At 50.0% G+C, this 283,626-nt stretch overlaps 2 protein-coding genes across 4 annotated transcripts in view; both read left to right on the top strand.

Moving 5' to 3' along the window:
* The first annotated feature begins 57,343 nt into the window (after positions 1 to 57,343).
* Positions 57,344 to 253,770, top strand: PLXNA2 (plexin A2). Its single transcript, XM_067310519.1, has 32 exons — positions 57,344 to 57,388; positions 81,608 to 82,863; positions 85,137 to 85,319; positions 145,316 to 145,450; positions 177,995 to 178,095; positions 182,717 to 182,840; positions 183,693 to 183,846; positions 185,079 to 185,175; positions 189,602 to 189,716; positions 199,721 to 199,921; positions 202,114 to 202,210; positions 202,427 to 202,620; positions 210,144 to 210,295; positions 212,966 to 213,083; positions 216,831 to 216,967; positions 220,597 to 220,764; positions 222,088 to 222,181; positions 225,404 to 225,643; positions 226,115 to 226,258; positions 227,431 to 227,665; positions 229,966 to 230,108; positions 231,843 to 232,111; positions 237,562 to 237,628; positions 238,712 to 238,858; positions 239,345 to 239,504; positions 240,021 to 240,124; positions 245,484 to 245,583; positions 247,865 to 248,055; positions 248,724 to 248,893; positions 251,114 to 251,326; positions 251,611 to 251,761; positions 252,905 to 253,770. The coding sequence occupies exons 2-32, from the start codon at positions 81,676 to 81,678 to the stop codon at positions 252,998 to 253,000; spliced, it is 5,688 nt and encodes a 1,895-aa protein (XP_067166620.1). The 5' UTR covers positions 57,344 to 57,388; positions 81,608 to 81,675; the 3' UTR covers positions 253,001 to 253,770.
* Positions 253,771 to 274,221: 20,451 nt separating this feature from the next.
* Positions 274,222 to 283,626, top strand: part of CD34 (CD34 molecule) — a 14,202-nt gene continuing 4,797 nt past the window's right edge. Inside the window, exons 1-6 of one of the 3 annotated variants that reach the window (XM_067310684.1) lie at positions 274,222 to 274,445; positions 278,582 to 278,707; positions 279,361 to 279,641; positions 279,973 to 280,050; positions 282,677 to 282,824; positions 283,135 to 283,175. In XM_067310684.1, the coding sequence (XP_067166785.1) occupies positions 274,367 to 274,445; positions 278,582 to 278,707; positions 279,361 to 279,641; positions 279,973 to 280,050; positions 282,677 to 282,824; positions 283,135 to 283,175 (753 nt within the window). In that variant the 5' untranslated portion in view covers positions 274,222 to 274,366. The remainder of the gene's footprint in view (positions 274,446 to 278,581; positions 278,708 to 279,360; positions 279,642 to 279,972; positions 280,051 to 282,676; positions 282,825 to 283,134; positions 283,176 to 283,626) is intronic. The other 2 variants (XM_067310685.1, XM_067310683.1) reach the window with 2 other exon arrangements.

Below are 283,626 nucleotides of genomic sequence, written 5' to 3'. Positions count from 1 at the left end.
ATATTCGGTTTTCTAGTTACATACAGAAACAGCCGCTCCTCTCTCCAGTTGTATTTCACATGCAGAATCACCAGCAGAGAAGCAATGGTTTGGAACAAAAGTCTCAGTCTGTGATCACATGGTTTATTTTCCCCCCAAAACTGTTTATTTAGATATTCATTCACCAGCCAAAGGTCACATTATCATGGCATCCCAAGAAATAATCTCATCCAAGAGGCACAGCTGCAATTCCTTCCACCTCTTGGACAGGTTAGTTGCCAGGGGATGTAATAAATGGGGCCAGTGAACATGTGAACGTTGAGAGCTTTTTTCACAGATCAGTGTAACTCAGTTTTCTTCTGGACTGTGTGGTTTATCTACCACAGTTAAAAAAAATATATATATATAAAAACATTTCACTTGCAAAACGCAGTAGTATATGTGGTTTTTCATTTATCCACATTTAGGAGGTGTTAAATGTACTGGAACCTGGCAATAACTGTTGACTGCAGCTGTATCCCAGGCTGAATTCGTTAAGGCAATAGGTGCTAAAACCAGAGACTCCAGCTCCTTTCTCTATGTCATGCCCAGAGGGAGGAGATTGTTTCATCCAAGCAAAGGGCTACGCTTTAATTTGAAACTAATGCTCCTTTTCTTGTTAGAGGTATCCAACATGGAATGACTCCAAACCACAAAATGGTCTCAGGCTTCCCGCTCTCTGACACAGGCCTGCCAAGTCCTGGTCTGTTTGGACCATCTTTGTCTAAAAAAGGAATATCTCCATGCAGTTTCAAAGGGGCATTCAGAGCCTTGATAGGATCTTTGAAACGGGTTACTCATTTTAGATGCTTTAAACTTGGCAGTCCAGGCCCTGTTCTGCATCCCTCTTTGATGTCCTTCTGCTGCCTTGGCTTCAAGAGAGCATTAGTGTATTTCTATATAAAATTATATATGCCAAAACTTTTATGAAACTGATTTTATAGCATTACTTGGCAATCTTGAATTTGTTCAGTGTTACCTATCAGTACTGTTAATACATTTTAAAACAGAAATAGAGACAATCTGCTAATTTTGTGTGCAACTTAGTGAAAACTTTGAGCTTCCTTGGAAATGGCAATTTTTTTGTTACATTTGGAGTTCCCAAGCTTCTTCTGAAATTAATATGATTTCTTTTGAAACCCTGAGAAGCTTTAAATTCTAAGTGTAACTTATGCCTGTTTTTTCCTTCCTCCTCACTTCAGCACATGACTAAGAGCAGAGGTGACTTTGGGCGAAGCTTGCTGGGATGCAGAAATGCAGGCTTTCCCCAGAGCAGGGTGAAACCATCACTTATTCTTTGGAACAGCTTGTTCCTACATAAGGCTCTCCAGCTTATATGTCAGGCTGTCAGGAATGGAGGAAGCAAAGGAAATACAGGCTGTATGACTGAATTAGTTAAAGCTGAAAGCTGATGTTGACATTTGGCCTTGTTTAGGAGCTTCAGAGCAGGGATTCTGAAAAGAGATGGAGAAAAAGGCCTTCAATCTTTCTTCAAGCAGGATAAACCATCTTAAAGACACCGTTAAGAAAAGAGCTATTGATGATAAAGGCCAGTAAAGATGTAGCTGAATCTTTATTCAGCTGGAGAACTACTGAGCCAAGAGAACCAGCAAAGTTGATTTTTGTTTGAACCTTTCTGTTTCATCTGAAAGGGCTGGATTTGTGTTGGGTTTGGCTGGAAAGCTGGGTCCCATGTTGCTCCTTAGGGAAATGGATAAAATTTGTTTTAACAAGGAGGAGTAACCCAGCTGATGAGAGGATATTCTAAATGGACATGCTGGGATACAGTTAATCAGATAATCATATCCTGGCATCTGCAACTCTCTTAACAATGGAGACAAAAGTTCAGCCAGCCATATTAACCCCTTAATTAATAATCCTGACACTTAACTACTCTGCTGTTACCCATTAAGGTTCTGTTGACATTGATGGAGTATCAAGACACGTTGTCTGTGGTAGGTTCAGTAGCACCGGTGGATGGTGCCTAGATATTGCCGGCACATGACAGATGCTCTATCCGGTGTGCTCACCTCCCATAGTAATTTCCCTAAATGTCAGAGTTATCCTGTGCTTCTTTTGCAACCTTGGCTGAAATGATAAAGCAGGTTCTGTTACTTGACTCCCACATATATAAAGCCTCAAACTGTTTTCCAGTTATGCCGATGCTGGCTTCTCCATGCCCTTGTAGATAGCAGCAAAGTCCGCCTCAGCCCCCAGAGAGGTGGCATGTCATGATGAGGGAGTCTCCATTTTATCAGTGATCGGTGATTCTCTGAGGTTGAAATGAGAAGATGGTCTGCCATCCAGATGAAATCTCTGTAAGGGGAACCGAAGAAGGCCATGTGTTCAGAAGGGGTTATTGTGATAAGTGGAACTGTCTTTTCACTAAAGGGACACCAAAAAATGAAACAGAATTATGTCCTATGCACCATGCAGTAAAAATACAATATACAAATTCCAGATGAGCTGATGTGTGAGCAATTTGATCACTGATGTGGCTCATGACCTTTAATTGCTTTTAAATTTTTAGATGCTGCAGAATGGTAATGTGACACCCTGAATGTGACGAAAATGCAGTGTTTCATCTTGTAAATGGTCCAGAATGTAGGCTGTCACATTCTTTTGCATTAGAACAATCCTACTATGTACTTCTTTTAAAGTATTTCTAAGTAAAATTGAGTCGATCCAAAGCTTACAGTTCAGCTAGCTACTACTCATCTGAAATTTCAGGGCAAGAATCAGAAGGGAAGAGATAAGAATATCACGGTTTTGACTGAAGCATAGAAACACGCAGCAAGGCTGAAAGCTCCCTGCAAGGCATCTGCACAGCGCTGAAGTCCAGCTTAGCGCTAGGCTGACTCTCATTAGTATTGCAGAGCTGATTGCACCAAGAGCAGAGAGGTTATTCATGAGTAAGTTTTTACTTAACGGAAGAGGGTGCAGTCACTTAATATTTAATATCTTATACTTGACACAGTTGGGACTTAAGCAGCACTTAGTCCCCGTGCAATATTCTTTTAGATATACCATTTGCACTTAGCATTCACTGATAAGTACTTTTGTTTAAACTATCATGCCATTACTTTTCCAAAGCACAATAGGATACAGAGAATTATTGCTAAACACCAGAACTATGTCTCTGTTAGTACACAATGTCAGTAAGTGGTGCACATCAGTGTAGCACAGAATCAAGAAAATTCATTGCACATTGTAATAAGGATATTTTCCTCTGCTCTTAAGAGGTGTAACAGAAAAGTGCTGAGATGCAAATACAAATTCCTACCAAAACTGCATTTTCATACTGTATCTTGTCATCTTTTGTGTAACTCATAGTGTCTGTCCCTCTAAGAAACAAATCCTCTCTACTATACACTAATAGCAGAGAAAGTCAAGAGAACAATAAAGGAAATCTTTTGTTGTCTCTAAAAAGACAGTCAAAAGCCTGAAAGAGTCACTGGTGCTCTTTTTTACTAGGTCTTAAAAACAAGTAGATTCGTTACTCAGAAAAATCCATGAAGACGATGAAGGCTTTCTACAAACTGAACGCTATCTCCCATTAAAGTGTTATAAATAACCATAAATATCTTGACCTCATCACTAAGCAGACTATGGGCTTGTCCACAATGTATAATTCAGTAAATAACCTTGAGCATAAAAATGAGATTCTACTCCAGAAAACTCTTTAATCTCCCGTGTTTTTATGGATCAGCAAAGGTGTCAGACGTTTGACACTCTAGATAATTGAGCTCTTGCATTTAGAGCACAGGCTGCAAATAATGGCAACTTTGCTTTGAAATAGTCTTTCTAAACTTTGGTTTGACAATTAGCATTTCAAAAGGTTGCATCTATGTAGCTGCCATCACCTAATGCACAGTTTGAATCAAATATAAGGATTAATAGCACAGCACTAAAAACAGCCATAAAATCTACCTGCCTTGGAAGTGTTCCTGCTGGCTCTCTAATAGATGAAAATCCCAAGTCACATATCCACGGAACAGAGCTGCAATTGGCCATCCTCGATGTGAGGTGAGAGGAAAGTGCCGTTCACCTTCCTGCACAGACCAAAGCTCACTGCGTAGGACTGTTCTCCACCCCAGATAAGCGCTGCTGAGACGTGGATTTACTTGCATGAAAAAGGCATCGAGAGGTTTCCATTCAAAAGATTTCTTTGGGTAATTCTATGCATAGATGGTAAAATAGCAGCCATGTCCTGGAGAGGAATATTCTCACTCATGTGTACGTGTTGCACACGGATACCCTGCGCGGAAGCTGAACTCGGGAGCTGGCAGGTCGGGGAGGCTCAGCAGTCCCCACCTTTCTGCACCGCTGGTCACTGAAATCAGGAATAAGGATAATGTCTCTTTTGGCCATGACGAAAACAGAACTAAGTCAATGCCAGAAACTTTTATCAGCCACTCTGAAGCTGTCAAGTATATAAGATATAATCTCAGCGGTGGAAATTATACGTATGTAGAGAACAGCAAAAGGCTGATGTGGCAAACAAGCTCCACTTAGTCCCACTTTGAAACTAGCCAGGGATTCAAAGGTTTATCTTCAAGGGTATTTGCAAATTCATAACTAAAATATGAATTTAGATGACAAGAGTGACATATGATCAAGGCTAAAGCCAACGCATGTTCCTGCTTGGAGCGCGCAGTTACAAGAAGCCGTGTGTAGTACACTCAAGTGTACCAGGCAGCTTAGATCTGCAAAGGTCCTGCTCCTGCTCGTACACACATGCAGAGCAGGCATCGAACCAGCTTCTGTGCTTGCAAACCTCCAGGAGGGGATTCTGTTTGTGCTTTTCTGGATTGCCTAATGCTAGGTGGAAATATTATTATTAGGGGCTTTTTTTCTCTCCTTTAAATGAATGCAAAGAACAGGGGTTTTCTTTCAAGCTCATTCTTTAATAATTGGGGTAGTCATAATGAATCTGTTCTTAGGGTAGAATTAATATGAGATAGTAATGGTGATTAGGTAATTAGCAAGTACCAAGAGTATTTAACCTTCCTGGTGACAGCATGTCTGACATCACCTGAGCTCATGCAGATTCTCTGGAAAGAATTAACAATTTTAAATTACCCCATTTAAGTTATTAATTATGAAATATAAATGGGCCAGAAATGATGCCAGTGATGCCCAGTATCCTGGTGATTTTACACCTCTGCATATCTTAAATCTATGTATTTTCTGTCTTCTTTTTCATTATAAATTGAAATATGACTGCAAGCATCTAAAGACATTTGCACTGGCAACCATTGCCCACTCTTACAAATATCCTTGCTTCCATGAATGACCAGGAAGGAAAAAGATTTCCTTTTCTGCTCCCCTTGATTTGAAAATTCAATTAATACTGAAATGTTAGAGTGGCCAAGTAGTTTGATCATTTTTATTTTAGTGCCAACATTTTCATTTGGAACAATATTCATTTTATTCTGTAATGTTGTTTTTTCCTCTTCACACGTCACCGCAAGAGATTATTGAGCTGCAGCGATATATGAATTGACTTCTTTGCATTGCAGTGTACCAGCTCCCAAAGTGTACACCTGGATGGGAGCAAACAAGAACAGCTTAGCCATTCTCCTATCTCCAGCAAACAGCACTAAACAAACACCCCCCCACCAGCTCTGCCAATGGAAAGATTAAAAAAAAAAGTGACTCTTCTTGAGAGGCTTCACAAGCAACTTGCCGAAGATATTTATGTACAGACATGAAATCCTGTTCCAAAGAAAGTTTGCTGAAGCCTTGCTCCCATAATATGTGTTTACAACTTTGGAGTCTGCTTTTATAAATTTTCTGTGTAGTCATTTCATGGATTGTAAATGTGCATGCGTGATTGCAAGAATTTGTGTACACCCAGACATATCTATAGGAATCTATCTATCCCATTCAGGTTGACCCTCTCTCCTTAATGCACAATTATAGCTCTTCTCCAAGTTCCTCACACTGCATTACAGTTTCTCTTTATTAGCAGCCAATAATGTATTAATGCATTCCTCGGTGGGAAGTGTGCTCCTAACTATTACCTTGGACACTCGTTTAGTTGAATTTGATAGTGACAACACATTGACATTGGTAAGGTTAATGATCCAATACTTTATTTCACTGAACAAGTTGAACAACATTTAGTACATTGTTCCACGATGTCCTAGAGAGCTGTCTGTGCTATTACTTTAATAGTACTATGGCATCTTTGCCCTTTAAGTAATTGGCACCATGAAAATTTTCTCTAGATCCTGTCACAATTGATTAGTATTGCACTGAATTACAAAAAAATTACTTTTATTTTCCTTTTTCAATCTCTTTTCATAGAAGGAGGACAGAATTTGATCTTCATAGATGTGAAGGGCTGACAGCACTAAAAGTAGAGTGGAGAGAAAAAGTACCAGGGCTACTTTGATTTTTTGGATCTGGAGCCAAAATGAAATTCTCCTATTCCTGCCTCATCCTGACCTGCAGAGTTCATCCTTCCTGGATTTCACAGGAGCTAGTTCTATCTCTGCTTTTCTGGCCAAGGTAAGCAATACACAGTAGTTCTCAGCACGTTCTGTGTTTTTCTGTGCCCCAGCATGGTTACAGGGACATCCACAGCTTAACCACATTGAACATTGTAGCTGCAGAAGAGCAACTTTTCTGGGTTTTGTTGGCAGAAGGCTGGTAACCTGCAGCGAACCATGGAGCATGCTTTGTTCCCCATTTAATGCTCATATTACGCAAACAAGATCCCTGCTTTAAGCTGCACAGAGAACTTAAGTCAGTGATGTTGCACAGCATCCCTGCAGGTTCATCTGTAAGACCGTCTTTCATAGGATAAGACTAATTGTACTCATATGTTCTACGGGGAGGAGAAAACAAATATGGGGATTAATTTGTCTTGGTAATAGATTAAAACATGGTTGACTGCCATTTTGTGTCTCCTGCTGGACTTGGTGATGTGATCCAGGAGCACTTTGCATTGTATTTGCCAACCTTGTGGAGTCTGGAGTCGTGACTCAAAAGCAGGGAATTTCCTCATCTTCAAAAAGGATTAGAAGATTAAAGGCAACATGCACAAGACAAAGCCTCTGCTCAGTGCAAAAACCAATAGCACAGCTCTGAAATTACAATTCCTGAAAAGAGAAAGGTGGCATTTGGTGGCAGTGCCCTGGAAGGCAACCAGAGTTTTACCGTTGGAGCTCAAAGGTACAAAGTAGAACATCATTTCTGTATATGTACCAACAACTAAAAATTTCTCAACACTGCATTCATTTTGTCCTTCTGTCACCTTCTCCCCTCTCTTTTAAATTACCTTTGATTGTACAACATCTGCTCCCTTCATGCTTGCATATGGCTCTCTCCTTAAATCTGCATTTCTGTCTAGGGGCTGCATACAAATACCCAACTGAAAGTTTTCTGTTGAAGATCTATGGTTAATCAAACAGGCGGGTTCTGTTAACAGGGAGGCAGAGTTTGTAACTGAAGTGACCAGTTCATCTACTGTTGGGTTGGTTTATGATACTGCTTCTAGCAGTAGAGTATCGACAGCTGCCAGCTCATGTGTACACGTACCATTTCTTGTAGACAATTTTTCCTTCAATTGCCTCAGAAAACAGGCAGGGAGGGGGTAAAAGACTTCTTGGCCCTGCCATCTCACAGCCTGGACAAGAACAGGCCTTCCTGAGCCATACATGGGATTCCCCTGCCTTTCTCAGGTAGCCTTCCAGAGGTGCTGCACCTGCAGCTGTGATCATGCAGACCTTGTGTGCCGGGACCTCCAAGCTGTGCCTGCCCGCAGCCGTTCTGTCCCCATGCCGTGTGGGTTGCTGCCCAAAGGACAAACCATAGCCCCTGTGGGGCTGGCAGGTGGGTAGGACGGAAATCCCTGCTGCGCTGCAGATCTCCTCAATGTAACCATAATTCACCTTAGATCACAAATTAAATGACTCAATCTCTAACTATTATATACATGGACCATCTTACTCTGGAAAAAAAAATTAATATCTGCATAACTGTAAAAGCTAACAGCATGCAGGAAGGGAAGTAACTGTGCAAAGGAATTGTAATGATGGGTGTCAAGCAGGGACACTGACAAGAACTGAAGATGAAGCGAGCTATGGATCAAACCCCCCATCTTCAGACAGGCAATTGTATTTCATTCTGGTATTCAAAAAATAAAATCCTCACAGATGTAAAATACTGAAACATGAAAGGAACGTAATTTTTTTTGGTGCTCATGAGAAGAATTCCTACAATTAATATGCTCAGGATGTCTTCTCAACAGACATTTGCTACCCAGAACACTCACCAAAGATTTTCGACAAAGCTCAGGGTTGCAAGTATATAGGATGGCAAAATAAAGGCATATTTGCCTGTGAGCTATATTTAATAAAAAGTTATCCCTCTTTTGATTTTAAACCTTAAAAAATAACTATATAAAAATACAGCACTGTCTTCTGATCATCTGTATCTGCTTACAAGGTAGTTAGATAGTATTTTCTGCTGTCGTTATAGGTTACATTAGGTAGCTTCTGTTGTCATAGTGGAGGAGATAGATTCATGTATGGTCAAACAAGGACTTTCAAGGATTAAAACACAGAAACTTTGTATTCCTTATTGACTTTCCAGGTGGATTGAGAGGATTGTGAGGTGGATTGAGAACTGGCTGAATGGCAGAGCTCAGAGAGTTGTGATCATTGGCACAGTCTAGTTGGAGGCCTGTAGCTAGCGGTGTCCCCCAGGGGTCAGTCCTGGGTCCAGTCTTGTTCAACTTCTTCATCAACGACCTGAATGAAGGCACAGAGTGCACCCTCAGCAAGTTTGCTGACGATACAAAACTGGGAGGAGTGGCTGATATGCCAGAGGGCTGTGCTGCCATTCAGAGAGACCTGGACAGGCTGGAGAGGTGGGCAGAGAGGAACCTCATGAAATTCAACAAAGGGAAGTGCAGGGTCCTGCACCTGGGGAGGAATAACCCCATGCACCAGGACAGGTTGGGGGTTGACCTGCTGGAAAGCAGCTCTGCGGAGAAGGACCTGGGAGTGCTGGTGGACACCAAGTTAAGCATGAGGCAGCAATGTGCCCTTGTGGCCAAGAAGGCCAATGGTATCCTGGGGTGCATCAGGAAGAGTGTTGCCAGCAGGTCGAGGGAGGTGATCCTCCCCTCTACTCAGCCCTGGTGAGGCCACATCTAGAGTACTGCGTCCAGTTCTGGGCTCCCCAGTACAAGAGGGATGTGGCACTACTGGAGCAAGTCCAGCGAAGGGCCACAAAGATGATTAGGGGACTGAAGCATCTCTCTTATGAGGAAAGGCTGAGAGAGCTGGGCCTGTTTAGCTTGGAGAAGGGAAGGCTGAGAGGAGATCTTATCAACGTGTACAAGTATCTGAAGGGAGGGTGTCGAGAGGATGGGACCAGACTCTTTTCAGTGATGCCGAGCGACAGGACGCGAGGCAACAGGCACAAACTGAAACACAGACAGATCCATCTGAACATGAGGAAAAACTTTTTCACTGTGAGGGTGACAGAGCACTGGAACAGGTTGCCCAGAGAGGTGGTGGAGTCTCCTTCTCTGGAGATATTCAAAATGCGCCTGGATGCAATCCTGTGCAATGTGCTCTAGGTGACCCTGCTTGAGCAGGGGGGTTGGACTAGATGATCTCCAGAGGTCCCTTCCAACCTCAGCGATTCTGTGATTCTGTGACTTACAGTATGACTGCAGACCACTGATTTAACTTCTCAGTGCATTGATCTCCTGAGTGGTGAGCAGCTTGGTTATCTCATAATCAAGCCCTTATTTTATGCCCATCGCCATGTATCTGATTGACTTCTATCACCTATCTTCCATGGCCTGGGATCCAAATTGTCCAAGGGTGTAGCCCGGATCCCCTAGGAATAACACAGAGGGGATACTCAGGAATAGTTTTAGATAAAATAATAACAATATCACTAATGGTATGATGGAAAATTAATTTTTTCAGTCATCTGGTCGTAATATTCTTCCTGCTTCAAAGGAAGGGGGTTCCTGCATCACCTATTGGATGAAACATCCTTTGATATTGTTCAAAAATCTTAGAAGTTGGAACATTTTGCTGACAGCTTTCCGCAGATTTCTGCCACCGATTCTGATTTATATTGTGTTGCTTAACCTGGATGGATTTCCCAGACTGCTCCCAACCGTGTGTATGGCTGAGATCCCTCCGAGGAACGGTCTCCATGCGGGAAGCCTAGGGCAGCTCTGAGCCCAGCCCGCTCTGGACGGCACCTGCCTCAGCATGGGAGACCAGATGTGAGTACGAACCGCTCTTTCCCCACATCACTTACATTTAACTTCCTTCCTGTCAAGAATATGCTTAGTGGTGGTAGTTTGAAGTCAACATTGCCCCATCCTGCAAGAAGCTTTATGCTTCACGAGAGGTTTTCAGCATCCCAAATATCGAGTAAGATGAATGGGGAAAAGGGTATTCAGGATGTCCTCGGACCCAGGCTGGGGAGAGCCGCGTCCTGCATGCTCCGAGGGAGCAAAAGCTGATGCGAGAGGTGTGCAGGGTGCGAGATTGTCATGGGGGCAGGTTCCCTGGCCTTTCCTCCTGCCGATAAATCTTGATGCAGCGGCTGGAGAAGCTCCTGTCAGTCCACTCAGCTCCAAAACCTGCTGAAGGACAACGAAACCCAGTGTCACAAGGTGAAAGAGAGGTGTTTGTCTAATGCCGCAAGAAAAAGGCCTCGTTTTATGAACGTGTTTATTCAGGTTTTTGCTAACCTTCTTCCCTTCTGTCTTTCTTCCCTGCAACGCACCCCCGGGCCCTTTACCTCCATTCCCCAGCTGAGCCTTTCTGGAATATACTCTATATTTGTCTCTTGCTTCCCTGAACACCCATTATTATGTAGAATAATAATGCAGGAGCTCTGCTCAGCACCTCTGCTCAGTGGCTCCAAGTGGGTTGAATTGTAGCCAGCGGCAGGGGGTGATAAATGTAGCGTAAGATGCCTTTTCCACAGCAAACTGCAAATTGCCTCAGCAGCACGGCCCACAAAAGGTTCCCGTGGAGCAAATTTATCTCTCATTGTCGGCCCAAGGAGGAGAACCGAGAGGACCAGGCGTTCTATTTTTAAAAAGTCACATTTGATCTTGTTCAGGCTCAGAGTCCAGAGTATTTTAAAGGACTTTTCATGGAAAATGCAGGCCTGAGAATGCTGCACAGATAAAGGGATTTCTTTTTAACAGCAGCCAGGGTTCATGACCATGTAAGCATTTCAATTTTAAGCCACTCAGTTTGAATAATATATTTTGCCAAAGTGAATGTTATGTCATCTAATAACTCATGGGTGGGAGGAGGGATGGTGACTGGGGAAGGGGAGAATAAGACTGTTAGAGAGAAATTACCCTCTAAAGATGATCATATGCTCACTAAAAAAGGGAGAGGGGGTGGAGAGATACCGTAGAGTTTATCTACCCATTGAGGAGTTTATACTACACTTCCTCCCATATGGTTCAGCCCTGAGATAGCAGCATGATGGACACTGTGGAAGAATGTGAGGTGATTGATATATAGTTGGAAGCCTACGGTGATGGATGATAGAAGAAGAGAGAAGGGAACATTTGGTGGTTGATTGATAGCAGCACCACAGCTGAAGTATCCACAATTAATGGTATGAGTCACCCTGATATATTATAATGTTAAATACCTTTGCATTTGATGCTCACTTGTCATGTTTCTACTATACTGTCCTTCAAATGCCGGGTAATAAATCAGAGGTGGATATTTAGTATTAGTTTGTTGGACTTATCTGCAGATGGCCAGCTGCTGAGGAGCGTGGGGCGACCGGGGCGGAGGAGCCCTCCACGCCTCTCCTGAGCATCTGCTGCTGCCGACCTGCCTCGGGATCCTCGCCTGGATCACAGCTGGGATGGCTGAATTTATGAGTATGTTTCCAGGAATATATGCTCTACTGCCCTTAATTGTATCCTTCGTTAGCACCCTAGAGTTATTATTTGCTTTATATTAATTGTTAGTATCCTCTGCGATCAAAGATCTGCTTTGCTGAGGAAGGGGCAAACAGAGCAGAACAGCTCACAGTCATCTTCGATTGAAAGAGGAAGGGTAGGAGGTAAAAGCCGAGGTCCTGGGGGGGTAAGGTGAAGTGCTTGGGAACGCCTGGGTGAAAGGAAAAGGAAGACTCGAATCCGGCATCCTCACGCTGTTCTATTACTTACGTTAGTGCCAAATACCACTTTGAAAATTTGTTTTGGTTGTGTTCGCTTAACGTTAAAATTAGATTAGTCATTTCAAAATCTGATGGGTGCTTGCTGTCTACATTTTCAAAGCAAATTAGTAACTGCAATGGATTTATTCTGGATTTAGGAGTGTGTAAATGAAAGTGGATTACCTCTCTTTGCCTCAGTGTACCTGTTTGTGATATAATGTTAAGTAAATACTTTAATGTTGGTGTGAAGTCAGGCTTAATTTATTAATGTCTTGCCTAATTAACATTTAAAGATCCTTTCTCAGAAAGAGGATTATTAACAATAATATTATTATTCCACTAGTGTTGATTTTAGCTGAATTCATATGACTAGGCGATTAGTACCTTTAAGCCAAGAATTTATTAGCAGAGCCTGACGGCAGCCTGACCAGCATCAGATTGCTGATAACAGCTCGACTAGACACTGAGGCCAATTACACAGAAGGCATGTGCTCGTTTCTGTAGGCAAATAGTCAAAGGAGTTAATAAGAAAACGACATCTAAAACAACTTGCACTATATATTCATTTTCCCTTAGCTTAGTTGAAAACAGATCAACCTATTTACAATTCAGAGTTGAATTTGAGGGCTTAGAACCTATTTTTCTGTTAACATAATGAAAAATAAATATAAAGTTGTTTTCTTTTTTTCAAATGGCCTTTAAAATTAAGGTTTATTTATACACTGTATGTTTTCCAAGGACAGAATTAAAAAAAAAATACTCACTCCTCATATTTATATAAGATATCTTCATATCTTTTCCCCTGAAAATAATTCATGTCGCTGAGAAAAAAATCGTCTATGAATCATGGAGGAGTCTTTGATGCTTAATGTGCTGTCCAGCATATGCATGGAGTTCTCTTCAAATTTAGTTTAACAAGAGAATGTGATTTTCTTCCTAACGTCATTAAAGTTTCCCCTTCAAATTCCACTTAACAAGCAAATGAATGTTCTCCTAGCATAATTATAGTTTCTTTTTTGAATTTCATTTAAAAAAGTCAGTCTCATCCATTCTGTGTTTTTACACAACAAGGAACCAAGCCAGCTGAGCCATTCTGTGAATTATTCCAAATATGACCTGTAACATGGTTTAAAACGTAGGTATGGGAGGGCTCTCAGGGAGACAACCTTCCCGGTGCTCAAGGAAACCATGGCAAAAACAGTCATACGTGGAGCTGGCGGCTTTCTGCACAACTTTATAGAAAGCCATGTTCTGCTAAGTCAGCTTTCATGTACGTTTGTTCAAAATTTGCATGGTTGCTTTTTGGAAAGTCTTTGTCACGGCCAGCGAGTCTTTGACCACGGGGAGGTTTTGGCATGATGTACTTTTGTACCGTCGTGTAATGACTAGACAGCAAAGGGTCACGTCCTCAGCTGATGCAGATCGGCCTCTGCCCACTGACACCACCGTGCTTCTGCCAGTTTATTATCAACTTCAGCACTTGACCAAACGGGAAATTCTTAACATGCCATAGTGGATGCTCAGCAATCACAAACACATTAGTGAAAATGTAGGATTGGTGAAAACAAAGGTGGTGAAATATCGTGTGGTCCAAAATGTGGCCGGCTGTAATGCAGTTGCAGCATGGCACGTGCCGGGAAAGGGCATCCGCCGCGGAGAGGGATCTTCACTTGTGTTCAAGCACAACAGATAATTTTGCACTGCGTAGTTAATCTTTATCAAATGTCACCTGATTTTTTGATACACGCTGAAAGTCTCAACCCAATGGTTTATAAAGAGTCAATCAAAAATGACCAGCAAACCTCTGGGAACAGGAGCAGAAGGAGGCTCTAGGGCCTCCCCAGGCAACTCTCACCCCCATTTGAAAACTGCCAGTGTCGAAGCCCGAATTTGGCAGCACGATCCTGGGCAGCATTTTAGGGCTCTGAGAAGGTTCCCGTACAGAAGAGCAGGGTTTGTCACTTCTGCTCCGTTTCCCCCTCAGGTATTTTCCTCCAGAGTGGCTGATCCGGCCCCAGCCTCCCCCGTCGCAGGGACGAGGGAGGGAAAGTTTCCTGCTCACACCTGACAAATGAACCAGGAAGCACGAGATCTGACTGCCACTGTCCGCACATGTGCACCTACATATGTTGCAAAGGTATTTAACGTTATTACCCTGATTATTATCCCCATGTCAAATTCTTGCTTGTTTATTATTTTCCCAGTCCCTCACACCTTTCTGCATTGCTGGTGGTTTCTCTGCATTGTGCTTAAGCCCCTGCTTTTCTGTTTTTTTCTGCCGTGGGTTTGCAAATCTTTTTCCTGCAGAATAAATGGCATATATCCCTAACATCTGAACTGGTAGAACGTGAATAATTAGAGTCGAGTGCAAGTAATTTTTGAGTCAAGGCCTTAGTGTGTCATGGGTTGTAAAATTTAATCTGCCAGCAGCTCCTGGCCTCATATCAATTACATACAGTAAAATGAGGGAAAGTGTCCCATATTTCTGTGCAGTTATGGGAAATGCCATGCTTGCGTTTTAACATCACATATTATCTCTGTTCTTATCTGTATTGCTAGGTCACTTAGCCAGAAGTGGTAGGAATTGTTTCTGTTATATGCAAGTGTGGAGTTGGGTTTTTTTAAACGCGCCCAAGAGGGCTTCCTCTTGCTCCTCGGTGCCTGTGCGCGTCCAGTGTTTGTTTTTGTACTCCTTTGTCACTGATAGTGGGAACTGCAGGCAGGTAGAGACCTAACCCCCGTGTGCAGAGCACCCAGGTCCCAGAGCAGCGATTCTGTCCCCTTTGCTGCTTGGACAACTGGACTATAAGTCATTACCAGTGGGTGAATTACCGGGAGGGACGGTCAGCAATTCAAGGGAGGGCAATGGGCAATAACGTGGTCATCTTTTGACTTATATCCTGCTTTGTTGCAGGTGTGATGCAATCCAAGCGAAGAAATCAAACATTAGAAACGGAGGCGGATGAAATAGGTGATGTGATCCAACTGGCAATGCGCTGTGGGAAGACAGTACCGGCTTTCCAGCTCTCATGTTGCCATGCAGTAAAGTAACCCAGTGGCTCCGGGCATCTCTCCAGGCTGGATCTGCTCCTGCCCCAGCCTGGGTTTATGGACCAGTCTTGGGCTTGGAGCGCAACTTTGGAGTACGGCCGTCGTGTACAGCTGTGTGAGCAAGGCAAGGTAGGAGGCGACCTCAGGTGCCTCAGCTGCTCCCCCCTAACTGTATATATGCGTGATATTACCCCATTGAGCGTAAAGGCCCTGAGTGCTCGTTCACGGCGGGGTATGCTCCCTCTCATTAGCTTGCCTTCCCCGGCAGTAACAGTTTGCACATGAACGTTTACCTTGGAGTAGCTCTAAGTCCAAACCCGCTGTTGTCCCGTGCTTGCTCAGCCTGCAAACCTAGCTCTTGCTGTGTGTTTGCAGAGCAGTTAAAACAATCATGCTACAGTACAAATAATAGTAAAACATACAATGCATGTCAAAGTGCCAGAGAGGGAATGAATAATTAGCCATATAATAGAATATATACATAAACAGAAACTGCATTAAGACCAGATTAAAGTACGTTGGGAACAACATATTGTTACAAAGCTCTTTTTTCCCTCTCTTTCTCTATCTGAATATGTCTGGGGATGCTTAAACCTTATTCTTGAGGAAAAAAATCTTCTCATTTCCACTCTATTTGTATGCTACCGTAACAGTTTTGAGAAATTAAAAATAATTGATACATTTGAGAAAGCACAAGCAGTAACTACTTCATATTTTAAAAGCCTTGCAAATATCCAGGAAAAAGTGCTGTGCATGCAAAATACTAAAGTCTGCTCAAAGTGATGCAATGAAGCCCTCTTTTATGGGAGTGACTACGATTGCATATAATAAACCAGTAGATGGAGGTTTTCTGTTGTAATTGTGCAGAACCTGGAATGATCCTTCTTTTTAAGTACTTGAGCTCTTTTTCCTGGGTTGGGAAACGGTTTTCCCTTCAGTAGGTAAAAGTAATTTCTAAAGAGCTCCTGGCCATCACCCATTCTGCTAAATATGGACTCATTCTGTAATGACAAACACATTAATTACCAGTAATTTGGAAAAAGACTTGATGGCTATGCGTGCATTAAATGGAGCAGATTAAACCTGATACTAGGCATTTCTATGTGATACCATGGCAGCAGTTTCATACAACATTTTTGATGAATATGTAACACACAAGTGTCCTCAGCTCTATACAGTACCCTGCATTAGGAGCAATCGGGCAGAGTGGACCTCTAAAGGAGACTGTTTTATTAGGTAAAAGGGAATGAAGCACAGAAAATAGAATTAAAGATGAACAAAAGCCTCCATTATTTGGCAAAATTAAATGCACTTTTCCAAGTAAAGAAGGCAAAAGTCAGTCATTATCTGTCTGTAATACATCACAGCAGATAATAAAGAGAGGTTTATGATCTCTGAAAGCAAATTAGAGGATATTTAAACAACACATCTTTCTATGAAGGAGAGATAATTACAAAATCAGGTCAAAATGCAGAACAATCTAACCCTGCCCCGTGCTAATGTTACTTGAATAAGCTGAAATCTCCCATATTCTCTCTCCAAAGAAGGATTCATCTGAGATGCAGCTGTTCTCATTCTCATTTGTCATCTGGACTCACAAACCCTTGTGAGTGTGCGGTGGTACTTGTCAAAGCCGCCCGCAGCCTCGCGTCGTGCCTCGCCGGTCGGCCTGGGCTGCTGCCTGCCTGCTGCCGCCCGTCCCACCCTGCCGAGCCGCCCACCTCCACTGTCACCGCGTCCGGCCTTTTGGGGTAGGAAACTTCTCTTCCTCTACCTTATAAAGCAGCATGGTTCCCACTACCAATATACAAGTAATCCTTGAGTTTAGGATTTGTTCAAATGCATGTTTAAATGAGGAGACATGATCTTCCATGAACTTCAGTGGACGTTGGATCTTTCACTATTGTATCCATATCGATTTCCTTTTTTCTTTCATACCTTTTTCTTCATATCCTCGGGTGGGTATCTTTGGAAACCCCAGGAGTTACAGGAGTTGCTGGGGATGTAGTCAATGCTCATATAGACCTAACTCTGCTCCTACTGATCAGTGGGATTTTTAACCTTAATTGTCGATATTGGTGAGAATGTCAACACAGAGCACATTTAGAGGCTAGATCCCATCTTCACACATGACAGATTCTGTATGGTTTTGAAAGTCTGTATTCTAAATTTTTTAGGTATCTTTTGCGATGTCACCTGCAGTCCACCCTGTAGTGACCTGCCTGAGGCTGCGGGGCCGGGGCGGTGTGCTCGCGTGGCAGCAGCTCCACGGCGCGAGAGTCAGCCTGCAACCCTCGACAGGACACATGGAGTGATCGGTCCGTCTTGCTGAGAGGCATAATGTTAGACTGAAACAAGCATCTTGGATTCAAGACAGCTCTTTGCTATCTCCCCAGCATACAAATCCTGAATTTTTTAAGCATTCAGCAAAATTCTTTAAGTTTCCCACTGGTTTAGCCGGGAACAGAATTTTGCTGATCATGACAAAGGATGAGATGATTCCCTAGACTTTGCTCTTCTCTAATCCTCTGTGACCCAGAGTATTAAAATTAAACTGACTGCAGCACTAGCAAGTGTACTGTGGGAATCCTGCCTGCACCTGCCCCCCAGGGACAGCTGAAAAGGTCTTTTCCCTGCTCTAATTTCGGTGATTTTTTTGTTTCACTTTGCTCTGCTGTGGGAAGCAAAAGGAAAAGGCAAAGCACCTGGACAAATTGTTTCTGTCCCTGGATACTAATGGAAAGAAAAATGTCAGAGTAGATGAAAATGAGGTCGTTCTTGCTGAAGGAGGGCAGCAGATGAGATCAGAGCAGAGCCGCCAGCTCTGTCTGGCCCTTCATTAGCGACACGAGAACACCCGGACTAATAGGAAAGGCCACGAGTGGCATCGCTTGACAAACTGAGATACACTCCGCAGAGGGAAAAAACACCCTCTCCTCCTTCCCGGGGAAATCCTGGCTTGTTTTTCCTTATAGCCAAGAAGTGGGAAAATCAGAAGCTTCCAACCAGCTCCCAGGCCAGGTTTTTATGTTATATCGCTGCCCAGAGTCTGCAAGCATCGCATTTCAGCTCTCTGCCGGCTGCCAGTTTGGCTCTGGCAGCACGTCCACGCGAGACTCAGGCGCAGATCGGATGGTGATAACCATGTCGGTGTGTTTGTAACTCCTGGGACTCCTTGCCTGTGCTGCAGAGAAAATAATTGTAGCAGCTAACATTAAAAAATGAGATAGGTTTGTGCTGCATATTGTTTTCTGTTACTTTTATGGCACCTGACACTCAGTACATGTGTTGGACAACAAAACGTTATTGAAAGAGTCATTCATCATTTACTGTATGTGAGAAACTCCGATTAAAGTTGAACTGAACCTGAAACCGTGAAGTGTAATCCTCTGAGTTATACCAAATCAGTGAGTATTCCTGACAAAGCAGTTCTGGAAGAGCGGCGATGGAAGCCAGCAGACGGCCCAGCCAAACCACTGCTGAAAACAAACCGAAGCCCAGAACTTTGTGGAGTATTTTATTAGATTTGGAATTTTTCCTAGTAAAGATAATAGTTAAACTCCCAGTAGTTCAGTGGGAAGACATTAACTTGAGGCTGAGTCCGTCAGAGTGGTCCAAAGAAAAGCAGCATTAAAAGAAAAAAAAGTGTTAAGGCTGGGTTGCTTCTGCAAAAGTGTCTGTGTTGTAATAATGCCAAGCAAATATAAACTCAAATTTAAGATCAAAGATCGCTCTAGAAGAGCCTTGCTCACGGTCACGAAGAGGTTGGGATATTTGTTCCTCTTGTTGTTGAATAAAGGTGAGGACGGAAGGCAACCAAGCATAAACAGCTAGACAACAAATATTGTTTTCTTTCTTTTTCCCACCCCAGCCGGCGGGTCCCGGCGTCGGCATTCCCGGGCGCTCCCCGGCTGGTCGCAAGGGGCGGCTCGCGCCCGCTGCAGCTTTGCCGTTGCCCCGGGCCCCGTAGCGGCTCTGCGGCAGCTGCCCCCCTCCTTCCCACGGCAGCAGTGAGCCTGGCTTTAGGACAAGGAGGTTTTCTACAGGGATTTCTTCTGCTGCCCTTTAAACAGCTCCAGCCCGATGGAGGACTCCAGCAAGAAATTATATCTGCCTAGGAAAGTCCGAAATACCTCTGCAGCGTTTAATCGAACGGCTTCCTTTCTAGGGAACAGCCAGAGCAGGTACCATTTTCTCCATTAAACGGTGTCATTTGTTTGTGATTAATTTTATAGGTCTTATCAGGTGTATGCACACTGGCTACTTACTTTTGAAGCCTATTCCCTTAGACATAGTTTTTAATGGATTTCCATAGGAATGAAGGGAGGGGAAGAGACTGACTGCTTGACACTCCTGAGTTCCTCTATTAAAAACTCCACAGACTAGGGTTGTCACGCGGGGCTACGGCCCAAAGTTTAAAGCCTGGGTGCCTAGCAATGTGCAGTACTTAATTATTAAAATAACGGTAGCTTGAATTTTGGAGGTACCAAGGAATCACTGGAATTATTGGGATGCCTAAATCAGAATTAACTATAACCTCGTCTTGGGAAGAATATCCTGTGATTGTACTTGTCTGGCCTAATAAAATGCAAAAGCACCCCAATTTGCATTTTGCAGAATGAAACTTAAACTGCCAGCAGTTTGCAGAGAAGAGCAAGGGAGCAGGACGTGGCCACTCACCTGCCCTTCGACGGACAGAGCTGGATCCCAGCAGCCGATCCCCAAGATAAAAAGAGTTATCTGAAGTCACAGTGCTTTTCTGCAACCCTATATTTCCTGATGTGTCTGTCCTGTTAATTAGTTATGCTCTTCTTCCAGTTAATTAGCTCAAAGAAAAACAGCCCTTTGTACTTAGCCTTATAAATTACAGTCTTTTACTGTCTTATATTTTATAAGAGATGACACTTTCTGCATTTTCTTTGCAGGGTCACATTTACAATTCTTAAAGGTTTGGAGAGAAACTCACTTAGCCATGCTACATAGCGTGGCGGTGGGCAAAGGCGTTTCAAAGTTACCTTGATTTCTGTAAAAAAAAAATCAGAGGGACTGGGAGAAAAATTTGAGAGGATCAAAGAAGATGAACTCTATTTAAAAAAGACTAAGTAATGAAAAAAGTTACTGAAAAAAATGCATGAAAGTGGCAAAAAGAACTTCGGATGTTCCTAGGATAGTGTCTGAAAAAAACTGGCCAGTATTCAGTTAGCAGGTTGTAGGATGACAGCAAGTTGCTGCAGTCTCATTTTTATGGTTGCAAGCACATGGGAGAAGCTCAGATGCATCTTATTAAAATAAATAAATAAAGGGGATTGCTGCGTTTTAGCCCCACGCTGGGCAAGCGGGAGCCATGAAGGCGAGTCAGGTTTGCAGCTCAAGGAGATGCCGCTCACCCAAGGAAGGGTGCAGAAAGCTCCGTTTAGCACCGAGGTGAAGGGCGGCCATGTGCAGGACGTGCTCCGCGGGAGCATCGTGTCCGAGCCTGGGCGCTGACACCCTCGTCCTCGTCAGGGCTCGCGGGTCCGCGCGGCGTTAGGGAGAGGCTCTGCAGCAGGTCTCCTGCAGCGGCCGCCTCCCGTGCAGCCCCCGACGGCTCTTCTCCCTGCCCCTGTGCGCGGGAAGGGGTGAGATGTTGTGTCTTTTGATTTCAAGAGTTTAAGAGAAAAAGATGAAGTAGTTGCCAGTGACAGCAGGAAGAAATACTCAAGGGAATTTAATGATTTTTAAATGGTAAACAACAATAAGTTATCAGTATTAACGTTTGGAGCAAGAGATTGCAGAGAGAGAGATCGATTCCCCTGCAGTCGATAGCGTTTGTTCCTGATTTACGCCAGGGCACGGCCGCCCGCAGCCGCCCGCGGAGGTGGGCTGGGCGCCCGTGCGCGCCGTGGGGCACGCTGCCCGTGCACGCCGTGGGGCGCGCTGCGGGCAGCCGGGGGGGCCGCTCGCCACTGCGCGCCCACCCGCCGCACGCACACCGCGTCCGCGCGGAAAACGCTGCGCTACCAGTGTGTCACTGACAGGGTAAACAGGAACGCGGCTTTTTGCAAACTTGACTTCGAAGTTACTGAGTGATTTTTTTTTTCCAGCTGTCCAGCCAGAAGTGGTGCCAAGCACGAAGCCTCCCTGAACTGTGCTCACCGTTACAGAAAATAGGGCATGTGCTTTATCATCTGTTTGGACCTTTCCGGCTCATTTTGTAGGAGGGACACCGATTTCCTCAAATAGCGGTCAGAATGCATTTCTTCTCTTCCCTCTGCCGTGACCTTCTCAGAGGTTATCGTGACACATTCAGATACGAAGTTTGGGCTTGTTCTTCTTGCCCTTCCAGCTGAGCCGTTCCGTGTCAAATAACGCTCAGGGCTCGAATTCGGGGCAGAGTCGTGCATCACGCTGGCGCGGACGCCGCTGGCAGCTAGCCTCGCGCTGCCGTTAGCTGACCGAAAACCCGCAGAATCCCCAAGAGGGGATAGTGCAGTTATGATTTGCCTTACTGATTGGTCCACCCCAAAAAAGTGAGGGAATATAAAAAAGGAGTTTAAATAATCTGAGATACACATTTTCAATACAAACTTAGTGTCACGAGAAGTTCCGTAATCACCAGCTTCGCTCTTGCACTTCACTGAGGCTTCGCAGCAGCCGATAATGTCCCACAGAGCGGTCAGAAACCTCGGCGCGTAGCAGGGTCATGGCTTCAAAGCTTTGCCCTTGTAATGTTGTTCTGCTCCAAAACGGTGGAAAACCAAATCATAATGAAGTAACTTTATCTCTCTCTGGTATTTGTGCTCCATCCTCAGTTGTTAGGAGAACAGAAGACCCTGCTGGATGGAGCAAAGCTGAGGTTTACCACGACAAGCTCACAGACCAGCTGATCTCCCCTTGATGTTGTCTGGGATAAAGCTGCATAAATCTCCGTGACTGTTTGGTGCTCAGCTGCAGGACCGGCGTGTTCTGGGAGATTAGATCAGAGCAAGAGCGAGGGCAAGGGAGAGAGACGAGGAAAAAACATCCAAAAGCAATCGAGATCTGAATCCCAGCTGGAAGAGTTTTCAAAACAGCCACGTAGCTACGACGTCGTACGAGGAGTGGGCACGTTTCTGCTTTTAGTTGCAGTCGGCTGAGCTGGAGCCGATGCCCGAGGTCAGCAGCCGGCGCTGCCGCGGGCTGGGTGTCCGTGATGGAAAAGGCCGCTGCTGTCCAAATAGGCACCGGTGGCTCCCCCAGATCTTCCCAACTTATGGGCCTCCTTTCAAAGCAAAGTCTGACTGTTTGGAGATTTGGAACCAAAATGTCTGAAAAAAATCTGATTTTACTTGAAGTGTCTCTGAGAGACACTTTTCCTCTCCCATCCTGGATTGTGAACCAGCTCAGGCGTAGGCCTCTGGCAGAGAGATAATAATTATCTGGGAATAATTCCATGGACAATTTTTAGGTTGTAGCCTGTCCTTTAATTATTTTGCAGGTTCACCCACAGACGTCTCGTTCCTCTCCAGCTCTTTCCCCAGCATCATTTGCAGAAACAGGTTTTGCACAGGCCATTTTGTCATTCAGCACCAGATTCTGGAACCAGGTAAAAATCTCACCCCCTTATTTTTGGAAATGAGCCTAAACTCCAAAATCAACACGATTCTGTCGCACCTAATTACAACCTGTATAAAGCTCTAATGGGTCCCAGCAGTACCATATTAATAGCAGAGAATTATTACATTGTACATAGTTTACATTTAACCTAGTTGTCTAGGTTATTGGACAAAAAGGCTCCATAAAAGGAAATCAGCCTGCTGTTAGACTGAATTTTTCTGGATTATGGACTGTTTTTTTAAATTTAATGCAAGGAGATGGTTACATGGTACAATGTGTATTTTAAGCATCTATTTATTAAAGCTGAACTGCACTAGAACTTCTGTTCAAAAGTACAACGGCGTCTGAATGAACAGTAAATTAATTCCCCGCTCTCTCTCCTATTTGCTGTTGCTTCCTGTGCCGCTAGATCCGGCATGTGCAGTAGGTTAAAAGAAGTCTCAACCTTCTATTTAATGCAATAAACTTGGTCAGATGTTGTTATGATTTTCACTGAACACTGTATCCAAGTGAAGTATTTGCGTAAAAGCCTCACTGATTCCTTGATCAGTCCAAGTTGGGTGGAAACAGGCTAGAGGAGTAAGGAGAAGCTCAGCAAGGTAGCTTTTATTTAATTCACTTAGATCAGTACATAATGGCATTAGGCATTAAAAACGCCGGCGAATTCAGCGAAACGGCGTTATTCGCATGCACTGTGTCACCGAGGACGGCGCTGGCGGATGGGTGGGGGGCACGGGAAGCGGGTGCACGGCCCCGAGCGGAGGCGGCCGAGCTGCTGCGCTCCCTCCCGCGGCTCTCCGCACGTCGCCCTGCAGCCTGCTGGCCAACAGCTCGCGCTCGATGAGCGAGTTGCGTGAACACAGATAACTGCGGGTTTTTTGCAGAGCGTCTGTATTTCATACAGTTGGGTTTCAGAAAGCGGCCGCAGCGTTCGGGTTTGGGGGAAGTGTGGGGCAGGGGGGCCCCCAGTCCTGGGGGTGGCCAGCATCTCCCTGCGGCCGCTGCGAGGCACCACGTAGCGTTCCCCGAGAGGTCACCACGGCCGGTTGCTTTGAAAGGACAGAACAAATGAGCGGAGCGAAGCCAAGATCCTTTTTGCTTGTCTCTAAGCCTTCCCCGCTCTGTCATTTTTTACTTCTCCCCTTGAAAACACCGACAAAGACAGCAAATCTGCAGGGACTCCAGCTAGGGCTGAGGTGCTCCAGAAGGGGGGAAGCTGCTGGGGCAGCTCAAGACCTCGGATCTTCGGCAATCCAGCTGTGTTGTTATTCAAACCAAATGATGGGCCAGAGGCAGTGATATTCATCATCCGTAGATATGATAACCACCGTTACAATGTCAGTAACAGCCTGAGAACCCCAAAAATGAGGCAGCCCCTCTGCTTGCCGAGGAAAGAGTTAACAAAACGCAGTTGGCCAAGAGTTTCCCAGCTGTGCGTCCTCACTGCTGAGCCCAGCTGGAAAAAGTTACCTAATCCAGCCAGGACGGTCAAAAGGTGCAGGAATGAGGGGGTGCTGGTCCTTTGCCCTGCTCTGCTGGCCAGGATGTGTCCTTAAGGTCTGGTGGAGGTTATGCTTCATGAAGAGATCTTTTTTGAAAGGAGAGATGGAGATTTGCTGTTGGTTCACCCAAGAGCAGGCTGCAGCAGCATATTGCATTCACCAGAAAAAAGGTATGGAAAAAATCTTTATGCTGTGAATCACTGCATGGATACAGCAGTTCATTTTTAGGTGCAAATGGCAAGAAATCATTGCTGTGTGTGGCCTAGAATTGTTTAAACTGAATATTTGGTCTTTTATTTAACCTGGAGAGTTGTGAGGTGGCTTATTGGAGGCAGCTGTTCGGCCCCTGGGGCTGGGTGGAAATGGCCTGGAGGTGACTCGGTTGCTAGTAGCTAGTTGAGGGCGGTGCTTCTGCTCCTTGTGCTGGAGCTGGTCTGCCAGAGTTATTTCAATAACAGCAACAAAAAACACTTACGCTTCCTTATTTCTGGGATTTTTTCATTATAATTCTTGACTTGTGTTAGCCTGTTCTGTAAAATGCACCTTTTGGGGCAGGGAAGGTGTTTTCCACAGCTTAGAGGCTCTAGATGGGAGCAGTAAAGGGCTCTTGCTGGTTATGTTGAAAAAAGCGACTGCGTGTGCTCCGTGCAGAGCTCGCCCGGTGCAGAGCCCGTGTGCATCCGTGGGTTGTGCCGAGCCGGCAGGCGAGCGCCTTAGCAGTGCAGCCGGGCCATGGTACCCCTCTGCCCCCAGGAGAGCTCTCCTCAACCCCTGCTAACCAACGTTCGTGTTTTGTTTGAAATTCACAGTGCTCAGAAACTGCTGGGGGTGCTGGGGAATGTTATGTGAGGTGGGGAGGGGGGGGAGCTGGCCATAAAGTTTGACGTGATTTATTTAATTTTCTGGGAATAATAATAATTCTCTGCACTGACAGTCTACATGTCAAAGTTTCAGCTCCATTTGAAATGCCTGAAAGATAAATTCCAGGGGAAAAATAACGCAGGTTGTGTAATGGACGTGCTGACAGCCTCTGAGGGGACAGCTGCTCTCCACCTTGGCACGCACCAGCAAAAATTGCAGGCTGGTAAAAAGCTGCATTTCATGTGATTGGCGATTGTTTGCATTAGTGTCCATTAGGAAGTAAAAAGGAGGAAAGGCTTGGTGGTTTTTGCTGGCTTAAGCTTCCACTGAAAGGGTTTCAATCTGGAATTACTGAGCTATGTGCAAAAATAATAGTTTTGGTGACTGTGTGACCACTAAAATAAGTAAAAGTCTGTACTAGAAGGGTTTGGGACTCAGCTTACAGCAGGGCTACTCTGAAAATTACATGCATTACTTAATGTTTTCCCTGAATCCACAGCATTTAAAAAATATATTTTGGCTCTAATTTTCCTTGTCAGAGGACCTTTGAAAATCAGCTGTACTGGTTCACTTGCTCTTCACTCTCCTCTGTGTCTTGGCATAATTTATGACATAGGAATAAAATGTCCTGTATAAGTCATGGCTGAATATCTAAAGAAGCTGGCCAAAAATTATGGAGATCATCAAACATTTTTTTATGACAAAAACGTCTGTTTGAGAGCTGTTTCTGATAGTATGCTGGGTATTTTTTTATTAAAGATCTAATTTCAGAAGCTTTAGGTGATTGGATTTTGAAGGTCTCTAGGGGTTAGTTAGTGAGAATAAGAGCAATCACTGAAACCTGGATGCCGCGGTAACTCTTTGCTGGCACTAATCGGCACGGGCAGTTGGCACGGGACGTGCTCGGAGGCTGCACGTTGGACTCCAGCCGGCAGCGGTTTGCTCAGCCCGGCACGGACTGTTGGCTGTTATGCCGCACAGCGTAACATGGTTCATATACTGTGCAAGGGCTGTGTGAGGCTTCTAGGCTCAGGTCTCAAAAACATTTATGTATGTATTTAACTGCATCTCTTAAAATGGGCCCATTGACTTCAATAGGGAGACTGGCACGTTAAAGCTGAGCACATGCTTGGTTGGAGAGCAGAGCTGCAGGTCTCTGCTGCAAGACCCTGGGGTGTCTCCATCCTCTGCAGGACCCAGGTGGAGGACGGGGACCTCGGACAGTGGGAGCTTCCTTGCTGTGTAGGTAGTGTCCAGGTCCAAGTCCAACCCATGTGCTCCTAGTTGGCACCAAGTTTGTTTAGGAGATCTAGTTTTGCTGTGTTCTTTGGATTTCTTTGTTTTTTAGAAAAACAAAGCAAGATGTGCAGAGTCCATATTCCACTCTTTATTGATGTAAGCGTAAATCAGGAAACCAGCCTGCCCTATGCCATAAAAACTCAATGTTCTTCTCTGCAACTGCCCATTAAGCTTCACAAATGGCTAAATAAGGAACTGAAATATGCCATTTATTCATGGCACTTGGAAGACAGGGAGGAGCACCATAAATCCATGGGCACTGTGGGCTTTCGATGTGTCACTAGGTGACCTGGAGCTTTGTGGCTGGTGGGGGTACTGGTCCACGGATCCTCTTGCTGCCGCTTCAAAGCGGAGGAGCATTGCCCTTTGCTCTCCACCATCCGGTGCCTGAGCCACTTGCTCTTGGCTCGTTTCCATCGCTCCTGTTCTGTGATCTTGCTTTCCCAGAACCTGTGTCCCCTAACTTCTCCCTATCTTACTGCTTTGAACTCCGTAGGCATGTTTCTTTACTATGCCAGTATGGACTGTGGGAATGAACAGCACAGTGAATAGGTCATATAATAGTAATTCTAAAGGTAACAGGAAATAAATGAGAAGGAGTAGTTATTTCATCTTCCCTGCGTGCATGTATGTGCTGTGCGTGTGGAAGGAAGGGGGCTGGTAAGGGCTACCGCAAGTGCGCTAGGAATAATAATAATTAAACTCGCAGCTCATCATTATTGTAATGGAGCTAGGGGTGTGATCTCTTGGCCTTCAGGATTATCTGTCCATCCTCATCACAGCTTTATGTAAAGCTTGAAGGCTGGGAGAGAACAAAATCTGCAATAGCACCAACATACATCTCAGTCTCTGGATAACAAAAACTGAGTGATTTGAAGGGGTTGATGTATGATGCAGAAGTGCCTTATTTGCTCTGCAGCAGACTCCAGTACTGAGGGGACAAATGCAAAGGTAGGTTTTGCAAAGAAAATGATGCAAATGGGAAAAGAATCTCTCTGGTTAGTGAAGTTATTCCAGCAAGTGGCTATATAAATGTCTTTATATTGTTATTTCCGATATTAGTTTGTTGTTCCTTCATGAAAGCTGATTTATTTGAAATGTTATTACTCGAAACACCCTAATCTTTTTGTAATAATTCATATACTGGAGATTACAGTTTTGGAAGGCAGCCCAGCTCTGGCTGGAATCCTATTTATGGATTAAAGGATTTGAACAGCATTGCAAGCTAGATCGCCGAATAGCAGGATAATGTAAACCTGGTTCCATATAAAATGCTTTACCTCTGCAATAGTAACCCCATTAAAGGCAGATTGTTGGAGGACGTTGGACAAGAGGACTTTCATTGCAGAAAAGCAGGATATCTCGCGCCCCTGAAGAGCAAGGATTTTTGGAGCTGAGTCTTCCCCTGTTAAGATGCCCTGAGCTGTGTTTAGTATTTCTCCCTTCTTCTGGAAGCCATCGTGCCAGCTAATTACAGGGTCTTTGTGGGTGGACTTGAACAGACTTCTTGTGTGACTCTTTCATGAAAGCAATGTGGTTTCTGGTGGGAACTGAGCCACCACAAAAGACAATGTCCCCAGCAAAGTGCTGCTCTCCTGCCTCACGATGGAAAGAGTTGGCTGTGAGCTGTAATAATTTCTGTGTAAGAAGTGCCCCCAGGGCCCATCCTGGAATTCATAAGGTTGGAGGGGTGGTCCAGCCCCAGGGAACTGTCAGCTCTTGGGAATGTTGTTATTAATTTACTGCTTGCTGCAATAGCATGTGGGGAACCCATCACCAACTAGAGTGCAGTGTGTTAATAAGTGCTGCACAAATTCAAACTAAAGGTTGGCCAATGACATAATTTAAAGTGTGCTTGTAATGTGTGAGAAGATAAGAACTAGTCTAGAAAATAACAGTATCATTCAACATTTAAAATTAATGGTTTCAGGACACAGGCAGTCTATTTTCAGGCCTTTTCCCCACACTGCAGGAAGTGAGTCCTGAGACAAGGTTTGAAGGAGACCGCTGAAGTGGCTTCATGGGCATTTACATGTGGCTCTTTCCATAATCCCTGGCTGAGGGAACCGGGTAGGGAGAGGACAGTGATGGGGAGCAAGAGGTGGTAAAGGGAGGGCAGGCTGCGAAGGGCTCTGAAAACTGAAACAACCAGTGTTTGATGCAATGAGGAAGGATGAGCCAACATAGAGATGCACAGAGAGGGGTGATGCAAGTAAAACCAGCTCATACTCTACCAAAGATGAGGATGATGTGCTTGTTGCAATAGCTAGGATACAGGATGATGAAAAGCCAGAGGTTAGCTGTGCCCTGGGGAAGGCTGTGATGGAGCCTGTGCAGGGAATTAGCAAGATTTCTCTGTGCTGTAGACGTGAAGCCCCAGGGAGTTTAACTTGATGCTCAGCTTTTTGGTATCATATGTTGCCCATAGAAATTGCGAAGAGCATTTGGGAGAAGAATAAGATTTTTTTGCTTTTGTTTTTTGTTTTTGTTTTTTTTTTAACTTGTAGGTGCAATGCTAACACAGAGAGGAGATGGAGTGAGTCTTTTTTGGTTAGGATTGTAGGGGGTATTAGAGAGGAAAAAATATAATGGGTTTCACCCTTTCCAGAAAATCACCCTTTCATATGGTGCAAATACTAATCTGTAAACACAGTGAATGTCAGGTGGTAATGAACGGTTAAAAATGGGGCACTAAATATGTGTATATTTGTAGGCATCTCTTTATATCCACCCATCCGAGTGGTTTAAAAGAAGCAGCGTGGTCTGTGGAAGTGGAAATAATTATAGACTCCCCCCAACTACAGCATTGCCCTGGGCAAAAATCATTTCATTGCTCTGGATCTCAGCTTTCTCTCTTATGGAATGGGATAATATCATGTGCATCCCAGAGGATTTGAGCATTACTTATTATTTCTATAGGGATTTGAAGGTTAATAGCTTTACACAAGCCTAATTAATTGCTATTATTTAGTTTAATATTCTAGCAGAGTGGTTTGTCCACACAAAGCTAGCTCCACCATCCTCCTCGAAAAAAGATTTTGAAGCAGCGCGGTTCATCTGTGTGTCCACAAATGATAGACTAAATAAACACTGACATACGTGTATATGTTATAGCATGTCATGTTGCTTGCTACTCAGAATGTTTTGATGCAGGCAATGGTAGAGCAGCTCCTCAGTGGTGAGTGCAAACTCAGATAGGATAACAAAATAAACAAAAATAACTAACACTTCCTCCTCAGATGTAAATCATCTTAACTCCATTGACCTCACTGGCTGTTGGTTGACTTCTCCTAACTGAAGATAGGACTGAGAAATTGATATCTCTAGAGTTGACTTTTATTTTTACAAGGGTAAAATTTCATGTCTCTTCTGCTTTGTGTTTTCAGTGAGCCCAAACATTTTTGCAAGAAAACAGTTCTGTTAATGCTTTTGAAATAATTCATGAAGGCTTTTGATGTGGTCATGTTCTGGCTGACAGCCCTGCTGCTTAATGGAGTCTGAGACTGAGCTTTGATGGACACTTGTACAACTGTGGATGTTTTTGCATGTAAACAGAACCAGCGTGATTCCTGCTGCAAACTACTTCACTTAAGTCAGAGCTAGGAAAAGCTTCACAAGCTGCTGTGCCTGGCTCTGCTTTCCAGCAACTCTGCCTGTTTAGCCAGGGGAGTTGTGGCATGGGGGGGCTGCAGGCTAGGTCTGAAATTTGGATCATACCTGTGGGTGTTTGCTACCAGTGGCACCACAGCAGAGGATGGAAGGTGATAGTGCTCATCTGCTGTGAGATAGTTTGCATGATACCTCCCCTTTGGAAAGGCTGCAACTGGGTGGTGTGGGGGACTTCTGCAGCCCTCGGCGTATCCTAGAGAAAAGCACAAATGGTGTCACGGCCCTCCATCGCGATGGTGTGGCACAGTGAAAAAGGAGGGTTGACAGCGAGGAAAGAAAGAAAGTAGTCCCAGTCTGTGCATGGGACTTCAGAGAATTTGGCTGTTCCCTGCATCATTCCTGCTAAACCAAGTGGAAACATGCTGTTCTTGCAGAGCCCAGAATCGTGGCAGGAGCTACATGCTGCAAAGGGCCTCGCTTGCCAAGGAGGAAATCAAAGCCATTCTTTGCAGTATCTGAACAGGAACTGTGGGCTAGTCTTGATAAATAAAATGTGACATTCCTAACAAATAAAAAAAAATGAGCTTTAATGTTAGTGCTTAAAAACTCTGTGATAACAAATAACAAATACTATAACGTAATGTCATTTGAGAGGGGACACATAGCATGTCTGAGAAGAAAGATGGATCGCATGCATTGTATGCCTGACAGTAAAACTAATAGCTATTGGATGGGGTGTTAAGTATATCATAAAATCAGTGTTAGGCACATTCAAGAAGACTCATTCAAACCGAGTTTCGACATCCTGTATTGAGTGTCCTGACAGCAGTAAATGGAGCCTTGTAGGCTGCATTCATCAGGAGCAGCGAGCAAGGTCACTTGAAGGCCTGATTTCCAGACTGCTGACCTGAAATAGCTTGGGATGTATCTAGATGTCCACAGCACTCCAGGGAAGGAAGGGCTTAGTCTCATGGTCCTCCTGAGATGTGTGCCAGGGAACCTCAGCCAGCAGCTCCCAAATGCAGGTGCCTCCCATAGAGTCATAGTAAGAGTTTATTTTCCCTGAAGGCACCTGGTTTTTTTAGTGACAGGGAAGCTGTGAAAACCCTTCATATTGTTCCAAAATTTAATGACCACTACTATTTTCTTGTTGACAGCTTTAATTTAACCATTTTCAACTCCTTTCATTTCTTTTAAGGGTCTGTGTTCAGCAGACCTGCAGATGAATTAGGAATTACCTAGATTTACATGGGCTGATATGCAAAAGGCAACCTTGTGTAAGGGCCAGATGTGCCTCTACTAACCCTGGGGGAATATTCCGCATCTGCTAGCAGCACTGGATCTTCTTGGTGACTCTTTCCCTGTACAAAGAGCTTGCTATGAAATAGCACTTTAGAAGAGAGGTTTTGTGACAGCAAGTGTTAGATGTCTCTGTCGCCTTCAGCTGGAGAGACGTCACGTTCCTAAAATGTCTCTTTCTTGTTGAAATCCGAAGTACATGAGGCAGGAACATTTTTCTCCCTGAAGCTTCTGATGGTTGCCAGGTGAAGTGAACTTTCTTTTATTCCAGGAAGAGGTAATTAAGCAGGAACGATTAACTGAGGGTTATCTGCTGCTGGGCAAGCAGGACGGGGGAAGAAGGAACAGCTCCGTGAACGGTGACTTTAACCATTACCAGCCCTTTCTTGCAATTCGGGAGGCTTCAGCTTTGACTTCCTTCATTATAGCTATTTTGGTGTGCAGCCTTCTTGCAGCTTGCCCTGGTTGTGAGCGTGGAGCACACAGCTGGGAGAGGTGAGGGTAGGGCAGCCCGTGTGGCTGTGGGGGCCAGATGACATGGTGCATGGTGAGCTATATGTTAGGCAATGCGTAGAGATGTAACCTGATGCTTGCTTACCAAGCAGATCGCGGTTCTGGGCCCAGTGGACTCGCCCTTAGCCTTTTACATTCACGAGGACTCTCTGGGATTTTGGGGGGGTTCTGTCGCTGCATGCTAATGCTACTCGATATCACTTCTGTTACAGACGACAGGAGTTCCAAAACAGTGAGATGAGGAATGCTGGTTGGTTTTGGTTGGTTTACTCCCCCCAAGCCACATGAACACTAGTGCTAGAATTAATGGAAGTACTGGAAAAACTGAGCGCAGGTCTCCTCACTCTTAATCATCTATTAATAACCCCAGTCTCTCCTTCTTTTTGGGTAGCCAGCAGCTGCTATCGATCATTCAGCTGCCCCTGAAGAGGCTTGGGGTCTGCTCTCCTGGTTGCAACCGACTTTTGCTGCAGAATTGAATCCCCCAGTGGAGCAGGGGATGCGATTACAAAAGCTACCAAGGGCTTCCAGTAGCACAATTTCCCCAAAATAACAGGCTTCAGCAATTCAGTTCTTGACTCGGTCTTTCTCCTTCAACTCCATGGCTCCCAGCAGGTGAAACAAGCACAGCTGCCTTTGCCACCTCCTTTGCTTTGATTTGAGGGAAGGTGACTTGTGTTTTTCTTGCAGCAGCTTGCTGGAGAAATGTAGGCGCCTTTGTCACAAACAGCAAAGGGTTGTATCAACGCAACGTGCTACCCGGCGGAGCTCTGTGGAGAGGTGGCTTTCTCCTTGTGCTCCTGGGCACAGGAGTGTGCTTTGGCTGATCTTCCTTTGGAGCTACCGCTTCCAAATGTCTGCCAGGAGCTGTCACAGGGTCTATGAAGAGGAAAGCTTGTGCTGTGTCAGGGCAAAGCCAGGCATTTCGGCTCCTGGCCAAGGCGGTGGGCAGAGCTGGCCAGCGTGGGTGCGCGCGGACTGTCCTGACCCCGGCTGGCGCAGGGATGTCTGCCCTGTATTGCACAGACGTGCCCTGCTCCAACCTGGAGACCCAACGTGGGGACGGACTTCAGCTGCAGACGGCCGGTCTGTGCCAGCTCTCAGTGCACTCGAGCAGACATGGACAGCTTGGGCCTCTTGTCTGCCCAAATCGGGGCACTGCTGTCCCAGCAAATGCAATCTGTGACTGTAACGGTGGAAAGAAGTCTCTATAATGCAAGACCTGATGGACGTGCAGGGAATAGATTGCTCCGAACTGTCCGGGGAACGGGCTGCTCGGCTGTGACAGGGAGGGCTGTTCCTCACCTGTGTTTTCTCCTCCTTTTCACATTTGACACCCAGATGGTGCCGGGATATGGTGCTGTGGAGCCGCACAGCACGGCGTGAAGGCAGGCAGTGCTGCAAAGTCACTGCTGGCAGCGATACTGTAGACTGAGAGACCTACTTAGCATAGGCAGTGTGAGTTCCTCACTCCTTAAAAAATTAATTTGGGAATGCATCCCAGATTCTGCATCTGTCCCTTGAGCTCACATTTCATGCGAGGATGGGAGAAGGTTACGCAAGGGGAGGGATGTATTAATGCCTCGAACGTGCTCTATGGGAGAGATGAGAAAGGGAGGGGGGGGAAAATCTGTCTCTGCCTTCAGCTGCCACTTGGACCAATGCTAAATCCAACCCCCCCGGCAGACGTGCCGTGCTGCTAATGTGTCTCTGACACTTGTCCGTTGACTTTGCATTCCCGTAATAACTTGACAGACGCTGCCCTTCCGTGTGCACCCCCTCCATCTCCTGGGGTGCCTGGGCACTGCTGGGCCGCCAGATCTTGATGGTCCATCTCCAAGAGTTTCTTGGCTTATTACAGCTCATTCCCAAGTAGGTGTTGCTGGTGGAATGAGGGGTTCCGCGTGCTGGGGGTGCATGCGGTGCTCAGCCTACCTGCCCCTCTCTTTCTCAGAGCAGTAAGCAACAGGCTCGCGTAGATGTTCACTCACTCAACGCTCTTCCTCAGCCCTCCCTGGGAGAAGTGTCACAGATTTGGGGCTCCTGAAACTGTAGCTGCCTGCGCTGCCCTTCGAGACCCCGCTTAGATGGGCTGGCACCTCTGCTCAGAGCTGCCAGCCACGTAGGTGCGGTATTGGCACGGCCGGGGCCTCTCCCGTCGAGGCTGCAGGGGCTTCAGGAGAAAGCCTGTCTCTAAGCGTGTGCGTTCTACTAAAACAGGGCCTCCTGCTTTCAGCTGGAGTTTCCATGCTGGATAGGGATGCACTGGATTAAGTGGTATTTGCATTTCCCTACAATTCACAGAGCTGCTGTTGAAAAGGCTGGGAGCAAATTTTCATCCATTTCTGGCCTACAGCAGAATCTGTTTGCATTGGTACAACCTCTGTAACGTCTGTGTAGCTCTTCCCGTTCTATGTTGGCACAAGGGAAAAAATGAGTACCTGAAACCTAAAGATATAATTTAATAATTAAAAGTGTACCTGACTGTAAATTTTTTATGACAAATTAATTAAACCTGGTTATGGAAGCTTTGGAAAGGAGAGATAAATATTTAATATTTATTGAAATATTCATGTGCTACATGTTTTTTAATCTTGAATAAATATTTTTGGACAATCAGTTGCATTTTTGTTATGCTGCAAGTTTGCATTGTATATTTGACCATGATTGATTAAAAAGGAAATGTTGGAATTCTATTAATTATGTAATAGCACATATGCTGCTCAGGACATGGCAGAAATACATATATCTGTTTTTCATAACCAGAAGAGTTATCAAGATAGTTTCCATATTGCAGCTGAATGAAAGCTTTGATTCATGTAATTAGAGCAAGAACTCTACCTCCTTCTCTATGAAAATGCAGCTTTCGGGATTCCTGTGTAAACCTTCCTTTCAAACAAGATGTGGGAAGCAAGGAATGACCCTTCATAGAGGACTGGGAACGCCTCAGAGACCTGGGTGCAATAAGGAAAAGCTCCTAAGCTATATTTTGTTTGTTATAAAAGTTTAATCGACCAAGATGCCTAACTTAATCTTCCTGTCAAAGGCCAGGATGCTGCAGATGTTTACATCTGTCCAAACATCTGTGTGCAAGGAAGGTCTCGCAGACTTTGGGGCGTTGCGGTCTCAGCATTGCCCCAAGGTTTAGCTTCCCCTCCAGCCGTTACAGTAATTCGCTGTTGTCACCAAAGGGCATATTAACTACGAAGTAACTAACTTACCAGCCTGGTTTTCGGGATTTTAAGGCTGTTCTTGATGCTTCTTGGACTTGCACGCCGTCCAAGTGACTTGCAGTGGCAGAAGCCGTTTCAAAGTGAACGGTGCTCAGAGCATGTTTTTCTTAACAAGCTCCGATGCCGGCAGCAGGGCTTGCTGACCCTGCCTCCGTGGCCTCATCTATAAGCTGCTTCATACTCTGTCACTGAAGCTTAAGGATCCCTTAAGTCTTTTTTTTTCCCTCCTTTGTAAGACAAATAAAAAGCTGTTGTTGGAAATTAGAATGAAAGCCAGAGCTACTAAAGACACCAAAAACAAAACAAAAAAAGGATTGTTTGGGGGTTTTTCATTATTCTCAGTAGAAGGATTATTGTTGTTTTTTTATGAAAAGTTCATCCTGCAGGCATAGGCAGTTGCATTAGTTTAGCAAGATTGAGCTGTTTAAAATTTCAGGGTTGTCCGCCAAAAAAATAATAATAGGAAGTTGTATAGAGAGGAATGTGCTGACAGCAGTGATGTTTGGGTAATAATTCATGTGTTGTAGAGGATGCTCTGGAAAGCTGCCCAGCTGCCTAATGCAGATTGGGATGCTCTCACCCTGATGGCTGTGCGAGTGATTGGCATTTCTGCTCCATCATGAAATCGGTTTGCAAATGAAATGGAGACGCACGCCCGTTTCGGGCACAGGTTCTCTATTACAGACTCAGGTTCGCCTTCAGGCCCAGATCCTCCAGTAGCACAAAAAAAAGGCAGAAAATCCTCATTTCTCCCACTGCAGTAGCCTGTTCCTGTGCTTCTCCACAGCCCCAAAGCAGAGATTGGCTATTATGAGCAATTCCATGCGTAATAGACTCTGTCAAGGGGACTTAATACCAGACACACCATCAGCAATCTGTCACTCTTGTTGTTGATACCATGATATTTATAATTATTGTTTCTCATGGATTCTTATCTTCGGAAAAGGTTGAAATGCCAGGCAGATAACTGTTGTGTTATTTTGGTTCAGTGAATGACACTTAAGTCCCAGACAGCACCCATGCAACTGAAATGCAAATTACCCGCCACCAGCAGCTTTAGTGCAGATGGAAACCGTGTTTCGGTAAGCTCCCAGGTGACCAGGAGGCGAGCGAGGTCTGTCCGTGCTCCTGCGCAGCAAGGTGAGAGGAGGCAGCGCTGGCCTCGACAGGGCTGTTTGCTGCCACTGTGTGCAGCATCTTCGGAAATCATTAAAAAATAAGCAGCACCTGAGGAATAACTATGTTTATTGACACAGCTGCCCTGCTCTTTGGGCTGTTTGTTGGCATAACCACCATTTAACGGCAGTCGCTGAGGAAGGGGCTCTCGGCTGCTGCGACTGGTCCCGCACGGGCCGTGGCCGCTCGGGCGCTTGCCGAAGTGCTGGATTAAGGAGGGCCTCGCTCCTTCTGCGGTGATCCAAACATCTTTATTTAACAGCCTGCCACCAGGGCGACTTGAGTTCTTAAAAACACCGACTCTGTGGCTGGAAGTTCATGAAAACGATCTTACTGGCCTCAGCCCCTGGGCAAGATCCCCCACTGGGGCAAGAGCTGCAGGTGTTAATATTCCAACCTGGTGCCCCAACTCCACGCATGCAAATAATTTGGAGGTTAATGTTTTTCTTCGCGGTTATTTAGAAGCACAATTGAGATCATTGGGATGTCTCACTGCCTAATGACCCCCTGCAAATCTCCCCTCTGAAGTCTAAATAACTTTATTCTGGCGTTTGCTGGTCTCCAGGAATTACAGGCACAAAGTAGATGGTCCTTCAAAGCCTGACTGAAAACTTGGACTTAAGCCCCTGGAAATAATAAGAAGAAAGCGGAGAACATGGGAAAGGTGCTGAAAAGGATTAAGGAGAAAAAAGCCAACGGGGACAAGTAATTCTGGCTGTGTGATGAGGTGATGCAGCCCTTGTGCTATCAAGGGGACCAGCGAGCTGCTTCTGGGGGTGCACGCAGCCATTTCCGTCTGTTTGATCCATAGCTGTTCTCCTGTATTTTTGGGTGATACTGACAGCATTTAGGCACTCCACCCATTGTGCAGGGAGAATTGGGAAAGGCCCCTCGTGACCCCCGCGGGCTCTGCCTGCAGCCGCTGCCTGCGCAGAAAGCTTCCCAAGGCGATATTTAAGGGGATGTAGCAAGACTTTTTTTCCCCCCCCCTCACCAGGAGAGCTGAGTGGAACCTTTGAAATCTTTAAAAAACAAACAAAACGTGACTTTCGATAAAAGTATTGACTCTTTAGTGAAAGTAGCAATAACGTGTTTTGCAAACGGTCAGCTCGGTTTCTTTGCCGGCCCCTCTGGAGGGGCAGAGCTCTGCGCTGGCTCGGCTCCCGCGGGGGACCGCAGACCCCTGAGCATCACTGCCTGAGCACGTTCCCATGCCGGAGCGTACTGAAAGGGTTATAAATTCATCTGGCCGGAGTCTGCATTTTGGAGTTGATGAGTGTGATTAGCAAACTGCTCAGATAAGTGCGGTTATTGCTCCAGCCCCGCTAGGCGCAGGGTGACCTGCGGAGAAACTAATGCAAAGCAATTTCTCCTTCATCTGAGTCCTACCCGGTTTTAATGTAAGCTAAGGACATTAGTGTTTTTAATTGTTTCTCTGGGTGGATTGACAGCTTTCGTGTTTGTATTTCTCTGCAAATTGGGATTTGTATGACTTGTGGGAAGTGGCTGTACATGCACGCAGACGTGCGCATCGCTGCAGCCAAAGGCATTTGAAACCCGCCCGGAGCCGGGATGGGAGGGCTGCGAGGAAAGATCTAGCTGCTTTCCCATTATTAATATCTACATTTTTATGAGCTTGGATGTAATATAATTCCCACCTACTGGGACAACTCCTGAGCTGTTTATTCAATATTTATCTGGTTTTGAGTCAGACCAAACTCCCAGATTTGTAGGCGATATAAATTACTATAGATCCGGTGGCTTTGCTGGAGCTATCGACAACTTTTATCGGCTGAGGCTAGGATAATTGCTGAGATTTCACCTTACGCACATGACAGTTACCTGTTGTACTCCACTTGTGTCCTAAGGTTAGAAGAGGATTTGGCTTGTGCTTCTGTAAAGCCAACAACGGGTTGCATGGAGCGACTGCAGTAGAAGAGCAGCTCCAGTGGACACGTTAGCTTTCCAAAAAAGTTTCTCTAGGTATTTCTAGGACATTTTCAGTGTCCTTCAGCTTTGTTTCACCCTTTTAAAATGGTATATTTGCATTTCCTGAAAGAGTTAAGATGGTTTATGTATAATTGCAGTAACAGAAAAGCCTCCGACCAGCAGCAATTAGCCAGATGGAGAACCAAGGATCCCAAGTGCCTCAAGCCAAACCTGGAGGTTTCATTGCACATTTGAGAATTTTTACCTGGTTTTCAACACAGAAATATACCATAAGGACCACTGTTTTCCCTATGCAGGTCACTTTTGATGTGGTAATAATCCGTTTCCTGGAGGGGGGAAGCCAGAGAATGAAGGACTGGGAAGAAAACGCAAGATGTGGTGTGAGCAAAACTCCTCCAAGTGCCAGAAGGGAGCTTTGGGTTTCACCCTGCACAGCTGTGTACAGCTTTCCCACCACCGTATAAAGCCAGATATGATCTGATATAATTCATTGCTGCTTTAGTTCAAGGGTGTTTTAAAATGTAATGTTTAAAATGGGGAAACCCCATAGCACAGGCTAAGAGCCATCACTGCCGGAAGGATGATCCAGCAGATGCTTTCCAAATGCGATGACTTAAAGCTGATGGACGCTTATAAAACTCTCTCTGTTTATCTGCAAAACTCTTGCAGATCGAGACCTATGAATTATTAGTGTAATGAGATTAGGCATACGTTTATGCTACATGGTCTGAAGTTGTTTCAAATTCTGAAGATGAGGTAGGGTCAAGTGCGGAAGGGCAATGCCGCAGGAACTGCCGGCGGACCGTACGGGTGGCTTGTCTCCTGATCAACACTGCCGCGTCCCTCTTGGGCGTGTTTCCGATGTGTCTCTCCCTAAGAGCTGGCTGGGAAACTTGATCTCTAAAATTGGCTAGGGAAAAAAAAAAACATGTTCGTGAGTGCTCAGACTGCAGGAAGAAGGGAAAAACTGATGGGGAGAAGAGGTGAATGTGAGATAGAAACAGAAGAGCAGAGAAGAAGGAGGAACAGGGTGAAGGAGGAGATGTGCCGCTTCCAGGCACCACGCGGAGCAAGCACAGGCACTGTGGGCATCTCGTCTGGGGCGGATTCAGGTAACCCGAGCGCTGGCAGCAGAACAGGTGTCCAGCAGCCCCGCGCGACAGCCGCGATTTGTTCCCGGAGGAGCCGCATGGAAAACCCCCAAGCAGAGGTCTTGAGTGCAGAGACGGGAGAGCATCAATTTTTTTCCCTCATGAAACAAAACCACCTGGAGGTTTGTGCTGAGCACTTTCGGTGGTTTTTCTCTGTGCAGCAGCAAGGAGCAGGCAGGGGCAGGATGGAGGGCGGCTGGACGGGAAATGTCTCATGTGCCACAGCCCCCTCAAATGCTTTTGCAAAAAAGAAATAAGCATGCAAAAACCCCCAAAACAGCAAAATGCCCCAAGACTGCAGGGTTTTGCTGAGCCCTGGTACAAGTCCTCAGTCTCGCTTGCAGATCCTCGTTTTCCAGTGCAACGTTTTTAAACAAACCTGGCTAAAGCCGGCGAGGAATCTTCAGCCAGGTTTTGGAGAGGGTTCAGTCGCTTCAGGGCAGGGGAGGCTTAACTGAAACTTTTTGCAGGAGTTTGTCAGTTCCAACACTTTGTCTAGAGATCGTAGCTCAGGGTGTCACTTTGAAAAAGAAAAATATTCTCAGTCTTGGTTCTGTTTTAACAAAAAGGATTTCGATATTGTTGGGGTGCAGGGAGAAGGGTGGAGAGAGGTGGATCTTCACATGGAAAATCATGTGCCAATTTGCAATTAATAAGTCATGCTTTTTTATACATAAATACATTCACAAGCAACTCGTCTGGGTACTAAATCTTCCATGAAATAGTCTTTCATTTTCTAACACCCTTTTGTTTCAAAAAAAAAAAAAATAATAATCCAAACCACAGAAGGTCACGTTCTAAACTGGAGAAGAGTCGTGACACAGGCTCTGCGACAGCAGCTGCAAGCCCCGGCGAGAGCGAGTGGCTGCAGCAGGCTCTCACTGCTGCTATTTTATCTCCTTAATGTTAGCTGCTTTCAGATGTGATTTTGGTTTTTGGTGAGTGTGATTGATTTCTCCATCCTATTGCTTTGGTTTCGGTGAGTCCGGGAAGATAAGCGTGGGAATTCTGCGCGCTTCAATTTTCTTGCCCTCTGCTCTTTAAAGCTATTCACCTTGAAGGTGAACGCTCCCCTCCAGTAACCAATTAAATATACATACTGCAGCGTTCCTGGAGGGGCGCGTAAGGGGAGTAACAAGGGGAGAAAGCATTTTCAGATGAATTATAGATCAGGATGTTGATAAAAACAAGCATCGCCATATCCTGTCTGGCTGCGCAGGACTGTTTGCTGCAGCCCTTCTAGGGTTAAAGACGATCATTTCTTGCCCAACGGCGAGGCTGTTCCCTGGCTGGAGACGTGTCTTTCCTGAGGGTCCATGTCCTAAATCAGTGTCCACCAAGAGAAATGAAAAAGGCTTAAAATATAACAGCTCCTAGGATATTTTGGTAAATGATCATGATGTAGAATTGCATAGAGATGGATGGGTGAATGGATAGATGGTTATAAAGTTAAAGAAATGATGTCTCTGAAGCTAATTCTGAAGTAATGACACCTTGTAGATCTTTACTGCCTTCCGTCCGAAGAGCTCAAGCTGACGTACGGGCAGGTATTAATTAGGCTTCGTTTTACAAGAGCGCAGGCTGCGGATGAGACTGGAGAAGCGACTCTCAGCCCGTCGTAAGTCATGTGCCAGTGATGGAGATGGCAATAAAAAACAGGAGCCCTGATTCTCGGTTGCCCGTTTCAGGCACGTAGTGATGCTGATCAGAAAGAAGAAATAAATTCTGCAGGGAGGTGAGGATACCGTGCAGGTCAAACGGGATTTGTTTTGCTCAGAGCTGAAGTCTGTGAGGCTCAGCGTGAGGGCGAAGGTAACACGTTCCCATCGCGAAGAAAAGCCCCCAGTAAAACCCCCCGCGCAGCGAAATCCTGCTGCTGAATTAATCCCGGTACCGCGCGTTCTGCGGATGCGCAGTGCTTGGATCGCATTTATCTGCAATATCTCGTAACAACTGTACTTAATAGATGGGACTTTTATCAGGCCTTCTTTCCTTTCTTCCTCTTTATTTGTATCTATCTATGGGTTTAATTAAAACCCAGGCATTTTAATAGAAGCAAACAGCAATGAGAAGCGGTGTAGATGAGGGGGGAAGAAAAGCGACGGCAGAGGAAGGCAGCGATGGGCATGGAGGGCTCTGCAGAGCTCCTGCTGCGTTGCCTTTCGCTTGGGGGAGCCATCAGGTAAAATTAATTTTTAACAACTTAGGCTGTATAGAGTAATTTCTGTGCTGGGACCAGACTGGATTCTTTCTTGATCGAGTTTAACAGGAAAGGATTTAAATTGAGGTTTCTGAACTGCGAAGATAGTGCATTAATCTAAACCATCACACAAGCGAGAAACAAAGTCATTTTTTTTAATGATGAAATAGAAGATTTCCCCCCAGATTGACATGCTACCTATGACTGAGAGCCTACATGGAATTAATAAAATCATATTAGGGGAAAAAAGTGCAGATTGACCAAATCTGTGATTAGCTCTTATGTGGCCTGTCTAGGTGCAACCGCGGTGCGGGGACGCGGGTGAGCAGTGCCTGGGCCTCCGCACGCTGTTGGCATCTTCTCTGGGGGCACTGTGCTTGCTGTGGCCGTGTGTCGAGGGGATATTGTGCCACCAAGGTAAGGTTTGCTCAGACAGAACGATAATTCCTACAGAGCCAGAGCCAAAAATATAGAATCTGCTGCCAGAAGTGTCCTTGCCTTATCACAGATGAAGCCTTTCCTGGTAGAGGCTGGTCGTCGGCAGCTCTGCCAGAGCTCCTGGGAAGGTGAGCTGAACTGCGCAACTCCTAGGGGTTGTTACCATGCTGAATATTTCAGTGCTCAGTTCATTCTTGCTTCCCCCGAGAGTTTTATTCAGTAAAACGAAAAAAAACCCTAATTAACCACATGCTTTGTTCAAACAAGGGAACTATTGGATGGTATGGGAAGGGTCAAACGGCGAGCTTGATGTATAGCATTGGTTGAATGCTCTTAAATGTAGTTAACCAGATCCTGGTCTCTTCTGCATGGGCACGATTCCTGCGGCCACGGCGTTACCCCAACTCCTGGTATCTTCCCGGGTAAACTGGGGAGCGTTCAGCCGGATGCCAAACTTCGCTATTCGAACGCAATGGAGGGGGAGTCGAGTATTGGTTTCCCTTCTGACCTCCAGCTCCGCTCTGCCTTTGAAGGGAGCGAGGCAAATAAAAAAGGGATAAAAAGGTTCCCTTGGAAATTGCAATGTTCGCCTACGGCAGAGTTTGGAATTTGGGGCAGATTAGCAAATGTATTGAGACACTTGGAGCATTTACTAGCTTCCTACCTAAACTGAACTTACCTACTTAACGAAGGCGGAGATGATTTCTTTGTCACCTCAAGCCTTTGTCTTTCACCTTCGAAGGTGCCTGCGGACCTGGACGATGCCTTAAAGGCAGCTTTCGTGTTTATCCGAGCCGTGTCTCCATGCCCCGGGGCAGATGGCCAGGCCGGGGGATCCTGGCGTCCAGCTCCGGGACAGTCTGCTCCGAGGCCATGTGGGAGCTGATGCTGCCAGCCCGGAGCGCCGTGCGCAGGAGGCTGCTGCGTCCCGGCCGTGGGTTTGTCGGGGGCTGGTTGCAGAGGGGCATAAATTTGGCAGAACTTATGTTAACAGATATTTCCTGGTGTAAAAACTGTTGTCATACACCGTCGCTCATTCAATGTTAGCATGTGCTTATTCTTCTGGCTCTATTGTAGGACGTTCTGGGAGCCCAAACAGAAAATTACTTTTTTCCCCTGTGGTTTTTTATTTTCCGTGCTGCTCTGTAAATCGCCAGATGAGCTTTGTATCTGCAGGCTTGTGTCACTTTAGCATGGAGAAATGGGAAGAATGGATGAGAGCGGAGGGAGGCGGAAATGGGTTGCAAGAGTGTCTGGGCTGAGATGGGATGGGCAAAATCACTATATGATCTAAAAATTTACCAAGACTCCGGTTAACAGGCTGGGAACCGTGCTAGGAAGGCTTGTGGCTAGGACTTGGTTTTATATCTTACCTGAGTGACAGCTACATACTGTAATGCATAATATTTCATTTTAATGGAGAATCTATAATACCTGTGTTCCCATCATATACCTCACAGGTGGAGTCAGTAGCAGGTCTTTAGCTTAATTTTACATAGCTGGAGAAAGTTGAGTGATGTAAAGCTGCTGTGGCATACAAGGAGACTTGCTTACACACTCAAACTGCTCTTAGAAATGATTGATAGTGTTTAAGTATTGGCATCCAGCTAGCCTTCCTATCCGCTGTCAAAAGCAGAGAATATTTTCTAGGCTACTTTCCATTTTCCGTATTAGCATACAGAAGGAGAAAGATTATGCTTAAATGAGTTTGTTTTGCTTTTAATAACATTTTTGAACATCCTTAAAAATTGCAGCACCACTATCGGCCCAAAGCGATGTAGTTCAGGCTCTGATTTAAATGTCTCTACTTTTGTTTGGGGTCAGATTAGATCATTAGTAGCACGTGCACGTAGCCTGCCGTTTCCGTCTTAGGCAGAAGTGCTGATGGGAATGAGCTTTGCAATGCACGTCAAGCTTGGGTCCCGTGTGGTGATTCACTTGCTAAAACATGCCCTCAGTTCTGTGCCGTGCCTCATTTGGGGTCATTTGACCTGTTATGAGTCCTCTAACCAGGTTCATGCATCTTGCGGGTGGGAAAATGCACGGTTCTCCTGTCAGCCCAGAAAGAGTCGAGGGTACAGAGAGGCTCCACGAGTTTCTGCCGTCTGTCACAGATTTAAGGGGTAAAAGCGGAAGGTGACGAACTCAGAAGTGCAACATCAGAAACTTTACATGTGCATTGCAGATATGATGGTTTAACCCCCGTAATCACCCGTGACGCAGCTCTCCCGTCCTCGCACAGTGCTGATGACTTCTCGTCCAGTTTATTCCTCTCTCAGCTCAGCATCTCTTGCTGTGCCGTCCTGCTGCAGACATTCGCATCTAAGAAATACAGACTTTCCTACAGAATTCCCCTGCGCAGTCAATTAATAGGGCTGAATTTCATATTAGTTAGCATCCAAGCTCCTAGAAGGCAGGAGAACCCAGCATCTCCACCTTTATTTGCTGGGATTATTGCTTAAAGGTGGCTTAGTTACTAAGCCACTGCTGTAAAAGTTGCCTTAACTTCGCTACTTGTACACGTGAGTTGGAATGATTTTGGTACCGCAAATAGAATAAAGAAACCTGACACCTTTTCCTCAAGCAAGTAGTTTTGTAAAATAAACTATGCATATTTCATTAAGGAAATGGATCCATCAGCACTGGGAATACCATTTATGAATATTTCCTTGTAATGGAAAAGTGAGCGTGTTGACAGGATGAATTATTAGACATATTTACAAACAGCTGTTAAAAAGCTCATGTATAAGTCCTGGCTGTATTTTTTTTCTTTTTTATGTGCACTTTATAGTGGTTATAGTTTGAAAAGCCAGCTTGATTGGCTTTCCAGCAAAGAGAGGCAGGCTTGATTAATTTATTCATACTCCATGAGACTGCAATCACAACTGGTGGAACAGTCTGTCTGTCTGCAGTTTATACATGACTGGAATTAACCCAAGGGTAGACATCCAGCACGAGGCCTATGTGCGGTTTAATTACGTCTATTGTGTAACCCTGATACTGAAATCAATGACTTTGAGCCTTTCCCCAATCATACGGACTTCTCGTGGAATTGTTCCCGTTCACCGTAGCCTACAGGAGAAGCGAGATGGGCTCATCAGGGGAATTTTGAGTGAGTGCAAACCGGCAGCGAAGGTCGTGCTGGGATTGCAATTACGCTGTAATTGGTCTGGCGTGGTTTGCTCCAGGCTTGGTGTAATTCCCTCCGTGATTACTCCAGGTTTGCATGGAGAGGTAGGGAAGAAGGATGAAGACCAAGACATTGCCACCTGAAGTAGTGTTAATGCTACCTCTAAACTTGTCAACTAAGACTTATAGGAAATGTGAATACTATGTCACCAGGCAGATTACAAAATATATAATGAGATTATTGCCAAGACTTTCAAATTTTTCTCCAGCCTGCATCTTGCTGTCACTTCACCCACCTGAATCTTTTGCTTTTTGGTCAATGAAACAGACACAACTGCTCTAACCTGGCGAGGTGCAACCAAGATCTAGTGCTACCTCCAAAGTGCTTTGCAGCCATGGCTTACATGGCACTGCAGAAGCAAAAGCTCGAACTGAAAATAGCTGCTTTTCCCCCGTTAGGCTTTTCCCAAGTCTCTCTGGCCGGCTTCTAACAGATTCTCCTTTTTCTCTTTGACTAGACGCCATGTGGAAAGTTCCCTGTGTTGTTTCCACCTGACTGCAGCAGCATCTGCTGCCACTGATAAAACTACTCAAAGAACTGGGGAAGGAGCAGCTTTAGCGTGCGTGCTCTGCTGTCGGTGGCATCGGCCGTTTGGTGCGCCCTGATGCGTCCTCTCGGCCGATGGAAAGTCTCGGGAGCGATTGCCACCCATCTTCGCGTGCCTCGGCCTCTTCGTCACTCCATTTTGACCCTAATTGCGAGGCACTCGGGCATGTGCTCGAGTCCATCTCTGCTTAGCAAAGCAGTGTAGCATCTGCTTGAGATAACAGAGCACCTGTGCTTAAATGTAAGCACACGCTTTAGTGTGTTTTCTCTTTAGGGATCCACCGCAGCATCAGATTTCTGCTACCATCCACCGTCAAGGATGTATGGGAGTTTTTAATCTCTCCTAGTGTTTTTCTTGTTCTCTGCTCTAAGACGATCTCACCCAGGAAGGGGCCTGATGTGGGAGTGGGGCACGCAGAGCCCCCATGAAGGCCTCAGAGCTGCTGAGACCCACCTGGACCAACCTTAGCATTTCCCGAGTTACTGGCTGAGGGCAGTTTTCAGGTTGTCTGAATCTGCGCCTCAAATTCCCCTTCCCTGGCCCCAGCATTTATCCGTTTGCCATAGAGGATTTCGGGACAAATGTCGTTCCAGATCAACATGAGCAATGATGACTTAATACAAGCTGTGTGAATCTGTGTATTTATACCCATAGTTTTAACAAACCTCTTTAATAAGCCTAGTCTAAAGCCAGCTCTGTTTGCATGCATGATGATTCTGAGTATTTTGGGTCCCTTTAAGGTAAATCCGTAAAGCCAATATAGTAATTTTTCTTAAAGATTTTAAAGCTAATTAAAGGAATGGGAGCACATACTTCTAAAGAAGTTAGATTTGGCATGGTATCCATATATAACATACCTACTTTCAAAGAAAGCCTCATGAAAGGGCACAGTCTCTCTAGGGTGCTTAGGTTGATGAGAAACCTATTTGCAAGGAAAATTGACTTTGGAAATGGTTGAGAGCAAGCTGCTACTTTTTTTCTTTTTTTTTTAAAGTCTCTGCCAAGTGATTTATTTAGTCTATAGGTTCATCAGATCATTGCTTCCAATAATATAATTTTGCTTATCTATTTTATATATGATCAATATGATAAATATTATGGAAACATGGAAGTGCCAACTAGATTATTTCTGACCATAGCAGAATGGCGAGGGGGCATGCTCCAGCTCACACTATGTGCCTTGTGAAGCAGAAAAGCAATTCACTCAGACTAAAGGCTACAGATGAGGCTGTATGTTCTCTGCAATAAATGCAAATGATTTGAATTCATTTCACTGGTAAGAGAAAAAAAATTAAAGCTAAAGATGTTGCAGATCAAGGAATTCAACTTTAAACAGACACAAAATTAACATGAAAGAAAACAGGGTGATAAAGAGAGGGGGGAAAAATAGATTTCAGTAAAATAATCTGTGTTAATGAATAGACCCTGATCTATGTCTGAAGTACCTCTCTGGTAGTGTTGTCTGGGGTTTTTTCTTTTCTTCTTTTTTTTTGAGCATGTACAATAGCATTGTGGCCTAGCTGCAATCAGTCTGCTGCGAACAGCTTGTATATATTTGGATGTTCACTGGCCCATGAGAGCAAATCGTCCTCCCTTACCATCAAAGACTTTCTTCTCTAGTTCCTTTATTAGATAACAAATGGTTCCCGTTTGTTTCGTTCTTCAGTTTTAAGCACATTCAATTTCTCTGGCGCTGTTTCACTATCTTTGTTTATATTTGTTAATGAGTTATGTTTCTTTATTGTTTGTAAGGGAAAGTGTTGTGGTCTCCTATTTTCCACTAAGAAACACTATAAAAATATCTTGTAATGAAATAGAGCCCAGAGCCTATCAATGCAGAATATAGACCTAACGGGAGTTCTTCCATGAAACGTTCACTACAGCATACTGTGGTCATGTTTCTGAAACTTCTTTAACAGAAAGTAAATTCTTACTTATGACTTGCTCATGGCATGTGCCATAACCGTTAAATAGGTGCACAGGATCTCCTGCACTTGGCGCACTGTTTCTGTCCGAGGCCGCAAAACAATAAATGACAAAATCGCCTTAAAATAAGATTTTCAGATTTATGGCTAGCCTGCTTCAGTCTTATTTAAATTTAATTTGAATTAAATTTAGGAGTTCTAGGCTAGGGAGTTCCGTGAAGGAGTTGTGTTGTCTTTGGCCTCCCGCGAGGCGAGGGAGGGAAGTGTCGGATCCCGGTGGCAGAGCGCCGGTGCCGCCGCGGGAGCACGAGGGCACCGGAACGGGAAGCACAAGGCGAGGGCTCTGCCGCCGTGGCAGCTACCCTGCAACGAGGAATGGGATCTGGGTCTTGTTTTCGGAGTCACCGCAAATAACTTGAAATGCTTCAAGCTCTGAAAACGCCGGGGGAAACGGAAGCCTGAGGATACCGCTGTGCCTGAGTTAGCGAGGAATTCACAGGAGTTGATCAGACGTTGGCAAAGCTGCATGTACCGGCTTCCCCCTGCCCCTTTTCACTTCTCTCCAAGATAAATCCTGAGCCCAGACAACATCAGAAATCATGCGATAGAAATATCTAAGCGTCTCTAGAAGCGGTCCTTCCTCTTTGTCTGGGCTGGGTGTGTTTGACCCATCAGACTCCATTGCCAATAAATGTTTGCCAAGGAAAACTTTCTCATTTAAACCTTCTGCTTATCCAAATAAAGAGAGAGGAGCTGGCAGTAGGTCTTGGCACAGCCGGAGAGGGATTTCAGTTGGAAAAAATAATACACTTTGTCTCCTTTTTTTGATCTAGTCCATTCCTATCACTTTGAAATAGTGACTTGCATTGCTTAAATATATGGCCAGCAGGTGCACAGCTTGCGAAACACATGGTATTGTCTCTCATGTCAATCACGGGCTAAGAGTAACACAGTTTTTAGAAGGATGTTTTATTATTTCTCTTCTTTTCCTGGTGCCTCATCACAAGTACCACATCAGCACAGATGTGTTTCGTTATGGCAGCCTGGTGACCCTGCCCACCACGTTGGCCCTGGTGAGATGCCATCACTGATGCCCTGAGTGGCCTCCTGGGAGAAAAAACATGTGGCTTCACCTGCTTAAAAAGAAACCCAGCTCCCTAAGGTGACACCAGCACTGTCGTCAGCACAGACCCAGCAGGCTCAGAGGACCTTCTGGAGAGCTTTCTCCTGATCTTGGCATGCGCATCTCCTGCTGTTGCAGTGCTCTCCCGCTCTCCGGGGGAATATCGGTCTCCATCCATGAGAAAAAACAGCGTGGGAAGCTTCATGCAGCTGGCCAGCACAAGGCTGAGCACCACCAAAGTGCCGGGTAACTAGGATGGCAGCACCGTGAGGGCTTTCTTCACCGGCTCACCAGTCCATCGCTGCATTAAGGCCTATTTTTGAATGCTGAAGTGGCACTGCGGTGCTTTGCGGTCGTAGGTTCGCTCTCCAATGTGAGCTGGAATGGTCCAAGCAAATGAGAGCGGAGCGTGACTTCATCCGCTCCTAGGCCTGGAGGTTGGGCTCAGCGTTTGAAACCCTTCATCCGGGCTCCACCGAGGGCAGTCGGTGGCCGTCTTCAGAGCTGCCATCGCCGCCAGCTCTCCTTAATTAAAGCAATGCAAACTGGCTGCAAGGGAGAAGGTGCCAGTGAATGTAAAAGAAGCTCATGAAAGGAAGGGAGAATTATTCAGATAGCCCCAAAGTTTACTTTCAAGAGGGTTTTTTTTTTTTTCAATTTCATATATTTCCCTTGATCATTTGAGAGAAAAAGATCTGTCTATGGACAGATCTCCAAAGAGATGATTTTTTTTTTTTTCAGCCTTGCTATGGCTTTAATCTGTGGTCTCTTCAGACAGGGGATGTTTAATTGGTGCACTAGTGAAATAAAATGTTTAAATAGATTGAATGGCAGTCTTTTTCCCTCTGTTGTGACATTAATCCCGCAATATTCCTGAGCCCCTTGCTGGGTATTGAGGCAAAGAAAGGAACCAGAGGAGGTCCCTCTCTATACGTCTGCCTGTGATGTGAAAACTCCCTGGATACACTTATCATACATAATCCAATACATCAATTAAACCCAAGACCTTTCTGCAATAATCACTTACACGCACAAAATAAATCGCGCTCTGTGATCCATCTTTTTTGACTCAGGGCAGACTTTTCTGCAGTCATGATGTGATGGGGGACGAGGGGGAAAGAGGAAGAGGAGCCATTTGCTCATGCACGAAGCTTGGGCAGTCTGGTCTCCAGCAGAACGTGTCCTGGGATGTACTAAATCTTATTTTCCTCGCGCAGCCCTGCCAATACACATATACACATGTACACTGAGGGAAATGGAGGGAGAGCCTGAAGAAAGGGATCAGATTGAAAGACATCTTGCCAAATTACAATGTAAATTCAAAGGCTAGTGCTCCTGTGGTCTTTATTTTCTTTTTTTTTTTCTTCAGAAGTCTATTCTTAATGGTTGTGTCAAGATTGATATTAAAAATGTTTAAAATGAACCTGTGCCTTTCCTGCCTCTCTGGCTTTGGCTGAGCTTTCTGAAGAGAAAGGAGTTTCTTTAAACTTCTGAGCTTGCATAGGACTATGAATATCTCCCTCCCCTCCCCTTCCGAAGAAATGCCGAAAATCCAATGAAAGAGTATGAAATGATAAGCAGACTTTAGGCTCTGCCATTCCTCAGTCGCTTACAAAATGCTGTGCAGAATTCACAGCAGAAGATTAACAATCATATAGCCACAAATCAAAGGATTTCCAGCTCTTCCTCCCTCCCACCCATTATGCAGTGAAAAAATCTCAATCTCCTCAGACAAGAGGGAAAAAACAGATGAAATTAGGGTTTCAAATAATTTAGTTTTTCATTGTTAGTAATACGCACTGCCTACAGAAAAATTAAAGAGATAATGCTGTAGAATAAAAGGCAGAGCTACAGCATGTTTTGACAACATGCTTCATATTTTATGTTCATTAGGACAGTGAGCCTGAAATACTCATTTCTTTATGATGAAGGAACTAAAGATTTCCGATGAACATGCCGCAATGAACATGCTGCAGAGATGTATTGCTGAAATAGCTTGTTAATCACTGCAACCACCTTTCAGGCTTGACAATGCGAGTAGCTAAGTTGGGTAGATGCTTCTCCCCAAAGATACCCCCTTCGATGTGCTGTGGCAACAGAAACTCTGCAAACTTCAGCAGGCTGTGAGGAAATTCAGATGCCGATATTTAAACCAGAGATTTTGGAAAACACCCAGTCACCCACAGTTAAAGCTTTCTGTAGAGAGCTCCCGCTTTGCATACCTGTCTCCTAAACATTGGACCATTTGTGTCACGACGGGCTCTGCTGCAATTTTGGGGGACTTCTGCAAATCTTCTCCTAGCTACGGGTGCTAGGGGTGTCAGAAGCTGTCTCCTAAGGCTCTCCAGCGATGTCTAGGGATGCTGGTGGTGGGGAGCATGACTGTTCAGATGATCAGCAGTTTGCAATAACCTGCAATGTGCACCCTGTGCAAGGGCAGAGCTCGGAGCAACGCAGTCACCGTCCCTTATAGCCTCTCTCTGTTACTAGAATAAACATAGACCGTGAATCTATCTTTGAAGGCAACCTCAAGCATGGTGGGCTTGTTTGTAACCGAGTTGCTAGTAGATAATTAAAAATGTAGATGAGCTAATGATGGGAAAATGCACTGTCTGTATTGGTGCATCGGCTTCAGCCCATGAACACAAGCAAGTCGGGGCCTTACCAGAACATTCCCGGTTTCAGGTGGCAAACCAAGGCCACAACCATGGAAGCAGAGGGGCTGTTTGAAACGCGCTTCCCACGTTAGTGCTGCCTCACCAATCCCGATGTGCAGGTGCAACGCTGTGTTTCTCCAGACACGTATTAGTGTTAACATGGAGTTCGCAATGAGGGAAATCCATGACCAGGAAAACGTTCTTGCCTTACTCAAGAACTTGCCTTTGATTGATAGCAAAGCAGGCACGCTTGTGTCAGAACAGAATTTGGCCCTTAGGAAATCATTAAGCTGTAAATTCTCGACATGACAGGCTGGAGGAACGCTGGGCTCCTGTTTCGTGTCAAGGGCTGCGCAGAGGCTCCTTAGCAAGATGGTCGATAATTGGCTCAATGGCCTGGAAGAGCTCGCTGTGATCAGGCATAGCCCCTTGGGTGGCCGTGGCCGGCCCTGCTCAGCAAGCCGCCCGGCCGAGCTCTTCCAAGGGCCCTTCAGCACCCACCGCCCGAGTAGGACCTCTCTGTGCCTTCAGGGTCATCTCAGCAGCTTGTGGGGCTGCTTGGGGGCCAAAAGACACCACAGCGCCTGAAGGGGACGTTGGGTCCTGGGGACAACAGCCAGGCTGGGCAACATGGTCACAAATGCTTTGAGATGCCTGGTGGCTCCTGGTTAAGGTTTGCTTTGCGATGCTTAGACAGGGCTGAGAGAGCACTCAATTTCTGGGAAATACCTCCCAAATATACCCAAATACAGAGATCCCTGAAATCACTGGTCACGTTTGAAAAGCCCGATTAAATTTTGAGTCGTAATGTAAAGCCATCCCATTTCAGGACTGACTGAAAACTGTTGCTGCCTGCAAGTTGGATGGTGGGTTTTTCTTTTTAGCCCCAATGAAAAAAGGGATTAGAGGTCTGTCCATGCTATGGAGAACCCGGCCATGCAGCGAGGCCCTGGCAAGCACCTGCCAGAGGCCACATGGACACGGCTCCGTCTCCTGGATGGGCAACCTGCTCGCCTCTTTCCAGGGAGGCTCCCGGCCCTTGGAGCTCGTGTGTCCGAACGGCATAATGGCCTCATAAATCACTTTGATGTTGCTTTTGAAAATAGTTCTTTTTCGGGGGCAGACCAGCTTGTTGCTGTGAATTGCTAACCTGGTCGGGCGCCTTCTCTTTGGACCGTTTGGCTTAGTATGTGACTGGGACAGAAAACCTCTCCGTGCTCCTGCCACTGCTCTTGCAGGGACACGTGCAGGTCCAGCAACGTGAAATACACGGATGCAACAGAATATTCATGAAGAAAATGATGGGGTTCTGCATGTCATGTAGACCCTAAGTGATCACATTACTGAGCCGTTAAGGGGTCCAGGGATGCTAAAGATGCGGGTGTGACCGCAGAGAAGTTTGGCCTGCAGAACCTCTTCAGCAGCCAGCCGAAACAGAAGCTCCTCTGAATTTCCTCAAATTGCAGCGTGACAAAGACAGCGGGTGTCGCTGGAGGAAACCCGCACTGCTCCAGCCAAGGGCCGAGGGACGTACGAGGCAAGGGGGAATTCGGTTACATCTCTGGACTCCTGGGGACAGACCAATATGACCAACGGTTTCATGTTTTATTCTTTTAAAATAGCTAAGAAAATAAATACTGCTAGTGTTTTGTGGGATTAGTTTTGTGCCCTTTTCTGTACGATCCCTTTTTGCAGATGAGACAATTCTTAGCTGTAGGAAGCTGACTAAAAATGGCATATTAGCTGCACCTTGAATTTCTGATATACAATCTCAGCACATGAGTTGTTGGCAATTGTGTTTTTGACAGTAACAAGACATTCTGTAACTCAGGATTTGGAGACTTTCTGTTCTCCTGCCTTTTGACTTAATGAATACATAGTTTGTGTTAAAAAGAAAAAACCCTTCTGTGTTAATTTTGGCTCTGTTCAAATCTGCAGATACAGAAGCAGGCGCCAAAGCTCACGTTTATGAGACAGCGTTAGGAAGGGAAAGGATAAAGTGGGTTAGGAAAAGAAAAATCCTTTCAATTTTCCAAGAAGATATTATGAACAGTAGAGAGAGAAAAAAAATTACTTGACAAGGTGCTTCTAAAGAGGAAGAATAGCATAAAATGCTGGTTAAATTCCCATTGATCTTTCACTCAGCTTCCCATACACATGTGGGCTTGACTATTTGATATTTCCTTTCACTGTCATAGGTAATAACTGAGTGGAAACAATCATTTCTAAATAACTGCCTATGATTCCTCTATTGTAGTGATTAGTGCTGAATAATTATTAGCTCTGCTGAATATTGCACGGATAGCTATGATGCTAGTAACTAAAAGCTGTCAGGAGCTGGCGGCTGCATTACCGACGGAACCTTTGCGGGAGCGAGCGCGGCCGGGCACCCGGTGCCTATAGATGGCGTGCGCTTCTCTTGTTGCACGATTTTAGCAGCTGTTTTAAATCAGCATCAGCTGCGGAGCAGAGGCCTGGATTGTGTTTTCCTGAACTCAGCAACTTGTCCTAAATGGAAACATGGAAGGAAAAAAAAGAGATTTTCTTGCTTTAGAAATTAGTGAAGAGCAGAATTCATTTTATTATCCTTGGAACAGCAAATATAGAGAAAATACCGATGTTGCCTGCTGCTGCCTGCACGTGCAGACACCTGGCGAGCCACCAGAGGAAACGTCTAAAGCTGTGCTGGGCAGGACTGCGGGAGCACGTGAAAAACCGAGTGCTGGAAGCCCTGAAGGCTTCTTGTGGTTATCCAGCCCCTGGTTTCCTTCAGGGCGCAGCTTAGGCTGCTCTGCTCGGTGCTGTGATCTACAGCAGGGCTAAAGGACCGGGGTCGTCCTGCGTCCTGCATCTTCCCGGCTGCCAGCGGACAGCGACGTGGAGACTTCCTGCGCCGGGGCTGGCATCCAGGTGTCACGTTCAAGAGCTGTGGATGAACTTTTTCCCCACTGGTTTGTCTCATCCTGCTTTGAGCCCACGTACAATTCTGCTCTCTGCCATAACCTGCGGCAGGGAGTCCCCCGGTTTTAGCGCGTGCCGCAGGCGTAGAGCACATTTAACCATCCCCTGTCCGGGGGCAGAATGAGGATATGCTCAAACAAGCGACTCAAACGACGTGTGGGGCTGCGGCCCCCAAATCCTCCCCTCTGGGCACTGTGGCATATTCCTGGGTGGAATTCCCTGCTCCAGCCCAACTTGGTCCGATACCACGTGGACACAAAGTGGAGCTGGCCCTGTTTCATGTCCATGCGCTGACTGGCGCGGTGGCCACAGATCGGTGGTCGAGGGGATGGGAATCGGGGAAGCCCCCCTGGAACGTGCTTCCCCCCCTGCCCCATGCTGGGGGGAGACGTCGGGCCCTGCCCTAGACGCGGTAGGATGTAAAACTTGTGTCTAGGCAAGGGAACGTGGGCAGCAAGCTTGGAGTCTCTGCAGGGACGCGGGTGCTGGCTGAGGTTTCTTCCAGGAAGCCGTGGGTGCATCGTCGGCTTGAAGGACGCCTGGCCCTGAGCCCGCAGCGGTGGCAGCGGCGGCAGCAGCAGCAGCGCACCTCGCTCCTGCGGCCACCGGGGCTGCAGGGACTGCACACGGCTGCAGCCGTGTCCGTCCCAGGGCCCCTTCTGTCACACGCAGCCGGCGTCAGAGCGCAGATGTGTGAAGCAATGGGGATTGTCAGGCGCGAACTAACATTTGCCCTCTTGGCTATTCGGGGTGTGTGTCCAGGTGGTGATACTCCGTGTGTGTGTGTGCGCATGCACGTGTGCAAACATCGTGTAGCATTTGGTGGACACAGGATTGCACGCTCATGTGCATGCACGACTGCCTAAATTTGCTTAACTTGTTACTACATATATTAGATTAAATTAGAGGCAGGTTCTTTCATCTGTTTTGGGTCCAGACTTTGATTTTTAGGTCTATCACCATTCCAGGAAAACATGGAAACAAATATCCACAGAAAGATTTCTCCAGCAATTGTTTAAACAATATTTAGAGCACACAGACAACTCACTAGGCAAGAAGCACATCCATCACCTGAACAAACCTGGGTGAATCGCCACCTGTTTTGTTCTGCTCCCCACATTGCTCCACTCCCCAGCACTGAGCACGAGCTGCTCTGCAAGTCCTGGGGCTGCTCCCCTAGCCAAGCAACCCTGTAATTAGCTGGAGACAGACTCAGTCCAGGAACATAATTGACCATCAATAAATAATAAACAGAAGGCAGGATGCAGATGGTCCTGCAAAGAGGAGAGAAATGGTTGTTGAGACACTGATCTGCCTTGTGTGGCTTTCTGCAAAAGGAGAAATTGCATTAGTGGGATGCGCATTTAAGCAAGGATGGTATTTGTAATAGGATTTAGTGCCGTTCACTGTGAACGCATGATACAGTAAATGTATTAGGGACAGAACAGTGAAAAAGAAAAGCTTGCTAGGGAATGAATGCTGCCATCCACTGAGTGTCTTCTGTTCCCTCTCCTGAGCTAAACAGCTGCATCCTATGCATCTCTTCAGGATGTCAAAATATCCTGCTCCAGGGCTCCAGCCACATCGGGGACCCTTTGCGTGGGGACGAGCCTGGGCTATTGGCTGTGACGTACAGGCTGGTACGCCCATGCTCCGCTGAAAGTTATACGGGCAGCGTCTGAAACGTAAAGCCCTTTCTGAAGGATGGCAAACATGACCAGGATGGGGAGAGTTGGGAGAAACATAGTCCAACACGTGTTTTTTTCCCAGGGGGAAGGGGCAGGTTCTAGTTTACAGCCCTCCCAAGAGGGGGAAATTCCTTTGAAAGGAAACCGCAGGAGACGGAGCCGCACCAGTGGGTGCATAACGGTTCCTGGAGGGCACAGCGGCCCCGCGAGGGAGCTCCTCCACGCACATCCAGGTGCACGGGCACGGCAAACTGCAAACCCGATGTCACTCATGTCTTCTCCCCTGCGCTCCCCCCCCAAACCACTCTTGCAGGCAAGGGGAAAAAAATGCTCTTCCTTCTGACACATGCATTGGCCTCTCACAGCTTGGCTTCACCTGGAAGAGGAGCACGGAGAGAGGCGGTTTTCCTCCTGTCTCCCTGTCCCTCCAGCGCGACCTACCACCAGAGGGCACTTGGAGAGCCCCCGCCGGGGAGCTGCCGCCAGGTGCTCGGTGATTAAAGCTGGCAACTTGGAATAAAAACAAAATAAAGCGGCGCCCCTGCCTCAGCAGCGAGCTGATGCCTTTCACCTGCAGCCAGGCGCCTGCACCTGCGGGAGGTGCCCCGGCCCCGGCCCCGCCGCGCGGCCGGCAGCGCTCAGGCGCGGGCGGCCCCGCACCGGGGCGGCTATAAGGGGGGCGGCTATAAGGGGGCCCAGCCCGCCCGGGAGCCGAACCGAGCGGACCCGAACCGAACCGAACCGGGCCGGAGCGGCGGGTGGCCGCGGCAGGTGCGTAGCCTCCCCCGGGGGGAGCCCAGCCGGCCTGGAGCTGCTCCCCGGCCGCTTCGCGCAGCCCCGAGCCGCGGGGCCCCGGGGTGGCGGCCGTTGTTTTCTCCCGCGGTTACTGCAATAAGTTGTGCTTAAAAGAAGAAAGGAGTCTTGATAGCAAGAAATGCAAAACGTTGCCTGCACCCGCCGTGTTATTGATTGCCGCCTCCTCCTCCTCCTCCAGCCGCCCTCCCCGAGCTGCGGCCGCCGGCTCGGGGCGGAGCGGGGCCGGGGCTGCGCCGCCCGGCAGCCCCGGGCAGCGGCGCCGCTCCGCGCCCGCGGTGCTGCTCCGCGGCTCGCGGTGCGTCGCAGGCACCGCCGCTTGCTCGGAGCTCGCTGGGTATCTACCATGGTGCTGCATTGCAGTGTGCAGACGTGTTCTCTAGGCCCGTGCTAGCAGCTAAAACTGTGCGTGGAAACTAAGTGCAGGTAACGAGCGTGGGTTGCGCGGGGGGAGGGAGAGGTGTTACGGTGCTGCTCGCTCCGTGTCACCTATAGCTTCCAGGGATTTGCATTTTTTTTTTTTCCCAAGCACTTCTGCTGGGACAGCAGGGGAGGCCAGGCTGTTTGCGAAGTGCCTGCAGGGGCTGTGCTGAGCCTGTGCGTCCTGGGGGACCTGCCGTCGGCTGGGATCCCCGTTCCCGTGCCCAGGATCGGGTAGGGGGGGGTGCGGCGGCGGGTGGCCTCGCGGGGGGGGGGGCTGCAACACGCGGCGTCTGCTCCGTTAGGGCTGACGTGGCTCTTGCAAAGCAAAGAAACAAAAAATTAACGGTCGAGTTAAGGCCCCTTGCTAAAAGGGGGAAACTGAGGCACGGGGCGCTCGGGGGCTGCGCAGCGGCGGTGCGCGGCCGAGGGGCAGGTGGCGAAGCAGCCGCCCGAGCGCAGCCCAGGTGCGGCCCCGGCGGCAGCAGCCGGCGGCGGGGCCGAGACGGGGCCGGGGCGGCCGCGGGGCTTTGTGCGCGGGCAGAGGCGCCGCGCGGAGCCGGGCCCGGGGGCAGCGGCGGGGGAGGGCTGAGCGCGGGGGGCGGCGCGGGGGGCGGGCGGCGGCGGGGCGGGGAGCGGTGCGGAGCGCAGCGCGCCCGGGCTCGGGGCTCCGCGGCGGGCGGGGAGCGGAGCGGTGCGGAGCGCAGCGCGCCCGGGCTCGGGGCGCAGCCCGCGGACGCCGGGGCCGGCGGGGAGGCAGCCGGGCGCTCGGCGCCGTCGCTGGGCTGCGGAGGCATGAGCGGCTGGCGGGGCTGAGCCGCGCTGCGCTGCGCCGGGGGAGGCAGCGGGCGCCCGGCCCTGGATTTCCATGGTGCCGCCGCGGTGCGGATCGGCGCGCCGCGAGCCGCGGAGCCGGCGGCAGCGGAGCGGCGAGGTCCGGTGAGTGAGCGCGGCTGCTGCCCCCCTTCCGCGGGCATCCCGGCGTCCCGGGGGGGGGGGGTTCCCCCGGGGCGGTGTGCGGCAGCGAGGGCTGCAGACCCCTGTGGCCGCATCCGGCGCGGGTGCATCTGCCTGCCCAGAGCGTGCGCGGGGGAACCTGCGCCGCTGGAAGCGGCTGTGTCTGGGAACAGCATCCAGAGGGGCTGCCTAATGCTAGTTACAGAAGGGGGTGAAGAAATCCCTTTAAAATCCCTTGTTCCTGTTCGTGTGCCTCCCCCCCTCCGGTTCTGTTTTATATGCATTCATATATATATATATATATATATATGTATGCGTAGGTTTTTTCCTTCTTAAATCTGCGTCTTCATGTGTTACCGTTCAGTCATCGTCTGGAGCAGGCAATGCATCAGAATAAAACAATTCCTTTCTATAAAAAGTTGCCATTGGCAGGGAGAGACTCTTTTGAAAGCACTCCTGAATCTTCAAAAAAATCCCCCCCCTAAAACTTTCCCAAATCCTTGCAAGACCCTTTATGAAAGGCAAGGAGGGGAGGGAGGACAAATCGGTCTTTGCTTCCTCCGGGGAAATCCTAACTTCTGCGCAATGGTCCAAGTCTTCCCTGCTCGTAGCTGTGCGGATGGTGCGTGTGCATCGATCACAGGAGAGGCTGCTGTGTGATGACTCCAAGTATTGTCCTCGCTCTTCATGACCTCGGTTTAACCTGGCATGGTCAAGCATTACCGGCTTTGTCTGCATTCAAGCTATAGCCAGTACTTCCCCGTTCCTGGAGGTGAAGTGAATGATGTTCAATTAATCTGTGTTCTAAGGGGCATCAGAAAGTCAATAGGTTAGTACTAAGTGAGGTGAATAGTAAGTGATAGAAGGAAAAACTGTACTTCTGTGACCTGCAGTTCGTGATACTGGCTCGGGGGTGAGAGAATGTGAAGTTAGCAGAGTACCATGACACAAAAACCTATTGCTCACAGGGTTTCCCCGTGATTTGCTGAGCACTTGATGCTTTGCTGGTGGTTTGAATCTGTTAAATAGGTCTTAGCTGACTTTTGGGAAATGGTGTTGGCTGTCCTTCACTGCATGGCTTCATTGACAGAATGTCTCTAAAAGTTAAATCAAATGACCTACTTCCTACAACTGAAAGTCTGATGCCTCAGAAGAAATCTGTGCTGTCTTCAGAACAGATGTTTATCTCTTTTTTTTTTTTTTTCCTTAGACATGGAGGTGCTAGATCCTTTAAAAAGTGATTTGTTCTTCTTTGTTGCTGTCCTTTTGCCATTTGGTGTCAGCTTGAGAAGCCTCAAGATTGAAATGCAGTGTACTGGGTTGGTGCAGGGAACCAGGTAAAATAGCTTTGACTTGGGAAACTTGGTGCAAGCAGTGAGTAACTGAATGCACAACTGCTGTTGTGAAGTGGCTTGTATGGCAAAACAGTCACCTTGCTCAATTTTACTATCTCTGTGCTTGTTGCAAGAACATAAAGTAACCCAATTTAGTCTTCATTGTCTTTATAGTGTTATTTGATGTAATTAATTGTGGAGTTTCCCCCCGGCTTATAACAAGTTTGTGCAGTGGAAACAGGTAACAGATGCTGCTGAAGATCTGCACACAGTCCACCAATATGATAGAAACAGCTTTTCCCCGTGCTCTTATCACACACCGTCTTGCTCTCCATGTTAACCCTGAGCTTTCCCCTGCCCATTAGCAGTTGGGAACTTCCCAGATTTCAATTAGATGCAAAAGGGAAACAAAGATCCAGGCTGGATATGGGAGCCTAGAAAAGAGGTGACTGCATCTGCCCTGTGCTCTTTAACTCTCTTCAGCAAATTGCATTAGTATGTGACAAATTGGCTTGCAAAGCAGCTAAATGGAAATGACATTTGGAGCCGTTTGCTGTGCAGACCCTGTGGTGTCTCGGAAACATGTGACTTGCAGTATCTCCCTCAGATCTCCAATTTAACTCCTGCTACAAGGCTTTCCAGAACTTGCTTTGGGAACTTATGTTGCAGCTAGACGTGAGGAAAGCTTGAAAGAATTGCCCAAAAGCTGGGGCAGATACATGCACACACTGTCTCATGCAGTAGGCAACTTGCATGAAGAACTGAGTGAGGAAAGAAAGCAAAAAAAGTAATGCCTGCAAACTGCATGAGGTATGTGGCAAAAGAAGGTTTAAGGAGGAAAACCGTGCTTGCTCTTCAGTGCCAATGTGATGCTTCCCAAAGGGAGCTGGATTGCACTCGGAAGCACCTTTGTTCAGCTGAGGCTGTTTTGACGACTCTCAGCAGAGAGGGCTGAACTGTATTGCAACAGGAAAACATACACCTGCTTCCCGCATCCTGCTCCTCTGAGCGTGTGCGCGTCCCTTTGAATGCAGCAGTGATCAAGCTGTTTTAATTGGCCCCTCTGCAGTTTGAACAATAAATATGTAATGGGGAAGAGTGTGCCCCCCTTCTCCACCCGGTTTTGAGGCTGTCACTCCTGATGGGGACGTCTGCGCTCTGCTCGCTGCTCCCTGCACGCTCAGGCACCGCACGGTCGCTCCTGTTCCAGTCCCTGTTGCTTGTAGCGTGTGCAAATGGTGCCCCCCTGTATCTGGCATCCTTGAAAAGAGGAAAAGCTGAACGCGGGTGTGTAGGGCTCCTGAGACAGGCCCCTTCACATTTCTAAACACTCCTGATTATTCAGCTAATCTTTTTTTCATGGGCATGTTACACGAAACACAAACGGGGGAGAAAGTGGAAGGCGGTGACACATTTTAAAATACACAAGAAAAGCGCTGGCAGGAATATAATCGTTTTTATTCCGGCGATATGAAATATTTATGGGCCTAAGTTGTGGCAAGATTCTCTCCCCCTCCCACCTGACTCTTCCTGGAGCGTTTTCCCCTAGGGAAGGGAGCGTCCTAGCGGAGCCCTGTGCTCGGCCGCGGTGTCCGCACGCAGCCGGGGCGCCCGCGCCGCTGTCCGGCACGGTGACCCTGGAGCATCCCTGCCAAGCTGCCCGGCTCCTGGAGGGCCCGGAGCGCTCTGTTAGTCTGTTAACTAGCCATAACTCGGAAGTGTCCGTTTGGCGAGCCGCTGACAAGTCCCTTTGAGGTGCCTGTGTTTCCTGGGAGTCCTCTGCTCCCCGAGGGCGTTCTGCTGTTCATTCATTAGGTCTGAGGTTCCCCCCTCCCTTTTCCCCCCCCCCTCTTTCCCTGGCAATTCAAACAGTGATGAATGGACAAAAATCCCTCAAGGGAAACATTTTTTCACTTAGTTACAAAGATTTCATGGCTAATTAGAGTAAATGTGGGCTTTAGAGTGTTAATCTCTTAACCAGCTTGGCTGGGAGGGCGGCCCCAACAACGGGAAGGGAGGGCAGGAGGGAGCTGAGGGGACGGAGATGCTAGCAAGTTTTTCTTGGGGCTTAGCCGCAGACACTCCTGGCTGACACTGCGTGCCTTTATGGTTGCCACCAAGAGCATCCCGTATGTGACCTATTTACATCCGCTAATCCGCTGCCCCCCTTGGGTGCACGCACCTTCTGTCCCGGCATTCGAGGCTGCTTCCCGCATTGCAAGAGCGGAGGGAGGTTGTGCAAGACTTTAAGGCGTTTGGGTCTGAGGAGGCCGCAGGCTCTTTGTCCCTGACAAGTGGCTGAGAGAGCCTCAAGGATGAAAAGAAGTGTGAACAAAAGGAGAATTCGGGGCAGGGCATCGTCCTTGGGAGGGAGCGGCTGCTGCCTGGGGGGCTTCATGCTCGGATTCTTTCTCTGCAGTTAAAATACATACATACATATATATATATATATTTATTGGTGTGTTTTAGTGCCAGTGCGGGGATGGTCTGAGAGCTTTTGGTGTACCGAGCGAGTGGGCAGGTGGCTCGGGTGCTGTCCCGAGCGCGCTGCTGTGCGAACCTGGTAGCAAGGCTGGTGCGAGGCTCCGGGACAGGCTGCTCCGTTCGTCTCCGCAGCTGGCAGTCGGGCTGGCCGGGGAAGCACGGGTCCGACTTGCAGGTTCTCCTCAAAGGTAGATGTTTTGGACTGTGTGAAAAGTCCTCCCACCCATGCTGTTGGGAAGGGGATTTGCTGGCAGTGTGCACTCTGTTCTTCCTCCCTTTCCCCTGCCTGTTCTGCCCTTCCTCACCAGCACCGGAGCCTGCTTTTCCAGGCTCATTTTGACATAGCCCCAAATGGCTCTGGCCAAGCAGGACCAGCAGCTCCCGAGCTGACCAAGCAGCGCACTCCCTCCCCTCTGTGGGCTGCTGCTCCGAGTGATGGGGATGGTGCAGGGAAAAGCTTTGGGAGAAGATGGGAGCGAGTGGGATGCGAGCTTGAAATACCTCCTCATCCCACTAGAGGGGATCCTCTGGATCAGGCTGGAGGAACCACTCCGGCAGCCTTCGTGCAAAAATAAAAATAAAAGCAGCTCCTGGCAAAGCCGTGCTAAAACGCAGCCCCTGGTTTGCGCTAGAGCCACTGGTCCCTTGGAGGGGAGAACGGGCACTACGTGAGTAGTGGTGGCTGCAGGTTGGAGCCATCGTTTCGCTGCGCCCAGCTGGTGACCGAGAACAGCACCTGTGCGGGAGGCGGTATGATTTTAATGCTTTTCAGACATTCCTGCCTGAGGCGGGCTGGCCGGCCCCGGTCCTTGCCGAGGAAGGGGACGTGAAGCTGGGCTCTCCCAGCACGGCTTGTGTCTCCTCTGCCCACTGTGGGCACAGCGTAGGCAGGGAGAAGGTCTCCGGTGGGGGTCAAACTGCCCTAGCAGGACTTCACCAAGAAAACGCAAGCGTGACGTGTCGGTGGTGTATCCGATCTGCTGCGCGTGCTCTGCCGGGTCTGCGGCCTGAATTAAACCCACCCGTGCATTCAAGAGGACCCGGGAAACGTTCCCAGCCTGACCTAGGTGGCTGTGGCAGGGTGCTGGGAAAGAGGTGCCCTCCCTCGCTCCGATCTGATCGATCCCGGCTCGTGTTTCTCGCCGCAACCTCTGCCGCTCTGCGGGTGGAACTGAACCGAACCGGGAGGTGTGGGGCGGCTGGAACGGAAAGTGAGATAAATGTATCGCGTTATGAAAATTTAATCCTGCTTTGCCTAGGCTAAAATTACATTCAGAGCAGGAGATAAAAGGCATCAGAGTCACGTTTTTTAACCAAAAAAAAGTCGAGATCATCTGAAAAGGCATCGCACGCTGGGAAGGGAGCCCGGCCTCGGCGCTGCCGGCGAGGGCGCGTGCTGGGAACGGCTGCGCGGCGCTTAGCGTGACGGCCGCCTGCCAGGCGGAGCAGGGTGGCTCTCGCAGCCCTCTTCCTGCTTGGATGCGACTTCCCCGCTTGGTAAAAGCGAAAGGTGACATCTGAGTAAATATTGCGCTGACCCCTCACCTCGCCCGGCTGCCGCTGCTCCTTTCCGAGCGCTCGCCGATGAAGCAAGCGGTGACCCGGGCCGGCGCTGCCGCGGAGGGGCCCCGCTGCCGGCGGGGCGCCGGGCTCCGAAACGCGAGCGAGCGCCGGGCGCGTCAAAGCTGGAAGCGGAACGGGAAGGAAAGTCTCCTTCCTGGCTGCCGGTGAGCCCGTGCCGCCTCCCGCGCGCGGTACATGGGTGGCGGATAAGCATCTGCTCTGGGTGAAGCCGCCGCTGCGCTGGAGCGGTGCGGCTCTCACGGCTGGTTTGAACGGCACCGAATCCTCTATCTGCGCTCGCGACTGGGGCGCCGGGTCGGGAGCAAGGGGAGGTGCTGTTTTGTGGTGTTTTTATGCCAGCAGAAGCCTCTCCGTGGAAACGTTACACTGGCAAAAAAAAAATATCTGTTAGCGGTAGACTGTTCAGAGCAGCAGCAGCAGAGGCAGGAAGGGGCTGAGCCCGTGTCCAGCCTCGGCCTCTTCTCGGAGACCTCCGAGGGGATGCGGAGGGCTCTGCCGGGGCCGGCACGCCGGCGCCTGCTGGCTGCAGCATGAACCCGAGGGACGGGGCTCGGCCGCCGGGCTGCAGGGGGGGTATGGATGAGATGCGGGGGGAGGCAGCTGGGGTGCACAGGCAAATCTCGCCCCATCTGGAGAGGGGCTTGGCTTTTTCCTAGTGAGGAGACGGTCGGATGAGGAGGGTCTTTCTCTTGGAGAGGCCGTTCTCTGCATGTATCAGGGCAGGTTAAAGGAAGCTGCTTATTTTGCTTTCAGCTCTTGGCTGGCTGTTAGCAGTGTTTGAAAAACAGCAGTTTGAATTCACTCAGCAGCAGCGACAGGTCGGTGCCGGGCTCTGGAGCACTGGTTGCCCTTTACCTTGTCTCAGGAAGCCAAGCAATGGGAGGGAAAACAGGAAACCTCTTGGGCAGAGCTTCACCGCTTGCTCACTTGCGCAGCACGCGGGGCTGGGAAGGAAGCTGATCCACCTCGGTTTGTCCAGGAGCCTCTGGCAGACCCTGACTCAGCTTGGAACAAGTTACTCATGTTATTTCCAGGCTGGGTGAGTTTGGGAACAAATGCCTCCTGGAGACATCTGTGCGTAGCTTTTGCTTTGTAGCAGTTTCACGTCACTGATGAGAGAAAGCTGGGAACCCCTCGTGCACGTTGCGCTGCGCTCCAGGCTGTAGAGGAAAGCCTGTACGCGGTGGCTGTGGCTCCCGTGGTGAGGCTCAGCATCCCCAAATCCCCTATTGCTGGGAATCTGACAAGAGAACTGCAGAAACCTGGAGCCGCTTGGAGGTACGCAGGAAGTTTTCTCAGTGTTCGTGCTTACACCAGGTTAACTAGTTTATTAACCTTGACATAATGGGTGCAAATGTATGAGGAATCAGAATCAAATTTTAGTTTATAGGAATCTGATGCTGAACGTAGGTCACCCATTTTGTTGTCTAAGCAGAATTGTCAATTTTAAGCATTCAAAAAAATGAGTTTGAGCTCTGAGATTTTGAGATAACTTATAATACTTAAAACAGAGAGGCTTTGAACTCTCTTTATTTGCTTCCTGATTTCTGGGCTTTCAGTTTGTCTTGTCAAGATTATCTTCATAACCCAAAGTGGACATTTTCCTCTAAGAGTGGAAAGCTGAGATTCTCTTGGTTATAGGAATGAGCTTTAAGAAGAGCAAGTGCTGCAATGAAACTGTGCGCATCGCTAACATTGTTAAAATTTCCCAAGTCATGTCACTGAAGTGCAAGATTTCCTTCTTCTTTGAGAATGTTACAAAAGCAGCAGTAAGTACCACAAACTAGAGCATGTTGGTTGTTTGTCAAGGTAGCCAGATATGAGGGATTCGTGTGTAGCCAGTTCATATTAAGATCTTTGTTCCCTGTGGCTGGGCAGATTTACTGATGTCAGAGCAGAAAAATGGTAAGTTGGCTGCTTAACAGGGATGTTACAGTTCAACTCCATAAAACATGCAGGCTGTCTCCTTTACTCATTCATTTGCCAAGTACCCAAAAAGTCGCAGTGACAGGAGTGGAGGATGGAGCACTGCCCGCATGATCATATTTCCTGCCTTTGCTGGTTCGTGTCGCAGCCTGTTATGTTATTTAAGAAAACGCTTGTGAATTTCCTCTCCGTTTTAACGAAGTGCGAAGAGGTGGGGCAGGGGCAGAAAAGGGAGCCTGTCAACAGGTTTTGTAACCGGCTAAGTTGTTCTTATCCTGAGGACTTGCCATCTTGCAGGCTGTAAATTGGAATTTAAGCTAGAAAATGGGAGTTCCTGCTCTCCTGGGCACTTGGGAGAAGCCTCCTGCGGCTGCGGCGCTGTAGCTTTGCCACAGTATGACTTTGTAGCATAGTAAAGTCCAGCATCAGAACCCTGATTCAAATTTTCACTCCAGTTTCTAAACTGTTTACCGCTGGGGGACCCCAAATAACCTGTGTGATTCAGGGGATATCTCAGCATGACTGTGTATTCTGCAAGCGTCTGAGTCATCCTAGTTTTTGATGCGAAGTGATTGTGCGGATGGTAGTGGTCACCTATCGTAACAAAATTCAGATAGGCATATGAAAATACTGGCTAGTTAATGTGCACAGATGCAAACTTTACCTATACTAATGCAGGCTCCAAACATTTCTTCTGATGTTTTCATTTTATTAAGTGTTGGTGCTGAGGGTAGGGTACAGTAATTAAGAATGAAGATGCCTAAATGCCTTTCTTGGTTCAGCCGTTCACTTGGGGGAGATGCGGGTCAATTGGAAAGCTAGACTTCCGTCAAGGCTGGCTTGCTAGGTAAGAGCTGTTTTTCCTTTGGGTGTTTTTTTTTTTTTTTTAAGAGTCAGCTTGTTGTGTATTGAGTGTTTTCCAAAGCTGCCACTTGCATACTTGTATGGGAAAGAAGTTCTTCTCAAAATCTGGAAGTAGTAAATTGGGAGTAAGATCTTCTCAAAATCCACCTTGGAATGAAAAATGTTTTCGTGTTTGCTCTTGAACCTGTTAAGTTCTGGCCTTTGTTGTGGGCCCATCTGTTTTTCTGACCACTATATCAATTTAACATTATGGAAGTATCATCTGTTGTTTTACAAAAGTTGGAAGGACCAGATGAAAAACATTTGCAGTAAGTAATCTATTTGGCTGAGAGAGGATACAGCAACCAAAGCTGCACTCTGGACTTTTTCTTTCCAACAAGTTGTTCTCAAGTTTTCTTTGCAGTTAGCAAGGAGTTAATTGCAGCAGCGGTGGTGGGCCCTTCTTTGATCAGTGGCCTGCGTTAGGGTTGGTTAGACTGGCAGATGAAGAGCCTAATGGAGCAGGAATTGTGTTAAAGGCCCATTTGGTGGTAACAGGTTTAGACAGTCTTTAAAATATCATAGCAACCAAGCAACAGGAGCAAGCACTCCAGAGTTCATTAGAAGAAAGCCATAGGAGCCCTTTTGCTTGTCCATGGGTATATAATAAGGTGCTGATATAAGTACTTGCGTAACTTGGCTTTTCAAGGCATAAATTATGCGGCAGGGGCAAATCTGTTACATCAGTTCCACCAAATAAATTTTCTGACTTGGAGTTGGTCACAAATTGTCTTGGGCTGAGTTGGGAAGTGCTAGAACTAATTCTCAGAGCCTTTGCTTTTGTTTCTCTCTTTTAAGGACTCCAAGCGTGTTGTATAACTACTTTTAGAAAAAGGAAACATGCTCAGGGTATTGGGTCACTGGGAGGCTTAACCTCAGGAGTAAAAAGTTGGGTGGGATTGGACTGATTTTGCGGAAGGAGATCTTCACTTCTGAGTGTGAATTCAGCAATATGAATTTTCTTATTACCCATTTCCTTGCAGACTCATATGAAATGACTTGTAAATGAGACCTATTTTACTTTTAAGAGAAGTAGTGATTTTTGGTAGTCAAAGAGCTAGCTGCTTTTAAAATTTTCTGGGCTGGGCAGCCCAAAATTTTGCCATGTGGAGTCAATATCAATACTGATTTAGAAAACACTGAAATGTTAAAGTTTCAAAACTATTTTTAAAGAAAAGCTTGAGCTCAAAAGTTTGTAGAGGTTTATCTTTTGCCATAAAAATTGAGGTTGAGATATACAGGTGATTTCTGATGTTCATGTTAAAAATACTTTATTCAACATCCACACTTGGACTACTGTTTTTGTTTTACCAAAGCTACTGAATATCTAGAAGCTCACATAATAAGACTTATTGCAGAAGTCTTATTAGTCTGAAGGTGCACCTGTCCCTGTGATGGGAAACCAGTATGTGCATGCTCTGCCCTGGTGAGCAGGTTAAAGTCAGTGGTCAGCAAGAGGAAGCAGCCTACCATTCCCATAAAGTAGGAAGCAAGTATGTTCTTGCTGGGTGCGTGAGTCTTGCCAACACGGGGATTTGGGAACCTTGCCTTCCCCTGCCAGCTCCTGCTCTCACATTGTTCTTTATGTGAGCTGCAAATAGCAATTGGGAAACAAACAATTTGGGCTTAATTTCCTTCTCCTTTTAAGATTTAAAAAAAAAATCCCTACCAACAGAGCAGATTTTAACATGAGGAAAAGCAAAATATTGACTCATTTGTTCATCCCTGACAATTCTTGTTACATTCTCTGCAAATTCCCATTATAAACAACACACTTTGCCAGATTATCTGCACTAGGCATCTTGTTACTGAAGAGGATATAACGTTAATTTCCTTGTAGTTTAGTTTTTCTCACATATTTGAACTTGTTTGGCTAGTGGTGTTATGAATCTTAAGGTAGGTCAGTTGGAGTTTGCTTCTGGCCTCTAAAAAGATAATGGAAGCAGCACTGACGTGATCTTAGGAAATCCACAGATTTTCCTCAGAGCCACGTGGAAACACATCTTCTAGTATAGAGAGTTTCTTCAGGCCGAGCATCTCAAACCTGTAGTTTCAGTGGAAGTTCCCCAGCTCTCAAGCCATATATAGCTGAAATCGAGTTCTGCCCTGTTGTTGTCCCCAACAGTCCTCACAAATTTTACATAAATGCCTTGTGAAAAAACTGGAATGACAATCTGTGCTTGTTTTAAAGGAAATATGTACAGAAGTGAACCAGGTGAAAGTATTCTACAGAGAGAAACTGCGCAGCTTCTCATGTGTGGCTGCCTCCCCTGTATTTCACGGAGCAAACAGTCCTTTGCAACTGGCACGTTCCCTCAGTCTGCCAAAATATCAGTGAAGTCCTGCATCAGATTCTGCTGCAGCTTACTGTACTCCCGGATCTCCAGATGTTTTATGGAGTCAAGGAAATTTCATTGTCAGGTTTTAACCCCTGGCACTTGGTTGAAATCGGCTCCTCGGTCATGCGTCTGGCCAGGGGTGACATATGCTGGTGTCCCTCCGCATGGGCTGCAGTGCTGATGTGTGCTTGGGCTCCTGCAGTGTCCTGAAAAATTGGACTGGCAGGAATAGGGACTACTTGTGCTCTCAAATGGGAGCAGGGCCAGAACAAGAGAGCTTCCACGGAGGAGTGTTGAGTTTAAGGGTGTGCTAGGAATTTTCAAAGTAGGCAGACTTTGCTGCATTCCCGTGAAATATGGCCTTACAAGTCCTTGAAGGATTTATTGTTTTCCGGGCACTGCTGGATCTAGTCCGATAGGCTGGATATAGGAAGGAAATGACTCAGTTGCTCTACAGACAAGTGCAGCTTTGAAATTCAAAGAGGCAGGAGACAGCTGAGAGGCTCCAACTCATTCCCACTGGGAGTTGGGTTCTTGTGTGTCTATTATTCTTTTGTGTGTAGCACTTCAGGGTCGCAGTCTGCAAATGAGGGAGAGGGTAGAAAGGAAAGAGGCTCTGCTAGACCATGCTCGCTCAGGGCAAATGAGCCAATGCCTCAAAGACCTTCCAGTGTGAGGACACCATGAGAGAGCAGGTGAAGGCAAGTGAGGCTGGGGGAGGGCCGGGGGGCGCGCGAGAGGTGCCATCGTTGTTGCAAGGCCTGTATTTGGTTTCCGAAGCAGCTGCCAGGCTATGTTTCTGCCTAGCCATTGCTAATTGATTGCTATGCTAGGGGCACAGTGCAGGGCAGAGTTTGAGGACAGATGTGTAACAGCTTTCAGATTTTCTGAAGATGGTTCTCCCCCACTTGGAGAAGTTCAGAAGCACCGATCCTCCCTGCAGATGAGTTGTGTAAGGAGTTCAGGCAGTCCTCGCTGACTTCTCCTGCAGCAATTCATTCTGGCTGTCTCCGCTTCTGTTCCCTTATCTCCTTTCCTCTTGCCCGTTTTGTCTGGAGCTGGGTGTGTGGTCCCCGGTGTTTCCACTTTGAGCTGTGCAGAGATTTGCCACAGAAAGTGGAGAGAAATATTCATGATTTTGCAGGACAAGTTCAGGCTTTTGGAACTTCTTACCAGCATCAAGCTGTCCAGCCCCTCTTAGCTAGTTTCCCGCCTCATGCTGTAACTTTTGGCTCTTGTCAGATGTGGACCTAAGCAAATGCCTTCTCCATCCTATTATCAGCTTGGTTGGAGAGAGTTTTTAAATGACAGTAAGATCCTTACCAAAGAAACAAGAATCAGTGTTAAAGATAAAGAGAACAAGACAGCTTGTTTCATCTAAACAGAAGGGTTATTAAACAGGCTTGAATTAATCAGTGATCTGCCAGAGCTTTGAAATTGAAAAGCAGGGCTGAGGAGCATGGTGTAGATGAGTGGAAAGGAGCCACTTTCTCAGGTAGACATTTGCATCCAAATGCCGTAGAAGAGGAGACAATGTTCTGCTGATGGTGGGACAGAGCTGGTGGGACTCTAGGCTCCAGAGTGCAAAGCCTGGGGGCATCCATCCATCAGCCTCACGGGTACTAACGAGCACTAGTGCAGGAGACCTGCTGGGCCCCTGCAAAAGACCAGCCGCTGTCCCAGTGGCTGTGGGCTCTGCAGAGATTGCTGGCTGTCATGTTCTGTAGCAGATGGGGAAGGAAATGTAAATGCTTTACGATTCCTGGGATTTGGGCATCTCAAAGCACTTTCAAAAATGCATCAAGCACCTCGGTGATGCACTTTAAAGGGTAGGCCTGGAGAGGCAAAGGAATTGATAAAGCTGATGTTGATTATGCTTAATAGCATATACTTGCACTAAGACAGGCTTGATGCAAGGCTGTTTGGTCTCTGAAGGGTTCTTTAGTACTATGTGGCTTTCTCCCCCATCAGCCTGCCTAGTTCAGGTTTGTTGTTAATTTGAGGGCTTTTTGTTGCATTCTTCCTTTCCAAATTCTTGTGATCCTGTGGTGGTATCTGAAAAATAATTTCTTCTGCGGTGGAAATCCCAGCATTTTGACTGGCAGCTGGAGTTTGGAACACAGGAGTGGGCCTTCTGCACCTCCCAATTCTGATTGCACTGGTCACGCACTACAAACGAACCCCTCCATTTATGCATTCCTCTGCTTCTCCTCCCAAAATTTCCTCCCCTAGTATGGTGCCACATGACCTCTACCCTCACAGTGTGATAAGGAAGAGGACAGTGATGGACAGCACAATGGCCTTTATTTGTGTAGATTTGACTTGATGCTTACTGCTCATAAATCAAAAAGATAATTCCATTCCAGAATGGGATTATCACGTAACTGGTGAACACCTTCAAAATGGGGAAACTGCGTCTGAGTGTGCATGTAAGCAGTTGCGTGTTCTTAATAATTTCAGTGTGCTGCTGGCTGAGTGAAATGTATAGCTGCACAGTTGGGGATTCAGCATTTCAGAACGTAATTTTAACAAATGTACGATTTCCTGGTTTACTTAGGTAACAGCACTGTGGCTACTGTGTAAATACATCTGGCTGCTGTAGGGAGCACTGGGGATAACGAACACCACTCACTGTACAGGGCTGGCACAGCCAAAGGATTTCTGTTTCAGGATTTTTGTTTAATGGAGTGGCTGGGGACCCATTTAATTTGAAGCTGGGGTTCTTCACTTGCCTGTGGTGCACTTGGAGTGAGGCCAGGAGAAGCTGCTGCTTATTTTTCTCCTCCAGTTCGGTGGCCGCTCTGTGATCTTCCCTCATGCTGTACAGTAATATTCTCTTGTAATAAACTGCAGCTGGAAGTCACCTGGGGAGAGAATGCTGGGCTGAAGCTCAGGAGATAAAACTCCTAGCTTTGCCACTGGGACCTTTTGACTAGCCTTGGGCAAATCATTTAATCTGCTTGTATCTAAGGTCACTAGCCATTAAGTTCTATTTTGCTGGGGATAAAGTCCATTAATAATTATAAGATGCTCAGATACACAAGTGATGTGGGGCTATATAAACCTCAGTCCATCAAGACTCAAGTGAGACACTATTAAAAGCATTTTCTAAGGGGAATACTGGCATAGACTGCCTGGAGAGGTTGTGGACTCTATTTTTGGAGGTCTTTAAGGACGAGTTAGATGGACATCTCTTGGGAATGATAGATACACATGATTCTTGCAGCAGGAGGCTGGATTATACACTTAGAACTTTCTAGCCATGAATTTTATGATTTACTGTTATCCAAAGCCATTGACATGTTTATGCAGGTTTGGAAGAAACTGAGATTTCCCAAAACTTGAATAAACCATTTACGAAACTTAAGAAGTGATGAATTTTCCCTTCCCTTTGTATCATGTTTCAAGGCAACCAGGAAAATATGGGGTCTATTCTGCTCTGTGCTCCAATATATGGTGGTGTTGCCTTCCTGGATTCTGCCCTAAGTGACTATATGTGAATAAAGTCCTCTTCCCAGCACTGTTTCTATTGATGCAAGATAATTTAAAAGCTATTTTGCAGCAGTGTACTTAAAGCTCAATAGCTGCCAGCTGTAGTTTCTAAGATAGCAGGTGTAAAATATCAGCACAGTGAAAGAAAAAGGTATCTGATTTCTGCCACCTAGGTATTCTAGGTTGATTATGAATTTTGCTGGATGTCGTCTTAGGGTGGTTGGTTAATTGTCTCCAGCTGTAATGAACACCATGCTGGAGAATGCATGAGTTGTGCTGGAGCCCCAGCTGGAATCCTGCTTTAGGTTTGCCGGGGGAGCCATGGCTCCCTTGGAGACGGTTACAATTTCAGCAGTGTTCAGGAAACGCCTCCTTGCTGTGTCGCACGGACATTTAAGCATCCTTAGGTTGCAGGTCGCAGAGGCAGCAGTGCCCATGTTTGCTTGTCATTGTTATTAGGGGAGAGTAGCTTTGCTGTGCTGAACAATCTCTGCCCAAAGAATCTGTGAACAGAGGCACTGAGAGGTGGAAAGGAGCTCTAAACCACTGCCTTATCCATACTTTACTACAGTAGTTTATGCCTGATAGCTCCCCTTTGGTTTCAGAGTATTTCCATCAATTGAACATTAAATTAAGTCATGTTTGAAAGCATTATCCCCATTTTACAGGTGGAAAAAAATGAGGCTAAGGGTAATATGTCTTGCCCAGGTCTATTCAGCGTATTTGGGACACAGGCAGGAATGAAGTGAGACTGCTTAGACCACTGGTCAGGTTGCTACACTGTGCTGTAAAGGCAAAAGGCAATTGCTAGGATGAGACTTGCACCGGGTCTCTCTCCCTGGGTTCTTCTGCTTCTCTTTACCCCAGACCTGTTGGTATGTGGACGCGCAGGAGGGAGATGGAGGGGAAGAGGCAGCTTATCCGGTACATGTTGTATAAACAATATCCAAAGTCTGGACAATATGAACAAATTTTGCGCGTAATTCATGCAATCATGTTTGTTATCAGGGAAATGCCTTTTCAGGTCTGAGTTTCATTCTTCCCCTCCTCTTCCCTGTCCCAGGACTGGAGGAAGCAATAATCACAATACTGTATTTTGCCCTCTTAACTCTTTCTCAGAAAGCTGACAACAAGCCTGTGAAATACCATCCCCATGAATAAGCAGCTTGGAGGAAGTGGGCGGGCGGTGGGGACACAGCTCCTGAGTTTGCAAGTAGTGATTCTGGCTGCTCATGTCGGCTGTGCGGGAGCACTGCTGGCAGCTGCCCTGGCTGGTCGAGTGGGAAACAGGTACTGCAGACAGGCAGCAAAATAAAAGCGTGAGGCAAAGAGGTTGTTTTCTGTCTAAAACCCAAGGGGTTCAATGTTGCAGATTATGCTTTAAAAAGGCACGATGTTCATCATCCTTGTGGTTCAGTAACCTCTGCGTTGTCCTCTCTCCTGGTGGGGAAACCATGGAAAATGCTGGGATTTGCAGCTCCCAGAGTTTCTGGGAGCTATCTGGCTTTAAAAGCAGTTGAAGCAACAAACCTGGTGGAAGGTTTTCCCACAAAATCACATGTAAACATTTTTTTCTTTCCATCTGGAGATAGGAGTATTTTCGGGATGAAAGTGCAGAACCAAGCTTAGCTCTAGCAAAGCCTCTCCTCTTTGGACACCTGCACAGCAACCCTTCAGTGCAGATGAAATGATCGTGCATTGGTAGTTAAGATTTTTCCAGCAGCTGGACAGCTGACTGGTCAGGGATTCTTGTGCAGAGGGCTGCCAGACAGCTCGCTAAAGTTTTACAAGTTGCTTTGGTTTTTGTTACAGTTAAAATATTCTAAAAAGCCTAAACAAAAGACTCTAGGAGCCCTAGTCATTGTTTTGTATTACAAAAACATAATTACTTCACATCAAGCTGTGGGTAATTTCAGTTGCTGTCAAATTCTGAAGTTATTGAGCTGGTTGTTAAACACTGTATGCTGCTGCACTTCACTGGCGCTGATGCTGTGGTCTGAGGAGACAGATGGGAGCCATCCTGCACCAAAATGAAGGAATTGCATCTTCCACGCCAGCACCCACCAGCTGCTGGCAGGGCTGGGCTCCTTGGCCATTGCAGCAGGTTGTCCCCATGGGCTCTCAGCAGCTTTGCTCCCAGGAATGCATGGAAAATCAGCTGTTTGTATGTCAAACGTGTCAAGGCTTTTCTTACCAGAGAAAGAGGTGATAGCACTCCAACTAGTGAAGGAACTTGCTGAAGTGGTTGTGCAGGTTTCAGTAGGACTGTTAGAGAAGAGAGAGTTCTGCAGAGTGGTCTTCGTCTCCTAACTGCTGTAGCTCAGCCTCGGAGGCAGGGCTGAGATGAACTTCAGATAAGGACTGGGAAGTTCCCAAAGTTCAGAGATGTGTGGATCAGATGGTTTGGCTCAGGTATTTTGTCCAACTAAAACAGAGCAAAACCCTATTAATTTTTCTAAGGTCTGTTTCTGTCGCTGACAAATGTGTCCTGAACATCACTTCCTCAAAGGGGATAGATCACTACAACAGCTTTAGTGGTTGGAAAGCCATTTCAGAGAAAAATTCCTGATCCGCTCCAGGAGAGATGCAGACGAGGCAGATGCCTTCTCACTGACTCCTTAGAAATGGCCACGCTCTCGACCTTTTTCCAGCATTCCGGTTGGCAGATACTGTGCAGAGTCAATGTAAAGGGAAGGGGTCAGGCTGGTGCAAGGGTGAGGTTGTTCTGAATGGTTTGTTCTTGTATTTTAGTTTATATAGTGTAGCCTGCCCTTTTGGTGACCCTTTCTATAATTCTGGGGAAATTCTGACAGCCTGGTGACCTACAGAGGAGGTCAGCAGAGTGAGCCAGCCTATCTCCCTGCTTCTGGCCTCAGAGCAATGAATCTTATTCGACTATAGAAAGCAAAAAGGGCAGAATCCACTTTCAGCTTAGAAAATAATCATAGGCCAGTTCTCACCCTCCCCCCAAGCTCATTCATTTCTTAGGAGGCTTGATTCTGTGAGACAACTCCCCAAACTTGTATCGCCTTAGGAGAAAAAAGTGTGTTTTATTGTCTGCTCTGCTCCCCCTTTTCAGGAGTCTTTGAAGACTCCTTATGGCCTCCAGGCCGTGAGCGCAGCACACTGGGACAACCTGAGAAAAACGCATGGTGCTTTGATGATGAAAGCTGAGGCCAAGAGGGCAGAGGTTAGGAGAGGGTTGTTGTCAAAATGCCACTGCAGTGTTTTCATTCAGTCGTCCTCTCTGGCCGTGACCAGGTGGGCAATGTTTATATGCTCCCGAGGGCCTGTCCCCTATAATGTGCAAAGGAACAGAAACACAGCAGCTGCGAAGAAGTGCAGGGCTTCCCCACTAACGCACCCGGACCAACTCTCCTTAGCCCAGCGAAGAGGAAAGGCAGTGCCTCACTTAGCCTTGGGAAGCAGGGTAAGGGGAAGAGTGGCAAGGAGCCCTAAGAGGGGAAGTCGGAGGGATGGTTAGCAAATGAGGATGCTAGGATAGGTGCCGATTCATTTGCTCTGTTTTAAAGGGGTGCAGGAATTGCACATCCCCCCTAGAGGTGAAAAACTGTACTCAGGCCTGTGGGATGTGACCCTGATCCTCAGTCCCTCTGTCCCAACTGTTTGCAAGCGAAGGCTAGACAGTTGTGCAGAGCGGAGCGCGGCGCTCGTACAGCAGGGCTCAAAATGAGGGATGGAGTAGATCCTAGCTCCTTGCTGCCTTCATCTCTGCCTTGGCCATTTGCACCAAAGTGGTGATGCTGGAAAGCCTGGCATAAATATGCTTGTGTGCATCAGGATAAAAAGCATAAGCCAAGGTGAACCAAGCCCTGTATGAGTCTAAAAGCAGTATTAGTTTTGGCAGTAAAGAGTCGGGGAAATGCTTTTCCTCCATTTAGTACCATTGAGACAGTAAGACGGCGACCTCATCAGAGGAACATTTCCAGCTGCTTTGAGCAGGTATAAACGATTCTTCAAGGTGCTGCAGTGTGGTATTTAGGATCTTTATGATCGGTATGACACCGGTCATATGATCAGACAGAGCCAGAAAATTAAATGGAAGCTGAACAGAACTGATCTGTGAAGGCAGGGTGGTGGTGGCTGGAAGGGAAGGGGGGTATGCATAAATTACTCCTTACAAAACTAACTCTATCCTAAAAGAAAAGACACCAGCTCCATGAAGTGAAACACAGCTGCTGCACTGATGACATCAAAATTGTTCCTTTGATCCGTCATTTTCCATGGGAGATTCTCTTTTTTTTTGCATTAATTTTCCTTTTTTTCTTCATGTGCATAAAATAACACTAATGACAAACTGTGGTGCCTGTAAGTGAGTGACGGCTCAAATAAGAGAAATGACTAATCATGCCTCCTGAAGCCCTGTCGCATGGAGATTAAATGAGCCCTTTTTTCTTCCCCCCTAAATGAGAATCATGGGCATTTGAATAATAATATTATAGTCTCCATTAGGATGACAGTGGGGGGAAAAAAATCGGCTCAGACCTGTGATTATTCCTTCAATCTAATAATTATTTAAATACTAGATAACTCCTTTCAGCCTAATTGAGGCCTTTCAGCTGCTTGGGTTTGTATTGTGTTCCTGAATTTACACTCTCTTTCACCTTGCGTTACTAGTAGCTTCAGATTGCTTTTAAGGCCATACTTTAAACTCGCTTCCAAAAAAAAAAAATTTTCTTTAATGGTCAAATAGTATTAAGGATTAGAGTTAAAATCACCCACTCTCCCATTTCCCTGATGTTTAACTCCACCAGCTGTATTGAGCCATCCCCAAACTTCTCCTGCAGGTCCTGGCTACAAGGTAGGAGGCAAGTTTCCTTTGGTGTTTGACAGCTGTGTCACTGAGTCCTGTTTAATTCAAATATGTTCCACACTGGCCTGTCTGCCTCTTTGCAACCTCTGGTATCAGCCCTGCATTTCCCGGCCTCAGGCATCACCTCCCAGGTTTAGCTCAAACCTCCTGGCTGGTGAATGCAGCTAATCCGGCCAGTGCAGGGTGAAGATGTGTAGCCGGGGTGGCACGTTTGGGCCTGGAAGATGATGTCAGTTCAAGGCCATGCTCTGTGGTCTTCAAACATTATTTGAAAGCACAGATTCTTTTTCCTAAATGATCTCTCTTGCCTTTGGCAGTGACTGTTCACAAATACTCCGCAAAACCTTCATTGTAAGGCACTGCATAAAAGTTGGACTTCAGTTGACAGCTCTGCTTCACAATAGCTCAAACCCAGCTTTTGGTTTTGTACTATCTTTGAATGAAAATGCTGTAGGGAAAAACTATAAAATTGCTGAAGTCTAAGTGAAGAGCTCCTGTTGCCCCATACATATATAACGTATTTAATTTCCCATTTGCACTGTTCTTTTCTCAGTTTGCAGTGGCACCACTTTTTCAAAAATTTGAAAGCTGCTGAGCAGGAAAACCATTTTGCACTGAGCTTTATAGCGGAGTCCCCCTAGGAAAGAAACTGGATAATTTCTCTGGATAATTTCTTTTACTTTCTAAACTTCCCTTGAATGCAAGAGCTCTCTGCCCCAGAAACATCCCTTCCTTTAAGGGAATATAGAAACCGAGGTAAGCATTATTTTTTTGGACGCCTGTTAGTGGAAGAGAGGCTTTGGCCTTTGAGGAATTCCCTCTTGCACTGCTCGGCCCGGAGTTTCTTTTCTGAGCGTCCTTCAGCGCCGCAACCATGCTCTCCAGGGCTGGGCAGGGCTAGGTCGCGGCGCGGCGCAGCCGGGTGGGCTCGGAGCACTTGCTCGGTCCCCATAGCACGCGAGGAGGTGGGCGCGCAGATTAATTGGGAGGTATTCTGCAGTGGCCTTGACTACTGCTTGGTGGGACTTTTGCCACCTGCACATCTTGGGTCCGCTTTCATGGTTTTTTTGTTGTTGGTTTTTTTGTTTTTTCTTTTTGTTCTTCGCCTGTGTATGGCTCCCTGTGCATCTGCCAGAAGGCAGGACGCTGCCAGCCAGCATCTCCCCTGCTCGCTGCGCGCCCGGGTCTTGTTTCGGGCTGTCCTGTCGCTTCATCCAAGAGCAAAGCTGCTCGGGAAGTGTGGTGCCTGTGATCAGGTCATCAGCGTTCGCTGCGGGTTGTCAGCAGCCCTTGTAGGAGTTAGCGGCATCGAGAGCCTTCCTCTGAGCCCTTCCTCAGGAACCATTTGAGGTTTTTTTAAGTTTTTTGTTCTTATTTTTTTTTGCACTTTTCAAAGATTCTCAAGCCAGAAAGGAGTTTCAGGATGTTCACTGGGAAATTCAATGAGAGCAGCAAGGGAGGCTGAGCGAAGGGTTGCTGGTTGCCCGGGTTCGGTGGTTGCCTTTGAGTCCGGCGCCCGGGCAGCTACGCTTTTTGCCACAATCACCCAAAAAAAGAATAAGGAGTCAACAGCATTTGCATCATGGCTTGGGGAGAGAGAGGGGGAAAAAAAAAATCTGCTTCAGGCAAAGGTGGAAATTAAGAGACTGGAAACAAGGAGCAAGCAGCAGGGGAAGCATCTCCCTGAGCGGAACAAGGAGCCTCTTGTCGCTCCCTTTCTCCAGGCGCGTCAGCGGCATATTTTTCTTTTTCTTTTTTCTTTTTTAATGCTGTTTTTTTAGTGCTGTTAAAGCAGCATAAGTTAGACCAAACACCAAAGCCGGGATCAGGCCTGCGGGCGAGGGAAGCCGAGGCAGGGAAGTGCGACAGCAGCCCGAAGCGTGGGCCCCGAAGGTGAGGTGGCAGCTGCCAGCGGGGACCTGTAAGGAATGGGTAATTTGGGATAAGGGAGAAGGTGGTGACAGCAGCTTCATGGGGAAAACGGCCTAAAACAAGCTGCGGCCCTGCTCCGCGGCCATGTTGCGCGGGGGCGCGGCGCGCTGGCGGCCATGGCGGGCCCTGGTGGGGACGAGGGCGCAGCCAGGCGGCCGCTCCTGCCGCACCGGGGCCCGCAGGGACACCGCCCCGGCCGCGGTGGGGTCTGGAGCCGGCGCCTGGGGTGAGACAGAGGCCGGTGGCCGCCGGCACCACCGCGGTGAGGGGTCCCAGGTCCGGCCGGGGAGCCGCGAGGGCCTCGGCCTCCGCCGGGAAGCGGCTCCCTGGGCTGCAGCCTCCCTGCAGCGCTGCCGCCTCCCTGGGGGCCCCGGGGACCCTCACGCGCTGCCGTTCCCTGCGTCGAGGAAGGGTCCAGAGCCGGCGTCCCTCAGAAAACATCGAGGAGACGTGCGCGGCAGCGATGGCGGGGGCGGCTTCCCGCAAATGGCGGCGGTAGGGTTTGCTCCGCTGATGCTCCGTTCTGGTCCGTGCGGCCGCTACACAGGCACTGCTGCTTTGATCCGCCGCCTTCGCAGAGGTGCTAAATGTCTAGGCAGAGCGGGCAGAGAGATTGTAAATGTCCTCTCGGACAGCTCTTGTGTCTGCGAGTGCGCGCGCTGTCCGGAAGGGCGGATGAAACGCTTCCCGAGGTAAACAAGCATCATGCAGACGGTGCCTTTCCAAGGCAGGCTCCCGTTTCCTAAGGAAATTCCAGCCTTATGATTCCTGATGCAGCTTGACAGCCGACGGTGCGAGCGGGGATGGAAGGGAACGGGGGATGGGATGTCAGCACGGCTCCTGCTGCATGGCCATCCCTTAGGCTCGGATAAGATCCAGCTGGCCTGCGAGCACCCACTGCTGAGGTTCAGCAGGTATCTTTCCAGGTGCAGAAGGTCCATGCTGCTCCAGGCTGTCTTTCCTGTAGTTACAAATCGGCTGCTAAAGAGGAGGGAGGAGTAGGGCCCTGCTGGTCCTTCAGCACTTTATTAAGGGTTAAACACAGGTGTATCTTGCTCCTTGAGCGGCCAGAACGGATGTAAGGAGACATGCTGTTTTCAAGGTGATGTGGCACTTGTGTTTTAAATGCCCTTTTAGCTCTCCCTGCAGTAGCAAGTTCCTCAGGCCCATCCTTACATCATTACCTGCTCTCCTCATTTGCTGATTTAGTTGTTACTTTTCTGCTCATTCTGCAGAACCTCCTGGGCCATTCTCCAGTCCCTGCCTCGTGGTGATCCTGTAACATGCAAATATGTGTCCATCTTCTCTGCTTTTCTTATCGATCTCTTGACTCGCCTCCTCACACCACGCGCAATCTCCCTCTTCTTGTCTGAGACCGTTTCTTTTACACTGCTGAGCTGCTATCTGCAAGGATTTCAGGTGGTTTGTGGTGGGAGGGGAATTCAAGGGACCCTATAAAATGCTTTTCCCAAATAGACATTTTCCATTAAAAAAATCGGTCTCTTGCTTTCACGCCTCACTTCCGCATAGATTTTGGCCAGAACTCTCCAACTCATGACTGACCTTCATTGCCTTGTCTGTATAGATGAAAGAAAACCTGTCATTCCAAGGAGGCTGTGCTTTTGACTTCTATCCGCAGCACTGTTGGGAGGGGCACATGGGCAATTTGTTTTGCAGCAGGTCTCTTGAACACAGTGTCCAAGCTGCTGTTTTGTGCAGGCTTTAATCATCTCCTGGAAGTTTCATTAGAGTAGGAAATTTGTACAAGCATTCTAAATTGGTAGTTTCTCACTTGCACATTGTGCAGCTGTTGTGTTTTGGTTGCTTATCTAATCACCATGTGCCTCCACTGCTTTTCAGCAGTAAAGTACCTTGCAGAGGCTGTGAAATATTTCAGGCTGAGAAGCACCTGTACAGGTACTTCTGAGCTCTGGGGAGTGAGAGAAAGCAGTTACTGACAGCTTTGTTGTGTATATGCTCAGTGCACTTGCCTGCATGAGACTTCTACCTCAGGTTTTTAAATTAAATCATAGAGGACTTAAAGGTAGAAAACACCTCATTTCCTCTGTTGCTTCCAACAACATACCCTGCAGGAGACATCCTTTTAGCCAAGATTGCAGATTGATGGTTGGGTGTGTGAACTGCAGGCTTTGTCTTGGGCTGAAGCTGATTATCCCCTCCCATGGCTGAGCAGAGTACATTATAAACAGCTAAACCACATAACAAATTAACACGCAGAGGCTGAACCAAGTGGCAAAACATCAAGACTGAACTGTTTACCAATAAGTAAGGAGACCTGCTTAATTCTTGTTGGGCTCAGAGATGTACTCACTTTATCTCAAGGACTGTATAATTAGATAGCCTCCTTTGAATTCTCTCTGCAGGGCGCACTGGATCTAATCCTCTGCTCTGTATGTTGTTTTTTTCCTTTTCCCCCCAGAACCATGTGAGGAACATTGCTGGGGCAAAGGACAAACGCAGGGAACACGGAAGTTTGCCTTTCCCAGGATGGATCAGAGGAAGAACTGGCCTCGGGTACTGGACTCCGACGGCTGGTCAGTGGCTTTAGTCTGTCTCTTCTTGGCATTGCTTTCCCGGAATGTGTCCAGCAATGCCTTGTTCAGCACCTTCCACTCTGAGAACCGGGACTGGACTTTCAACCACCTGACTGTCCACCAAGGCACTGGAGCAGTCTATGTTGGAGCCATCAATCGGGTTTACAAGCTTTCGGGTAACCTGACCATTTTGGTGGCTCACAAAACTGGTCCTGAGGAGGACAACAAATCTTGCTACCCGCCCCTCATTGTCCAGCCATGCAGCGAGATCCTGACCCTCACCAACAATGTCAACAAGCTGCTGATCATTGACTACTCTGAGAACCGGCTGCTGGCTTGCGGGAGTCTCTACCAGGGGGTCTGCAAGTTGCTGCGCCTGGATGACCTCTTCATCTTGGTAGAGCCATCACACAAAAAGGAGCACTACCTCTCCAGTGTCAACAAGACAGGCACTATGTATGGTGTGATTGTGCGCTCAGAAGGTGAGGATGGGAAGCTCTTCATTGGCACGGCAGTCGATGGGAAACAGGATTATTTCCCCACCCTCTCCAGCCGCAAACTTCCACGGGACCCAGAGTCATCAGCCATGTTGGATTATGAGCTCCACAGTGACTTTGTCTCCTCCCTTATCAAAATCCCCTCAGATACGTTGGCCCTTGTTTCGCACTTTGACATCTTCTATATCTACGGTTTTGCCAGTGGCAATTTTGTCTATTTTTTGACTGTCCAGCCAGAGACCCCAGAAGGAGTTTCCATCAACTCCGCCAGTGACCTCTTTTACACGTCTCGTATCGTCCGTCTCTGCAAAGATGACCCCAAGTTCCATTCCTACGTCTCTCTGCCCTTTGGCTGTGTCAAAGGGGACACAGAATACCGCCTCCTGCAAGCTGCTTACCTCTCAAAGCCAGGAGATGTGCTGGCCAAGTCCCTCAATATCACAGCCCAGGAAGATGTCCTCTTTGCCATTTTCTCCAAGGGGCAGAAGCAGTACCACCAGCCACCGGATGACTCTGCGCTCTGCGTCTTCCCTATTCGCACTGTCAACGCTCAGATCAAGGACCGCCTGCAGTCCTGCTATCAGGGGGAAGGCAACCTGGAGCTGAACTGGCTACTGGGGAAAGATGTTCAGTGCACTAAAGCGGTAAGGACACTTTTGGCAGTTTGCTGTGGTAGAAACGCAGCCTATTGGTACAGGGAGCTCCAGCAGCCCAGAACCTGCTTTGTACAGAGGGAGTGTTTGGGGGTTATGGCCCTGGCTTCAGCAGAACCAGGATCAGCTCCTGGCTTTATCGCACATGGGCTTGCAGAATCCGATTAATCTTTTAGTGCCTCAGATTCCCTGAATGTGGAGCAGATACAGTAGTCCTTTTCATCTTTAATCCTTATTGTTATTAGGCAGTTACAACAATGAAAGGAAGAGATACCCTTTATTCATCTATTTAAATACTATGCTGCTTGTTGGAAGTGTTTTGCTGTTCCCAACCTCAGGCTCTAAAATTCTGAGGAAGCCAGAGGAAGGCTGTCTCACCCTTCCCACAGCAGGAGGGTGGTACAAACAAACTAACAAGATAAATACAAATGACAGTTGCATCTTTCGTGTTTTTATTCAGCTGGTTTCTTTAATCTTGATTCACATGCAGATTGTTCCTGGGCTGACTTGAGAATCCTTGGGGCCTTCTTTTGCCAAGCATGTTAAGTTTGGCTGCTAGGAGAAGATAAATGTGGGTTAAATGAAGTAAAAGAAGGAAAGTGGAGAGGAGCTAGAACACTGGCTAGCACAGGGGAGAGTCATGGGACAGACAGCTTTCCCTGTCTCAGTTGCAACTAGATATGCCTGAACATTTGGTAGTTACTTAACATCCCTTGTGAAAAAATGAGTGAGTGGAGTTATCGCTATCGTGGCAAGCTGCCACCCATATCACAGCCCTGCCACCTACTCTGTGTAGGAATTTACTGAAACAATCTCAGCTGATATGACTTAATAACACTTACCCGTTAATGTAATGATTTTCCCTTACTGGTGACAAGTGTTGTTCCAGGGAGCAGCCAGTGTCCGTATTCCCTCTTTTGTAGAAGGGAGATTGAGGCACAGTGAGATTTGTTTTTTTTTTAAAAAAAAGTGCACAACTGGACAGTGGCAGAAACAAGAATACATCTCGGACCTCTGGACCTCAGCCTAGCGTTCTCCATTACGCACTCTGCCTCGATAGCAGAGCTTGGATGGTGGTCATTCCTCTAGCTTAGCACTCAGGTATTTTGTGTTGCCACGCAATTACCCTGTGTGGGTAATTGGATATCCCACCTTTCCAGGGCAGCCAGTCCAGCATTTCCACCGGCCACCTCTTTGCTTGGGAAAGCTAATCAGGACTTCCAGAATTTAAAATCTGCCCTGGAGCTGGGCTGTTTGTACAAAAGGGAGGTGACTGCTTCCAAAAGGAATGAACAGCAGTGAGCAGGAAACAGCAGCTTCCTCTCCACTCTCGCTGTGCAGACTCAGCCCACGTCTGCCCTTCCTCTGGCCGGTGCTGCTGATCCACACTTGCCCCATGCAGCCCGTGGCAAGGCCACCACTGCTGCAAGCTGGCAGCAGCAGAAAGGCAGGCAGCTGGCAGCAGCCACCTTGCTACTCCCACCCCCTACCTGCATGGTACTGGGGTGCTCGGGAAGAGCAGGAATGTGGGTTTGTTTTTGTGAATGGGTGTCAAATGCAACGTGAGCCGGGTTGGGAAAGCATGTTCTTGGCTCAGCAGCCCAGGCTGTAGAGCAGAGTTTCTTGTACACCTATGTGTGAGAAAGTGGTTTAACCCTCAGCTCTTAGGTCAGTTATGCTGCTGATGCTTCACTTTCAACTACTGAGATAAGGGATGGAACTGGGGATACAGGAAAAAGTTTAAGCTGCTCTGCTATGATCTCTGAACAGGCTTGTGTGGCCTTCAAGGGAAGTGTACTGATGTGGAGATGTTGAGCACCTTCCTGCTTGTAGTGCTCAGCACCTCTGGAAATCAGGGCAGGGGAGGTGAAATGCATGGAGGAGACAGCTCCTGTGTGGACCATGCATGCATAAGACCTAAATCCATGAGAAAGCTAATGGATTTTGAAAACCAGTGGAAATATCTACTGGTGAACTTAGGGTTCTACATCAGCCCTGTCCATGCACATTTTTGAAGCAGTCAGTATGCATACACGGTCCATGACGTGGCCCAGGCAGGCTTCAGAGTTTCTTGGCCTTGGGTGGCAAAGATAACATATTGAGGAAGACTGCTGAGCCTGGCAGTGGTATCTGGGCAGGGGTTGTGCGACTGTTGCTCCTGCCCTGCTGTCAGGACTGCGTGCTGTCCTGCATGAGCCTGAATGTGTGCGTCTGCCCTGTGCTTTGTATTTCACTCACGATTGCCCCAAACCTTGTCTTTCCAGCCAGTTCCAATTGATGATAATTTTTGTGGGCTTGACATCAACCAGCCCCTAGGAGGCTCTACACCGGTGGATGGAGTGACGCTTTTTACCTCCAGCCGGGACCGGATGACTTCTGTTGCTTCATACGTCTACAATGGCTACAGCGTGGTGTTCGTGGGGACTAAAAGTGGCAAGCTGAAGAAGGTAAGCTTATTTCTGTGGCTTTAGGGAGCCAGGATCCATTTCTCATTTCCTTTCTCAGGAGTCTCTGATGCATTTGGCTAGTGCCATGGCTTACATGGTGTGCCATGGCTTAACTCTTTCAATGGGCTTGTGTCTCTCTATCCCATCTCATAGAGGCCCTCTCTGGAGGGAAGACTGAGTGCAAGAACGCTTTGGGGGGGGTTTCTTTGGTGGTGGCAAAATTGCTGGTTTTGGCAGGACTTTCATGTTTGGTGGCTGGAGAGATGTGAATGGGTTAACTTGGCTACTTCTGGAAATCAAGCCTCAGGGCAAAGTCCTGCTGCCTCTTACCTCATACTCTTCCCCCAGACAACTGGGTGATTGATCAGCCCTGGAAGATAAAATTCTTCACCCTTTACTGGGGCTAGTTGCCCAGGGCAAAGAAACACTCCATGTTGGTTTTCTCTCCCAGCAACAAGAGATGGGGGGTGATGATGTGTGAAGTCAAACTGGGTGTTTTCCTCCTTTGTTTCTTCTGAACCACTCTTTTCGGTAAGTGAGATGCAAAGTCTGGTCAGATCTGATCACACTTCTGTTGAGTGTGGCCTATGCTAGTCATATCTCAGAAGTCCCACATTTAAAATGAGCCTGGAAATGGACTTGTGGAGGTGTAGCCAGGCACCTTGTATGGACTCCAGAGTACTAGGGCTCAGACATGCTGGAAGGAAAACTCACTGTGCTATTGCTCTTTAGTGTTAGAGCTGCAAGTGGAAGTCATGATTAGGCCCTTCCTCAGGACAAGAAGAGGAGGCTCTTAGATCTAAAATCTTTGTGTGAAATGTGATGTCAGGAGAACATAGTGTGTTGGAGGGGACAGATGGTATGGATGGTTGAGGTAGTAGCACAGACATGTGTGAGGAGAAATCAAACCTCATCACCTGTCCTGGGTTTACAAGGCGGCAGAGGTGTGCAGGAACTGCAGCAGAGATCTGTTTACTGATGCTTTCATGTGGCCCTGGCTTTCAGCTGTGCTAGCTCATCAGTGTTTGCAAAAATCTGATCCGTCTTTGGCAAAACTAGCCTTACAGTTGCTGCTTTGGAAAACTGAGACCCTTCAAGTTAACCTAAAATGTAAATGACAGCATTAGGTGAGCCCCCTAAGTGCAAACTGCTTCCCAGCACCAGGGAAAGAGTTAACAAATGTAATCAACAGCAGATTGTTAATTTTTGTGTCCTTAAGCAGCAGGGAATTTCTTTCTCATCTATCCAGGAAGATACAAGGACAGGCAGATATTACAGTTGAATGTCTGCATCATTTTAATTACATCAGTTCATTAATATTCATTCAGCACTTTACAAGTGCTGAGTAGCAGTAAATTAGGTGCCTCCCTGGTGCCTCTCAAGTTGCGGTGGGGCAGTTTTGAACGTTACAGAGACTGGGCTCGGAAGCCAGAATCCCTTCTCCTCCCTGCCCGGCCACAGGCCCGCAGTGGTGCGCCCAGCTCCGTGAGTCTTCTAGCTAAGTTGGTGGAAGAAGCGCCCTCAGCATATTGCAGATGCATTATGTTGTCAGGTTTCGAGCCAGCCATGTAGCCTGCTATGGTACTTGCTGTTCATGGTGTTTGGGGGGGGGGGAAGTAGGGGAGGTGCCTCATTTAGAGACAGTTAAAACAAACAGCTTGTGCCTGCACACTAGGCATTTACTGTGGCGAGCGGGATTGCATTCCATTAATTGTGCAGGATTACAGAAGCATTCTCTCCAGCACGGTTTAATTCCGTGTGTGCTATTTGTATGTTGAAGACCCCTTTAAACTTCTACCTTTTTCATGCAAAGTAAAGCTATTTGTGTCTATCCATTTTACTCTGCTAGGAGGGAGGGGATCTCTGTAGGAGTGGGGGAGATGGGGAAAAAGAAGTAAGGGGAATAGTTCAAGTTTTACCTGCTTGAGCCAGCGGTAAACAGGTGCTGAGAAAATTGGTTCATGTCTCCAGCGAGTTCATTCTAGGCATCCACTGCAGTCAGCCTTTCACGGCATCTGCCAAGCATCCTTATTTAACATTTATCGGCATTGTCTGCAGCCGATTAGACCCACGCCCCCTGTTAGCATCAGTGGGAGCTAGTACTGTCCCATGCATTGCTGCCTGGGGCTGGGACTGTTGTTCTTCTCTATCTTGTGGTCCTGTCCACACATTTAAAAATTCTGTTCTCTTTTGACGTGTGGGATTATGTTTTATATGGCCTAAGAAAGAACCAGGAAACAGCTTTCCCTTGAGCTATGGGGGTGTGCTTGGGATGTTCATTGCAGAGGAGGCACTGCAGACCTGTTGGGAAGTTAACAGATTGGCTTGAGGGGGGTGTGTGATCCAAGACTAGACACGTCTTGAAGTTGGTGAGTAGTCAGGATGCTCAGTGTCATAAACACTTCTATGTCTCTCCTTCCCCTTTTGTAAAATGAGGTCAGTAAAAATGTACACACCTCTGTAAAGTGCCGGAGATTTACAGACAAACACCCTGTCTCCCCCATCTCACCACCTTGCATATCTACCTACACGATTAATGTCTGAAAGCTGTCACACCTATTCCCTCTCCCACAGTTGTTGATTTACTTACTATGGAAACCCCAGACTGAGCCCACCAGCTTGTTTCAAAGATGCTTTTTTTCCTGTAGCTTCAGGAAAGAAGCCAGGGAGCCAGCTCTGAAATTTTTTAAATTTGTCTGCTTCCCCTGTGAGAATTCATTACTGAAAATGCCGTGTTATCTCACTGATGTCCTTCTTCCTATTAGTTATTCACCTAACAGGCTCATGTGAAGTTCCCTAGGAGAGTTTCTGCTGCTTTTTCAGCCTCTCTTCCAAAGGAACAGCCTGCCTAAGGTCCCCAGCCCTGGCAAGGGCCGGCCTGCCTCCCCGCTGCATCGCGTGCCCGGGCCTGGGCCGCCTGCCCAGCTTTCTCCGAGCGGGGTGCAATAACTTGCCGTCCCCCAGGCATCCTCTGTGGCTGTGAGAGTCTGAAGAGCTCAGCTGGAGCTTTTTTGGTCAATTTAGCCAACTTTTTTCCCTGGGAAAGTTATATTTCTCAATTTTTAACGGGATCCTCTGAGAGAGAGTAAATATGTGCCGTGTGCTGTAGCTTGAGTCCCGCTCTTCTGTTACAGCCCCATTTTCTCCAGTCCTGCTCTTTCCTCTGCTTCCCGTGGCGTATTTGAAGTCCCTTTTGGCTCCCCCTCGCCCACCCCCTCTCGCTCCTTTGAGCAGCCAGCACTGACTGACTTTTAAAAGGAGTGAATTTTTTTTTTTTTTTGTGCACTCTGAAACAGCGCTCGATGCTGTGTGCCCCGTAACGAGCTTGGCGCGCTTCCCAGGCTCCCGCGAGCGAGCCGGCTGTTTGTTTTGGCGGTTCACGAGCCCCGCCGGGCGCAGCAGGCCCGGCCCCGCGCGGGCAGCCCCGGAGGTCCGCTTGCCACGCGGGGCTGCAGCGAGCAGGCCGGTCGGTGCAGCCTTGGCCGTGCTGGGCGAGAGGGTGCGGGTGCCGGAGCCGTCGTGGAAGCGAGGTGGCGGGTCGAGCAGGGCTGTTGAAACGCAGAATCCTGCTGCGTCTGTGGCCGTCCGGGCCCGCGGGACGTGGAGGTGTTCGGCCAGCTCCTCGCACCGCTGATGAAATGCGTGTGCATGCACCGGTCTGTCCTCTCCTGCTACTGAAGTTCTAAGGGAAAAGGCTTAATCAATAAATCTATTCTCCATTAAAGCCCTGTGCCGGAGGTACAATTTTCTAGCGCAGCACCGATTCAGCCAGCCTGTTCCTCCTTGTCGTGACCTGCCTGTGCACGGGGCTCGCCTTATGGAGAGGGACCCGCCGCGCACGTAGGGCCTTCAGCATATGAAACAGTGCTCTCCTTAGGCTGGGTCCCCTTGCTGCTGGCCTACACCCCCCCCCCCAATGCTTCCTCCTGTGCGCTAGAGCCAACCTGTTATAGGTGGTCCCTGGCCGCCACCTTTTTTTGAGAACTACTGTTCCTCAGCAGCTTCCTCTAAGTGAGTAAAAGGCAAAAGTGCTGATGAAATGGTGACCTTTTGGGTAAAGCACGGGTACTTCTCCATACAGCTTGCTGGTCCCTTTCTCCTTTCAAAAGATCCCCGCTTCCTGACCGGGGGAGGAAGTGGGCTGGGGGATTATATTACAGACCTAACCCTTCAGGATCGTGGATTCCTGGAATAAAGTAATTTTCATTGAGCAAAATTAGAAGAGACATTAATGCAACAGTTAACAGCACCTAACTGCTGGGGGGAGATGTGTCGGCTTGCTTGTTCTGTTTATGGCCTTTATACAATTCCATCAATATTGATGTGTGATGCCTTTGATTTTGACACTAATCATTGCTATGAATTAAATTTGCAGCCATATAATTAGGACTGCTATTAATAGGGCCTCAAGCTAAGTACTGCTGTGCTAGCTGTCTTTTTCCTGATGGAAAACGGCATCCGCGGAACTCAGCTAATGTGGTTTGCCTGGTAGATGCTGAGACTGATGTGCAAATTATACTTTCTATATTTAGAGGGACTCTTCTAAAAGGCATGCGTACGGGAAGGGTCTGACTCGGAGGTTTCCTGCGAGGGAGAACACCACTGGTGTCACACCTAAACTTCATAGTAGTAGGACATACAGACTTAGCGTGAGAGATAAAGATTGCAGGAAGGAAAGAATAAGCCTCAGTTTTCAGGTCTGAAGGGATGTTATTGCAAATCTTATTTCCATTTTAGCTGCCCTTCCTCATGCAAATCTTTCCATTTATTTCTTCTACCCTATGCTATTTCAACTCTTTCTCTATCCTTATGCATTCCTGGTTTCATCTCCGCTGGCTGAGCACAGTGGCTAGGACAGAAGCATGGCTTACCACTAAAAATCAATCTTGTATTTCATCCCAAGAGGTGTGTATCTTATTAGATCTAATAAATCAGTGAAGTGCCCTTCATTCAGCTTGTCAATGGAGGACATTGTTTGTGATCAAGAATAAATAAATGTCTCTTCTATGTCTGACAGTGCACAGTCTTTGTATTATTTTACCATCATGCTGTTTATGCCTCCTCTAAGAAAAATGAAGTTCTTATAATGGCTTGCAGCCGTGCCATCGCTTGCCTGTGATCGCACGAGCTAAGGACGCTCATGGTTGTGCGCATGGGATGTCTCCAAGGGAAAAGCAAGAACAGTGACTTTGTAGCTGGTGGTTTTTACTCGGCACTGAATTGTTCCAGCGGTGACAAGGCTGTGATCTGTAGTGCTGTGTGCTCGAAGGTGCACAGAGATTTGGGGTATGCTTCTCAGTGCTGATTGTATTAGAGCCACACAGGGTAGGCGTAAAAGCTGGTCTGTGTGCTTGCAGAGACTGCTTGTCCAAAGCAAGCCAAAGGTGCTCTGCATCGTCCATCTTCAGTGTAAACTTTGGTACTGCAGGCAAGAATTCAGTAATGGAGGTCTTGGTTATTTCTGACATCTGAAGTGAAGGGTAATGTTTGCATCTTAGTTTGCTCCCGATCCTCATGGATAGATGAGCGTCATTCGTTGTTCTAAAGCAGTGTGGTGCTCTGTCCCAGTTGTAGCTGCATTTGTACGTGGCTTGAGTCAATTCTGGCATGCAAGTGACCTGGGAAGAACTGTTTTGGGATCTCTCTGGGGGAAAAGCGCTACAGGGGAGGAAAAAAAAAAAAAAGTATTGCTGTAAGTAGAGTTTTCTTGATTACAAATGCATTTTTATTTACCTCTTGAATGCCTGAATGCACAATGCATAATGCTGTCTGTCCTTGTTTGCAATGAAGGCTAATACTCCACTTTTGTAAGGAACAGTGATAACTGATCGGATTACTCAGTCAGGGGAAAGGCAAACTTTAAATGTGTTGTTACTTTGTGGTATGTGGTAGTTTTATTTAGTTTGGCTGATTTAACTTGTTCCATTAGTGGGAATAAAATAGGTCTTCACAATGAAATATACATCAGAAGCTGTCCTTATCTGCCTCCATGCTATGGATGGTTATCTTATTCTTTTAGTTTACCCTTAATTATCACCCAGGCATATTCTGTAACACTGTAGGAAAGAAATCAGCCGCATCAGTGTGTAGAGAAGCCAAGAGGACATCAGACAGTTATTGAACAGATGAAAATCATTTGCTTGAAGACCCTTTCCAAAGGAGTTTCCTAGTTTGGGAAATAGGTTGTAACACTGGATGCATTGCGGACTTGGCCCTTCCCGGTCACTCCGTCACCCTCGGGAAAGCAGACCTCGGTGTCCCAGCAGAGCTGTCGGATTGCAGATGACTTCTTGCTTGATTGAAGCAGTTGTTTACTTGAAAGCCCTGAGAAACAGGACTGTTTCTTGCCCTAAGATGTGAAATAAGAGGGTATTTATATGGTACTATGTTGTTCATGATTTACTCTGTTGTGATGAGGGAAGCTGGAATTTTTTTTCTCCCTAAACAAGGGCTTTCCAGCCTCAGGCAGTAATTCCCCCTTTGCTGCCATTGTGTAAAAGGGTGCTCTGAAATCGTGACCCCAGCAAATGAGGCCCCTGCACAGTCCCCCAAACTACCCGATAGTCCCTTACGTTGGTTAGCGTTAGCAGCCAGAACTGGAGTTGTACTTTTAAATTGTGGTGTGTGCAGGGAAATGTGAAAACGCCTCAAAGCTGAAGGAAAATGGCGTATTTCAGGGTAAGTCATAGCTGGCTGGTCAATGTTTAAGAGAAGCCAAATTTGTCCATCAATACTGATGCAGATGAAATGGGAGCAAGGATGACAGAGGAAATGGAGTGCTTTCAGGAGAAGAAACATTATTAATTTTCTCCTCCTTCAGCTCCTTAGGGACACATCTGCTTAAACGGCCTGATGAGCATTTAAACTAGTCCCTGGAAAGCAGGAAAAGGTGCAGCGCCTTTGCAGAGGGAGCGGGGCGCGCTGGAGAGCGCCGGGCCGAGGGGCAAGGCCCGGGGCTGGAGCAGGGCTGAAGGGAGGCTCCAGGGCAGGAAGGTGCCAAGGCTCTTTAGACTCTGCTTTCGACTGGGCAGTTCGAGAATGTCCCTGCCGCCTCTTCGAGGCATGAAATTGGCCTCCTCTTCTAGCGTTACTTCTCCACTTCGGTTATCTGTTGCCTAGCAGGGTAAGTAAAATGAAAAAAATGAGAAGTTGTGATATATTTTTATAGCTGTTGGACAGCTAAGGTGCAGGTTTGCAGGAAACGCTGTGTGAAATCGAGCTGGGTGGGCTCAGCCTGCTTTCATCTGTTTCTTGGTCATGAGAGGATGATGCCTCTCTCGGTTCTGACTCAGATTCAGACACCTTGAAAAATCTACTTGAAACTTTGAGTGCAACAATTATATTTTACTTGCATTATTAGTTACATATTTATTCTTGGGTGTTTTAGGCCGAAATCTCTCTCTTTTTTTTTTTTTTCCCTCCTAATAAACCAATTATCTCCATCCTTTGAGGCAAATGGTTGAGCAAAGTTCAAAGAAATTGTTGGGTTTTTATACAGCCAGGAATAAAATTTGGAGTGCCATGTGTAAGGGTAAAAGCTTTGGCAAAGAAAAGAAATACTCAGTTACCACACAGGGCTGGTGTTCCCACTTGAGCACCTGTGTTTTTTCTTTAAAGAATTTAGAAGGTAACTAATCCTCATACCTTTTATAAGAGGTATGACCTCCTTTGTGCAGAGGAGGAAAGTGAGGCAAAAGTTCTTCCTCCTCCAGCTCATGCTAGAAGCAGAGTTACATTTTCATCTAGTACATTAATGTATTTCCTGTTGAAGTCTTCTGGTGAAAAATGAGTATTAGGAAATGCCGAACTATTTTGTAAATTCATGTTAAATTTTTCTGACTTTTTCCTCCTTTGCTCCAAGTGTAAATCTGAAGTTATGTTCTAGATGTTGTACGATATGGGGGTTAGAAGACTATTTGTGAATCAAGACGTTTATGCTTTTTTTAGTATATTTTTTTTCTGCAGACTTCTTAAATTCTCACTGAGGTCAAAATAGCATGAGTCCTGAACCATTTGTAAGACCTTTAAATCCCTGGGTGGCAAGAAATACTGAGAAGACCATGCTTATAGAAGCAAAATATGCTTCTATAAATACCTTCTTGAGGCAAAAAGAATGTATGGGGAAAACAAACGTAAAGAGAGAGACTGGGGAGTCCGAACGGGCTGTGCTGCCTGCTGGCACGTTGCTCCCAGCCCCTGAGCTGCTGGTACAAAACGGTTGGGATTCAGGAACGGGGAGGAGATCAGAAGGAATACATGGAGCAGCTCATATGGAAAGGGAAACTCCTTGCACGCAGGCTTTCCAGAGCACCAAAGAGGAGTATGGTGAGGATGAATGAAAATCCATCTCCCGCGGGATGGGCGCACGTTACGCTGCGCTAGAGGGACCCAAGTTGTGTTTCTGCTGTGGCCATGGAGCTCAGGTTGTCCGTGTCCTGCAGTGTAGTGACAGCCGTCAAGTGCTACAATGCCACCGATTTTTATTGCAATGTTGGATCTGTACATCTGCCTTTTTTCCAGCCGCCAGTTGGGAAAGATCTTTTATGTACAAACATATCTTGGCATGTGACTGGGGCATGAAAGATCAGTGAATTAAATCCTGCACAAAAATAAGCACCACCACCATAATTTGTGACTGGACTTGCAGTTATGCTCTACCTTGTTCATCTGGCTGGTGCCTCCTTTAATTTTTCTTCCGTTCCATGATCGAGTTTGCTCTCCGTTGTTGTTACGGCTGCTTTTTGCTGTTGGCCAGGGCAATGACAATGTTAGCTGTGCTGTAAAATACTGCATGGTTTGAGAAGGCAAATTCATCACTTGAATGTCTGCCCAATATTTATGGATGTGCTAAACAGGCATGGATTGGATGCAGCCAGTCTGTATATTAGCATTAGTCCATTACGCCTTTTATGATGCATAGTGTCCCCACCTCCCCCTGCTTTTTATTACTGTCTTTTCATTTCTGAAGAGACGCTTGGAATGGCAGATGCCTACATTTCTCAGGTCTTCAGGGAGCTCTTTGTAGGCAGCCCAGCTTGAGTAATAAACAAGGGAGATAAACCACAGCATGTGGTATGAAAACTCCTGGCGGCTGGAGAGTGCAAAGCTAGGGATAATTTTGCACTGTAAAAGTCGCACGTGGTGTGTGATGGGGTCGCAGGACTTCCCTGCTGCAGCCAGCCGGAGAGGGGAACTGGAGTAAAGGCTGTGACTTGCATGAAAAGGGCAGCAAAATGCCGTATCTGAATGTGGCTACCATCTATTACCAGCAATGGTAGTAATTCCTTACTTTCCTCTCAGCTGCCCCTGTGCATATGCTTTCAGATGGCTTACTGCCTGGAAACTGCATTTCTTCTTGAGGTGGAAGGTACATTAGTTCTTTCTATGTGTCTGAGCTTTTTTTATTATTATTTTTTTCCTGCTGCCATCTGAATCTTCTGGCTCAGGGGCATGATGTGATGGCTCCTCATTCCTTAGGTGCGGCTCAAAGAAACCACAGGTGATGCTCAGCAGGCAGGAAGGGAGCAGCCTCTAGTGGCTTGGGAAGAAAAACGTGAGGGTGCTGCGAGGGTAAGGACGCCTGGATTATTCTCCTCATTTTGTCCAATAGTTTTATTGATCTGACATTGAATAGGTGACTGAAGCTTGTAATTTTCAGCTCTATAATTGGTACTGTGCACGTTGTAATGTACAGCCCCTGCGGTGGCCGTAGCGGCCCTCTGTCACATGCCTGTGTCCCACCTGGCTGCGGAGGCCACGTGAGCCCTGAGGAGGCTGACCGAGATCCGCGATCGGCTGCACAAATGTCTGTGCTGGGACTAAGGGAAAGGCGCAACAGTTCCCACCTCTCACGCAGTTCTCTGGTACGGGCGGGTTTCCCTGCACATCCCTTCCCTGTCTAGAAAACGATAAAGCTTTCCGCACGCCCTTGGTGCCTGTAGCCACCGGAGCAGCGAGTCCTTGAGGTCGGGCGTTCTCCTGCGCAGCGTCGAGTACCGCGAGCTAAATCCTGCTCATGGCCTTAGGTGCTGCTGCACTGCAGATAACACTGATCACCCGTACAGTGCAATCTTAATAAAATAGGGAGCGATGGCTGGTAGGATGAAACCCGCGTAACATGCGGCTGGAACGCTCTAGCGTGGTGTTTACACGAAGCTTTCTGCTGCGTTTCCCAGTAGCGTGTCGCTAAGCTAAGGGCAACCCAAGTGAGGCCGTTCCGCTCCGTAGCGGGTGGCCTGCTGGGGCCGAGCAGAGGAGGGTGGAGGAATAATTGGCTGAGTGAGGATTTAGATTCCTCCGACACATGCGTGCAGACAGAAACAGCAGCCCAGGCAGCCGGGAATGATTAGTAATGGGATTCACCAGAATTTGTCCTATGATCCTTCTGCCTATGTCTTAGCGAGGGTCCCCCCCACCACTTTTCCCTGTTATTCTTTCCCTTTCTCTTGTTTGGCTTCATGTCTTTGTATCAAATAGATACATGCAGATGAAAGTGATGTGCATTTAAAATGAATGTACACATCATACAGCCTAGCTATTATACAGTGTGGGATTTTTTTTGTGGTAAGCTGCTAAATTATTTATTGTGCGCTGGGCTTTAATCTCATAAACCTGCCTGCAGGCCTTTCGCAAGGCAGCCTGAGCATCCTATAAAGCAGAGCGCCAGGCAGCCCAAAGTGCTGCGGTGACTCTAGGTGGTAATTGTTCATCTTTCCTCGGCCTTTTCCTCCCCCTCGTCAGCTCATTAAAAGCAGTGGGGCCTGTTAAGTTGGTCATTGCCACTAACTCGGAAATGGATTTGCATTTGCTGCTTGGAGAGGATGCCAATCCCGAGATCCGTGTTAGTCAGAGCAAGAGTCAGTCCCTGAGCTGCTTAGAGTAAAGAAAAAAGGGTGAGGAAGAGAGACACTTGGGTAAAACAGGGTCTTTCAAATAAACACTGCTGCGCCTCCAGCTGGGAGCACTTACCTTCCTGAGCGAGTAGGGAGCGTTTGCAGCCTAGCAGCTTGCAGCTCTGAGTTAACATTTGGCTGACTAATGTGATGTTTGCTTTTGCTAGTCATCCTGCAGCCAGTGGCTTATTAGTGGAAAAACAGAGCATCCTTTTTGCTTGCTCTCAGTTTCTGAGTTTCTCTGATGCTTTTTGCTTGATGCTCTTAAAGCTTCCTGCTCTGAGAGACTTTGTACCATAAATGCAAGTGGGCTTGCAGAAGTGAAGGGGCCAGCCTGGTGTTATATGCTTAAATTAGTAAATGGCAGAGTTGGAATACAACACCTTCTCCTTTGCTTTGACTGCCAGACTAACTGCACCACCTCAGTGTATTTGGGCTAAATCGTGCTGCAGAGTTTTGAAGCGAAGGGAAAGGCTGAACCAAAGGTGTTTTGCAGGATGCTGGAATTCAGGATCCCCATGTTGCATCTGGCACTTGAAATTGTTGTTGTCCTGGGGAGAGATCTGCTGCTTCTGACCTCCTACAGCACTGTCCAAACTGGTATTTGAGTTGGGTGCTCACCCAGGCTCACTTTGTTGGTGCTGTGGCAGGTCACAGCGTGAGGCCGCGCACTGGGGAAGCGATGGAGTGGGTCCTGCCGGGGCACCAGCCAGCAGGCGCTTTGCTCCTTTGCTGGTCTGCCGGCTGGAGCCGGGGCCTGGGAGCACGGTCCCTGCCGGCACCACTGTCCTCATGGTGCTTGGAAGCAAAACCAGTGTTAGGAGCCTTGCACCTTCCAACCCTTTAAGAAAAAATAGACAAAAGCTTCTTGTGATAGTCTACAAATACATGCAGTGGGATGAGACTAGATACCTTCTAGCTCTTCATTTCTCCAGTTTTCTTTTTGTGCTCTCTTTGTCCAGAGCCTTCTGCATTGGAAACTTGGTCGTATTATTGAGAAATAAATAATTAGAATTATCTAGAAGATATAGATTGAGACATAGGTATAGTCAAAGAAAGAATGAGGATTTGAATGACGTGGGCAGGCTGCTTTCTGTCTGCAGTTTTCCCATTGGCAAAGGGGATAATGTTGCTTTCTAACTTTCCAGGGTTTTTGTTTGAAAATTACCTTGTAATCCTAAATGGAGAAAGAGCAACGTAAATGCTGAGTTTTACTGTTAGTAATCAACTGATAAATATGTTTAAACGTTCTGTATTTCAGTACAAAACACATCCCATTGCCTAGGGCACAGCTAGTATCTGCCCTTGATTCTTTTCAAGACTGCCAGCTTTAGTGCTTGGCTGTAAAGAAAATCAAATCATATCAGCCCAGCAGCTGGTTTGGGTCATCCTCTGCTTTGAGTTTGTGTGCGCTGGATAATAGTGATGGGGAACTGGGAAGGTTTGGGGACAGTGGTGGCTTGCACGATTTGTCATTGTCCTTCATCTCTCTGTCCTCCCCCAGCACCCAATATGTTAATAAATTTTACTTAACTTGGTGGAGAGAGGAGGGAACCTTGATTAAGGGACAAGCTAAATGGATGCGTGTTGCTCTTCGGAGGTATGTGATAGTAAAAGGTAAAAGACGCTGTGCTGTTGCCCCGCTCTTGGTGCGTGCGTATGGATTCACCTCTCTGCTATGGCAAGCTGTAGGGCTGTGGAGTTGCTATGTACCTAAAAATCCCACCGGCTGGTGGCTCAGCCATGTCCTCAGCCTGTCAGTCAAAGGAACTGTGCTAGAATTTCATCCTGTGCAAAAGGTACCGTTAACTCCAAGGAAAACTCGAGTCCTAACCCAGATGTGAGGCAGTTCCACTGATTTAGAATGAGCTACGTGATTTTTATGCACTCGATCTGTCCTTTTATCCTTTCAACTCCACTTGTTGAACCTTTGCAAAGACTATTTGTCTCCACCAAGACAAAAAAATAAATGTTTCCTAAAATCTACTCAGGGCTGGACGTGAAGGTTTGCCCGAGGAGCCTGTGCCTCCTGGAGAGAGGCGCCTGAGATTACTCCCAGCTGTTGCCTTTCGGGCTGAGGCTTCCTCGCAGAGCACCGGGGCGAAGGAGCCCCCGCGCGGGTCCCTCTCCCTGCCCCAGGCCCCTTGCATCTCGGTGCGCGGTGGCTCCGGGCACCTGGCTCTAACACCGTCACCGTGTCCCAGGTGTCCGAGCACTGGCGTCATCCTGGTGCTTCATCTGTAATGCTGTTTCTCTGCGGAGCTGTTGAAGAATTTCTTGCAGCTTTCTTGCTTTCTGCTGGAGATCTGGAGATTTGTCGCTGCAGCTTGCACTTATTAATTAAAAGCTGAAGTGGGAATTCCCTCGGCTTACCTCTGCCCAGCTGCCGCGAGAGCTCGCCCCACATTTCCAGCACTTTTTCCATTGAACTAGCAGAACATTTAATCAAGGTACAACAAATGTCTTTTCCTGTTTCTCTGCTGTTTATTGGATTCGGCGAGTGGGATGCTGCAGTGTGGGGGAGGTCTTGAGGACTCCTGGGCTCCCTTTCTCCCTCTGGAAAGTTGTTTAGGAACATGGCCAGGGACTTATTAGGTATAAACTCTAAAGACTTAACTTTGGACTTATTTTTAGCACAGTCTGGACTGGATTTTCTTGTCCCTGTAATAGGGAAGCCCTGACCTTTAGAAAAGCTATGCGGCTTAAATGATTATAGCACTATCAGAGAGAAAGGTATCCACATAACTAATAAGGGCAAAGCGTTCGATATTGATAACTGAGAGGCAGCGGTGAACTTGTCTGTGTACAAATATATTGGCAAAGCCTGGGAATGCTCTTGGAAGCGGCAGCAGAGTCCGAGGAAGGTCAGAAAGGTGGTTTGTGAAGCCGGGAGCCGGCTGTCGCTGGTGTTGCCAGGCCTGTTGCTTGTCTAACTAGGGCAAATCCATACTTTTATCGTCTTTTTGAGAGAGAAGGGAGAAAGAGTGCTTGTTATGTCATGTTGCAGACGGCCTGGGCAGCAGGGGAAATCCGTGACTGGTTACGGGGAGGGGAGCCCAGCGCCCCGGCTTTGAGCACGCGGCAGTTCGGCGTCGAGTGGTGCGCGGTGCTCTGCTCGCAGCTTCTGGTGCGCCGCTGCTCGCCCGGCGGCGGGGAGGCAGCGTGCGGGCAGCAGCCTCCACACCCCGGCACTGCGCAGGCTTTGCAATCAGGGCTTCAAGATGTTGCATTTTCTCCTCCTCTGCCCGTGAAGCAGCGCTCGCTCCCAGTGTGGCCGGCAGCGTGTATTTGCTGACAAAGAAGGTGGTTTTCCACGAGGGCTTTTCCTGCCGTGCCGGCTTTCCTGGGGCCCGGCGGCTGGGGCCACGCAGCAGCTGGCCCCGTCTTGCTACAGCCCTGCTGCTCAGCAGCTCTCCGTGTGCGATACGAATTCAGGCAAAATGAAACGTGAAGCAGGAGAAACCCTGGTACAGCTGATGGGGTTCACTGGTGTTAGGCTGATACCAGCACCGATTCAGATTCCCATGGAAATGGGACGGGAACATCTGCAGAAACTATGTGCAGAGAAACAGGGCAAACAACACAATGCCGGTTATGGGCTATGAGAACAGTGGCTCAGAACTTGTTTGACAAAACAAGCTTAATTTTTTCCAAGTGTGCTGCCTCTAGACTGGGATTGTTAAGAAACCTGTGATCAGAGGCACCGAGTAGCCAAGGTTCGGTGAGATCAATGTGTTATTCCTCTAGGAGCTTTAAAGAACAGCTGATGCCTTCTGGAAAATGTTGATAAAGGTCTCTTTTTAGAATCATTTCTGCTTCTCTAGCACAAATGTAGTATTTCTTGTTTGTATGTATTGCCTTCTTCATTCACTCTTTTATTATTAGGGGTATTTACATGAAAACAGCATTTTTTGCTTTCACAGCATATTCCCCTATTGCAGCTGCACTTCCTCAGCCCCTGAGATCTCCACCTTCTCCTGAAGGCGGGCTGCCCTCTGTCCTGGATGTAATTGCGTTGGCAGTCACTCAGGGACGCGTGCATACGCACCGTTCATCTGAAAATTGTCTTGAAATAGGCTCTATGCTCCCCCTGCTCCAGAGAGGGAAGTTCCAGGTCTGGGTTTGTTCTTCGCTCTCTGCTCTTTTTAAGCCATTTTGCAAGTTGGTTGGGATGTTCAGTGCGTGCGTTTGCTCCTGTGGATAGGAGTTATTCTTACTGTTTCAACAGGAGAAGAAATCCCCGAGCAGAAAGGAATCCTTTCAAGGTCTTCCCAAATGACTGACTTTGGCTCTAGATCTTTAGGCAGTAGGAGAAGCAGTTTTGGAAAGAGCTAATGGAGATCTCTGGCCGATAGTAAGTCTATGTGTTGATGTAGATTTAAAAAAAAAAAAAAAGCTAGGATTTAGGGCATAAGTGATGACATAAATAATGTGGGATGATGTATTTATTCATCCGAGACCCGCTGGCAAAGAGGCAGTGTGAGCCAAGCTCCCGTGGGGTGCGTGGGCCCCTGGAGAGCGCGGCGCGGCGGCGCGCTGGGACGCCCAGGCAGAGCCAGACGTGCCGGCTGTGGGAGGGCAGCATCGCTCACTCGTTCAGCACGTGGAAAATGTAAAATCCACTTGTGTTAAGCACATATTTAAGTACCTTTTGCTCTCTGTTTCTGCTGAAGCTTTGCTTTGGGGGTTTGGCGCTTAGGTGTGTTTTTGCTGCTGTCTTGAAAAGCATAAGGTAATCGGCCATCTCGGAGTGAAGCCCGTAGGTGAGCAGAGAGCGCGGGAGCTGCCGGGCGGCGCTGCGTCCCAGGGCCTCCGGAGGGGAATGCCCTCGGCAGGCTGCGGAGAGCCGGGGGGAAAGACCCCCTGAACAGGGAGCTCCTCGGGGCTCAGCGCACAGCGCAGGACCCTGGCTAATTCTGGAATTACTCACGGGTGGAATTTCATTTCAAATTATCACTTTTCTGTAGGTTTAGTGAACTTTTTTTTAAAACTGGAACCTCAGGGGATAAAGCCACTCAGGGGATGCAGGAGCTTCTGCTGTTTTAGAGGCTTTGGGAGCCAGCGGCCTCGGTGCGTTTGCCCCTGGACTGAAGCGGAAGAGCAGGGACGAGCGAAGGGACGCAGTGTGCGGAGGAGGGCTCGGGAGCAGGCGCGGGAGGCGCCTGGGCTGAGGTTTCGTGCCGGGCAGCAGGGCCTTGCCGGCGCAGCAGTTCTCCCTGCCAGGGCTCAGCTGCAGGATCTGCGGATTCAGCGAGCCCCGAGGCAGCACAGGGAGAGGCCAAGCTGGGCGATACCCATGCGCCCTCCGGCAGAGCAGCTGCGATGGTCCAGAGCCCAGCATGGGGCAGGTCCCAGCACCCCAAAACGGAGAGGAAGCTCTTCACACTGCTGCGCAGACCCTAATTTTGGATCTGCAACCTCCTGGCCAAAATTTTGCATTTGAGCTGGTGGCATGACTTTGCCCGGCGTCCGAATGCCGCAGAGCTGCTCATCCAGCTGGTGAGCGAGGGTCTGTTCCCCGACCGGGGCTGCATTCGCCCTCCCGCCCCCGCTGCTGGCAGGAGCCGTGCGACCGCTGGTTCATGGGAAGCAAATGGTTGGAGAGAGGTGAAATTCCTCCCTTCTCCGCTTCTCTCGCCTCTGACCCTGCTGCATTTCTTCCTTGCGACCCCTGAATTTCAAAACTGACCTTTCGTATCACGGGGGCGGGAGGGCAGGCAGGAGGGCAAGGAAAGGTCGGGACGAGTTTGCCTGTGTTTTGGGAGGGGTGGGATGTGGGGGGAGCAAACCGAAAGCAGAGCCATGACTGCAAGTGTAACAGTGCCGCGGGGTGCCCGGGGTTAGCCGGGTCCGGGACCACGGCTGCGTGCGTGCTGGGAAAGGAGTGGGTGCTGCTGGGAATGCTCCATCACGCGGCATTGATTTTTAATACTTGCCAGTATGTTTAGTGTCCTGAAATGTGAAATAGAAATGAGCAGCTGAGCTCTTGTCTGTGATCACCACCACCCTGCGCTTACTCCTGCTGCCCTGCCGAGTGGTCTGCCCTTCAGGGAAGTGGCAAAAAGCATCGTGACTGCTGTTAGCGTGGGGCGGTAGCTCTGATAGCACGAGGCAGGCTGGACTTTGTGTGCTCGCTGATGGCATCTGGCAGTTTGGGCTTCCAAGCTTCTCGGGCAATTAGTGCCAGCGAAGCGGGATATGGTTCCCCCTCGATGGGCCGTGACGCTTCTATGTCTGGACCCAGAGAAACGTGATCTGCTCGGAACAGGCCTCCCTGCTGAATGCAGCTCTGCCTTGCTTTTGGCTGCTCCTTCCCTGCTCTGACCATCGCGGTGCTCCTCGGGACCATGCCCTGCCAGCAGCCAGGGCCATACGTGCACAGGACCGAGAGCAAGCTTTTCCCCGCTGTTGGGAGGTGCTGGTGGGGCTGAAATGCCTGGAGGTCTGCTCTTCGTTCCCTCTTCCATGTGTCTTCTGCGGGCTGAAGAGAAACAGCCCATGATAGAAGAAGACAAGGGGGGAAGAGTTGGAGCATCCTCCTCTCCTCCCTCCGTGAGCGCAGGGCATGGGGCTGCCCGGGCCGCCTTCTCATCCAGTCGCTGTGACCAGGCGGGTCAGAAAGGAGGCAAAACCCCAGCACGATCCCACCCTGTTCTGCAGAGCAGTTTGCCTGCTGACAGCTTGCGGACAGACACTGCTCCTTTAATCTTTGTTTTCTGTGGCAGCCTTAATGGCTTTAACATGCACAGCTCCCAGCGGGCTGGTAGAGCCCCCAGAGCCGGGCTGGGCTGGAGCCCCCGCGCAGCCCCAGCACGTTTCAGACTCATCCCCGATGGCAGCTGGGACTGAGGGCTGGTTTCCTTAATGTGTTGAAAGGCTTAATGCAAGGCAGAGATGGAGCAAGAGTCAGGGGCAGTATTTCCCTGTTTGCCCTGTATGAAAGCTTTGTGGCTTTTAATTTTTCTTTCCTATTCCCTCTAGTAAACCACCAAGTTCATGTTATGACTAAGACAGAGGTGGATATTTCAGACTCGGAAAATAAGCAGCTTTTTGCTGGCGTGCCTGAGAAACTGCAGCTCTCCCTCTGCAGCCAAAGAGGCGTCCAGGGAGACCATGGTTGGGCTCCCTGGTCTCACCCCAGCTGCGTGGCCAACGCACTCTCTGCACCGTCTGTTTTCCTATTTTGCACAGCCGGACTGTACTATAAGAAGGGCAGGATGGGACTGTGTTAATCCCGCTCAGTGCCGTACCTCTCTGCGGACCGGAAAGTGGCTAATCCGTAACAGCCTGCCCAGAAACTCCAGAAGAGAGTGTGAACACAGAGTCTGTCTGCTACCTGTCGTGCCCGCAGGAGACTTTTGCTAAAATGCAGGCCCTCAGCAGCCACGTGCGATTCCAGCTTTGCCTGGCGTTTTCCTGTCCGTGGCCCTATCCTTGCGTCTGAGTCTTTCAGAGACGTGGCAGCAGATGGTGAGCTGCAAAACTCTTGACCTTTTTGAGCAACAAAAGCAAAATGTGCTTTTTCCATCGGCAATAAAACGACAGCGGACCAGACTCTGTGCTGGCCAAAGGAAGCATGTTTTCAGGGCCCGGAGGGTGCAAACAGGCCTTAGTTTTCCTGGCTGGCCTCATCTCCCCTGTGAGCAGGGTCTCTACTTCGGCTCAGGCCGAGCTACATTTTAGGTGTGCCTGTTCCCGAATTGCTGTTTGGATTCCCCCCGTTGGCCTTGGACGTGGCTCGTGCCACGTCTTTGCCTGATGATCCCCGGTCCGTGGCCAGGACCTGGTGGCGTGGGCCTGCGCCCATGGGCGAGGGCCTGCGCGCTCGCGGCTCGCCTGCCGAATACGGGGAGCAGCCCTGCTCTCGCTGCTCGCTGGCACGCGCCACGCCGCCGCCATCGGTGGCTTTTATACCTGCGTCGGGGAGACCTGAATTAGAAATGCTTCTCCCCGGGGCTGCTGGGGTCTTCTGCGGCTGGGGTTTGCTGCTGCACAACTGCACTATGGAAGTAGCTGCCGGTTCGTGACTTCTAGCCTCTGACGTGCTGCCTGGGGCAAATGGCCAAAAAAAAAAGGGGGGGAAAAAAGCCCTGCTGCCTCGTGCGGAGGCAGAGTAGCGCTGCGAAGCGGCCCCATCGGTCTCTGTCTCCCTAGCGCGCTGCTGGCTCCGGCGCCCCTCGGGAAGGCCCCGGTCGATGAGGTGCCGCATCCTGTCGCGGCAGAGGCGAGTCCTGGAATGGATGCGGAGGCCGGGAGCGTTCAATATCCTCCCTGACAGGTAGAGTCGCCTTTAATAGGATCCTGCCATATTCATTACCCCGGCAAAGCGGCTGTCCGTGAGGAGCGCAGGTGCAGCGCGAAGCCCCCTCTGCTCCCCCCGCTCGCCCCTGCCTGCACAAAGGCTCTGTGTGAATAAGTATGCAGTAAATGTCTCCCTCGCTCAGATTTATTCCTTCATTAGGTATTTAAATACATTCTGCTGCACAGGACGCTTCTGTGAGGCTGCTGCCTTTTCTCTCTGTAGAATAAATGTGGTAGCTGCGGAACATCTCTCTGCCCGGCTCCCCCCCCCGCAGCACGGAGCCGAGCCGTGCCGTTCGCTGCTGAGAGCGGAGGAAGAGCCCGCTTCCCGCGGGTGCGGGGATCCCGGGAGCACCGTGGGGTGCACGCGGGGGCCCCGGGAGACTGCTCAGCCCGTGGAGGTGTGCGCCTGTGCGCGCGCTTGCACGCACGCCCTCTCGGCAGCGGGAGGGCCTGGGCCGCCTCTCCGGGCTGGCTCGGTGGCCCAGAAAGCGCCAGACCCTCTTGGTGGTGTCGCAGCGGCGTGAGGATGGTGGGGCTGCAGCTGCTGCGGCTCCTCCTCGCCTTTCCCGTTCCGCCGGTGCCCCGGCCGGCCCATCCGAGCGTGCAGTGCGGCAGAGCAAACGCGCTAAAACCCAACAGTCATCGAACCGCCCAACCCAGGGAAGAGCAGAGATGCTAAAATTAGCAGGAGAGCCTCAGGCAGAGGGCCGCTTGGGGCTTTGTTTAGTTTTACGCTTAACTTTCATCCTTTTATTTATAACTTGTGGCTGATTTATTCTTTTTTTCCCCCCCTCTGAAAACGAGGAGCTTTATTGGCCTGTGACGTGGCCCAGCCTAATTCCTGCAGAACCGAAGTAAGCTTTTCCTCCCTTGCTGCCTTTCCTGCCCCTACTTCTGCCGTTTTTTCTTGCTCATGAGCAGCGGTGTTTTGCCGTTGTCCTCGCTGAAGATGCATGTCGCTGGACCCCAGGCCAGCCCACCGCGTCGCCTTCCCTTGTTGCGGCCTTGGCTGCGGTTTCTGCTCGGTGCTCCTCGTCCCCTTCTGCAGCGCGTCCTGTCACCGTGCCCGCGCCTCTGCCTGGGCGCTTGGGCCACCAAGCCCTGAAGAACCCTCACGCCGTGGGTTAAGATAGCGGCACCCAGTTGTCCGCCCGTGTCTCAGCTGCTTTGGTTCAAACCTCCATCGGTGATTTAAATTGATGTAACAGCCTTTGTCCTGGGCTGCTGAAACAGATGTATATTCCTGCCACGGACGCCTCTGGGCTCGTAACTTAAAACACGTCAGCAAAATTTGCTCATTTGTTAAAGTCCTGAGCCACGGACCCTCCAGGCTTGTGAGGTCTAACTGCTAATTCAGTTGCGGAATATTATAATTGGGGCAATATTTTTCAGAACTGGCTTTCATTTGAAATATTTAGATAGCCACCTTGGGCAGCTAAAAGGAATCTGATTTTTTTTTTTTTGATGATGATCTGAACACCTAAGATCTAAGGGAAGCTGTGAGCACTGACAAATCTGGTAATGAAGCTCTGAAGTGTGGAAAGTTTCAAATTCAAATGCACCTATTTACCTATATCCAGATAACATTGCCAACTGATATTTATTGATGGAGGGATGTTGTGCCACGTATAGCTGTTTTCTTTTGAGGCGGTGTCTCCGGCTAAGCGGTGCCTGTGCAACCTGTATTCCTCTCCCGTTTCCTCCCTAGCCTTTGTGTGTTCAGTTTGGGTTTGGCACAGCGTTTTTGCCCTGACAATTTGCCAGAGCCTTGTCCTAGAGGTGGCAAAGCTGCAGGACAGCAGAAAACTTGAATCTCTGTTGGTGGTTTTGTTTCTGGCTTCGCTCAGATCCCAGGTTTGTGCCAGCTCTGCTGCTGATAGGAGCAATGTGCCCGCAGTTGTCTAGAAAATAAACTCTCGTTCAGCACTGGTCAGCAAGGAGATTTTTGATGGGTGAATTCCAGGGGAGCAGAAGCTGGAAAGGATTCAAATTGATGACCTAAGGATTTAAGGTTTCATAGCACCTTACCAGACCCCAAGCAAAGCATCCCCCACCCTATTCATTATATAGTTTATTCTTCTAATGAGTGTTGCTTTCACTGAACTGACCCACTCTGGTTTTTGGTGGTGCGAGGTGGCTTGACCTCTGTCTCACTGAATCACTGTTATTGCTTTGCTGCCTTCCCAAGAGCTTTCTTCTGGCCCTGGCTTTCAGTGCCTTTCGTTGAAGATGGATTCACATACAGGAACTGGATACAGCCTGTCCCTTAGTTTGGCTCAGCTTCCGTGCTAAATAGGAGAGTGCAAGGCTCAGCCTGAAGACTTCTCAGTTTGCTGCAGAACGTGGGGTGAAGCACGTAATGTCGCGGTGCAGACTGCTCTATGGCAAGTCACAAGCCGGGCCTGACGTGGCGGTTACGCTACACCTGCCTTTGCATCGGCAAGATATTAGACCGTTTGTTCACCACTAAGCGTCTTGAAATTGGAAACGTGGGTGAGCAGAAAGGAAAGAGAAGGAAGAAAGGAGATCTGGAAGCCCTGGGCAGGAGCATGGAAGGCCACGGGCATTGCCAAGGAATCGGCCATAGTTGGAGTTATGACGGAGGGACAGTCTAAATGGGAGTTAGAGCCCAAAGCCTAGTTCTAACACAGATTTCAGTCTCTAGTCAGTGTGGATCAGAAATTCCTTTCTCCCCTGGGAATGGCACAGTAAATGAAATATTCATCTTAAGGAAGGGTGTATTTTAAAAGCCTAGAAAATGCAGTGCCTTCCACTGATCCATTGTTCTTCCCTACTGTGTCTCTGACTAAATTAAGACTTTTTTAGAAATGCACGGGTTAAAAGTTTAAAAGCTTAATGTTTCATTCATAATTCACGTATCAACGAAGCTTTGATTCCTCACGGGGAAGAAGCAGCCTTTATCTGCAGTGCATGTTGATAGGGTTACCCCTGCGCCAGAGTTAAGGACCTGTTTGGCTTTCCTTTCTAAGCTCCTTTTTTTTTTTTGAGGCAAAGCAAGGGAGGATGGCGCGAGGGGCTCCTGATGGGGAAAGCGAAACCCCTCCAGTTTGGGTCATTGGTTTGAATCTGACCCAGGTCAGTTGTTGCCAAAAGTCATTAACATCCAGTGGCTGCTCAGTGCCCTGTGAAAAATGAGTCACTGGGTCCTGGTCCCATTCCCAGCGTGGGCAGATAGATCCCAGGAACCTACCAGCACTGCTGTCTCTGATGGCATTGGGTAGGTGAGTAAAAGATCAGCTGGACCCTGTGATAAACAGTACCTTTTTTCTGAGCTTCAGGCTGGTGCAGCTGTTCTTATCAGCATGTCCCAAATTGTTTCGGAGAAGGTAAAGCCTTGCTGTCCCCTTGTCACAGATGACGAAACTAAGCTTTCAGGAGGTGAGGTGAGTTGCTGGAGGTCACGGTGTGTCAACGCAGAACAGCTGCTCTCTACTGCGCTTGCACTTCCAGGAAGAAAGAGTAAGAGAAGAGTAAAACCGTATTAGAATAATGCTACTTTTCACATTTTACCCTCCTTTAGTAGTAAGTGGCTGTGTCCTGACAGGTGCCATTAGAGCCAATCGGAAGGAAGATCAGGTGGCAGTTTTATGGACTACTGCGAGGAGCATATACCTCGTATCTCAAGCAGCAGGACCCAGCCCTGGTGCCGGTGCTGGCGTGGCAGAGCCAGAGCAAGGAGCGAGGCATGCGGCTGCTCACGAGCCGTGTTTGCCGTGCAGCTGGGGTGAGACTTTGCCTCCGCGCGGCTGTCGACCTGCTGCGTTTCACCTGCGCGCAGGGAACGCTGTGTTTTAGCCAGCGCTGTATCTTTTTGGGTTCACAAAATCATGTCGTGGGAAAACATGGAGATGTTATAATGTCTGTGCCTGAGCCAGGCAGTCATGGCTCATTAGCTGCTTTTAGCAGGAGGGAAATAATACTGTTAATTTGAAGCAATGATAGAGCATTTGAGAGGGGAGGCCAGCTGCTGTCATCTGGGAGCAAACCTGCGCTCCCCATCGGAAACCTTCCTTGGGCGCAAGAAGGGTCGTGTAACGAGCCAGGTCCTCGGCTCCAACACCGCCCTGTGCCAGGAGCCCTGGGAGCCCCCCGCCTCTCTCCTTGAGCCTCAACTTGTTGCCTCGTTTCCATTATGAGAGGAAGAGGAGGGAGGGAGACGCTCCCGAGCAAGCAGTTGGCAAGAGCAGCCTTCCCCCGCGCAGCCCCGGCTGCTCTCTCAAGTAAGGTGCTCTTTTCCCTGTGCTTTCCCATGGCTCTCCCTTGGCACCCTGCCCTTGCCTCCCCTCGCCCAGATGGTCTCTGCATCTCCTTGTCAGGCATCCAAAATATTTCCAATGGTCTCTTCCTGATCTTTTCCAGCAGGCTCCTCGCCTGGCTCGGTGCTCTGGCCTCTCGGCCTTTAATCTCCTCTTTGTGTCTGAGACACCTCTGCGGTATTTGGCTGCGATACTGCGTTTTGGAAGGCTTCTGCTCTTTCGCCTTTGGGGCGAAGGCACTCCCCCCCACCCCCCCATACGCACACAGATATAATACTGACAGTTTTGAGAGGGATTAAAAGAGAAGTGAAGGAGCCTAGCAATTTGGCTTGAAACTTGTCCCTTTGGAGAATCTTTTGCCTTTATTATCCAGCAGATAAATCTGCTTTCGGCTGCCTTCCTTTGCTGTGGATGGTAACAGCGTGCAGCGGCCTGCTGCGTTAATCCCACCCCTCCGCCGCAGGCGTGTTGCCCCCTCTGCGATGCCCTCGCAGCCGCTCGGCCGTTCAGCGGCCTGACAGTGGGTGCTGGGTGCTGCCGCCTGCGTGCGGGGCTGCTCGCTGCGGCAGAGATGGAGAGAAGGGCTGGAGGCTTGTGCTCTATTCCCTTAGCTCCCCAGTTACTCTTCTGCAAAATAAAATTCATCTGAGATGCTAATCCCAGGAAGGACAGGGTTTCTTTCCTCCTCCTCCCCTCTTTTTTCTTACCTCTCTTCCCCCCCCCCCCCAAAAAAAAAAACCCTTCACATAAATATCTATTTGCAACAGCCACTCTGCACCGGAGGGGAAGATGCTTGGCAGGCGGTTCAGCAGAGGGGACTGGGTTGCAGTGGTAGGAATCTCTCCACACTGTGTGCTTGGTTTTATTCTGCCATGTGGCATCTGGCCTCAAAGTACTGGCTGTTCCCTACGCGGATCAAAGATGATGCCTGTCACACCCTTTGCGTTCGCCCGCCTGGGGCCTCCTCTGCTCCGCTCTCTGCTCTGCAAACTCCAGAAAGAGAGCGCTGAAGATCTTGTGCGCTAGAGCTGTGGCTATTCAGCTATTATTTTATTTTTTTAAATCTCTCAAGATCTTTATTAAAAATCTCTGTTGAAGGATGAACTAAGGCAGCTGCTCTTAGTGTTGAGCCATCTTTGGCTTAAAAGAGCACCTGGATGGGGTAGGCAAAGCTGTGTATTAGACCTAGGGCTTGGCAGATTCTGCTTGGGGAGTTGAGAGGCCTTAGCAGAGGGGTGTGCTAGCCTTTCCAGGGCGCTTTTCCGCTGCAGCCTTGGTCTTCTCGGGATGACTCTGCTCTGAATGGCTCCAAGCATGGCACGGCATGGGCTCATCAGTATGAATGCCTGATTTCCAGCCGCCTTGAGTGACTCCAGTCCCAGCTGGAATGGCGGAGATTAGAGCAGAACCCGTCTGGGCTGGCAGATGCTGTGTTAGCTGATCTTCTTGGCTTTAATGCTCCGCAGTGAACCTTCATAGCCATTCCTTCAGATTTTTCCAGGGGTCAGATTGATAATGAAGGGATTAATTTAATTCCCTCTGCCTTTACCCCAAGCTTCTCATGCAGCTGGTCTATGCCTGTTCATCTGTTAGTGTTTTTATTGGCATAATTCAGTCTCTGGCTAGTGCTGGAGCTCATGAAATCATTGGGCCACTGGTCTTGTTACAGCTCTCCCAGCGGACAAGTTGCTGTGATGTGCAACTGTGCTGTGCTGGACTCGGGCTGCGTTGCACATCAGAAGCTAATCAGTCTCCGAACCAGTTGATCCTTGGGTGCCTCAGACTGGGTGTGCTGGCAAATCTGTAGTTTCGATGCTCTGGAAGGCAGCACTGCGTATTCCCTGTTGTGATACTGCTGTACAGTCTGCCGAAATGATGGGCAGCTGAAGCGCAGCCGTGACGTCTCTCCACTCGCACCTTCTTTCGCTGCTTTTGCTCCCTACTCAGTTGTTGTTGCAGAGGCAGGTTGGGGGAATAAAAGAGGGGAAGGGCAGACAGAAGCAGCCCGTACCCCTCTGGGCTGTTCAGAGACAGGGTCCAGCTAGAACTGAAGGAGCAGCTCGCCGGAGAGTCACCGAGTCCTTCGGAGAAGCAGAGCTACAGAGCGGTGTCTGTAGTAGGCAGCAGGAGCACGTGCAGAGCTCGGCTTCCCGTATCTCGGATTAGGCTCTGGATGCGGGCTCAGAGGCTCCAGGCAGCTTGGGCTCTGCCTCGGCACATCGCTCGGCCCCGGCAGCGGCTTCCGCCAGCAGCGACGCTGTTTGCCCAGAGCCGCGCTGGCTCCGCGCAGGCAGGCGTGGAGGGTGATGGCCGGAGGCGGTAGCGTGGAAACGCGGTGCGTGTCCAAATGAAGAAGCAAAGTGCATCAGTCCTAACTGCGGTATGAGATTTTTGTGTGCTCTCAGCGAGCCAAATGGTTAGGAACACCCCTTAGGGCTGTAAAATACAGCCCTTGCAGGAAGCAGGAGTAGTGTCAGAAACGGCCATTCTGTGGAGCACAGTCCCAGACTGTAGGATTTCCTTGTTGTTTTTTCTTTCTGTATTGGAAGAAAAAAAGTCTTTGAAAATCCTAATAATAATTGAAAACATTTTGATGTTTGGAAGCGCTTACCAGTTTAAAAGTTAGCTTTTTCCCTCCAGCACTGCCCGTAGGTGATGCAAGCAGGACCTGTAACTGAAAAGTCTGGAAGTACGTATTTCTGTTTTTCCAGCAGCATGACAGCGCTTTGTGTAAAACTGGTCCCCTCTGGTATCATTTCAGTTCAATTCAAAGGGACTTATTGGCATTCAGACTACACTAGAGCTGCCAATGTGAAAAAAGCAGCCCTCCCTCGTGTGCGGGGGTAATATGACCCTTTTGAGAAAGGGTTATGCAGAGCTTCTGGACTGTAATCCCCTTCACCACTGGCATCTGCATGGGGCCTTTCTGAATGTTTCTAAAAATAGGAAAGCATCAATGTAAAACCAGGACTACAAGGAAGGAGACTGAGCAGCGTTTTGGACTGAAATGTCTTGGAAACTAGTTTAGATTGTATTTTTTTGCCCGATTGTTGCGTCAGTGTTTGTGTAGCAGAAAGCACGGCAAATACATTGAGGTTCATTAACTTGTGTGAAGGGTGTAAGGAGTAATACACAAGCTCGGCATGAGGTTATTTCAGCTGTTTCTGAGGAGGAGGCTGCTGGACCAGGCGCTACTTAGCACTGCAGAAGGCCAGTGTGGCATGTCACAACTTGGCAGGGGATTTTAGCCAGAATTACTGCGATTCAGGGTCTCTCTGACCTGCTGTGTGGCCCCTCAAGACCATGTCCCTTCTCCTGGATGCTTGGTACTTCTAACAGCAGAGCAACCCTTCTAATGAACGGGCAGCTTCACTGGCCGAGTGATGAGGTCTCGTGGCAAGACTCGGACACGAGTCCTGTGACTTGTGTGCAGGACCCGATTCACCCTCACACACCCCCAAGGGGGCTGGAAATTCCCAAATTATAGCAGGACTGATGGGAGCAGCCAGGCACGCTCCTGGTGCTGACCCCTTGGGGACAGCAAGGGCAATTCTGCATGCCAGCATTGCTTTGGCTTCGCTTCCAGATGTGTGTGGTCCTGTCTCCCAGCAGTGTCAAACAGTGTCCTTGGGAAGAGAGGGCAGATGCTCAGTCTTAGGGTGGAAGCGGCAATGAGCACTCGAGAATGTCTTTGGGAAAAGGAGCGTGGTGGTAACTGAGAAATGCGTTAGTATTGCAAGCTGCAGCTTTTCTTCATCTGAGGAGCTCTTGTCGGTGGGTGGCTGCATTTTTTTTTTTTCCTTAAATTCTATCCCAAACCTGTTTCGGATTAAAGCAAACACTGCTGCATATCAGTTTGTCAGTCACTCTAAACCTAATCTCTAAAATAATCTCTTACCAACCCTCCCTCTTTCCCCACCGCCACCCGGATGGGTAGTAATTGTTTCAAGGCATGTCAGCCTTTGTTTAAAGTTACTTTCACGTTTTCTTGAGATTTGTGGAGAAAATAAAGGCTGCGTTGTTCCTCTAAGGGAAAGAAAAGAGGCACTGAAAAAATGTTCCCTGGAGGGAGCTGCAGATAGGGCGAGGAGATAAGGGGAAACCCTCCACGTTAGAAGAGCACGTTGGACTCGGCCTCTGGCAGCCTGGCAGGGCTGAGAGCACTTTACCTGCCGGTCTCGAGCGGCCCGGGGAGCTGTGGAGCAAAGCGGCCTCTGTGCAGGGGACGTGAGCAGGCGGGAGGAGGAGACGTGCCGAGCAGCCGCGCTCCAGCCCGCCCGGCACGAGGGGAGAGGACCCTGCAGCTGGTCCTCAGCGGGGTTCGATGACTTGCTTTCGGAACAGGGCTACGAGGAGAAGGTCCTGCTTGTTGCTTGCTAGAGGGTGAAGAAGGGAATACATTCATGAAACAACACAGAAATAAGAAAGTCTCTGCTCTCCTTGACTGCTGCTTGGCTTCTCTCAAGATTGGTTGTCTCTCTCCTCCCTTGCTTGTTTCTGAGCCTCCTCCTTTTCGGCAGACCTCGGTTCACCTTCCTCGAGGTCCAGCAGGCACGCAGTGGAGGTCTGCCCCGCGGGTGTGCCGAAGGGCATCTCTTTGGCTGGCAGCCTGGAAACTGTCTGAAGGGTTAAGGGCACCCAAAATAGCCAGAAATTTCTCCTAAGGTTGAAACATTAACACTGTCCCAAATAAAACTCCTATTAGGAGAAAGGGTATTTCACCTGTGAAAGAGACCTTCATAAATCACTGCTACTTGGGAATTATGTGTCTTCTACAAATGGCAGAGGGACACAGTCCTTAGCGTGTGCAGGTGAGAGACTGAGCAGGAGGAAGAGGAGTAACCTGCCTCTCGTGCTGGGGGAGCGCCTGGGTAACTGATGCGAGACCTTCCTGGCACGACTGCCTGGTCAAGGAGGAGCCAAACACACCATCTGCAAGATGGTCCATCCCCAGGAAGAAGTTCCCAGCCCAAATCTAATCAAGGTACAACAAGAGCAGCAGTAAAATCCATGAACAAATCTAAGTTTGATTTACTGGGTATAAAAATAACTCATCGCAGTGAGGGGCTGGGCAGACCTGCTGCCAAATGAACAGCTGCCCATGGGGGCTGGTGCTGCGCGAGGTGTCCAAGTCCTCTGGAGCCCTGTAATGGTAGGGGATTTACTGACATGCAGAATTTGGGGAATGGCAGGTTAGACTGATACGCAGGCAGCTGTGCTACTTAGGGATCACTGCTGTCATCAGGGAAGACCCTGCTCTGTCCTCTGCCATCTCCTGTCCTCTGCAGGGCTCTTGCCTGGTTTTTCTTGAATGCCTGCAAAATTCAAACCAACATGTGCAGAACGGGGTCCTGATCGTTTTAACCTGCTCTGTTTAAGCTAAATTCAACTCTTGTGTCCTGCAGTCTGTTGCCTCTTGCTATCTTTACGGGAGTGAGAGAGCCGAAGGTGTTAGATACTGGGGCTGGCACATATCTATAACGGTGAGCTTTGAAAAGTGCTATCAAGATAATGCTGAGACAGCACCTTAGCATGCCTTCCTTGTCTGGGGGCATTGTTATTACTCCTTTATAAGCAATAAAGTCTGTTTCACACCACATACCAGTCCTAGAAAATAAGCCCTTCCCATGATTTTGATGTATTTTGCTCAAATATAAGGCTCCCCCTTGGCTCCCTTCGCTTTATTTCTTACAGAAATTCTGGGCCTGTCGTTGCCAGAATGCTTTTCTTGTGCCACTTGTATGTCACTGGCAGCATACCCTTCCAGTTATGTTTTTCACATGTGCCTAGGTACATTGTACATGATGCGTCGGAGCCCAAAGCAGCATAAAACTTGTGCTACTTAGTTCTGTTTTGTTGTGAGCGGCAGGGGTGTGGAGTTAGTTGAGGTTTTGTTCTTGTGTTGATTTTCCAGCAGTGCCCTAGTCTAAGTTCCGAGAGCAGATGGAAATGCTTCTTGGGCATGTGGTTTTGAATAGGTGGGAGCTTTTTATCTGAATGTCGTTATGGGGAAGAAGGAGTTTATGAGATTGAATTCATACACTTTAAGGCAATAGTCTTCCAAGTATAAGAGGTAACTTTTCAGAAAGAACAGATTGCTAATTTAATTAGGATAAATAGCTCAAATTCCTGAAGTCTGTAACTCCTGCACTATGTTTGATTATTGTTCTCTTAAATTAGTGCTCTCCATGCATCATCTTAACCTGCCTTTATGGGTGCTTGTGCTCAACATGAACTCATTTTTCCATGTGCCCAGGCATATAAATACTGCATACTTGCTCCAGTATGTGGCAATTACCCAAGAATGATCACATTCTTACCTGGCTGTGTCATTTCTACTAGTTTTGTCCTTGAAATATTGACAGTGGTGGGAACTGGCCACGAGTTCCAGGAGCAAAGAGTCTGTAGGTTCTTCTGGCAACCTAAGCATCTGGGATGCATCAGTCTACAAATGTGGTAACAGCTTATGAGGGAACTGTGGTTTGGATTACAGTAAAATCCCAGAATGAACAATTCTGTTTAATCTTAAGTGTTTTGTCAGCCTGAGTGTGATTTTTTTTTTTTTTTTTTTTTTTTAAGGAAAAAATTATTTTACAGAAGTTTCATGCGCCCCCTGGGAGCTTTCTCCAAATTCAGGTCCTGTTGTATTGATAAACTATGTCTGTGGTTGCTCCCTCTTTCTTTCTTTGTCTCCTTGCATTTGCCTTTTCTTTTGCTTGTGCTTCCAAGTTACAGAGAGCGCAATGTTGGTCAGTGCTAGAGACGTGGTGCTGCTAATTGGTGTCCGGGTTTGGAATGAGAAGTTCCTGGCCGGCCCAGCTCTGAATCCTAACCGCATGGGTCCGGTCCAGCGCAAGAACCGGGAGTGTTAGGAGCATTCAGGTGCCTCTGTGATAACAGCAAATTTCAACTCCACCTTAAATCAAGGGCTGAGAGGCATCTGAGCTCTAATGCTCTTGTGAAATTGCCAACCGGACTGTTAAATAGCTGCATTTTGCGTTATGAGGAGGACGTATTTCTAATGCATGGGCTTGCTATGCTGAACTCTAGTTAGTGTTTGGTTGTGTTCAAGAGAAAAGCAAGGCCATGTTTTAGCTTTCTGCACTTCCATCTCCAAGAAGCGCACGTTCAGAGCTGTGGGCTCCAGCATATGCAGATAAATGGGATGTGGAAGGGGCAAGTCAGCCTGATGTCCTCTGCTTTGAGACCGCTGGGAGCAGGGCAGCATCCCCCAGGGTGCGACCCAGCCGGTGAACCTCACACCTTATTGCACCTCCCTCGGAGACTCGATGACCAGCCCTTGCCAGAGACAAAATACCAAACCCGACAGTCTGGTCTGCTGCAGAGGCTTTGGTATTCCTGTGCTAGCACAGCTATTACAAGGGAAAGTCATCTGCAGCCCTGGTGAGACCATTTGGATATGGAAACCCCCCAGGGCACCTTCTGACAGGTCCCTGGCAGCTTTAAATATGGGACCTGCAGGAAGCTGGCAGTTTGGATGGTCAAAACAAATTATTTCCCTCGCCCAGCTGCTTCGGAAGCTCTTTGTGCGTCTCCGATCTGATGCGGAGCCACAGTAACCGCAAACGCGAGCTGAGAAGCAGCTAGCAGACACCCCACCTTCCTGGATTTTGCCGGCTGCTCTTGTTTGCATTATTCAGGCACACGGGGATGTGATTTGCATTGCTTATGGCCACGCAGAGGTACCGTGGAGTCTCCCACCCCTTGGGGGAAGATTACCTGAGATTGCAGAGACTGGCAGGGAAATTGCTTGAAATTGCACCTATGGCACCGCGTACGCGTGTAGGTGCACGTTTGCGTGCGTGTGTGCGTCTCCTGTGCTCCTCACCGAGGGCTGGGGAGATGGCTCCGAGCGGGATGAGTGCGTGCGTGTGAGAGAGAAATGGGGGTGGATTTATGCAGAAAAGATGCACCCAAGAGAGGGGTATGTGTGATATGGGGATGTCAGTGAAGAGTCTCAGTGCTCCATCAAAGGGGAGTTAATTTGAGCAGGAGGTGGTGAAATGAAATGCCAGGCTTAATCTTTTCTGGGGGAAGGAATTGGAGGGGAAGATGGAATATGGAGAGATGGGATTTGACTGTCCAAATCTTTAAGGAAAATCAGTCTGGAAGCACGTAAGATTCTGCTGTGAGACACTCTACCTCACATCCTAATTAACACGAGCAAACACAGAAACTGTGCTGAGCCCAGGATACATGTGTTGATATTTAATTATATAACAAAACCCAGGTCTGTTACAGTAGCTCCTGGGAGTGGGAGCACAGGTGATGCAAAGTGTGCTGGAGTTAATTTAAAAATACTTTGATGAATTTATTAAAGAGGTGTTGGATCCCGTCTCTGTCAGCAGCGTCTGAGGCAGCAGGTGGGTCCTGGGCTCTGCGCTGCCTTTGCAGCAAGCCGCCCCGGCGCCCGAGAGGAGCCTGTGCCACCACCGCGCTGCAGCAGCGTCCTGGCCGCCTCCCCTGCGGCGGCTGGGCACGGACCTGGTGGTGTTCGGGGCTGATCGGTCCTTACACGGCCTCTGCCCGAGCGGGAGCAGCAGCCTGGGAGCGTCCCGTTGGGATCGGGGGCAGCCTGCTGGCTGGGGCGGCAGCGCCCGCTCAGGGGACGAGGCTCCCCGCTTGGTGCGGCAGCACCCGCTCCTGCCGGGCAGCAGAGCAGCCCCCGGGGCTCGGCGTTTCGGCAAGGGGCAGGCTTCCTCTCGGTCCGTTTCTGAAGTACAGAGCTCTTCGGCTTATCTTCCTCTTAAGCAGACGCTTGCAGATGAAAAGTGGTATGCTTTAAAAAAAACATTCCTAGATTTTCCCCTGCACCCAGATTTTGGAGCGCAGAGGTCCCTGGCGGCTGTCCCTTCCACCAGCCCGTGCTCTGCTCACCTCTGCTCACTGGGCGCTCTCCAGGCAGCGCTGGTGCCTGAGCTGGTCCGTCCGAGACGGTGGTGTTGTACCCAGCCCCACGTGCTCCATGGACTTGCAGCAGAGGCTGGTGCCGTAAGGCCGGGATGTTCCGGCTCCCTGGTGGAACAGGCAGCAGCTTGGGAATGGGCTGCACAGGAAGGCAGATGCTGAGCCCTCGAGGGATTGCTCCCCGCTGTAGGGGCTGCTCAGAGCGTCCCCATAGCGGGTGCAACGCTGCCTGGGGCAGAGCAGCACTGTAGTTGTGTCAGCCTTGGCCCCAGGTCTCCTGCATGTGCACGTGTACCTAATTCGCGTGGCTCTGTTTCCAGCCTAACAAACCCTGAGCTCCTTAAATTGTTTCCCAGCAGCATCAACAACGGGGTAAAGAGACCATAACACTATAACTATTTAGGCTGGGAACAGCAAGAGAAGCTCAGATGACCTGCTGAAACAGTATCTCGGTAATAATCTGGGAGCTATGCTGCTCTCTGCCTCCTTTATGTTTCCTGTTCAGTTTTCTTTTATTGGCCCTCTTGGTTTTAAAGGTGCAGACTTCTCCCTGAATCTTCCAACTGTTCTCAAACTTCGGGAAACAAAGGTCAAGGCTTGACCAGTACTTCTTTACTCTTAAAATGCAGTCAGTGCAAGGGACTTCGGCTTTTACTAGAGCATAAATAGCACCTCTGCAAGCTTTTCTTTCCCTCTTTCTTTTGCCTTCTTCTCTTCAACCTTTTGGCCCAGAAAAGAGCAGAGACCTGTACATTATTTATCTGTATTGCAGTAACTCATAGCTGTATGCTCTTTGTACACAGACCCAAAAAACATATAGTAGGATGGAAAATAAGCATTAACTTTGTCCAGTTTACAACTGGAAAAGAAGGACACAGTGATTTGCCCAAGGACACACAAAGATGACTGCTAGAGCTGAATTATAAGGTCATATCCCTCAACTTCTTGCCTGTTGCTGTTGGTAAGCTGTCGTGACCATGGTTCCCCTTCCCGGCCCTAACAAGGCTTCTGTCCTCGATCCGTTGCTGAAGCTTCAGGAAGGGCTTTGCTGTGATGTGAACCCACCCTGAAACCACGCAGACAGCCAAGCCACTGTCAGAACATCATCATCTCCAGTCCGGACTGGACGGGAGCCAGCGGCTTCGTGGGCAAAAGCTTTGTGTTGCAATCCACTCTGCGCTGCAGACCCCCACGTTACTCTGGCACCGCCTTCTGTTGCTGCAGTGATGTTTCTGCAGATTCCCACGGAATGCTACCTGCTCCAAAAACATTCCTGGCTGTCTTCACTGCAGGAATCCAGATGGCTATTTTTCATTTTTCACACAATCTGGTCATGCTAGGCTCAGCTAGAGGCAAGTGCATCTATGCACGGAGGGGCTGGCAAAACCTTTGCTGCCTAAGGAAGAACTGAGGACCTCTGGGGGATTCAGATGGCTTATGAACGCTGCAGAGAGCTTTACCCTAAAGCCAAAGGCTCTGCTGCAGGCTGAGCCATGAGTCAGGGTTAACGTCAGATTGTGGGAGCATGCCATTTCAAGCTTTAGATCTTAAAGTAACACAAAATCCAGTGCAGTTGTTCTTACCTGGAGACGATGTGGGCATCTCTAGCAAAGTAGCCTTTGGCTTAAAGGCACTTTTGAAAGTGGTTGGAACCACTGACTGGGTGCAGGCGAAGCTGGGCTGAGGCAGACCAGATTCCCTAAGAAACTTCTTCTAAACCTGCTCCTGCTGCCTTCACGCACAGGCAGCAAGGCATTTCCCTGTGCGGGAAGCCGGAGACGGACAGCAACCACATCTGTCCCAACGCTACTGCTTGGTACGGCTCTTCCTGGTGCCACCCCGGAGCGGCAATGCAATGCAGGAGACGAGACAAGGTGCTGTAGTATTTGTCCCACCAAACGATCAAGCCACTTCTGTTTCTCCATTAAAGGAGTGCACTGTGCATTGGGCTAATGACACCTTTCACCTCCCCCTTATCCCTTCTCCTTCCCCGTGTCATTAATATCCCTCTGCAGAATGGGGCACCTTTCCTCGCTGCTGAAGAGATAATTGAAAAAGTCTCGGAGACGTAAATAATTAAGGCTTGTTGTGGCGTATGGGGAACATCCTCCCAAGCGTCTTGTCAGAGTAGGTTAGTGTCATCGGATTGATGGGCAGTTACCTTGATCGATGTCTCTAACTCAGGGACACTCACATTAAAGTGACAAAGCTGCTGCTGCTGCTGCACCTGCCATTTGGGTCGGGTTTGCACTCTGCTGAGGACAGAGCCCAGCAAGCCCTCCAAAGCAGAGGTGTAACAGCGCGGTGTTGGCCTTATACATGTGTCCAGGTGTGCAAACCCCTTGCCAATGCGCCTCAGGACGAGTGAAGGCAAATTGTACTGACAGGAGGAGCTGGCTTAAGGACTCTTTCTTCCATCTGTGTGTCCGCTTCTGTGGCCATCTCGGCACTCTCAAGACAAGTCCACAGACCTAAGGCCACATGTCATTCTCTAGAATGAAACCTTGAGGTTGGAGGTAGTGTCTTGTGTAGGTGTTAAAGATTCAGGGTGCTTTCCGTGGAAGGAGGAGATGACCTCACTGCTCTTCACATCTCCTTTCCCACTCAGCTATGGGATGTATCATGCCACCTTCTGTCTCAACTACATAGTTAAACACTCATGGTGCGCTTTTTGAGGATGGCAGTGTTTTAGATAGTAAAAGCAAAATGAGGGCACGGGAGGTGGAGGAGGCATTTCTGGATGAATACTGTCAAGCCTTCCCTGCCACTATGCTCATCAGTAGCCCGGCCGCTTGGAGGCCCTGCTCGATCCTGACCGTGGTGCTGCCTGCTTCGTCGTCATCTTCCGTATCACTTCTCAAAGCTGGGAACGCAGGGCGCTCTCGGACAGCGCTGGAAGGGTGAGCCCTGAGCAAGGGACGGCGTGAAACCACGCCATAAACGGTGTCCGCCTCCTGCACCAGGCTCGGAGAACGAAGCATGCGGATGCAGCCTGGATCAATTGTAAAGGCTTTGCCCCTTCCATACGTAAAACATCCAGAACAAATGCAGAGTGACAGGAAAGGGGTCACTGGTCTGGGTTGCCGCTGAGGTGGTGGAGGAGATAATTGGACCCTTTTCCTTCCAGTTCAATGGCTGCCAAAAACGCCCGAGCGTCTCTCAGAAGTGGCCGCGGAGCGAAGGCTACCGAGGCGGAAGCGCTCAGCCAGCCTCGCAGGCCTTGTGCACGGGAGGGTGATCTCCGCTGCAGAAGGTTAGCGGCGGAGGGGATGGAGAAGCCCGGCTTCCCCGTCCCGGAGTGCCGCTGCGCGGCTCTACGCTGCCCTTCCTCGCGTCGCTGTGAGCCCTGGAGCGAGGACGGAGCGGCGGCTGCAGGTGAGACCGTGCTAAGTGTGCGCTGCCTTGAATTGCCTGAAAGCGCCTGCGCTTTACTGGCAAAGTTTTCCTAATCAGAGGCTTTTGTGAAGTGTTTTGCAGTCCCTCGGGGACTTAGGGACATGCTGAAGCATAGCAGCCGGCTTGTAGTAGTATTCTTATTAATAAAAACTAAATAGCATATATACTTCATATAGACATGAGTGAAAATAGGAAACAGCGTTATTTTAGAGTGGGCTGCACTCCATTAGACACCACCAACACTGCTGTAAGGGTTTTCCATCTACCAGTCTCGCAAGGAACATATTGATAGTTTGCTGCTGTTCAGTTCAAATCCTCCTCCCCCAGTACGGCTGCGTGATATCATCTTTGAACAGTCTCCCTGAAGGGGATATTTTGACTGTGTGTGTGATAAAATATGATACAGTGGATATCGTCCCATTTGCCATTTATGAGGCATTCTGTAACCTGGGGTGATTAATTCTGTATCGTGTTACCGCACCACATAGATTCTCTTCTCTTGCTTGCTGTTTCTCTGCATACGTAGTAAGCAAACTGTCTTAAGATTTTTCTGTTATCTGAAAAGTTTTGCGGCAGGGTTTTAGCTAGTCAGGTCCCCGTCTCGACTACCTTTTCCTCGTTTTGTCCCCAGATGATCTCAAAGAACCACAGTTATCCCAACTTCCTAAAAATGCAACATAGAGCTGTTTGGTGAAAGTTTTCCATTGCTTTTGATGGCATGATTGCTCTTTCCAGTTGGGAAACCACAAGCAGCTCCCGCCCTCGCCAGCTCTCCGTGCCAAGCCAGCGATCCCCCCGCGCGGAGGGCTCTGCTCAGCACCCCGTTCTCGGCGCCGGCCACGAGCACGGGCTCACTGCGGGCCGCGAGAGCCTGGCGAGGGGCGCCGGAAACGTGAGCTCCGGTTCCCAGCCCCGGCGAGAGCTTCCCGTGGGACCCCAGGCAAATCCCGTTCTCCTGGGAGTTCGCTTGGATCGAATGGGAGACAAATTAGCTATGTCCTTTAACGCGTGCAGGGCTGGGACTTTGCATTTCCTTTGCCCCTGTTCCCAGACGCGTAAGCTGGGCTGTGGCAGCCGATGGGCCTCGGGGGCCACTCGTATAATAAGGTACTGGAAGGGTCGTGCACCCATGCGGGCACTCACCAGCTTCTCCAGTCTGTCCAGAACCAATTCAGCAACGAGTCTCAGCACGAGCGGTTACGTGGCTCAGCAGGGCTGACTGGGGTTGACGTGTTAGACTGTGTATTTGTATTTTTGATGGGGTCGTTTTGAATCTGTGTCTTTTTCATTGCAAAGCATGTTGCTGGGCATAGCAAATAATGACTTTGCTAAATATGCTCATTAGTGATAAGCGAACCTCAAGAGATTGGGACAGTTTGCTCAGATAAACACCCAGGCGCCTGGCTGTGCGACTAGTTACGTAGACAGCAAAGCTGGGAAGACGTTGACAGGAGCGTGTCCCTCCTTGCAACGGGCTCCGTGCTCTTCTGCCCGGCCAGAGGCGCTATGGGAATAACACTCCGCGCACGTTCTGAGCAGTGGAAACATGGCAGGGATGCTCAAATTAATATTGCAAATAATTTAGTTATTTTTCCTTAGACCCAAGGGTTATTCTCCTTCTCTTGAAATCACTTTCCAAAGCTTTCAGGGAAGCTCAATGCTTGTTCTGTGCGTCTCCATAGCGTCTGTTGTTTACAGTGGGGCAGAGTGCATGTGAATGGTGTGAGTGAATGCAAAATTCTGATTTAGTAGCTTTGTGATCTGTGGTTTTCAGAGGCACCTAGGTGATTTAGCAGTGAAAATCAATGGGACTTGTATGTTTTTGAAAATCTGTCTTTACTCACCAAGCACATGTGCAAATGATCAACAACTTGAGATGGGAGATTCATTCTTTGCTACCTCTTTCTGTCAGCTTTTATTTGCCTTCTGTTGCCCTTCCGCGCAATCTAGAAGCCCTCCTCTTTTGCATGATTGTCTCAATTTGCATTTCCAGCAGATCTACTGACATTTGGCTGGACTCTGGGTGAAATGCTCCTTGAAATTAGCCTGCATGTTGAGTTTGTTCTGGAAAGATAAGAAAGCAAGTGGCAGGGGGGCCTGGGGGGGAATTATGCATGTGAAACTGCACTGTGAAATTAGCACCAACAGTCATACTCTAGGCCAGCAATATTTCTCTGGGATTTGTTTTGGAAGTAGAATTCTTTACCATGGGCAATAGACTCGTCTCCCTCACCCCACTGGCTTTCGCTCCCGGCACAAGCCCGTCTGAGGAAGCCAAAGGATAAATTGTCTGCTAGCTTAGTCTAAAGTTGCTCTGTAGTGCTGGCAATATGATACTGAAGAGGAATTTTAATTTCATGCTGTGTAAGAAGAGTGCATGCAACAGTAGCAGCCGTATGGATTTTCATATGAATAGGCGTACAGTATTCATAACAGGGTAGCAGTGTTGTCCCGCAGGTTTTCATTCTTCTTGTTTCTTTGCTGTTTTCACATTTCCCTTTGCTGTCCACCATTGCAGCACTTGCTGAAATGGAAAGTATGTCCTTGCCAGATGGATGTACAAAGTGACGAGCCTGTTTCTCAGTTATATTGCAATTGGCTTCAGAGACCTTTTGTTGCTTTTTCTCTGCAATCCAAGTGCAAGTCTCTTTTGCTGGAAAGAGAGAACATTTTTTAGCCGTGTGCCTCTCTTGCACAGCTTTGTGGGTATCTAAGCAAGAGCGGTTCTGAGACAGCAGAGCCCATTAATGCTGCTCTGTCTCAAGGACGCTCTTAAATAATGCTACTTAGATGACTTTCTTGGTGGGAGAAAGTAGGTCGCATGAATGTCCTGATATTCAGTTCACCTGTGGAGGACCTGCACCAGAGATGTGTGCTAACTGGGTGCTGGTCCCTGCTGGATGTGGAAGGAGAGGTTGCGCTTCTGGAGAAAATACTCGCGACCTCCCTCACGTTGAATTCTGTACGACAGACGTATAGAGGGCTCATGTTCCCTCCTCAGCTCTGACGGCTGTATTTTTCCTAGAAAATTCCTCTGGTTTCGGTTCCATTAGATTCTGCAGAGGGCTCTGGAAACAGGCAGGGACCCTGGCTGGCCCCCTACTTGAAGTTATGTTTTGCATGTGTTGTCTTTACTTGCTTTCCTGGGGTGTTTGGTGGAAACTTTGCGTGGGTCACCTGCGGGAATCGAGCAAATGCAGCTTCGCAGAGGAGCAGCGTTGAGCCCCTGGCAGCGTTCGCAGCAAAGCGCTGCCGCTGCTCCGCGTCTTAGTGCAGCTTGGAGTTTGAATGCAAGGACTTTGAACAGCACGGAGAACAGGACCGCAAACGCTGCTTCTGCTTACGTGGTTATATTGCGCTAGATCACCGCCAAATCCAAGTTTCCCTCTGGGGTAAATTGGATCTGCTTATAGCTGGCAGTGAGTTTGGTTCTTCGGATGCTTCGGGCTCTGCTGCCGCCCGTTCTTGCAGCAGCATGGTCAGGCTGTGGGGGCCAACCAGGCCGTTGCTCCCCCAAGCTGCATTCGCATGTTCTGGGAAGAATTTAAAAAACAAGTCCAGATACCTCCTTGAAGTCTTGTGGCACACCTAAAGGCAGGACTTTATTTTGTGTTATTTCAACCCTTTCCAATTTTGAGTGCTGGTAACCTCTTTAGTTCTTACCCAAGAGATGTCTTCATCTCACTGGCAAGGAATTTTGTATGTAAAATTATCTGTGTTGAGAGCTGTTCTATAAGCATGTTTTATTATTTTTTGCTGTTATTTATTTATTTGTCAGGAAAGGAACCTGGAGTGATTTTTCTTGAGGTTGCTGATCTAATAAATTCACCAGAGCCATAAAATTTGCTTTAAATAAACTTCCCCTAATAACATCTGTGAGGTGCATTGCTTTGCCAGTTTCCATGCTAAACTGTTCATTAATGCATCTGCACATCCCTGAATGTCCGTCAAAACCAATCGGTTTTGCCAGTTAGGACAGGTGAATAAATCTGCCTGCCTGCAGACGCTGCTCTTTCTAATACTCCTACATGGTAGGGAAGAGCACGTATCAGGGAAATCCTTGTCCCGATTGCTCAAAAACCGCGTAGGTGCAACAGGAGAGGAGTGGAGAAATACAGAGGAATCGTCAGTGCAGAGCCAGCCAGGACACCCAGGTTAGTAAATGAGGCTGTAAGAAGAGTTTGCAGCAATGCAAATGATTCTCTCCCCCATTCGCATCTTATCTCTTTGACAGCTGCTGGCAACATGCTAAGTTGGAGCCCAGCAGTGTCGGTGCTGGCTCCGTGCGTTCCTCACCCGTTGGTGTGAAGGATGGAGAAACCCAGCAGTGTCTCCAGATGGACCTTGCTTCACCATCATTTACAATCCTGATGGGTTTGTCAGGGCACATCCTTTGCTCCGTTTCCACAATGTCACGTACTTTCCTCCCGCTAGGCGGGGATGGGAGATGTTCCCTGCAGGTTAGGGGAAAGCAGTTTTGGCTGGAGCCCCTCGCACCTCCGTGCTAACGCTGGTGATGAATGCATCGCAGCAGAAATGTTACACGCTAAAGGCATTTAGATTTAATGGCTTCCTTCACGGCCATAGATTGATACAGCTGGGAAACGCATTAAAGAGTTCAGCAGCAAAGCAGACTCATAATTAATAAAATACAGATTTTCATTTGAAATCATTGCCCAAAATAGCTCACTAATGGAGGGAGAGCTGTCTGCTCAGTCAAAGCAAGTGCTGAGTTTGCCAATGGCCCATTAGAAACCCACTGCCTGCTGACACATTTTGTGCAGGTGTCCTTTCCTAGCCATCAGTCTGAAACCCGTGCTGGCTGCCTGTGACGCGCTCCTGGCACCCAGTGAGTGGGAAACGCCGGAGCAAAACAGCTGCAGAGCAGAGAGCAAGAGCTTTGAAGAACAGGTGCCCACCCACCACCAGAGCCCGGCGAAACCCAGCAAAATCCAGCAAGCACGTGAGGGTCAGACATTTCTCACCAAATATAACTTAAAAGCAATTTGAAGACAGTGAATTCACAATGGCGTTAAACCCAATAACCCTGAAAACTGCTCCCGTTGCTCTGTTGAAGCGAGTGAACTCGCGGAGTTGTGCTCGGCCTGGGTGGGTGGTGATCGCCTGCCTCCTTGCTACTGACTGCTCGGCCTCGGGGTGTCCATGGGACGCGCTTCCCGGCCTGGGGCGGAGAGGGGATTCCTGCCTGGGCCGTCCGTGGCCGTGGGAGAATCTGGCACCGCTGCAGAAGGCGTAGCTGCTTCTCTGGCAGCCCGATTCAGAGAGGCAGTCGGAAGAGGCGGAAGGTGCTCGGCTGTAGGAAAGCTGTTTCAAGTGCAGAGTAAGGAGGAGGCTATAGCACCTAAGAAACTATCCCGTTAGCACTTGTGGAGACAGGTAGCCCCCAGCTGTAGGAGCACAGAAAGCACAAAGCAGTGGAAAGGAGGCACGCTGCATCCTTCCTGGTTCTTTCCTGATGGCATAGATGAAGGCAAGCGTGTTTTATTTCACAGAGCCTGTAACTCTAACGACGGTGCACGCTCTTCGGGAGGAAAGAGGGGACGGTCTGGGGAAGAAGGCCTTCTGGGCTGGCTTCTTCCCAAAGGTACAGGAGCGTACGAAGCTGCTCATATTGCTTTGCTGCTAATTGGAGTTGGCTGTAACTGATTTAGAAAGTGATGGCCTTAGGGAGCCAAGACTGTTGTTTGTGTTTTTGTTTGTGTTTGTCTGGAATTAAATACAGATGGAATTAAAGAAGCTTGACTCAAGGAGGAAGCTTTGACAGAAAGAAATTCAGGCAGGAGAAAATAAGAGAGCTCATAGATGCTGCTGTCACCTGGTTTTGATTTCTTTAGCAGTCTGGTAGAAGTGTTCAGGGAAACAATAAAAGGATAGAAAGAAGTCAAATTACTGGCTATAATAATGAAACTGGAGTTTTTTCAAGCTGCTTTAGAATAAATTTTTAATGCATCAACTTCATTCTGTCCTGAGACACTTCTACCATCCTCTGGCTGTCTAAGTGACTGCTGAAAAAATATCCAGCTCCCAGGAATGTAGATTTATCACCTGTTACCTGCTAGCATAAGCTATTGCTTATAACCAGTTTGCACCTCAGTCCCAGCCTTCCACCAAGACAGCCTGGGACTGCATTCCTCCTTGTATATCACTGAATATAAGAAAAAGGGAAAAAGAGTCTGCCCCCAGATGAGCTGCATAAAGCTCTTTTCATCAGTTAGCTGTTCTCCATAGACCTTTAAAATGCCTTGCTTTGTGAAGCCATGGGAGAGTGAGAGAAGAATTTGTGCTGGATCTAAGGCAAAGAGACCACAAGCCAGTCAAGACATACACTCATGTGTCACTGGCATTCAGTGGTGGAATTTTTGGCAGGAACGATTTCCCCAGAGCTGACTAAAAACTGGAATAACTACAACAAGACAAAAATGAAACACACGCATATCCCTGGGACCACTTCAACTGCAGCGTGCAAACTTGATATCCCCTCCAGAATTCCTTAGCAAGAGTCCCCATCGATGTGTGTGACTTGGTGTAGAAACTGTGGTCAGAAAGGGAGGGCGTGAGGGTTATCGAACAGTTACAGGAGTAGCTACGAAAATGGCTCAGGGAGTGTATGCAGACTGGCTTCACACGACGCTGGAGAGGACTGTGAAGCAGGTCTGACTGGATCCTTTTAGTCTTTCCATTTAGCAAGTTGGGATGAGTGGGAAGATCTTTCTCAATGGACTCTAGTTAGTTAATAGGATTTAGTAAATTAGAGTTGCAGGAAATGGCTACATACTAAGTGAGGCAAGTGTGTGTGATCAAAAGCAAGTTTATTAGCCAAGGTAGATGAAATCTGCAAAACCTCTGGTGGAGAGTCCCCCAGTTCTGGTGCTTACACTAGCTCTGCATGATGATGTCCTGCAGTGCAGCTTAGCAAAAAATATATTTGCTGGTTTGGCAGGACATTCTGCTCTCAGAGTTTCTGAAACACGCTGGAAGTGGCAGCTGTGCCCCATTGCCGCACGCCAAGGGAGGCTTCTGAGAAAGCCTTCGATGTTCTTAATCTACCAGTCATCTCTTGGGTTAGGCACAGAAGCTCTGAATAACCTCACCGTAGGAACTGAGTACGTTCTTTCACCCACACTTCTGTCCCCTCTTTCTGTCAGAGGTGATCGTACTGTTGTCAAAGTTGGTGGAAGAGAACATGAGCTGTACATTGGTTGCTCCAGAGTAGAGGTCAGCACCTTCTTGCAAACTATTGCTGAGGGAGTTAGAGTTGAGATATCCAGAACGTGCCCAGGTTTATTCCTGATCGCTTTGCTGGGGAAGGGGAAGAAGAAGCTGCAGGGTGGAGTGGAGAGAAGGTGGTCGTATCTGAAACGAGCCCTGCCATAGACACGTGAGTCACGGTGATGTGCACAGAGGGATCTCCTTGTCTGGGTCAGCCATTGAAAAACCCAGTTAGGTGCTTATGTGCTGATGTCTGCCTGCTTATTATCATCACATATGTTTGTTTTTTCTTGTGGGATTACCGCCAGCTTCCAGCTGGGTTAGAAGTGTTCTGAAAACAGCTGTTTCTGCATGGTTTTGGCACTTTTCAGTCAGAACCAGAAATACAGAGGTAGCTGTGGAAATAGCAGGATGGGGTTTGCAGAAAAGGAAAGCAAGTATGTCCCATCTCCCCATTCAGAGACAAGCATCTGCTGTCCCATAGCTCTTCCTCTGATGAACCTGGATTGTGGGACAGGCCGTCTTTTCTCATTAGCCCCTCTGCTCTTACACCTCCTGACCTGGAGCGAAGGGGGAGCGAGAGATGCGTGCAATTTCTAGCATTTCCTTTGGAAACGCTCGGCCCTCTCCACTGTCGGATACAGGACTCTGGAGGAGATGAGCTGTTGGTCTAATCCAGCCTGGCAATTCCTCTGGTCCTGTAATTGTGGCAGCCCAGCGGCAGTGCTGCTTTGTGAGTCCATGCTCGGGAAATGGTAAACACAGAGCTGCGAAACTGCACGGTTTAACGTAGGCTCCCTGTCACCAGCCCATCTGCAAGACTCATGGGCTCAGTAGCTGGATGTCCTCTGGGACGCGTTTAAGTGCAGGGTTGTTCGTTTGGCTTTAAGGGCTGTTTCTTTGTAAGGGGAGTGATGGCAAAGCACCAGACTGTGCCATGTCATTGCTGCTCACTTAAATCCATATTGATGTGTTGCCATCCAACCAGGAATCTCTGTTTGCAGTCGATAGTTCATACACAGTGCCTTCCACAAAGAAAAAAAAGAGTAAGTTTGAAGGGAGGAAGAGGAATTGGCTTACCAACGCAATGCCAGCAAGCATCTGGGCTTGCTCTCCTTAGGGGCTTCTCTTTAAAAGGAGCTTTTGAGCTGATAAATCATTTTTGTTCCTTTTTGTGTAAAGAAATCTCTCTGGCTTTGATACAAAGGAGCAGCTCTGTCTGCTTGCTGCTGGTTTGTTTACAGACCATCCGTGTAATGAGAGAGAGGAGCAGTGCTGGGGAGGGAGACCAGAGCCTGGAGCCCAAACATGGGCAAAGCGAGGCAAAACCTCACTTATTTCATCAGTCTTTGGCCTCTGTCAGCATTAAGAGTTATAGCTGCAAAAACATATATGTTTGACTCTTGCATCCCGCAGCATGTAAACAACTGTTCCTCAGGAATTAGTTCTACAAAAAAAAGAGCAAAGCTGGAGCTGTTGAAGTGGGTTTCAGCTTTCTCTATATAGAAAGTGGGCTAGTTATTTTGCAGTCTCCTCGACGCAGAAATTTGGCCTCTACAGCAATGTTAACCCAAACTAGCAAAGTGGAGACTAATACCTTTTTTCAAAAACAACCAACCAAATTCAAAAACCCTTATAATTTAGCACAGAGTGAAGATTAAAAGTCTGCTTAGAGAGACCCCAACAAATACCTCCCAGAAGTCTCTCTCTTTCAAATGCTGCACTTGAGGAGACTTTCTGATATTAAGTCTGAAAATGAAAACTAGTCCAGAAGTGGAACAGTCTGTAATTTCTGTCACAAAAGGCTTTTAAAAAGATACTACAAAAATATCTGTCAATGGCTTAAGTAGTTTAGATCCTATCCTTTTTGCTGGGGGATGGATTAAATGGTTAAATGAAGGTATCTTCTAGCTTTGCCTTCTCAGTTTCCCTGCTTCCTTTTCGCACGTACATCTACATTCTCCATTCCTGTCCCATCTGCTTTCACTTCCCAAATTTCTAACACTTTACTCTTAATTTTTTTTGTCCATGCCTACAGTGGGAAAAGAAAAATATCACTGTAAGCCATAAAGGCTCAGTAGCTGAGAAGAATTCTGGCCTGTGACATAAGACTCTCCGTGAGGGCTGTTATCGCCTCCAGGCCCTGTGGGCTGCAGTGACGGTACTGAGCATTGCTCAGTAGGAGACTGTCTTTCCATCAGGGTCTTAACTGTGAACTTAAGTCCCGGGGTTTAGGCAGTTAGGGGTGAAGTAGTCGGTCTTAATGACTTGATGGCAATCACTTAAGGATGCAGATGGGGTGGGGGGAACACTCCGAACTCAGCAGCTGGTGTGGTTCTTGGAGACCTGGCCTGCTTGCTTCATGACCAACCCTTCAGGGACGTAACTGGAGACTAGTGGAACAGCAGTTTCAGGGAAGTCAGGCCTATTACAGTCATGAAACCACTTAGTACTGTTTAGGAAAACAAACCTACAAGGACGGTGGAGGGGGAGTTGTTTCAGTGTTAAATTACTGAACCACACACACAGTATTTGTCCAACCAGCTAGACCTGAATTGCTGTTCAAACAGTGCTTTTCTGCCTGACGTTGGCAATCAGGGAGCTAATTACACTGGATTAGGGTTTTTCTCTTAATTACATGAAAAATTTAGCGCGGCTGATGTTCATGAGGCTGCAGGGGATTAAGGCGGAAGCCATGTGTTTATCTACAGGTCAATTATGGAAGTGAAAGCAGCAATGTTGTGTAGCTTTGTCTCTCCCATCCATGGACCCCAGCCTGAGCCTATCTCACGATGCCGATTTTGGGCCATGGTCATGATAAGGGATTAGTTGTGCTGGCTGGATGTGTATGTAGAAAGCAGGCGGCTGGGGCCCGGGGGAAGAAATGCTTGGGTCCTTCTCGTGTGGAGTTTCACAGCTCTAGGAAAGAGCTGCTCCATCTCATTTTGCAGAGGATGTACAAGCAAAAGCTCCTTCCCTGCCTGTCCTGGGTGGTGGCTGCTGCTCGCGCTGGAGGTGGGTTTTGCTCCAGAAGGCTGTAGCTCACTGCTGCTCTGCAAAGCTGCCTTCCTCCGGGCTCACAGTGTGGTCTGGAGCTGCAGAGTGCTTCAAGTGCTATGTTGTATTTCTGAATTCTGATTGTGGCACCATTCAAACTGCATTAGGGTTTACAAGCAAAGCACCAATCTGCTTGAATTTTCTCCTCCTCCCCTAGCTGAATTTGAACTTTAACTCTGACCAGGGGCATTTGAGACCTTTGCCACAGGGACAGAAGAGATTTGATCCATCAGCCTCTTCCTTTACTTCTCCTCCAGCCTGATTCGCGTCAGGGTATTTCAGGCTGCCGCAGTTCTGCCGTGTGTGCCTGCTGGCTACACGGACCCTCTTGGGGACAGGAACGGAAGGGGACAGACATCATGTTCATTTAGCCCAGCAATCTCCCTGCTGTGTTCACGGCAGTGTTCAATAACATTACATGTGTTGCATATACAGATTATTCGGTGCCAGTTCATCTGCTTATCGACTGAGAAACTCTGAGACGCTGGGAAAGAGCATATGCCTGAAGCTTAGTGAGATAGAGCGCAGAGATGGAAGAGAGATTATTTATTTTTATTTTATTTTTTTAGTCTTTGATCTGCCCCAGAATATAATTTGGGAAGCAGCTCATGGAGGCAAAAGCCGTCTTCCGAGGCATGTGCCATGCGTGCTGGAAGCACAAGCTAACTCGAGCCTCCAACCATGGATAGCCAGGAGATACAAGTGTGAACGAGCAGATAGAAAAGCATAAGGAGAGATTCAGTTCCCGTGGATTTTTAGACGCCTGAATCCTATCAGGAAACTTTAACACTTCTAACACAGGGTCCTGTGTAAGCAAATGTCCTTGAGGAGAGCCCTAGCCCAGCTCTGCGTTGTGCACCTCGCTTCTGAATTTTGCCTGGCTAGATGAAATCACACTTGGTCCGGATCCCATTTGTCCAGAGATGAGCGGGACCCAAACGCAGAATGTGTATCCGCTGGTAGGTAGTTAAAAAAAAGATGAGCCAGACTGCCGCCCTGTGTATGGGGAGGGGAGAGGCAGCGGGGAGCTGCGGTGACTTTGCTGCCCGCCGTGCCAGCGCCCTGCACGGAGCTGCGGTCCGGAGGGTGGTGAAGTGCCAGCTTGGCTGTGACTGCGCCCTGTCCTCAAGTGACCTCGCTTTGCGAGACGGTTGCTTTAGTAAAATTCAGCGGCTATACAAACAGCATTGTCAGGCACACTGACTCCAGCTTTTGACTCTCTTGTGCTCTGGGCCTTTTCATAGCTAAGTTTCATGACTATAACTTCATAACTTTTCCTATCTGCACCTCTCTCAACTTACTGGGCGCTTGCAGCTGTTTTAACCCACGTGAATGTTTGATATTATTCCTAGCAGGTCAATGCTAGGGACAGAACAGCAGACTATATACGGGACAGCCCCCTTTCCTAGGATTCGGAGGAAGGCTTCTGCACCCCGTAATTTTCTCACTTCCTCTGACCCAGCAAGATTAGATCCGATCTGTAAAGAACCCTTGGTTCTGCATGCACAAGCAAAACCAAAAATGTGTGAGGCCTAGCTGCTCACCTGATCACTTTTGTGTGACATAAAGCATTCCAAAACTATGAGGCAGGATTTCTCCCCAAGCTTAAAAAAGTGACTTAAAAATCGTGTGGTTTTAAAACAAGAAGATAACAAAAGTAAGACTCTTTTTCTTTCCATCTAGGTTTTAGCCCTAGGAACATCTAGCCTCTTGCTTTCTCCAGATCTCAGTATTTCTGAAAGTAGGAAACTTTAAGTCAGCAACTCAATTTTAAGGTTTTTTTTCTTTCCTTTTTTTTTTTTTGGTTAGTCTTAAACCTGGGACTTAAAAATGCCACCAAATGTTGTGAGAATGTGGTAGAGTCAGCAGAACTGAGAGCCAGGCTTGATTGATGGCAAGCTCTGGGGCCTTGCGTTGCGATGTTCCCCATGAGGTGTTGTGCAGGAAGTCAAAGTCATTTGAAACATATTACTTACATGATGTTTTTGAAGAGGAAAGAGAATGATATTTCCTGAGAAACTTTCTGATTCCCACCTGATCAGTTGGAAGCTCTGGCTTGGGAGAACAGGGATTTCACATGATAATTTTAGACAGTTCTCTGTTTTTTTCTCTTCTTATACAGAGAATCACTGCTAGCTACTACTTGTTGAGAGCAAACTCCATATTAGACAGTCTTGTCTAACTGGCTTTTTATTCCATTTTACATGGTCACTCAAGGTCAACAAACCAAACTAAGCAAGACCAATCCCTTCAGCTGTGAGATTTACTGCTGTAGTGGGATGATATGTAGGGAGAGAGCTGGATGCTGAGTGGTGGAGGGCGATTCAGCTGGCAGGGCACAGGTGAGGTGTGGACAGATAACATGGATACGGTGCTATTTTGGGGACTTTGGGAAAGAGCTGCAAATGGAAGGTGACAAGAGATTCTGAGCAGAGAGCCGGTACCTCCGTTGCCCTAAATAATACCAGCCCTGTGCTGCCTCTTGTGTCCTCTATCAGTGTCTCGTAGAAGACCTCAGCGAGGTTAAGGCATGCCTGCAGACATCAAGCAGAATGAGACCCAGCCGTGGTTTGTCCTTGCTTATGAGTTCCTGTTGGATGCCTGCTAATTCCTAGCCAGCCATGAGGTGAGAGCAAAGAGGAGAAAAAGCCACAGCATGACCCTGGCATTTGCAATATTAACCTGTCCTTATCAGCACAAATAGGGTTCATGTTGCATCCAGCTACCGCAGCTTTGTCAGCTGTGCGTCCCTGCTCCAGACTGTTAGCACCATGTACAAGAGGATGCTTTAAAAAAAAAATTCCCTGCCTGTTGCTGGAGCTGTCCTCCTCTTTGCTCTCCTGTACTTTCATTTGCTTTCCAGCTCCGAGGGAAGGAACTGGATAAAAGCAACACAAAGCATGAGAAGCAGGGGTGAGTCAAGGAAAGAATGGCAGAGGCTGAAGGAGAGTATTGCAGAAAGGTTAGCGTTGCAGTGCCTTGTGATACAGAAACACCTACCTTGTTCCTTTCTCTTGGAGACCAATTCTTAGTCCCTTTGATTTCCTTGCTCAGTGCCAAAATGTAAAGCCTGCAAGCAGCAAAGTGCTGTTAACTTAATGATTCCCATTTCCCAGAGAAGCACCGAGCCATCTCTTTAAAAATAATACAGGAAAGTAAAGGGAGAAGGGTGCTTATTGCTGAACAAAAAAAAAGAAAGTCATTGCACATTGGGGCTCTTTTCAGGGACAAATTAGAAGTGAATAGGTCTTGTAACATGCTGCAGACATGCCCTGAGTTGTCCTCCTTCCCAGGAGTAAATCCACAGGATGCTCTCAAGTGGTTGCACATTTAATGGGTTGTAAGTGACTTTGATGCTGGTGAAAGGTGCAAGACTGATAGCCCCGAACCCCCAGTGATTGTCTCTCTGCAACAAGTGCTCCAAAAAAGAGCAGCACTCCTTTGCAATATCCTGATCTCTGGAGCCCTCTGATGTTAATAGACTTTGCCTCCTGCTTTTGATTCGCGCCCTGTTCTACGTAGGCTTTCTGGAATAGGATCGAAGGGAATCATACGGGTGCTTCGTTCATCTGCTTTCTCATCTCTCTGATGTTCTTAGCCAAACTGGGTCTGGTCTGTGCCAGGCAGTGGTCAGATCACGGCATGGCTTTGCATTGATTCGTTGGTGTGTGCTGAGCCTTCCCAAGAAGGCAGGGGTGGGAACAAACTTCTCTCATGAAAGGAATCACCCGAGTGCTGGGACTCAAGGAAAAGGCAGTGCTGCTGATTTAAAGCACAGTCCAAAGAAATATGACCTAGTCAGTCAGTCTACCCAAATTTGATTCTAATGAATCCATCCCCAGAAGAATACTACTTAATTAATTAGCAGTTCGTTTGCATGAGGTGGCACATTATTAAAGTTCTGCTGCTGCAAGTAGGGCTGTGACAAGGTGTGAGCTGACAGCTTTTCAAATAAAAAGTCTTTTAAAGAAATGATCTTCTGAACTGGCAGCTTTGTTCTTAACGAGCCTCTCATGCAGTAATAAATTAAAGACATGGGGGCTGCTGATTAGTCTCTGCATGGTGCCTCTGTACCATCCTCCCTTTTTTATCTTGGAAGATCAGCTTTCCAGATGGGTGGAGGGAGCAGAGAGGATGGGAGAAGGAAGTAAAGGCTTAGGAGAGAGACAGACAGACAGAAGAGCTTCAGTGGCAATCTTCTCTCTTAAGGTTTTGCACTGGCACCTGGTATGATGTCTGAGCTGCAGCTTGAATCCAACAATTGGCTTCTTTCACCTCCAGAAGCCAACAGAAATTTGGGGGTTCCTCAGTCCAGAGGAAGAAGGATTTGGGCTGTCTTTGATAGACCCTGGACCAAAACACCTGCTGTGGCTGTTCTGGGGCATGTTCTTCCTTCCACATTCAACATGGCATGGCTTGAACGCTCAGAAGCAGCTCTTATATGCTTAAACAGAGTCATGCTGAAAGCAGATGAAGATGCTCAGGTGACAGGGTATTTTAGGACTTGCTGACCTAAGTTTCCTGATCTGGTCTATTTACTGTCTAACTCTGGACAAGGCAGTCAAAACTGATCTAGGATTAAGAATATTTGTTGGCAAAGGAGAGTGAAATCGTTTGGGTTTTGCTGCTATAATGCACTGACAAAAGATTGGGTGTTAATGCAGTTGTATACTGGGATGAAGTTCATTAGATCAGTAGATATTGATACAGTAGTGGTGTTGTATCGCTAACTCAGATAAGCTGTGTTGGCATGAGCACTTCTGTGACGGTGCAAGTGAGCTTGCAGTGGGAGAGGAAAGTGCTCCGACATTAATTATGTCAGCACGTTAAAGCGGCAAAACTTCTCTGCCAGTATTTCACCTTCCTGTCATTGGACCAAAGTTCTCTGTCTCAGATACTAAAGCAATTGGTGCTAATTAAGTAGCTGTGAGGGAGAGCTAGACCCTTCTTTCTTAATATGTGAGACCTCTGGATTTACTTCATTGGATGGGCCACCACCGAGGAGGCCTCTTAACCTGCAAAGCCTCGAGAAAGGCAGGCAGATGTCCCGAAGGGGCTTGAAGGGGCAACATAGGAGGTGAGAAATAGGGCCTAGCTCTGTTCTTTTGTGCTTATTAGCGCAGGTGGGTGCCATTGCTCCAGACCATGAGAGCCAAAGCCCCGGCTTCCTCCCTGCAGAGCTGCCTGGGGCGGCCAGGAGGTGTTTTCTGTGCCCTTCTCCAATTAGCCCCACAGTTACTCTCACTAGCTGTTTCTCCGGGGAGCCACAGTTTCCCAGGTTGTGACTTTGAACACTTAGCTAACATTTCCAAACCAGAAGAGATGGGAAACACGTGTGGGTGTAAAAGACATTCATAGAGTAGAGACATTTTGACATGAGTATTGAATTCACAAAAACCTTAGATCTATAAATAATTTGGGTCATGAAGCCTTATCAGAATAAAGTCAGGCTCGAACCTACTCTCCTTTCCCCCTACACTAAGCAGTACTTTACAGCTAAAGACACGTCATTAACTCACTCTCCCAGCTTACTGGGATCTGCTTTACAGCTCCTTTGCTTCCCTCTCCACCCCCCCATTCCCTTTTAAAGGTATAAACTCATGCACACATTCACACCAGCATGTGGTGTTTGCAGTTGCTGGAAAGGAGGCACAGTCTGAGTGGAGGGCACCATCAATTTAATTCATAGGGAAACCCAAGATCCTAGCAAAGGCGAGACGGAGGAGGTCTATCTCCTCGCACCTGGAGCTTCCCTTAATTACAGGGTGGGGGTGGCAGAAGAAAATGTCTCCGAAAAAAGGAAAATCTGAGCGGAGAGGCTGTCTTGGCTTTGTGCTGGCTTGATGCTTTGTCTATATTGTACCCAGTAGGAGGAGGAAAAGTTGGGATGCTAGGCTGGTTTTGCGTGGTCAGAGCTTTAAAGTTTCTTTCATGTTGAAAAGCAGCAGTAAGAATTAAGCAAAAGCGCTCTAGAGAGCACCTTCATTCTGTGTTTTTCTGGCACTTCCTGCTGGTGTGGGAGGGGAGGAGAGGAGCTTCGGGAAGAGTTAAGATGCATTGCATCAAGGTGCCACTGATTTACCAACCGCCACTGTTACTGTGTCTTGAAATCGAGTCTGTAAGAATTTACTGAGTAACCCCCAGATGTAGTTCACTGTCCCGTAGCACCATAAAATCAGGTGCTGGACTGATGCCACCGGGCTGTTTGATACTGCCCCAACCTGTTTGCTCCCTCCTTGTGTCAAGGAGCTTCCTATTGCTTGGGTAACTAAAACTGCTCTGATTTAGGCCTCTCTCTGGCACTTTATATGAGAGTGCTCAATGTTTGTGCGTAAATTTAATGAATAGGCATGATACCAGTACGCAGTATTCAAGAAAAAACAGCTTTGTTACTGTGCTCCTACAAAGCTTGTGCCCTTCCACTTGTGCTGTGCAAAGAGCTTTTTACAAAACTGATTTTTCTTCCCAGATCATCCCCTTGAATTCTCTAAGGGCACCCCAGTGGGGATTAGCAAGTATATTTAATGTTTAGTCAGCGTAATTTGGGAATGGATGGGTTTTCTCATCCCTAGGAGACCAGACCATTTTGGTCTTGAAGAGCTGTTTTGCTACAAGCCATTCAGACTGACAGCGTGGTGACCTTCTGGAATGAACCTGTCTATTGAGGCCTCCCAGTGCTATCTTTGAGGGTAAAAATGAAGGTGATGCCCACCACGACCGACATGTTCTATCCTAATTTAGGAAAAACGCATAGAGGAAATGTGACAGGAGAGAAGGAGACTGGGATATGAGGGGGCCTCCAGGTAATGAAGTTAATTGGATATGCTGATTTGAATTGAATGTGCATGTAAGGGTTGTCATTAATTTCCTCACGGACATATCCATGATTTAAAGGAAAGATACTTAATGGGATTACCATTTCACTTTAATTTCAAGGAGGAGACTTCCCACGCAGCGAGCGGTGTACTGAATGACACAACTAGTGTTCCTGCATGTAAAGGTGTGTGCAGGCAAATCCAGTTCTTTGGAGTTGGGTTTTTCCTCCCTGAGTTGGACCCGTGGGGAAGGGTGTTATCCAGAGGTTCAAACAGGGCCCCCAGGTGTCTACGCTAGCAGATTCAGATCCCAGATCCACTACAGACTCATTGTACAACCCGCAGAAAATCACTCAACTTCCCTGTAGTTTATTAACGACCTGTAAATGGCTCTGACCTAGCTCCCAGAAGCATCAGAAAATGAGTTGATGTTAGCAATTCTCTGAGGGAATTTAAATGAGAAGGGTGCTTTACTCACAGAAGAATTTCATATAGGGCCTGAAGGGCCCTTGAAAACTTCTTGTATAGAGATTTGCAGTTTCCATTCCAGATTCTCCCCTCCTTGTGGATGCTGCACTTTTTTCTCAGTGGGTGTCATAAAGACGGACAGTGTAGGGCCATCACCAGCATGGGTTACCATGTAAAACAAGATTGTGAAAAAGTATGTTCACGAGAGGGATAGAGAAAGTGCCTGATCATCACATGCATCTTCGCCTCCTTTTTAGTTTGATTGTAGAATAGCCTGGTTTAATTAAATTGGATTAGCAAATGTAAATGCCTTCTGCAAAGATTATTTGATAGAAGCACACACAAAGTCTGGACTCGTTTATTTATCTTGCCTTGTCTTTAGGAAGCTTTTGTATTGCTGAATCTTGTTTGTGGAAACTATCTATAGTAGGAACTACTATTAGGAAACTACCTGTAGTCTAGGTAGGAGAAGCCACAGAATCACTGATGGAAAGGGCAGGGAAAGGCTGTCAGAGCCATACTCTGCTCCAGCCTGATTCAGAAACCTGCTAAATTTCCAGCACTGAAGCAAGAAGTCCATCCTACAGCTTTACAGGAAGCTTTATTGGGAAATGCCCAAGAGCTGATACTTGCAGCCTTAAATGGCCAAAAATGTGGTAATTCTACAAAGATGCACCTTGGTAGTAAAGGATGTTTCTTGTGTTGCCCTCAGTTTCTGTTGTAGGCAATAGATGCAGCGACGCTCTGGTGTGCACTTGTAGAGCTGAGAGAGTTCTATTAGAAATGTCCATTTTACACAAATGCAATGTTATTTCATAGTGTTCACCCTCAAGGGCTAGAAATCCTAGCATGAAAGGAGCAATCTCAAGGCTCTGGGGTTGACTGACCGAGCTTTTCACTTTGTCACTGTTCCATACAAAGAGCCGAAGAAAAACGTGAAGAGCCAGTGCCTCCGGCACCCAGGGAGTCGTTTCAGGAGTCCACCCATTGCGCTCATGGGAAGCCCCCACAAGCCATTGCACGTGGGCAAAGGGGAGCTACCAGCACAGATGCTTTGGGATTCATTTCCCGTCAGGTGCTGGAGCACATGGGAAAAAGCTGCAGTTCTTGAGGAGTTAACGAGGAGTGGCCTTGCCTTGCTTGTAGGATCCGGGGTAGGGAGTCAGTCCCTTCATGCGTAGACTTATTCAGCTGTTTTTCTGGCACCAGGCATTTCATCATAAGAGTCAGTCTCATTGAAACACTAATAATGAAAACAGACAGGTAATTTAATCATGGAAAGCTCCTACAAAGAGATTCAATGTCATCTAATGGGAGCCTGCTGGGAGGAACTGGAAAGGAATCCAGAGGTATCTTAGATCTAATACAAGCTGGGTAAAATACATAACAGAAACTTTAGTACAATAGGTATATTGGAGCTTCACATCATATTAGATCCTTGAATGGCTCGTACGCTTATCACCGTGGGTGCTACACTGCAGCATATACATGACACAATATGGTATTTTGCTAATCTTTTAAGATAATGCAGAGCTTATGCCTGCAGTCTGTATTGTGGGGGTATTAGAGACACAAATCTCTGCAATGCCTTTGAAGAACTGCGATTTCCTGAATTGAAAAGCCTTCTGTTTCATCACGTGTGGAGTTCTGCTGGCCCTGGGTACTCTGAGCCAGCGCCGATACTTGGATTTGCAGATTATGTCGTTAGGCACTTCGCAGGCTATATTTGTAAGCATACATCAAGAGCGATTGCGGAAGGTGCTGCATCTGTCCCAAATGCCTTCTCCAATTCACATCCAAACCCAGGAGCCTGCTCTCCATCCTCCCTGACTCTGCTCTCCTCCGTGTTGCTGAACACGTCCCTTGTCCTGGACACCTTGGATTTAGTGAGGTGGTAGAGTTAGGGGGATAAAGAAGCATGACTATCAGTAGCCCAGCCCCGTCCTGCTCCTTCGCTCTCCTGCATCACCGTGCTTGGAGCCTGAGCTCAGAAGCAAACCCAGAGCTTGTGGGGTTGTTATCACACCACTGAAATCATGATGGTTCAGTACTGCTGACCCAGGCGGTCAGAGATGAGCCCTCCCCTCAGCCCCCAGAGGATCTTAAAGCTTCAGACCTTTGAAAATGATAAACTTTGGTGTCAGTCTCTTCACCTCCCCCCCCCCCCCCACCCCAATCTTCCTAGGGTCTGCGGCATCATATTTTATCTGCCTGGTTGGCTGGCACTGGAAGGACTCGTGCACGGCACCCATAAATTAGAGGAAATATTTCTCTCTCCAAACATCAACAAGCTTCCTGCTGTGGAGATGATCCCTTTTTTCTTCTTTCCTGGAGTCATCATTCTTCTGTTCTGACATCATCATTTGTTGTCCTGGAAACGAGACTCTCAGGCAGGGATGTGCCGAACCTTCTGGTGTAAGTGGCTTCATCTTCTCCCCCGCTTGGCAGGGCGCCGTGGAAGGGGGCCTCTGTTATGGGGTTGTCCGGGTGGCGGGATGGAGGAGGGCTGCGGGTTGGCAGTGGCTCCCCGTCCGCCGTCGTGCCGGGGCTCCTCGTGGCGGTGTTTCTGCAGGCGGGAATGACTGTGGGGCAGAGGCGGCGCGTGGCCAGGAGGGCAGCTCATGAGGAGGACTGAGGCCCCGCCGCCGTCCCCAAGCCCTCGGAGACGGTGCGTGGCAGAGGAGCCTCCATCCTTTGAGGAAACGGGAGAAGGTGGGACGTGACGGCGTGTCCTCGCCAGGGTCCTCCCCGGCTGCGTCCCTGCGAGCGGGAAACCCCGCCGGCACAGCCCGGCAGCTGCCCCAGCCCGCCCCGGCCTGCGAGGAATAATTAAATCACAATAAGACTTTTTAACGGAAGGACTTCCGAGAGCGTTGCCACGGCAACGGCTTTAAACAGCTGGCTTAATGATGGGTGAGCGGAGGCGAGAGACGAGGCTGAGGAGGCCTGCAGGGCTCGGGGGCGGCAGCCGGCTTGGCTTGGCTTGGCTTGGCTGCGCCCCGGCCTCGTCCTCCCCCGCCGAGGCCCGGCTGAGCCCGGGTGCTGCCTCGCCGCTTGAAACCTTTCCCTGGCCGGGGTTTGCTGCCACTGTCGCAGTGGGAGCCAGCACCCGGCGGGCTGGGCGGGCAAGGCAGGAGATGTCTCTGCGTCAGTCGCTCCGGAGGCCTCGCCAGCGCGCCTGGCCGTGGTGCAGTGCGAGGAGCCATGCAGCCGGGGAGCACTGCATCTGCCCCGGCACGCTGCGAGGAGCCATGCAGCAGGGCAGCGCTGCGTCTGCCCCGGCGCACTGCAAGGAGCTGTGCAGCAGGGCAGCGCTGCATCTGCCCCAGTGCGCTGCAAGGAGCCGGGCAGCAGGGCAGCGCTGCATCTGCCCCAGCACGCTGCAAGGAGCCACACAGCAGGGCAGTGCTGTGTCTGTCCCGGCGCGCTGCAAGGAGCTGTGCAGCAGGGCAGTGCTGCGTCTGCCCCGGTGTGCTGCAAGGAGCTGTGCAGCAGGGCAACGCTGCATCTGCCCCGGCGCACTGCAAGGAGCCGTGCAGCAGGGCAGCGCTGCATCTGCCCCGGCGCACTGCAAGGAGCCACGCAGCAGGGCAGTGCTGTGTCTGCCCCAGTGCGCTGCAAGGAGCCGTGCAGCAGGGCAGTGCTGCGTCTGCCCCGGTGTGCTGCAAGGAGCTGTGCAGCAGGGCAGTGCTGCGTCTGCCCCGGTGTGCTGCAAGGAGCTGTGCAGCAGGGCAGCGCTGCATCTGCCCCAGCGCACTGCAAGGAGCCGTGCAGCAGGGCAGTGCTGCGTCTGCCCCGGTGTGCTGCAAGGAGCTGTGCAGCAGGGCAGTGCTGCGTCTGCCCCAGTGCGCTGCAAGGAGCCGTGCAGCAGGGCAGTGCTGCGTCTGCCCCAGTGCGCTGCAAGGAGCCGTGCAGCAGGGCAGTGCTGCGTCTGCCCCAGCGTGCTGCAAGGAGCTGCGCAGCTTAATGCACGTGGTACTAAATCCAGCCCATAGTTGCAACACGATTGCCAAAGTTGGAATTGGCCGGCAGAAGGTTTGTCCAGTGGTATCTCTCTTTATTAGCCCTGTCTGACCTCATTACCAGAAAGAGGCTCAATTTAACGAGCTGCTGGTGCCCCTGGGGGAACTCTGCAAAAACAGTTGATTTTTTACAAAGGCGGCTGATTCTTCATGTCCGGCATTTCCATTCCCTTTTGGTCATTAGTCAGATATTTGCATGGAAGCAGTTGTTTGTCTCTGACAACTTGTCCCTGCTATTTATTCCTCAGGTGACTTCACAGAGTGTTCCCGTGACCTCGGAGCGGGCTGTAGGGAGGGAATTGGGATGGCGCACGCGTAGCCGGTGGCCCCGGCGCCGAGGGAGGCTCTATGCTCCCGGCCACGTGGGCTTTGGAAAGCTGAGGAAGCCCCTAGCCTCATGCTGTGTCACTGAGGAACATCGGGTGGAAATCTGCCTCTGCTTCTCGCTATTTCATGAAGTCAGATTTACACAGGTATAACTGAAAACAGGATTTGATCATCTGTCTGTATTTAGATTTTTCTTTTTGTAAATTCAGGACTTCTGAGTCAGATTTGGGCTGCCTGCTTAATGTATCAGAGGATCCGTGTGTCAGAGGATCCCTGGATCTGGCCATGGATTTTAAACCACGTCTTGCTTTACTCAAATTCACATCTGCTGTTCTTTTTATATCTCAATAAATACAGATTAAAAGGTAAGGAAGAAAGAGAAATCCAGAAAATAAGTGTATTTGGATGCCAAACATGTCTTTACATGGCAGGAGGCATCAGGGCTCTTTCAAAGAAGTGGATATATTTGGAGGCAGGTGGAGGGGAACACACTCTTCAGTGAATGTAAGAATATTCTTGTATTTCCAGCAGGGTTGGTGCATTTCTCAAGATGCTTAACAAACTGTTCTCTTGACTCCTGGCGTTGTGAACCAAAGAAAACAGACATCCCTCTTAGCTGCTCTGTCCTGCCTTTTCTGAAGATTTAGACTTGTCCAAAGCTGGTTCTTCAGGCCTCTGCCTCCATACAGCAGTGAGGCATGGAGTAATTGAGCAGCAAAACGGGATCCGGCAAGACAGCTCGGCATGAGCCTGCAGCAGATGGCATCTTTGTGATAAGAGGTTTTTCCAGGAAGCGGCAGTCCCCTGTGCTTCCCTCTCCTAGCAGGGCAGCGTGCGCGTGCCGCAAAACGCCCAGCATGCACAGTGCTTTCCTGGCCAGCGTGTGACAGTATCTCTGTCGCTATGAGCCACTGGGCATCAGTGGGCTCCATGGAGCCGCTGGCTCGCGTGACTGGTCTAATCTCCCTGCCTGACGTTTGCCAGCGTTTTCAGCTTGATGTTATGTAGACACCATGTTGCAATCAAATGGCTATTCAAATATGCAAATCCTGGTAGGAAAGACAATGTAAATTGTTTGTTTATCCTCCTCCCTCCCCTTTGCGCATCTCCCAAGGCTATAAATTATTAACTTTTGGAAGAGACGATATGTTCTCAACAGCAGCAGCTCCTGGGGGCGATGGGATTTGTCACATCTTGGGCAGGTTTTCCTGCAGGAGCAGGGAGTTGTCTTTTGGCGTGGTATATTTATACGAGGAGTCCGTCAAACTGAACAAGCCATATGGCCACCGTGTTAGTTATTCGCTTGCTCAGCAGTATGAGCTGGACTAATTTTACCTTGCTAAATTTTGCATATTTCAAAGTAGTGGGATGACAATATCCTCTCAGAATTTTTAAGCAGAGATGCTGTTTTGGGGGGTGCCCGTGGCAGCCGGAGGAGATGGTGACTGTTATGGGCTAGTTGTCTCTTCAGATGCTGCTACTGCATGAGAGTAGAGTTGATTGTTCTTCTGAAGTAAGCTGTAATAACGGTGGAAAGGGGTGATTTTCATCAACATGTGAGTACTTAAGGGCATGCTGTTCTGTCTCACTGCGCCAAAGAGCTCAACTTCCACGTAGTTTTGAATAAACAGCACGTACTCAGAGTGCAGCACAATGGTGAAAGTCTGAGGAACTCCTTGGGGAAATTAGGTTTAGTTATAGGTCTGGAGTACTTGGGAATATGGTCCTAAGCATGCAGGAGTAACTGAGTCTTGGTGAGTATGCTCAGGACACGTTGTTGTTCATCTGTTGCTCAGTGGAGGAGATACCTGAAAAGGTTTATGAGTCTCATTCTTTATCCATCTGGAAAAAAAAAAATCTCTGCTGTAATTTGTCCTAGTTGTGCTGTTTGTGGAGTCTTCTGGTCTTATTTCCAGGTTTATTTTGGGGTGGATCTATAAAGTTTTCTTATAATCATTTTTACTCTTGGATGCCTATGATTGGTCATAGCACACTGACTGTCTGTAAGCTCACCTCCCAGCAGAAAACTTTCCCGTTGCTTCTCATGGATTGGGGAAATAACGTTAACTTCAGTGCAGAAAGGATCTTTGCTTTAGGTCTTGCATGTTCATGGCGCTTGCCAGCTGTCTTTGCTTCATATCTCCAAGTTGCAAACTGTGATTTTAAATTTGATTCTTTTTCTTATCTTGTTCTCCCCCTCTTCCTTCTCCCCATCCCCCTCCAAAAAAATTGAATTTGGCTGCTCTGAAGTCACCTGTAATCTGTTTGTGCTTCTTCCAGATCCGAGCAGATGGTCCTCCCCATGGTGGAATTCAATATGAAATGGTCACAGTTTTCAAGGACGGGAGCCCTATCCTTCGAGACATGGCCTTCTCCATTGACCAGAAGTATCTATACGTCATGTCGGAACGACAGGTAAGATGTTCTTCTGTACCTCTATGGCTGCGACTTCCTTCCATACGGAGGATGGAGTCGGTGCACATTGAGCTAAGGCTGCCTGTTGAGCTCCACAGTGCAGGGATCAATACAGGTAGGCAGAATATTGGAAGAAGGTTTAGTTTTATCTGCCTCTGACCAGAGACTATCATCTGTGCATAGGGGAGAAAGAGTTGTCTCAGCTTACTGTTGTCTGCAAGTATTGGAAACAGAATGGAGCTGCTGTGAGGGAAATGTGGTTCAGGGATTTGAACCTTCTCTGATTAGGAAAAATATCCTGAACCACACGCATGACTGATTCATCCTCTACCCTGAGTTTGGCAGGCTGCAATTTTGCATAGCTTTGTTTGAGCATTCTTTATGATGTCTTTATTTATTTATTTATTTATTTATTTGCAAAAACATGTGTTTGCAAGTGAGTGATCCTAGTTCACAGAGCCGGAAGCGAGCATGATGCGGGCAGGTGCTGTGCAAGCAATGTGTGCCAGTACAACTGTCTTCACAGTGCCGCCCGTTACCATGCCGTTTCTGCTCTCACCCTGAAGACGATACACCCCCCTCTCCTGCCTGGTCTGGCCTGCTCCTCCTGTCCTGCATGCACGTGCGCTCTGGCAGGACAGCAGTACGGGTCTGCTAGACAAACCTCGCTCCTAGGATTGTGAATGTCCTGTCTTGGCTCTGTGTAGTCATGAGCAAACCATGTAGTCTTTGTCTTTCTTATCTTCAAAATGAGAGTAGTTTTTTCCTATATTTTATCATGGTCTTGTGAGGAAAAATCTGTTGGTTATACAGCTTATAAGATGGGGGTGATGTGAATCCATTGATATAGTTGCAGTCCTTTGACCATGGGAAACCAGTCCTGACCGGCTAAATGCTGCAGAACAGAAGCAGCTTCTCGTACCCAGGAGGTGATTTCTTTGGAGACTGTTTCACCACGCAAAATCTTCCCTTGAGATGTCAAAATTGTAAGGCAGGTCTCAGAAGAAAGACTCTTAACTCGCTCCCAACCTAAGGGAGACTTTATGTAGATACGCAGAGAGGGAGAGCCAGTAACTGAGACGCTGCCTCCTGGACTGTGTCAGCATTTCAGAGACTCCTCGCTATTTACTGTCCGCGCAGCCCTTCCTCTGAACCTGTTTATGAGCACGATAAACTGCTGCTTTGCAATGAGGGACCAGACTGTACAGAGCAAAACCAAATGATTATGATGGAAATTTATGGCCAGCAGTCCACTGGAGTCTGTTGCCTACGGGAGCACCATGTAAATAATGCAGGACCTCAGCTCTGGCAGATCTGGGATCTTCCATTCTTCTCTGAGACGAAAAAACACAAGAAGTCCCAACCATTAAGCCAGACTTCTGGGTTCACTGACTCAAAGCATTTTAGCGGCTATTACTCATGACTGTGTAATTCAGATTAATAGAGCTGGTGCCTTGTGGGTAGTGGAGACAGGAGAAGGGTTACGTCTCAAGATGTCATCAAATTGCTTGGTATTGAGTTAACCCTCTAGTCACTCAGAGCTTTCCACATCTGCTGGTAAAGAAATCTCTAGCCTCCCTCCCACCTGCTCCAGGCGAGATGCTGCAGAGAAGTATCGGTGTAAAGCGCTCTAGGACCTGCTGATAGACAGTAGAGAACAAGCAGGTCCTAAACAATTCTAATTGCACTGCAGAGCTGATAGTTCCTTCCAAAGCTAGCAAAACTGCTAACCTATAGCAAAACAAAAAACTGGCAAATAGGTACCCTGGTTATAAAGTTATTTAAAACCAGGGAGTAAAGACTTTAGAAAAGGTGCAAGAAGACTAACTGAATGAATCCCTGTGGTTAAAGAAGAGATTTTATGCTTGTTTTGGCAATATAGTGATAGACACTGCCATGAACAGCCATAAATTTAGGATCCCATCTCAGCTTGGACTTGGTTTAGACAGTAAATATGAGGATCTCTGCAAACTTTTGAAATATAATGGTTTCATTAAAATATTAATGTCATGGTGATTTTCACAGGAGGCCTTAGTATCTGTCATGTGCTCGTACCAGGGACAAAACAACCAGAGTGGATGTGAAACAGTTTTTTAGCAAAATCCAGTGGGGATGCCTCCAACTCATCTTTTATGAGGCGAGAGAGTCTTAATATTCATCAAAGTGCTAATTTGCTTAATTGTGAAACAAAATGATGTGAAGAGAATTAGCAAATAATGCAATATTCCTGGAATGTTAATTCCATTTCAAGCTATGGATCAGGTAAAGCACTCGCTCCTTGGGTGAGACCCTGGAAGCGAAGCCTTCTCTTGCTGTCCTTTCCTACTTACTGGACCTATTTTAGAGCTTACACCTTTTGCCCTTGTGAAGATGTGCTCTCTGGATCCAGAAGTCCTGGCATGCTGTTACATATGGAATTCGTTAGCTCCTGGCAATGCGATAGTTCAGCAAAATAGAGGGGGGAGTACTTTTTTTCCCCCCAAAATGCTTTATGTTAAAGGTGCCTGATGGTTTAAACGTGGTCAATACCAAGAAAAGGAGAAAGGTCCACCAGCTTCAGAGGTCTGAGGCTGTAAATACTGGGAAATGCCCTTGAAAGTACTGAAAATAAACAGTAAAAATGTCTGCAGAAGTCTTGAAATCTAGAAGAAAATGAAATTCTGCCCACAGCAAAATGACATAGACAGTAGCTTTTCTTAAAGTCAATCTGTCGCATATTAACATAGTGGGGGATGATTGTCTAGAGCCTGTGATCTTAAATTCCTGCTGGGAAAGGAATAGGATACGTGCCTGTGCTGAGACTCACCTTTCTGAAAACGCAGCCTTCGGGGGATTCGAGAAGGACCCACGTGCTCCCCTCACACGGATCAGGAGCAGGTCTTCCTTGCGCTTTTTGGGTTGCTGTGAGGCCAGGTACAAACCAGCGGGCGAGAAGCGATGTTCTGCGTTGGGCTGTGATTATGCACAGTATACACAGTGAATGGTGTTGATGTATAGGTGCTTCCCAACAAAAACTTGATGTATCATTTCTGTATCAAACCCGTCTTCTTGCTCAGTTAGCAGCTGCTAGGATCAGCTTTAGGAGTTCTGGTTAGGTGTACAGTCCTTCCACACTCGCGCTGGCGCCCGTCCCAGCCCTGTCTGTGTTTCACTCCAATTTATGTGCAGTTCCTTTGAGCTCTCCATGAGCCTTTCATGTTTCATTGCCAACTTCTTCCAAAGCAGAATATTTGACATTTGATTTCACTCCCACAAAGCACAGAAGCAACAGTTGCACAGCCCGGTTCAGGGGAGAGGAGGAAAAAGAAACTTTGCTTCCAGCCACTTATTCTGAATTCTTTAACCACATGATTTAGGAGTGCTTATTAGGAGCTTTTACAGGCTCTCTTCCCGCTGCACCTGGTTTCAAATAGCTCTTATGGCAAGAGAAATGATTCTGACCCTGACTATTTAAAGCAGAGGTTCATTTTGCAGCATTGCTCTAGCAAACAAACACCGTTTCTGCCCACAAGCTGAGCAAGGCTTGAATAGCGCGAGATGCCATCGAGACGGAGACGTGTTGCATTAGCTGGGCGACGTGGGGTGCCGGGGCAGGAATAGCAGCAGCGGCTGCCGGCGGGGACCGGGAGGCGTTGGCAGAGTTATGCAATGCCCTGGGACTGAAATAGCAGTAGGAGCCTCAGGTCAGCGGTGAGAAGAGCCGGCGCAGTGGCGGCGAGGGAGCTTGCACGAGGACTGTGCTCGCTCTGCGCCCAGCATGAGCTGCCTCCCAGTTTTCACAGGAGGACGAGTTCAATTAACAGTTTCTATTTGAAAAAAAATATATATATATTAATCAGAAGACCTTAGTGCTGCTGCCACGACGGGCTCATCTGCCGGCTTCGCTGACCTCCTCCGAAAACAGTGAGGCGCAGGGATGCACCTTGTGCCTTCAGAGCCCCGGGCAGGTGTGCTCCCCGAGGGGGTCCGCAGTGATTAAGCAGCAGGCGAGGGGTTAGTATCAGTGCAGAAGACCAACAGCGACGAAAGTCTTGCGGCCACCCTGAGCCCCCCAGTTTAAGGACATTCTTATTCTAATGGCAAATCTGTCACGAAACCCACATCAGCAACCTCTGCAGGTGCAGAAAAGCTTCCGAGATTTCTTGTTTTTAGCAGGAAAGCCTGACAGAGGCTTACAGGAAAAAAAATGCTGGTTATATTCGGAAAAAGTGGCTTTATAATAATTCAGTCCTGAAGCATTAATTGTCTGTGCGTCAGGAAGACTGTAGCTTTTTTTAATGTATGAAAGCTCCGTGCATTTCAATTATATAAGCCCTGTAGGACAAGAGCAATTTTATGACTCCAAGGCTGTAACCCCTTTTTAGTCAATATATCTGCCGTCTGTACGAGCCCAAGTTGTAACACCGGTTTCACAGGCAGCAGTCTTGATTTTGCTCCCACTTGCACCTTCAGCAATCGAGAGTTATCTCTGCTGGAACTGGTGGGCATGCTTCAGCGTGGGCATTATATAAGCATCGGAGGAATTGGGGCCAAAGATTTTTGCAGCTCTTGATAGAAGAACAAATTTTGCTATTTTTAATCCTGGAGTTGAGTAGAGGTCCGATCCAAAAACACGGTAGGCATCAGGGTGGAATTGCCTTCTCTGAAAGATTTCACCAGCTAATGAAGGGCTATAAATAAGAGATTTAAAACAGTGTGATCAAAGTACCACAGGGCTTGTTGGAAAGGAATATTCCTGCGCTAGTCAAGAGAAACGTGGTCTAACAGGTCCTTTCCCTTCCCGAATTTCATCAGAGCTGTAAATCCGGACAGCGTGGGGACAGTGAGAGTGGGGCCGTGGGGCTTCGGGTGCAGCCGGCGCCGATGCCGAGGAGCCGTAGCTCCGAGCGGCGCTTTCCCGCGCTTCCCTCGCCTTCCCCCACCTGCAGCCACCCTGCGCTACGGCATATTTTTCCTCCTTCGCTTTCTAACGTTTTTGGTTGCTGATCTGTAACGTGTTTGCTCTAATCACGTAAAAGGCTCGCAGCGCTCAGGTCACAAGAGACCGCTCTGCTCCCTCACGGGCGAAGCGGCACTTTGCTAATTAGGTATCTGGCCAGAACGTGGCAAGCGCAAAATTCGTCTTCTGTCGGCGTTCTGCAGCGCGAGGGGCCGGGCCGCTGCCCGCCACCACCGCCGCGATGCGCCCGGTCCCCGGCCCGGCCCCCGCGCGGCCGGGGCGCTCCCGGAGGCGGCCGGGGCGAAGGAGGCGGAAGGGGCTGCTCGGGGCCTCCCGCGGGTCTGTCCCGACCTCAGCCCGAGCGGCGCGGAGCAGCGCTTTGTACCGGCGTCGAAGGTGGGTTTGGCCCGTGCCCGGCCCCGGGCGCCGGGAAGGAGAGGGGCCCCGGGGAGCAGCGAGCGCCGCATTGCTGCCGCGGCACCAGCCTGAGACCTGCGGCATCTCCATCAAGCCAGTCTCCCCCCTCCCTTCTCCATATACATCATTGTGTCTTTAGGTAAAGAAACTGTCTTTTTTTGTCTGCTCTGTTAGCAGTGAAATATTTGCTTAGCAAATGCCCCGTGTCAGGAGCTGGAGCTCGGCAGGAGTCTCTGAGGATAATTTGTTGCACGGCTCCCTGTCCTGCAACCCCGAGGTGCCCAAGTCCTGCGCAAACTGCTTTGCTTTGGGCTACGTTTTCTGGATGCTGATTGAGAGGGAGCCAGGCAGAGGCTGCCCAGATGATTTAAAAGCGGCTGGAATTGGAATGAGGGCTGAGAAAAACAAAGTCCATCAGTTCTGGAGTAGCGAGGCTGTAAATACTGATGGTGTCCTGAAAAGAACTGAGAAAACATAATAAAAAATGCACGAGATGTGGATTAAAGGGTCTGGAGCCATCAGGAGGGGAAAAAAATGAACCGATTAAATTTTTAACTACATTATCTGCTAGTTGAACAGCCAGTTAGCTGGACATAATCTTAGCAAAGTTAGAACCAGTGACGCTGCACATCACCGGCCTCGCTGGGAAGCCCAGCCGTGCCCTCGCGTGTGCGTGTCCCAACGCGGCGGCGCTGAGCCGCCCTGCGCGGGGAGCTGAGCGAGGCGGGGGAAAGCGGGAGCGCGGGGCGGGCGAGGGAGCCGTCGTCCCCTCCTCGCGGCAGGGCTGCGGTTCGGGGCGGCTTTGCAGCAGCCCCGTGCCGCCCTCTGCCACGACCGCCCACTCACGCTGCACTGTCCTGTGCTGAAAATTCATGAGCTGGCTCTGTTTTTTCCTATTTTCCCCCCTGTAGTCAATTAGGAGTAATTAAGAAATTCAGCTAAAAAGTAGCATGAGGTCATTACCAATATCTACCTGACAAGAAGGATGTGTTAATTAACATTAATTGACCAAAAGGACCCAACCCAGCCAGGTGGGACGCACGCTGTCTCATTTTTCTGCCCTGCTGGCAGTCAGTTTGTCACACATGCCGAGCGCTGGCCCCGGTGCATTTTATCTGTCCGTGTCCGGGGTGGCTCTGGGATGTTCCCGTGGCCCCGGAGCCTGCCGGGATTTGCACACGGACACAAAGCGTTCGTGCCTTCAGGGATGCAGAGGGAAGGGCAGAGGTCTTTGAAGTAACGCGTACTTAAGAAGTAACCTTCCATGGAAGAAGTAGTTAAAAAATGCCCCAATGCAAAAATTAAGCATCAGGGGGTCAGTGAGTTTGTTTATCTAAATGAGACATATTTTAGACGTTGCTCATGTGGTTCTTTCTTTTAAGTGCGTGCTAGGTTTGCTCTCAGGGTTTGTTTGTTTTGCTTTGTTTTTCTTCATATTAATCTATTTTTTCCCCTGCCAGTCGCAGCCGCAGGGTTCCCCTGTATTTATTTCAGCGTTTCTTCCCTTTCCAATGCCTCCTGTTCCACAGACCTATTGTTTAATTTTCAGGCAGGCAACCGCAGTCCTGAAGTATTTCCAGGATTTCCACCCACCCACCCACTGCTCCTCAAAGCACCAGCGTGCAAGAGGTTGATGGGGCACAAACGACAACTCCTCAATAGCTTCAGAAAGGTCTAAAGTCACTGAAGATTTGCTGTTAGCCAACTGGAAACGCGCCTGCTCAGTCACTTAACTTCTCGCGGTCCCTTGGTCCGTTATTCTCCGGTGCTGCAGCCCCCTCCGTGTGTGTTAAAAGCAGCCTAGCGTTTCTGGGGCACCTCTGTTGATGGTGGTAACATTCGTGGCCGAGTCTGAGCAACGCAGGGAACGCTGCTGAGGCATCAGGCAATTATTTTTTCCCCCTGTCTGACTCAGATTATTTTTGTTAGTTGTAACGAGCCTTTCATCGTTTTCTTTCTCGGTGTGCTTGTCCTGGGCTCTGGATGCTGCAGTTTGCCTAGCCGAGGCTAGCAGCCGACGCGGGAGCTGCGAAGCTTTTCTCCTCTCGGCGCTGCTGTTGCCTTGCAAGGCCTGCGGTGGCACGCTGGCTTCGCGGGGCTTGGCATATCCTTCCTGTAAAATAGGTATGTTGGCTTCCTTGCAGTGAGAGAGGTCCTGTGGGGGTGATCCCGCGGGACGAAGACGATGCACGCAAACTGGGTGGCGCTGGCCCCGGTCAGCTCGCTGCGGCTGCTTCAGGTCCATCCCTGCTTCTCCTGTCCTGGCCCTTCTCTGGCAATAAGGATGATTTGGGCAAGGCAGAGACATATTTACTTGTGGATACTTGACTGATCATGTCTCAGTCGCAACTAGGAATTTGAGGGACTGGGTCTGCAGGGCTGTAATGGGACCTGTAACGGGACCTTCTTCCAGCAGGACCCTGCGAGCCTGGATAGTCAAGGCCTCCCCAGGGCCCTTTAGGTTGGGTCACTGCAAGGGGAAACTCTGGAAATGGTGAACTATGTTTGGAAATCTTGACTTTTGTGCTCTGAAGAGGGCTGCCGGGTTTGCGAGTTTGGACAGACAGACAGACGCAGGTCTCTCATCTGTGCTTTGCTGTATAAGAAGAGTGATGAGAGAACTGTATTCCCAAGACAGATAATTACCTGGAGGAGAAATCTGAAATTTCACACTGCCCATTTCAGGAAGTGCTCAGCTATGAAATTTAAAAGAAAACCTCAGATTCCTCTTTCTCTCTCCAGCAGAGCTTTTTTCACTCTTTTTCTTCCCCCCCTTCCCATGCTGCCGTAATAGTTAGTCTTCCCAGCAAATGAGTTTGGCGGCTATTCAGCCGGTGAGGAGGGGAATTGTTCGCACCGGGCGCTAACAGAAAAGAAACATAACTCACAATATGGTGAGGGGAGCTCTGAAATTGCACAAATTATTCTATTTTATACTTTAATTAGTTTGAATTAGCAATGGGAATAGATGCATAAAATGATCCAGTGAAGGGTGAAATGGAAAAAGGGATACGGTATAGAGTATCACTTTATTATTATGAAGTTTGCAGGAAGTAAGCAGAGATGATGTGCAGACACTTGCCCAGCTGAATCTTTTGCTGATGAGCTCAGAGCTGAGGACTTTGCAGGGAAGGACGGCGGGTTGTCTCCTGCGGCGCGGGCCTTGGACGCCTGCTTTGCCAGCGACGGTGTGGGGCTGCGAGCCGTCGACACGGCACCTTTTCTGCTGCCGTGGGACGAGATGGGGGGCAGCTCCTGGCCCGGCCATGGTTCCTGGCTCTTTCTTGAACCTCAGTGTCAGCATTGGACTGACTCCTGTGGCTCAGAGGGACAGAAAGATTTAGAAAGACTTCAGATCCACCCTGAATCTTAACCTAAACCTCCCAAGTCATCTTCATTCTTCCCCTCAGGATACTGGAAAGTTCTGCACAATCAGATTGGCTGGGTTTCGACTTTCAGTATCTCTGTTCCATTGGTTTCAGTCCAGATCAGATGGGGGAAATATAGCTATAAACATAGTTTCCTGCAGTAATTTTGAAATGAACCCTGCTGAAAAAAACAGTCTGAATTCCAGTCCAAACCTCTGAATTCACTAACCCGGTAGGATCTGTGGGTCCTGCTGCAGAAGGAAACCCTGGAAGGAGATGCAATCTCAGCTGAGAAGGTTCTTGCCCAAAACGAGTTAGGTATTTTTGCTTTTGCTGACTGGTGTGTTGCAGGCGCCTTTGAAAGTGCGTGCCCTTTGCAGGAAGGCATTAAATGAAATAACCGTGCTTCATTCTGGGCTGCAGAGGGCACGGGTTCGGACCTGAGCTCTAGGTGACGCCGCGCCGCTTGCCTGCTGGTGAGTGTCCCGAGATCAGCAGTGCCGACATGTTTTGCCTGCATCCCCTCTGTGCAGGGGTGGGAGGAATTGCTGCAGGTGCCCAGGGGACTGTAAGGGGTGAATACAGTAGGCTGCGAAAGCGTAAACATCTCTGGCTGCAAAATATAACTGAATTTCAAAATAAGAGTGTTTAACTTTTGCAGTTTGATTTTTGCCCTCTGTAGGCCTGAGTTGTCTTGCTGTGAGCGCGTACAGCATCGGGCGCTGGAGGGCCCCGTCCCCCAGCACGGTATTAGCGCAAACCAGCGTGCCGCATTAAAAGCAGATTCCCACAAACTGTTTGAAAAGTTCTGAAACGTTCAGGGAAAAGTTTCAGCAGATGCCAGACAGGTTGCAAATGATGGATGTGCCCCAGGGGAAAGGGCTGTAATGGTGTTTCAAGCTGGGACTAAATGCGAAAGCTAAGGATGGTTGCAGAGCTGGAGTTACGGCTGTCTGTGGGTTTTGTTCCCCTTTTCCCTCCGCCTTCCCCAGCAAAACATCTCCCCTGCTAAAACTTGGTTGGAGCGGGAATGTTCAGGCTCTCTGCAGAGCGCGCCAGCGCACGTGTCCGGAGGAAGGTGCCGAGGTTTCCTTGGGAAGCCCGGGAAGGTCCCCAGGGAGCGGGCCAGCCCGGCCCCGCCGCGCCGCCGGCGCTCCTTGGGAGCCGCCCGATAGCGCTGGCGTTTCTGGCCCGTGCTGCTGAGGGAAGGTCGCTCTGCTAATAATCTCGTATTTATTTTAGCAGCGCGCAGGAATGTGCCAGGCAGACTAAACACCGCGGCCCCCGCGCCGCGAGGAGGGAGGGGGCCGGCGCCCGGCCGCATCCAGCCTCCGAGCTCGTTAGCGGCCGGGCTGGGACGAACCCGGCGTCCGTCAGAGCCGGAGGGCGAAATAAGCAGTGGGGTCCCGAGCGTTCCTGCGGGGGGAAGCAAGCGGTTTGTCCGCAAAGGGACCAGGCTTAGGAAGCGCTGCTTGTGCCAGGAGGGGCTGCTTTCCCTCGCCCTTCCTCCTCGCCGCACCTCCCTGCCCAGTGACTTATCCCGGCTGCCACCGCAGCAAACCACACCAAAGGGTCGGAACGTTTTGCTGCCCGCTAACAGATTTATCTTCCCAAAGTCCTATGAGCTAGAGGAGCGATACCACTTTTTAGATGGGAAACCGAAGCACAGAGATGCTAAGTGACCTCTCCTAAGTCGCACAGGAAATCTATAGCACGGGAGGAGATTGAACTGAAACCTCCCAGTCCTTGGTCCCCTAACAAGGGACCGTTCTTCATTTCATCACTGGTAAGTTCAGCGATCCGTAGTCGCAGGGAGCTGAATACAGGAAGGGAAGGCACGGGCCGTGGTTTGCAGTGAGAAATGGTTTACAAAGCGTTCGTCAGGCGTGAGCATCGCCTTCCCAGCTGCAATCGGTTGTACACTGGCTGTTAGAAACGTACCTTTAAGAAAATCTTCATAAACAGGTGATTTCAATACGCAGAATCACTTTGGAAGCATTTAACCTTGTTGGGTAAACCCCCAAGTGCATGGCACAGCGGGATAGGGCTCCGTGAGCGCGGGGCCGCCAGGGGAGACGCCGTGCTGCACAGCTGGCCACGTCCTCCGGAGCTACAGGCGCTTGTTCCCTTCCCTGTGAAACATCTGGAAGTGGCCGTAGCCGGCGGCGTGTTATCAGGCTTGACTGAGCAATAGTCTGATCCATCATGGCAGCCCTCGCGTTTCAGCTGAGATTTCATATGCATCGTTGGTGCCAAGTTACAGCTTTGAATGTTAATATATTCTGGGTTTTCTTTGTGCCCCGACTGGGACCCTTTTTTCCTCCAAACCTCCTTGAACTTTGGCAAGGCCTGTAACCAAACAACTGCTAGTTTTGAAGGCAAAAACAAAGCTCAAGCGGGAATTTGCTGTTTCTGACTTGATGTGTCTGTTATGTAGAGCATCTCCATAGCTCTGTGATTCCAAAGTGCACACACACACAGTGCACTTGATTTTAGACACTCATTGACTGCATAGACAAAATATGACAGTTTATTTTGTGCCTAACACTAACCTGAGTATGACCTCAACCAGTAGGTTCCTGCTGTGTTTGTAAAGGACTGTGCAGGGAGACAGGGCTGCTCTCTGAAATCCAGTCTTCCTGCCATCACTGCTCACCTTTCTTTGTTATACAAAGATGAGAATTTGGTGTTTTTTTAATCTAAGAGGTGGTAGGAAAATATTATGCTTCAGATTATCTTAATGCTCAGAGGATTGCAGCCCAAAGGGCTGCTCAGTAGCAGAGGAGTTGGCATGGACATTTTGGAGCATGCTAGAAGCTGGCATGAAAATGCTGCTTTACCCAGTCTTCAGATGGAACAAAATACTGTTTCATATCTGTACCACTGAAGTCAGGGCAGTCATCTGTGTCTCAGTGAAGGAGGAGGAAGGCTTTAAGGCAGTAAAGGAAGTCCAGCGCGCTCATCTAACACCTGGTTCGGTTTGGTTTATGTGAGTATTAAGAGGTGATGAGCACTGTTCTGAAGTTCTGCCGCCAAAAACAACGGCCCATTCCCTCCTCCTCTCTCTGGTGCTACTCTGAAGTTTGTCTATCCAGTTTCTCCTGCAAACACATATTTATCTGCTCTGTGCCCTTATGGCTGTTTAATTAGTATTCATGTTTTCTTTCAAATAAAAATCACGCTGAGCGTTCAGCACGCTGGAGTGACTTGCATTGCTAGCACTTCACGTGGGCAGGATGGTGCCTGCTGCTCCCTCGCACATGGCACCGACAGACCTGGAGGAGACCAAATTAGGTTTTCAGGATATCTAAGATGCTTTCAAAATAATTCAATTAAAAGAAGCATTTGGAATTGCATGCCAACAGTGGAGAAATGTGAAGATTTGATAGTCCAGAGAGGCCCAGAAAGAAGATCCAGGCATGGAAGGCCTCTTAGCAGCTGAGATAGGTGCAAGCGTTGGAGGCTGCGTGTTGTCTGAACTCCGGGCTCTCAGTGGCACAGATGACCGGTGGAGGCAAGGGCGATCCTTTTGCTCTGTTAGTGATGCACCTAACATTTCTGGTCAGTGCTTTGGACTCGAGTGCCACGGTGATGCAAATAAAGGAAAAGTGATAATACAAAATGGCCAAAGTCAACTGACATTTGAGGTGGCAATTTGGTGTAAAGGCTTGCAGTCTGCCTTTGGCGCTGTCAACTTTTTGCCAAATATCTGGGAAAACAGTGCGTTTTGCAGCACGCCCAGGAGCTTAACAAATTCGGTCAGTGGTCGGCCCAGCTGCATGGATGTGTGCCACACGCGTGTGAGCATCTCTTACCTGACACCCCGATATGGGCGATGTTTAGCACTACGGTTCATGAATGATATTTTCATTGTTTCCTCCTAACGAGCCCCAGTTGCAGGCTTTTTCCCATCCCTTTAAGAAGTGACTCATAGGCAGGCAACTGTCAGCGTCTTGGGTGCTATTAATATCTCCGTAAGAAGAGGATGATAAGGTTTTTTGTTTTTTGTTTCTTTTGGAGGAGAAATTGGAGGGGAGGATGGGTGTTAAAAAGAGCTCCTCGTCGGGCGGCCAGGCCTTTGTGCGAGCAAGCAGACATTCCTACCCGCAGGAGGAATGTGCTCAAATCCTTCCATGTAAAAAGAGCTGACCACATTGGAATATCGTTCCTGGAGACCGGGTGCCAGAAACAGCATTCTTCTGACTGCGAGAGGAGTGTGCCGACTCCAGCTATTATCCAAAGACAGCCTGTTTTTTTCCATTTTAGGTCTGTGCTCTAAATGTGCTTGGCCCAGCTGGTGGCCTGGGAAGAAGCTCGGTTCCTACCATCTTGTCCAAACAGGCTGCAGGAGGAATTGTTGAATTTCTGGAAAAAGTGTCCCTGTAAAGTAGCAGTGTGGTATCAGGGGATCTGGGTTTCAGTCTTTGCGTGGGTTAGCTCCAGCAGAGAATACGATGTTCCAGGAAAAACTGCACCACAGTCCAATTTAATGCACTGGTCCCATCCTGTGATTTGGGGAGGAATTTGAGGACGTCAGCACCGTACAAAAGCAGTGCAGTGCTCCTGCGCCCGGGCTCCACTCCTCTGGAGGGAGAGGTGAGAATGTTGTTTCGATCCCAGCTGGCAATTTCAGATCCTTTCTTAATGGACTGAATGTGGTCCCCATAACTATAAATTTTCCTGGCTTGGGTCAGTTGAAATTGGAGACTTAATGCTATAGAAAGGCAGGTTTTTATTTTATTTTTTCACTCTGTGTAATCATATTGATGGCAGCAGTGTAACAGTCTTGAATTATGGGTGACCAGAGAGAAAGAAGGCATCTCCTTAGCTCCCTGTTGTTATTGTCTCTGGGTGCAGAGCAAAATGTGTAGGCTCCAGGCTAGATTGTGTAAATCTCGTTAGAAAGCCATTCCCAGCTAATGAAACCCTGGGAGAGAGGGATTTGGCTTCCCAGCCTTCAGCCTTATAGCAAAGGATGGAATAAATCCATCTTTAGCTATGTGTAGGCTGTTCTCCCCTCTCCCCCATTGCACGTCTGTATTTATCAGTGGAGTCGGATACTGTCATTGCTCTTAGAGATCAGCCTCAGGTCAGTAATTTGTTGCCTCTGCACCTGAGTGATTTCAAGTGCAATTACCTTCCCTTTAAAAAAAATAAATAAAAACTAGTGTGCAAAGAAATCTCACCTGGTCTTAAATCCTTGCATGGAAACAGCAAACAGACATGTAAATAATTATACCTCCCCCGCTGTGCGCCTGCTCCGCGGCTTGCTTGGCAATGTGTATTAATTCAAGAGACCAGAGCTGTTAAGGAAAGCTGTTGAAACAAAGTACCCGAGATAAATGCAGCTCATCTCTCGCTGTTTGTGGCGGCTGAGCACGTGCCTGCCGGAGCCACGAGCCCACTTGGGTCGTGTTTGTTTGGCTGCGACTGCGTTGCTCTGAGCGCTGGTTTACCAGCTCCTACTGGGTGAAATACGAGTGTCTTTGTCCTCCTTTGCCTGATGGCCGTTATGTTGCTGCTGAAGTTTTGGGTGCATCTGTTGTATCGTTGGCCTTACTGATGCGAAGATATAATAGGCGCCTATTAAAGACACGGTCTTTGGCTTCCAGATCCACAACATGTGCGTAGACATGTTCCTTCTCTGCAGGCCACAGGGGCAATTTGGAGCCCCCAGTGTTGATATCTAGGGGCACACTGCCATCCCGGTACCTGCAGAGAGGTTTCTAATCCCTTATATTAAAGCCTGTCCTTGTAACGTGCCTTTTCTCCTTGTTGCCGCATCTCATTGGAGACACCGCAGTAGGAATGTTTATTGCTCTGTTCTCTGCTTTTTCTTCTTTTGTCTATTTTTTCCTCATCCTCCTTGCATAATGCATATGGATGCCAGGATCTTTTCTCCCTCCCTGTGTTTAACTGGTGGTCGAGGCTTTGCTCCGAGTTCGCTGTCCTTCCTCCGTGCGTCTGTCAGTGCTTGCTGCCAGGAGCCAAGCTCCGCTCAAGCCCGGTGCGCAGCAGAGAGACGCCCCGCACGGGCCGGCACGTCTCGGCCGCTGGGGCAGCGTGCGGCAGAAATGCTGCAGGTCCCCATCGCGGTGGTCAGGCACAGAGGCTGACAATTGAGCTGGCGGAGCACTTTGGACCATCAGTGTTTAATAAAGGAGTACTTATTTTGATGAAAGAAATTTGCTATATTTGAATACAATGTGGGAAATTTGCATGTGTAACAAAAGGCGCTAGTGGGAGCAAAATCAGCTCTGCTCCCAACTCATGTAAGTGGGAAAACGTATAACCCTCAGTGTGTCGCAGTGAGAAACCATATGCAACAGTTCAGCTGAAAGTCCACTAGCGATAAAGCATGCAGGCTGCCCTGGGACAGCGTGGACTGTGGAAAATATTTGCATTGTTTTGCACTCTCTGTCTCCTGCCTGTCCCAAAGAATATCTTGTGCACACAATGAAGTCTCTGAAGGTTTGAATACTTTTTTTATGCTCTAACTAATCTTTCTTAATGCTTTACAGCCTCATGTTCTGTAATTGAATGCGTTTTATTTAGAAAATAACATTTAGTGCCACTTTGGATTTCCAATTATTCTTCAATCGGACTTTGAGGGCCTGATGCCTTTGTCATTTCGATATGCACAAAAGATGGCAACATCAGAGCAGCCAAACAGCAAATTATTTCCACTACTGATTACTAGGCTTGTGAGTAAAATATGCAGGGCCAAATTTAGTCTTGGCATAAATCTTTTGAAATGAATTAAAGTATTACACCAGCAGCAAATTTGTCCCACAGCTTCCAAGGATGCTGGAAGAAATTACAGCAACCATAGCTGTCAGTGGAAAACAATGTGAATGTGTCCTTGCTGTGGCTAATGTTAATGGCCCTGTTTTTTTGTGTAAAATGTCTGGAGTAGATTTGTGCTGTGACATTGACAGGTCTGACGCCTAACCTACTCTCTGCTGTGCTCACGCTGAAAGGAGAAGTTTCTCCTGCGCATTTTTGGGCATCAAAAGCTGCCAGGAGTGGGAAGAGCGGAAAGCTTACCACTGCCTGTGATCATTCAAGGCACCTCCTCCTTGCTGGGTGACACGACACAGTCTGATCATCCCGGCAAGATGCGGTTCCTGGTCCGTGCCCAGCGCTCCCAGGCAGGCGGTTTGCTAAATAGGGGTAGAAACAGCCATCGTGTCTTCATCCCGTCACTGGCAGATTTCTCTAGCAAGCGGGAAGCCTTTCAGATGAAGGGAGGAGGAAGACTCATTTACTGGTGGAAAAGCTTCAAAAAATGGAAGCTGCAGCAATGTTGTCCATATTTGTTTGCTGGGGCTTGTGATGGACTTTAAGATCCTTGGCGATGCCTTGCTGCAGGAGTAGAAATTAGCGCTATATAGTAGTAAATGGGGTATAATAATCACAAACTTTCTTGTAAGTCATTGCTAAAGGACAGAGCTGCCTGCCTCCTGTCTCCGCGTGTCCTTGTTGCTCAGAGAGGACACAGGGGTTTGATCTGCGTGTTAGCGAGCTCTTTGCTTCCAGCTTTGATTCTGGCCTGCGATGAAATAGCTAGTTAATGGCATGGGCTGCACTGCAAGTGTGTGTGTGTGCCGAGAGAGGGAAGGAGGGAGGATCGGTACAGGACTGGTTTCCCTGAGACTGAACAGCCCTGGGCCTGCACCGTGGCTGGCACCTTGGGGACAGTCCTTGCCAGGAGAGCTGGTGATTGCCCGGAGCCCGAGGTTGTGCCCCAGCACAGCTCTTCTGCAGGACTCAGACCTGCTCTGGGAACGGTTTGATTTTTACGGGAGATCTAGTTGCTTGCTCCATACACGTTACCTCCAGGAGACGTAAAACGTCCTGTGAATAGCAGTAACTTGAGATAATTCACGCACGCGTTATCCTGAGGTTTCAATGAAAACAAGATCTTAAACTCTAACGCGTTACCTAATTCAGTCCTGCTGGGATGCGGGTGAAGGTGTGCAAGCGACGGCGTGTGCAGCGACAGCCTGCGTGTGCGGGGCTGGGAGCAAACGTAGCGCGGGTTACGCGTGCAGCCGGCAGACCCGGAGTTTCAACCGCGCTCTGGTTTCTTCCGTTTTGATGTGGTCCCACATCAAAAGCTTTGTGCTGGGTTGTCCCCTGAGATGCTCTTTGGGGCTTTACTGTGCGTTGACGTTCGCCTCTGGCGTGCTGCGGTAATCAGGCATCCCCTCGTCCGAGCGCCTGCGGGCGATAACCGAGCCTGGGTGCCGCAGCTGCCATGGGACAGTGACTCCCTTCTTTGGGGGAAAGGGCTTAAAGCTCATTTTCTTTCAGAATTAGAGTTTGGGATATACCTAGGAGGGTTCATTTCTCACACTGGTGGTCAGGTTCCGAAATTATATTTCTGACAGCTGTATGAAATGATATACAAACGGGAAAGTGATAGACGGAGCAGCAGAAAATCGAGTAGCAAGGGCAGCGTAATCTGGTTAGCGAGCAATACTTACTAACGAGATATCGAGACTACAGCAGCGTTCCTGGAGCAAACACGGAGCAGGACCACAGTCAGACTGTGAAAACAGTAATGATACCACTCTGTGACCTTTAAAGCTACTTGGGGCATTTAAACACTTTGGATTTTAAAGGATCTGTACAATTACACACGCTGGTCATGCCTGTGAATTTCCTCATGAGTTTCTGCAGTGATTTGAGCATTTTGAAGAACCCTGAAACGGTTCACAAAATCGGGGCTCGGGGGTTGTCCGCAGGCCTGCTCTGCAGCACCCAGTAGTCCCTCCCGACCGTGTGGAGCGGGGACTCGGGAAGCGCCCGCGGGAGCCTGGTCCGGAGGCGCAGGAGCTCTCGGCGTCGGGGGTGGTCGCCTGCTGCTGGGCCCGTGCTTCCGCGCAAAGCTGCTCTTGAACAGCAACGGCAGCGGGGAGCGAGGTGCGGGGCAGAGCCGGGGTCGGGTTGTTTAAACGACGCCGGCGTCTGCCAGGAAAACAAACGGAAAGGGCCGGCGAAACCTTTTCGGTGTCGCCGACGCCCGGGGACGTGCCAGGTGGCGAGGGGCCAGGCGCGCGGCGGGGCGGCCGGGCCGGGCGAAGAGCTGCAGGGGGAGCAGGGGACGGGTGGCCCTGCTGCTCGGGTGCCTGCTGTCCGGGCGGACTGACCGGCCCGGATGCCGCAGGCTTTGGGCAAGCTGCTGGGGGCCTTGGCCGCAGGATGCAAGGAATCGCGGTGCAGAGAGCCTCGGCTGAGCAAGCGGCGGCCGAGGAGCACCCAGAGGCGCCTCGGCACGGCGCTGCGCCTCGAGCAGCGCGCTGGTGCTGCTGCGGCCAGCGCCGGAGCCTTGGCGCCGGGCCCCGCTACGCAGCAGAAACCAGCCCTTTTCCCAGCTCTGGTCCCTCGGCTGCAAAATGAGGATAATGTTTCATCTGCTCCCGGGAGCAGCTGTGGTCTATTACTTTCTGCGTGTACACGTTGCCCGTTACAGCAGGGCTCCAACAACTCGTTAGGCTTCTAGAAACGTCAGTAATGCAGATAAGACACCACCGTTTGGGCCGGGTGTTGGTGGTTATCGCACGCAACGTCCGTCCCGGGGGGGTTTTGCCGATTTACTCCCATGCAGCAACGAAGCAAAGGAAGAGTTAAGCGCTGGCCGCCGGCGGAGACGGGGAGAGAAGCGGTCTGAGGAGAGCGCGGGGACGGCAGGCGAAGGGAGGGAAGCTGCTGGGGTCCCTCGCGCCGCGGAGCGCGCTGGGCTCCAGCTGCCTCCAATGCATATGCTGCTCATTTTTCATACCGAACACAGCTGCCGCCGGCATCTCTCTCCTACCCCTGTTCCTGCCAGTTTTATGAGGAGACGAATAAAGAGGGGAAACAGATAACTGCAGAGGTTCATTTGCCAATTGTCAGGCTGCCGGTGCATCAGAAATAGAGTCATCGGTCTGCTTCCTCCACGTCGCCGTAGCCGTGCGGGCGTCTTTTCATTAGCAGCGTTATTTATTCATGGCCTCCCCAAGCTACTCTCCTTTTTGGAGGAAGGGACCTGCTGATGCTCCCGTTTTTCCAGGACGGCTTTGGCCTTGATTAGCTTGCTGTGCGTTTGAGTGGAAAGGGAGACGCTGGCTTTCCCGGGGCCCGAGGCTCGGCCTGTGGGAGAAGCGGTCCCTTTAGCCCCGCAGGTTGCGATCGATGGATCAGCAAGGGCAGGGCTTGGCCGGGGGGGTCCGGCCGACTCCGCAGGCTGCTCCGCTTTCTGTTGCCTGGTAATTAGAAGCTCTTGGAGAGAGGGAAGAGAGGTCACACATGGAGCGGGCCTATTAACCCTGTCCCTGGCCGGCTATCCTGCAGAGAAGAGCGCTTCCGACAGCTGCTCTTGTCCAGGCTTCCAGCAGGAAGGCAGCTGAGGAGAGCAGCGATCCCCTTCCACCTCTGTTGTCCATTAAACAGATGGGGATTTGCCACCTGCTGGAGGTTTGCTTCTCAACCCGGCTGAAAAACGTAACACTAGCGAGTAAATTTTGCCTGGCAATGTCAGCAGAAGCATCTCTGCCACGAGAGCGTAAGGAGCACCATTAGGTCCCTCTCAGAGGCAGATCTCCCAGGAAGAGCGTAAGGAGGAGGTCACACGTAGCAGTGCTGGCCTCGCGCATCCTCGCGGGCTTTGGCATTCCTGAGTCAGAGGTTGGCCCCAGTGAACTGATTTTCCAGGAGCATGTCCCAATACTGCCAATGCTTTTTGCCTTCTGTGGCAACGAGCTCCACATTTTACCTAAGAGAGTTATGGGGATCCTCCCTGCAGTTTTGAGGCTCATCAGAAATTGAGTGCTACCAATTTTCATGCAAGCGAATTTATTTTGTGATTTCAGTCAAAGTACATTCACCCCTGTAGTCTTTCCTCGAGCTGTTGTGCAGGTAGTCTCAGCCCCAGTCTGCATGATCTTTGTTTCAGTCCGTGGGGTCCATTACTATGCTGATGCCAGTTATATATACGGAAATATATGCAGATGCTTCTCAGGCTCTGATAGAGCAGAGAGGAATTTCCTTGCCCAGAAAGCCACTGTTTCGAGTGCTGTATCCGGAGAGTGAGATACTGATGTCAAAGACACTGTTTGTAACGGGGCCTGATATGGCTTCTAGGGACAAGTGACTTAACATTGCAGCACTGTGAACATTAATGCAGCAATTCTGAAGTTTACATATAAGCTCTGAGCTTATAACCACAGCCCGTTGCCTCTGCCTCTCATCAAAGCAATGCCGTAGCTTCAGAGCTGCTCTTTGATTCTGCTTCTCCCATGTAGCAGAACAGCAGCCCGAGAAAAAAGCAAGTAAAGATGACAGTGAAATTCTTTGCTCAACCTTCTCTGGCTACAAAAGCCATTCCAGCTTTTATTTCAGATTACGGGAGGTCCTTGGTTAGTCTCCCTAGTTTCCCAGGGGCACTTCCAAGCCGCAATGTTTGCTCTGCGGTGTGCAAGGGGAGGGGAAGTGGCTATTTAAAGTGCTGACTTGGGTGGTGGCACTGAAAATTGAAGTCAGGTCCCAAAGGATGGGAATGTTGTGGGGAAGGTTTGATGGGCGAAAACCACCATGTTGTGACTTGTGACCTACCGAAACCCCTAATTGTGTGTTTAAAGTAAACCCCAGACGAGCACTGTTTCTTTTGCCTCCATCTTGGCAACTCGCCATTGGTTTCAAGGGCTCCTATCACTCATCTTGTGGTTAGCTGGTCAGGAGTCACCCTAGTATTTGGGAAAGGAATGTTAAAGGGCTGTTATGTAAACCAACCGCTGTCTGAACAGACTGTGTTTTCAATGTAAATCTGCTGCAGGGAATGATTAAACCTTCATTTAGTCTTTTTTTATTATTTCATTAAATAAGATTTATACAGGTATAGCACTGGAAAGGTCATCCATCCCCTGAGCTGTGGGAAGAGCTCGGCCCATTCTTCCCTTTTCACTTTCCTGCTTTGCCAGTCGTTTCGGGGTGGGAAAGCGCAAGGGCTTGGTTTTGTTGCCTTTCTAGAGAGTTAATTTATATCTGCTTACTGCGCACATCCCGCTTGCCCCTCCTGCCCTCCCCGCTTCTCACCCTTCATGACTCCTTGGCGCTCAGCGGTGTTTCAGACGGAGTAACAGGCGTTCTGTTTGGGCAGCGTATGACATTTCCCTAAAAGAGTTCATCCCTGCTGAGGGAGAGGAGGTGGATTATTTTGATTCGCTTTGTAAGAAACACCAGATGACATGTCTGATGACTGAAGCAAGGACCTGGGATTTGGGGTCAAGTTCTACGGCTTGCTGTACTGCTAGCAATCTGCTGTGCACTCTCTCTGCAAGCCGCTCTCCCTCATATCTCTAAAATGAGATACTTGATAATACTATTCTAGTTCACTGATAAGTTATGAGACTGAATAAGCCATTTGCAATAAGCTTTTGCAAAGCCATTGAAGATCCCCTAATGACAAAATATCAGTGACTTGTCACACCTAAGTATGTGTGCCTACAATCAACCTCGTGCTGTTTATCATATCAGGTCGGTTGGCCATCCACCTCTGAGCACGTCCTTTCCTGAGTGGCGGCCCTAACCACATGGAGAAGACATCCATTCAGGTGCCTAGCTCAAGCAGCCAAGAAGGTTCAAAATCCAGGGCAACAGAGCTGGAAACAGTGTTTTGCAGCTTTCCTAGCAGCAACCTATCCTCTGGGGGCTTCCTGAACCCCCCAAACATGGTTGGCCTCAGTTCCACAAGTGTGGAGGCTGGGATGCAGAGGCGAGGGTCTCTTGTTGACATTGCCTTTACCAGCATCAGCTTTCATCATTAGTAACTAAATGCCACCAAAACACCCAGGAATCATCCGTCTATGATCTCTTCATTAGAAGAGGCCTCTGATCGGGTTAATCTCACATTCCCTGCGTGGAGAGGACGGCTCTGAGCAGCTGTAACCACCAGCAAGTGTGGTTAGAGGGAATTTCTGAGGTGGAAGGGTGCCGTGAGCATCAGGGTTGAAGTGAGTTGGCAGCGGTTGTTGGGCAAGGGCTGAAGTGATGGTGTCGATAGTGTTAATCGAGGCTAACGGGGCTAGCCCTCTGCAACAGGTGCCCGAGAAAAGATGTGCTGTTAATGCTGGCTAGTTTGGGTCTCCTTTGGAAAGGAGGGAGTGGAGGAATCTGAGAGCCTTGATGCATTTTTTTCAGCCTCTAAATGATCTCTTCTCTCTTTTGGGAAAGAAAAACCAAAGCAAGCCGAGGGGAGGGGGAGGATGTGTTTTAACAGTAAATATAGCCTTGTTATTTATCGATGCAGAGTAATTGAAGTAATTTCATGTCGTTTTTAAATGCAGTGCCTTGGGATCTAATCTATCTGTCTAATATTAATGGGTAATATTTGGTTGCCTCATTCATTCATTACTGTTTTCATTAAGACTCTAATCCCATTTAGGAGTCTGTTTGTCATTTTAAACTCCTCTGTTTTATCTTAGCATGCCATAATCCTTTTTAACAACTTAACTGAATTCATGAGTTCTAGGCTAGCAGTTTGGGGGAAGGGGCCTCTGCTGTCTAGCATGTGGTTTTATGGGGAGAGAGGAAAAACAGAAGGCTGAAGGCAGTCGCAAGCAGCAGGCGCCGAGCATCCTGTGACACACGCTGCTTGGATTCAGGTCGTTTGCAGTAGATCTCGGAGTCTACGTTTTGGATCAGGGAGTTCACTTCCCTGACACGCAGAGTTCAGTGACACCTATTCTGAGGCCTCCAGCGTTGCCAAAACAGTATGAAAAGCTGCTCGGAGGCAGGTGGTGGTTTAGCAGCGCTCCGGGTGTTTCCAGACAGGCGCTGTCGGTCCCTCCGAGGCTTGCACGCTTGCAGGCGTTACCCCGTCGCAGGGCTTTCGGTGTGTTTATTCTAGAAAGCCTCCTCGTGACCCAGGGACGTGGCTCCTCGTTGGTGAAGCGGGGCAGGGATGTGCGCCGGGTGCCGACAGAGCCGGTCTCCCGGTGCACACGCTTAGCACAGGCTTTGGTTGCAAGGTGGAGCGAGCCGCGTTGGTGCGGCTGGGCCCTGCAGCGGTGGGATTTGTATCGGTGCTGCTGCCCAGGGAGCAGAAAGCCCCGGAGGAGGCAAGGCCGCGGGATGGCCGTGCTGCTGGAGGCAACGGGAGGGAAGTTTTGTCCTGCCGCAGCTCAGGGTGCAGATGTTCGCAGCTGTGCCTCTCTTGACCGTACCAGCGTCAGTGCTAACGGCAGCGTGGCCGGTTCCTGTTCAGATTTGCATGTGCTGTGCAACAGAATTAAGAAAAACCAAGATTTTCTCTGCCTCAAGCCCATCACACGGCAGAAATGAAGAAATTTCCATAAAGGGTGCAGACACCCTCTCTGCTAGAAGGAAACGACAGAGCCAAAGACGCCTTTGCCTCCCCCGACCTTTGCCGTCCCACCAAAGAGACCTCTGCAGACCAGCAAAGACCTGGGTCAGGGCGTTGAGCCCCACTACCTCCCGCCGGGAAGGGGCTGGGGGATTTCGCAGTGCGGAGCAGCCTCTTCCCACCCCTCCGCGGCTCGGAGGCGCTGTCGGCCGTGCCCGCGCTTCCCCCGACGCGGATCGGAGCCTCCTCCGGCTGCGACGTGCCGGGAAGCGCCGGCTGGGCCACCGCGGCACGGCCGCCTCTCCCCGGCAGGCCCGGCAGCGCCGCGGATCACCTGCGGTGCCGAGCGCGCGGCGGAGTCGCGCCCGACTCGGGGATCCCCGGAGCTGTGAGGAGTCCAAGGCTAATTAGCGTTCCTGGGAATCAAACCATTGTGCTTTTAATGATTCTCTGGCAATGTTCTGACTAAAACAGTAATTTTAATAAGCGCAGCCCAATTGTAAGTGTTCGTTGAACACCTAATTACATTGGTTATAACTCCAGAATTATTCAGAATTCTATTTTTGCCACTTACTTACAAAATAGAGAGGGGGAGAAGTGCACTCTTTATAATTATTCACCTTAATTAATTTTCTAAGCCTCTGTTAAAACTTTTAAATGACTTCAGGGAGAGCGTTATAACTTACATGGCAGCAAGGCAAAGCAGTGACTGAAGAGGCCATGAACTGATGGGAGATAAAAGTTTGCTGTGTCGGATTGATCCCCACCTGAGCCCAGAAAGCCTGGAAAGCTGCTCCCCTTTTATCCGTATTAATTAGTTCCCCCGAGGCGCGCACTAGTCAGTGCTGCACAAAGGCAGCAGCGCCGTGGCTGGGTGGCCGTTTCGGGGTGGTCTTGCTGTGCGACTTGCCGTTCGTCAGAAGACTGTGCCAATGCTTTAAGAAAGCCCCTTCTAATAAAAACAGCAAAGTATTCTGACAGGAGCGATCGCGTTTGAAACGCAGCCGCTTCGGGAGCACCGAGCAAAGGCTTCCCGCGCCGTCTTAAGTCCAAGTATCCCAATCGAATCTTTGCATCGGTTGTGAAATAAAAGTCATGCTTGCTTCCATGAAAATACTAGAAGGTCCAGCCCTGCAGAACATGGAAGCAGTTGTGTTTCCACTTGCTTGCACAGGGATTGAAGGCACGTTTTCTGGAAGGGGACTAGGAGTGCTGTAGCCATAGCCAGAAATGTAGATCCATGGAGGCATGGTAATTTTTCAGAGGAGAAAATGCATGGATGTGTTGTGACACAACCTAGTTTTCTTTATGCAGGCCCCATCTCAGCATCACATTCCTTGTTTTTAGTTTGTGTGAGTATTTCTCACGTTACCTCCTTTTCTTGCCAGGAAAGTAGAGTTTCTTTGGATCAATGAAGTTATCCAATACTCTGGAAGTATAGAGCAGCTTAGTGTCTCCAAAGTAAATGGATTTTGTGCTAAGGATCTCATACTGTCCAGTTGTGGTGCACACCTTGTGTGCAGGTGGACACACACGGCTCCTCAACCGGTAACATGCCGGGCACAAGCAGCGCAACAGCAGCAGCGTCCCGGGCAGATCTGGCGTGAGCGAGGGCTGGCGTGCGGCTCTGAGGGTTGCGTGTTTGCGGTCGGGTTTGACCTAATTATTCAATCCGTGTATTTTGCTGCATTTGCTGATTCCAGAAGCCTATGTAAATATTTCACCCAATGTTTTCATTTCTACAGTAGACAGAAAAAAAAATTGCTTCCTGACCTTGGATGCGTCGCATACGTGAACTTCTCTGGCTGGCTTGTTCTCTAGTCACATCCGACGTGTTGTGGGTGCATGTGGCAGCTCTGCTGCGTGTCCCCTGCCTTCCAGATGCAGATGGTGTGTGCAGAGCACGAGGGAGAGCTGCTGCGGCCAAGCCACTTCCTAGCTGAAGTTGTCATATGTACGCTCACGTGGGCTTGCTGGGGGCTAACTTTGAGCAGCTGGTGGGCATATGAATGACAGTGTGCGATCCAAAATACTGTGTGTGACACTGTAGCGTGCGCTGTGCTTGTGCTAAGAGATGCTGGTGGCAGGGAGGGAGCCTGCTGCTCTTGATGGGACGCTGACGGTTTCCAGGCTGCCGGCTGCGCGGAGCCAGGGCGGCACCGGCGGTTCCGGGCTCTCGGGGAGAATAGCACTAGGTTTGGGTCCGGGTGGCATGCAGCCACTCGCTTTGGCTGAAACTGGGATGCCTCTGGGCTGTACTGTGCGTTCGGGGCTACGGTACGTACCTGGGAGGTCCTCCTCCTCCAGGTTTGCATGATCCTGCACTTCTCCTGGGGGCAGGAGCGTGATCTCTGCCTGGCACGGTGCTATTCCAACAGATCTTGCTCAGACGTTTCATACTGGTGTAGTGATTAACTTGGGTTGTGGTAAACCCCAGGAAAGCGTTCGCCTGCGTGGGACTGTCTGCCAGAACGTGAGTCCACTCCAAGCCCCAGTCCTGCCCGCTGGCCCCGGATTCGATGGAGGAACCTCTGGATTGAGGAAGATTTTATAGCCTGATTAAGGCTCACTCTGGGACATTTGCTGTTTTTCCACTCTCTCTTCCTTCCCAGGGGAGGCTGCCCTTACTTTTCATTGCTTCTCGCGGGAGTCTAGCCCTGTACACGGAGGGCAATAAGAGGGCAGCTGGGAGCCGAGGAGAGACGTTTGCTTTGAGAAGGTCTGATTACTAGCTGGAAAAGCTCTCTAGTCTCTTGTGCTTAAACACAGCTTGTCCTGGTAAGATGCTAATGAGGTTCTTACAGCAGTAAAGCCAAGCTCATTGAAAAGGTTGCTTGGATCAGAGTTTAAGGGACTTTCTCTGCATGCTTCTGCAGCACTGTAATTAAATAATCCCTCTGTAGTCATGGAAACGTTGTCTCTGTGTCCTCTCCCACTCACTGTTTTGATGCCAGAAGTTATAGGCGTTGATTTGATTCTGACAACCCTTCAGTAACTCTGATAATCCTTCCTCTGCTGAGCTGAGTGGGAGAGAAGAGCTGGGTCTTGCAGAAGCTGCTTTACCTGTCAGGGATGACTCCCCCTCCTCTGCTCCTTGCCTGGCAGCGGAGTCTCGTCCTTTATGGTGACTAACGACTTTCTCCCTCTTGGGTTAGGTGTTCCTATATCCAGGCTCGAGCTGCACTAGCGAATGCTGGGTGAAGTTTCATTCTGAGCGTTTTTAACAATCCAAACGACCGGTCCGAAAGCAACGTGCTCACTGTCACGGCTGCGGCAGCGGAGGAGGGAAGCAGATGCGTTGCGTTGCATCTCGTGCGTCTCTTGGCCAGGTTGTTCCTTCGTGCGCTTGCAGGTGCTTTGTTCCGTCCCATTTTAAACGGGCCCGAGTGCGTTGCCTCAGGAGGCTGCTCCCGGGGAGCTCCCCAGCGCTCTTCAACTGAAACGTTCCTCCTCTGGTTTCTGCCCATGTGTCCTAGCTATTGCTCCACGCAATACACCGGCTGCATCCCACTTGTTGCTGGAGCGTCGGCCGCACTTGCGGCTGACACCAGCTTTGTGCACGTCCGGGTTCCTCCCCCCGGAGTCTGCCCGAGTCAGTGAGATGCTTCCAGATAGGACTTTTCATACTGTTGAGGACTGATTGGACCCGCAGCGCTTTTGCTTGTTCACCTGAAAAATAAGTGCTTCTCAGCTCTGCATGCTCTTTCTTCTTTGGCTGAATGTCTATCACAAAAGGACCCAAGATTTGAACAATACTGTTTGAAGAGGTTGAGAGAAAAAACAGTGGAAAGAAGAGTTTGTCAAAGTCTTTGACAAACCTCTGAGAAAGTTTGACTTTATTTTCGCCAGCCCTGTCACCTGCTGGCACCCTGACACGTTAGCAGCTGGAACAGATGAGTCCTCCTTGCTCCTTCCCACACTTTTTCATGTCTCCTGCTGCAGCACAAAATGGAGCTCTTTCATGAATGAAGGAAAGAAAAAAATCTCATTGGAAAGTTCATCAACTTTGGGCTCCTGCTCACTGAGTGATAGATAGCTTTAATTACATTGAACTAGTTGGCATCTCTACCGCACTCCCCAAAGTCATTAAAAATAGATTTTCTGTTTGAACTCCACTACCCCAGTGGCTCTGCAGGCAATGTGCCGTACTGATGGGACGCCCTGCGGGCCGGTCCTCGTCACAGAGGTCACAGGCCTCTCCTGGTAGCAGGCATAAGCTATGGAAACTTTGCTTTGTTTATGTATGTATGTATGTACTTATTTATTTGAACCAGATTCTTGCACTTATTTTATTATTTTCTCTGGGGCCTTGTGGAGTTTTAGTTCACGTGTTTTGTTTTAAGAAATTTGGAGAGTTTGTATTGATTTTTTTTTTTTTTTTTGCTAATGTTATGGGTCAGGCAGTCAAGGAAAGCGGTAATGAGACTTTTATAATTCAGTTTTTGAGAAGAAGGTTCTTGAACAGGGCAGTGAAAAACTCAGCAGCAGCACTTGTGCGTGGACTGGAGGAGAAGAAGCAGCAGCCAGGCTGGCGGGAGCAGGTCACCGCTGGCGGAGGAAAGAAAACTCCCCGGGGGCTGTTTCTCAGCCGTTGTCCTTTGCGCACGTGGCTCTTCGGTTCTGCTAAATCCCTTCGGTGCTCTGCGTACGCTGCGACCGTGCCAGCGTGGAGCGCGGGATATCCTTGTTATCCCTGAACTGCCTGGTTCACCGGAGGTATCCCCACGTGGCCCCGTTGGTGGAGGGAGGCAGCAGTCCATCGTGCATGCAAGGGGCTGCAGGATGTGAGTTTGCATTCAGGAAAGCGGCCGTGAGTTGGGCATGCCTCTGCTTGGCTTTAGGACCTCTGGCCCCGTGTTTCTGATAGCTGGAACGGAGGTCTCAGGGCATCCAAATTTAGCATCCGCTTGTGCAAGCCCAAGCTTCGCTCCGAGGTTTGCTGGTGCTGCAAGATGCGGGTGGAAGTTGAGACCTCTGCTCTGGGGATGCAGCAGAGCTTCGTGCTCGGTGGATAAGTTCATCAGTTTAGACAACAGAGCTTTCCTGGGGCTTAGTCTGGGGTTGCAAAATACACTCCTGAAGTGATGATAGACCTTCTCAGATGTTTGCTCGGAGTGCCAGGAGCACTTCTGTGACCTATCTTCTTTAATGTAAATAAAGAGAACTATTTGCATATAAAAACTAAATACTGAAAACCAAAGCCCTTTTCAAATAAACCACTCTGCTTCACGCAGAGTTGCCCCCCGGGGCTGGCGAGGATGAGAGCGCAAATAGACCAGCCCGTGGCAGCTGTTAGTCACATCGGTCTGCGGAGCTGGAAGGTGCTCGTGCCCCACGCGCTCGGGATGCCCAAGCGCCTCTCCCATTTCCTTGCTATTTCTTTTCAGCTGCTTTTTAGCACCTGCCCTCTCCTTTTGCTTTTGCTTGACAATCGTGGTGAAAGGGGGCGGTGGGGGAAAAGCTCTTGGACTTCCACGTCTGCTCCCTCCCAGCCGCTGTCGGTGCTGAAAGCGAGCGGAGGAAGAAACCAAGCCTTCGTCTCCGGCAAGGCGCCGAGCCGCCACCTGCCACCGCCCGGGGTCTGGGTCTGGGGCTTCTGACTGTCTTGGGGGGTTTGTATCCTTTTGCCACAGCATTTAGTTCTTAACATTCTCTGGAATCCGTCATTTCTCTGTCTGATCTCAGTGGCTCTCTGCGAGTTTTTTTTCCCGGCAGTGATCCGTGGTGTTTTTCCTTCCGCCTGCAGACAGCCGCATGTCTGCAGCATGGTGTGCCTTGTCTTCTGCTCTCTCCTAGCGCAGTATTTCACATACACAAGTGCTTTAGTCTCACAATGATAATTAGGCTGGCAGAGAAGGGTTTAAAAATACTTAAAGCCAAGAGAGTTTTTCCACCCTACCTCCAGAACGAGGAAGGGAATCTAAGCTTTCCTTCTCTGCGGTCTCTGAAGGAAGCAGCTTTCAGTCTTGGTGTTCACAATAGGTATGTGATAACACATGGAAATATCCTACTATTAATGGGATTTCTCCCGTTTTTCCATTAAAATGAAACATATTCTTTAGAGTGCTGGAATCTTTTAGATATTTAGATTGTAAGGATGGTTGATAACATAATAGTATTGTGAGAGCTGGGCAAATACTGCAAAAAACCCCAATGGTTTTCTTGCATTTGAATATTTAAATGACTTGTGTTCATAATCTTTCTGCAACTTCTTCATGTGAAAGTTTCCTTGGGTTTTGAAGCAATACAGATTTTCTGGCATTAATTTTTATGAAGAATGAATTTCAAAGTCGCAGGCATAAGCGTTTGAGAAAAGCAGATGGTAAGTTCACCCCAGCAGTGTTGGGCCTTCGTCCAGCGGGGAACGGGAAGCGGAGCAGCTGACCCTGGAGCAGCCGTGGCTGCAGAAAGGCCAATCTGGAGGCGCCCACGAGGCCTCGGTTCTCTGTTGCTGTTAGCAGGGCCAGGTACTCCTGCTCAGCAAACGTCAGCCGAGCAGCTCGCACAAGCCTCCCCCGGCCAGATTTGCCTTAGCCACCAAAGGCTGAGTGCTACAAAGAGGTGCATTGGGTGAAATTATGTGGCCAGAATTATGCAGGCAGTAAATAGAAAGGCTGAAATGGTCCCCTTTGGGCTAGGAAACCATGACTCCAGGAACTGTTCAGAATTTCTGTATGATTTTTAAAGAATTGTCAAGTACAGAAGCCCCAGCCTCCGAGCAGAAAGGGAGCCCAAATGCGTACGTAGCATGGAACGATCGGTAACAAACTGCTATTCGTATAATTCAAACCCTCCGTTATTTATAGAGCGCTGCGAGAGCGTACAGCTCTTCACAAACACGAAACAAGCCCTGAGCTGCATATAAATGCGCCGTACGTGCGCAGGGACGGATCCTGTGATGCGTTACGGTGCGGGTGCGCGGAGGGGGACCGGCAACGACCGGCGGTTCCAGCCCTGCGGCGTCTCCGGGCTCGGTGCAGCGTGCCGGCCAGCCTTGAGGTGGAACCGGGGACCTCTCCTGGACCCCCGCGCTGAGGCCTCCTGCAGCTGCTGGCCGCTTCCACCGGCATCGCCCAGGAACGCCGGAGCTCCCGCGGGCTCCTGGTGCTTGCTAGGCAGCGAAGAGCTGGGCTGTTTGTAACCCTTGCCCGAGAACGGGTGCCGACTCCCCTGCCCGCAGCTTTCACCGGCCTCTCCCTGCTGCAAGGGTGGTCCTTCAAGCAGTGATCTCTGCCTCCAGCGCAGCCCAAAATGCAAAACTGGTATTTTTAAGCCCTTAGTTGGCACTGATACCCCAAATCCTACCCTCGTCCTGTTTACAGCTGGGCTGATTTTGGTTCAGTGTGGTAAGGATAAAGAATGTGTGTGTGTTGTATGCAGGGCTATATTTTATGTTATATTTATAGTAAAAGCACCCTAAGAGCCGCATCCCTATTGCACCAGGTTCTGCAGAAGAACTTGTTACTGAGAGGCCGTTCCTGTCCTCAGGAAGGACCAAACGGATAAATGCACATTACAGGTGGCCGCGTGAGGTGCAGAGACGGAGACCTGCAGAAGCCTCACCAGAAGCCTCTTGCAGCCGAGACTCAAACCCAGCTCTCCCAAGCCCTTTCTTTGCACCTCTGTGCTATTCCTTCATCCTACATTTCTCTTTCCCGTTTCTAAGCTGAAGTTCCTTGCAGAGCCATCCCACGCTACATGCAGGCAGACGGTGCATAGCCCTGCCTCTCGCATCCGACAGGTACCCTTCACTGCTCTTCAGCCTCCAGACCTGCTTCGCTGTTAGTTTTCTCCAGGCTTAGCTGAGCGTGTCCCGTGGACTTTGGCTCTGCTAAAAATATATATTTACCCGCAGATGCACGCAATTTTTGTTTTATGAAAAGCTGTTGAGTAGGGCTCAGGAAACAAGAAGAATAGCAGCCCTATTGGTGTCATGTTTAGAGAGGAACTGGGTTCTCACTATATCAACAGCACTTGGCGTGAAAGTGGCCTTTGTCCGCGGAGACACTGCTGCCTTTCAGCCCCGCGCGCCCCAGCTGCTGCGAGCCGCCCGCTGCTGTGACGGGCAGAGCGAGTGCAAGGCACACAGTTGTTTTAATTTTCAGCCGGTCGCAGGCATCGCTCCCGGGGGGCCCGAAAGCCCAGGCGAGAGGCCGGGCCCGCCGCGGCCGCTCCCGCTGCGCAGGGTCGCTGCTGGGACGGCGGGGCGGAAGGAGCCCCTCCGAGCGGCTGTCCCGGGCTACGGCCGGCCCTGCCGTGGGGAGCCCGGCTGGGACGGGAATCAGAAATGTTCTTCTCAGGTGTACTCGAGCATGCGGGGGTTTTGCCGTTTCTTGAAAAGATAAAAGCTGCTTTTTCTGCTCGCTTTCATCTCTAACACAAGGACTCCTTTTTCCTTAAATATTTGCCTTTCCATTTCTCCTCCTTTTTATTAAAGCCTTAAACATGCAACCAAGTGCTTTGAGGGATTCCAAGCCAGGCGGGAGGCAGGTTGGTTTCAAGTCTGCATTTTGCTTCTCAAGTACATGGGGTCTTTTTAATTCCTGATGTGTAAAGTCCCAGCCCCGCAGCATTTTGTGTTAAAAATGTTAAAAGTTACCGGTAGAGCTGTGGCCACATGGACCTGCAAATTCGCTGTTGCTGACGCCTTGCACCACTATTAAAACCAACGTGAAGTTGTCACAACATGCTGCTGGTTTAGGACTTCCATTGGGTCATATCGGTGGCAAGTGTCTTTGCACAAATTTTGGAGGCAGCAGCAAGCGCAAAGCAGAGAGTCAATCCTACGCTGCTCAGTAGAGATGTATTCGTGGGAAAATACACCAAAACGCAGCCTCGGCATGGAGTTTGGCTTGTGCAAGAGCAAACGATGAGCAGCAAATTGCTTGCTCCGTGCACCAGGTGCTGCTGAGTTTCTGGGGCAGTGCGAGGCCCAGCTCCTGCACACGGGCTGCTGCGGTGGGGCCCAGCACCCGCGTGGCTCCCGGGGCCACGCACGGGCCGAATGCAGGTGCACCGCCGCGCAGTGGCTTTGGGAATTTTATTTCCTGCCAGCTTTCTTCCCTGAAGCAGCTTTCGCCGGTCTGAGTGCAGCAGAGCAAGCCGTAAATCGGGGGCAGAGGGTTCTGCTCCTCCCGGCAACTTCGCTGGGCAAAACGGCCAAGAGGATTTTTTCGAGCGAGGGCAGAGTACAGCGTGGGGATTCAAGACTCCGAGATTATACGCTCGTATGTACCTTTGAGTCATTGTGTAGCTTTGCCTAAGTGACAGCATGACTTCGTGACTCAGTCTGTAATATTTCCTATTATTGGCCGACTTCTGCACAGATGTTAGAATTGATTCATTAAAGTTTGTGAATTGCTTTTGTATTACTCAAATAACACTTGCTCGGTAGGTCCTGTAGCTGCTCTTTGTTTTACGCTCTTATTGTGCAATGAAAAGGTGCTGAATGTGTGTGTTTGCTTCCCTTCCAGGTGTCCCGCGTGCCTGTTGAGTCCTGCGAGCAGTACACAACCTGCGGGGAGTGCCTGAGCTCGGGGGACCCGCACTGCGGCTGGTGCACGCTTCACCATATGTAAGTCCAGCCTTGCCCGTTTGGTTTAAATTGGTGGTGGCAATGATGAAAGCAGCCTTGGAACCTACCTAGCACCTCCCGCATAATCTTTGCAAAAACGAATTAGGCTGAAGTTCCTTAAATCCATTCTTCTCTTCCCGGGACATTTCCTGCATTGCAGTGCGAATGCCACTAAAAATCCCAGAGCTCCTGGAAGATGAATTCCTTCCTTAGGAGAGGTGGAATACGCACGGCATGGAGAGGGGGTGTCATGGAACGCAACAGAAAAGCAGAATTTAAACCTGTGGGAGCAGGGACCTCGCACGTTGCTCTCTCCTACTGTTCAGCCAAGTCACTGGCGTCTCCTGATTAGCAGGGCATTTCTAGAAGCACAAGCAGACTCGGTGATGTGAGCGGGGCTTTGCTTGCAGTGAGGTTACAGCACTGTGACAGAGCAGAGCGCTAAACCCTATTAAATGTAGCTGGAAGAGGTTTAAATTCTGCATGGAAAGGTCAGAGAGTGTCTGCTCCAGCCGTGCCCGGCGGCGCGAGGAAGCGGGGGGCTCGCGGGGCCGTGGGCGAGCGCGATGCCGGCAGCCCCGCTGCACGTAACGGACACAAAGGGCTCCGGGTTTTCTTCTGGGAGCTCTGGGAAACGCGCTCTGAATTCAAGAGGTGTTTGTGTTCCTTCTTTCTCTCCCCTGCAATCGTAACGATCACTTCCTAAAGCGGAAGGGGGACAAGGCGAACCCGGCGCGGGGAGGAGGGGCAAACCTAGAGGATACGGAGCAGAGGAATAGAAATCCCTCCGGCCTCGTGCCAGCTAGCAGAGCGGCCCCGCTAAGCGCATGGAAATCGGGGCGGAGGCAGAGGCAGAGTTCAGGGCCCCGCACAATAGCACTTGGCCCCGTGCCGAAGCAGCAGGTGTTGGGAGGGTGAGAAGCAAGAAAGGGAGGCTCGGATGCAAAATCTGGCCTGGATCAGGGACCTCTGTGCTTTGGGGGGCTTCCAGCACTCGTCAGGGTTCGGGGGATTTGCAGAGAGTCATCGCAGCGTCCGGGGAGGCTCAGCGAGATGCCGGCAGCTGCTGGCGCGGGGCACCCGGCTCGCTCTCCTGGGACCTGCACCTTGCGGGCGCCCGTGGCGGCGTGCAGCACGCCGGGGCAGAGGCGCTGGGCTTTTCTCCGCTCGGGCAAGCCTGGCCTACAGCTAAGGCCTCCCGGTCCCCTCGCTTCGTCAAAAGGCCGCAGCGGCGTTTGTTTCGAACGCTGCAAAGTCTGACACGAGTCACGAGTTTGTGGGTGCTCTGGTGAGTTGTGCAGCAGGGACGGAGCAGGGCCCGGCTGGGCTGGTGCCGAAGGCAGCTTTACGAGCGGCTCGCGCTGGAAAAGCGGCTGCGCAGAGCGTCCGTCGGCACGTGCCCGCGGTGCTGCTCCGTAGCACCCTACGGCAGCTCCTCTGCCGGGATCGCCCAGTGCTTTCCCAGCGCTAATGAACTGCATCTCATAAACCACCTGGGAAGCAGGTAAAGGTTGTTATCTTCATTTTGCAGAGAGAAAACCCTCGATGTCGAGAGGAGAGAAAAGCGTCATTTCCTCTGCCCTTTTGGCCATGACATTTAGGCATTAACTTCTTCCCAGCAAGAGCTTCTTCCCTGATGGTGTTTCTCATCCTCCTTTGAGTTTCTCCAGTTTCTTGGCCTGCTTGGAGCAATGATCATTTTTTAGCCCTTGTCTTAAGCTGTAAATAATTGAGTTTATCTCACTGTTACTGAAGCCTCTGTCATATCTGTGTGGAGGCCCCAAGCGCTGGAGTGTTTGTATTTAATTTGTCATCTCTCTCCTCTAATTCTTGCGCTTCCCCCCTGCCCGACGGACCAGCTGCTTCTCCGCGCGGTGGGAAGGGTGCAGGGCAGGCTGCTTCCTGGGGCTGCGGGCAGGGAGGGCAGCAGGGGCGTGCGGGTGCTGAGCAACCAGGAAGCCAGAAGAGTTTTGAGAACTTTTCAGCCAATAATAAAAGGATCCGAGCTGTCCTGGGATAAACCGTTCATTATGTATTTTTATGTAAACCTCTCATTATATGATCATTATTTATTACTGTATCTAAAGGCCTGAGCTAGTGATTAAGGCTCTGCTGTATGGCGGTGCACGCGCACGTATGCATACTTGCAATTTAAGAGTAACGGTGCTCATAAATGTGAGTTATCTGTGAGGATTAAATGAGTAAACTCTGGAGGTGAAAGCAGGAGTTGGTCATGCCTGCGGTAAGGCCCGTACCGATCGGGTGGCTCTAGTGGTGTCCGTACGCGAGTGATGTGCCAGGAGCAGGCCGAGGACTTGAACAGCGAAGCAGCAGGTAGCACCAGACCTACCAGAGGAGCTTGATTAGGTGGCGGCTGTGGGCAGCACGGTTGCACCAAGTTTTAAGAAATCCAGGAACCAGGAAATTTTAGAAGGTGCTAAAGAAAGCCAGTGAGGGGAAGGTACCTGTTCTTTTGCAAATTCCTGTGTTCACGCCGTGGCCCCTTGAGCAGCAACGAGAAAGAAGCTGAGCAGCCTGTCCCGTGCCCTGCACCTCTCGCGTGTCCCTCCCAGTCCGGGTTTTGCCTCCTTGCAAGTTCTCTCTCCCTGTATTTGAGAAAGAGAGGATTTTTGCTCCTCCTCTTCTAAAGCCAGTGCTCTTGGGGAGCAGGCAGAGGCCTCGAGGAGATTGCTAAAGAGGCTCTTCAGCCCAGTGGGATTTGAAACCTGCAAGACTCTTCCATATGCTGCTCTCTGCAAGTATGTTATTGTCTACAGGCCTATTTATCTCCGTTAGGGCTGTTGCCATAAATAGTATGATAAAAAAGAACCATTCCAGTGAGTCAATGAGATAAAGGCTCCAGTCAAGAGCTCACTTAAAAGCTATCTTACAGATTCACTTAAACCTCAATAATTCTTCCTTTGGCAGCATTCATATTTAGCTCCATTATAGCCCCAAAAAAGAAAATCAAGAGGGTGAGGAGAACAGCAAGATTGTTTGCAGGGTATCACAGTGGCTGTTTGGAAGCAGAAAGTGTAAACTCCGCTCTTCCTTTTCAGAAGCAAATAGCTCTCAGTAAGGATGATAGTTCACCATTCTGGTGCTCGGAGAAGTGATTTTGCAAGGCGCTTGTCAGCTGCTCTTAGACAGATCTGGCACGGCAAAAGTAAGACTCTGTGGGCAGTTGGTGCTTGCGCTAACGTATGCGTTTACATAAGGTTGCCCGAGCCTCTCGAAGGGGGATAGCAAAGCAAGCGGTCCGACCGCAGCGCCCTGCTAATGTGAGTAACATATACGTTCAGGTAAATGTCAAAAAAGAACTTACTGGTGACAATATCTTGATCCTCTAAGCTTTGCGCTGCAATTTTAAATAAGGTCAAGATCAATAGTGAGTGAAAAGTGATAAAGTTTGCTGATAGTTCATTAACACTTTTAAAATGCCAATATATGTCGTGTGCTCCCAGGAGTGGAGTTTGAAGAACAAGATCTTCCCCAGATGACATAAGAGAGAAAATCGCTGAGGGATCCCGCTGCCGTGCAGCGTGGGCTGACGCGTGGTTTGAAACGTTTCATAATTCCTGCTTCCCTAGCGGGCTCTGCTCTGCCTCGGTGCAATCCGCTCGGGCTGGCGCCTTCCCTTCAGCAGCGGCGCCTACAGCTAGAGAGCTGGTGGGCAGGTCGTTCCCATCATCTAATAAGCCGGTTCGGTCGCCCTTTGGGTGTCGTGCGGGCCGTGGGAGGGCTGAGCGGGGCTGCAGGCGCCTCTGGTGCGCAATGCGGCTTGGCAGCCTGGCTGCAGCGGGCTGCACGGCTTCTCCGCGGCGGCAGCGGCGTTTCCCACGCCAGCGCCGTCTTCTGCGCTCTCCAGTTCTGCGTCGGCAAAGCACAGGTGTCTTTTCCTGTTCCTTTACATTTTCGATATCTTCTCTGGTTCTGGGTCAAAATTTCAGTCCACTCTTAGGAGACCTGCAGTGGGAAGACTGGGATAGTGATCCGGCCTTGAGTGCGCGACATGCTACGAGCAGTCCTAGTCGCTTTGTTTGGCACACATAGTGGTTCCCATTCCTGAAAGCGGGAATGGGAGAGAGCCAGGGGGACCGAGGCATGAGAACTAGCAGAGCGCACAGTCTGCAGCTGCAGGAGAAGAAATTCCCGTTTCCAACACTACCACACTCTTCAGCTTTGGGAAGAGAGGATGAATGAACTACACGTTTTTGTTTTAATTAAAATGGAGGCAGCATCTTGTTACTGCCTTTTAAGGCTTTACGCTGTAGTTCTGGTGCAGATTATGGATTTATGGCTCGCAGAAATGAGGCAGGGAGGGTGCTGAGCTGAGGGGAGGCGGTGTGCCCGGCTCCCTAGCACCCGCAACCCAGCTGGTGGGCAGAAGCCTCTCCCAGTACTGGTGGGACCGGAGTTGTTCCTGGGATGCTCGTGGGTTTTCCCTCTCCCATCCCAGTACGCTTGTTGGCACCTTTTGGTCCTAACCTGGCGTGCCGGAGCCCCGCGGCTGGTGCTGGCGCAGAGCGTCACCCCGCCAGGCCGCCGCTCTCCCGTGCCGCCTTTCCCGGCCGCGTGCCGGGGCTCGGGGCGCGCTGACGTGTGTGCTCGTGTGCGCCAGGTGCTCCCCGCGGGACAGCTGCGAACGGGCGGACGAGCCGAACCGATTTGCCGCCAGCATCGGCCAGTGCATGAGCGTCACCGTGCAGCCCAGCAGCATCTCCGTGTCCGAACACAGCCTCCCGGTAGGTGCTGCTGGCAGGCTGGGACGGGGCCGGGCTGTGCGTGAGGAGCGTTTCCAGCGCGTTGCACGTTCGCAGCCGCCAGTCCCTTTTCCAGCCTTTCTCCCTTCCCATAAGCACAAATGTCTTTGCATGAGGTCGGGCTTGCAGAGGGGACGGAGGGGGCAGGGATTGCAGCAACAAATTCCCTTTCCTCCCGGGCCTCTGCTCGCATTTTTCTTGGTCCGGTTTCATTAACTGTTGAAAGGAGAGGCTTTGTTTCCCCAAAGCTCCTCCGTGCCTTGTGCTGAGGCCTGGTTCTCCGAAGCGTCCCAGCTGTTTCCCTCGGAGCGGCTCAGCGCTCCCACGCTGTGCCTCCGGCTGCCCCGGCACAAGTGCTGCCCGCAGCTGGTGCCCGTCACCGCGCCCCAGGCCGGCCCCGCGCGGCGGAGCAGCTGCCTCCCTTGTGTCCTCGCTGCTCGGCCTCCCCCGGGCCGCGCCGGGGGTGCCGAGACGCGTCCCAGCGCCGCAGCTGCCTCCCGCACTGCGGTGGAGCGGGAGCAGCGCGCCAGGGCGGGTTTGCCGAGCCGTTGGACGCGGAGGCGCGGGAAGCTGCCGCCGCTGAGCGGTGGCTGTGAAGGCAGGGTGTCGATATCGCCGTGTTAAAATGCGGGATGATGCCGTCAGTCCTCAGGGCCCGGGAAGGGGGTGGGCATCACAAGCACTGCGTGTGGACGGGTGTTTTAAGGGGTCACTATTCAACGGGAAAACAGCCGGTGGTGCTGAAAACATGACGGAAACTTGAGCAGCTCTGGCTGCAGACAGGTTGCCGGCTGGGTTTGATTTCCTCTCTGCTCTCCTTTCCCCTTGCTCCAGCTCAGCCTGCTGGTGAGCGATGCTCCGGACCTGTCGGCCGGCATCACCTGCCTGTTCGGGAACCTCACGGAGGTGGAAGGTGGGGTGTCGGGCAGCCAGGTCGTGTGCGTTTCGCCAACAGCTAAAGATGTCCCTGCCATACCTGTGGATCAAGGTGAGCGGCTGGCTTCTGGATAGGAATATGGCACCTGCAGTGCCAGGGAGCGCGGTGTGGGTCTGGAAGTCTCTGCCAGACAGAGCAGAGCCCTTGGGGCTGCTGCTGGAGAGATTCGTGGTTCTGCCAAAGACCATTGACCACAGGGAGGTGAATACGCCTCTTCCTTAAAAAATCCACCCCACGCGAGGTAAGGTGGGCTGGGAGCTGCAGCACCACGTTCTTGGCCTGCTCTTACAGCCTTCCCCAGCGTCTGCTGCCGCAGAGGCTCAGAGGCAGGATCTGGGGCTCTGCCCCGGGGCTGCTCTGGAGTCGGGCAGCGGCTCGCGGCTTCGCTGCGCTGGGTGGGTGCAGAAAGGAAGAGCCGCTACGCCAGGCCTGACTCAGCACCCATGAGTAGGTGGTGCGGTTTCTATTTTTTGGTCCTGATCTTTGGGTTGTTTCTTCATTAATATCACTGCTGTCATATTTTCTCTTCCCATAACCAAAATGCTACTTGCTTAAAACTCATTTTCTCCTTGGCATCCTTCCAGGTGTCAACCATGCTTCCCTGCTGATATCTTTGTATTTCTAAAATAGTTTGTGGAGCCTGAGTACTGGTGAACACGGCGGAGCTGAGAGCCGCAGGGGTAGCCGGGCCGGTGCAGGCTTACCGCACAGCAACTCTGGGAGAGCGATCTGCCTTTAATTAGTCCAGTGCTGAGTCTCCTAAAAAGCTCCGTTAATGCCCTTGTTTCCAAAATTGTCTCCTGTTCTAGTCTTGGGCTGCTTTTCAGAGTAGACTGAATTAGTATGTTTTTGTGCTGAGGAGAGAAGTTCTTTAAGGAATGGGATGAGATCCCAAACTCATTTCAAATGTGACCTAAGGCAGTGTTTAGACCCTGCATCTCCAACGTATTTTGCCATCAAATCTGATTTGGTTTGGAGGGATTGCTGGAGACAGCTAGCTCAGCTCCCCGGAGGTGCTTGGGGGAGGCAGCCGGCGGCAGGCGACTGCCAGGTGTGAGCGGCTGCGCAGGTCTGAACTTCGGGAGCTGGCGCAGACTCGCCACGGAGGGGGCAGCCCGGCACCTTTGCGAGCAGGACGGCAAGAGCAACCTGCTTCCCACCTTCTACCCCAAAACAGATGGCTCGGGAAACCGTCTGACAGGCCTAGAGAGGATGCCGCCACGTCTTCTGTGGCTTCCTCCGTTGGCGCTGCAGTGACTGTTTGGCTCTTTTTTGCTCTGCAGACTGGTTTGGCGTTGTGCTGCAGCTGAAGTCTAGGGAGACTGGGAAGACGTTTGTCAGCACGGAGTTCAAGTTCTACAACTGCAGCGCCCACCAGCTGTAAGTACGCCCTCCCTTCTCCTTGCTGGCCTAAGGCAGGGAGTAGATTTCTTATTTATTCATCTGCTTTTTGAGTGGTATAGTCAACTGTTTTTCCCAGAAGCCACCGCTTCTCCAGGCTACCTAGCAAATCCAAGCCGCTCTGAACTAATCCATGTAAAGCCCCAAAGCCTTTTTTGTGCCTCTGAGATGCACGAGGGAGGGATGTGTGGAGGGAAACACCAGACTGAAAAAGAGAAGGGGCTGTGAAACGAGTGCCGGACTGCGGGCCCAGCAGGAGGGGTTTATCGTGCTGTCAGGTTCAGCGCCAGGAGAGGTGTGCTCCGAGCCGGCAATCGAAGGGGACCCTGCAGGTCCCTGCTTGCGTGAGCCTTTCCGAATCTGTGTGTAGGTTTCTCTGCCTTGAGAGACAGAGACTGAGTGAGCCTGAAAAAACCTTAACCTGCTGGTGCCCCCAAGCTGCATGATCCTGCAACTGTGAACTCAGCTAGGTCTTCCCAGGCAGCTGGCAAGGGGAGAGCAGAGTGTCTCAGAGAGCCTCCAGGAAAGCAGGCTGTGAGCATCCCCGGAGGAGATGGACGCTTTCTCCTCTGTACCCAGCCAGGAGTGCGTGGTGCTGGGTCCTGCCTGGATCCTCCACAAGATCCAGGAGGACACTGTAGCAGGAGGCAACCTCAGGAGGGCAGTGGCAGGGAAGTCTCCAGCATGGGCGTTTGAGCACAGCTGATGTACTCTGGATGGAGTGAGCAAAAGCCCTCTGAGCAGAGCGGCTCCCTGCTGCCTGCCTCCCCTCGCTCCAGGTGGAGAGGCCCCCCGAGCCCGTTGCAGCTGCACGAGTGTCAGCCCGAGCACCTGACCGCGGGCGCTGTGAGCTGCTCCGAGAGGGCAGGCGGTGCAAGGCCTCCGCGCTGCTGAGCGTTGTACAAACATCTCCCCCACGGGCACATCTTCCACTCTCGGCCCTGGAAGGCAGCGCGCAGCTGGCTGGCCTTAAAAAAGTGTTTACAGATCTGAAGTGTTTATAGATTTCTCTCTGGAAACAAAGCAAGTCTCAAACTCCAAAGTGAAAAAACGCAGGCGGGACCTGCCAGAAGTCAGAGAACGAAAGGCAGGCCTGACCTGCCAGGCTGGGTGGCATCCCCCACTGCAGGGGTCAGCTGTCAGCTCTGCTTTCGGAGCATGATTTACTGCTCTAGCTGGTTGTTAGGGGTCAAGAAGCGCCAACACAGGGTCATTCCCGATCTTTCTGAACTAGATTTAAAGCCTCAAAGTATGGGACCTTCCCTGATGTGCTTGGAAGACTGTTGTGTGTTCTGATGAGCTTGGTTTGCAGGGAGTTTTTCAAGGCATACATTCAAAAAATATTTGGGGGGGGGTGGGGGGCACAGCACACAGCAGGGGTACCGGGATGAAAGGAGCCCTGTGAATCCTTCAGTCTCCACACATTATCTCTCACGGTAGACCGTAACCGTTTCCCAAGTGATCCCTGCCCCCCGTCACGTTAACACTCGTGCGCAGCTCTGTCCTTACTGCATTGTCCCTCAGTCAAGCTTTCCAGCGTCAGCCTCTGCCTCTCCCCCACTGTCAACACGTGCCGTCCTTTCGGCAGTTTTGCTGGATTCTCATGGCTTTGGGTTTGCTTGAGGGATGAGGTTACAGGGGACCCTTACTTTCTCTTAGGAGTGGAGGTTTGAATCAGGAGAGGCAATACATCCCTTCTGTCCAGTAATTTGGCTTCATCTGACCATGCCTTTCTAACAGCCGGTGTTTGGAGATACAGCGCTAGCAGGGTTGTGAATTCTGCAGCGCTTACATCGTACTGGGCTCATTATCACTAAGTTCAACAAGGGCACGAGCCAGCCTAGCAGGAATGAATCACAACACACGAAAGAGAGAAAGGGAGACAGGTCTCAGCCACTGCAGCAGATAGACCTATTGATGTCTGAGGCTCTCTCCATCGCAACTGCTAGGGTATTTAAAGGCAGAGCAGTGGAGCAGCCGAGCCATTTCTGGCTGCATGGTAGTAAAAGAAATGATTTTGTGCTTTGTATGAAGCATGCACCCTTTGGGAGTTTGCTTTAGGCTAAGAAGGGCGGAAGATGTTTGTGGTTGGCTTAGACAAGAATAGGCTGTTTTTGCAGACTGATTCTGTTAAACCTCATATGCTGATCTAAATGTGAGTGCGCAAGCCGAGACGGTTCAGCTCTCAGTTACATGCACTCCTGTGTCCCCAGGGGGTTCCAGGTGGGCTTAGGGAACTTGGTAGTGGTTTCAGTTTTAAGTCCATTTTCACAAGCTAAGGAATAGATGAGGTGGAGAGATGCAGCTTCACTGAGAAGTGAAGGAGAGACAGTGGTCCCTGAGAAAGCAGGGTCAGGATGTAAGAGCAAAGGTGGTGACACTCTGTGAGTCCGTGAGAGCTCAAGATCCTGCAGGGAGCCCTCACCCTGCTCAGCTGGGGCCGAGCAGAGCTGAAAGCAGCAGCCAGAAAACCACAGGACAGTGAGAGGTGCCAAACCAAACTGTTGGCCTGGACAGTCAAACAGGTCCTCCTCCCTCGATCCCAGCAGTGCTAAGATCATCAGAGAGCTCCATCAGCTCCAGCCGGGAAAGCTAAAGGCCAGGTCTGAGTCAGGTGAGGGAGGGTGGGAGAAATGCTGCAAACAGAAATGGAGACAGAAATGGGTCAAATAAATGAGTAATTAAATAAGCCTGCAGCACTTGATATTTCTCCCCAGATTTGCATTTGCATGATTAGAATAAGCTTCCTTGGCTATTAAGGTCACTATGAATGCATCAGAAGGAAAATACAATTAAGTTATTAAATATGCATTTGAGTGGCAGCAGCTTGAAAGAGGAAACACCAGGCGGTGGCACCTCTGCCCAGCTGGCACCACGCAGTGCCAGGGAGGTTAAAGAGGCAGGGCAGTGACAACCTGCTTTCCTCCCTCACGAGCGACATTTGCCCAGAATGCACTTCACAGCCTGAGGATTTGGGTGTTGTGCTGTGTCCGTTCTCCATGTCCTCCCCGGGAAGAGGTGCAAGTCCAAGAATAACCCCCACAGCTTTCCATCAACCCTCCTGCCCTGGCTTCTGTCACTCCAAGTGGCATTTGTACCCCTGGTGCCAACTGAATTGCTTGAGCCACGGTGATGTTGGTTTTACGTAGATGACTGATTTTTGGTGAGAAGATTGTTTTTATTCAAATTGCCCCTACCGCTGTTTTTTTAGAGAGAAAAAAAAATTGTTCCATATAGAGGAGCAGATTTGTTTGTAATTCAAATGTTTTTCAAATCTTTCCCTTTGGGATCTAGTACAACTTAAATAAAATGCCAAAACCAAATAGAACTGATGTTATTGTGGGAAAGATGCATGGAGCTGACAGCCAGCACCTGGACTCCGAGCATCACTGACGGAGCTGAGCGGGAGCCGAGCGGTCCAGCTTTTGCTGCTCTTCTTCTATCTCACCCTCTAGATTTCTGCTGCCACGTTCCCACGTCGTGCCAGTATGCCGAGGTGTCAACAGGGTGGGGTGGTCGCAGGGTCCTGAGTGCTGGTCCCTCTCCTGCCTGTCCGGTACCTTGGCTGATTCAAACCCCGTGGGGATGGCTTACGCTTACGCCAACTGACAGTCATCAAAACAGTGTCATGTAACATCGAGGACTGGCCTCAGAGGTGGAGCAGGTTGCTCCTGCAAATATTAGCAGCTAGCACGAACCTTTCGTCTAATTGGCAGCTGATTAGAAAGTGTGAGATGATAAATATCCAGCCAATTCCTTGGCACTTGGGCACACCCCACGTCTGAAAGGGGTCTCCAGTCTTTCAAAAAGATTTCATACACAGTTAATTTCTTTCAACATAAATCAAAAGTGCTTGCTGGACACTTTGCACTCCAAGGCCAAGCAGGAGCATTACCACTGTCTTTAAGCATTCCTAACTTGTAAAACAGCTGATCCAATTTTGCCAAGCTTCCCTTGTTTTCCAGATTCTACTGAAACTAAAAATTAAGTCCAGAGACTGTACAATGCTGTGTTCTGTTGTGCCCCAGTGTAATGAAGTGTCATAAATCCAAGCCTGTATTTTATTAGTGAATGAACTCACAGGTTGTTTAAAGACTGTCTTTTGAGTGGTTTCCCAAACCTAAGATTGCACTGTTTGTTACTTTTGTTGTGTCAGAACATCCCTTTCCTAGACAAGAAGCTGTTTATATAGTTCAAATTGTTGACAGAAGCAGAGTTTGAACAAATAACTGAGGTGATTCTGGCCCTAGGTCAGACTGTGTAGTTTTGTGTTAGTTTTCTCCAAAGAAGTTGTTATCCCATGACTGAACCTGAGCCCAGACTCCTGTCCAAGCCCAGCTATTCCCATATGGGCTCTGCACCCTGAGAGCCAGCTCTGTAACTAACGCTGTCCTCTTCTCTGCAGGTGCCTGTCCTGTGTGAACAGCGCTTTCCGCTGCCACTGGTGCAAGTACCGGAACCTCTGCACCCACGATCCCACCACGTGTTCCTTTCAGGAAGGGCGGATCAACGTCTCTGAGGTACTGGGACCATTTTGAGTACTTCTGAGCTCTTCCTGCTTTGCTTTTCCTATGGCACAAGTAGCATAACCAATGTTAATGTAAGGGGTTTTGACTTTCCAAAGGGTAGAGGCGTACTCCTGTACTTCTCTCTTGGCTGGCATCTAAAAGTGCAGAAGCAGCTTTGAAGGAGCTTAGCAAGAAAGTGTCAGTCTAGCAAAAGCAGTGTGTCTCAACCTGAACGCCAGATCTCTGATAAGTGGGTATGCTTAAATTCAGTAATAGTTCTAATTTCTGTAGTACTTTCCTTCAGAGATCTCAGAGATTTCTCAAAGACCAGTACATCTCAGTAACTCTGCTTTGTATACAAGACATGCAGTGATTTGACCAGCAGCAAATGACCAGTCAGATGCAGAGCTCTTGGTGGGGCTCCTGGTGCCGTATTCAGTGTGTTGTGTTGACAGGTCTGAAATTTATGACTGTAGCCTGGCTGTAAACTGATTAGGAAGGGAATTATAGATGTGAACAGTCCCAAACTTAGAAAAAGAGAATTGATTTGGGTTCCAATGCTGTGGACCAGGAGCCTTCTCTGTTAAGAGTTAATAAAAGGTGTAGGGCTCAATTCTAAAAACGCTTCTAAAAGTTGGAAGGAGGTATAGCCCACAAGCAACTTTGCCACACAGCAGTGAGGACACACAAGAATATTGAACAAGCAAGGAATGCAAGATTAGCAAGGATGAAGACGAACCTTCCTAAGTAGATAGTGGAGACACAGAATGAATGGATGAGAAGATGGAGGAAGATCAGTCAGGAAAGTGAAACACTGAGCCATTAAATGGAAGTGACTCAAGCTCCCAGGCTGCTAGCTAAACCAACACTAAACCTGAAACTTAAACAACACATGTGCCTTTCTGTTTAAAATGATGTCAGGAGGCAAATAGACACAAGGCAAGAAATGTTGAGGAACTGCACATGTACATACTTCAGCAAGAATCTGCAACGGCAAAGGGATGGACAGTGTAACCGGGAGCAGGCGCTACCTCCCTCATGGCATGCACGAGTGAGGGCAAGAGGCACTTCTGCGGCAACCTCAAAGAACTGCATCATGCAGCAAAGGCACAGGTGCCCACAGAGAAGCACCCTCCCTAGGACAAGCCAAAGCTTTCTCAGTCCAGTTCAAAACCAAGAAACTTCCTTTTAAGACAGCAAGAGAAAGTAAAAACCTCTGCTTTTCCTTCTCTCTAGTGGTGTGGGGTTTTTTTCCTTCACACTCAAAGCATTATCTGTCTTCCCAGGCTTTACAATTATAGTCTTCATTTTTATAGTTCTTCAGCCCTATGATATCAAAAATGTTTTTTATGGCTTGACAACTCTCTGGTAAAGTAGGACAATTCCATTATCTCCATTTTACTCTTGGGAAAGCATAGGAGATCATTACCTGAGATCACACAGAGCGAATGAAGAGTTGATGTCTGTTGGCCAGTTCCTGCTGTGATCTGCAGAGCCACAAGGCTCTTATGTCTCCAAAGTACTTCCTCTGTCTCTTCATCTTGTAGAGCCTCCATTAGTTTGTTTCTTACCAGTGGATGTTATGTGTTGTCTAATGCCTTTCTGGTGATTACTTTTGATAAGGGCTAATGATAACAATACGGATGGTTTGCTGTTCATCATGACTTCTCTGCACCTCTGAACACACATGCTCTAATTTGTTTGCTTACTTAAAGTAAATGAATTGCCACTTGTGTACACAATGCAGTTCTAATGCCTTTATTATGGGTATTTCACTCCTGCGAACACATCAGATAAACGCCTCATAAAAGTTTCCTCACTTAAAACAATTCAGATCGCAATGTTCTCATTGTGTCATGGCCTGATATATTGGCAAAATGTTCGTGCTTATCAACATCATTCCCTTCATAGCGGAAGGTCTATTGTGTTTGGAATCAGAACATTAATAACGGCACTTCAGCCAGAATTGCCTCTGTCAAGGAGGATTCAGAGAGAGCAACACACAGATACGTGCTGGCCTACTTTCAGTTCCATGTGCATGTTCTTGCATAAGGTTTGCACACATGTTCACATGGGGTTGGAAATTTTCTTGTGACTTTAATTTACTAGAAAATATCCCGAATATTCCCTTTTACTCTTGGCCCTTCATAACTTGTGTCCCAACTTGATTCAAATGTGTAACTCACTCCCTTTGATGCTATTAGCAATCATCTGTTTGCCTTAGGAAAGGAAAGGAGCTCAAAGCCTTAGCCATGCTGCAAGGTGATAGTGGAAAGCAAAGCCCTTTTTGTGATCTGTACGCTTGCTCCTTGCAGTTTTCTGAATCTACTGACTGAACTAAATACTGCTTTTTTGCCCTGCTTTCCATGAAAATACAACTGAGAGAACAAGCTTTTCCTGTCTCTCTTTGCCCTGTCGACAGGAATTGGTTCCTAAGCTCCAGTGCCCGAGTTCGACAGTAGGTGCAGGTGACTCGGGGCTGAGTCTGGGGATAGGTTGGTGCGTTGTCACGGAGGGTGGAAGGTGGCTGGTAAAGCCACCGGTACTGGGAAACAATGATCATAGGCATTTATGATGCTTGAGAAAGGACACAGCTTGACTGTCAGATCTCTGTTTTATATCATGCTATTGCCTTTTTAGAAGTTAACGTATATTGTTTGTAAACAAGGCACATCTGATTTGGACTCATTGGTGAATGAATACAGAACCCTCCAACACCTTTAAAGCAGAGCTGTCTTCCAGGGTAGAGCTGACTGTCTGTGATATCTTCCATCTGGTGGGAAGTTTCTGACATGGTGTAAAACCAGACTGCTTTGAGGCTTTTATTTGCAGGAGACTAGTTCTCTAAGAGTTAATAACATAAGCACTCTATTTTCTCAGCCTTTTCTTAGCCTGAGGCTTCATTTATCTGCAGAAGGTGCGTGGTTAGACAGCACTACCTAAGGAGCAAGGAGAGGACAGAGGCCTGGGGCTGACGTGCACCCCCAAAAGCAAGGTCTCTGCCAGAAGAGGCCTCGTGGGTGTGTAGCACTGATTGTCTCACTTACAAAGCTTCAGTCCCAAGATGAAACAGATGGAGCCTTGAGACCTTTACCACCTCAAATCAGGCCTATAATATCATTTTAATGTGTGTGAGGGGGTTGGGTTTGTGTGTGTGTAAGGCTTATGGCTATAAAATGTGTCTCTGTAAATGTATAAAACATGCAGATGAAGAGGAGTGTAGAAACATAGATATATTCTTACACCCCATCCCAATGGAGAGCTAGAACCAAATAAATCCTATTAGTTTCCCAGAATGTGTGATCCATTCCCTCTTTGATGTCCACTGTGTACGGATAATGTCGTTTCCACATGTGAGATGCTGAATTGGGGGGTGGAGTGTTTCAGATTCTTAAAGTTTAGTGCAGAGCCAGATTTCAGCTCTGTTCTGACTCCTTTGAGTTTAGGTTTAAATTATTATGACTTTGAGAATGATGTCTTTGCACCAAATTGTACCTGTTGATGCTCACTGCTGCCTGATGCTCCTTGAGAGAAATAAAACAACACTGAACTTCCTCATATCTATCCCTACAGTCCCCATCTCTGAATACCTGAATGGGATCTGTAATGTGGAGGGGACAAATAGGGGCCACATCTAAGTCCACTGAAGTCAGCAAATGACTTTATGTTGGGTCACATCTAACTTCTAGAGATGTACGTGTTTGAAAGAGTGCCAACAGCAACAAAAGGCCTGGGTGTGCAGCAAGGCTAACCCGTCTCTGTTTGGAAAGATTGGTTTGAGCTTATTGGCAACCCTTTTTGTCAGTAGATTTCTGGTACACGTGAGCTGCAGTGTTTGCTCTTTGGGGAAAAGAGACACATGGGAGAATGCACTACTGTACAGCTGCTGGGGATGGGCAGCGCTACGGGACACTGTTGGGATCCGAGAAGGAAGTTCCCACCTGTAATCTGTCCCTGCTCAGGTGAGCAGAAGTTTTGCCAGAGATCACTGTTATCCTCACGTCTGGTCCACAAGGGGTTATTTACGGGGGAGAAATAGGCTGCTCCAGACTTCGGTGTCTGTGTTTACATGGCTGTAAATATCATGGTGCTTTATAAAATACAGGCCAAGACGTGGGTTACAGCACATTCATACCACACAAAACAGGACAAAAGGTCATTTGACATGAATTTACCAGTGAGAAAAGTCTAGCTTCAGCTGACTTTCTTCTTTTTATGTGTGGTTGCTAAGGGGCAAGACCTGCTCTCCTTTCCAGTAGCATAAATGAAGAGTAATGTGTTTCCATGAGTAATGGAGACTGTAATTTATATCGCTGGGAACACAACTAAGAGCCAAGGGTTTATATTCATGTGCCAAGTTCATTTATGTTCCTAACTTTAAAATGCATGTAATTAGGTAACATTTGTAGAGATGTTTTTTAAGATGACAAGTACAAAAATCTTGTATTTTTTTTCCATTTGGGCTAAATTTCATAGTCAAAAGAAATGTCCCCCATTTCTAGTGTTTTTTTTGCAAATAAGAGCAAGAAGATTTGACCTACTAAAACTGTTCTGTTAAGCACAAATAATAACCCTGGGTGCTCTGTTCTGCTCCAGAGAAAGATGCAAATCTCTGGTGTTGGAGATGTTTATAGACCTTGGAATCTCTGAGGCTAAAAGGTGCTGGAGAAGCATAAGATATCTTTGTAAGTTATGTGTGGTGATATTTCATACATAGAATATTCCTTACAAGTCTGTACCACTCGTGCATTGGAGTCTTGTCTTTCTCCAGCAAATCTTCTGATTTGTGTTTATTCGGGTTTACAGAAGTCAGAAAGATAATGAGAGAATTCAGTGTGTGTTTGTTTAGCAAGAGGAGGTAATAAGGGCCTTTCTAGCTCACTGCAGGATTTACTTCTCATGAATTAAAAAACAAAGTAAACTGATTAGAGAACAAATTGCATATTCTGCTGACTGCAATTCTCTCTTTTATTCTGTATTTTCTGGACACTCGGATCTTCCTGGCAGTAGCAGTGGTGGAAAGCAGAGTCAGGCAGGCAGAGCTGCGCCGTGCCAACCAGGGGACAGTGCCGTTAGCCGCTCGCAGAGGGGACCTTCCCCGCGGGCATGCGGGCAAGGAGCAGCGGGATGCCGGCCGCTTTCCGGTCTATCGGGCAATTTCTATGAAGTGAATAAGCACCGAGAGAGGCATTGATAAAATTGCCAATACACCCCTAACAAAATATTTCGTTAGCACTTCTTTTAAACCAGGTAGTGTGTGGAGGAGGTTGCGGATGGACAAACGTGCACCGTACGCCGAGCTGCCGTGCAGGTTTTCGTGTGGCAGCGTACACCTTCAGCGCTGCGCACGTGCGGTGCCTGGACGTGGCAGAACTGCAGCAGCACCCGGTGCTGGCACCTGTGGCTCCGTCCGCTCGCGTGCCTGCACGCTCCGTGTGAGGGCCCGGCTGGGCGCGACCGTGCCTGCGCATCGCTGCAGCGGCAGCTCAGGGAAAAAAGGACCTGAAAGCCGAACACTGAGCTTGGATTGGAAGTGGCACAGATAGGGGAGCGACGGCCCCCAGCAGCGCTGTCTGCAACGCGTGCGGCGGCCGAGCAGGCCCAGCACCCTGCGCAAGCCCCTACGGGTTTCTGGAGCTTCATTCACTCATCTGGTGAATTCAGTAGCAACTGCCAGCAGCGATGTGGCTCCCCCCAAGCGCCCTGTGCGGTGGTAATATGGCATCTTCCTGCGTATCCCTCCATTCCTAAATGCGTATCCTTATTAACGTGATCACTGGAGCTGTCAGGCAACACAGAGGGGCTGCAATTCTCCGCTTTCGCCGGAGCGGAGGGCGCTCAGCCTGACGGCTTGCTTTACACCACGATCCCAATGTGACATTTTTCTCCCAGTGAAACCCCTGCTCAAAGAAAAGGAAAAAAGTCTATTATATCCTGCTTGTCTCTAATGATGGTAGAACAATTTTTGCTACCTGCATTTCCAGTACTACAGAGCAGATTTGAAAATGTAAGTCCCCTCCTATGTCTCTGTAGGAAAAAGCATTTCTTAACAGTCATCTCACGAATGGCGGTGGCCAGAAAGGATAATGGTCCATAACGTATTCATTTTTCTCAGGACTGCACACTGAGATTCTCCCACCGGTGATATGGTTAGAGATTTTTATTTTTTATCACAATGTGATAAAAGATTTTACAATTCCAGGATACCTTTCCTCCCAAACATAGACTTTCCAAAGAGCTGGGAACCTCCATGGACCCATTTGTCTCCTGTTGGTCCTCTACACCACTTTGAGGTTAAATGCAAAACCTTCAAATGCAGTAAGATCTTGGGTATAAGATGGTATATGTGTGGCAATATATAACAAGGAGGACAAAGTGGGTGTGCAAAGACAGTGTGGATTTGGGGAGGGAATATGCCATGGATCTTAGCAGTTTGCTGGGAGTAGGATGAAGGCTGGGCTGGGATTTGAATCCATGATGCCGGGCCCGCTGGGAGCCTTGTAGGCGAGGTTCCTGGTGGCATTCCCTTCCAGCCCGTAAACCTGCTCCGCGGGAGGAAAGGGCTTTTCTGCCCTTCTCAGCGTAGCCGGCTTTCTTGCTGTTGGAGTTTAAAATCGCTCCTGGCTGTTAATCCGTGAAAGTGCCTGTTAGAAATAAAATAAAAAATATATAAGGAAAAGTGCCACTAAAAAGGTTTATGAGGCAGCAGTTTAGGCTCCTGGCTCCTCCAAGCGCGGTAGCATCTGTTTCTCATTTACGACGCGCCTGAGCCCGTGGCGATCCAGCATCCCAGCAGCCTGGCCCGAGCGGAGCGGGGCGCAGCCGGGCGCGGGGAGACGCGCGGATCTCCTCCCCGCCTGCCCCCGGCTCGCAGGAGCCCCGGAGGACGGCTCCCGCTGCATTCCCGGCCGGATGATTCAGCAGGGCGGCAAAGGCCTGGGCACACCAACGTGGAATTTGTCAAAGGAAGGGGAGACGTAACCCCATTTTTTTCTACAAAATTCTGCTTTAACTTGGGATTACTCATTTAGCACCACATACTTACAGGTATTTAGGTTTCTATTTGCATTAAATCAAAGGGAGTTAGAGCTAAACAGAATTTAAATACTTGTGACGCTCTCTGCATGTTGCAGTTCCTGGTGTCTACGGTGAGGAGAACTCCTCTGTCCCGGGCGGGTGTGCAGGGATCGTGCTCAGGATGGGGAGATCCTATGGTGAGGGATGGGAGGAACGTCATATAGCTATCGTGCATCGGTAGCTCTTTTTGGCAGTTCAGCTTAGATTATCATTTGGAGATTGAGTTTGTGCTCGGGGCTCGTGTGGAACTGGTGATCCGCTCATCCGCAGAGCGCCGTTTGCAGGGACGGTTTCGTCTGATTTTGCATACAGCTTGCGTGGTGAAGTCCTGAGCTGCTGCAGTATAAAAACTTGCTGTTAATTAACCATTGCATTATTCTGGCCAGAGAGTGGCAGAAGTAGAAACAAAACACAGCAGTTCTCTGTACTTAACCTTTTGAGCGCTGTGTTTAGCGTTTTAAGAGCCCAAGACCACCTACTGCCACATTTTTAGAATACCTAGTCTTGGAGGCAGCAGCTTTTTGCTCTTTTCTCCTTTACTGCAGTCACACAGATGTTTGAAATGTTTTCATGCTGTTTTCACTGGAAAATTTAATAGACTGCTTCCATTTTCATGATATTTTGTACACGCAAAAATCAGGCAGTTTTCAGGGACTGAATAACTTTCATTACAAATCTTCCACCAGCTCTAGCTGAGAACTCCTTAATTTGTTTATGAAATTGCCATCAGGGTGTGAGCATCCCCCTTTGCTAAACACCTGCTATTCGCCTGCGCTTGGGTCAGTCTGGGGAGCTGCTGTGGTCCCTCTCGGTCCCCCAGTGGGTCCTGAAGCCCCCACCGCTCCCGTCGCGCTGGGCTCCCACCACAGGAGGCCTCGGTTCCAGCTCTGCTGGTTGCTGTTGGCAAAGCTGGTGTCTTGCGTTGCGGGAACAGGACCTGGTTAACGTCCTCTTTTATAGAAGAAGCTTCAGCTCTTAATCGCGGGTTGTATCAGACTCTTCCCCAGAACCTGCTGTGGTTTGCTGATTCTCTAGGAGCCAGGCTGCCCGATCCCGGGACAGAGAGCCCATCGGCCTCTCCGTCCTTATCCCTTCCATGCGTGCTTCTCCGGACTGGGGCAGGAAGGGCCTGGAGTGACGTTTCTTTGTGCTGTTTTGGTTCGACCCCTCTTCCCTGCCTTCCTCCTCCTCCTTCTCCTCCTCTGGCCGAGCAGCCTCTCGCTGCTCCTGGTTGTCTTTTTCTGGTTGTCCCCCTCACGGCGTTAGCTGTGGCCTGGCGGGATGACGGCACTTAAAGGCTGTAGCTATAACATGCCTCTGAATTTGCATTTGACTCAGAAAAATGTATTCCTGGAACAGCTCCAGCTTCCATCCCCAAGGTGGACAAGGACTTTGATCTGAAGCAAGGGCTGCTGCCACTGCCCATTTGCTTCAATCACTGAGTTTCCCTGGAAAATCCCCTTCCCTCCTGCCCAGCAGCTTCCAGAGCTCCGGATAAAGGAGCAGCATCAGCGTTCATCTGCGCCGAGGTCTGGCACCTTCCGGGCCAGCCTCTCGCCTTGGCTGGCGCGATACGGTGCCTGCAGCGAACACCCCGTCGCAGGAGATCTGGAGCTGCAATTGCCTGTGGATAGTTTTGCTGTCTTCGCTGCGCAGGAAGGGACAGGCGGCATTCCCCGTCACTGTGCGGCGTCTCCTGCCCTGCTGATACGTGCTAAGATCAAGTCATACACACACCAGTTCGATTTGGATTCGGTCTCCCTCTTCTGCAAGAGATCCCTCCTCGGTATTAGCTCCTCAGATCAAGAACGGCCTCCTGCTTGGTGAGAATATCACACAAGAAACGCCGCAGGACCTTTACAAATACCATTTGCTGGAGGAGTTTATTGCACGCACCAAACCCTTTCGGCGGTTCCTAGAGAAAAGGCCAGTTTAGCAGACTAGGCAGGTTTTCCCAGGGCCCAGGGGAGTCAGGATTAGGGTGCTTAATCCTGTCTGAGAAAACCCTAACCCTACCCTTTCTGGATACTTACTGCAACCAAATCCTCCCGTCCTTGGACGTCCTCCACCTCGCAGCAGCACAGAGGAGGGAAGAGCGTTGCTTCACAGCAGTACAACCGGCGGCTCGGCTCGGGATGCCTGGCAGGCCCAGCTGCAGGAAGCCCGTGTCCCACCCTGGGACCTCGCAGCTAAGAGACTGTCAGTGCAAACAGCAGCGTGGGAGCACTGCAGTGAGCTCCCTGGGTGTTTCAGAAAGGCCAGAGGTTTCGGAAAATGGTAAGGGGTGAGAGTAGATAGAGCAGAAATTAATGCAATCTCTGAAATTAATGGCACGTTGGCATAATTTTGCTCAGATAAGGCAGAGCAGAACAGTACCTGGTAGCAGGAGGAAAGCACATCGTATGCTGATCAGCCTCCTTTTGAAGCAACACGCATTCATGCGCTGTAAGTAATGAAATGAGATTAAAAAAAAAACAGAATGCGTGCAGCGTGCGGCTAGGAGCAGCCAGTCCACCTCCCAGAGGAGCCGGGCTCCGATGGCGCCGGGGAGCCGAGGCAGGCGAGCACGTGCTGCCTCCTGCTTCTGGAGGGACGGCAAGAGCCGGGGCTGGGAGGCCTCGTGGCTCCAGAGACAAAACCCGTAACCCACAGCAAGCTCGGAGGAAGGAGGATGCCGTCGCTTTGTTCCCTGAATAGCAACGCTCCTTCCTGTGTGACTGCAATGACAAAATCAGCACCGCTCCCGAGCAGCGAAATTGTAACCAGGGGCTCTTTTTTCCTGCACTCAGCTTGCCGGTTTGTGGCAGACCGAGGAACGGGGAGGGAATTTGCTGGTCCCGAGGCTTTGGGTGCCTGTCCCGAGCACCCCGGGGCTGTGAGGTGGCCAGAGCTGTTGGCTGAGCGTCGCTGTAACCTCTGCTCTCTTGTGTCTCCCCCAGGACTGCCCCCAGCTCCTGCCCACGGAGGAGATCCTGATCCCGGTGGGAGAGGTGAAACCCATCACGCTGAAAGCCCGAAACCTCCCGCAGCCGCAGTCGGGCCAGCGCGGGTACGAGTGTGTCCTCAGCATCCAGGGAGTGATCCACCGCGTGCCCGCCCTGCGCTTCAACAGCTCCAGCGTCCAGTGCCAGAACAGCTCGGTGAGGCTCCGGGCTCGCCGGCTCCGCGGAGCTGCAGCAGTGCAAAGGGATAAGGGAGAGGGCGAGGGGGAGTGCGGGACGCGGCGCTGCCGGGCGCGCGGGAAGGGCTGCGGTCGTGGGAGAGGGAAGAGGGCGAAGCTGCGTCCCTGCCGCGACGGGTCGCAGGAGCCTGGCCCAGCAGTTGCCGTTCCGGGTAAGGACAGATATAAGCGTTGAAAGAGCAAGCCCGAGGTGGCTGCAGGTTCACTGTGCCGACGTGTAAACCCCTGGCAAAAGACGCGTCTGTGAGCCAAAGCTTTGAATCCTGCGAGACCGGCAAGTGCTGCTGTGCCGTCGGTGGCCGGAGAGCAGAAAGGGTGAGACGGCGAAGCCTGGCCAAGGCGGCAGCAGCCCGCGTCGGGGCCCAGGTGCGTTATAGCTGCGGCTGTGCGAACGCTGTGCCTGGCTCCCAGCTGCGGGCAGGAGGGCCGAGCTGCCGCCGTCTTCAGCTGCACCAAGCATCCCTGTTCGCCTGCAGCAGCTACCCAAAATGGGCAGCTCAGAAGTGCTGTGAAAGAAGCAGCTTTAGCCTCAGGAAAAGGGAAAGGAAGCTGTTTTGGGGGCAGGAAAGAGTGAAAAATCCGGGAGTTAAGCTAATCCTGAATTCCAGGTGGGAATCTGCCGTAGGCGTGCAAGGTGTTTAATTATAACACTGGCCCGGAGAAGATCCTTTATCTGGCAGTCCCTTGTCTGACTGCAGGGGGTCAGCGAAGGGAGGAGGAGGAGGAGGAGGGGATATGACAAAGGTGTTAAGGCGAGCTAATTCACAGGGGAGAGATAAAGAGAATCACAGACCCTTTATCAGGGAGCTGTCAAATCCCAGGTCACGGCGGCTTGACAGAACACAGTAATGCTCAAAAGCTGCGCGGTGCGTGGAAGGAGGGGAAGGGAGCACTGTCGGCGAGAGGATACGGCACAACAGAGAGATGGAAATTACCCCAGCGATGCTGCTCAGGAAGCAGGTGGGGGGGGAGGCAGCTCTGCCTCAGTCTGCGGCACGATGTGGCATAGTCCTGGCCAACAGACCTGGAAGGGTTTACTGCAGCCTCGCAGCAGTGCCGCTGGGAAGGCTCGGTATTAATAGCACAGCAATTCTCACGGGGAGGGCTTTAACTTTTCAGAGTCACCGCGGCACATACTCGGGCACGCTGACATGCACACGGCAAACCCAACCTTCCCTCTGCCCACGGGGCATCCTCCACCTGCGCCGCGTGGGCAGATCCCGTAGCACGCTTCAGCGGGAAGGTGGTCAGGGAAGAACTTGCTCCGCTGACTCCTCACTGGGCACTTGGAGAGGTCCACGGGCAGATAGGGCTCATTCAGTTTGTTTTAGGCAGCAGAACGAAGAACTTCAGGGTCTACTTTAATATTCAGTGAAGATGGTCTTAAATTGTTAATGAAGTTTTGAATTTTTAAAAATTTCACCAGATATTTATACATCACTGGCTGTCTTTGGGCCTTGCAGCTTGGTGGCTAATAAATGTATTAATACTCTATAGTACTTTTCCTATCCCAAGTGATTTATAAACATTAGGAAAGCACTTTTATCACTGTTAGGCAAATAGGAAATAGTAGGTAGAGAATTTAAGGACAATTCTGTACTCTCAGTTCTATCAGTTGAGCAGATCTGGTTTTATACAAACTTCATAAAACCCATGCAAGGTAAATCAGTATAAATAAATGTAAGTTAAAACAGTACAGTTTTGGGGTGTGGACAAGCTCTAAGCAGTCTGCCTTCTCCATTATTGCCTGTTTTATCAGCCGGAGCTGTACAGCTTGATTTTAAGCTCCCAGCCACGCCGGGGTGCGTGGTGCCTCTAGAGGAAGCTAGCCTGCAGGCAGCAGTCCTTCAGCCCGATTAGCTGGAGGGGCTGTATTGGTAAGCTAGCGACCGAGTGACAAGAGCAGCCTATGAGAGTGGAATAATTAATCTGTTACCTCTCTCAGGGACCAGATCTGATTTAATTATTTCTTCCTGGTGAGCAGGAAGGAGCCAAAGCAGGACCCTGGAGATGAAGGGTAAACCTGCTGGTCGTTCAGACGTCAGCACAGGTTTTTAAGTGGAGAGCTGACATCATTTAAAAAATCCTCTTTTTGTGTTGGTGACTCTGAAACATCCTCCCAAGCATTTCATTCTCAATCTTCTTCTTTAGTACCTCTATGATGGGATGGACATAAGCAACTTAGCAGTGGACTTTGCTGTGGTTTGGAACGGGAACTTTGTTATCGACAACCCAGAGGATTTGAAAGGTAATGTCTGCTCGGTTTTGGTTCTGAGGCATGGGAAGGAAGGCTGTGCTGAGGCCTGGGAAGCGGCTTTTAAGGCAGAGCTGTGTTGCTGCAGCCAGGGTCATTGCGCTCGTGGTAGGTGCCGGGGGCTGGGGATCAGTGTAACCAGTGCAATGCTGCTCGAGGGTCTGCGCTCCCGCGCGGCGCTCAGCCTGTGCTCGTCCTCCCCCTCCGCAGTTCACCTGTACAAGTGCGCGGCGCAGCGGGAGAGCTGCGGCCTCTGCCTGAAGGCCGAGCAGAAGTTCGAGTGCGGCTGGTGCAGCGGCGAGGCCAAGTGCACGCTGCGCCAGCATTGCGGCTCCCCCGCCGTTCAGCCCTGGCTCGACTGGTCCAGCAGAAACGTCAAGTGCTCAAACCCGCGTATCACCGAGGTAAGTGAGGGTGCCTGGAGGCTGTCCAGCTCTGGCCTGTTCTCCTTAATTTTAGCAAAATTGATTTGCGTCTCTTTCCATCTAGTCTGAAAATACGTCATCATCTGTCCTGTACTGAAGAAGAGGAAATAAAATGCTTCACTACTTTCCGTGAAATTAATTTGCGGATTCTTTAGCACAGAAGCAGAGTTTGCAACCCTGCTGCCCCCACTCTGCAGCTGTCACTTGCCAGGCATCGCTGTCAGCGGTGGGGTGACCGCTATGGACTGTTGCATGAATGCTAATTAAACTAGGGAGCTAATTAGTCTATAGTTGATGTTTCTGATGTTTCTGCTCAGACCACTGAGGGATGCAAAATGTCTCCCAGGAGCTTTTTTTTACCAGTAAAACTGCTCTTGGTCTGTTAACGTTACTATTAGCAGTGACACTCACATCAGGTGGGGATGAAAGAAGGTTTTGGTTTCTCACTTAATTAACTCCCCCCAATAGCCTCCCTTGTCCTGAGCATGTGTCCATACTGCAGAAGGAGTAGGGCACAGGTGTAAAACAATGTGGTAGCAAAGCGGCCTCTTGCACTCATGTTTGTGGCTAAACAAGGGCATGGCAGGACTTTTCAGCGTACGTACTTGTACCAGCTTCATAAAGACCCTGTTACAATATGGAAGTTTCCTCTTAACTGAAATTAGTTTCTAAACCAGCTTAGTTAAACTAGCTCATGCTCAAAACCCCTGGGAGGTGGGCATTAGCCTCCTTTTTGTCAAGGAGAGGAGAAAACCGTAGAGGCTTGTAGTGTTGTGATGGGGCTGGGTTTGACTGGTGGAGGATATTGCTGAGGAGACTCCATCCGTCCCATAGGGACATTATCAGGCCTCTGGCATTTCTTTCCTAAACCTTCTGGCTGGCCAAATCATGCTAATAATGGGCAGCTATTTCTCTTGTGCAGAGTTCTGTAGATACTGAAATGCAGAGCAGAGCTGGTGAGATGGCAGAAGAGAGGTCAGTGTGGTTCTGATGGTGTAGAGAGGTGAAAATGCTAAGAAATGTTGAGAGTCTGCCCCTTCCTTAGTCTCTTCGTTTATCTGGCAGGTCATAACTATTTATATAGAGATAAAATGAGCCTTACGGCTTGCCTGGATATTCACCTTGTCCTGCCAGTTGCAAGAATCCAAAGTTACCCAGCTCCAGCTTGCAAGGGGACTGCCCTTCGCTGCTGTGGTTCATCGCCAGAGGGAGGTCTGCTCTCGAATTCAGACTCGGGTGATTGAAGGGCCGCTCACCTGGGCCCAGGGTCGTTTGGCTTTTGCATTAACAAGCAGGGAGCCCTGCCAGCACTGGCACTTTCCAAGTTGCAGCCCTTCCAGAAAAAGGGGCCTGGCAGCAAAATTTCCTGGTGCCCATTGCCATTAACTTTTTAAAAGTTGTAGAGGGAGTTAATGAAAACATTTCAGTGCACTGACGGCGTTCACTTTCCACATGAAATCCCCTCTGAGCAGAAAGCTGGCTGCTGCAGTGCCTAAGTCCCACTTAAAGCCTACTTTAAGCTCCCTGTATTTGCTTACCTCCTGACTGAGGAAAGTGCGGAGGCACTGGCTTAGCTCTGACCCAGGCTGATCCCAGCGGTGATGGGCTCGTGCATGGCAGCGAGCGTCACCCAGGCTGTGCTGCCGTGGGAGCTCCCGTGCCCATCCTGCCCGGCAGCAGACGCCTGTCGAAGATAGTGGTTCGAAGTGGCTTTATTCCTCCCCCCCTAAACCTTTTTAAGGAAACAAGTAAGCTCTCTCCTGTTGTCCCTTGCAGCGGTATGCAGCTCCTCTTTTCCTTATCCGAGTGTTCTGGGTGCACAAGGTTATGTTACAAGGTGCCAGAAGCAAAATAACCTCTGCCTGAGATTTTCTTCATCATAAACTGTTCAGACAGTTGTAACATTTAAGAAATCTTAGATTTATTTACCCCTCCTTGAGCTAAGCAAAGAAGGGGGAAAAAATGCTCTGTTCCAGCCACTAAATAATTTGCATCTGAGCATTTTCAGGCTGGCTCTCATTGCTGGCTGCAGGCATGGCACTGCCACGGAGTATTTTATCACTGTCCAACTTGAAAGCAATATTTTTGGTCTCCGTCCAAGGAGAAAAGAGCAGAGCTTTGGTGACATTTCTTGTCTCCCTAAGCAGGTCTGTGTCTCAGCCTTCAAAGCGGGAGGCACGGGGTGCCTTGCCAGGGGATGCTCTGAGTCTCGGGAGGTCGCCCTGGGTGGATTTGGAGCCGAGACAATGAGTAGGAGACGCTGTCTGTGCTTTTGTTGGCAGATCGGCCTATTCCACGGTGAGGGTCAGCAATAGAAAAGATAAGGTTGAGGGAGACCTCTTGTTTTATGCCCTCAGCTGACTCTGGCAGCGCTGTGAGTTGTGATTTTATCATAAGTCTTGCAGTGTTCGGTGTTTTCCCTTGAACTCCACCTCCCACTCTTGTTGTCATGAATTTACCTTTTATTTTTTTTAAGAAAGTCAGGTTTCCACTGTTGTGGAAAAAGAAGGGGAAAGCTAGAAGGAACTAAAGCCTTCTTTGTGTGCTTTGAGATCTGCTGATGGGAAATGCGCTATGTAGGGCCAAGTTCTATTACCGAATTGTGCAAGTTCTTGAGCAGTCGGGTCTATAGGCAGCGGCAGAGCCCCAGCAGAAACCCTGCAGCTTCGGTATTCCTCAACACAAACCTTTCAATATCACAGGATAACTCCTGTCGTATTCCCCCCTCCCCTCTAGAAAAGTTTGAGATTGTCTTGGAGACCATAATACCTTTACAGCCTTCACTGCTGTTGGGTTCTTTATTGGCATCTGAGTTTTTTGAGTATTTAAGGTCTCATTTGGCAATGTCCAGTCCTGCAGGGCCTGGAGCTCTGCACTGAAAACTGGGAGCAAAGAGCGCTCGGCCCCAGTGGGAACAGCGTGCTTCTGGCAGGAGCCTTCGTTCAGGTGAAGAAGCAGGAAATGGTGACACGGTGTCTCAATCCGCCGTGCGCTGGCATTACGCTCGTGGACTAGAGAGTAGCGCTGGGTCTCGTGCAAGTGCCTGTGTTACAAACACCCTGGATCATTCGCATTAAAAGTAGGGTGTTTCCCACTCCTTTTGCTTTCTGTGGCCAGTTTCCCTCTCTCGTTCTCCAGCCGTAGGTCACAGGCCTCGCTCCTAGGTTCCAGTACCTCTGGGGGAGGCATAACTAGCAAGAAGAGATCGTGTTTTAATAGTCATGAAAGTGAATAAACAGTAGTATATACACTGTCCTTTTCTTTGCACAGTCTGAGCGTGGGGCCAAACCATCACTGCCAGTGTCCCTTTCACAGCATAAAACTTCCACACGGTCTGTGGTCTCAGCAATAAATAAAAAAAAAAAATCAGTTTTCTCGTGAACAAGCGGCACTCTGATCTCCTATTCATTTATTTGCAGGCCTCATTAATATAACATCAGTGCAACAAACAGCTGAAGGGGGGGTGGTGTCAGGCTGAATAATGGAGTTGCTCTGCTGAGATAACAATTAGGTTCTGAATGTGCTATCAGCTAAGGCAGAGACAAGGAGGGATCACGCCGCGATGACTGCTTATGCGCCGCTTCCCTGCTGGGCTCATCAGCTGGGGCCCACAGAGCTTAGAGGAAAATAAAAAAAAGATGAGGAGAAAAGGATGAAGGTGGATGACATTTGGGGGAGGAGATGGCAGTTATGCCACTTATTCTGCAACCAGGACACACTCTCTGCGCCCTAATGGATGCCAGCTGGTTATACTGCAAAGCTGTCTTGGGCTCCCAGCTTGTCCCCAACTCAACAGAGGGAAAGGTCTGTCTGTGTCTTGCAAGCAGTCCTATTTCTCCCTGGCTTGTGCAGACACCACTTCTGGTTGAATATTGCTTTATTTCAGAAATGCTGAACTATGGAATGGGCAAGCCACAAGATGAAAACATTGATCTTGCATTACAGGAGTGTCTTCTGCAGGCTGGGGGAAGCATGCTGATACTGCACTGGGGCTCAGGGATCTTTTTCCAGCCTGGGCACTGCTGGTGCTCCCTGTCCAGAGCAGGACAGCTGGGCACCAGCACTCCCTGGTTCTGCTCCTGCCTCAGCTGCTGAATTCCTGTGTCCCAAGGCAAATACTTGCTGCTTTCTGTATCTGAAGTTTGCCCTCGCTGAGGGTTTGGTACAGTAATAACCTATCACCAATTTAATATTCACAAAGTGCTGTGAGATCCTCAGACAGGAGGATAGTAAGGAGGAAAAGATTTGGGGGTGGATGAGGAGGAAGCAAGCTGGGCTACATGAGAGTGACAAGTTGCCACCTCCCAAGTTTCTGCCTTTCTTCTCTTCCCATTTTCCCCACTGTGCGTTCCTGACTCTCCAGCACAGGATCATGAAGGATGTCTGGGGAGGATATGAGAAGCAGCATGAGGTTATGAGCCTGGGAGGAGAAGGCATCTTTTCATTGACTCGATGGAACCCGCATGTAGATGGTTTATGAGAAGGGAGCAGAATGGGGGGACATAAAACTCGTGTCCAGAAAGAAGCCTTCAGAGAAGGGGTTGTCGCTCTTCAGGGATACAGGCGCTTTGCTTCAGAGCTGCAGCTGCTTATCGTACCAGTTGCCTTAGAGCTCAGCTGTGGCCTCTGTGGAGGATTATGGGCACCTTGCTGCCACATTGATGCAAAACCCTTAAGATAAACAAGTAAAGCTGAGGTGATTTGTATTGGCACAACCTACCTTGGTTTCAGGTAAGAAGCTCACCAGCAGACATGCGCTGGTGCAGCTGTGTCCCGTAGGTGATGTAAGGGCAGAGTGCAAGGGTAAGCAAGCTCATATCACCATCCATTTCATCTGTGTATTTGCATCCTCTCTACTGATAAACCAGTGCTTTGCAGTGGCATAAATCCTTTCATTGAACAGCATGGAACATGCTTTATAAAAGAAGGTGGGTTGCTTATTTGTCTTGTGCAAGGAGAAACTGAGACAGCGAAGAGAGGTGTCCTGCTAGAATAATTTAAGGGATCAGCAAAACCAAAGGCTGTTCCTGCTAGGCCCCACTTTAGATCTTAGGCAGTGATTTTCAAACTGTTTCAGTTTTGCAGACGTCCTAAAAGTTTCCAGCAGAGGTACAGACCCTTACACAGTAAATGTAAAACTCCTGATAACAGCCTTGGTTTTTCTAGCTCCCCGTTGTAGGTTCTTTTGATCCTCCACAGGCCTCCAAGGCTGAAAACCTCTGTACTAAACACGTTACTGCTGGTTGCAATACCCAAATAACTCAGATAACATGATGAGCACTTTTTAGGGCAGATAGGAAGCAAATAAGTCTAATATTTTTTTGGGGGGGGGGAATATTTCTTCCTAATCCTTTCTGTCTCAGAACTGAAACACGGGCTGTCATTACGGCAAGCTCTGCAGTCTGTGCAGCTTCCCAATCTGACCAGATTTAGGGGCGCTGAAGACAGACCGGGATGTCAGCAGCAGCCACAGGTTAGATTTGCTGAGCAGCGGTTGTGCATCTGCATAAGAGCAGGGCCTCCAAGTTCTGTGTGAAAAGCAAGCCAAGGCCCAGATGCTGCCGAGGCCGAGCACAGCGGCCGCGCCGCGCCGCGGGATGCTGCCCAGGCCGACCGCCGCTCGAGGGGTCACCCGCGTTCGGTGCTGCTGGACCTTTAAGACTTTTCTTCTTTATGGGATTTTGACTGAATCTCCCCAGCTGTAATTAATTGAATGCATCTGTTCTAACCCTGGGGCTGCTTTATGGCACAGTTACTTCAAAACTGTTCAATTAGCGGCCACTAAAATCTAGGTCGAGCGGAGCTCCGTATTGGGGATTTTCCGGGTCAGGACATTTTCAAAATACAGAGTCAGCTCTGTTTTGTGTGGTCAGGCGGTTTGGTTGGGCTGCTCGTGGTAGGGTCAGAAAATGGCAAACGGTGACTTCTTTTTGGCTGGGGGGAGGGAGCGATAGGCAACGAGCCTGGCAGCGTAAGCGCTGCAGCAAAAAGCACTTAACGCCTCTAGAGCTGCGGAGGACGGCGGTGACCGGCAGGAAGGGGCACTGCAGAGGTTCAAGCACGGGCAGCGGGACGAGGTGGCGTTTGGAAACAGGAGGCAGCTGGTGTGTTCTGCAGTGCGTATAGCAGCCTGAGCCCCGTCACGTTTTGCCAAATCCAACAGCAGAGCCTTACATGGGAGCAGAGGTGGAAAGCAAGAAATTAAGAGGCGTAAGCAAGGGAGGAGGAAAATGGCTTTGACTGGGATTTTAAAGGAGGCAGAAATGGATAAGGCAGGAACAGATAAGGCCATCGCAGGCCCTCGAAGCAATGGGGGAAATGGCTAGTGTCGGGGCGGCGTTAGCAGTTCGGTTAGCTGGGGAAGGGCATCGGCCCTGGAGATCCCAGGGAGGCACGTGCCACCAAACCCAGCCCTGCCGCGGACCCGGGCTGCCCCGGCACGGCAGCCTGCCTGCGCCCGCTCGCAGGGTGGCACCGGTGCCCCCGTGTCCTTAGCCGGCCCGCGGGTGCCGAGCCACGGGCTCCTCAGAAGGTGAAAGAAAAGCAGCCAGCCAGCCAGAAAAGTTAAGGAAAGGCTTTTAAAGAGCTGAAATCTTTTGCCAAGGATGAGAGGGGATCCAATAAATGTAAACAAGATTTACTTGTTAAATTAATTAAATTGCATTATTGCAGACGATGATTATTTATTAATAACAGTAGCATCTAACTCGCCGCCATAAAGCTCCCCGCTGCGGAAGGTCACCCGTTGTGCCCACGGCACAGCTCAGCGGCTGCGGCGTGGACAACACTAGTAAGTCACCCCAGAGCCCCAGGAGACCGGTGGCAGAGGCAGGATGGATGTTCAAGAGTCTTGGGTCCAAATCGCGTGACAATGCATTATTGTAATTTATATTCCTAATCGAAGATGGTATTGTCCTTAATGAAAGTCTATGAGAGCAGAGACGGTTGTGGCTGAGGTAGGCTATAAAGAGGCAGCTTTAGAGCACGCAGCTCACACTCTAACATCTCTAAGTCATTTGAGGTGCCAACTTACTAATAAAATGCGATATTATCGTTCAGAGAACATCCAAGGCAGAAGTTAACAAAGTTCTCCAAAGCAGCAGGCAACTTGGGGAAGGTTACTACCTTTTATATGGTTGATTAAAAAAGGAGTCGGCTTTATCCTTCCAGCGGGCTTTCTGGGGGGTGGTGGTGGTCCAGCCCCTGCCCAGCTCGCTGTCCTCCAACAGGGCACAGCACACGCGGATTTGGCTCCGCTGGGCCCCTCCAGGACCTCCGGAGGGGTAGAGAGAAGCGCGACCCCGGTGCCAGCCTGGGCGTGGGAGCAGGAGCCTCGGGATGTGCCGGGCCGAGGTGGGGTGGCAGCACGCCGCCTCCGTGGGCAGCTTGCAAAAACAGAGCTCGTTTCCGGGCCGGACGCTGGGCTGACGAAGCAGCGGCGTTGCGGGGAAACCAGCTAAATCCTCCTCCCGCGGCTTGACCTGCGATCTGTTTCCCTCTAGATCCTGACGGTGTCGGGCCCCCCGGAAGGCGGGACGAGAGTGACCATCCGCGGCGTGAACCTGGGCCTGGATTTCTCCGAGATCGCCCACAACGTGCAGGTGGCGGGGGTGCAGTGCGCGCCCCTGCCCGAGCAGTACGTCGTCGCCGAACAGTGAGTGCTCGCGGCCCCGGGGGCCCGAAACGCCTCTTGCCTGACCGCTAGTGCGCAGGAGGCCCAGGAGTCGCCCAGACTCTGGTCCCGGCTCCACCAGCTGCAGCAATGGGTCTGCGGATGGATCGAGCCTGGGCCGTTTCCGCGGCAGAAGAGGAGACGGTGCTTGGGTGTCGCCTGGGGGCCTAAGCAGCCCTCTCAACTTCCATGAAGGGTTTTGTTTCCTTCTGGGCTGCCGTTCCTGCTTTGCTAAGCAACTTCTGCGCGGAGCACCTTGCCGGGGGGGCCCCGGCTCGCCCCTCCTCTCCTCCCCGGCCGCTTGGCATTCAGCCCGCGCCGCTGCCGGCCAGCAGCCATTTGTTAAGCGCGCGAGGTGCTGACAGCAGTTTAATCCGAATAGGCCTCCGCTGGAGTCAATTCATTTATTTCACTAACAAAAACGTCAGCCGAAAATTAGAAAATAGGCATGTAACGGAGGACAGGCAAATAAACCTTCCCAAGTGACACACATTGCTGCTGCTGGTTTTGGGGGGATTTCACCCCGGTTTAGCCAAGGGGCTGATGTGAGTGGTGGCAGGGTGGAGGCTCCTTCGCGCAGGGCGGGAGAGCCGGAACGGGCTCAGTCGCTGCTTGGGTCGTGCGGCCTCGCCTGCTTGGGCACGGTTCCCCAGAAGCAGAAGTCGGGAAGCGCTTCGTGGTTGCGGGGTGAAGGGTGCTATGGAAGTGCAAAGCACCATTAGCGTTATTACAGTAATGGCTCCAAGCAGTGCACTAAGAGTCCTGCGAGTGATAGTGGTTTCGGCTATTCTGCTGAGCAGTGTTTTGTTTTATTTTTCAAATAAAGGACGGAAGATTATAAAATTATCCTCCTTTGATGGTGTGAAGCCCTGATTTTATAATCATGACTCTAATTACTGTTCTTGAGTTTTCAAAGTTTGTTAACATCATTAAAACATTTACCCTGGGCAGATAACAGCAAGCGTTAGCATGAGAGCTGCCTTTTAAAGATGAATGCAGATAAAAGGACCCTCTTAAGGGTTCTGTGGGCAGACTGAATTCCAGGACTGTAATGACTCACCATATGCTCCAGCCATGCAATCTATCAGCCAGCAATTAGGTTAATGTTGGTGAAAGGGCCACTTAGCCCAGCAATCAGCACCCTACAGCTCTGCCGAATGCATCATTTTGTAACAAGGCACCTGCTGGGCATTTGGCTTTTATTAGGAATCGGGATCAGGTGTGCCACGGTCACTTGTGCCACTGCCCCTTGCTCCATCATACCCGGTGCTGTGCAAGACCTGGGCTCCGTCCTGGTGGCTGCTACGTGGCTGGCACCCCAGCGCACCGACCGCCAGGGCTGGAACCAGGTCTCCTTGCGCTGCTGCTGCTGCTGGTTTCCTGGAGGAGAGGGACTGAAGGAGCAGCCAGGAGGGAGAGGTGCATGGCCAGGGGCCGGTAGAAAGGCCAAGGGAAGAACCTGTGGCAGCGTGTCCCTTAGCACGCAGCTGAGGTGCTTCAGTTGCTGTTCTCCAAAGGCAGCATCTCTACAGCAATAAGGACTTTCGCATTAGAGCTCCTCACTAGCATGTATGTATGTATTCATTATGCCTCCTGGCATCCCCTGTGCATACCATCTGCAGGCTCTTCTTTTTCCTCTCTAGTTATTTTATTTTATTTGTAGTGAATTTAATGCTGCTGAAGGCCGCTGAAATGCTGGCCTCAGAAACTGGAGCCTTTCATTTACTTGCACACGATCAGTGGAAGAGCAAGCCTTTCCCCCACCACGTAGCAGTCGTACCTTCGGCCTCGCCGGAGAAGGGGAGTTCCAGCTCTGCCCTTTCCCTGGGTCCTGCTCTCAGGCCAAGAACTGACCAGCATTTCCTTGTCTGTGTTCCTGGTCCCCCTACCTGCTTGCCTGTGTGTGGGAGCTCGTAACCACATTTCCACCTTGCCCACAGCTCCCACTGCCCTTTGCGGGGGCGGCTGCATTAGCATTCCCAGTGCCTGGGACCTCTGGATTATCCACCCACAGGATCAGTAGTTTCCCCATCTTCTCTCTCTGGCTGTTCCCCACGAGCTGATCCGCTGAGGTTAACCCCAGCGGTTTTTGCTCCAGCTCTGCATGTCGTTATTGGGTGCATTTTCTCTGCCTCGGGACGCGCCACGGTATTGCCGTGGGCTACGGGAGCGGCGCTACATCCATGCGTTTCGGTCCCTCCGGCTCCTTTTACCGGGGTCAGTATGCTCCGTGTCAGGCAGCCCGCTCTCCTCTGCCAAGGCTGCTCTCCACGTCTGTCTCCATCACCCCTGAGCAGGTTTCTCCATTTTTGATTAACTGGGAGACTGCAGTGTGAGCTGTTCACTTAATGAACTCATCTGTTACTCTGAGGACTTCACACTCGCTTTGCTACTGGCTAATATATTGCCATTAGTGCTCTGCTTTGCTCTGGAGTTTACAGCTTGTAATAATTATGTCTAATTTTGATTTTTTTTCTTTAAATTACTACACGGGGTAAAAATAGACTCAGTAATTAACTTCTTCCAAAGAGGAAAGAGGAAGATATTGAAGTTAAAGAAGAAGCGAAAAAAACGAAAACCATCTGCGCGGAGGCCGACAGGGCGGTGCTGGCCCCTGCGGCCCAAGGCTCACCGGGGCGTTTCTGTTTCCAGGATCGTGTGCGAGATGGGGCAGGCGCTGCCGGGGATCAGCTCCGGCCCCGTGCTCCTGTGCATCGGCGAGTGCGAGCCCGAGTTCACGGCCAAGTCGGCGCAGCACTACGTGTTCGTGGTGAGTACCCCGAGGGGACGCCGGCGCGCTCGCCCCCGGCGAGGCCTGCTCTGCAGGGGCTCGTGCCGAGGGGACGGGGCTCAATGCCAGGCGAAGCTCCCGTATTTGCCCTCCGTTTCCACGCTTTCCCTACGGTGTTGCACACGCCGTTTGTTGCTAGCCCAGCCAGCTAGCCCCGTTTTCACGAGGGCCGAGGGTATCAAGCTTGCGGAGGTCTACCATCCGTGAACAGGATTTAGGGGCCTGAGCTGCCACAACTTCTGGCTCAGCTTTGCACCTCTAAAATAGCGATAACCTTCTTTGCACTGTTGGCCTCAGCTGCTGCTCGCAAAGTGTATTGGTGTTCTCTGAGCAGGAGCATTATGTTGAGCATAAGTTAGTGCTGTATTGAGGACTTTATACGTAATCTTGCCTAAGAATTGGAGTTAGTGCTCAAAATTTTCCTCTGTCTTGGGAAAGGAAGAGTAATGAAGGAACATTGTTACTTCGGGACCTAGTTAACTCAGATAAATCTACTGTGCTACTTCTTGCTGGTTTTGAAGATGTTTTCTTTGCATACTTGTATATGCATGCAGGCACTTACGTGTCTCTGTGCAAGAGCACAGAAACGCACACAGAAGGAGAGCAAGCACCAGACACCATCCTTCTGCAGTTCAGGTGTTGAGGCCCTAATAGAAACTTATTTTTAATCAAGTGCCTGTGAATCCTAAACTTGCCTGAGTTAGTTTCTGTGTCTATAGATTTAACTTTTTCTCCATGATGCACTTTGGGATGGAAGGGTAATTCTGTATCCAAATATTCTCTGATTTTTTGTTTTCTTTTTTTCCCCCTGAGGATGCCAATTCATTGTAGGCTTTATCTATCCGCTTAATGAAGAGTTGCTCTTTGGGTTGGTGGATTTCCATCGCTTGAGTGATTGTCACTTCCTTCTGTTATTTAATTAGCAGCCTTTTGATTCATAAACTTAAAAGCCACAGCTGGAGTTTCTCGTATCTCCAGTTTTGCCTAAACAGGGCACTTCATCCAGTCACATTGATTTTGTGCTTAGTGGAATCTGTGTATGCAGTGAAATGCCAGCACTTACCAATTGTTCGCAATTTGTAAACTAATTGAGAGATAAATCAGGCTAGCCCCTGCTGTCCGATCAGCATTGTAAGCACCACCCTCCCCTGGGATTTCATTTTTTTCAACAACGTAGCAGTGGTGCAAAATAACAGGGCGCCGTAAGGCTGTTGGCAGAGTCCGAGCTTCAAAGCAACCGCTGGTTCCTGGGCATGGGAGGCAGCGGGGACGGTCCTCTGCTCTCTGTCTCAGCTCCTGTTCGAGGAAAGCTCTCTGCAAACCTTGATTAGAATTCACAGATGCAAGTTTTTAACCTTTAACTTTTGGGTTGTGAAGTTTTCATTTTCCATACCATAGCACTTGCTGTATCTTAAGAAACTAATGTTATAATCCCCTTCTCATAGGCAAGTAAAATGAATGGCCTAGCTGCGACTTGGCAAGGCACTTGATCAGACATTTGATTAAAGCTAAGTGTATGCTCGAGTGCGCTAGCAAGTGAGAGCAGACACCGGGTGAATAAACAAATCCTTGAGATACTCACTGTTTTAAAATGGAGGTGATTTGCTAATGGCATGTGATGAGCTGCTGCAAAGCCAGGACCAGACCTCAGGTGCTGCCATTAGGATGGGGTGAAAAACAGGGGGGACCTGGGCTGGCTGATCTGGAGCCTTCACAGGCCCATTGCCTAGTTCCCAGAGTCATGAAGACCATGTTCTGGGCCAGCTGCTCTGTTAGTCTGAAAATACTATTTTTTTTTTATACCACAGTCACTGGATTTGCCATTATTTAAAGATTCCCATGCTACACAAAAGAGAATACTCTCATGGTTTGTGTTAAATAATAATCAGGACCCAGTGGAAAGTAATTGCAGAGATTAATCTTGGCGTAGTACCTTGCAGCAACCTGCTAAACATATGCTGAACGTTATCATTCTCTGCAATGTTGCTCCTTGTTTTCAGCACTTTCCCTTATTATCATTTCTTTTTCTCAGGCATCTAAAACTTCCAGTACATCATTTCCTTTTTTTATTTGGCCTCTATTTTTCTCTTTGGCGCCACCACAAATTCCATTACAGCTGGTTTATGTCATTAAAGTCAGTAGTAAAATTGATTGGTACCTTAAAGCAGAGCTCTGTTCTGACCCTGAGAGGGTTCATGCCTTAGTGAGCTCATCTGATGCCTGACACCACGCAGGATCTATGCTGTCGCCTTAATTACACCCATTTTATCTGGAGAGGTGGAACCTTGGAGCTACTTCAGATCTGTAAATCTGTCATAATTATCACCAAATCATAAGCTGAAGATGGAAAAGTCTTATTTAGCTATCATATCCTCATCCAACGCAGGCCTCATTCCAGCCCTGGGGTTTTTGCAGGTCTCTAGTATGGGCCCTCAGCTCTTCTCTCATTCCCTTGTTTACAAGAAAGACTGCTTGGGGTTACGGTCTGAGTTTCTATTTTTGGCAATGCCTTGGATTTCCAAGGATTGTAATGCTTAGACAAGGTAATACTCAATTCAGTTGTCCACACCAGAAATGTCAGGTGCTTGAAGCCAGGAGCTGCTAATAATTTACTTTGAATGCAAAGGAGGACCCTGCTTTTCAGTTTGCGTGCAGCCCTGTTCACTGGTTTGTGCATGTGAACGTGCTGGACCTAGCAAATGTGCTGGATAACTGCTCCTTGCCCCCTGGGCAATTCGCAATGCTGCAGCTTGTTCCTAATTTGCCCTGGGAAGGGTCATCAGGATGGGACTGTAGGCTGGCAGAGCTTTTTGGTAAGCAGTCATCCACTGAACATCCTTTGGAGTTTTTTTCTGCTTCAGAATCACTTCTCTGTGTTGTATCAAGTGCTCCCAAGCCTGTATAATGTAAACATGGCCATTAACATTCGTATTGCCTAGGTACCGCTGGTGTAACAGCTAGGATAAGGGCTGTGAGCTGACCAGGAGTAGCTGAAGGAGGAATTTTTCCCTTTTGCAACATTATTGTGTAATTATCCACAACAGGGTGGACTGTGTGTTTTTCTCTGATCTATTCAGGCCAGCATAGGAATGAGGAGTCAGGGTCAAAGAGGCTTGTGGTCTAAACCGCTCTGGCAAATGCTATGACACCCAGAAAAACACATGTGGCATTTTGAAAGCAGTAGAGAAAACGGCAGAAAGTCGCTAAGCTGCCAAGCAGGTGGTACCAAGGGAGTGGGGCTGGGAAGCTGCCAGCTTGCAGATGAGAATCATAAAGAGGGTAATGTGAAAGCATTAGTAAAACAATTTGGTTGTATCCACTGATTGAAAACAAATAAAAAGGTACCTGCGTTTTGGAAATTCTATTAAGGGGGATAAATAGCTATCACAGATACAAGGCAGGATAAAGAAATGGCATTGCTGCAATAATATCACTGATAAAATGTCAAAAGGGATCTAGAGATGTCTTTCCATCAGCGATGGGCCATAGACTCTGCCACCAAAATATTGTTTGGATACGTGGTCTGGAAATTCAGCAATTTGTCAGCTTTCCGGGATGCACCTCCGTTTTGCTTTCCCTGTTCCAAAAGGGCACCCTGCTTCGTGCGTGTCCTCAGTGGGATGGTGTTCCTCCTGCTGCCGCCGGCTGTGACCCGTGTGTAGCTGCTCACGGAGAGCTTCGCTCCCAGCCGACAGGAGCGCTGAGTTTCTTCTTTTCTTTCTCAAGAACCCGGCAGTAAGTTTCCTGAATCCCAGTCGCGGCCCGGAGTCGGGAGGCACCATGGTGACCATCACCGGCCACTACCTGGGAGCGGGCAGCAGCGTGTCGGTGTCCCTGGGGAACCAGACCTGCGAGTTCTACAGGTGAGAGGGGCCGCGCGTGCCTGTTGCCGGGGCTGATCTAAGTGTCGGGCTGGGCTTGATCCCTTTGCCTCCGCTGCGCGTTGAAACTTTAGGTCAGCTATTCCTAAGTGCAGGCACTACGTGAACGCACATTTCTATTACTCTGGTATCTGACAAAACTGCAGCCACCGTGTATTGGCTGTGGCTGAACATGCAGCCCCAGCAAAAATTCATTTAGGAACCCCTGAAAGCTCCCATTTTGTCATTTATTATGTTAAGTCATCTTCTCTCGTACAGTGACTGAACCTTGCTTGGCAAGGAATTGATTGTATCTATATTAATGCTGTCCATCATTTCATTTTAATGCATTATAATTTTGGCTGTTCCAAAAATCTCAGGCAAGCATCACTGCAATTGTAAAATCTTTCTACTAGTCATTGGTACCTGCCCCCCCAGACCAGATGTGATCTGAAGAAAATGTAACATTTATGAGAAAAGTGCAGTGACTTTTGACCGTGAAAAGTTCCTCTTTTTCACAGATCAGCAGCTTACATTAGCTCTATTGCAGCCGTTGCTGCAGGAATCTCAAAAATTAGAAATTACATGAGCAAGGGGTGGGCTTTTGAGCGATGGGAGCAGAGCACAGATCTTCACATCTTCTGCTGAGAAACTTATACCGCCGTAAATCTGCCCTGGGATTTCTATGGCAAATTTGCTTTTTACCCAGCAGTGTAAACATAGAGTTGATATTTGCAGGGTTTAATGGTTCGGGGGGGCTTAGTTAAAAAAAGATATCTGCAGTATACATCTATGTGTATCACACTAACAGTCCATAGGTGCGCCTGATGCACTGGGAATTGCACACTTCACACTGCGGTGCAGCAGGTGCATACCCAAGAATGACCTCTATACATCCTATGTGGAATAAATGGGGGTTTCAGGAGTGTTAAAAGACTCCAGCTGGGAGGAGGGCCAGCACAGAGCTGGGGAAGAGAGACGGGGCACCAAAGCAGCGCGGTGTGTGAAGAGATTCTGCACTTTTAAATTCTGGATTAGGCCTCCCAGAATGAACAGAGGTGGTTTCTGGGGATGCAAAGACCCATGGAGGTGAATTTCTCACCTGGAAGACTGAGGGACTCACAGATATGGGAGCTGTGAATGTTTAAACAGGGGAGCATGTTTAAATATTAGCAATGATTATTCTGTGTCCGTCTTCAGCCCTTTCAATCTGAGTCTCAGGATTCTTTCACGCTCATTCATTAACCTCTCAGCTGTGGGCAGGAGAGAGACCATTTCAGGGAGGGAAAGCGTGGCAGAGAACGGAAGTTGCTGTGCCAGTCTTTGCCAAGATGTGACATCAAGTGAGCTGTGCCCCGCAGCTCTCGCACTGACCCTCTGTTCTCCCAAGCACCGCAGGACTGGACCAGGGCTTGACCTTCCTAGCCCTTGTTGTGGGACCAGAAAAACCCAGAATGTGATATGGAGGCTGGTGAAAATGCTGAATATCAGCAATTATTTCTTCCATCAGCCTCAGAATAGCTAAAACGGCTAAAACTTGATTCCCATTTTATGGTGTAGCTGGAAAGGGATGGATTATGAAGAGTCTGTTAATGAAGAGGAAGGATTTAATGGACTTCCTCAGCTCTCCTGCTATATCTCTGGTGTCTGGCTATGGAGCTGACAAAATGGGGATTGAAGAACATATGATATGGTGATTTCTTCTGTTGCTTCTTTTATACTTCCTTGTCTGTGGTTGATTCCCTCTCCTGAGTCCTCTGCGCTCAGGAGTCCTTGAAAATCCCTGGGAGCTGGAGAAGCCCAAGGCAGGTGGTGGCACAGGTTTGGGACCAAGGTAGAAATGCTCCGTGGTGGAACCTGGGCTTCCCGCACTGGATAACGCGGACAGGGGGGAATTGCAGCTGAGAGCTTGGAAAGGCACCAAGCATCGTACTACTCTTGGGTCCCAGCCCGGCTTCGTAGATACTGGGTGTGTTACTCGCCTCTCCTGTATCGCATTTCCCCCATCTCAGGAATGGGAGGATGATTCGGACTTGCCTCCAGTGCTTCAGGAGATGCTGAGGTCTTCATGTGCGAGTGAGCTCTCGGGTGCTAAGCATTATAACTGATTCGTCAATATTCCTTTCTGTATCCAAAGCAAAGATGCCAGATTGCATCCTCAGATGCACACAGGTAACTCTGTCACCATCAGTGGAAGTGGCTTGCAAGCCTGCCTGAGGGCAGAATTAGTCCTTTAATGTAATCTCTCAAATGTATGATTATATTCAGGCAATCTGGAGATGCTGACCTGCAAAACCGGGAATGCTTTTGTGTTCTCGATGTGCTCTAATTACACCAGGCAAGCAGAAACTTAAACAAAATGAGTGGCAGTATATAAATGACACCATCGTTGCTGTGGGGTCATACTGTGCACTTTGTTTTGCTTGGACTGTTTTGAGGCAATGAACTTCAATTGTACTAGAGGGTGTGGGGGAGCCTGATTAGATGAAGCAGTTTCTAATGAGATTCACTCTAATTACAGCTTCCCCTATTCTCCCGTCTCTGATCGGAGGAGTGGGTAGATTCACCATGACGACATAATAATAGCACAGAAAGCTAATTAACTGATCACAGGGAGCTCGGAGTAACTCTGCCAGCAGCGAGGCGTCGCTTGGCATCTCACGCCAGAGCTAAGCAGAGCCCGCGACGCCTGGCAGCGCGCGGGGCCAGCGCAGGGTGAGCGGGGCCGGGAGCGCCGGCGATGCTCCGGCGGGCGGGCAGGGAGCTCCGGCCGCACCAGCGGGCACGGCAGCGCTCCGCGAGATAGCGGGGACGATGGGGAGAAGCGTTCCTCACGCAAGGACACCTCCTCCATTAAATGAATGAGAATAAGATGAGGAAGGGAGAAGTGGAGCGAGCGGAAGCAGCACAAACGGTGACTCTGAAGCAAGAACCTCAGCACTGCTCCTCCACTTCTCCATCCGCTGACTGAGTCCTCTGCACTTTGAAAGCGTGTGGCTACCCTGCCACCTAGACGGTCCCTGGGGCCCTGTTGGAGGCAGGTGGTCTGTTGTGTCCAGCCACCCAGCAGCAAGAGCTGGGGTGGTTCCTGCTCTCGCAGGGAGATGGGAGCAGAGCCGGGAAGGTGGTGGTGACAGTGGGAAGCGCTCCCGAGCGAGGCCGCCTCCTTCCCTGGGTCCGCTGTGCTGCTCCCGAGGATCTGTGTGTGCAGCGGAGTGGGGAGGGCAAGAATTTGGCTTTTGAGGGAGCTTGTGCATCCCATTTAAAAAGCAGCCATCTGTTTTCACGCGCCCAACAGAAGGCAGTGGGTTCACAGAGGGATGCAGGAGGCTGCAATTTGGCACAAAGAGTAATTTCAGAGAGTCTGAGTTCCTCTGGATAGGCAGGAGCAGTCTCCGCTCACACGAGGCTCCGTTCCTTCTCTCATGTGAATGAATCCCCCGTGCGCACGGGTGTCCGGAGCTCGCCCTGATTCTGGGTTTCAGAGTAGCGGGCTTGACCGAGCGTTCAGCCCGTTTGTGAGCTGCGCCTTACCCCTGCCGCAGCGGCAGCTCGGTCTGGGACGCAGGGCTGCTTTCTGCCCCCGTGCTGCGACTGCCTGCTAACGTTTGCCCTGCCTCTCTCTTACACAGGCGATCCATGAGTGAGATTGTGTGCGTGTCTGCCCCGTCCGCACACGGCCTCGGCTCTGTTCGCGTCTCAGTGAGTGTCGATCGGGCTCAGCTCGAAAGGACCTTGCTATTTGAGTACATTGATGATCCAAAAGTGCAGCACATCGAGCCTGAATGGAGCATTGCCAGGTAGTACCAAGCTCTAACAGCTCTTATTCCAGCAGGAGAGGAGCTAACTCACCAGATCTGACACGGTCTTGTCTCTCAGGATGCACTTAATGAGGACAAAAGAGGGTTTGTTTTGAAATGCACAACCCACCCAGGGTTCTGGATTTGTCAGTGCTAGACGTCTGCTGCATTTGCATTTACAGAGATGGAAAATCAGGTCCAGAGTTATTAAAGTAGTTGTAATTACTAAGGCAATTACAGCAATAGCAGTCTGCACCGAGATTTTGGGAGCACGAATAAAGCCCCAAGATCACTTCCATCTGCTGAAGAAGTGCACAATTGCTCATTAAAGGCTCCTTCTTGTAGTTCTGGAATAAAACAAAAACAGCAACCACCAAGAAAGGAAAAAGCTGATGCTAATCAAAATGTGCTGTTTATCCAAGATTCACTGCTAAGGACAGGATGGCAGGCACTGTCACATCACTGTGACGTAGGCAGCGCTGAAAACTCTGGGCCAGATTCATCTCTTGGTGTTACTTCAGTGGTTGTGCTCACAAGGGATGTAACGCAGCTATTCATTTCACTTCCAATTATTTTTTAAAATTGCCCATGAAAGAAGTATGTGTCTCTCTGCAGGCTCCAAGACATTTTTGCTTTGAGCCCAAATTCAAAATCACTTCATGTTTTGGGTGAGATGGGTTTGATGGGCTTGTCAGAGTTGCTAGTAGAGATGATCTAAAAGCAACAGCTGGGCTCTGCTGTGGAGGGGCTGGAGATTTCTGTGAATTTGGGGTGTGCTGCTGCAATTACCACATGAAAGAGGAAGCCAAGTGTGAAAGCCCGTGCTCGGGGGCCGCATCCAGCCCCATGTGCTCTCAGCCCTGACGGGAAGGGTGCTCCTCGCTCCCCTGCCCCTGGCCCAGCCACAGCATGCTGCCTCTGCGGTTCAGCGCAGGGCAGTGACAGGTCTGTCGCATGCCATGCCATTTGTCATGCAGTACCCTGTTACTTGAAAAAGGTCACCATGTAAATCACCAAACACCACGACTAATCTATTGTTCTTATGTATTTAGTCTCAGCTCGGTTGATTTCTTTGGTCCTCGCAATGTTGTTGTGTGGGAGGGGGCACAGCAGAGAGTAGAAAATCCAGCTGACTTGCGGGACACCGCTCCCCACAGCTCGATGCGGGGTTATTAATCCACCATGTTGCCCGGTTTGTGTAGCAGCTGCAGGAAACATCTTTCTGCGATCAACAAGCATCCTAATTGTCAAGCACGGTCTCTGCGTGTCGCCTCAGCTCCTCCTGCCAAACGCATTAATCTGATGTCTCCTGGTTCTCTGCAGCGGACACACACCTCTGACAGTCACCGGGTCCAACCTGGACGTGATTCAGGAGCCGAGGATTCGCGTCAAGTACAACGGAAAGGAGTCTGTCAATGTAAGTGGCTGCTGTCGCTGCGGTGCAGCTGGCTTCCGCGCTCCCCTGTGCGAGAGTGGGCCGCCCGCGGTGCGTGCCCCTGCGCAGCTCTGGCACCGCAGCGGCCGGTGGCGCACCTGGATGAGCCCCCTGCGCTCTGCAGCGCAGCGGGTGCCCTCCACCTCGGTATAGCATGCACCTTTACAGGCGCATCCCACCCCCATGTGTCAAAACAGCCCCCGGAGATGCCCTGCCTGGAGAGACTTGCTGTGACAAGCAGTGCTCCAGGCATATCTCACTGAGACTTAGCCAGCCTCCAGCAGCAAAGCCCACATGCCTTCTGTAGGCTTGGGACAAATCTGAGTCACACTTGCTGTCCTGTGCCCAAGAGACTCTCCCAAGGTGTAGATTACCTTAAATGTGCCTTTTTTGGATGTTCTTAGGAACATCTCTCAGCTAGTTCTTGCTCTGCTTGGAGAAACACTGTGCTGTTTTAGTACCAGGTGATGAGAACTGCTCTGCTAATCACTTGCTAGATCTAATTTTCATTAAACTTGCTACTTTTTGAATTGTCAGAGTACTTAAACAAGAGCATCACAGGCTCATAAAGGTCCTCTGGGTATTTAAGCTTCTGTCATTTATAATTGTCCCTGCAGTTTTGTTCTTTTGGTTTGTTTAACTAGATTGCTATAAAGAGCTCTGGTTACAAAGTGGGGTGGGATATGCCTGTGTGTCCTAGCATCAAATTCATTTACCCAGGGAAGATAGAAGCCTAAGCACATTTAAGGGCTGACAGAGCACTTGTCTCATGGCTTGCTATAATAAGGAGGGTGGATAGGGCAGATTATTATCCTGCTCCCGCGCAGGAGCAGGTGGATGTGGCCCAAGGGGTGCTGGTGAGGAAGGACCAGCCATGAGCTGTGAGCAGGGATGCAGCAGGGACCTGGATCATGTGGTGCTTGTGGCTTTGTGAGGCCTGGCCGTCCATCCTTGGAGGGATGCAGAACATGACAGTGGGAAGGGATGGGGACGGGGACCTGGGGACCGTTGGCAGCGTGAGCATGACACAGACAGTGGGAATTCCCTTCTTCAGCAACGAAGGGACTGCCTTGAGGACAGGTTAGACCTGTCAAGGAGTCTTCAAAGCTAGAAGCTGAAAAGTCCACTTTGGGTTGTCTCTATCACCTCAGATTCTCTCTGACCTGGACCTTGAGTCAAACGAATTTGTTCTGCCCTTGCAATTCCTCCGTGTCCGAGCCCCTGAGCCCGCTCCAGCCAAGCGTTCTCCGTCTCCCCAGGACGCTCTCCTCCCCGGCACCTCGCTCTGCTCGGCAGGCTGGAATGGGATGGAAAGACTGAACATGTCTGTCTCCATCATTGCCAGCTGCTCTGCAGTTCTCATTTTAGTCGTGCTGTTTTTGTAAAAGCCCAGAGCTGGGCATTAAGGCACTGCCAGTTAGGAGGCTGCTATGTTTTACTAGTCCCTCTTTAGCTGCCTGTCTATAAATAAACCTATTGCAGCAGCTCTGGGAAGGCAATCGTGTACCAGACTGGGGGAGGGAAGGAGGAGAGATGGGAACCACTTCGGAAGCAGCAGCCTTCCGGCCACTTTTGCTCTTGCAGCTCGCTCGCAGCAGCAAGGCAAGGTGCTGCCTCCCTGCTAAGCACCTTCCTTGCTGCGAGGGACATGCAGCTGCGATCACCTTGATGTTCCTCAAACAAGGAATTCGTAGCAGATTTTAGGGTTGATCTTACACTTTGAGTCCCAGTGCAATGCCAGCTCTTTCCTCTCTCTGTGGGAATACTGTATTTTTCCAGTCCAAGAGCAGGAAACTGAAATGAATCCTTGCTTAAGCAGGTACTAACTGATATTCTTGTACATTACAAATCAGAATTGTACCTCCACTTTACTTGGAATTTATTTTGACCAGGTAAACTGAAAAATATTGTTTCTATGCAGTGAACTTTCTGACTAAGTCTATATTATCTTAGAAAGGGCAAATCACTTAGCAGTCTTTTTCCATACTTCCTTTCTCCCTTCTCCTCTGAAATTCTTTTTCATCTGAGCTTTTTGTAAAAAGACATCTAATTTTGATGTTAGCAGTTGCAGCTACAGTGTTACAAAAATAATTCTGAAGACACAAAATTGATTGAAATTACATTTTCTACTTATGGAGGGAGGCCAAACGGTTGGTCTCTTGCTGCCTTATAAGGCAAGAGTCTAATAAATCAGCAAGCTCCCTGCTTCCAGGAGCTAGAGGAGCTGTGGATATCCTCAGCCCAGCAGGAGATGACCTTTGTGTTACCTCCCGTCCTTGATTGTTAGATGATCGTTCCTCTTTCTCAGTGGTATTAGAGAATTGCCTCTAATCACCAATTTGTAGCAGAGACCAGATATTCATTATAGGTCTGTTTCAAAGCTAGCATTGCCCAAGAGAATGCAACTGGAAAGAAAAATAAGAAAAAAAAGGCTAAGTGACCTGGTATGCAATCCTTTAGCTTCCTTAAAACACTTTTCATTTTGAAGCTCTACCTCCATATCTTCTGCAGTGCTTTTTTTGCTGGCTGGAGAGGAAGCAGATGTTCCCAAACTATGACTGTAATGGTTCAAGCTTAGATAATTATTTCCAGATAAACACCAATCCGCTGGACTCTTCAGGGAGTATTTAAGGAATTGTAACATCATTGTCCAAGCCAGAATTTAACAGCACAGAGGAATAAGGTTTTCCCTGCCCCTTCTCTGTAATTTCTGAGAATTGTCCTCAAAATGCGAATGAGCTGGCAGGGTCAGGACCCCAACTTTATCTGTGCCCTGGTCCACTTCATAGTGCAGCTCAAAGGCAGGATGCTAAATCAAAGCTGATTTGGAAGGGAAAATGCAACATGTATGTTGGATGCTGGGGCATCATTCAGGCGTGATGTCTGAGATCACAAGCTAGCACAGTGCATAAGGATTATAGTTATGCGTTGGAGTGCAAAAAGCGTTCCTTTAGGCTGCTCCTCCCCAAGTCTTCTAGCTGAGTTTTGCCTTGTGGAGGTGAGCCTGCCTGCCACCAAGCCCCGCAAGCGCGAGCTCAGGCTGCTGAGCTGCTCCTGCTCCAGTCATTCCCCCTTCAGCTCTCGGATAAGGGTAGCAAAACACGGCTGTGGCGCTCCTGTTCCCGAGTGCAGCTCCCCAGCCGGCAGTTGAGTTCCCAGCCTGGCTTGCACGGCTGCCTGTCAAACTGCTGCCTTCCCCCGCAGGTCTGCAAGGTGGTGAACGCCACCACCCTGACGTGCCTGGCTCCTGCCCTCACCCCCGAATACCGGCCCGGCCTGGATGCCGTCGAGCGCCCGGACGAGTTTGGTTTTATCTTTAACAATGTGCAGGCTCTGCTGGTCTATAATGACACAAAGTTTATATACTACCCAAATCCAACATTTGAACTCCTGAGCCCTACTGGGGTACTGGAGCAGAAACCCGGATCGCCCATCATCCTCAAGGTAAGGACGCCTTTACGCCCCAGCGTGAGCCGCAGAAGCCCTCCGGCGTGCTGCGGTTGAGCACACAAGTGATCGTATCAGCAGCTGGTTCGAGTTCAGCAGAACAAAATAGGCTTTACTGTCTTATATCTGTATAACTGTGTATACCCTACAGCTTTTACCGGCATAGCTGTGTAAGATAAAAATCTTGTCCAGTACTCTATAGTTATCTACTATATCTACAGTTACTGTCAGCAAAGCTTTTAAAGCTCTACTTGCAATGGCCGTGCAAAAATTGTAGCTCCAGGAAGAACCAGATCTTCTGTTTTGGGAGATCCAGAAAGCAATGTGTGATAGAGAAATTTTATACCGCTCCTTGGAGGGTGGGGGGACACTAGAAAGAGGCCCTTCTTCTGCACAAGCTGTGAATGAGAATGAAAACCAGAGAAATACGCTGCATCTTTGTACAGTCTTCTCTATCTCTGTTACTAGGGAAAAAATCTGTGCCCACCTGCTCCGGGAGGAGCAAAGCTGAACTATACCGTCCTGATCGGCGAAACGCCCTGCGCCGTCACTGTGTCGGAGACCCAGCTGCTGTGCGAGCCTCCGAATCTCACCGGGCAGCACAAAGTGATGGTGAGGGGTCACAGCTCCTGTCTGCGCCTCTCCCCTCCCTTCCTCCTTCCCGCCCTTCTTCTCCATCTCTCCAACTCCCTGGGATATTTGAGTGCCATTTCTTATCTGAGGATCAGTAGGATTTCAGGTCCTTATGGTTGTCTAACCAGAAGCTTAAAGCATTGATTAGCATGAAGAAAATTCCTATTACCTCCTTGGAGACTCACCACCTACTATCAGACCCTTCTAGAAAGAACAAATATTTATGGCAGTGACTTCACCAGATACCGTCTTGTCTTTGATGTTGCTCCTTCTTTCTCCACTAATGGGTGGGACAATTTGCAGTACGCTGTATTCTCCCTTCTGTACAGGAGGAAGAGATTTTAGCAGCCCTTGCAGTCAGACACAATTTGCTAAGTAGATAGAAAGAAGGTTCTGCCTTTTTCTGAAACAAAAGTAGCCAGGGACACCTGAACCCTGGTTTGGCTGGACCAGCAGCCTCATTGAGGGTGATGGTCCCTGTATCCTCCTTTGCTTTGATTTTTATTGCTTTCCTCTAGTCTAGTCACAGCGCAAGCAGGCAGTTGCTAAAGTGCTTGAGTAGAGCCAAAATGAGATTGTAATTGTGCTTTATTTCTCTTTAAGTTCAGCATCCAGAACATGCTTGAATTATCACAATATGATTCACATAAGAGCAACCTGGCCAATAGCTGCTTGCATCTGGGGCATGGGCCCATCCAAGCAGACCCTGTGCCGTTGTTAACCTCCAGCCTGTTTGTTCTGTAACTTCCCTATGAAGCTTTCCCTTCCCTTCGCCTCTTTTCTCTGTGAAAAGTCTGTTTCCTGTCAGTGAAATTGTCACCGGGTTGCTAATGTCCGCGGTTTACAAAAGGGAGTTGAAAGCTTATAAAACGAAAGTCAAATGGAGCCATCAGATAATAAGAACAAAGCCCAGATAGTGAAGGGCTGACACATTTATCATGACTTGAAGCTGCTCTGCGCTCACGTAAGCTGCGCCCTGTATTTTTTGAAGACGGTCAGTGTTGCTGTAGTCATGGCTGAGGTTTGCTCTGTCTTCCCAGGGCATCCGTCCAGCCCGTGCAGTGCTTGCCCTAGCCTGCAAAGAGGGGGGCTTTGGGAGGGGTTAACACCCTCGCCGGGAGCCGCTGTTCACCTGCCTTTGTGTTCGGTAGGTGCGCGTTGGTGGCATCATCTTCTCCCCCGGTTCGGTGAGCATCGTCTCGGACAGCCTGCTGACCCTGCCGGCCATCGTCAGCATCGCGGCCGGAGGCAGCCTGCTCCTCATCATCGTCATCATCGTGCTCATTGCCTACAAGCGCAAGTCCCGTGAGAACGACCTCACGCTCAAGAGACTCCAGATGCAGATGGACAACCTGGAGTCACGGGTCGCCCTGGAGTGCAAGGAGGGTCAGTGCCGCAATGGTCCTGCGCGTTCAGGGGTACAGGAGCGGGTGTACTGAGACCGCCGTGGGGGAACTTTGCTTCCTCATGCGCTGCAGTGTTTCCACCCATTTCCTTACACCAACCAGCCATGGTGTAGCTGTAGGACCACAGGCTCTCTGCGTGCTGGGGCCCTGTGCTCCTTCCGTTGTCTCATACCGATTGCATCGCAGGATCATTTGGGCAGGACATGTGTTCTTCCTTGCAGAAACCCTGCCTGCCTGGCAGAGCATCTCCAGGACATTCCCCCAGCTTCAACTGGCAGTAAAAGTCACCCCAAAGGTCAGTCCCCGAGCCCGTCCCCGCAGGGCCATCCCGGCGTCACAGCAGCCGAATCAGTGAAACGGCGTGCCAGTGCCACCGGCATGCTCAGCCCCATCGCTTCCCTGGTGAGGAGCGCTGTGGTCGGTGTGCACCAACCACGCTGCCCCAGGCCTGGCTGCAGCCTGAGCAAGCCCAAGCCTGGTTCTAGGCTCCGGCTGCACTCGGCGTGGAGCAGGGCGGAGGTCGGGCCCCGATGGCGCAGCCAGGCCTGCGCCAGCCCCGGGGTGCCCCGCTATCCATCGGCCTTTTCATGGAGGGCTTTTTAGCAGGCACAGAATGAGATAGGGATCGGGGAGCGCTTGGGCCCCAGAGAAACGAGGTGTTTTCCAGACGGGAGGCAGTAGAGCTGGAAAGCTGAGCTGGTCCCTGCTTTCAGCTGTAAAATGAGAGCGCAGCCCAGCTCGCGTGGGCCTTCGCCCCTCAGCATCCGACCCCGGGGAAGACCCAGGCCGGAGGAGGCTCCTTGCAGCCGCCCTGCCCTCGGGCCGGAGCTGCACGAGGTGGCGCTTTGCAGCGGCTGCTGGCGCAGGAGGGCCGCGGTTTGGCGCAGAGGTGTCGGCGGTGCGTTTGGGTGGGGAGCGGGGAACGCTTTGGGTTTGTTTGCATGTGCGGAGGCTGCAAGGTAGAGGCTGTGTGTCCCCAGCCAGGCTGCGCCCATACATAAGTCGTGATCTCTCCTGAATAGGTCTCATTTTTGGCCTTACGCTTTCAAGGCTGCCCTTTTAAAATCAGCCGAACAAATTCCGTACAGCTACCCATATATACAGAGGTCACACTATGAAATCTGCAGCTTTCTATTTATTTTTCTTTGATTCACTAAGCTCCCTTCCAACTGGATAAAACACATTCCCTAGGATGTATGAACCACCACCACCACCACCCTCCTCAGAACGCTTTTTGTCCTAACTCACCAGCTACAGAAATCGCTGTTCACCTCCCATCCTCGTGTCCCTGCCGAGAGGCCGAGCTCGCTTGCCTTGTTGCTAGGGACAAGGCTTGTGCCTGCCAACCTCTGCAAGTGACAGTTCTAACTAGTTAAAATAACACACAAGGCACCTCAGAAGCAAACGTGTGACAAGGTTCTTCCTATCCCAGAGACCTGCTCTTGTTAGCTCTGTGGCTGCAGCTAGGCAGAGCTTACTTCTTCATAAGCGTACTGCCAAAAGAGAGATGTTTTGACTTACAGTGGAGGTCTTTATCTGGAGAGCAACCATTCAGTTGGGCTCGGTCTCTTTGCTGGTTCAGTTCGGAGGACACCGTACACCCCGTGTGCCCATCTGCCCACCACGCAGCCTCTCTCAACGTGCTGACCTCCCCCCGGACCGACCCTCTCCAGCCGGACCTGTCCTCAGAGCAGGTCTGCGAAGGAGTCCTTGTGGAAGCCAACATTTTATGGTTTGGAGAAGGAACGCAGGCACACACCGATACAGCTGTGATATCCCTGTTGATATTATGTTATAAAAGGAAGAATAAACTCCTTCCTGACCCCTGCAGCAGGCGGTTTCTGCACAGAAGCATGAGGCTTGATTATTTTGGCTACTGTAGATAGAGAAGAAAAAGAAAGGAAAATATGGGAGGCACCAAGATATGAAAATAGATCCTCATTTCTATCTGCAGCCTTTAAAGGTGTTTGGGGTGTGTATACACAGGTGTGAACTGCATACAAATTAATAAGCATCTTTTGTTCTCAGCATCTGTTCTTTGCAGCGCCTGCTCACTCACTCTCAGCTGCCGTGAAAGGGTCTCCAAGCGTGAGGGTCTATCTAAGCTACATGGCAAGATCTCCACTAAAGCAGTTTCCTGAGCTGCTCCATTTACTTTTGTTAATGTGCCTCCGAGGAAAGCAGGCAGCTGGCCGTCCGCGGAGCCCCTGCCCTGCAGCCGAGTTCCCCGAGCTCGTGTTTGATTACATTTCTCTTTCTTGTTCTTTTCTTCCTGAATAGCTTTTGCAGAGCTGCAGACAGACATCAATGAATTAACCAGTGACCTGGATCGTTCAGGAATCCCATACCTTGACTATCGGACGTATGCGATGAGGGTGCTTTTCCCAGGCATCGAGGACCATCCTGTCCTACGGGAGCTGGAGGTAATGAACAGGCAGGGCAAACACCCCCCATCCAGCGCGCGCGGCTCTCTCCCTGGGGTGCCCTGGGACTGTTGCTGGCCCCTCTGGCAAACCTGCAGGAAACCCGCACAGCAGGGAAGCACCTTTGTGCCTTCCACGCTGAATTTTATTAGAAGCACTGAGAAATAGTAGCAAAATGAACCCAGAGTTCATTTGAACAAAGAACCTGGTGTTTTATCTTCATAGCACACTGCTTGCTTCCTCTTGGTTTCTTCCACACTGCTGCTGTTTTAGTTTAATTTTATTGGTTTTTATAGTGCTATAGACCAGCAGCAAAGCATGCCACATAAGTTATCCATGTCCTTTTAAAGTCCTCCTTAATCACCTTACGATGTAGGGAAAAGCTGTGTGCCTGGGATCATCCTACTGCTGCTATTTCATGGCATGTCCACAGGAGGGCAAGCGCTTTGCCTAGGCTTGGCCTGCTGCTGGGTTTGCTGTAAGCAAACACTTTAATTGCCCTTTTTTTTTTTTTCTCTCCAGTATGTGCATGAGAATCCCTGTGCTTCACCCAGCTGCAGCTTCATTTAGGTAGTGAGTTAAGAGAGTCCCTATAAATTAATTCCATCAAGTTTCTTCTGAAGATAAAAGGCTTTACTGAAGGGTCAGAAGTGGTCAGTGTGGTAACACAAGTGCTAGGTAGTGTTAATGCATTGAATTAGATTCTTTTCCAACAGGCCACCAACACTGAGCAGTTGTCCTGGTGTTGGTGAAACTCGTGCTGGCTGTCCTTCAACCAGCCTCTCCCAGCCGCGTTCCCAGGCCCCAGGTTTTCCAGTCCCACACATTATGTTCACTGTTTAAATTGCCAAATAAGCTGGTCCTCTAACAAACAAATATGAATGCTTTTTATTTGTTTTACTCATGAAAAGCAGGATTGCAGAAGTGATAAATGTGTTGCCAATTACACAGTTGCTTAATTATGTAACGTTAGTAAAACCAATACATAAGTCTCCAAGATGTTTGTTAAAGAGTTGCTTAATGTAGTTCATCATTTTCACTCGTAATGAATTACTTGAATCTGGAACTGGCTGAAAGCCTCAATTAATTTTTTACACTTGTCTCATAATAAAGCAATAGTCTAAATTAGTATTTAATTTACTTATAGGAGTGTCACTTTTTATGCAGAACAAGCAAAATTGTATGTCATTTATAGGGCCGTTAGCCTCAAAGCAGCAGCAGCTTTATGGCATGCAGAGAGCGCAATTCCGGGCAATGATTAAGGCAAGTAGCGCTGTACAAAAAGCGTGGTGTTTGTTCAGGACCGGCCACGGCCCCGGAGCACGTTTTGGGCTGGTGAGCCCCTGAGAGGCCTGGTGCTTGCTCGGGTCCCCAGGGCTGAAGCAAAGACCGGCTCTGCAGCCCTGGAGGAATGATGCAGCGGGGTGTGGAGCGGCGCTTTCCCGCGCGCTCCCCCGGATCAGCTGGCCGTTCCCGCCCGGGGAGTGCACTGTTATCGCAGGGGCCCAGGATGGTGGCAATGGCCCAATCTCCCTTACCTTATTCTTGGGAAACGTTGTAGTTCCTAGTGCCCTGGTCTGAAATGAAAGGGCTTGAGCACTGGGGCTTGTCCTGCTGTTTGTCGGTCGCGTGGCTGGCCAAAATGAGGAAGCAGAGGACTCCGTGGTGCCCACGGTTCCGGTCCCTTGTCCTCCGGTTGCCTTGGCTGATGGGGCACACTCTCGTCCGCTGCAGGTCCAAGGAAATGGGCAGCAGAACGTGGAGAAGGCCTTGAAGCTCTTTGCGCAGCTGATCAACAACAAAGTGTTTCTGCTGACGTTCATCCGAACGCTGGAGCTGCAGCGCAGCTTCTCCATGCGCGACCGCGGCAACGTGGCCTCCCTCATCATGACGGGCCTGCAAGGCAAGCTGGAGTATGCCACCGACGTGCTGAAGCACCTGCTCTCCGACCTGATTGAGAAGAACCTGGAAAACAAGAACCATCCCAAACTGCTCCTGCGCAGGTACAGCGCGCGCGTGGGGAAGGAGATGGTCGGCCAGCGTTACGGCCCGGGTCCTGCGGCAGCAGCAGGGCTGGTGGCGGTGCCAGCGTGTCTCCCAGCCGTGATGGAGCAGGTAGCACCGCTGGCCCTGCCGGCAGGTCTTGGGAGCTTCTGTGTGTCCAGGGGCCTCTCGGCGGCCAGGCAGTGGCACGCTGCAGAGCTCCAGGCTGGTGTCAGAAAGAAAAATGCAGTTCTCCATGGGGGGGCTCGGAAGGACCCATCCATTTCCTTGCCTGTCTCCAGGAATACGGGGTTAACTATACTGTATGATTTCACAGACGGCTGAGCAGGGTCTTAAATTGCATCCAAGAGAACTATTACCTCTGATACTTCTATCTTTCACTCGCGCGCTCGTCGCTCACCCCCAGCCCCAGCAGCCTCCCTCCCCTGGCTCAGCTGCGAGCGGGGCGTCGCGACGGACCTGCCCACGCTGCCTGTTTCACCTTGCCGCTGCCTCCACCGGCACTTTACTCCATGAAAGAGTAACTGAGCCGGCGAGACCAGGGCACCACGCCGGGGGCAGAGGACGCGGAGATGGGAGCTGCCCGTCACTGCCACGCTGCCTCTGCCACGTGCACCCTGGGCATGGAGCAGCGTTGGGAGGAGCGGACGCGCAGCTGTTTAAGTCATCTTATTACATTTTGGGCTCTGTAGGGCAGGGGCCTGGTTTCTTGTATATCTGTAAAATACTTGGGGTTCCTGCCTCCCACACCTTTGATATCCTCGTGATGAGCAGAGGATTAATAACGGAGCCGAACGGTTCGGAGCCGGCCGTGCCGTGGGTGGCCGGCGGTGCCGTCGGGCGCTGGGGCTGCCCAGCGAGGCGGCGCTTCCCTGCGGCGACGGCCTTTGCTCAAGGACTCACGGTGCTTGCGGACCTTCTCCCCTAAGTGTCTGAGCCACCTCACAGATATTTATGGGTTTTATCCTCGCAGCGTCCGTGAGGGCTGGATAGAGAAGTAGCATTTGTGTTTCACAGCTGGGGAAAAGAGCTAAAGAATGGATTAAGCAACTAAACCCAAGATCACGCAGGGGAAATGTCAGAAAAAAGGAGGGGAAAAGAAGTGTTTGTTGCTGCAGACCAGCTCGGCAGCTGTAACCGTCGAGCAGCAGGCGAGCCCTGTTCGCCGGGTGGCGAAGCGCGGCCGCGTGGCCCTGCTCCCGCGGGCCTGCCCAGGTGGCCGCCGCCGGCCCGGAGCAGGCGCCGAGGATGGAGGACAGCGGGCGGCCGCGGGCAAGGGGAGAATTTCGCAGCTCTGGGAACGTTCCAGGGATTCCTGCAGCCGTAATGAGCATACGTGACAGGAAATTGCTTTAACACCGGCTGTGTTTGCGGAGGCAATAACTCATCTCCAGAAAGGAAGCCGGCTTAATTTCCCCCGTGGTTTGACGAGTCGCTGTGAAGGATTCTTCTGCCTCAGCCGTGCATAATGGCTTTTCACAGCGCTCGAAAAATACCGGGCTGACGCTCCCCGCGGTGCCCTGCTCGCCACCAGCGCCGCGGCTTGGCCCGCGGGTCCGTGCCCCCTCCGGCGCCCGTCCGCAGCCCTGGGACGGAGCCCGGCCCGCAGGGAGCGCCTGGCAAGCGGAGCTCGAGCGCCGCTCTTCGCCCGCCCACGCCGTCTTCTCCTCGTTCTGCAAAGCCGGAGACGGGAAGGATTATGCACCATCCCGCTCTGACATGAGAAGGGTTCAGCTCCGGTGCCTCCGGACCGGGGGGGGAGAGGAGTTAAGCCAGAAGCAAATGTTCTTCTGCTTTAAAGGCAGCTTGGAGGAGAAAAACCCAGCCAGGCTTGACGCGGCTCTCGCGTTGGCAGTCGTATCCGGGGAGCGGTGCCTGCTGTGCCGGGAGGAGCTGACATCTGCCTGCGGATTTGTACCGGGTCGAATCCAGACCGAGCTGCGGGTCTCGGTTTGAGAGGGCCCCAATCCCGCAGAGACCGGGCGCCATCCCCGCTGCCCTTCCTGCAGCTAGCGCCCCTGACAGCCACAACTTGTCTTCTGCAAACACAGGGTCAGGACAAGTTTGGGGCACCGCAGGGGCCTCCAGGAGGGAGAAGGACGGGGATGGAAAACCTCCCCATCCCAGGAGCAGCCAGGACCGGCAGCTTCTGGCAAAGTCCGCAGGGCCTGCAAATTCTTTCGGAGAACAGAAGGTTACAAACTGAGCTATTTGCCGCCCCAGGTCTTACTTTGTGTTTTGAACACAAAACTGTTGTCGCTTCTTTAGAGAATGGGCTTCCTGGGGCATTTCATCCTCTCCTCTGCTCTAGGAGTGAATTATCCTCCCAAAACTCTGGGGTGCCGCACAGAAACCAGACGAACCCAAGGAGCTTTCGTTATCACCTGCTCGTGATTTGCTGGTTCTCTGCCCTGGGCATCGCTGGGATGGTGTTTGTGGAGGCAGATCCCGGTGTGGCTGCTGAGACCCCCCAGGCCGGGCCGGCAGGGAAGAGTGGGCAGACGCAGGGGAGATGTTCCGGATCTGCAGCAGCCTCTTGCCTCTCCCGCGGGAGGTCGCGGACAGTTTGCTCCGGGGTGTTTCCCCGATGGACACGCACCGGCGGGCAGGACCCACTCCCCTGTCGGCAGCGTTGACGGCTGGGTGCTCCCTCCCCGTTTGCTTGATTTATACTGCTGGAAATGAGGGATCCCAGCCAAAAAGGTTTGATTTTGCAGAGAGAAAAGCAAGAGGAATGGGAACAGGCGTTTCCTTCCCTCTCTTCCAAAGTGTTTGGCTCACGGTTCCCAGAGGATCCCTGGGATTTAGGCACCCATCCCCTACCAAATGGCAGTGCAATCATGATGTCAAAAAAATCGCACTGTTATTTATCTGGCTGCCTCTTCCTTACCCACGTCTCCTGGTGCTGGGGATGCCGGCAAGGCAAGACGCGCACGTGACCCTCTCCGATGGCGCTACGGCTGTGGATGCGGAGAGCGGTGGCAGAGCCGGAGCGAGCCTTTCCGTGCCCCCGTGCACTCGGCAGCAGCGGCAGCTGCCGCAGCCCTTCCAGCCACGAAAGGAGCCACTGGTGGCGAAGGAGCGCGGGCACGGGGGCTCGGCGATCTCTGAGCCGGCCGTCCTGCGCGGACAGGCCGGCGTTTCGGCTGGAAACCTGTGGTCCAGCCCTTTGCCAGCCTGGAGCGCCTTCGGGCTCCTTGGGCCTTATTTAGTGTGTGAAACGTTCCAGGCTGCGATGTTTTGCTCCGAGTTAATAGCAAATGATCAGCCGCAAAGTGAGATACTATTTCTTATTTTCTGAGCTCTCTGGTGGCAGCACTTGATAGCTGATGCTCAGTTCTTTCTTTCTTCTGCTTTTTTCTTTCCTCTCCCTTTCTTCCACTACTACCCCTTGTGGGAGACAGCAAAAAAGTTTATATTAAATCAAATAAATGTTCAGGTCCCTGGCATAGCAAGCATATAGCAGTTCAGAGACCTAGATAAAGCAAGGGAAAATTAATAAAATACGTGTTTATCTGGGGGTTTTCTCAGCTCTTCTTGTTTAGTTTTGCTTTATTCCCATGCCTCAGTAAGCTGGAGGAGCGGTGGCAGCTTTGGCTGCTGGCGTCAGGCTCCTTTGGAGAGCCGGCTCCGGAGCGCACGTTGCCCTCGTTCCGTGGTCCATACGAGAAGGGTTTCCTCCAAGTCCGGGGATTGTCCGCTGCCGCGTTAATCTGCAGGAGCTTGTTTTGTATTTTCAGAGGCAGATCCGTAAGAGCACCTCCGAGCCCAGGCCGGCTATGCCGTAGGAATGGTCCGCGCAGCGCTGAAGGAGCCCTGTGTCCGTGGCTCCGCCGGCGCCTCCAGCCGGCAGGGAGGCAGCGAGGGGCTGCCGGCCCTGGGGGCAGGTTTGAAGGACGCCCCCGAGGCGCCAGCGCGGGAGGTGCTGGGGTCTTCCGCCGCCTTCAGGCGATTCTGTATTCCTGATAAAGGCACGGAAGGGAACAGCTGGACGCGGCGGCATCTGACACCGCCTCGAGCACACAGATTTGCTCCAACTCCTCTGTCAAACTCTGTATTTCACAGTTATTTTCACAGTGCAAGACCAGGCGGCCTGGCAGGCCACATGCCGCTAATGGGAACTGGACACAGTATTAGTTCATTAGTAGTGTTAATTAGGAGGTTTGCCATTCTTAATTTAATACTCTATTGACAAAGTAGAGTATTAAATTAATATTCACCCTGAAGCCTGGAGTGCATCGTTTTCACAGCGTGAGTTTTTCTCCTGTTCCTTGTTTTGACTGCGCGACTGCCTCCTCGTTCGCTGCGGTTTGCGGCTCGCTGGCTAGGCTGAATGCTCCTGTTTCTTCTCCTTTACTGGGTGACTGAAACATTTTAAACGGGAGAACAATAAGTGTGTCAGTCTGTAGGATGAGTTTTTAGGCAGTTAATCAATTCAGGCTTGAATTCTTTGGGGATCTGCAGACATTTTCACAAATTCCTGGCAGATGTTGCGATCCTAGCGGATGATAGATAACGTAACCCCGGGTCTCTTTGCAGGCTGGAGTCGGGTTTTGTTTGCTGAAATCTGTAGCTCCTGTTCATAGCTGATCGGATTAACGTTATGATGAAACCCTGTTGCTTCTATAGCTCGTGTTTTTTGTTAAATGATAAAGTTTCCAAATGTGCTAGAAGCTGTATGAACGTGTACGAAGAGGCAGTCCCTAATTCAGGGCAGCGGTGCAGATGGGGGAGAGCGAGGAAAGCGGCTCCGGAGAGGGACGGTGACTTGCTTCGGGTCGGTGGCCAGGGCAGAAACGGTCTCGGTGCCGCGGTCTCGCTGCAGCAGCAGCTGTTCACCCGCCGGCTGCCGCCCGGCGCCGCACACGGGGCCTCCTGCCGCAGCCTGTCCTGCCCCGGCAAAAGGAAAGTCTCCCCGTCCTGCAGCGCCAGCGTTAAAAACTATCATTAGGAGCTATTGTATTTAAATTAGAGATAATCTGGGGCACAATGTGGGGAGCGGGTGCGGGGTGGGGCTGGGCAGAAAGCTGCAATTTCCCCGCCATTGTCCCCGCGCGTCCCTGACTGCCAGCAGCCGCCGCAAATCCCAGTGATTTACCAGCCAGGCTGTAATTTGCACCACGTGCAAGGAGCCGAGTGTCACCAGGCTCCCTGTCACCGCGCCGTCAGGGCTGTGACGGGCCGTCAGACGGGCAGGCTGCGCGCTGGCAGCTCGGCGCCGCGGGGAAGCAGCCCTGGCCGGGCTGGCCCCTCCGGCTACGTTCCTGCCCAGAGCCCGGGTGCGGGCTGCGGATCGCGTCTCCCGTGTCCCGCTGCACCCACCTCTCCCATCCCTGGCTGTTCCCCTTCCCTGAGGCCGCCTTGTGCAAGGGAGGTTTGAGACTGCTGATATTTGGGTTGATTTTGCGCGTAACGTGTGTATGATGGTGTGTCCTCCTGGCTTCCCTAGGACAGAGTCGGTGGCTGAGAAGATGCTGACCAACTGGTTTGCCTTCCTCCTCCACAAGTTCCTCAAGGTAAGGGAGGGATGGAGCCGAGACCCTCGTACACCCCTTTGCCGCCATCTTTTCCCGTTTCCAGAGTGCTCATCCAGCCATCTGACGGGTGAATCTGGGCTTGAAACTGTTCAATGAGACTCAAAGCAAAATGACTTGCTAGCAAGGCGGGGAGCTGGAGATTTGATCAAAGATGCCTACATCTGGCGTTGCTGTTAAATAGGCTGAGTCTAAGCGAACTGCCTCCGTGCGGGACGTCGTTCAGCCCTGAGGCTGCCTGCCACCCTTTTGCAACGTGGCGCACGCAGCAGACCTGCAGCGGGGCGTCCCTGGCAGGTGGCAGTCTCCAGCCCCCAGAAGGCCATCATCCCAGTTCCTCTGATGGTTTACCCAAGCAGAAGAGATCTTCACTGAGGGCTTTGCAGAGAGCAATGGCTGGGGCAGCTAGTCTGCCTCCTAGCCCGTGCAGCACAGTACCCTTTTTGCCCGTCTTGTTCAATGTAGCCTGAAAATTTTCATGTGAGAGAGTTTCCATTGCTTCCCCTGAGCCCTGTTTACAGGTTAATGGATCTCCCTCCTTGGGAGAATCTTTTCTGCTGTTCAGTTTGACTTTCCCTGGCTTTGGTTTCACCTCATTTCACCTAGCTATATCCCTCAGAGCACTCCAAACAAATCACTGTCTTGAGTGCTTACACCTCTTTAGCGCTTAGGGCAATTATCACTTACACCTCCATTCCTGGAGGTATTCCTCTGTATTTTTTAACTTTATTTTTGCTTTTGGAAGCACCACAGAACTTGCTTCATGGGAGTGAACAGTGAGGACTAGATCTCAAGTTCCCCTTTTTTCAGCAATGTAGGTTCAGTAAAGATTTAACAAGCCAAGGACAACATCCCCATCAAGCAATGGAGCTCGTGGTTTGGGGTATCCTCCCTAGGCACTGCTGGGAACTGCAGGCCTGAATTACACATGTGCTAAAGATTAAGTCAATGGGACTGTGCATCCACTGAAATCAATCATGAGCAAAATCTGTCTGCAGGCGAGTGGCCCTGGAGGAGATGCACCTTCACCTCTGTGTTAGTTTTGCTGTCTGTCTCATTGTGCAGGAATGTGCTGGAGAACCCCTCTTCATGCTCTACTGTGCCATCAAGCAGCAGATGGAGAAAGGCCCAATTGATGCCATCACAGGAGAAGCCCGCTACTCCCTGAGTGAGGATAAGTTGATCCGGCAGCAAATTGAGTACAAAACTCTGGTAAGTGATCACTGTAGAAGCTGGGTGTGAGCTATTCTGATATTTAGGCCAGTGATTTGGGCACTACCATGGAGCTCCCACCAAGTCTCCAGTATAAACTGCAGCACTGAAGCCAGTGCAATAATCTATAATGTCCACAAAGCTACAAATCTGAGGTAAAGCCTTGGGCTGCTAGAGCCATGCCCAAGTTAGGTATGTACCTAATTTGCATGTACAAATAGCCTGAGCTAAGGTTTTGAAAGTCAGAGTTTGAGGGGAGCATTTTATCTCCCCTGCATTGATCATTATCCCTTCTCTAGCAAAGGACAATGGAGTCATATTTTAGTCTTTTTAAAGATACACTAAATGCAACAGCCATGATGCAAATAGGGATGCAGTGGTTTTTTTTAATGGGAATTAGTTGTTGTGTGATGGATGTTGTTACTGTTCTGCTGGATGTTTGTCTGAAGCCCTTTAGAGAATGGTCTGGTTCTCCTTCCTTTCCAGATCCTGAACTGTGTGAACCCAGATAATGAGAACAGTCCAGAGATCCCTGTGAAGGTGCTCAACTGTGATACGATCACTCAAGTCAAAGAGAAGATCCTAGATGCAGTATACAAAAATGTCCCATATTCTCAAAGACCAAGAGCTGTTGACATGGACTTGGGTAGGAGTTTCCCTACCTCATTAGAGAGACTGTTATTATCAGTAATTTTTAGTGGGATCTGCAGAGCTTGATGGCTAGAGTTGAGACTTGGGTTACCTGCACAACTATACATGTTTCTGCCCCAAGCAAGCGTGAATGCTGCTCCTGCCAGATAGGTTTTGATCTCTGTGGGATCAGCTAATTGTCCATTGCCCAGTGAACAAATAATTCCTTAAGTCTTCTTCATTGTGCTGAGCAAAGCCTTTCCACAAGATTGTGTTTCTTCCCAGAGCTGAGGGGGCAGAGGATCTGGAAAGGTTCTGCACTTAGCTGCAAGAAAACTATCAGTATGAACTTCATTATAGTTGTAAGATTTAAGAAAAGAATTTAGCTTTCACTGAATGCCTCTTACTGGGAGACAGGCTTTTCTATAGGCTCATCTGTCAAGTAGTTACTTGGGCCAGAAGTGGCTAGAGCCCATTAGTATCTCTTGCCTCGCTGACCATCATGTCTGCCTGGCTTTTGTCTCTCTTGCAGAGTGGCGCCAGGGCCGGATAGCTCGTGTGGTCCTGCAAGATGAAGACATCACCACCAAGATTGAAGGAGATTGGAAGCGCTTGAACACCTTGATGCATTATCAGGTAAGAAACCAGCCCCAGCAAAGAGGTCCCAGAAAGCTGCCGAGTGGAAGGAAAAGAAAAGCAGAAATTTAGTTCCCAAGTGTCTCATCTACCAAGGCAGGCAGGGAGGTCACGTTTGTATGATAAACCAGAATGGCTCAATGTGCTCATGCATTAAACAGGAAAGCAACTTTGACATGGATCGTGAAGAAACTAGCAGGGTTGAAAATTGGCTAAATTAAAAATGCCAGCGGCGCTTGTGAGGTAGACGGAGCGCTGGAGAGGGCTGAGCTGCCACTGCTGGAGACGCAGGGCCGGGGAGGATGGCGTGCGGGTGAGCCTGGGCTCTATGAGGAGGGCTGAGGCAAACAGGGGTACAACCGGGGAAGGACCAGGAATTTCTGCCTTCCTCTGAAGCATGATGAACACCCCATGATCAGACAGGCAGTCTGGTCCAAAGCACCAGGCTGCAGTGGCAACTGCTCTGTCACACTCATGATCTTCCTGCATGTTGATTCCTGATCATCATGCAAGAAGCAAAGGAGGGAAAGGGAATATTTACTTCAAATACTGTCATGTGGGAGACTCGAGGGAATGTTGCTGTGAGTTATGGGACAAGCTAAGTCAAGTAAAGGTGAATATCCGGAGCTACTTCTTGACAGAGTAACATCAAGTCTCCTATATTTCAGACCTAGTCTTCCAGGACAAATAACAGGAGTTTTGCCACTGAAGTCGTATCAAATTAGGCTGGACAGTGAAGATACTTTATTTTGCATTGGCCAGGGTAGACTGGATGACCTAAGAAATTTTTCCTGTCTAACTTTTGCAGCCTGAGTGCCCCAGTGCAGCCCAGGCTCTTCTGGATAGGTGCATATTGGTTGGAAAGGGCTTCTAATGGTCTGTGAAAAATGTAAAAAGAGGTAAAGAAAGAGCTGAAGAAAGTTTGAGTAAGAGGAATCAAAGGCCTGTCTGCAGCAGAAGATAACTGCATTAATTGGGACCTGTAACCTACTACTGTCCATCACTACCTACACTGAAGTGTTTAGTATTTAATCTGGCATCTTTCACTGTTTATACACCGTCTCGAGTCCATCAGCGTGACTCCCGCTGTGTAAGTTGAATGCGAGCCAGTATTGACAGCAGCCATATAATCAGGGAGTGAGGCAGAGAGACTGGCATAAATATGCAAAGTGCATGTAGAAAAGCAGCTCTAGAGGCAACCTTTCCAAGCAGCCTGAAGGATTTAAACACAGATTACCTTAAAAGTCTCATGGGAGCTGGGCGTATAAATTCCATTGTTGGTTTTTAAAATCTGTTTTACCTGACAGTTGCAAGGGATTTAACCAACATGCAGGGAAGCAGTAAGACTTTATTATGCCTTGATCTTTAAAAGTCGTCTAAGGAAGTCAGAAATGAAATTCAGGTTTGTCTGATGTGTGTTGGGTGCTAGCGGAGGGAGTACCTTCATTTTAGTGCCTGTGGGAAATCTGAGCCGTAACTTTACCCTTAAAATAAACGAAATCCTTATAGCACTCAAGACACGGCAGCTATTCTTACCATTTGAATGTCAGTTTTGCTCTGGAACAAAGTAAAAGTTTGCTGCCAAATATCTAAGTAGGTAGCAGTTGCACATGTCTCTCCTAGCTCTGGCCAGAACTCCGAGCAGCCAGAATAGAGCTGTTGAAGCCATAAAAAGAAGCCAAATTCTCTGCACTGCAACAGAAATCTTGTCAAGGCAGGGCTTTTGCCAAAAACAAACAGCAGGTTTTTTTGTATTGCTACCAGGGTTTTTTTTTCTGTTTGAGTAATACATGTTTTTATTAGGTATCAGAAATACAGATGCTCCAGAGCTACACAGTAAAACAAATATGCAGGCAAAGGCACAGCTTAGAAGAGGCTATAAAAGCGTCTGGGTTTCGAGCACTGCTCTCCTGCCATTTTAACCAAGAGTATCCAAGCAAAGAGACAGGGCCTGGCAGAGCAGTAGCCAGGGAATCTTGTCACCAGCAGGAACGTGGGAAGGGAAAACTAGCTGCTATAAAACAAGTGTGGTTCAAGCCAGAAGAATGAAATCCAGATTTCTCCGACTTCCGGAGGACCAGTGAAGTAGGTATTCACCCATTTCTAGAAATAATAACTACTAGTTCTGCAAAGCTATCTCCATCTTTTATTCAGAACTGTCTTTTCCTTTGCTTGGTCAGATGTCTTTCCCCTTGCCACATACTTTTCTGTGCTGATCTGAAAGCAAAGTATGCTCTGTGGCTTTGTGCACAGTGATCGGAGATGCACACTTAGTGTTTTGTCTGGTAATATTGCGTGCATTTTGTGCCTTTTTTTTTTTTTGGAAAGGCACCATTACCTAGGAGTAATCATTGGAGCAAGAATCAGAAAGTCCTTGAGCCTCACAGTCTGGTGTCTGACCGATTTCTGGGCTTCATTCACTCGGCAGCCCTGTTCCCTGCTGCTCCTCCGGGATCGAGGGCCAACTCTTGCCATGGACTGCACCAGCCTTCCTCCTGCTCACCATGCTCAATGTCAGGGTGATGAGGTTTTTCCTAGGACGATTATTTAATTCCAAGACTTTCTTTACTCCACATTTTTCTGCTAGAATTTTACACGGTATCTTTATTTTCTACATATTTACGATGATAAAAATATACCATATATCTGCATCAACTGATAAAATGTATTTTTGCATGGGAAACCTTAACATGCAAAAGCCAGATTGGATTTTAAAAGAAATATTAATCTTTCTGTAATATTTTTGAACAGCCTTATAGAACTATACAGAGCACTGTATGCCTGCTGCTATTTCTTCATTTATAAAAATAGATTTATAGGTTAAATAGGTATAATTCTTTGTTAAAGTCTCTGGAGCTTTTACACTAAGTTATAAAGAATCGTATTTCATTTGTATAGTATCCTTTTGGTTTCATGCCTATTAAACTCGATGGGAGAGTCTCACCCCCATGTGGTTTTACTAAAGTAAAATGAATCACTGAATTTAATATCAAATGATTTACAGTGGCTCATGCAGGGTTAACTCAGAGGCAGCAAAGCATGAATACCTGTCAGCCACTGGGAGTCCGGAAGGGCTGAGAGATTAGAAGACTATTTTAAATGAAAAATTAGAAGCAGAGAGGGAAGATTTGTATAGAAAATGAGATTCAGGAACCGACAGTGGCTTGGCTGTGGAGCCTCCACCTGGAGCCCGTTAGCGTTGCTTGTGTCCACGCAGGCAGAGTATTAGCTGGGCTCCAGGACTGTTGCTCTCCCCAGCCTAGTTTTTCTTTTTCCTTTCTTTAAGGTGTTTCACGCAGCACGCTTCCAGATAGTGGAAGAATCGGAATATTTATAAAGTTGTAAAACCGTCAACCAGCTTCTCGAGCGTCTCCAGGGTTTTATGAAAGCGTGGCAACAGCGGAGTAAGATGGGGAAGGAATGCGTGTTACATCTGATGCTAATTTGTACGCTGGTGTTTTTTAGCTGACAAGAGTCATTCGACCCAAAATTTAGAGAGTGAGAGTGCTCTGTGTGTGTGTGGAATTCGTAATACCTCTCCCCTAGTTAACCACAGCGCTGGTGAAACTGTATCCCCGGGCGGCAGCCTGGGAACTGCTGCCTCCGCGCGAGACTCCGGGGCCGCCTTTGCATCCCGCGCGCTGGAGCGCTCAGGTTTCTCCAGGCTGAAACTGAACTGAAGTGGCAGCTAATAACAGCCTAAGAAAATAATATCACCGCTGATTGTTTCTTCCATTGACTTAATAAGTTGGATGAAGTGAGGCAGGAATAGAAGAGGAAATAACAGAGGTGTTTGAAGTGTTTTGCTTAGAAATATCTCACTTTTGCACTGTGAAGCACAAGTGACTATTATTTCCACTATCACTAGCAATAATAATAACTCGCATTTACGTGAAACCTTTCATCTTAACAGAACACAAGCCTTGCAGGGAGCACTATGCATTAAAGATTGTTCTGTTGCTAAGCGGAGCGCGCAGCTTGTGTGGCAGTGGCAGAAGCCGTACAAACGCCCCTTCTGTTGATGGCGTGGGGAGTTTCCTGGGAAGCAGAGTGTAGTTCCTACTCCGGGGTTTGCCTGAAACTCCCACGTGAGCTTCCCTAGATCCTGAATTTAATTACTTTATGGAGAGCAGCTTGGTGGGACCGTGGCTTTGGACAGAGCAATATTCCCAGGGCATGGCTGGGGCTGCGGTGCTGATTGCGGGAAGGGGAGTGTTGTGACCGGTGGTCCAGAAACGAGGGAGAGAACTAGGAGGAAAATAGAAAGCTGTCTTGGACGCCAAGCAGAGAGGCAGCCAGCCGGGTGCGATCGGCAGGCCAGTGTGGAGAGAGGCTTGGTCACTGGCAGGGGTGATGGATGGGTGTGTGCCAAGGTTTGGGAGGGCAGAGGAGGACAAATCCCTGCGGAGCTCTCCTCCCCAGTGCCTGCTCTCACAGGTTTCCATGTATATGGACTAATGCTCCTTCCTGGCAAATAATGGAGGACTTGGTCCCAAAAGCAATTTCTCTGGCATGAAGAGACATTTCTTCTGTGTTGTTCCTCTTAAGTAATTCATTGGCCGCGTCCCCGGGGTGCGTCAACCCAGGAGCCGGCGGCTTTCCCTCCCCTTCTCCTGCCGCGCTGCGTGTGGGGCTCTGAGGGCAGAACTGAAAGATGCCCAGGTCTGTTCCCTGCAAACCTGCACATCCCTAATTAACCAAAATAAGTTAAAAAACTGCCAGTGACTATTAGATTTATAGGGAGGGAAAAATTAAACATGGCTACTAAAATCTACTACAACAGAATCTTGTTAGCACTAATGTTCATTTATAGTTTGACTTCCCAGCATTTAATTCCTTCTCTGCTGTAACAGAGAGCCCGACAATTTAATACCTTAAAGATGGCTTTATGACTTGTTCAGCTGTAAATCAAACTTTTAAAGTTCATAAAAATTGTTAAAATAAAAAATGGTTTAATGGGAATGTTTTATGGTCCATAACATTATTATAGCTGTTTTATTCCCTCTGCATTGTTACTTTAATTGGATCACAACAGGTCTTGAGATTTTCCATTTTTATTGGATAAAATATAATCTTAAATCAGAACGACCCAAAACATCTTCAATATGTCTTTTGATTTATCACTCCTTTCCTTCCGTCCCTTGTTGTTAAACTAGTCCTGGCCCACTCCGGAGTTCGACCGGACGGGGAGTGCCTCTCTCCTGTGAGACGGCAAGGGGCACCAGCAGGACTTCTTCCCCTCTGAGCTCCTTGCGGGGCCCGGAGGGTCGCTGCTCTCCGCTCGCTGCGTAAGCAGCGGTGTCCTCGGGGCGGAAGGCGGCTCCTGCTGATCTTTCCTTCTCTCGCTTTGCCTGCCCAGGTGTCAGACCGCTCGGTGGTGGCTCTCGTTCCCAAACAGACCTCCTCCTACAATATTCCTGCCTCCGCCAGCATATCCCGAACGTCTATCAGTAGATACGGTAAGATGCGGAGTTAAGTGGTGGGAAATTATGGTTCACAGACAGCGACCTGCCGTTCCTGTTGCTGCATTTAACATTTCAGAGGCAGCCCGGAGCGAGGCAGGAGCAAGCGCGTTGGTGCCGGCTCGCGGTGTCCCCTGGTTTTAACTGAGAGCAGCAGTGTCCCGGTGGGGCTGGGATCGAGGCTGCCTTTGGCACGGGAGGGCAGCGCCCGAGGGAAGTAGATGGATAAACAGCAGCAGCTTCCTCCACGGAACCACTCGCTTCCCGCTGCTCAGAACGGAAGGACGTGTGCCGGACCTGCCAGAAAAGTGTCATTGGCTCCCGGTTTTCTGCAAGGGCTTTTCCGCCTCAGAGCAGAACAGCAGAAAGACGAGAGAGGCTGAGAGGAGGGAGAAGGAAAAACGAGGCACACCGGGGCGGCCTTTGGGAATGTGCATCCTAGGAAAGCCGAGAGAAGGGCTTCTGGCTGACGGGCTGGATGTCCGCTGCTGCCTGAGCCCTGCTGCCACCACGGGACAGCACCGGCTTCGTGCCCCTTTCACGTACCCAGGGCACAGGAGAGCAGTGCCCAAGACCCTCATCAGCTTCTCCTCTAAGAGGAAGATCCTGAATTCCTAGCTAATGGGTCGAAAATGGGTAACAACAATCGTAACTCAGCATGTTAGGATTCGCACACCTGGGAATGCATTATTTGCATAATAGCGTGGTTAGGCACTTTACAGATGGTCCCTAAAGAGTTTACATTGCATAAATGAGTCTGTTAGGTGCCAGGTGTGCATTTACAGCACTAAATCCACAATGATTGTAATAATATGCTTCCATAAAAGGTAGCAGTGGAAAATTCTCTAGCACACTGATCTTTCATTATCTTTCTTTTTACACAATATTTTGCAAATGAGAGCTCTCCTGACAAACTTGTCTCCTTGTCTTGTTTATAGCTCCCAGAATAATTTTTTTCTCAAGCAAGGGTGCTGAAAAGCCATCCAAATGGTAAGAGGGTCTTTAGGCAAAAGCCGTGTCAGGCTCTGTGTATCAGAGAAAAGGCCGTTTCTCACTGTGAAATGCAATGCACCCAAGAGTGTCCAGTGCTTCCCACTCTTCAGGCGATGGAAGAATCCAAGCTGGGTCACACAACATGAGTCTGAAGTTCTCATTGATCTATGTCAGGTGGAAAAGCCTTTGCAAACTACAAATATGAATTATCATCGCTCATGTTAAGATTAATACTTCTAATTGTGCAGACAGAATTTAAATGAGATACTTATTTACTTTCTGCATTATATATCAGTACAGAGCTATGTTTAAAAATAGAACTACTAGATGCTTCCCTAGCTGTCCCCCGTCTTTCTCCTTAATTACATCAGTTGGAATACTCATTTATCTAAGCCTTAATCAGGGATGAAAATCTAGCTAGTTTTGTAATGACTCCTGTATTTCCTTCTGCTGATTTATGATTGATCCCCTTACCCTTGCTGGGAAGGGTGAGCAGCGAACTGGAAGGTTAAACTGAGGAAATGCCGGAGGTTCGCAGGGAACAAAGACATTTAGCGAGAGAAGAAGCGAACAGTGCACTGTTATGTGCTGGCCTCGCCGAGCTGTTCTGCCCCGTGTCTGGGGCTTGAAGGAATCGTGGATTGGACCCAGGGAGGCACGTTCTTTGGGAAGTTAAATATATCCCACATCACTCCATAGCTTCTAGAGCAATTACGGGAGAAGCCTACGGCTCCTCCGCTTGGAACTTGCCCTCTCTGGCCGGCGAGGAGGGCAGGAGCAGGGAGCTCAGCGGGAAGCGCATCCCCTCCAGCCCAGAGGATGAAACAACCGGGAGAGGATGTGTTGCTGGCCTGCAGCTTGGTCTGCAGTCAGCACTTGGCTTGATCTTTTGTTGCTCTGATGAAAGCCTCAGGAACAGAACTGCTGCTTTCGCCACTCGCGGTTTCTGCCCTTTGCGCTGGTTGTGTTCGGCAGCTTGTTATTAGTTACACAATACCCACATCAAGCCTCTGATGCTGCAGACTTTCATGCGTAGGGTTAGCGTCCATGAGTTGTAACTCGTGGAGGGATCTTCTGCAGAACTGTACTGTTTCTGCTCACGTAAGCAAAGGATGTGAATGACTTAGGAAAAGTTCTACATCTGAGTGAGAGAAGAGAAAGGCTTGAGGCTAAGGGACTCCATGATTTTGGCATTAATGAGCATGATGGCGTCACTGAGAAGGGGCAGGCGAATGAGAAAAAGTGCTTCCTTTGAGTATGGCTGACTTCTTCTCCTGTCTTCCAGACTCCACCTTCCGGTACACGGGCAGCCCGGACAGCCTGCGCTCCAGGGCTCCCATGATCACCCCGGACCTGGAGAGCGGGGTCAAAGTCTGGCACTTAGTTAAAAACCATGACCATGGAGACCAGAAGGAAGGGGACCGGGGCAGTAAGATGGTGTCTGAGATCTACCTGACTAGGTTATTAGCTACAAAGGTAACTGCCTTACACTAACATTTGCTTGGGAAATGTATAGAGATGCCCTTGGTGCCCTGCTGGCCCTTGATTAGTCTTATGTGTTCATTAGGGAAGCTCACCTCCCGGTCAGGGATCGTGCCTGCTCTGCATCCTGACCTCCCAGGGGTTGCGTGTGTCCTGCGCCAGGGCACACTGGTACAGAGACAGAAACGGCCCTGGTTTCCTAATACTGCAACCTTACGGTTACAGTTATATGTTAATGTTATAGCTGTAATGCTTCATTCCTTTCCGAGGTATTAAAACTCTGAGTTGGAAAGACACCACAGTGCCTGTAAATTACCAGCTTCCTCTGCCAGAGAAGGTCCTCCTGCCTTTCAGTGTGCGTTCGTCACCGTAGATAGCACAGGTTTGATTCGGAAAGCGCAAGAAACTGTATTTCACCTTAGAAATAAAGAGCAAGTGCAGCCATGAGTATCTACAGCCCAGAATATTACCCCAGAGCCCTTGCACGGTGCAGTCAGCGTTACTAAAGAAGGAGACCTCACCAATTCCTGCGGGATCCGTAGCTATACGTCTGTGGGGCTGCGCAGAGCTAGTAACACCATCTGGCGTCCCTCCTGCCATTGCTGTTTAGCCAAGCGTGTGTACGTCCCGCCCTTCACCTTGTTGCTTGCTGCTCCCATTAGGGTACACTGCAGAAATTTGTGGACGACTTGTTTGAGACGTTGTTCAGCACTGTGCACCGAGGCAGCGCGCTCCCGCTGGCCATAAAGTACATGTTCGATTTCCTGGACGAGCAAGCAGATAAGCATGGCATCCATGACACAGATGTGCGCCACACATGGAAGAGCAATTGGTAAGCATGGAGGAGGGGAGCGGAGAGGGGACAGACTTGGCTATTGAGCAGTTATCCGTGTCCTGGTACAGAAGAGATGGGGGCAGAGCTTTGGGAAGGGCTGGAGACAAGAGTTCCGTAGCATCAAAAAATGAAATAAACCTCAGGAAATAGATAGGTGCCGTTAGGTCCCTTCATTTGTTCCTTAAGCAGACACGGCATGAGCACACCTTCACGCACCCTGCGACTCCCCTGCACGAGCCGTGCTAATGCTCTTCAAGCGGCACCTGTGCTGCCCTAGTGCCCGTGCAGATGTGACGTGGGGCTTGAGTCTGATTTGCACCATCCCCTTCCACGCACGAGCTGGAGCATGGGTGCTGGGTTAACCCGAGACCTGCTGCCTCAGAGTCCCCTGCGCCGCTTTCCTTTGGACAGTGCAGGAGTAGAGACGGTCTGGGTCAGAGCTGGGAGCTGAGCTCGGTTCCTGAGTCCCCGTCCACGGCTTACATCCACCCCTCTGTTCCTACCCGTGAACCACGAGGGAACGGTGGGCTCCGGCAATCCCTGGTTGCACAGAGCTGGTCGCTCCCAGGACGGGGGCTCCCTGCCTTTCCTTGCATGCATCTCACTGTTGTGGGGGGGGGTCAGCGTGTGCTCGGAGGGATCGGAGCTGCCCCTTCCCAAAACTCTCCTGGAGCTTCTGGGGCCTCTGGGCAGGGAGAGGAGGTGGCGGGAAGGGGGAAAGGAGCCGGCACCGTGTGCAACCGACTCCAACGGCAGCTCAGCTCAGCGTTCTGCAAACAATGGGAGCTGCTACGTCTCTGCCGCTGCTGTTATTTTAGGATTAAAAGCTCCATGGGTTAGAAATTTACCTCTGTGAGGCAGGAAAAAAAAGCACAACAAATGGTTGCTCCCTGAGGACTTTGTATTCTCCCCCCAGTCCCTCATGGTTTAAAAAGCCTCTAATCATCACGTCTGCAAAAGCTGGATTCCCTGCTAAGACTGTGGGAAGCTAAAAACAATTTATTGAAAGCCTTAGAAGAGAAGGAGTTATTAGGATAAAAATGCTTGAATCACAAATATAGATGACACTTCTTAAAGGTATAAAAAAGAATGTGCCAAACAGCAGAGATTATTCTGCCGGAGCCGTCAGACCATATGGAGCCTGGTATTGTCCATCTCTACCGAGGGTCAAGGATGGCATCAGGAGAAGGTGAAAACGTCAGGCTCCAAGCTAACTGCTGTGCGGAGCACTTTGGTAGGGCTTCAGCTGGTCCTCTGGAGACCGGCTGGTGCCTGCGTGTCCCGGGAGGCACCTGAGCGCTGGGGTCTGGGGAAATGAGGTGGGGGGAGCACGGTGACTTTTCCCAGGTATTAAGCGGAGCGAGTGGTAAGAGGCTCACTGGCTTCTGGCTCCCGCAACGGGAAGAGGCCGCTGTATGTGCCCCGCGTCGAGCAGCGGCGTTGCAGCCGCCGACCCGCTGGACGAGTGCCTCGAGCTTGGCCAGCTGGGTTGTAGGATCACCGCTGTTGGGAAAGCAGCAGGAAGGTTTGGGAGCTGGGAAGGGGCGCTTCAAACGGAGCACGTTTCGGGGCTGGGGGGCAACGAGTGGGGTCGTGCAGCACCCCTGGAAAGGGAAGTGTTTGCTGGGAAGCAGAAGGCAGGTGGGACCAACGCTGGTGGAAGTGCAAGAGGTGGCAGGGCTGTTTGCCTGCGGTGTTGTAAGAGTTAAGGCTGAAGCCTTCGGTGCAGCTAGCTGGATAGAGAGAGTTGAGACTTGAAAGGTAATAGAAAGCAGCAGCTGTTTTTTTGATCCTGCTATACAGCCAAAGAAAAAAGGAATAATAATTCCCCTTTGATTGCAAAGGCCTCGGGATTTGGGGACAAAGCCTCTGATGCCTGCTGCACTGCTTCCCCATGATGGACTGCAGTACGGCCAGGCAGCAGATGATTAACGTGGACTCCGGCAGCATCTCTGCCCCCGGCTCAGCCCTGCACAACAGACTCTCGTGTTAATGAACTCCGTTTAATGGACTCCTGGTGGAGCCTCTCGTCAGCACCAGCACACACAGCTCCGCACAGCCTTGAAAGGACAGCCTGCCCCGTGCGTGGCAGAGCCGGCCCCGCTCCTGCCTGGGCTCCTCCGCTGCCCACCGCTCCACCTGCGCGCGGAAAACACGCAAAGTGACTGTTCTTACTTGTTGACTTAACATTAATTTTGTTTTTCGATTTCCCTACAGCCTTCCTCTCCGCTTCTGGGTGAATGTAATCAAAAACCCCCAGTTCGTGTTCGATATCCACAAAGGCAGCATCACGGATGCCTGCCTCTCGGTTGTGGCTCAGACCTTCATGGATTCGTGCTCCACCTCAGAGCACCGCCTGGGCAAGGACTCCCCCTCCAACAAGCTGCTCTACGCCAAGGACATCCCCAGCTACAAGAGCTGGGTGGAAAGGTGAGCGTCAGCACGGGGTGGGAGCCGCGTGCGTGCGTGGCTGGCTGGTGCGCTCTGTTCCTGCCACCTTCCCTGGGCCGAGTCGCTCCAGAGTGGCAGCTTTGCTCTTGATGGAGGGGTGGGTGGTGCACCAGCGCTGGCTCTTCCAGTGGCACAGCTCAGCACTGCCCAGCCTTGCTGCTCTTACTTTCAGCACCCAGTCAGAGGTTAAATCCCAAAGAGAAGAGGGGCATTTTGAGCCTCCGTGTTTCTCATGGGCTCCCCTTTGCCTTTTATTCTCGCAGGTATTATGCAGACATTGCCAAGCTCCCAGCCATCAGCGACCAGGATATGAACGCCTACCTCGCGGAGCAGTCGCGCCTGCACTCTGCCGAGTTCAACATGCTGAGCGCGCTCAACGAGATCTACTCCTATGTCAGCAAGTACAGTGAAGAGGTGAGTGTCTCTCTGGCTATGGGCTGCAGAGTCCGTGCCATCTTCATGGCATGCACGGTGTGAGAGAGGACTCTCACTGCAGCATGGCCATCGCTTGCATCCCTGCTGCCCATATCTGTTCTGTTCATGCGCAAAGAGGTTTGGGTCCTGGCCATGCCAGTAACGCACTTCCCAGGAGACTGGAGAGCTAAAATACTGTGTGAGCAACTGAATTCCTCAGCCTTGGCATTTCCCCAGCGCAGCCCACTCCTAAATGCAGTAGAAAATCGTCATGACCCAGTGAACCTCCCCAGAAGCATCCACGTCTTTTGGGAACAGTGTGGCACAAATCCCATGTTGCAGTGATGCAGACTCCTATTTGCAAAAAATTCCTGGCAGCATGAGCTCCTTTAATGAATGCATCACTTGAAACCAAGTTCTCGCCATCTGTTCCACCCCTTCATTTCAGTGTAAGAAGAACCTATTTTGCAATTACATCCATTAAAAGGAAGGTTTTTGTCATTTAATTGCATGTATGCATTTGTGATACAATGCTACAACCATTTTCCGATTAGGGTCTAAAATCTCATAACTTTCATGCTAAATGAGACAGGAAATGTAGAGTCCAAGGTACAAGAGTGGGAACGACTGCGTCGTGCTGGTAATGTGCACTGAACAGTCCAACAAATAAATCAGCATGACTGTGGAATGGCACAGCACTCGCCGCTTTGCTTTGCCATTTATTATTTAAGTTTCTTTGTTGGAGCAAGGCTAAGGGAAGGGATTTATTGTAACTGCAAAACCTCAGCAACTGAATGTTGTGTGCAACCTGGCTGGAAGGAAATCTTGAACCAGAGAAAGGTTTGTCGGTATTGCACTGTCCCAAAGTCATTAACTGTCTGTTGCTACTCTGTCGCCCAAGGAAATACTAGGCATTGCTAGTGCCAGTACTGTACGCTACACCCGTCCGAGAAATCTTCCCATGGTGCCATCACGGCTGGATTTATCTGGTGCTTTTTACTGAGTCTCTATCTGTCCCACTCATGCCCATTTTGAGAAGCTCACGTCTTTCTGAATGCACGCCCAGCTCTATCCACCCCCTCTCTTGCGCTGACTTCTTTTTCTTCTTTCTCTCCCCCCCCACCCCTTTTTTTTTGGTACCAGCTCATCGGGGCTTTGGAGCAGGATGAACAGGCACGTAGGCAGCGTCTGGCATACAAAGTAGAACAACTTATTGGTGCCATGTCTATTGAGAGCTGAAGAAAGGCTGTGGTGCTCACAGAGAAGAGCAGAGTATTGCAAGGACTCTCGGGAACTAAGAGCAAGAACAAGCGAGAAAGGCACTGGACACACATAAATACCGAGGTGTTTTCTGGAGGGAGCAGACACTGGCCCAAGGACTTGCTGTGTTCAAAATTACACAGAATGCAGTTTGAAGAGACAGGGAAGAAACAGACAAAGCATCTCAATCAAAATCAAATCAAGATGGATCAATTTTTCAAGTATACATGGAAAGAAGGAACCTGGAAAGTCTGGATGTCTCCATGACTGCTGCTTTGCATGAAAATTGTTTGATGTATATTAGGAAATAAAACTTTATTTAAAGGTTTTTTTAAAAAAAAAAGAAAAAGAAAAAAAATAAATAGAACAAAAAACCACAGAGACCACAGAGATAATCCTGGCAACACAGCTCAATTCCAATTTCTGTCTTCATGAGATTCCCGAGGTATGTGGCTCAGACATTCTGCGAATGGACTCTTAAGCCAATAGGAAAGTTTGGAAAATGGAAAGTTTCTTCGTTCTGGGATCTTGTAAAACTATGAGCACAAGTTTGCACCAAACCTTTTTACACAAGTAAGATAACAGTTTAGCCAGGAAAAGGTTCAGTGGCAGAGTAAATTATAGGCACTAGAAGGAACTTTACCTGAACTGCAAAACCATCAGTTCATCCAACCTGTCTTGAAATCCAGCTTTACCTATGTATTTATATAGTGTCTATATATATATATATTTTTTAAATCCCATTTACTGTTGAATGAGGAAGGATCTGATTTTAAACGCTTTCCCCTTTTCGTTTCCACTCCCCCTCAGCCGGCGCCGGCCCCGGCGCAGCGATGCTGCGGTATTCCTGGAGAACGGCCTGGCTGTCGTGGCGCGCGGCGCCAAGGCAGCGGTGTTCGGCTGACGTTGGCGCGTTGTAGTTCTCCGCAGGTACAATGGGAGCGAAGCCGCTTGGCTGGCTGCTCCGAGCCGAGCGCAGCCGGGGCGAAGCGTTCCTTGTTGCGTTCCGGTGGGTTGGTGGTGGCTTGCGGCAGCCCCATCTGATTTCGTGCAGTAAAAACAAACAAAACCCCGATGTTTACAGTGAGCGATACTTGAAGAGCCTGGGCTTGGCGCGATGACGTATTTATTGTTTTTCTGCTTGCCTCGCAGACGAGATCAGAGCAGGCTCCGTTTGCCTCTCCCCGTCCGCGTTCGCGGTGCCGCCCTGGGCCAGGCAGAGGAGTCGGCTCCGCTGGGGAGAGCAGCGAGCCCTTCGCCCTAGGCGGCGGGAATCCCGAGCAGCGCCCCGCGTGCCGCAGACGTGCTGTCCGTGTGTCCGTCTCAGCGTCCCCTTGTTGCATTCGGTCCCCGCTGGCCGCCGCGGCCCGTGCTCGCGTGGCCAGCGCAAGACTAACGTCCGTGAGTGTTATTCCTGTACAAGACGCCAAAGCTTCCGTGTCCCTTCGGAGAGTGCCAGGAGGGGAAGGACCCCTGTAAATATTTCCCTCTGTAATAAATATTGATATTTGTGCAGGCCGCAGCGGGGAGGGCACGGTGATGAGGCCTGAGGCGAGAGCAGCGCCAGCGTGCTCGGTGCCGCCCGCCCGCCCCGGGGATGCCGGTGCCGTTTCCACCTGGGCTGTGATGCTCCAGGCATCCGGGCTGCGAGCCGAGCGGCCGTCGGGGCTCGGCCCCGCTCACGCCGTCTGCGCCGGGCACCGGCACGGTGTGCGGGATGCTCCCCGCGGCAGGGCCGGGCCGGGCCGGGAGCATCGACAGCCGGTCCCAAAATGAGAAGAGGGTGTGAGAAGGGCCTGCGTGTCGTTTGCCGGAGGCTCCCGCGCGTGCCGACCCCGAGGGCTGCCGGCTCCCGGGCTCGAGCGTGGTGAGGAGCGGAGCCAGCGACGGGGGGAGCAGCATGTAGAGAACTACTCAGGAACCTTGTCGTTTTAACTACCGTTCGCTAAAAGCCATGCCAGCCCTCTTGCTCTGGGTAGTCCACTTCTGTGAGGTTCTCTGGGCCCTGTTAATAGTCTGGAAGAAATACTGACGACTGACCTCGTGCAAGAAGCTCTTGACACTTACAGCAGCCCGTGCGTTGTACCTGGAGGGCTCTGGTTTACTGAGATGTGCAGGGCGCTGGCACAAAAAGAGAGAATATAGGAAACGGGGCGGAATACGTACGGCCTGTTAGCGGGAGAACCCCTTCCCGGGGATCCTTTCCCTGCGCAGCGACTCTAATTCCGAAGACAGCAAACGTAGACGTGTCGCGACTGTCCTGTTAGAGGCTGGCACCCCCGCGGCGAGCGTGGCGGCGGCGGCTCCTCGCCTGCCCGCTCCTTGCTGCTGACGTCGCAGGTGGTTGTCGAGTGTCAGGTTTTGAAATCCCCCAGAAGATCTAATTTTTTTACAGGTTTCTCTTGCTGTCATTCGCAAAGGCCCAGCATCTGGCTTACGTGAAGGTTTCCAGATGTATATTCCAGTTACGGTCGTTGTTTTGAGTATTCATATTCTCCGGTTATTCAGATTCTTCCTCAAATTCCGATGGTACGCCGAACCCCCCCCAAAGGCAATGGTAGCCAAACACTTGTAAATGTTAACCTGAACAGTTTTTTCCATAGGATTCACAAAACATGAATACTGCCCAAAGCAAAGACCTGCTTTCCATCGCCTGGATGCTGGTGCCAGTGCCGGCTCAGCCACGCGACCTGCCTCGGGACCTCAGTGTCTGATCTTCTTCACACCAGTTTGCAAGGCTTTTGCATAACTGATTTTAAGCCATTTTCCTCCTCCTGGTCTTCTGGCGAGGAGCAGCCGATAAGCAGCGTTTTGACGTGCCCCAGCGTGGCACGTTGCCTCGGTAAAGGCTGACGTCCCGGCGCCAGGTCCTCCGTAGGTGCAGGTGCCCCACGTGGCCCTAGTGGCACATCTGCATCGTGCCGGTGGGGTTGGCTTGCAAGCAAGGGTCAAGAGAACCGACCGCGTGCCGCGTGGCAAAGCGAGGGCGCCGTGTGCCGGGCGCGAGCGCCGAGGAGAGGAGGTGGGCGACGGGGTGGGTTTTTGTGTGTTGTGGGAGGAAACGGAGCAGAGGAGGAAACAAAAACCAACAGGAGCGCTTTGCAAAGCAGTAAACTATTAAACTTCCGACTGGCCTCCCAAGGGAAGCGGCAGAAACATCTATTCTTCCATCTTTTAAAAGGGATGGTGTAGGGAATGGCACGTTGCTGGCTGGAAGGGATGGCCTATAAATAATCTATCAAGTGTCTGCTTACGGTGGTTGACATGAATTATAGATCTTTACAGGCAGTTACATGGAGTGAAGCAACATATCCCTTTGGGACAGAGCCCTTGTAATCTGCTGCCCTGTTTGCATCTGACTTTTCAGTTACTCCTTTGGGAATGGGAAGCTTCAGATCTCCACGTGGAATTTTCTTTGCGCTTGCAGCAAACTGGGCTCGGGGGTTGGTCAGGAGAGGGCAGTGACTTTGCCTTAGATGAAATGATTTCACATCCCTCCCATTGCCCCCTTCTTCATGCACAGCTGGCTGGGAGGAACAGCTTGGTGTTTTGATTCTCCAGTTCACTTTGTTTCAGGTATTTTGACATCAAAGTGGGAGACGTCATTTTCTGGGATCTCTCTGTCTGGTGTTACTGCTTAAATAATTCCATTTAATCTTCTGCTCATGAGCTATCAAAGCACCCACTCCAAGGGGGAACCAGGTGCTAATCAAATGCTTCTCCACCTTGAAAGCCTTTATTAAAAACCCATAGACAAGAGCCTAACATATAAGCAAGCTTGTCTCGGCATGAAGCCCCACCGTAGAGCACCACAGGGCTGCAGCCCACCAAAGTACAGAGGATGTGGATGGACATCACGGTCCGCACTTTGCCACAGAGGATGAATCCGTGTTTGAAAGAAGGCAGGAGAGATCGGCACAGCCAAACTGCTGAAGTCTTGGTGGGATCCAGCTGCGTCAGGAGCCACCGTGAGAACCCAGCATGGAGAAGCAAGCTATGGGCAGAGCCTTGCTGCTGGTAGGAAGCATCCTGGGCAGAGTATGTCATGGGGGGGGGGGGGAAGATTATCCACCTAATGAACCTGGTTTGAATGTGTAGGATGGCAGTCCTTCCCCGCAGGGTCTCCTCGGTGCTGTGACAGAACAGGGACACCAAGGGCAGCCGCTCCGCGCCAGCGGCAACCGAGCCCTTCATCACAGCAGTGCCTTCAACACACTGTCTTAAACTCCTTGTGACCCACCCCCACTTAAATTATCTAGCCTACCTTTAAATGGATTTCACCAAAAAATACCGTAACGTGTGTAACAATTTGGGTGGGTGCATCGAGGACAAAAGCAAGAGGACTTAAAACTCTTGGGTTGCGTCTTTGCATGCTGCCAACTCTGAGTGACTGTGCGAGCCGCTGAAGTCCTCATTTGGCGGTCTGGAGGGCTTCCTTCACTTGGCGGTCGTGGTGCGCACACGAGGTCTCGCTTCCAGAAGCCCTGAGCCGCCAGCAGAGACGAGGAGCGTCTCCGAGAGCGGCTCTGGTAGGTGCGTGTCAAAGCCGGTGCCTGCCGCGTTTGCCCCCGGCCGCAGCCCGGCGGCGCTTTAGCCCGTCCCTGGCCATCCCCCGTTCAGGCGCCGGCGCTGTCGGAGCTCACCGTCACGAGGACTCGGCTCGCCAGGCTAGACCAGGCTGACTGGAGCAAGCTGGGAGCCCAGGGGAAGCTCACTAGCGCCTGGACCCTGGAGAGAAGGCAAAAACAATGTTCCGAGAAGGATGAATAGCCGACACCGAGGATGCATTAAAATGCCACAAAGCTTCAGCCATCGTATTCCCGAATTGCACCTCTACCGTAAAGCCCAGGCCAGCGGCGCGGCGGGCGGCGGTGCTGTGCATAGTTCCTTGCTCGGGGAGCAGCCGGAGCCACGGAGCAAACGTGTCTGCAGCGAGACCCGGAGCCAGCGGCGGCGCTCGGCGCAGACATGGCGGGTGCTTTCTTTTTTTTATTTAGAGGTTAGATGGGGAAGTAATTTGGGCGAAAGATGCCGCCGTTCAGGCTCCGCTGGGCTGAGCAGCCCTGGCTGCACGATTTACACGTAGGTCACTCAAATCAGTTTTGCAGGGGAAGAGGGGGGAGCCTCCGAACGCGGTTTCCTTCTTGCAAAAGGCTTGGTCGGCGTTCAAGGTGCCCGTCCGCCCGGCGGCGCGTGACGGCAGGTCTGCCTGGCGGCGAGGACCTTCGCCCTCTGCACGCCTCCGATTTTGAGTTAAATTTCCCCGCTTTTCTGCAGCGCTCCTGCTCAGCTGCTGCTGGGGCTGCCCCGACGCCGCTCCGGCTGCCCCGTTCGAACGCGGTGGGACGTGCTTTGTCCATGCTGTGAACGCTAAAGTGTCCGTGTTCACCCCTCCAGACCCCCGTTTCCCTGCGTGTCGCCCATTCCTTCCTTTCTTTCCGTGTAAAAATGGAATATAGTAACGAGGAGGTTCCTGCAGCGGGTGGGAAGGTGCTGGTAAGGCTTTCAGGTTGCATCCCGCAGGGTGGACGATATCCCAAAGTGCACCAGGGCGCCCGAGGCTGCCGGATCAAATTGGAAATCTCCGCAGGGCTTTTCCTTGGAGATTTTTCATGCCTCTGCTGCAAATGAGCTTGGGAGTTTGCACAGCAGCTTCTCCATCCGACATGTCCATCTCACAGGCCGGGCAGAAGGAAGACGCACCTTGAAGAGGAGCCATCAAAAAGCAAACGAACTGATCAGCTGATTTTGCCAAATTATTTCACGGGTTCAGACGATACTGCAGTGAAATATCCTTCTAATATTGATGAGTGTTTATATGTTTAATGGCACCTTGGGGCTGTTACGAGAAGTGGTGGGAAGCAGCAAGGGGAAGGGAATACACAGGTACTAAAATCTCTGGCATCCCCCAAAACGAGACCCCTGAGGTTGTAGAATGTGGAGTTATTAGTCGTGGAACAGATTCTTATCTTTTCTGACCCGCTCCTTAAAATAAATAAATGCCAGTTTTAAGGGATTTGTGCATTGGGGGGGGAATGAATTGATTTGTGTCCTTACCCCTTCCACCTTCCTGTCCTCTGGCTCCTTCCCCTCCCCGTTATACTTGACACACTGGAGTTCTGTATTGTATATTTTTTTTAAGATGATTGTCTGGTTTTTTTGTTGTTTTTACAAGTGTTGTGGAAAAAATGTAAGAAAGTTTAAGTATTTAAAAATGTTCCAAGGAAAAAAAAGGGGGTTTTGTTATTATTCTAATATATTATTGTGTACCTATTGTAAATATGAAACACTCCTATTTTGCAAGGCAAGGACTCACTTTGTACTGTTGTTATATATAAATAAAGTTTACTGGTTAAAAAAAGAAAATCTCCTGAGCGTGTCCTTATTTTCTAACACGCGGTGGGTGGCATTTATTGCACAAGCTGGGTGTATCGGTGAGAAATCTTTACTGGCCGAATCACGCGCACGGTAAATTTGAGCTGCCTTTCCCCGCGGAGCCCGAGCTGGGGAGGCTCCTGCCGTCCTTGCAGCCCGCTCTGCTTCTGGAGACCCTTCGGTGCAAGGTTTTATCATCTTCCCTAAGCGTCCTTCAGCTCAGAAATGTCCTGCGAGACTTGCTAGCCGATCATGTGGGCAAGAGGCAGCAGGGCAGAGCTGCCTTCCCGCAGAGGCTGCTGCCATCCCGGGGTCCCGGGTGCGCTTAGGGACCTGGCTCCTCAGGGCAGGAGATGCAAACGCTGTTCGTAGATGAAAGTCGGGATGAGTTCTTAGCGTTTTTCCTTCCTTGAAATTATTGGTCCTCGAGGTAAAATGCATTTGCTTCCTTTTCATAAATTCAAGCTAGCATTTTAGCAAACGCTGAGAGACATCTGCCGAGTAGCAGGAACCAGCAAGTGACTCCTTCAACAGCTGTCTGTCAACTTTAATGACCAATATGGTTGCAATTACAGCAATGAACTTTCTCTAACAGCCCAAAATTACTCTGGATGATGGTAAGTGACAGAAAAATGGAGAGCCTTAAGGAAGCATTAAAAAAGAAACATGGGGATCTGGAACAAGAGGTCTTACCGCTTTTTCTAAAGGGTCTTACTCTTCTTTTTTAATTAGGTATTAAAGAGGATAAATCTAATGCAGAAGGCAAAGGCGCGACACACTGCGGGTCACAGCAGGGAGTTCGGTGCTGCCCCAAGATGTGGTTTTTACACAGACGTTTGACACCGAGTCCGCTCGTTTTAGTGTGGCGCTAATAAGGTGACGTGAAGCTATTGCAAATGCATCACGTTAGTGACACAGTCTGCTCCTCCGGCAGCTCAATTTATCTTATTTTCCTCAGATTGAGAGCAAAGCTTGACGTAAACCTTGAAAAGGCAACTGGGCCGCATCCTGCTGTCTCCCCCTGTAAACCAGCGGCTTTTAACCCCTGCAGAGCAGCCCCAGCGCTGGCCGTGCCGCGGCTGTCGCGGTGCTGACGCAGGGGACGGTCGGGGCAACGCTGCGGGAATTTTTGCATGATTTTGGGGGCTGGGAAATGAAAGAGGAGCTTGGTTTTAGCTTGTGCCTTGGGCCAGCCTAAATTTATACCAAGAGAAAACATGCAGAGCGTGGAGGTTCCCCAAGCTGAGCTTTCCCAGAGGCCGGGGGAGGCGGAGGGGTGGGATATTTGAGGGCAGACCTCCCGAAACGCCGAGGAGTTAGGCTGGGCCGGCTCGCTCGCGGCCCGGCGCTGCTGCTAGGGACGTTGGGGCCAGCGTGCGGCCGCCGGCGGGATGCGCGTCCCCGCCATGCGCAGCCCTCGAGAGGCGACGGACCCTTCCGGCGCCACAAAGCCAAAAGACATTTCAAAGTGAACCAAAAGCACTAAGTATGGGGTCATCTGCATTCACCTGCGCCTTGTTAATGTATTTAATGTAATAACTACACTCAATTAGAATTACATTTTGTCTGGCGCGCGCTTCCCAGGGCTTTATCTGCCCTGACAAGGTCAAGTGATGCTTAATAAGGCTGCAGAAAAGGCAGCGGGCTCTGGGCTCCGCGCCGGCGCAGGCAAGCCGAGGGCCGCAGACGACCGCTCTGGAAGGAGCTGCGGGAAAAGCGGGTTTGGGATTTATCGGGCCGGCGGCGGCGGCGCCGTGCCCGTGCGCGGCTGCGCTCCCTCCGCGCTGCGCTGGCTCTCCCCGCCGCTCGCCGCTCGCCTTCGCTCTGCCGATAGCGGAAGGGCTCGGGCAGCCTGGTGCCGGCTCTTCAAGCCCGGTTATCAGGGTGAGCTAATGGAGGTGACGTTTTTAATTATCAAATACAAGCGTGGTATTAATTTTGACCTGTTTAAATCCCAACATCTTCTCTCTGCAGCGGATGCTTAGCTAGAGGGTGACATATAATCGTATTTAATCAGACAGTTATCTTAAAATGGCAATAATAAACACAAAAACCCTATTGCTTTTTATTCCAGTAAACATGCTCTGTGCTGTTACACCTAAGCGGCTAACTCATTTGTAATGGGAATTCACTCTGGGCCATGGGTGGCAGGCAGCGAAAGGCGCCCAGCAAATGCCAGCTCCGGAGTGGGGCTGACGCTCCCAACGTTCCCGCCGGCGGCTCAATCCCTCCCGGCGCGGCGCGTTCATGCCTTTCCTCACAGATACTGCCAGGGAAAACACGCGGAACAGAGCATAAAACGGGCAAATTGCTGCTTTTTATGAAGCATTTGGTGCCGGTGGGTCAGCTGGGACCCTGCAAGGTGTCACGGTCGCTGGCGGCGAGCTCAGGGAACTGCTGGTTTGGCCTCAAAGGGATGAAGAATTATTATTTTAGTGACCTGCCAGAAGAGCAATCTTATATCTACCCTGATATACAGATATGTGTGTGCAGGCATGTGTACATAAATAATTTGAATGTATTATAATGTAATATGAAATAGATGTGCAGTGTAATTCAAAATGAATGTGTCTATTTATATCCGCTGCGTAACCCAGCATTCACCCTAAACTTACTTACAATTGCAAATATCTATGCCAAAACACAGCATTTGTTTTTAGTTCAAAATCATACTTATGAGAACGGAAACGGCTCCGGTTTTATTGCTGCCTCGTAATTATCTCCAGTGCGGGAATCTAATTGCAAATGTTCAGCGCTGCCCCGCGGCGAAATGTCTAAGGAAAGGGAAGGACGGCCAAGCTTGAAGTGCGCAGGTAGAACTGAAATCCGTGGTAATATTTGATAATTAGGAACGTCTCTGTCAGCTTGTCTGGGCATTAATGAATCAGGCTGTGCTTTTACACCTGATTACTGGAGTTTTATGCCTGCTGTTTCGCCTGTATTACTGCCGGCAGCGGGCTTTCCGGTCGGCGGGAATAATGTTTGGGGGGTTTATAAATATATCCCATCCTGTCCCTGATGAGCCCGCGGCTGTTTTTCACCCGGTTCCTGCTTTCCGGGGTGCTGCCGCCCGGCACGAGCCCGCGGAGCTGCAGCACCGCGCTCGCCGGGAGAGTTGAGCCGCTCGGCTCCTCCTGCGCGTTCGGCCCTGCGAGGGGTCGGGGCGGTCTAGCGGGGCCGTTGCTCTCGCTCGAGCTTTTGCACGTGCTGCTGCCGTCAGCTCGGCACCGCCCGGGGCCGTACAGCCGTTCGTGGGCCGGGTCGCTGACCCTGCGCGCATTTTACGCCTGCTCGAACTGGGGGGACGCGGCTCGAGGCCAGCGGCGTGCAGCGAGCGGTGCGCACGGACGGGGAAGCGCCGGGATCACGGCGGCGCCCGTGGGGAAGCAGGAGGCGCTTTGGGAGGGATCAGCAAGGATGCGGCCGAGCTGCCTGCTCGGGAGCGACGTTTGCAACCGCCAGTCCGAATGCAGCGACCATCACCGTAACGCCGCGCTCAAATGCGCGTTTAAGACACGTCATTCAGCTAGTGCATGAGCGAATCCTGCAGCAAGAAACGCGCCGGGGCTGGCGGGCGACGGACGCGACGGCTCCCGGAGAGTCCTGGGGAAGGTGCCGCCGCCTGCCGCAGGCGCCGCCCAGCCGAGCACGTGGAAGGAGCCTGAAAACCAAGCGGCTCCCGCTGGCGCCTCCCATCCGGGGAAATCCCAGGGATTTTCCCCACTAGCAGCACAGTGCAGCTGGGCTGATTACTGCCATTTCAGGGCTCGAAACCAAGCCCGTGCCCGGAGGACCGGGGCCATGGCAGCCCCCGCCGGTGCCCCCGAGCTGTTGCGCTGCCCCAGGGCCTCGTTACCACCCCGCCGGCGTTAACGCGTGCGATTTGTGCATACGGTCTAATTACCGGGATAATTTATGCTGCAACTGATGGTAGCGCAGCGCATTTGCTGCTGCGGCTCCCGGGCTCCCAGGGCACGGCTCAGCTGCTCCCAAGTTTTCGGAGCGTTTTGGGTCACACCAGCCCCCCGCCCTCCCTCTCGCGCAGCATCAAGTCAGCACACGACAACCCGGGGAAAGGAAAGAGCAGGGAAAAACCGTGGCAAGATGACAGGGAGCCCCGGGAACAGCAGGGAGACCAGGAGCAAACCAAGGAGCCAACAGAGTCAGCAGGGAAAGTGTTAATGCAAGAAAATAAAGGAAATGTGGGCAGGAGCAGGGGAAAGTAAAAGCACAATACTGCAGGGAAACAGCCTCGCTCGCGTTGCTGCAGCTCTTCCACCAGTGTTTCTGCCACCTAGTGGTTTTTCCGCCTATTTTTTTGAGTCACGCATCCCTAAACGGTTCCTCCGGGAAGTGCGGAGCAGTTGGGAAATTGCACAGAGGTAAATCGCTGGGTGGGTTTTACAGGGAGCAGAGGACCGTAAGGAGCAGCAGCCGGCACCGGATCAGCGTTTCGTGGGGAGAGAGCTGCGACCTTCGGTTCTCAAGCGCCTGTTTGCAGTGCGCTCGCCCCGGGCCTCCCTGCTTGTCCTGCTCCCGCGCTGAGCACGTTCCCGACTCCGTGCACGCAGGCAGCGGGGTGCAATCCTCCCTGTCAAGCTAAGGAGCCTGTAGTGGTGAGCTTGGAGATCCATTCCGGTTTATTCCCCTGCCACAGATTTAATTCTGATAACCCCAAAGATCCAAAAATGCTGAATTTGACACTCCCTCCAAATCACGAGTTTGGACCAAAACATACCGCAAAGGCTACTTTCTTAACAAGCTCTCTCAGAGCTTTTTTGAAGATTTCTTTTCAAGATTTGAATCTCCTCCCCCAGACCCCAATAAAAGGTGTCTAATTTTGCCAAGGCTGCGAGTTTTCCGCTGCTGCTGGGCTGGTGACAAAGCGGCGCGGTGCCAGGACGTCCGCAGGGAGGAGTGCGAGCTGCCGGCCCTCGGCAAGCGCTGCCTTCGGGAGCACCGGGACATCCCGCGGGAACGCGAGCTGGCACGAGCCTTTTGGGTGCTCATGCACTAATTGGCTGGGTGCTCGTGCATGAAGCAGCGGGGTGTTTCGGCACGTAGTCGTTGGGGCTCGTGCACGAAACACCTGTGTGCACTGATCGGGCACTCAGGCACAGACTTCTGGGCGTGCATGCATGACCTGGGCGCTCGCTTTGGGGGGCGTTTGGAGGAAATTCAAATTCAGATAGGCTTTGAGCTTCATTTTGATCCAAACCCAGCTGTTAATGGCACCTGGCTGTTGGCAGTAACGGACTCAAGCAGCGGCACCTGGACGAGGAGGTGGCGGTGGTTTATCTCTGGTGGGATGCTAGCAGCTGGCTCCTTGCAAGAGCCCTGGGAGCCCAGCCTGCTGCCCCGTGTCTGGGGTCGGCTCTGTGCATAGGTGAGTTATGGTCCTTCCTTTCCTTCCCCAGAACAGGAGGTCTGGACACACTTTAATTATCTGCAATGCCCTGACTTTGCAGGGCAGCTGGTCTGGAGCTATGCAACAGGGCAAGGAGCAGGCGGGATGATGCCTGACGCCTGCCTGGAGCTGGGGGGGGGCCATAAAGGGACTTGCTTCAGAAAGCTTCGAGCTTGCCTTCAGGAAAAGCTTGTGTCATTTTTAATGCTGGACTGAGGGCTGGGATAGAGCTCCGTGGGTGCACAAGCCCCAGGTGGTACCGGAGCGATGAGCTCCCTGCGTCTCCGGCACGAAGAAATAGTCGTTCTGCGCGACCGCCGTCCCCTGCCACCACTCTGCGCCCGCATCGCTTGCAGCGAGCTGCAGCTGCAGTAGCTCACACGGGCTTTTCCTGGGCTTCAGCTCTTAATCTTCACCATGAGGCTGTGAAACTGGTGCCGCGCTCCTAAGTGTTACTGGAGCATGGGTGGAAGGGAAAAAGGCCAGCGGAGGCTCGCTGCGGTTCGTCTGCCGGGGTTTTCTTGGGCTTTGTTGGAACATTTCTGGATTTCTCCCCCGCCCCAGCAGCCGCCTTCGTGCAAGTGGACGGATCCGGCTGGGCTGCCGAGGTGCCTTCCGCGCTGGTGGTCCAGCTGCGGCACCTTCCCTTCCTGGTTACTCTAGTTCCAGAGCAGGCTGGGATGCAGGGCAATACTCGCGTGGTTGCAGAAATGCCCTTTTTTTGTTGTTGTTTTTTCTTATTCCTCTTCTGTTTTGTTTTTTTCTGGTTTTGATGTATAATAGTTCCATATATATATTCCATACCTACGCATGTAATTAATTTTCCATATACAAATTTCCCCCTGTCTTCAGGAAAATGGATACGCAATTCTAGTGTCATTAATCTGGTAGCGCCTTGAGTTATGGGGCTATTTCTGCGAGCTTTCTTCATAGATATCAAATGATTGTTTGACAGAACATTCAATACTGCTGGAATAATTCTCGTGCCTGCTTAATACGTGAGTTTAACCTGTTATCCTGGGCTCTACGAAATGCTGGACAATTTCATAAATAATCAAAAAACAGTCTATCGATGCACCTTAATGCAAAGCGGTAACAACTACATCTCCGAAAGGAAGAGGGATTGGTTGCGTGGCACCATGGTGAGTGGGTTGTCTATACCTGAATACCAGGAGTTTGGGCATCAGAGCAAGAAAAACCCGTTATCACCTCTGCTTCCTCGCTCTCTCCCCTCCTAAGGCAGGTTGCAATTTCTGCATTGCTGTTGCCAATGTCTATTAACAAGAGCGATTCCTTTGACTGGAGGTTGCCAAGATTTTCCTTTACGATTTGGGATGTTCTTGGGAATTCCCGGGCGTTGCTGGGCCCAGGAAGCCCCGCATGGCCCTTCGCTCCCAGGCAGCGCTGGGGTTTCCCTGCCTTCACTCGGAGCTCCCGGCGGAGGAGACGGGAGTTGAACGGCCTCGTGCCGGAGCCCCCGGCACGTCCCGGCACCGCTGCAAGGAGCCCTTGTCACTGGTGAGACGTATCCACCGGAGCCAGCCCAAAGCGACGCCAGCGGAACGGCCCTTGTCGGGGAGGGAAAATCCTGGGAAAAACCCCACGTGCTTCCCCTCCCAGCGCAGGTCAGGCCGGAAAGGGGAAATCTGCAGAAACGCCAGGAGTTACTCAGCCAGTTTGGGAGAAATGGGCTGAAACGCTGCCTAACCGGCGGCAGGAGGAAGGCTGCGCGCGTGCTGCTCCGCCAGGCTCCGGCAAAGAGGCTCCTGTAGCAGGGAGAGGTGATTAATGCAAGGCAGATGCCGGCTCCAGGGATGCCGTCCGCATCTCCAGGGTCGGTGCTCAGCCCCACGTGCGCCCGGAGCTTCCCGAGCCGGCTGCCCCTGCCAGCACGAAGGTGTTCGTCTCCGCTGGATCCGAGGAGATGGGGAAGCCCGCGGCTTCCCGAGCTTTGCCAGCGGCTCCGCGCTCGCTCACCTGCAAGCCACGCGTATTGGCGTGCTCGTCCGCTCTTCCATGAAGACAAAAGCCCGTGTTTTCCTCCCCGCTGTTTCGGCTGTTCGGGATTAATCTGCCCGTTAATGGATAATCTGTCGGCGTTTAGACGCTTCGAAGCCGGGAGGAGATTTAAGGGCTTGCGATGCCATCTGCCATATCAGAGCGGCTCGAGGCACCGGACGTTCGATTCGTTCTGCAGGATTTGACGACGGATTATTCTCCAGGTTCCCAAACAATTAAGAAAACCAGAAGCCGGAGCGAACGGTGATGAGGAGGGTGGAGACGGGGAGGGGCGGCAAGCCTTGGCCTGCCCTCCGCGAAGCAAGAGGCTCGGGGAGCGTTTCGCCGGAAAGTCTGGGGCTGGAGAGCAGCAGAGCCCAAACCGGAGCAAAAGCTCTCGGAGGCAGAGAAAAATAACAGCAACTTTCCCCGTATTGCTTCTCCCAAACTTCTCGCCCCGCACCCTGCCATTCCCACCGCGGCGTCTCTCCTGGCTTCGCTCCGCAGCGTCCCACCAGCCCTTCTCCCGTCCCCGTCCCGGTACGCCTGACTACGGCCGAGCGAGGCTGCGGGAGCTGAGTTTTTATCACGCAAACAAGGTTTTGCTGCAACAAGCTGGAAACCAACCTGTCAACTGGCTTCGTAAAACGATGGGTGTTCGGAGTAGCCTGATTCCTCCAGAAAACCTCTGATCTCTGCTCGAAAGACGCAGGCCCGACAAGCTAGACGAAAGAAGCGTTTTGGCCCTTTTCCAGAGCCTGTGAACCCCAGGTGGGAGACGCCGGCCTGCTGAACCCAGGGCAGCTATACGCTGGTTCGTTCTCAGCAGGATCTTTTGGAGTGAATCTTTTTTTTTTTTTTTCACCTCAGCCCCAGTTTCTGTCTGTATAAAATTAAGGCGCTTTTTGTTCATTGTAAGTGCTTGAGATTCTTGCAGAAAAAAAGGTTTCCGCCAGCCCAGAGCGGTGATATTCCCGCACTGGGGAGTTCGGCTCTTCCGTGCAAGCAGCTGACGGAGGCTGTTCTGCCGCGTGTCAGGACCTTCCGCAGAAGTAATTTCCCTGCAGTACCGCAGGGGGAGAAAGGCATTTGATGGAGCAAAGCAGCAGCTATCCACGGGAAAAACGTAATTGAAGGAGCCGCGGCGCCTATTAGCAGCGGGCGAAGGGAACCGTCCGTGTGTCCCCGCGGAGGGACGGATGCGTCTGAGCTGCGGCCACCACCGAGGTCCCGCGGGAAGGCGGCCAGTCGGGTCCGAAGGGGATCTGCCCCAGTGTCTGTGCGGCCGGCTCGCTCCTCCCTGCTGCGACAGCAGCTCGTACCTGGAAATGGAGGGAGGAACACGGGCAGGGAGGCGTCTGGGGCCAGGGGAGCAGTGCTGGTGCAACGTCCCCCCCGCGCCCGGGGACCTTCGGCACGTGGCTGCCTACGGTGGTGGTGGAGATGGTGGTGGCTGATGGCGGAGAAGGTGCCAGCTTGGGCACAGAGGGGACAAACGTGCTGTGCTGGGCAAGCCAGGCTGAAATCCTTCCGACAGCGCTGGAAAAAACAGGACTCTTTGTTCATTTCTAATGCATCTGCTATTGTCACCGACTTTCTCATAAATGGGTTTTTTTCCCCAGAGTGTCATAGTACCGAGAGCCCAGATTTGTGGTGGTGTTGACTCTCTGGATGTCTCTCCTACTTCTCCTACCTCTCCCTTCTTTAGTTGGACCTTATCAATAGCACTGCACGGAGTATATGTGCTATTTCACCGTAATTTCTAACCTCCAACGTTGCAGGACGTTTAGATATTAACGTGCCTGTCGTGTAACACCGGCCTCCTTGTCTGGCGAGACCCGGGCTCCTGAGCCGCGGGACAGCGCCGGACCGCGACGGCGCTCGCGTGGCCGGGGATGCGCGAAGCTTCGCGTTCAGCTATTCGCCGCGGGGCTGCGCGTTGTCCGCGCTTGTTATGCGCCGTCGGAAGGTGCCTGGGGGTCGGCAGCCTTCCCGGCCGTCCCCGGCGTACCAGCACATCAGCAAACAAGTGGTGTCCGAGTCGAGCCGGGGGCTCGTGGCCGGTAGCAGCGCCCTGATGTTTTTTTTTCAGGTCGTCTGGCGCAAACGTTGAAATAGTTTTGCTGTTGCATCCTTCCCTTCAGGCATCGGCCAAAGAAGCGGCTCGTAGACCTCTGTTTCGTTTTTATTCATGCCTCTAAGACTGAGGAGGTGACTAAAATCGAAACAAAAGGGTATTTTGAATGGGGCCGTTTGCAGCGCGGGGAGCAGGGAGAGTCGCTAATGGCTGGGGAGGCTCCTGCCTCTGCAGCTGAACAAAACCGCCTTTGAAAAATGGAAGGATTCGGACCCTTGGGACCTCATTCCCAGGTAGAAACCACTTTATTTTATTTTTTATGAGCAGTTGCCAGGGTAGAGATGAGAGCCCTTTCCCATCCTTTTCCCCTGGTGCTTTTAAAGGCGTCTTCCGTAGCTGCCACCGAGGCGTTTTACATCCCCTCTGAGGCCGCGGGAGCCCCTGGCGCTAACCCGGCTTTTCCCCAGCGCCGAAGCGCCTCCTTCACTTCCTGGCTGCAGCGGCAGTAACGCGCGTGGGCTTTCTGCAGGCATCCCGCCGGCGTGCTCCGAGCCCTGCGGTGTTCGCCTGCAGAGACCGTAACCTGCAGCGCTACGGCCGTGCAAAAGGTCCTAAATGCAAGTGTATTTCTCCTATTCTTTCATATGAACAGTGTTTTTCTCTCTGAGAAATATTGGCCTGGTTTTTGGGCTGTGCTTCCTTCACCTGAATTGCACCTGGAGGAAATGTCCAGCGTTCTCGTTTCCAATTACACCTAACGATAGCAGCTACTACCGCACCGGGGAGCTCAGCTTCACGGACGCTTTTTCTTTTTAATGCACGAGCAGCGCTGCAGCTAAGCTCCCCGCTCTTCCCGACGGCGGCAGCTTATTGCATTTGTCCCGGCGGCGCGTTGCCCGCGGGGCGGGTGGGCTGGCGCTGCTGGGACGCGCTGGGGCTGCGAGCAGGGGTGACGCCGTGAAGGGGCAGTGCTGCACCACGCACAGCGGCCCTGTGCACGCAGGCATCCTCACCACCGCCGCTGTGTGCCCGGCCGGCTGCCGCTCCTCTGCGCCCAGCGGAGCCGAGGCCCTTCGAGGCGTGCACGGATTAGGTTCCCAGCGCTCGCTTATCGTAGGCCACACAGTGCCGGTAAACTTGGAATAATAGAGGCAAATCATTACGGGGCTGTATTTAAGGTATATTTGCAAATATAACAGCTTTAAGAAAAAGAAAACGGCCAATTGCACAATATTTAAGATAAACAGAATTGCAAATAACATTTATGGGGAATTAAAGTTAAGCTAAGCATTGCATACATGTCTGGTAATATTTGCTTGGTGCATCAATGAGACCTGCTTGACGCAGCATCGGTGATGGATGTTACGTCTGAGTAATGAATCCAGCTCACACGTTCATATGACATCCATAAATGGGAGAAATAAATTGCAATCAGCGATCTGCAGATCTGGACGGAGAAGCTAATCTTTGTGCTAAATTACGAGACTTATGCTTTAATGATTTTTATTGGTGTTTTGTTGTGCTGCTGTTTGTTATAGTTAAGCACCCCGGACGGTGCGGCAGGGAGCAGCAGTCGATGAAACCAGCAGGTTGATGAGACGCTGGTACCCGCCGAAAGCACCGGGGGACGGCGATAAAGTGCCACTGGTTCATCGCTGTCGTCTCCTGCCGGTTTTCTGTCTGTCCCCTTGCCGTAGCTGCTCGTCATTTGCTGTGCGTTTACGTAAACGTGCATTTCTCCAGGAGAAAACAAAGCACAGCTCTGAGGACGTCTCGTCTCCTCAAGGACAGGCAGCGACTACCCAAAATCGCGCTTCTGCGTTTTAGGCGCTACCTAGGCAGGACGAAGGGACGCGGCCGCCAGTGCCACCAGCGGCAGCTTGTTTTCTCTCGGCGAGACTCCGTTGAGTTGGCAGCAAGCGCTATTTCGCTCCCGCTGGCAAAACCCAGGGATCGGGAGAGCGTTCGCAGCTCGGTTTCACCGCCGCGGCGGCGCCGCTGCTGCCTGGCTGCAGGTCCTGCCACTCGGGGACGCTGCCGCCTCCCGCAGGCTCCGGCTTCGGAGCTCGTGGCCCCGCTTCCCGTGGCGCATGCGTGCACCGCAACAGCGGGAATCGTCCGCGGAGGGCTGACACGGCCCAGCTGCGTGCCGGGGTCCCGGGAAGTGAGAGTTTAAGGCATAAAACTGTTAAACAATATATTCGCCATTGGGTTTCTGAGTGCGGGGCTGCACGTATTTCGTATTCACTTCGTTATTCGAAGACGCCCTGTTGGTGGCATCGTTGCACTGAGCCATGTATTTTAAATGCACCGACCTTGTTAGTAGCCTGTTACAGCCGTGAATCTTCCTCCAAGGTTTCCAAAAGCTTTTTAGAGATAAAGCACACGGTCCGCGCAAGGGGCAGCGATGGCGCCTGGCGGAGGCGGTCGCGCGGCTCGGGAAGGGACGAGACTTTGCCCCAGTCAAAACCCGAAAGGAAGGAAAAGGCGGAGCGGGGCGCGCGAGCGGCCTCGGCGGGGAAGCTGTGAAAAGGCCCCGAGACCCTTCGAGGCGAAGGGCGGGCGGGTGCGAGGGGTGCCGGGTTGCTCCGGGGGGGGGTTGCAGGCTGCGCCGCCTCCGGCTCTGCGGCGCCGCTGCCGCCGGGGCGCGCGGTGGGAATCGCGTTAGTTCATCTGTCCGAAATAGCAGCTTCTAAGAGGTGGGGAAATGACTGCGCCAAGGCTATTGTGTGCCATCTGCCTGCGAAAATACTCGCAGAAAGCGTGTTTCCTGGCACTTAACTTCCCGGCCATATGGCTATTGCATCATCCGCGATTACATTAAATCGCCCTTAGAGGCTTGGCCCCGTTCCCGGCCCGTGTGCGTGGCCACCGCGCCATCTGAGGCTGGACGCTCGACCCCGTGACGGGCTGGTTCGCCGGTGCCGCCCGTGTGCCCGCGCCGTGTCCCGAGGAGCGGAGCGGGCGGCTGCGGGAGGCGAGATGCTCTCATCGGGACAGTTAGCGACCTTAATACGTAATTCATTTTCATCGTTGTTCCTCATCTGAGGATGCATCAGATTTACCCTTTGCACCGTGCTTAACCGCGTTGTCCGTGTCCGAGCCCGAGGCCAGGGCAGGGTCCGACGCACCCATGACGCCTGCAGGGGAAACGTGCGTTAACGAAAACCCGTCGCTAAACACAGCCGGATCCGAGCGGGGCCGCGCCAGGCTCTTCCTGCTGCTGCTGCTGTCTGGCGGGGCCGGGCTCGCGCTATTTTTAGTCCAGCTCGCTATTTTTAGTCATTTTTTTTTTTTGAAAGGTGCAATAAAGTTGGCAGCCGGGGCCGGATGGTGCTGCCGGTTGCACCCGGAGGAGGCGGGAGAGGCAGGAAGCAGGATGGGACAGGGGGAGACCCTCACGCGGGGCACAGGGGCCCGCGGGCGGCGGTGGCCTTCTAATTGCATTTAATGCTGCTGAAATCTTCTGCAGCGTGGAGGAATGCTTGCTTTAGTCCTTCCTACTGTTCACTTTTTTTTTTATGCTGAATTAAAATTTCTAAGCATTTCTGAGTTTGCCTGTATCGTGCAGGGGGGGGGGGGGGAACCCAAACACTCGTCCCCGAGCGGTGGCCCTGCAGGTTTTCTCGATGCTTCCCAGCACGATGGGACGTTGGTCCTCACCAGATGGGCTTTTGTCTTCGTGGCAGCTGATGCTGCTTCTGAAGTTTCAGGGTTTTCTTTCTAGTTGCATATGTTACTCGAACTAAATTCTCACTTTATTAAAGACGTTTGCATCTGTTATTTAAATAAGACTTTTGTCTTGCTCTGCTTCACTTATTTCATCCTTTGAATGGATTTTTCTAAAGTGACTTGATGCAAACCTGCGTCTGCCCGGAGTCACGTGTGTCCCAAAACGTCGGTGAGAGCCGGCGCGTGGCGGGAGCCGTTGGAGGGAGCCGGGCCGTGTCCGCGCGCAGCTTTTACCCGCTGCCGTGGGTCGGGTTTTACCGGGATAGCCTGGTCTTTAGCAGAGCTGAGCAGCCCTGCCGCTCAGCAGAAGCAAACGTTAAACCAGCGCTGCAGAAAGCTTTGCGCAGACGTCGGAGCGCGCTTCCCCGCTACAGATGTTTCCCTCCAAGAGACACTTTTCCTGTCCAAAACAAAAAACAAAAGCTGCTGGGCTTTTGTCACGCCGGCAGACGTATACAATGGAAACGTTATTTGAGGGTTTCTTTGTGTGTGACGCTGTCGTACCGTCTTCTGTCTGCCCCAGTCCTTTCTGCTGGCGCAGCCGTGGGGCTGCTGGCGGTAGGAACGTCCCGGGGTCTTCACCAAAAGCGCTGGGTGACCCCTCCTCCATCGCTATCTGCCTGCTCGCCTCGCTTGCCACGGCCTGTTAGCCACGACTTCTCCAGGCAACGATCGTTTATCTATAAAAGAAACGAATGAGCTAGAGTTTAGGCTCTCAAACGATCGTACTTTTTTTTTTTTTTTAAAAGGCTGAAATGTTTACAAACACATTTCTGTTGTCTTTGTCTCCAGACATTAAAAAACAGGAAATGGCAGCATCAAAGTCTTTTTAATACAAAAAAAAAATCAGTAATTTTGGACATAGCCGTATTTCTTAAAGCCCTATTACATTGCCTATTCTGGAGAGCCAGCGCCAGCTACTTCCCCTTGGTAAAGTTCAGCCTGATAATAAAACTGAAGTCAGTATTTCTGTGCTGTTAATGTTTCTATAATGTGCTATTAATGGAAATGAGCTCGAGGAAGCTATTTATTAGTCTCAAGTCCTCCTTCTGCTCCAGGTCCTATGCAGAAGTTTTTGCCTACGAATTTTCCTCTTCCCTCAGTCTTCCCTAAATCACCTCCCTCCTGCTCTGTTTGACCGAGGTAAGTCACGGGGTTGCTTCTCTTCAGGGCGGCGAGGATCTCGCATCCCTGAGCTCCTTGCTCAATTCGCTGAGAAAACTTCAGCTTCCGAAATCGGGTTTCGGGGCGGCTCCTCTCCCCACGGCACCGGGGCGGCCGGGCTCCGACCAGATTTTGTTTGCTTTGAGGGAGGTTTAGCAGCACGAACGACACAAATCACCCCTTTTAACGGGAGCGTGTTCTTATCTCCGCCCTCGCCTTAATGAGGAAGGCAGCAGCTTTCCCGAAAGAGTTAAGCGCAGCGAGGGCTTCGGGCTCCTCCGCCGGGGAGACGGGAGACGGGTCGCGTTGTTTGTTTTGAAGCGCTGGCAGGAAAGCGGGGAGGAGGAAATTACCTAAGTGATGGATGGAGAGATTGCTAGGAACTGGGCAAAGCCGTGGACGCACAAACTCCACCTCGCCGCCCCGAGCCATGAGCACACCCCCGAGGAGAAGCCCACCCCGCCACGGCGTGCTCGCGCTCGCGGGCTTGAACTGCAACCGAGCTGCATGATCTCAGCAGAGCTGCTGCAGAGCCGCGAGCCCAGGAGCTGTCAAAGCAGCCTCCCGTGCCGCTCGGGGGCTCCGCGCGGGAATGCTCTTGCTGGGGAGCTTAAAAATAATGAAGGGGAGGCAGCTTCTCTGGATTGCGTTCTGTGTCGTGACCTTGTGGGGTGAGTATTGACCACGGAAAATAGCACTGCTGCAACCCCTGGGAAATAGGGCAGCGTGAAAATAGTGCATGGGGCAACTTCTTTACAACTTCTGGAGTGGCGAGCTGGGGGGAAGCGTTTTAATGCCTGCTCAGCGGGGCTGCAGCAGATTGCAATTGCACATGAAGAACATGGTAGTGACACTTTACGGAGCAACACCGCATTAGACGTCCTGTCCAACGCATCCAGAAGGATGTTGTGCAAACAGAAAATACTGCTGGTTCAAAAAGGAGGGTCATCAAGATACCAGAGCATCCTAAAAGATAAGCGCATTAAAGATGACAAGAGAGGATGCAAATGCAGCCTGCAAAACGGCAGAGTGCAGCTACAGTTCAAGCCATTTCTCAGTCTGCACTGGTGTAAATTAGCCTAACTTCTGTCTTGTGGTAGGAATTAAACATTTTCTGAAAATCAGATGAACCTCCATGAATATTAAAATCTCCTATTTTAGTTCCTTGAATATTCATAATGTTTAAAAAAAATGAATAGCAATATGGAGATTTTTTTCTCTAGGGAGTATTTTTGAAAGAGTTGTGTTTTATGGAAATATTATCATTTCTGTCCCAAACCCAACAACCATGAAGTAATAGAAAGGGACTGAAAAAGTGAAGCAACACTCTGTGCTACACCCTGTGCTGGGCTAAGAGCCAGGAACCGGCGGGTTTCCAGTCCAGCGCCGGTTTCCCTCACTCGCACGGATGGGAATGACTAGATCTACGGAAGAAACTTGTTGCATTTGTTCTGCTGTTGCACGGTGTTTCTCGCCTGCTGCTGCTGCCGCCAGCGCGTGTCGTTCACCTGGGCCGTTGCGCCTGGCGCCCTGCTCTGTGCTAATTTTGCAGAAGGGGAAAACCAGGAGCCTCTTAAGTAAAATGCAGCCGTGCCTGGTGGTCTGAGCGCGCGGTGAGCCAGGCTTGTAAGAGCACAGCGTTCCCCTGGAAGGGGAAAGCCGAGGTGCTGGCGAGCGCGGTGGCTGCGATGCTGCGGGTGCCCTGGCTCCGCTCCTGCCCGGGGCATCGCGGCGCTTCCTGGGAGAGCAGGGCGATAACGCAGCGAGGGGAAACGAGGAACTTTGTCCTCGGAGGTCTTCACCCCTCTGGGGAGCCCGAGGGGTCAGAGGGAGGTTTCGGCGTGCAGCTCCCGCCTGTGGGACGCCGGTGCCCGGGCGGCTCCTGCGTCGGGCAGCGCCGGCCCCGCTGCACCCCGCTGCGCCCCGCTCCTTCGCCCCGGCGCGAGCGCTGCCGCCGAAGCGCCCGTTCTCGCAGGGAGAAACCGCGCGGACCCCGGCCGAGGGCAGCTGTCCGGCGGGTGGCGCGTGGGGACGCGCGGAGCGGAGGGTGCAGCCCCCGGCACCCGGTGAGTGCCAACTTCGGTTTGACTCCGGGGCAGGTCCTGAAGCAGGCAGCCCTGCAGCTCCGTTTGGGGGAAAACATGCGGGAAATAATAGTGCTGGGTTTTGCCTGGTCTTTTGGGGAGCTGTTGGTTGCAGTGAAGCCGCAGCGCGTGCGAGCGGTCGGTGCCGGCTGGGCTGGAGGGCTCCCGGCTCCCGGGGCCCCGCGCGTCCCACATCCCGCGCATCGAGACACCCAAATAAAATTACTGATAGATGAGGCAGGTGATCGTCCAATCAGTGCTTCTGGCAGAGCTTTTGTGGAAAAGAGAACGGGTATGTTTATACCCGATACAAGTAGTTTTAGCCCATATCTTTTTTACTGATCACTGTGCCAAGTTTGGGTGTTTTCTTTTTTTTTTTTTTTTTTTTTTTTAATCTTTTCTTGTCATTTTAAAGCTCACTTGCCTTTATCTTTGCAAGATCGTATTAGGAAAGCTCTGAAAACCGGTGAACCGAAAGGGGCTTTGCAACTTCCAGCCTTTCGGGTTTAAGGTCTTCGGAAGGGCTGCTGGCGGCAGGGCGAGGGGGGACGTGGGGGCGGCCGGAGGGCCGGATGTCCCGGCCGGGTTGCCCTCCTGTCTCGCCCTCCGGGTCCGTCGTGCCTGCCGCCCCACACCCATATCCTGCGCGGGGGCGGAAAGGGCCGGGGAAGGGGCTTTATGGGCCCTTTCCGGAGGGAAGGGGCCTCCTCCCGCCCGCCGGGCAGAGCCGAGCGGAGACGCGCGGGGCAGGAGGCTGCAGCCCGCGGAGCGCTGCCGGGCGTCCTGCCGCACCGGGGCACAAAACCCCGGATCTCATCCGCTGCGGGTGCGAGCAGGGCACGAATCGCAGGCACTTTTCCCGTGTTTCTGGAGCCTTTGCTGGCGCGGGTTTGCCCGGGTTAACACCCGCAGCGAGTGCTCAACTAAGCTGTTTTGACAGATTCATATTGTTGCCCTTGGTTGTACTTGATCTGAGCTGGGGTGATTCCTGAGCTGCTCTATTAGTATATCCTTAAAAACCTCTCATACATGTCAGAAGCATTTACTTTTTAAAAGCTAAATGAAATAGCCCTCGTGCAGTACAATTTGGACAAGCGGTTGTGGTTACTTTTGCATGCGTGTATGCTTTTGCTCGGACGTGTGCTAGCACTACCAAGTTAAGAGTTCCCTGTGGCTAATACATGACTTGGCTTAAACTCCCAAACCCTTAACGCTAATAAATTGGCAAGGGTTAACAAAGCTAGTAAGAATGCACAGTGCAGTAAATAGCCCGCTGCAGCTGAGCACCACATGGACCACGCAGCTCCCATCTGGATCGTTATTCATCTCATGAGACCAGAGGCTACAAGGCTTAGCTGTGTTTTGTATAAAAGTGCCTGCGCACGCTACAACAAGGGGAAGAAAAAGAAACGTTATGCGACGGGACTTGCTGCAAATTGCACCAAGCTATAATCCAGCCTCCAATTTACTGCGTTCGGTGGTGAAAAGAACCGCGATTAAAAATACCTCTGTTGTTTTTGCAAGCGTCTGGAATAGCTCAAAGGCGGCCGGTGGCCGGTGGCGGCGCTTTGGGAGGTCGAGGTCAAGGTGCCGCATTGTTCGGGCGATGTGGCGCTTCCTGCCGGCGTCCGGGCGGACCCAGAGCCGTGCGCCAGGCAGGGGCTTCGCGCAGCGCCGCTTATCACGCTGCGCACATGGTCGCCCCCCTGGTTTTGATTTGCTAAAATTCATCGGAAAAGCGTGGTGATTTCACAGCTTGGAATGGAGGGAAGAAACCTTCCCCCCCCCCCCCCCCAAAGAAAAGCTGTGCCAGAACCGAAATCCCGGCTCCAAACACCTGTGCCCAGCCCTCGGTGCGGACCCCGCTGCTCCCTGCTCCGCGGACCTCATCATTAAAACGAAAATCATCCGTGGGGACGGACGCCTTAGCGGAGACCGAGTCGCTCGGCCACTGAACTGCCGTGATTTAGTTTTTCACTTTTCGTAAACTGTCCCGGCTCTTTGGACTTAATCCAACAAAGCATTAGCATCCCAATTTAGAAAACCCCCTTTCAGGACAAGGCTTAAACGCACGTTGAGCTGTAAGTACCTGCGTGCAGCCTCGCTGCCGCCCTGACGCTAGTGCACCGGGCAGCCGCTCGGGATCTGTCAGTGTTACTAGATCTTGAAGGATTGCTCGAAAGGATGCAATAACTCTTCTTGGAGCTCAGACTCCGCTGGGCAGAAATACAAATGAAACAATGTATTTTTTATTATTTTCTCTTTAGTCTCCGGATAAGAATTTTAAACAGCAGCCGCCCTAAAGTGGGCACTGAAGCTGCCTCTGAAAAGCAGAAGTAGGTCTTGAGAATACAAAAGATTAAGGAATAGGAAGAAAAGCATGATCACTGGCTCGCAAAGGTCGTTTCAGAGGGCAAAGCTGGGGGTGTCGCCTCTGTGGCATAGCAAGAAGAAACGCATAAACTTTAAGCTGGAGTCCCACATGACCCTCAAACTCTGTTTTACCTCCAAAGATGTTTTTGCTCATGAGTCAGACCCTGATCTCCCGCCAGCGGGAATGTTTCTGTTTACTTTGAGATTGTGCCTGCAACTGGAAACCCGGCTTATTTTTCCCGGGGCGCACGGAGGAGCCCTTCCGAGGCCCCGGCTTTCCTCCCAGCCCTGCAAGCCTCATCCGCGATGCGGCGGATGGACGGGCCCCCTGACGCTGTCCTCTCCCGCAGGCCGAGCCGCTGGCAGCCCCACGGATGCGCCCGTCTCCACGGCCTCGGCTCCTCGGACGGGGGCGAGCAGCAGCGAGACGGCCACCGACCCGCCGAGCACCGCAAGCCCGACGTCGGAAACCGCTGGTAACCCTCGTCCTCGCTCCCCCGGCAATTCCCGTAGCGGTTGCATTAGTGATCAGGTTTATTAAATTCACGGGTACCTTGAGGAACCGTGCAGTCACGCGCATAGGTGCCTTCTCAGAAAAGGGGCCGTCAGTGAGGTCAAAGACTTTATGGCAGTCCAAAAATCACACTCGTGAAGCCTAGTGCTCTCCTGTCCTCGCATCCGGCAGCTTCAACCCGTCATTCCCATAAAAGAGCCGAGAGCTGGCAGCACAAAGTGCTCCCTAATCTCCTCTCTCGGTATAGCTGCCCTTTGCCCAGCCACCGGCACCTTTACGCGGTCTGTCGGCCCTCCCGAAGCCGTGACGGGCTTCACGGCAGAGACGCCGGAGCAGACGCGTGGTGTCTTTCCCTTTGGGCGCTTTAAGCCCCCTCTTCCCGCGGGGGCAATTCCCGCAGCCCGGCCCGGGGATGAGCCCCTGCAAACGGGTCGTGGAGCGCAGCAGGGGAGGAGCAGGTGCCCGAAGCGAGTCTCGTGCAGCCGCTAATGCGCCGGCGCTGCTGGCCGTGACGGACCAGCGCGGTGCTCGGGCGGTTGCAGTGCCGCGCGCTGATGCTGGAGGACTTCAGCCTTCTCGTGCGTCTTTCTCACCGTGTGTCTTCACCCCCCCCAGCTGCACCCACGTCCCCCACGACGGCGCCCACCTCCGCAGCGCTCAGCACGAGCCCCCAGCCCGGACAGACGTCCTCCCACCGCCCGGACATGCAGCCGGACCCGCCGACCGTGAGCGGCGAGCCCCCGGCGACGACGGATGTCCCCACGGCGCGACCCACCACCGCCGCGGCAGTGACCACGGCGCCCGAGTCGGCGCTGCCCGGCTCTCCCACCGCGGCCGGGCGCACCGCCGCCTCCGCTCGCCCCACGCCCAGCGGCAGAGCTAGCGACGGGGCGAAGGTGAGGGAGGACCGCCGGGGCCGTGCCACGTTCCTCGGGGCGCCCATTCCCACCGGGAGTGCCCGCGGGAACCCGGAGCGGGGAGGGGCGTCCCCGCGGCCCCATCCCGCTCGCTCGCAGAGCCCCCCCGCAGCCCTGTCCTTTGCGGTTTGGTCGTGAAAGGTAGCCCGGAAACCTTCGGCATAAGCCGAGACGGGCAGCTGTCGGGAAGAGGCGAGAGACGCGCCGGCTGTCTGCGCGCGTTTGTTTCTAAAGCCGTGCTGCTACGCGCTTCGGGCTCCTCTCCCCAAACCGCCGTGGTTTAATACCGGCGCTGTCGCTTGCCTTGCAGTCCATCACGTGCCACCAGGTCAAAGAAGTGAGAGACACTGAAGCCATCTGCTTGCACCTCAAGGAGTCCGACACTTGTGTGAGTTGCAGCCCCGGCAGCGCCCTGAGCCACCGCGTGTTGCAGGGGGGATTGCGGGAGCCCCCGCGCGGGAGACGGGGTGCAAGCACGCGCTGGCGGACAGCTTGCACGCCGTTATCCCTGGGGCAGGAGGTTGGGGCTGTGCCAAACGCAATGAGTTGGGGAGGACCACAGAAGGTCAAGGAGGACCCCTGGGGAGGCTCACAGTAGCCCTAGGAGGACCCCGAGAGGAGGACCATAGCAGGTCGAGGAGGACTCCAGAGAAGCTCACAGTAGCCCTAGGAGGACCACAGCAGGTCGAGGAAGACCACAGGGGAGGCTCACAGTAGCCCTAGGAGGACCCCAAGAGGAGGACCACAGAAGGTTGAGGAGGACCCCAGGGGAGGCTCACAGTAGCTCTAGGAGGACCCCAAGAGGAGGACCACAGCAGTCCCAGGGGAAATACAACCCCCCCCTGGTTGTGGGAAACCTCCTTTTTCATGATTAAGCCTGGGGTCGGTTTAGCTTCTGATGCATCTTCCACCATGTTTAACAGGAAATCTCCTTTGTTCTTCTTCTTCCTCCTCCCTGCTGGGAATGTGTTCGTCTCTCCTTGCCCTGCCAGCTGCCGTAGGAAAGCAAACAGGCCGTATTAGGGGGAAAGGGTGGGAGATCCGTGTCCTGAGCCACACTGGCTCGAGGGAATCCCAGGCTCTCCGTAACTGCCCTTGGTCTTTGGCACCCAAAATTAAATATTTGTAAAAGCAAGAGACGGATCAGCTGAGACGCTGTTGTGGTTGGGGAGAAATAAACCTTTCATGCATGAGGTTTAACTCGCAACGCAGGCCAGATGGTGCTGGATCCTGTGGGACGGCAGCCTTGGCAATGCCCTGGGTATGAAATGATGGGGATTAATTTTATTTCTGCTGGTCAGTCATGTTGAGACGACTTAGGATGACTGAGTTCCTACTTGACTTCTCTCTATAAACTGCCTATTAAATGGCATTTAGACTTGTTTATGTTTGTGGCTGCAGTTTAGCAAGAATTCATGTCCCAACTCCCGTGGGAGTAAATGAGTCTGATCACAGGTGCCATCTAGTGGTAAAGACACCTTCTCCCAGGCACAGGTTTTATACATATTTATATTCTGCATGTGCTATATGCGTACAGACAAAAATGGATGCATATTTAATATACAGGATATAGTATAGAGCCGTATCTGATTGTGCACACTCTTAACCTTCCCCCATGGGAAATGAGTCAAACTGCAGCACTTTTACCCTGTTTTTCTGGGAGCTCTTATCCCACCGCAGGCCTCTCCTCGTGCCTCCACCTTAACTAATCATCAAGGGGGAAAAAGCTGCTCGGCTTTAGAAGTGATGTCAGTTGCTGAACCTGGGAAACAGATAAGAGCGTCTGAGCAGCGAGCAGATAGGAGGGACTGTGCCGTGTCTCTCTTTCCTGCTGGCTTTTCCCAAAGCAAATGAGCAATAAGCTGGCACTCAGCTCTGCTAATTGCAAAGGGAAACTCTGACACTCAAATGAGTTCTTTCCACAGCAGAGAAAGGAAAATACACACTTGGGTCTCTTGTTCCGTCTTGGCCTTTCTAAGCCCAAGCCAAGCTCTGTAGGAACAGCTGAAAATGATTTATTTGTTATTCTCTCATGGATGAGTTTCTGCATTTTTGTAAGCTAAGAGTATGTGATGATTAGTGCACGATACCGAGACAATTCCAGTTCAGAGAGAGGGACGGTCCGGAAAGGCCAGGCTCGGCAGGACGCTGTAAACCAGGCAGGACTTGCTCCCGGCGGCACAGCCCTTCCTTGCGGGCGTTTGCTGTGGGAGTCCACGGAGGGGACAGGCAGGACACAGTCACCTGAAACCGGAGGGAAACGACCACGTCCCAGGCTGGGGGAAGATTGGGGAAGCTGATAACCTGTTTTAGCAAATTTGGGCTCTGACCCCAAGCCTGGCTGTGTTGGCAGAGAGACGCTAGGAGAAGGCCTATCCTGTTTGACATAAATTGGCTAGCAGAAGGGAAAGGCTGTGGCTTCTCTCTTCTCTTCCTCTTCCACCCGAGAGTCAGTTCAGCTCTAAAATGTGAGAAATTTGTATTTTTTTTTCCCCCCCAGCCTTTGATCACAACCTAGCAAAAACACTAAAGACATTTCCTAAACAGGAAAGGTAACTGCTTCTTTGTTATTTCCCTCCTTTCCCAGATCCTGCCGGGGATGCTGAAACAATAGGGCCTCTTCAGGCTGCTTTTTCATTCCAAAAATCGAAGGGACTGGCCCAGGCAATTCAGATGCTAAATTTAGCTTTGTTTAAATGGCATTTGCAAGAGTTGCTAATAATATCTTCATTTCATTTATTCTCGTAAAGTTAAGAAACAAGTCCCAACACCTCGGTTTGCTAGGTGAAGGTATGAGTGCGCAAAGCAGTGATGAGCTGGGATTCGAAGGTCTCACCCCCAGTCCAGCGCTCAGTTTGCTAGATGTTATTGCTTCTGCACAGCACAGACGAGCCACCAAAATACAACACGCGTGTGCACAACATTACAAGTAGAAGACACATCTTCAGTATAACTGAGATGGAGAATTAGTCAGTTTGGTTGGTTTAATGGCTGTCTGTTTGAAAATCTTGCAGAAACATTTTTTGGAGATGAAGGGATCCGAGCTATGGAGTGCAATATGTGAAGAGGGCGCGCACCGTGTTCCTTCCCCCTGCCAGATCAAACTCGCTAAATCCGAGGTGGACCGTGACTGCATGCTCCTCATCCTCGTCGGTGAAAGAGGTCAGCTGGATTAATCCTGATGGCTGAGTGTGACCTAGGTGTGGGCAATGGGCGTGTAGGGACTGTTTATGGGGAAGGGCTGTAGGACACAAAACCCTCAGTTACATCCTGGAAGGATGTAACTTCTCTTGGCAACTACCACGCTTTCTTCTTGGGTCTTGCTAGAGCCGCAGGGTCATAGCCCTTTCCGCAGAGCCGAGCAGGGGCTCGCGGCTTCCTTGCGTTCAGCAATGGCCAAGCTCTGCAGCATTGACGCCACCTGCAGCATCGCCCTCCCTGTAACATGCCTTTCCTGTTCCAAAAATTGCAGATCCTGCTACAGACATGCTCCAGGAATCTCACTGGGAGAAGGTAAGTTCTTTGAGCTCATTGCTGGGGAGACTGGATGGCCTGGATGGCTGGAGAATGGAGACTTTTCAGATTGTCAGTGTCAGATACCAGGTTGCCGGTATCTGAACCCATCTCCCTCTGAGGCACTTGTTGGCTCTTGGTGTGTGAGATGGTTTCAGCCCCTCTCACTGGTGGAAGGTGCCACCCCCGCCCGAGCAAACGGCTCTTGGGCACAGCAAGAGAGAGCAGTGAGCTACGGGGCTGTGACCGCTGAGCTCCTTGCCCTGACCTGATGTCAGGTGAGGCTGGACGATGCTCGCTGTGTGTGCGCATCCCGCGGGGTATCCGTTCAGGACGTAACCGGGGAGCTTCCAGCCTGTGGGTAGGGAAATCCAAGCGTGTTCGGAGTTGCGAGCCAGCGAGGAAAGATGTGTCACCTTGCTGCGGGTGGTACTATTAAAAATAGGTTTAA

The sequence above is a fragment of the Apteryx mantelli genome, chromosome 25, assembly GCF_036417845.1.
Source record: "Apteryx mantelli isolate bAptMan1 chromosome 25, bAptMan1.hap1, whole genome shotgun sequence".
NCBI lineage: Eukaryota > Metazoa > Chordata > Aves > Apterygiformes > Apterygidae > Apteryx > Apteryx mantelli.
Note: the sequence above shows the minus strand (reverse complement) of the source record. Positions and strands in the feature narration are given on the sequence as shown.

What these genes read in the sequence shown, in the direction of transcription:
- PLXNA2 (XM_067310519.1), top strand. Translation starts at nt 81,676, where the DNA reads ATGGATCAGAGGAAGAACTGGCCTCGGGTACTGGACTCCGACGGCTGG. An exon ending in ATGTTCAGTGCACTAAAGCG is followed by an intron (nt 82,864 to 85,136) that starts GTAAGGACACTT and finishes TTGTCTTTCCAG; the next exon opens with CCAGTTCCAATTGATGATAA. An exon ending in TGCCATACCTGTGGATCAAG is followed by an intron (nt 183,847 to 185,078) that starts GTGAGCGGCTGG and finishes TTTGCTCTGCAG; the next exon opens with ACTGGTTTGGCGTTGTGCTG.